The sequence below is a fragment of the Hypanus sabinus genome, chromosome 9 (assembly GCF_030144855.1).
Source record: "Hypanus sabinus isolate sHypSab1 chromosome 9, sHypSab1.hap1, whole genome shotgun sequence".
In the NCBI taxonomy this organism is placed as follows: domain Eukaryota; kingdom Metazoa; phylum Chordata; class Chondrichthyes; order Myliobatiformes; family Dasyatidae; genus Hypanus; species Hypanus sabinus.
Window position 1 is genome coordinate 55,337,454 of NC_082714.1, and position 288,358 is coordinate 55,625,811.

Here is a 288,358-nt window from a genome sequence, read left to right on the forward strand (position 1 = left end):
TTCTCACTACCACCATTAGGCAGGAGCCTAAAGTCCCAGATTCAGGAACAGCCACTGTACTTCCCTACGATCATCGGGTTCTTGAACCGACCTGCATAATTTAATCCTATCTCAAAATCTCACTACAGACCACCTCTTCCACTACCATGGACTTGTTTCTCATTGAGTTTCCCTTTGCACTAATAACTTGTTTTACACAATCTTTTTTCTTCAGTTTTGTATAATTTATGGTCTGTGTCACTTTCTCAACCCACACGCCTATGATGCTACAGCAAGCAAGCTTTCATTGTTCCTGTACCTCAGTGTAATTGTGCACATGAAAATAAACTCAGCTTGACTTAGAAAGTTTTGCCTCTCATATTTTCAGCAGATTTTATTCTTCTCCGCTACCTATTTACAGCTTCTTCAGAGAGATTAACTGCCTTTAAGAAAACATCCTCCCGGAGGTAACACCAATCTTTATCATCTACTTTCCCCTGATCTCCACCCTACCCCAACCATTCTTTGTTCTTCTCCATCCCTCACACTTCTCTGCAACTTAAGAATTGTTTGCTTTACTAACTGCTCTGGGTTCATATACCTGAGGCATTGCTATCACCACAGATGCTGCCTGGCCTGCTGAGTATTCCCAGCATTTTCAGATGCTATCTCAGGTTTCCAGCCTTTAAGAAAACATCCTCCCAGAGGTAACACCAATCTTTATCATCTACAACAGGGTTTTGTTGTTTTTCTATTACTTTTCCATCCATGTGCATCCATCAATAGATTTCTATTTTAACCCCAATTACAGACATCTGCTTAAAAACCCTGGTAAAAACGCTGGTAAAATGCCATGAGATGATACTTGGATTCCCTATCAACAAGCTACATACATTATTACTGAAAAATGCTAGAGTACCTTGAAGGGTGGTGGGAGGTTGGTGTGGATGGGCATGAGGGTGCTGGAAGTGGGGTGAAATTGATGGTGGCCATGAGAGTGCCCCAGGTGGGTAGGGCGCTTGGGATCCAACTGGTCATGTAGATCAGAAGGAGGCGAAACACAGCCATCAACACTGAGGTAGAATTAAAGGTCACAAAAGATTCAAGAGAGGGAGGGTCAAAGACAGAAACAAAGTTCAAAGCAGGTTTACTATCAAAGTACATACGGCATATGTCACCACCTAAGATTCATCTTCTTGTGGGCATTTACTGTAAATATAAAGAAACACAATTGAATCAATAAAAGAATGGAAAAAATGTGTGAGAGATTACAAACTACAAATACAAAAAGAAAATAATAATAATTAATAAATAAACAATAAATATCAAGAACGCAAGAGGAAGTGTTGTTGACAGTGAGCCCTTGGTTTCCGTTCGGTGACGGGGTGGGTGAAGTTATCTTTTCTGGTTCGAGAGCCTGATGGCTGAGGGGTAATAACTGTTCCTGAACCTGGTGTTGAGGCTCCTGTACCTTCTTCCTGGTGGCATCAGCGAGAATAGAACATGATCTGGATGGTGAGCATCTTTGATGATGGATGCCGCTTTCCCTTGACAGCACTCCACGTAGATGTGCTCAGTGGTGAGGTGGGCTTTACCTGTGATGGACTGGGCTGTACCTGCTACCTTTTGTACGCTTTCCCATTCAAGGTCATTGGTATTTCCATACCAGGTCATTATACTCTCAATATGGTCAATACACTCTTCACTGCACATCTATAGATGTTTAAGGGAGTTTTAGATGACATGCTGAATCTACACAAACTTCTAAGGAAGTAGAGGTGTTGCTGTGCTTTCGTTGTAACGGCACCCATGCTCGTCCCAGGACAAATCCTTTGATATGACCAAACTGCGGAACTTAAAGTTTTTAACCTCTCCATCTCTGATCCCCCAATGAGGACTGGCTCATGGACCTCTGGTTTCCTCCTCCTGAGGTCAATAATGAGCTCCTTGGTCTTGTTGTTGTTGTGGCATCACTCAGTCAGATTTTCAAACTCCCTCCTATATGCTGATTCATCATTGCCTTTTATTCAGCCACTAATGGCAATGTCATCAGCAAATTTCAATATGGCACTGGAGCTGTGCTTAGTCTCACATTTATAAGTGTAAAGCGAGTAGATCAGGGGACTAAACACATAGCCTTATGGTGCACCTGTGCTGATGGAGATTGTGGAGGAGATGTTGTTGCCAATCTGAACTGATTGGGGTTTGCATGTGAGGAAATCGAGGGATCAGGTTGCATAAGGAGGTATCGAGGCCTAGGAGCTTATTGATTAGTATTGAGGGGATGATAGTGTTGAATGCAGAGCTGGAGTCCATAACGAGCATCCTGATGTTCCAAGGTTCAGTGAAGAGCCAATGAGATGGCAACTGCTGCTGTCCTGTTGTGCCAGTGGGAAATGGGAGTTATTTCTCAGGCAGGATTTGATATATTTCATCTCCAACCTCTCAAACCACTTCCTCACAGCGGATGTGAGTGCTACTGGACAATAGTCATTGAGGCATCAGTATAATTGAAGCATGCTTAAAGCAAGTGTTTATCTCAGAGTGCCAAAGCAAGAGGTTAAAGATATCGGTGAACACTCCAGCAAGTTGATCAGTACAGGTCTTTAGCACTTGGCCAGATGCTCCACCCACCTGGGCCGGATGCTTTCCGTGGGTTCACCTTCCTGAAGGATGCTCTTACATCAACCTCTAAGACTGAAATCGCAGGGTCATCTGGGGCTGTGGGATTTTGTGATGGTTCCTCCAAGTTTTGATGGTCGAAGTGAGCATAGAAGGCATTGAGCTCGCCTGGAAGTGAAGCCCTGTTGTCACCCATGCCACTTGGTTTCACTTTGTAAGAGGTAATAACTTTCAAGCCCTGCCAACGGCTATCGCACATCCTTGTTGATTCAAGTTTAGTCCAGAACTGCCACCTCCCTGTGAATGGCCTTCCAGAGGCTGTTAAGTTACAAAAAATAAAATAATAAACACTACAAAAGAGACTTAGTGAAGCACTTTCATGGACCATCCAGAAATCTTGACAAGAAGAAGCTGTTCCTAGAATGTTAGGGGTGGGTCTTCAAGCTCCTGTAACTACTCCCTGATGGTAGTAATGAGAAGAGGGCATGTCCCAGATGGTGAAGGTCCTTGAAGGCTGCGCTTTTTGAAGACGTCCCTGATAGTGTGAAAGCCTGTGCCATGATGGAGCTGGCTGAGTTTATAACTCACTGCAACCTCGTTTGATCCTGCTCTTTGGAGCCTCCATACCAGCTGGTGATGCAAGTAGTCAGAATAGTCTATACCGCATATCTGTAAGAGCTTGCTGCTTGGTGACATAGCAGATCTCCTCATACACCTAATGAAGCATAATTACATCAATGAGGTGGGCCCAGGATAAATCCTCTGAGGTACTGGTGCCCAGGAGCGTGAAACTGCTCACCCTTTCCACTGCTGACCCCTTCAATGGGGACTGGTGCGTGTTCACCTGACTTCCCCTTCTGAAAGTCTACAATCAAACCCGCAGACGAAAGTGGTGCTATTGTAGCATGAGAGATTGACCTCTCACTTGCTGAGACCAGGCGGCAACTCTCAGACACCTCCTCTTACTTACGGTTTGCGAAGGACCCTAACCGAGACTATCAGGCCACTGTCTCCTGCAACATCACTAAACTCATCAGCCCTGGATATTTCTCTTCCCCTGCCACCAACCTCATAGTTCCTTTACCTTGCCCTGATTTACCCTGTTTCTACCTCCTACCCAAGACCCACAAACCTGTGTGTCCAGGTAGGCCCATTGTTTCTGCCTGTACTTGCCCCACAGAACTTGTGTCCCTGTACCTCAACTCGATTCGATCTCCCTCGATTCTGTCCCTTTCCACCTACATCTGCAACACTTTGCATACTCTCAACCTCAACAGCTTTCAATTCACTGGATGTCCAGTTTCTATATACTTCTATCCCACATCAAGAAGGCCTCAAAGCTCTCTGCTTCTTTCTGGACAACAGATCTAACCTGTTCCCTTTCACAACCACCCTCTTCCATTGGGCGGTACCAGTTTCCACCTACAACAATGTTTATTTCGGTTCCACCCACTTTCTCCAAACGCAAGATATAGCTATGGGCACCAGCTATACCTGCCTTTTCCTGCCTACGTGAAACAGTCCATGTTCCAAACCTTCCTTAGTAATTCTCTCCAACTCATCCTGCTCTACACTGGCAACTACATCGGTGCTGCTTCCTGCACCCATGCTGAGCTCGTCAATTTCATCAACCTTGCCTCCAACTTCCACTCTGCCCTTAACTTAACTTGATCGTTTCTGACACCGCTCTCCCCATTCTCGATCTCTCCGCTTCCATCTCGAGACAAGCTGTCAACCAACATCTTTAATAAAACTACCAATTTCCAAGCTATATTGACTATCCCTCTTCCTACCGTCTCCTGTAAAAATACTGTTCTTTTTTCCCATTTTATTTGTCTTTGCTGCACTGTTCCCAGAAGGAGTCTTTCCTTTCCATGACATCAGAGATGTTTTTCTTCTTCAAAGACCAAGATTTCCCTTCCTCCACCATTGATGCTGTCCTCACCCACACCTTCTTCATTTCCCAGATCTCTGCGCTCACTCCATCTTCCCAGTGCCATAATAGGGATAGAGTTCCTCATCCTCAGCTTTACTTCTCCCACTTTCCACTGCAATCACTCCCTCCATAATTTCCTTGTCCATTTGTCCCTCCCCACTAAACTCCCTCCTGGCACGAATGCCTTTAAATGACAGAAATGCTGCACCTGCCCTTTCACCACCTCTGTCACCTCCTTTCAGGGCCCAAACAATCCTACCAAGTGAGACAACACTCCATTTGTGAATCAGTTTGGTTCAGCTATTGTATCTGGTGCTCCCAATGCGGTCTCCTCTGCATTGGTGAGACCCAACACAGATGGGGGGGGGGGGGGGGGGGAGGGGCGGGTCTGCTTTGTTGAGCACTTCCATTCGATCCGCAGAAAGCGAAGCTTCCCGGTTTCATCCCTATCCCCATTCCTGTACTGACATGTCAGTCCATGGCCTCCTCTCTTGCCATGATAAGGCCATTCTGACAGAAGAACAACACTTCATATTCTATCTAGGTAGCCTTCAACCTGATGGTTTGAACATCAATTTCTGATCCCAGTAACTTTTTTCACTCTCCCCTTCCTTCTTCAATTCCTCACTCTTGCTTCTTGCCTCACCCACAATCCACTCTCCTCTCCTATCAGACTCCTTTTTCTCTAGTCCTTTACCTTTCCCAGCCACCTGCCTTCACCTATCACCTTGCTTGCCCTCCTTCCCCCACCCCCACCTTCTTAATCCAGCATCTTCCCCCTTCCTTCCCAGTCCCAATGAAGGAAAAATCCCAAAATATCGACTGTTGATTCTTTCCCATAGATGCTGCCTGACCTGATGGGTTACACCAGCGTTTTGTATGTTGCAATCAATTCCTTGGGTGTTGACATTGAGTATAAGGTTTTAGTTGTGACTCCACTTGATGAACTGATCTATCTTGTTCCTGTACGACTCCCATTTGCCAACAACAGTGGTGTCATCAGCACATTTATAGAACTGATCTGCACCTAGACACTCAGTCATGGGTGTAGAGAGAGCAGTGCAGTGGGCAAAGCACACATCATCTTCAGCTCACCAGTGCAAGTGTAGGCTTTCACAAATAAAAATAAAAACAGCAGAGGCGTTTTATGTTTAAGAAAATCCATAGCAACTCATCTATTGTAATCCAAAACACTGAACACAAATAGCAGTAAAAAAAACTTACATAATTACATCATCACATCAGACCAGCCTCTTAAGATGAACCCCAACTCAATGTCAGTGGTTGGGAATTACATGTATTTGTACCAATTACATTACCATAGACAGCACCCCTCACCCCTCACCCCTACCCCCTGCATTCACTGGCATTGTGAGCCTGTCCAAAGCTCAGACAAGTCGTCCAGGTGGAGGAACAGCAGGAGTCTCTGCTCGTCCAGAGGTGCCTTGACACACTCCTGGTCATGTCCTGACAGCAGGGGCATGGTACCAGAATACTTCAAATCTTGGTGGGCTGGTTGAAGGTGATCTACCAAAATACATTCAGGTTTACCCCTCTTGTCTATGTTAAAAGTTTTTTCTCTCCGTTCCAAAACGCAGAACGGGCCATCGTAAGGGGGACTAAGGGGATGTTGGTGTGCAACGTGGTGGACAAAAACGAATGAGGTGGAATGTAAGTCAACAAGAACCCAAGACTGCTGTATGCCATGATGGGAGGTAAGAATAGGTGAAAAGGAATTGAGTTTACTGAAGAGGGTGGAATGCTGTTGAGAGGCTGATCTCGTGCCCATGGAGCCAGGAGTAAAATCACTTGGTATTCGCAATGGTTGCGGACAAGTGCAGGTCCTGAGCCCCAGCAGGACCCACGGGAGATGATCATACAACACTCATCCATCATGGAAGCCTTTAAGAAGTAGTGAAGCCACTCACATAGGCCTTTGGGTGATATGTTGTGGTGTGTTGTAGCCTAATGCTGAGATTCTAGGCCATCACAGCCTAGAGATCTGAAATGAATTGGAGACCATGGTGAAAGGAAATATCAGATGGGGTTCCATATCAAGCAGCCCAGGTGCTGATGAAAGCATGACCCACATCTGTGTCCATCGTTGATGCTAGAGGGATGACCTTAAGCCACATGAGATGCATGAAACCAACAAGGTCCATATTGACATGGTCGCTCAATGACCTCAAAAGGTGCCAGTGGCACTTGGACAAGGTAGTTAATTTCTGCCTGCTGGCTCTCCACACAGGCTGCACTTCAATCACACACGACTTTTCTAAGAACGTGCCACACAAACTTTCGGGCAATCAGTTTCTGTGAGGCTTTCTGGCCCGGATGTGAGAGGCCAGGTATGGAGTCAAAAACAGCCTGCCTCCAGTTTGCCAAGGTGACCAGTTGAGACACCGTACAGGAGAGAAAGCCCAGCTTCACCGAACTTAATGTCAGCCATTCTCAGGCCCGTGACTGCAGTTCGGTAAGCCTGGACCTCTGGCTCAGTAGCTTGCTCGTCTGCCATGCCAGCATAGTCAACTCTTTGTGTACAGCCTCAATGGCTGGCCATGAGAGGCAATCAGTAACAACATTATATTTCCCCTTGATAGGTTTTATATTAGTTGTGAACTCAGATATGTCGACCAGCTGGCATTGCAGCTGTGCAGTCCGAGGGTCTGGTATTTTGGCCATTGTGTGCACAAGGGGTTTGTGGTCAACAACCAGTGTGAAATGGTAACCCTCTAGAAGAAAGTGAGAATGGCAGACAGCCAGATAGAGACTGAGAAACTCACAGTCAAACGTGCCGAACTTCCTTTTAAGGGCACAGAGATGCTAGCGAAAGAATGAGAGTGGCTGTCACCTACCTCCAACCAGCATAGTCTGAGATGTCAGTAAAAACTGCTATGGGTGTGTAGAGGAGCCTGTAAGGTCGCATTGGAAAGAGCTTGTTCAGTGTTATCAAATGCCTTGGTCATGTCCGCTGACCAGTCAAGCACATGATTAGAGATATTGTCTTTAAGCACCTTCTACAGGAGAAGCATAAGTTTAGCAGCTTGTGGAATAAAGTGATGATGGATATTCATCATGCCTAAAATCTCCTGTAGTTTTTTAGCAGCGCGTGGAGGTGGGGTATCCATAAAATCAGCAACTTTTAATGGGAGGGGTTTTGTACCATCTGCAGAGATGTGATGCCCAAAAAAGTCAATGGTTGACAGCTCAAACTGGCATTTAGCAGGGTTAATAATCAACCCGTGTTGGCTTAAGCACTCAAAAAGTGTGTGGAGATGAGATGCGTGTTCAGATTTGGATGCACTGGTATCAAGTTTGTCATCCAGGTAAACAAAAAGAAAATCTAAATCTTTTAATACAAAATCCATCAGCCAGTGGAAAGCCTGTGCTGCAATTATCAGTCACAACAGCATGTGCAGAAAATCAAAAGGCCAAATGGGGTTATCATAGCCATTTTGGGAATGTCCTCTGAGCACACAAGCACCTGATGGTAGCTCCTAACTAAGCTGAATTTGGAAAGAAGTATCTTTCCAGCTAAATGTGATGACAAGTGTTGGATGTGTGGGATTGGCAAACACTTGGGTGTGGTTGTTAAGGTGTTGGTAATTGCCACACAGGCAGCAAATGCCATTGGACTTTGGGAGGAGTGAAGCCCAGGGGCTAGTCGACTGGCATATAATGCCAAGTCTTTCCATGCTGGCAAACTCGGTCTTTGCAGTTGCCAGCTTTTCTGGGTCCAGTCTACATGTGAAGGCCTGGACTGGCAGGTCAGTTGTGGAAGTGTAGTGCTCAACTCCATGTTTTGTGACTGTTGTGGAGAACGTGGGCTTGGTGAGGTTGGGAATCCGTCCAGCAGTCGAGTAAACTCACAGGCGGTGGTGCATGCACTTGACAGAGTTGCTGTGGGGAACTTACTGGGACAGCCGGACTCAAAGTCCTTGACATCCACAAGCCAGCCATTCTTAAAGTCAATTAATAATCCTTGGACACACAGCAAATCTGCACTGAGCAGAGGTCGAGCCACTTTAGCTAGGAATAAGTCCCATGTGTAATGTCGCCCACTGAAGCAGAGTGTCACCCACTGGGTGCCATAAGCCTCTATCCTCTGGCAGCCTCCAGTGAGGTTTTCTCCCTCTTTGCCTTCTCATCAATAGGCGACGCTGACAGCACAATCACTTGAGCACCTGTGCCGCACAGGAAGTGTCACCTTGAAAGGGTAGAATCGCAAACACAAGAAAATTGGCAGGCACCAAAACCCAAGCAACACACACACAAAATTCTGGAGGAAATCAGCAGGCCTGGCAGCATCTATGGAAATGAGTAAACAGAGGACGTTTCGGGCTGAGACTGGTGAAGGGTCTCCACCCAAAATGTCGACCGCTTACTCTTTTCTTAAGATGCTGCCTGGCCTGCAGAGTTCCTCCAGCATTTTGTGCATGTTGCCCTGAAAGGGTGTCCGAATTCAACAGTAGATGACCCTAGAAGCTGGAACCCTTAGTGTTCACAGACCTCTGATGTCCCAATACGCTGGCAATGTCAGAACAGCCTCATAAAGTGAACCCCAGCTCAATGTCACTGGTTGTGAATTAGTACAGGGTATGATATGCTGCTTAGACAATTAAATTACAGGCCCAGATCGGAGGAAAGAGCTGACTTCCTTTTGCTGTCTGTTGTTTGGTCAATTTAAATGCTAGCCAAGATAGACTGAAATAACAGAGCAGACATCTCATCTCACCTGGAAGTTGCGGGAGTCTCCCATATATATATATATATATATAGCGGCTCCCTGATGCCCGCAAATTATATACAATATCCTGGAAATCATGGGGGGGGGGGGGCGGAGAGAGAGCGAGAGAGAGAGAGATCTTTGTGCTAAGTAGACCTATCAGTTTTCTCTGTGGGTGGCCTTTACAGTCGACCTCTCTCTCTCTTTCATTGTCCATCAGTTCAGTTTAGTGTCCTGCAGCGCCAAGGCAGAGTATTCCAAAAACAGAAAATATAAAACGTACTTCACCCCAGACTAAAGTGTACCCCTGCCTAATAGGGGTCAGGAATAATGACAGTGTTGCTGGCTGCACTGTTTGCAACAGTGACTTTTCTATTGCCCATGGTGGGTTAAATGACTGTTGAGGTGAGTTTAACAGGTGTCATTTGTTCATTAGCATAGCTAACGTTATTTAAACTAGCTGGCTGGCTGCTAAGGAGCTGCTCTATTGATGTCCTACATGACGAGGCCAAACTCCCTGTACACTTGCATAAAGTTGTAATGGAATAAAAAAACAACTCCATGATAATATAATATAAGTACATATTTTAATGTCACATTTTCTGCATAAGACAATACAGAGATCTAGGAATAACAGTGCATAGTTCCCTGAAGGTGGAGTATCATGTAGATAGGGTGGTGAAGAAGGCTTTTGGAATGCTGGCCTTTATAAATCAAAGCATTGAGTACAGAAGTTGGGATGTAATGTTAAAATTGTACAAGGCATTGGTAAGGCCAAATTTGGAATATTGTGTACAGTTCTGTTCACCGAATTATAGGAAAGATATCAATAAATTAGAGAGAGTGCAGAGACGATTTACTAGGATGTTACCTGGGTTTCAGCACTTAAGTTACAGAGAAAGGTTGAACAAGTTAGGTCTCTTCATTGGAGCGTAGAAGGTTGAGGGGGGATTTGTTCGAGGTATTTAAAATTTTGAGAGGGATAGATAGAGTTGACGTGAATAGGCTGTTTCCATTGAGAGTAGGGGAGATTCAAACGAGAGGACATGATTTGAGAGTTAGGGGGCAGAAGTTTAAGGGAAACACGAGGGGGTATTTCTTTACTCAGAGAGTGATAGCTGTGTGGAATGAGCTTCCTGTAGAAGTAGTAGAGGCCAGTTCAGTTGTGTCATTTAAGGTAAAATTGGATAGGTATATGGACAGGAAAGGAGTGGAGGGTTATGGGCTGAGTGCAGGTAGGTGGGACTAGGTGAGATTAAGAGTTCGGCACGGACTAGGAGGGCCAAGATGGCCTGTTTCCGTGCTGCGATTGTTATATGGTTATATGGTTAATAAGGATACACCTTATGCTTTTATTTCTTTGAGGGACCACAACATATTAGGGAGGCTAAGCACAGGGAAGGCTGCTCAAGTATTACACAGTTCTTTTCAGCAGAAATCCAAAGTCTGACAGAGAAGGTCACTAGAGCTGAGGCATACTTTACACCTTTAATTGTTGAGCATAACCTGCCATTCCAGGTGTATAAGCACACAAGCAAGCTATTCAGGAAAATGTCTCCTGATTCAGAAATACCAAAAATCTACGCCTGCTTATCAACCAAGACAGCAGCTATTGTCTCAAAAAACACTTGTGAATCTGATGTCTCACAAAATTAACAAATTCATTGACACAGACTGCTCTGAGGTTGAGACTTCAGGCAACATGCTCAAATCTGCCAAGCAAGCCACATCACGGTACAAGGAAAGTTTGAAAAAGAAATAGAAAAGCTATTTGCATTAGCATTTAGTTATTAGCATTGAGACTGCCAACAAAATACTCAACAAGGAATATATATGTGTGTTTGTGTGTAAATAATTTCAATGTGTGATCAAATAAGTTGTGTTCTTTCATAATCAAATGTCCTTGGAGGTTGAATGACGGGAGGGGGATATGGGGTTGCGGGGGGCAGGGGAAGTGGTGCTACCTCCCTGAAATGAGCTTTTGCAGGGTGGGATGTCTGACAGAATGTTGAGACCCAATTTCACTGGTTCTCTGCGATGGTCATCTCCATGGCAGAGGCTATGAAGACTGCCCCGGCTGCTGTGCTTCAAGCTAACTAATATGATGCACTGATAAGTGAGGCTTTGGGCCTCCTCTGAGTTGCTCTGGGGTTCGGATCTGAGGACTCAGTTTTGGTCAGAAAGTTATTCATTTCAATAGCTTGACTGATTTGTTTAATTTTTCTTTCTCTTGCACATCGAGTGTTGGTCTTTTATTTTTATTCTTTTTTTTCTTTAATAGGGTTCTTTCAAGTTTCTTGCTTTGTGGCTACCTGTAAGCAAACAAATCTCAAAGTTGTATAATCTATAGTTTCTTTGATAATCAATGTACTTAAATCTTGAAGAAGGAGGACATTTGGAAAGAAAAACTTCATCCTGGGAACAGACACAGTGGAGACAGAGAAAAGAGAATAGCATTTTCACAGGAGACAGTTCGGGAAAGGCATAGTCAACATAACCATGGGAATCGGTAGGTTTATAAAAGGTGTCAGTAGACAGCTTGTCTCCAGAGGTGAAAACAGAGAGATTGAGAAAAGGGAGGTAGGTGGCAGAGAAATGAACCAAGTGAATTAAAGGGTAGGGTGGAAGTTGGAGGCAAAATTGATTAAATTGGCAAGGTCAGGCTGGGTGCACGCAACAGCACCAATGCAATTGTCAATGTAGAGCAGAGAAATTGAGGAGCATTACCAGGGAAGACTTGGAACCTGGACTGCTCCATGTTGCCAATGAAAAGGCAAGTATAGCTGAGACCTGTACAAGTGCCTATGGCTACCTCTTGAGTTTAGAGAAAGTGTGAGAAGCCGAAGAAAAAATTGCTGAGGGTGAGGACCCATTCTGCCAGATAGAGGAGGGTGGTGGTAGAGGGGTACTAGTTGGATTTTTAGTTGAGAAGAAGCTGAGAGCTTTAAGGCCTTTTTGATGGAGGATAGAAGTGCATAGTGATTGGACATCCATAGTGAAAATGAGGCCATCGGCACAGGGAATTGAAGTTTGTTGAGAAGTTCAAGACTATGTGAAGTGCTGCCAATGTAGGTGGGAAGGCACTCATTCAAGGGGGTTAGAATACAGATTCGAGTTCAGTGGGGCAGTTCAAGGCATGTAGATATGAATTCAGTGAGGCAGGAATAAGTAGAGACAGGGGGCCTACCCAGACAGTCAGGTTTTTGCATCTTGGGTAAAAGGAAGAAAAGGGCAGTGAGGGGTAAGGGAACTATAAGTTTGGTGGAAGTGGATGGAAGATCTCCAGAGATGATGAGATTAGTGATGGTGTCGGAGACTAAATTCTCTTCTTCCACCATTGATGCTGTCCTCACCCGCATCTCCTCCATTTCCTGGGCATCCATGCTCAGCCCATATTCTTGCCACCATAACAGGGATAGAGTTGCTTTTGTCCTTACCTATCACCCCATAAGCCTCTGCATCCAACACATCATTCTCCACAACTTCTTCTATCTTCAACAAGATCCTAGCACAAAACACCTCTTTACCTCCTCCCATCTCCACTTTCCGTTGGGGTCACTCCATCTGTGATTCCCTTGTCCTTTCATCCCTTACCACTAATCTCCCTCCTGGCACATCCCGTCAGGCGATATGTCCACTCAACTCCATTCAGGGTCCCAAACAGTTCTTTCAGGTGCTCCCAAAGCAGCCTTAACTACATTGGCGAGACCTGACGTAGATTGGGGGACCACTTTGTTGAGCACTTCCACTCCATTTGGCAAAAGTGGAATTTCCCAGTGTCGATTTTAATTCCTATCCCCATTCCTGTTCCGACATGTTGGTCCATGTCCTCCTGTTTCTGCTATGATGAGGCTACTCTCAGGTTGGAGCAACACCTCATATTCAGTCTAGGTAGCTCCAACCTGATGGTATGAATATCGATTTCTCCAACTTCCGGTAATTCCCTTCCACCCCATTCCATTCCCTCTTCTATTCCCACTTTGGCCTCTTTTCCTTTTTCGCCTATCATCTTCCCCTGGTACCCCTGCTTCTTCCCTTTCTCCCACAGCCCATTCTCTTCTCCCTACAGATTCCTTCATCTCCAGCCCCTTACCTTTCTCACCCACCTGGCTTCAACTACCAACTTTTATCTCATCCTCTTTTCACCACCCACCCGCCCATCTTTCTATTCTGGCATCTTTCCCCTTCCTTTCCAGTGGTTAAGAAGGGTCTCGGTGCAAACCGTCGACTGCTTATTCATTTTCATAGATGCTAAATGACCTGCTGAGTCCCTTCAGCCTCTCTTGTGTGTGTTGTCCTGGATTTCCAGCATCTGCAGAATCTCATGTTTATGAAACTTGATTGGCATGCAGTGCTTAAAATCAGGAAATATCTTAATGCAGTGGACTTGCATTGTAAATGAAAATCATTCTCAACTCAAAGTTGGCTGAACTGAGTGAAGTACACAGGACCATAAAGGTCAAATGTGACCTGACTGCTACCTTTGGCTTTCAGTCCCAGTCAATTGTAATCAGCTAAACAAGCAAGGATTTTTATTTAATAGTTCATTTTCTCTACTTCTGCCAATGCTGACTTCTTTTGGGTGCATCCCGAGTCATTGACACTCCTGGATTGCTTTGGCGCACCCTGGAATGACTGAGTAACCCCTCAGATATCACTTGCATTGTGTCTTCCTGTCCGAACTAGCCCCCGCCTGCGTTGCATCCAAAAACTCCATTAGATCACGAATATAGGGCTGCTTTTAAATCAGGTTCAATGAACAGATTTAATTTCAAGTTATATTTTTCACAGCAATGCGATGTACAAGCCTGTAACCAAAATCACACCTTGAAACAGATAGAAGACAACTACAGACCTTTCAGATGACTGTCACATGAGGCAAATGTGAAATAGATACAACACAGGCTCAGGAAAATAAAATATTTCCATCACCACTAAAAGAAGCAGGGAAATCAATGGCAATATAATATACTAAGACTTTCTCTTATCAGGCTTAGCCTGGTGGCTTCCATTTGTCTGTGCTCTTGCTATCTATCATGGTAATAATTTGACATATTTTTCCCAGTTAGACACTGTGATTATTAAATGTAACCTTTAACAACACCAGAAGGGCTTGGATCTTAGCCAGAGCATAGCTTTGGAAACTGAATCTGCTAAAAACACAAAACATATATTTTAAAATGTAACCGTCGTGCTGGCACTGACCGTGTGTTTTGTTCTATTAACATATTTTGTGATGTAAATTGTCATCACTCTTTGTAAGCTGTTAGAAAAAAATTACAGCTTTGGGGAGAACTTTGGAGGCTTGCTGTACTTTTGTGGCAAAATATTTCCATATATTTACATATCTATCGCCTAATCGGGTTTAGAATGGAATTAATCAGAAAAAGCTTGTAAAATTTTCCCATATATAGAAAGTTTTTTTTCTTACGAGGTCTGCATATTTTGCATGATGAACCTTAATAATTCTTTCATCTTCTATGACTGTGTCACACGAACCAAAGGACTAAACTTTCTGAGCTTTTTATAGATCCAGCATAGCAGGAAAGAGATAGAGGGGGCAGGTTTGCATGGATTACTGAGCAAGGATATCAGGAATACCGAATCAGGATATCCCAATACAGAGAGGAATAATAAAGAAAGAGTGGGAAGGACATCATAAAACACAGAAGCATACAAAATCAACGTATGAATATGCCATTCAGTCCTTTGAACTTGCTATGCCATTCAACATGATACTATGTTCCTGCTCTCTGTCCCTCTCTACCCATGAAGTCTTTATCTATCTCATTATGAAGTATATTCAGTATCTTGACCTCTACAGCCACTAGCACCTTCTGAGCGAAGAACCCTCTCTTCAGCTTCATCCTAAATACTCTTTCTCTGTAACCCTGGACTCTGAGCTCTCATTCTAGATCCCTAGCCTAAGGGAAATACTCTGCCCACATCCAGTTTGTCTATTCAAACATGATTTTTTTAAAATTCAGAATCAGAACCAGGTTTAATATCACTGGCATATGTTGTGAAATTTGTTATTTTGTGGCAACATTGCATTTCAGTACATAATAACAAAAAAACTAAAAATTACTATGAATATACGCAATCCCCTCACCGGGCTCGTATGCAAACATGGCTCATTACCAACTTCTGCTAACAGCCACGTAACAGTGGTGGGAAGGCCAGCTTTCATAAACAATATCAGTCTAGGGTCGGTATGATTTGGGGTTCAACCAAGTAGGAACATCGTGATGTTCCAATTAAAGAAACCTGGATTTGAGTGAATGCTGTGTATGCCTGTACACAATCATCGGTCGGCAAGAAGTAACAGATCCTACACCACATAAAGCAAATATATTTACTTATTTCAGCTTTATCTAACAGTTATTAGGAAAAAGAAAAAAAATTGCCCATGACAGTTAAACCAGTCCAATGTGCACATAACCATTGGAGCCCATCTCTTCCAAAACTGGGTATTGGGGGTGTATCTCTTACTGACGTGCTCACGGTCTGCATGAAAATACCCACCATATTTTGGAACATCCCTCGAAGACCATCTTGAGCAAACTGGCTCCCTCTCCCTCTCAGGAGCCATTCATCTACACAAAGCACTTTTTACAACAGACTCTCCTTCCAATGGCATTCTGCAGTATCTTCCCTTCTGTCCCACTGCGTAGCTCCCACCAAAAGACCCCAAACCCGACTACTGTCCATCACAAAACTCTCTCCACCTTGCTCTGTCTAGAATTTTCTCCAGATCAATAATTATATAAGAGTTAAAATAATAGTGCAAAAAGAGAGGAAAAAAGAGTGGGGTAGTGTTCATGGATTCACTGTCCATTCACAAATCCAATGGTGGAGGACAGGAAGCTGATCCTGAAAAGTTGAGTGTGTGTCTTCAGTCTCTTTCACCTCCTCCTTGATGGAACAATGAGAAGAGGGCATGTTCTGGGTGATGGAAGTCCTGAATGATGGATGGCAGGTTTTTGAGGCATCACCTTTAGAAGATGTCCTCAATGTTGGGGAGGCTAGTGCCAGTGATTAAGCTGGCTCTTACAACATTTGAAGCTTTTTCTGATCCTACATCATAGCAACCAGTAATGCAACCATAGTAAATCTGTAGAGATCTGTGAGTGTCATTGGTGACATAGCAAGCCTCCTCAAACACACAATTAATTAAAGCCACCATCAGCCCTTCTTTGTAACTGCGTCAATATGTTGGGCCCAGGATAGGTCTTCAAAGGTGTTGAAGCCCAGGATCTTGAAACTGCTCACCCTTTCCACTGCTGATCCCTTGATGAGGACTGATGTGTGTTCCCTGGACTTCACTTTCCTGAAGTCCAGAATCAGTTCCTTCATCTTACTAATGTTGAGTGCAAGGCTGTTGCACTCAACCAGCTGATCTATCTCATTCCTGTACACCTTCTCGTCACCATCTGAAAATCTGCCAACAATAGTCGTGTTGCTGGCAAATTTGTTGATGGCATTTGAACTGGGCTTGACACACAGTTGTGGGCATAGAGAGAGTAGAGCAGTGAACTAAGCATTCACGTACACCAGTGTTGGTCAGCAAGGAGGAGATGTTTTTTCTGATCTGCACAAGCTGTGGTCTTCTAGTGAAGAAGTCAGGATCCAGCTGCGGGGGGGTTGGGGGGGTGGGGGCCTCTGTTTTGGAGCTTGCTAAAACAGTTTCAAAAACAGCTACTTTCCTCAACCATTCAGTTCTTGAACCAACCAGCACATTGCTAATCAAAGATTCAAAGAATCGAAGTATGTTTATTATCAAAGTTTGTACACAGAATACAAATGTGAGATTCATCCCCCTACAGGCAACCACGAAACAAAGAAACACCATGGAACCTGTTGAAAATAAAAGAACAAATTTCACAAACAGCAAAAAGCAAAAAGACAGCACATAGTCAGGTAGTGTTCAGTTTTAGTCCAGTTCAGAGTCACACTGCAGGCCACAAGGAATATCATTCTTCACTGAAGCGTCACAGACTATGTTGATCGCCCCAAACAAACCACTCAAAATCAGCAAAAAGAAGTAACCAGAATCCAGGAAGACATGCATCATGAATGCCAAATTCCAAAACGAGCCCACAGCCTCTCCGATTGATCGCAATGTGGATCCCAGAACTCCTGCACTTTCCTCCAATGGCAGCTAGCGAGAGGAAGAGGAAAACTGGTCAAATGCAGGCAGACAGTGTCAAACACCTCCCTGTCATCCACTCTCATCCTCGGCGACTTCCACTTTGCTTGATGCCTCAATTGGAGAAAAGGAAAGGAGTCAATCATGGGCTCGCCAGGCTTCCAGGCTGCAGGACGCACACCCCACTTGTGATGCAAGTTTTCCCTTGCACTGTGCATCCATGTACATGTGCACATGACAATAAACACAACTTTGATCTGACTTTGTCTATTGTGAAAGGAAGAATAGAAAACCAAAATGTTGTTAAAATGGAGAGAGCTTGAATGGTGTTGGTGTACAAAGGGATGGGGATGTTCTTATATGTGAAACTCAAATGATTAGCATACAGCAAGTATGCAGAAGGAAAATTAAATATTGCTCTTAATTGCAAAGAATGTGGCATGTAAACTAAGGAGAGTTGTAGTCCAATCGTAGTCCATACTAGTAGTTCTGATCTCCTTACTTAATGCTTGTGTTTCAAAGGAAGAGCACCAAGATTCTCAGGATGAAGAGGCTGGTTTCTGAAGACAGGTTGAACGGTTGGCCAAAATTCATTGGGGTCTAGAGAAATTTGAGGGTACCAAACTGAGGCTGATGCTGAGAAGATATGTTCTCTCATCTGGAAGTCTAAAGCTAGGGGCTAGAGTTTTAAATAAGGAGTCACCCCTTTAAAGTAGAGGTAAGGAGGAATTTCTTCATTCAAAAGTTCTGAACCTAAACTTTCCTACCCTAGCATAAATGATTGAATAAATTCAATGCCATGATAAATGATTCTTTTGTCTATAGATGATTCAAGCATTATAGAAAACAGACAAGAAAGTGATTTGGACAGATCCATTCTGCCGCATTCTTATTTAATTCTACGACAGGTTAAAGGGATTATGTGACAAATTTCTGTTCCTATTTCGTATCAACTTAAATTTAGAAAACAAGGCAATCTTGTTCTTTATATCTTAAAAAAATGAAAGAGGGAAGGAAAGGTGGAAGATTTCTGGAGGGAAGTCCAGAGCACAGAGACTACACAGCTGAAGGCACAGCCACCAGTGACAGAACCGAAGGATCAATAATTCTCAAGAGCCCAATGCTGGGAGAGTGCTGCACGCTCACCCTATTGTGGGGCTGGAAGAGTTTACAGAGGTAGGAAGAAGTTTAAACACCAGGATGCAAAGGTTGAATCTGTAGTAGCTATCAATGCCTGGGTTGTCCAGCACTAGGGAGCCAGGAAGTGAGGTACTGTACATTGAACTGACATAGTGTAGAAAAATTGGAACTTACCATTGCTATGGAGGAAAGTTTTTCCCCAATGTGTAAAGTTATTCTGTATACCATCATTTAGGACTTTGAAAATCAACAAAGGATGGAGAACCAACCCTCTGAATTTGTTGAGCTTCCATACCCTCAGTCCAAGACCAACCTACACGATCTTGCAGCAGCAATACCATAGCTACTGTTAGCATGATTCTTGACTTTACTGTACCTACAGAGGTGTGGAATGGTTTGCATTGAACGTTTGTCGCTGGCACAACATTAACATTGATTAATCAATTATATATGATAAATAGATATAGCACCAACCCAGAATGGTTTCAGACTATTGACATCTTCCATTATCAGCTGTCAGCCAGTTCTTAATGAATGCCTAGAGCTGAACTGAATGGTGCCTAACCTCTAACCTCTAGTCCACTCTTCCTGATCTGGGCCAAGGTTTTATTGGGCTTCTGACAGTGTAATGTCATCCTGCTAAGGCTGTTAAAATGTGAATTTAATACGTTCCAAACTGAATGCTTTGTGAACAGCTCTGACTGCGGAGAAATAGTCCCTCAACTTTGTTTATTTTATCAGCGAGGTTATCCAGCCCATCTGGATAGCCTGCATCAACTCTCTCCAGAAGCAATTCAGTTAATCTCACTCTGTTCCAAGACCCCTGTAAATTGACTCCTTCACTTTAAATCAATTCCATGTTCAAAGCTGTTATTATGCATGTTTTTACTACTTTTCCTGCTAATCCCCCATCTCTTTTATCAGTCACTATCTGCCCCGTTATTGACCCTCCAGCCGTTGTATATAACTGATGAGGCCATTCATCCCTCAGGCATATTCTATCCACTGTGAAAGCAGCTGACCTATATCCCACCTCCACATTTGCAGTCCCACCATGTTTAATCCAACCTGCCCATGTCAGTCTTTCAGGAGTACGCAGTGCTGGGAAGAGTGTTACCAGGAATATATCCTGCCACAGGGTAACTGCAGGGCAGTGGGGATCAAGTGAAACTATGCATTCTTGAGTTTGGAAGGTTCAGGTTTACTACAAAGTTATAAGGCACGTAAGTCAGAGGTCAGTGTCCCAGATTGATCGGGGTTACTGCAGGAGCACCGTGATGAGTGGAGCAGGGTCACTCTGGGACACCAGTGCTGGGTAGGTCAAGAGTCCTCCAGGGTTCAGACCAACTACCATCAAGCTCAGCAACAAAGTTTGGCACAGCAATGTCACTCCCAGCCTCATTGAGGAAGGTTCTATGTACAAACACCAGGGAACTGGTGTCTTTATTGGAAGAGCTGGACAGGTCATATTCAATCAATCACACTAGACCTCACTGGCAACATGCCAGGATCCTCACTCACAATCACAATCTAGGATGTTGCCAGGACTTGAGCACCTCAGTCGCAAGGAAAGGTTGAATAGGTTAGGACTTTAGTTCCTGGAGTGAAGGAGATCGAGGGGAGATTTGATACAGGTACAAAGTTATGAGGGTATGGATAAGCAGGCATGTTCCACTGAGGTTGGGTGAGGCTAGAACTAGAGGTCATCAGTTAAGGGTGAAAGGTGAACTGTTTAAAGGGAAATGAGGAGGAACTTCTTCACTCAGAGGGTGGTGAGAGTGTGGAACTGTCTGCCACGAGTGCTGGATGCAGGTTCGATTTCAACATTTAAGAGAAATTTGGATAGGTACATGGATGGGAGGGATATGGAGGGCTATGGTCCAGACGCAGGTCATGGGACTGGGCAGATTCATGGTTTAGCATAGAGTAGAAGGGCCAAATGGCCTATTGTTCTGTGTTGTAGTGCTCTATGACTCCATAACTAAATCCTGTTGTTTTGGTAGACAGATGCCCCTAAGATGGTAGCATAGGGGCATACAGGTGGGAAGGGCAAGTCCTGGATCCACCCCCACTGTAGGAGCACCTTCACCAGAAAGACTGCCATAGTTCAAGAAGGCAGTTTGGCACTATCTTCTCAAGAGCACCTAGGGATGAGCAATAAACGCTGCCCACCTCCACGCCTGTGCTACTGAACTGCACCTTGTATTAAACATATAGATCAGTAATATCTGAAAGTCACCTTAGAGCTGAAATTACTTGCTTAGTGTAGCAGGCATTTGGCTGTTTATATTTGTCTGGTTTATTTCTTTCAAAAAAATAATCTCTTCTCTGATTGAAAATCTCTTTAATCTTTCAGCAGCAATGTTCTGGATGGATCAGTCCTGCTCGCCAGTTTAATTCATGTGAGACCCGACGTATGGCATTGAGTGTTGAAAGCTCTTCCTCTACCTTCTGGCTTTACTTTGTGCTGTTCGTCACTTTCAAACTTACCAAAGGGCTTTCAAAATGTATAATAAGAGACACATAGCCAATCTGCAGGCACAACACAATGTTATCCCAGCTCGAGTGATGGCGGTTGACAATTCTGGATTAGCACTGAATGGACTAGGCATTAGTTCTGAGGAAGTGCTGCACTGTGGATAGATTGTACTGAGGGGACAGCTGAATAGTCCACACGTTTGTAAAGCTCTGGTTAAACACATCTCGAGTATTGCATTCATTTCCAGTCACACCATTATAGGAAGGATGTGGAGGCTTTGGAGAAGGTACAGAAGAGGTTTACAACAAATGTACTTGGATTAGAAGGCATGTGCTATGGGGACAGATTTGACAAACTTGGGTTGTTTTCTCTGGAGTGGCAGATGCTGAGGGGAGACTTGATAGAAGTTTATTTGACAAGTATCACCAGAGCAGACAGATAGAATCTTTTCCCCTGGATTGAAATCCAGTTCCGGGGGAATGCATTAAGGTGAGGAGATATGCAAGTGTGGAATGTGCAAGTGGAGGTAGTGGAGGCAGATAGGATGGGAGAATTTAGGACGCTCTTAGATAGGTACATGAATATGCAATAATTGGGGAGTTATGGACATTCTGTAAGCAGACATTAGCTAGACATTTAGTTTTTCATTTAATTAGTTGTGCACAGCATTGTGTGTTGAAGGATCTATTCCAATCCTGTACAGTTGTATGTTCTGACACTAAGGAACTGCTTAATGGGCCACACATTAGTACTGATGAATTGCACTGTCAGGATGATAATTTGAATGAAACCCTGAACTGAAGCCTCTACCCTCCCAGCTGCTTACGGGAAAATTGTTTGATGTCCATTTAGAAGAAGATGAATGAGGGTCTCCCTGTTCCAAATTATATTTTTACCTCAGTCAAAAAGAACCAGCTTGACTGATTGTTTAATGTCTGGAACCCATTTCCTTCATGAGAACAGTGAAAGCACTTGTAATGATGCTTCATTAGTTACACAGAGCCTTCCCATTGCTGTCTTTAAGGAGTTTGTACGTTCTCCTTGTGACCTCGTTCTCCGATTTTCTCCCACGTCCCAATGGTGTAAGTTGGGGGTAGGCTACCTTGGTGCCAGAGGGATGACAACACTTGCAGGCTGTTCCCACCTCATTCTCGGACTGTGATGGACATTGACACATTCACCGTATGTTTCGATGTTTCAATGTCCATGTGACAAATAAAGCTAATCTTTAATCTAATTTTTCCAATAGTGTGGAAGATGCTACAAAAAATGTAATTCTTTCTTTCTATTTAGTGATCTGGATTTGGAACTCCAACTGCTTTTCCTGCCATACAGTTAACATGAGTCCTTCCATTGCTGAGAAAGACGGTGTGATGGGTTACGATGATGTCTATTTGATTCAGTATCACACCAGAGACGGTAAGACAGCAGAGCTCAGATCAGGAGGGTGAAGGAACCCGTGTGGATGCAGCAATAACAGTTTACAGTGTGTGAAACTGTGCAAAATTAATGAGAGTTCAGATTCAAAGCCAATTATCACAGTTAACAGCTTGTCTTCAAAGTTCTGGTGTTGCAACATGTCTTCTGATAAATACCTAACTAGGGGATTGAGTCTTTCAGTCATTCCTGACACAATTTCAGTACAAAAGAGTAATCAGATTTCATTCTCCAAGAGAAATGTGGGGAAAATCTATTACTGAATGTGTCAAAACATTGTAAAACTGGTCACAGCCCTAACAACATGCATATAGAATCTTAAATCTTATAAATTTATCATAGAAAAAGTCACTTGTGTCTAATTATCTGCAACATAATTCATTAACAAATCTCCAGTGGAAATTCAAATCATTGCAAACACAATCAGCTCTATAAAACATCAAAGGCCAGTCTTTGTCCCTTTCTCCTTCTCTCTCTCTCTCCCAACTTCATTGCTCCACATTTTCCCATTCCAGCATTCCTCTCCCACACAACCACTTTCCCATTCCTCATTCTTCCCCTCCTTTATACCTGCCTCACCCATACCTCTCTCTCTCTCTCTCGCTCTCTCTCTCTCTCTCTCTCTCTCTAACACTCCCCCTCTCTTCCTTCTAAGCACCAGCCCACCCTTATTCACAGTTGGAGAGAGACCTTAAATTACAAAATACATTTATTAGCAAATAATATAAATTATAAATTATGCAACCTTCAGACTTGTTTTCTTACAGACAGCCGCAAAGCAAGAAATATGAAAGAGTTCCGTTTAAAAAAAAAGACCAACACAGGATGCGCAAAGAATGGGGAAAAAAATACAAATCAGGCAAACAATAGAAGCAAGCAGCATTCTGAATCAAGTGAGTCCTTAAATACGAACCCCAGAGCAACCCAGGGTAGGCCACGCCTCGGTATCAGTCCATCATATTAGCAGGGACAGAACACAGTATTCTTCATGGTCCCTGTGCCATAGAGAGAAAGAAGTGAATGTCACAGTCGCGGGAGAGCGAGCGAAATCAGCTCTCGCCTCTGAGAGCTGATCCATTTAAATTGTCCAAACAGCATCTTGTACCTCACACTAGGACCCGGGTACCACTGCCACAAAAGGCTCCGGGCCTAGAACACTCCACCCAGTGACTCGCTCCATGCCTAGATTTTGCCACCCAGCCCAAAGTCGTTTTCGATTTCTCCAAATCGACAAGGCACCCAGAGTGATCCAGCCTCGCCCCGGGCCAGTTGTACGGGCGTCAGAACTCCTCTGCCTTGACCTCTCATCTCCCTCTTACTCCCTCTGCAGCAAAACTGTTCACCCCTCGAATTTGCTTTACCTTTGCCTGCCTCTTCATTGTTTGCTTCAGGAAAGGTGTTATTAGTAATGTTTTTAGTTGAATTCCTTGCCTTTTGAACTACCAATAAACTATTGCACACTTTCGGTAACGCATTTTAGACCTCACTGTTTCAATGTTTTATTACCATTTCCTGCTACCTTGGAATCTAGAATTTAAATCTCATATTTACAGCTACACTGAAGTGGGGTTGCTGTGGTTAACTTTCTGGATGAGAGCTCTGGAATTCATGAGAAAACCCTGTTTCAATCTTTGATCTCAGTTCAAAGATTTGTTCTGTCATTTCTTATTCAACACAAGTCATGAGGTGCCAAGCACCCTGTGCTGAGGTAATGTACAAAGGTCTAAGCCTTCATTAATGCAGCATGGTTTGTTCATTCTACAAGCCCTGCAATCAGATCAACAAAGACCCCCAGGCTAAAGGTGCTCCAGGCACTCCAGTATGCCTGGCAAAGGTAGAAAGCCCAGAGGAAAAGCCCTTTATGGTGAGAGTTAAGTAATTGGGAGAAACGTGCATAATTCGCAACCACTGACATTGTTGGGTTTTCGATATAAGAGGCTGGTCTGACGTGATGACGGTGTTCCATAAGGATTTTTAGTGCGCGTTTGTGTTTAGGTTTGGAAGTTCAATAAAATGTGTAACAGGCACCATGAAACATGCAACATCTCACTTTGATTTAATTGTGAAAACCTACATTGGTGACCCCGATGCTCTAGGACAATTCCGGAGTTATCGAACACGTCAGCCAACAAAGCTGCTTTGAAACTGATGGTGTTCTGGGAGCAACATGCCTTCGCTTGGTTTGTACAAGCTGAGGTTCAATTTCCTCTGCGAGAAATCTCCACCGATGACACCAAATTCCATTATGTGGTAGTGTTGCTCAGCAACTCCACGGCTGCGAGAGTGGTGAGTCCGCTTGTCATGATAAATACCGATCGCTTAAAATTCACCTTTTACAGACTTTTGGACTCGCAGAGTGTGAGTGCACCAAACAATTACTCTCCTTGCTCAGCATCGGCCTTCAGAGCTACTGGACCACATGCTGTCTCTCCTGGGAAATCACTACCCTTGTTTTATTGTTAAAGAGCTCTTCTTGCAACAAATGTCTGACCAAGTTCACATAGCCGTCGCTAATGCACCCATGATGGACTATAGGGAGCTCGCTAAAATGGCTGATTGCCTACACTCAGCCGGGCAGCAGTGCATCATTCCTTCCCTTTTCTCTACCTCAATAAGCCCAGTCAGCAAGGCCCCCAATGTAAAGACACCTGTGGCTGTGAAACAGACAATGCTGGTACTGTGCTTTTACCATATGCGTTTTGGTATAAACACTTAAAAGTGCTGGCCACCTTGCAGCTTTGACAGTGCCAGAGCATCGGGTCATTAGATGTTGTCCCTCTATCATCGACAATGGCCGTAGACGTGGCTCCAGACATTCGTCAGCACCTGCATTGCTCAGTTTGGCTCCCCATCAGATATTTCCTCTGGCCACAGCCCCCAATTCATTTCACACCTCTGGGCTGCAATAGCCCAGAACCTGACCATTAGGATCCATCACACTATGATGTATCACCCACAGTCCGATGGCCCACACAAGTTGTCTCACCGCTCCTTAAAGGCTGCTCTGTGAGCTTCCCTGACAGACGCACGTTGACATAGTCGTCTCCCGGGGCCCAGCTAGGGCCCAGAACTGTTCCAAAAGAGGACCTACATTCATCTACGACCGAGTTGGTATACAGACAGCCACTTTGAGTGCCATGTGATTTCATTCCTGATGCCACAACTGCCTGGTCAGCCTTTCAAAAGTGTTCCACCCTCCTCTGTAAATCCAATTCCTTTTCACCTATTCCTACCTCCCATCATGGTATACAGCACTCTTGGGTTCCTGTCAACCTACACCTCATCTCGTTTGTTTTCATCCTCCATGACGCACACCAATGGCCCCCTTATGATGACCCGTTCCGCATTTTGGAATAGGCAGAAAAGACCTTTTTCATGGATAAGAGGGGTAAACCTGAATGTATTTTAGTAGATCACCTTCAACCTTAAATTTGGAGTATTCCGCTGCCATGCCCCTGGCTTCACAACATGACCGTGAGTGTGACAACACACTCTGGATGAGCCAGAGGCCTCCGAGGTCCCTCCACCCATGGAACACAGGACCCGAGCCGGGCAGCTCACTTGAGCTCCGGACAGGCTCACAGTGCCAGTTTTAGTGAATCCTAGGGGGCCGGGGAGGGGTGGGTCCTGTATAGAGTGATGTAATTGGGAGAAATGTACATAATTCACATACACTGACCTTGAGCTAGGGTTTCGCTTTAAGAGGCTGGTCTGACATGGTAGTGTTGTTATGTAAGGATTTTTAGTGCACTTCTGTGTTTAGGTTTTGGAGTTCAATAAAATGTGTCATGGGTTCAGTAAACATGAAATGCCTCACTTTGTTTTATTGGTGAAAACCTACAATGGGACAAATCAGGTGTACCTCTGAGAACAGTTCAGCTCTTCCAGGGGGTCTATCCCCTTGAATCCCTGTACCTAACACCTTGATCCAACCTTCACTGCAGGTGTTCATTGCAATTCAAAGGACATCACAGAGTCACAGCTCAGTTCTATGACTGAATGGCACTCACTTGCTCAATTGACATCTCATCACTGACCCTTCAACCCAGCCCTCATTCTCAAATCTTCTCTGGGGGTAAAGGAATTCAGGATTTATTATGAAAAATGTATAAATTTCACTCCTTGAGATTTGTCTGCTTACAGGCAGCCACAAAAGAAAGAAACCTGAAGAACCTAATTATAAAAAAAAGACCAAAACTACCACGTATTGAAAGAGAAAGAAAGAAAAACACAATCATGCAAATAGTAGAAGCAACGACAGTGTTCCGAAGCAGATTGAGTTCTTAACTCCATTCCCTGGAGCAGCCAGTGTAGGCCCAAGCCTCAGTTTCAGTCGAGCTTCTCGGCCAAAACTCTGCGTCAATCCTGAAGCATCCACAATCCCTTTTCCTCCCTCCACCAACACCCCAACATAGCTGCCGTTTGACCTTTTGAGTTCCTCCAGCAGATCGTCTGGTCCAGGTTTCCAGCATCAGTAGTCTCATGTATCTCCAAAGAAAACAGAAAAATAGAAGGAAGTCTTGGTTGTGCATTTGACTATGGGAGTTCTTTATTCCAAACTTGTACACCTTGCTAACTTAACATACTGACAATCCCAATGCAAGGATTTGTCTGAAAAACACCTTGCATTCATCTAACACCTTCATCAAGGCTCTAAAGATATTTAAAGGAAACAAATATTAACCAAGCCATCCAAAGAGATATGAAAGCAGCTAATCAAAGCTTGGAAGAAGAATCCTATTGAAGGGAGGATTCTATTTCATATATCTATTTATTGAGATACTGCAGGGAATAGGCTCTTCCAGCCCTTCGAGCTGTTCCACCCCACCACACCCCGATTTAACCCTAGACTAATCACAGAGCAATTTACAAGACCAATTAACCTACCAACCGATACGTCTTTGGACTGTGGGAGGAAATCAGAGCACCCAGAGGAAACCCACGTGGTCATGGGGAGAACGTGCAAACTCTTTACAGGCAGCAGCAGGAATTGAACCCAGGTCACTGGTACTGCAAAGCGTTGGACTGACCTCTATGCTACCATGCCGCCCCAAATTAATAAGGTGAGAGAGATGGAGGTGCAGAAAGGTACAGGAACCTACATTCTTGGCAGCTGAAGGAATAGCCATCAGTCGTGGAGGGATAAAATCTGGAGAGGTTCAAATTATGGAGGAGCTTTCATCATAGTAGTAGGTGGAAGCAAGTCCACGGGAGAATTGCACAACCATAATTAAATGTCAGTACAGGTCTGTAGACACAGGAGGAAGACAAAGAAGACCACAGATGCTGGAGTTTAAAGGATCGAGGATGCTGTTGTGGATCGAGACCTGGCATTAGGAGTGAAAGGGAACAGGAAAGTTAAAACAGTGCGATGGGGAATGGGTCAGGAGGTGGGAGGTGACTGATAGAATGGATCGGGAGGGGGTGACGGGCAGGTGTAACCAGGTGGGAAAAGAGAGGTGGGACAGAAACCTATTGGTGACAAGTGGAATCAGATGGGGAGGGATCGATAGGAAATAGAACTAGGTCGGGGAGGGGGAGGAATGAGTAAAGGAAGATGAAACAGGAAAGATAGTACCGTAGTGGTTAACGTAATGCTATCACTGCACCAGTGACCCGGGTTCAATTCCGCCACTCTCTGTAAGGGCTTTGTACGCTCTCCCATTGACCACGTGGGTTTCCTCCCACTTTCTAAAGGTGTACGTATAAATAAGCTAACTGGTCACATGGAGGTAATTGGGAGGCACGGACGGGCTCATTAGGCCATAAGGGCCTGTTACCGTGCTGTATCTCTAAAAAAAACACAAGATGGACAGGTGAGTGCACGTGAGAGGAAATTACCAGGGGTGAGGGTTGCATGTAATTGGAAAGTTCAATGTCCATTCCATTGGGTTCTAAGCTACCCAAGTGAAATATGAGATGTTTCCACAATTTCCATTTGGCCTCACCACAGAGGAGAGGGCAGGTCAGTGTGGAAGTAGGAGGGAGAGTTGAAGTGACATCCATCTGAAAATCTCTGGTGGCCATTTCAGGTACTTCGCAAAATGATCGCCTAACCTACCCTTAGTTTCAGCAGTGAAGAGGAAGTCACACTGGGAGCACCAGGCACAGTAGACCAGGTCAGAAGAGGTGCAGATGAACTTCTGCCTCACCTGGAAGGGCTGACTGTATCCCTGGATGGGAGGTATATGGACAGGTATTGCACTTTGTCTGGTCTTGAGCAGATGTTGTAGAAAAAGATAAATTGTGAGATAGGGATTGCATCCTTATGAGGCAGGGTGGAAGGATGTGTAGTGAAAGTAGCTCTGGCAGTCAGTGGGATTGTAGAAAATATCAGCAGCTGGCTGTCTCCTAAGGTGGAGACAGAGAGACCTAGAAAATGAAAAGTGGTGGTTGAGGTGATGAAATTAGTAAGTTCTGTATGAGTCCAGGAAATTGCACCAATGCAGTCATCCATGTAGCAAAGAAAAAGTTGGGGGTATGTTACACCTAAACTCTTCCTGGTGGGAGATAGATGTTATAGATTCCAGGCATCCATGTAAAGATGAGCCAGTTAAGACCAGGAAGTTGGAGGTTATCGAGATGGTGAAGGACATGAGAGGTGTCCTGGATGTTATTGGGAAGGCACAAGATGAGTGTAGACTGTATTCCAGGTATGACAAATCAATGAGATGAGGGCAGGCAGCAATAATGGGCCTTCCAGGGCAGTCCTGTTTATGGATCTTGGATAAGCAGTAGAACTGGGCGGTGTGGGGATTGAGACACTATTGAAGATGTAAGGTGTGGAGGAAAAATGTTCTAATGTGATGAGACCTGTAACGGTTCAGGGCATGTCAGTGTGTATCTGTTAGTGGTCATGGTCGACCGGAAAGTAGAAGATGGTGCAAGTTTGAGGTTGATGCACCTCTGTCCAGCTCCCTACTCCACCTTGGTCCATCTGCCCACCATGCCTGGCCCAAGTCGTACAACCTTTCACCGACCAGTTTCTGTCCAAAACCAACTCCTCCCCCACAGCCATGTTGCTCTGTGTTGGCAATCTTTCCTGTTCCCACTCATTGCTGACGTGGGGTCTCAATGCAAAATGATGACTTACACCTTTTGCCTCTGTAGATTCTGTTTGACCAGTGAGCTCTTCCAGTAACCTGTACTTTTTTGGTTCCGCAGGCACAGGGATGGATTACATTAGAACTGGGGCCACAAAAAGACTTCATTGTGCTTTTGGAGGAGGCTGCCAAGCTGAGGCATATGAATGAGGAATAGGGTGGGCGTGCGTGAACCATGAGGGCTGGGTATGATGGTCACTAGAAAAGGCAACAGCAAGGTGGAAACAGATCTCAGTGGAACTTACATTTAGTCCGCCACTGCACAGGTGAAGAAATATCATCAGCTGTCCCTCTGCTGCCATTTCCACTCTCAAAGAGATCCCACACTGCAGATTGTGCTCCATTTCCCAGCTGATGCTCGGGACAAAATGCCTTAGTAAATGTTTCTTGCTAAGTAAAACATGCTTGAAATAGTCTGTAGTTCAGGACAGCAGGATCTGTAAATGGCTAAACTAATCCAACAGTCAACTTATAAACACATGCAGAACAAGATTCTGGGAGTTCCAAGTAAATTTCTTTCAGTGAGGTATGGAACCTCATCAACATATTTATGCAATGATTGGTTCCTCAGTGCGTACATGAATATTGATATAGTACAAAATTATACCTGCCTGACCTCTTGAGTGCAGAGCTCCACAGAAAGCAATCAAAAGATAACGAGGACTTAATGCGTAGTAATGTATATTAAACTTTCTACAACAAACCACTGGTGAATAGGTTCAGAAGCTGTTTCTTTGATTGTCGGGTGTTGTGTGATATTTTAGTTCCAACTTACAGAGCAGTGTCTGGGCCGACGCCAGTGCAGAGGCACAAGGTGGGAGGTGGTGAGGTGCTTGGGAATGGTGTTAGGAGATGAAACCAGACTGTCTGCCCACCCCATAGATTGGGAATGGTATAGATGCTCAGTGCTGAACCTTGCGACAGAAGTTAAGCCTTAACAACATCCCACGGCTGGGCTGTTTTGCAAACACAGGCTCGACCCAATTCATAACACTGAGGACCGAGAACAAAAGCAATTTGTGGAATTGGAATGAAGTTTGTCAGCTGACGGAGTAAATGGCTCACTGGAAATGAACCAGTAGTCAGTGGGAAATTGGATAATAAACATAAACTATTATCATGCGACACAGACCAGGATATCTCCAAGAGAACAGGCAGCAACAGATTGAAGACAGCAAATCTGAGCTATCCATTCTCCATTACTGCCCCACAGAATTAATTTGGTTGGGTTCCATTATCTAAATGATGCAGATCAGTCCTCTATTTTATCATTAATAGAAACACATTTATTTAATACCAGGATAATGAATGGTTTACATTCCAAAAATACACGCGTTCCTTTTAATGTGGCAGCTCCCCGCAGAAGCCTTTCAAGGAAGGCCGTAACATTCTGTATCTGATAAGCATCAAGCCTTTCTGCACTTTAATAAGCACTTGGATTTCATAGTAAAATATAATTCACCTTAATAAAATTTCACATTACACAAAACTGTGTGGAGAATTGATAGCTAAAAAAAGAACTAAATGGTTTCAAATGTTTTGAGAGTGTTGGCTGGGACAACATGGAGGAAGCTTGATTGTGTAACTAACTCGTTCTCCGACCTGTCCTTGACAATGAGGCATGGAACATTTGAAGACCAGATCCGACATCCTTCACCCTGATGAGCTGAAAGTCTTGCAGTCACACAGCTTTGAGCACAATATCTGGTCTGTGGCTCCGAGCAGTACAGTGATTAATTTCCCTTGTCTCCTTTGATTACTGTGTAATAATGTGTTCATTTACATTGAATAAATTGATAAGGTGATTAAAAGGAAGGAAGCAAATTAGCTGAGAATATTAAGCTTTAACAAATGGTCTTAGATAAACAGGAACCTTTGTTACTTCTGTTATCTAACTCTGCAAGCTGTGATATCAGAGGTTGGTCTGTAAGCACCAATATTCATTTTGGATGTAAATGGTGAACTTGTGCATCCATAGACCCCTGGCATGGTCTTCGGGGATGAACCCTGGTCATTCCAGCATGTGTAAGTGTCCTTTTAACAACAGTTTGTAATTTTGGAACCCTTAACAAAGTAATATATGCCAATATATTTCACTGAACTATAATAAAAAATAGACAGCAAGCACCTAAATGATTAACTATTATTTTTTATAATTGGGAAGAAGCGAAACTTCATGTTCAGGTTCAAGACAAGTCCCTTGTCATTTAATTATTTACGTGTATACTGTCAAACGAGGCAACGTTTCTCCAGACCAGGGTGTAAAACACAGTAGTACACATAACACACATAAAGCACACAATAACTTAGGAAAGTAAGAATTAAATCTACAAATAAATTACACAAAGATAAACAAAGTAAAGTGCATAAATTAAATATTGTAGGGGCAGTACAAATTATCCAGCGACATTTCGAATGCAATGCGGCAGGAAGTTTTGAAGCATAAAGACCTGAGGGAAGAAGTTGTTTCGCATCCTGACCGTTCTTGTCTTTATGTATCAGAGTCTCCGGCCTGATGGTAAAATGTCAAAGAGGGTGCTGGATCCTGGATTTTGAAGGATAGGCCTTGACAAAGCTGGTACGATAGCATCTGCTGATGTTCCTGAGCCCAGAATTGGTGGAATGCACTTAACAGACTGGAGAATGTTAACAATGGAGATGGAGACTGGACAATGGCAATGGAGAAACTAGAAACAAGGGAAAGAACAAGTTAGGTCTCTATTCATTGGAGCGTAGAAGGTTGAGGGGGGATTTGTTCGAGGTATTTAAAATTTTGAGAGGGATAGATAGAGTTGACGTGAATAGGCTGTTTCCATTGAGAGTAGGGGAGATTCAAACGAGAGGACATGATTTGAGAGTTAGGGGGCAGAAGTTTAAGGGAAACACGAGGGGGTATTTCTTTACTCAAAGAGTGATAGCTGTGTGGAATGAGCTTCCTGTAGAAGTAATAGAGGCCAGTTCAGTTGTGTCATTTAAGGTAAAATTGGATAGGTATATGGACAGGAAAGGAGTGGAGGGTTATGGGCTGAGTGCGGGTAGGTGGGACTAGGTGAGATTAAGGATTTGGCACGGACTAGGAGGGCCAAGATGGCCTGTTTCCGTGCTGTGATTGTTATATGGTTATATGGTTATATGGAATGGCTAAATTCATTAGCAGGTTAAGAACAGAAGAATAGGAAGAGGAATTCAGCCATTTGAGCCTTCAATCAGGTTGTGTTTGATCTGAAGATAATTAACACTTACCACATTTAATTTATACACTTTAGTGCCATTCTGTCAAACAACTCATATCAATCCTAGTCTTGAAAATCTTTATTGATCCCTGCATCCAAATTTTTTGGGATGAGGATTCTTGATTTTCATAATCAATTCCATGAAAGATAAGTTCCTAATATCACTTGGAAATTCTCCAACTTTAATCAGTAATGGGCTCCTGTATCCCACATCAGATGACATAATTCCTTTGGATTCATTCCTGCTTTTTTTTCTTTTTTTCAATTCCTTGATTGGACTCAAAGGAATCAGATCCATATTTATTTCACGTAATTTTATAATGTAACATATCTGGAAAAGAGGAAAAAGTCCATTTTATTGAAAATAGTCGATGTGGTCATTGTGTTGCTAAACAGTAGTGATTAAGGTTGTGTGTGTTGGCTCAAGAACTAATAGATGAAGGGAAGTAACAGATTCTTGGACCTGATGGTGTGGTGTTTCAGGTTTCTGTACCTCCTGCACAATGGTCGCCTTGAGAAGTCTTACAGCTCCATCTCCACGCCCACCGCATCAGTTGAGGCAAGGGGTGGCACAGGTAATGTAGCAGTTTGTGTTATGCTATCACAGCACCAGCTGTAAGATCAGGGTTCAAATCCTGTCGCTGGCTGTAAGGAGCTTGTTTGTACCTTCTCCCTGTGAGCTTGTGTGTATCCTCCCACATTCTAAGAGATGTCCGGTTAAGGTTAGCGAGATGTGGGCATACAATGTTGGTGCTGACACTTGCAAGCTGCCAAGCACAATCCCTGCTGATTTGATTTGACGCAACTGACACATTTCATTGTATGTTTTGATCTCTTTAATTACCCTAGGGTGATCAGATAGAACTGTCAACCTGGGCGATGGGACAGGTCTCAGCTTCTTGCAGTCATGCCATCACACCATATCTACTGCATGCTCCAGACAATGTGATAGGACGTACCCAAGAACTAGGCACCAAAATTCACTTTTGTGCCCCCCTGATGCACCAGCTATGTAAAGAGTTGGCTTGTGTAAGGAGAGACACAAAAGTCTTTCCCTCAGAGAAGAGGGTGATTATGGTGTTCCCAGACTTACCTGCCCCAGATGACATAGATGGGGTGAGACCCAGCTATGCAGAGGGTGAAGCACTTGCAAAAAAAACCCACTGTTTTAGGCCTTTAGTGTAGTCCACCAACAGGAAGGTCCTGCCTATGGTGATTGCTTATTGTGGATTAGGGACAATACCTACTCAGTGCTCAGGAAGAAATCCACCTTCCCGTAGATCCCTGAGACTGGAGCGACGACCAAGGGGATGACAATGATTGGATCTGCACATTGGATCTGCACATGAAGTCAACAACAAACACCACCTAAAAACTGGCCAAGTGTTCCATCCAGTATGCTATGAGGAGCCAAGGGACTTCTTAACAGCATTTATAAAACGAGCTGTTGCCAAAGATTCTGCAAGAAAGATTGCCTTTTCCACAAACGAGATGAGCTCAAAGACACTGACCTTACAGAGCCTCTGGAGTCGGACTGCCTGTGGAACTTTCCAAGGTGTTGTTAAGTTCAGGTTTCTTAACGTCATGAAACATTCCTGAGAAAGTGATAACAAGAAATAATTCAATCAAATGATACAGAGTCATAAGAAATAGACAGGAGGCAAACAGTTCAATCAGCAGGGGAAAGCTTACATTAATCAATAGTTATGCTGGAATTCTTTTTAATTTTAAAAAGGTGGGTTTGGGGTTGAACCATGTGAACAATAGGACTGTAGTGGAAGGCAGCTAGAATGGATCTCTCTTAGAGGTGCTGGGTGACTCCTTCAAGTGGTCTCCTTCAAATCACCACCAGAATAAGTTGTATTCAAAATCAGAGGGACATTGGTGAGAGTTGAACTTAAAGCTATAGTTAAAAATTAAAGAAATACTCAGTGTCCACTTTATTAGGTACAGCCGTACACCTGCTTGTTAATACAAATATCTAATCGGCCTGTTATGCGGCAGCAACTCAAAACATAACTAATGCAAGCAGACATGGTCAACAGGTTCAGCTGTTGTTCAAACCAAGCATCAGATTGGGGAGGAGATGTGATGTAAGTGACTTTGACCATGGTATGATTGTTGGTGCCAGATGGGGTGTTTTGCATATCTCAAAGAACTGCTGATCTCCTACTACAACAGAGAATGGTACAAAAATATCCAGTGAGTGGCAGTTCTGTGGCAAGAACACTGAGAGAGCTAATGGGAGAGGTCAGAGAAGGATGGCCAGTCTGCTTCGACTCAAATGACCATGCATTACTACAGTAGCGTGCAGAAGACTATCTCTGAACGCGTGACATGTCAAACCTTGAAGTAGACAGGTTACAGCAGCAGGAAGTCCTGAACCTCCTATACCTAATAAATCCCACAAACTCACCACTCTCTGGCAAAAAAAAATTCTCTGTATCTCTAGTTTAAATGGCTGTACCTTCCTGTCCCAGACTCCCCCACCATGGGAAGCATCCTTTCTACATCTACTCTGCCTAGGCCTTTCAATATTCAAAAGGTCTCAATGAGATTCCCCTCATCCTTCTGAATTCCAGCGAGTACAGACCCAGAGCCATCAAACATTCCTCATATGATAACCCTTTCATTCCTGGAATGATCCTTGTGAAACACCTCTGGATCCCTCTCCAATGCCAGCACATCTATTCTCAGATGAGGAGCACAAACTGTTTACAATACTCAAGGTGAGGCCTCACCAGTGCCTTATAAAGCCTCAGGACCACATCTTGCTCTTGTATTCTAGACCGCCTGATATGAATGTTAACATTGCATTTGCCTTCCTCACCACCGACTCAACCTGCAAGTTAACCTTTAGGGTGTTCTGCACAAGGACTCCCAAGTCCCCTTGCACTTCAGATTTTTGGATTTTCTCCCCACTTGGAAAATAGGCTGCACATTTATTTCTTCTACCAAAGTGCATGATCACGCATTTTCCAATATTGTATTTCATTTGCCACTTTCTTGCCCATTCTCCTAATCTAAGTCCTTTAGCAGCCTATTTGTTTCCTTAACACTACCTGCCCCTTCACCAATCTTAGTATCATCTCCAAACCTGGCAACAAAACCATCTATTCCATCATCTTAAATCATTGATATTTAGCATAAAAAGGAGCGGTTTCATACGTTAAAAGATGAGCTCTTGATCTGCCAGTTTACCTTGATGTGGTCCTTCCACTTTATTTCATTACCTGAACTCTACTTTCTCTGTAGGTAGCTCTTGATTAGTACTCATATTATATTATATAATATTGTCTTATATAATTTAGTGGACCACTTACTGAGTTTTAATAAACAGAGCTCAGGTATATGTTTCATTGTGAGTCTTGAGTAGTTTTATCCCACACAGGTCAAACTCAGGGAATATACTGTACATGAGGGAGCAGTATCTCCAGGTTTGATAAACAATGTAGGGTGCTGAAATTGGAAGTTGGTCGTGAGCAGAGTTGGGAAAGAACTTATCACTGAAAGGAGACTGGGTCTGTGTCATTGCAGCCATGACTGATCCTATCAAGGAGGCTGACGAATGGGAGGAAACTCCTAAGGTGAAGAAAAATCAGAAATGGATAAACCTATATGTCTTTTAGCACATAGGCAGGGAACACAGCAGTTGGAACCGCAACAGCGGATAAATGAAATACTGGGGTAAATGAGACAAAGCTGCAGGAGAAGATGAAGTAATGGAAAGACTGAAAAAAAGAATTGCCAGATAATAGGCAGGAAAGAATAGAAGAAAGAAAAGAAGTGGAGACAAGGTGCACTTAGTTCACTCTCCCAGTCTACAACATCATAGAATAAATTAAGGAAGGAGGTAAGGAGAGAATGGAAGAAAATAATTGAGACTCTCAGGAGCACAGTGAATTAAGGACAGCCTTTCAGGAGTTGGAAGTACATGCTGACCGTCCAGCAGGCGAGAGTGTGATTGAATAGCTGCAGCAGAAGTTACTGAAACAGCGTTGTAATCAGTGAGCTGGAGATGAAGGGGAGGCTTCAGGCACCTGATAGAAAAGGCTGGAAGAAGGAACTGCGGAAAGTGAAGGGGAAAGACAGTGGTATAGTGTGAGGAGTAAGGTAGAGCCTGAACTAAGATTTATGATATTGCTTATGCTCACACATAGTTAAATGAAATTCCAGCAGATCTGGGTATTTCTGTTTGGAGAGGAGACATGAAAGGTCACTGTTTGCATGTTGAAGCAATAGCTGCAATGCAGAGTTTTAAGAAAATGTTCCTTCGGTTTAGATGGGTGCTCCTAGCAGGCTCACGACGAGAGTTAAGTATGGCCAATCCATGGTAACTTCAGAAGATACAAAGTGACATGTCAGAGGCAGTTGTGAATATGGATGAAGTGATCCATTTAAGATTATGACAATAATTCAGGGGAAAGAGAAACACACAGAATGATTTGTTACAGAGTATTGTTTGCATTCCAGTCTAGGGTCAGATCAGAATCAGCTCTCCATGCATATTGAGGACTCCCAGAGCTGATACGGTTACTCGTGCAGCCATGCCATGGTTGGAATTGAATGAGTCAGGTGTGACACTACTCAGCAGCTCCATACTGACTGGCTTCTGGCCTTACTAATTAACACAACCTACAGTACAGCGTCCCTGCACTGGGAGTGTTTGTAGCGACAGAGCAGAGAAAGCTTTACTCTGTACCTAACTCACTTTCCAGAAGCTTAATGGGCTTCTGATTGAACAACAGAGAGGGTGACCTGCTCTGTCCTCTGAGAATCTGATGAGCCAGCGTTGGTATCTAACCTGCCCCGTCCCTGTCCTGGGAGGATTTGTTGGAACAGCACAGAGGGAGCATTACTATGTACTTATTTTAACGTGCATTGGACTTTCAGTGTGACTACAAACCATGCTCTGTATTGTGTTTTACCTTTTACTAACTCGGTTTACTTATACACAGAATGATCTCACTGGATGACATGCCAACAAAAGCAGTATGTCAATATGAGTAGCAACTAATACCAATAACCTCTGCTATCCAGGCCCTGTGAGACATTGTAGAGGGAGATCAACTCTTTTTTTCCACTTTTTCTCCTGGGCTCATTGGATGGGGCAGTACAGAGGGAGTTGTACTGCTTAACTCTTGTCTTGTGTCTTTTTGATAGGTCACCATGGGAGATTCACCCTGCACTCAGCCGGCACTAGTAGCAGTTGATGGGCCCATATGGGGAAACTGTGTTCTGCATTGAATCCACTTTTTTTTCCTGCTACCTAACTCATGCTCTTCCTGACAGAATGACGACAGTAACAATAGCTTGTCAAAGGTCTATACATCTACTGAGCTTTTGACAGAACAATGAAGAAGAGCTTTACTCTCCCCTCTGAATATTAATGAGGCAGTGTATAGAGAGATATGTACACTCGGAATGTAATCCAGGCTGTACCAAGAATGGTTGATGGGACACTGTAAAGGGAGCTTTACTCTGAATTTACTTCATTCTCTGTTAACTCTGAGAGCATTAGAGGGGAAATGTAGTGGAAGCTTCACCCCTTCTCTCTAAACTGCGCTGCCCCTGCCCCGGGAGTGTTTGATGGTGCATTTTACACTGCATTTAACATATGCTATACCTGCCCCATGAGTCTTTGGTGATGTAATTGGAAAATATTCCATTCCCAACACTCACACAGCTGCTAAATTTATTAAGGTTAAACTGGCAGCACTCATCCGCATAAAATCTGCTTGTGAAAGACAAGGGGTCAGTTATTATATAAGAAAAAATAAGACAGCAGTAAGTGAACCTGCTTCTAAAATACTTCTTATATTCTTGCTGTCAGCGTGTAGCAAAGAATGACAAATTACCTATTGCAATAATATGGATACAAATAGCATAAAGATATATTGCAGCATCACCAACATCATTTACCACATATAAATCTCCCTGTGGAATATTGATAATTACCTAATGCTCTAAAAAACACTGTTCGCACACACTCGACCTCCACTCCTTCAACACTTTCAACACTCCCAATCATTAAGAAGGCTGAGGGGTTGAACGACAGGGCATACAGGGAGGAGATAGTTAGACACAGGCTACTGGGCGACCAACCGGAGGGGGAAAGGGGATAGGCGGCCATGTGACCATATCCTCAATAACAGGTAGAGCAGTTTGGATCCTGATGGGGTGCATGGCCCAGCAGCTGTCACAGCTGAGAGCTCTCGGTGCCGAGCCTGGCTCTCTGGCTCAGAAGGGAATTGGGGATGAAGAGGTGAGCTGTGGTGATAGGGGATTCATTGGTTAAGGGAACAGAAAGGAGGTTCTGTGGATGGGAACAAGCTTGTCAGATGGTTTGTTGTCTCACGAGTGCTAGGGTCAGGGACACCTCTGATCAAGACCACAACATTCTTAAGTGGGACTTTGAGCAGCCAGAGGCCATGGTCCATGAAGATACCAATTATATGGGTAGGAGGGATAATGAGGTCCTGCAAAGTGAGTTTGGGGAGTTAGGTGCTAAGTTAAAGGACAGGACTTCAAAGATTGTGATTTCAGGATTGCTGCCTTTGACACATATCAGTGAGGCTAGAAATAGAAAGATCATACAGTTTACCACATGGCTAAGAAGTTGGTGCAGGAGGGGGGTCTTCAGATTTTTGGATCATTGGGTTCTTTTCCAGGGAAGGTGGGACCTGTCTGTACATTAGGGATGGTTTGCACCTGAAGGGCGACTGATATCCGAGATGTAAGGTCTGCTAGTGTTGCACGTGGCGGGGGGGGGGAGCCATGGGGGTTTTTAAACAATAGTTGCAATGGGATGGGAAACAGAGTGCCTGAAAAGATAATAGGTTGTACAGAAAGATGTTGTTAAGCATATATACAACAGCAGGAATCGAAAGGTTAACCAATGTTCATAGTGGGTTAATGTTCTGAGCTGCATATATTTCAATGCAAGGAGGATTGTCGGAAAGTGGTTGAGCTTAGGACATGGATTACGACATTATGTGGAATAATGACATTGTAGCTGTTAGTGACACCTGGTTTCAGGAGGTGCGGGAGTGGCAGCTCAATGTTCTGGGGGTCCATTGTTTTAGATGTGATAGATCAAGATTGATTAAAGGAGGAGGGGTGGTGTTACTAGTCAAGGAAAATATCAGAACAGTACTTAGTCAGGACAGACCAGAGAGCTCATCTAGTGAGGCTTTCTGAGTAGAACTGAGGAATAAGAAAGCATGACCATTTTAATGGGATTACATTAAAAACTATTCAGTAGTCTGCAAGATTCAGAGAAAATGGATAGAGAGATTGCAGACTGCTGCATGAATCTGATAGTAGATGATTTTAACTTTTCATATATTGATTGGGACTCCCAAACTGTAAAAGGGCTGGATGAGAACGAGTTTGTCAAATGTGTTCAGGAAAGTTTCTTTAATCAGTAGAGAGAAGTCCCAACTAGACAGAGTGTGATACAGATCCCCTATTAGATAATGGAAAAGTAAAGCACAGAAACAGGCCTTTCGGCCCACGTAGTCCATGCCAAACCATTTATACTGCCTAATCCCATTGACCTGCACCGGGACTGTGGACCTCCATACCCCTACCATCTATGTACCTATCCAAACGTCTCTTAAATGTAGAATTCGAGCTCACGTGCACCACTTGTTCCACACTCTAAAACACAAGCAGGCTTTTTCCACTGAGGATGATTGGGACTACAACTAGAGGTCATGAGTTAAGGATGAAAAGTCAAAAGTTGAAGGGGAACATGAGGAGAAACTTCTTCGTTCTGAAGATGATGAGAGTGTAGAACGAGCTGCCAGCACAAATGGTGGATACAAGTTTGATTTCAGCATTTAAGAGAAATTTGGATAGCTACATGTATGGAAGGGGTATGGAGGGCTAGGTGCCGGTCGATGGGACCAGGCAGGTTACTGCTCCATGATTCCACAACTCTATGGTGTTTTTGGGTGCTGAGGAATGTGGTATTGTGTGTGGTGGGGGGGAAGGGGGATGCCAGGAAGGTAAAATAGGTTAGCTGTGACGCTGGGAAGAAAAAGGATCATAAGTAACATCTCCAACACTGCAGTTTGACAGATAATGTGGTCACCAACTCATCACTAGATCATGCCCAGAACTCCCAGGTATGTCTTTATCTTATTTACTAATGGTTTTCTCTGTATCGCTGCTCTGCAGAACCCTTAAGTGATTGCCATGGGTATCACTTTTTGTCGGATTGGATAAGTGTTAGGTTCATAGATGGGGTTTTCTTCCTGATTCCTGCTCCTTTTGAGGCAATTGCTCTTCATGTAAAACAGTGTCGTTTGCCGACTGTCCTTCAACACATTCAGGGCCGAGATAATTAGATCTTTAGTCTATTGGAGAGTCCAGAATTACGTCGAAGGAACGGGTATGGAAACACAGCTGAGGCCTGAATCAGGCTGGTCTTAATTCTGCTGAGTGGTAGAACAGTTTCGATTAGCTCTGCCCCTGCTCCTGTTCTTCATGCCCTCTAACCTTCCTGATTTTGCAGTGAACAATAATCCAAGTGACCAGGAGAGCCAGGCCTTGTCCCCATTGGACCAGGAAGGTGTACATCTCCCTGCAGGGTAGCTGAAAGAGTGGAGGGTGAGACCCTAAGTGCCTCATAGACAACAATAGGCAAGGAGGAAGAAGAGGAATGTACTGAAGTGATCCAATGAAAGGAAACTTAGCTTCCCTCTAATCCTCAGATCCCCACCCACACAATGGCTGCTCCACTTAAGCCTAACTTCTTTTCATTGGATCTTGTCAAGTGTCTAATTATGCACAATCCAATCTCTCCTCAGGACTGTGGCACGCAAAATATGCCGACTGCCCCCACTCACTTTTTTTAAACTCTTTCTCCCTCCAAGCAATCTGTGCCCCCAGGGAACTATGATGCACTAAATGTGCCAACTGTCCTCGCTCACTTCTCTTAAACTCTCTCTGCCTCAAAGCAATCCGGTGTCTCCGCGAGAACGTGGTGTGCTAAATGTCAAGAACTCTTGAACGGGGGAAGGAGGGTGGTCGGACTAAGATGGGAAGAAAGAGTTGTATGGAATCTTTAACCCTTCTATTCCAGAGCGCTGCCAGGGCTGAGTTGCTGAGTTTAATCAAAACACTGTATTTTAAGGAAAAGTAAGGATATGGATATTGTGTGGGAAATCGTGTAATGAGACAGAAGATTGACTGTGATCCTGTTGGATGGTGGTGTAGGCTCAAAGGGTCGGATGGCCTACTTTCTATATTCCTGCACTGTAGGGAGTCTGTATGTTCTCCTCGTGACTGCATGGATTTCCTGCGGGTGCTCCAGTTTTCTCCCACAGTCCAAAGGCAGACGGGTACATAAGTTAATTAATCATTGTAAATTGTCCGATGAGTAAGCAAGAGTTAAATCGGGGAATTGCTGGGCTGCGCAACCCAAGGGACCAGGAGGGCCTATCCAACCCTGTATCACAACAATTCAATAAATAAACAAATATTCCTGGAACAGAGAACAGGCACAGCAAGTTATTCAGCCCAAAAACTTGTCTTGCTATTCAGTAAAATCACACATAATCCATGGCTTACTTTTCCCCATAGCCCTCAATAATCTGAGTTAACATAAACTATCAATCCAGCCTTAAATTTTATCAATTAATCTGGTATTAATTAAAAGAGAACTTCAAAATTTTTCAAGCCCTTTGAAGCAGAAGTGTTTCCTAACTTTGTTCAAGAAAGATCTTGCTCCAGGCTTATGCCCGCTAAATCTTGACATTCCAACTGGTGGAGATGGTCTGTTCAGATCTACCCTCACAACTCGCATTAGTGCTTTAAAAACTTTGATCAATGCATCATTTATCCTTCTAGATTTTAGTGAATGCCTTTCAGCGAAGGCAAGCCTCCTTTCTGTAATCTCAATTTATAATTTAACCCTTGGAGTTCATGGTTTCATTCTGGCAAATCTACACAACACATCCGTCAAGATTAAGTTGCCGTTACACTGCTGATGGTGGTTGAGTCAGGTCTGTGGACTTGCCGAGGAGAGTGAGAACCGGGATCCAGCTGATAAAATAAATAAGTAATGAAGAGAGCACAGTCAAGCCGCTTGCTACACAAACTTCTGCAGCAGGAAAAGCATTTCTTCATCAGACCAACATCCACTTATTTTCTGTTGCCCATAGCAACAAGACCCTACAGAGAAAATCCTTTGACTACTCTTAGACCTTCGCAACATTCTAAATTAAGTAAGATGTAAACATCTGTCATGTACAATAGTTCTCCCCTGTCAGAAGCTTCTACTCCAGGGTTCCTGCAAATGCACTGGCATCTCCCCACCAATGTTCACAGCTTTCCTCCCTCTCTGTTCTCTGCTCAGAGGGATTTCAGATCCTCAACAGCAGGCTTCTGATTTTGTAATGAATTGCGGGCTTTGCAAGTTCAGAGAGAATATTCCCATTTCAACAAGGAAAAGATTCTGCAGCGGATTATGGACTTTTCCATTTCTGTATGCTTCAGCATTCTTGGAGAGCAAGTATTCCGGGAAGTCAACAGTCAACCTAGGGACAATCGAGTTCTGAACACAAGGAAAATCCTCCTACTGCTTCCCCTTCCCCGTGTGACTCTTTTCAGCATAAGCCCTTGCTCACTGTGCTGTGCTCAAGACTCACACTCACTATCCCAACCTCACTCTCTCTGCTGTCAATTTTAACACATCCAGTGTCTCAGCTACCTTCACTCCTAAACTGGAAGTACCCTCTGTCCTGGTGAAGACAGAGAGATGTATTCATTTAGTAACACATCTTCAGAATCCATATGCAAACTTCCATTTCTGCCATAAACAAGCTTCACTCGTAATCAAACCATTTTATTTGCGTACTTCCGTTTCCTCTGTGCCTCTTTCATCGTGTAGGGAACTCTGAGGATTTGTTTGCCCTTCCTCTACTCCTCTTGGGAGTGTGCTTCTCTTAATCCAAAAGGCAGTCCATTGTTCAGCTACAGTTCCACATCACCAGGACTTGATCTCCTCCCATAGTATTAAAGGGGTTTCTGCCCATTTATTTTTAATTTGGAATGTTTCTTCTTCTTTTCTGCAGCTACTCAAATTTTAAAGTATTATAATCACTATTTCCTAAGTGTTCACCACGGTGCATTCAGCCCCCTTTTCTGCCAGAATAAGACCCAACATTGCTTGCATCTTCACTGGGTCATCACTCACCAGGTGGCATGCTGCCTGCCTGGTGCCAGGATTGGTGATGACTTGGAAAGGGTCCATGGCATTCTCAAGGGCGAGGGTGAGCAGCCAGAGGTCTTGGTACATATTGGCACCAATGACATGGGTAGAGAAGGTGAGGGGGTCCTGAAGAGAGACTTTAGGGAATGTGGTGAACTACATATACCTGTCTGGACACGCCCCCTGCTGACTGCCCCTGTGGCTCCTCCCACAGACCCCTGTATAAAGGCGATCAAGGCCTGAGTCCGGCCTCTCAGTCTCCAGGATGTAGTATGGTGGTCACTCACTGCTTGTTCCTTCTTCCAGTCAATAAAAGCCGATATCTCACCTTTACGTCTCAGAGTGAGTTATTGATGGTGCATCAGGGAGCTAGGTAGAAAGCTGAGAAAAAGGACCTCTGGGGTAGTAATCTCTAGATTGCTGCCTGTGCCACGCACCAGTGAGGGTAAGAATAGGATGATTTTGTGGGTGAATGTGTGGCTGAGGAACTGGTGCAGGGTGCAGGGGTTCAGACTTATGGAACATTGGGATCTCATCTGGGGAAGTTATGACTTGTATAAAAGGGTCAAGTTACACCTAAACCCAACGGAGCCAATATCCTTGTGGGCAGGTTGGCTAGAGTTGCTCGGGTGGGCTTAAACTAATTTGGCAGGTTAATGATCCATTAATTCTGTTTCTCATTTCTCAGAAATTACTGTACTTCTTGTTTTTATTTGATAAAGAACGTACAACATTGAGAGAAGTTACAGTGAGTGGCATGGTTTCGAGATTGTTATGATGAGAGAGGATTTTCAGAGGGTTTTCCAATGAGGAACTTCATACAGGGCATGTAACAGTGAAGGAGCGGTTCTGTGTGGACTATATTTCAGAACAGAGGGTCTGTCCTGGACCCTGCATGTAGGGCAATTACAAAGAAAGCCTGGCAACACCTCTACATCTCTAGGAGCTTCCAGAAATTTGGCATGACATCTCAAACTTTGACAACCTTTTATAGATGTGTAATGGAGAGAATACTTACTGGCTGCATCACAGCCTGGTACGGGAACACTGATGCCCTTAAATGGAAGATCCTGCAAGAAGTAGTGGATACGGCCCAGTCCATCTGGGTAAAGCCCACCCCACCCTTCAGCACATCTACACTGAGTATCGTTGCAGGACAAGAGCACCCATTGTCAGAGATCCACCACCATCCAGGATGTGCTCTCTCCTCACTGCTGCCAACAGGAAGGGACTACAAGAGCCTCAGGACTCACACAACCAGGTTCAGGAACAGTTACTACCCCTCAGCCATCACGCAGTTTCACTTGCCCCATCACTAAAGTGTTCCCACAACCAACTGACTTACTTTCAAGGACTCCATCTCATGTTCTCGATATTTATTATTAACCAGAACTTCCAGCTTACAAGAAGTTTCACATCATGAGTTTGAAAGTGCAATAGGGATAATACAAAACACTTAACAGTGTGGGAGAAGCAAAGATTGTTACATTTGCAGCATAGTTTATACCATGAGAGTTACAGTGATGAAGATTATACAGGTAATAGGAAAGGAAAGGTTATGGAATGGACTGTGATTGTTCAGAGAACTTTACAGTGTGTTGGGTGTTATATCACAGTCAGGTTGGCAGGTTACAATGAGTGGGAATATATTGAGAGTAATACAGGGCAGAATAGGTTAAACAGAAAGTATGATCTAGGGCTGTTTGTACAAAAGAGCTGCAGAGAGTGATAATAGAGTGTGGGAGAAGTTATACACAAAATATTACAATGAAAATAGTTTGATGGAAAGGGGGGATGGGGCCTACTTTCTCTTAGAGATTATTATTTTGCAGCGCAGTTGAGAGCTGTGATATGACCCGTCATATGACGCTCAGTGGAAAAACATTGAGGAGAGGATATTTTCCATCCCCATACAGGCAATTTTGGCTGATAACAACCTACAAAGTTACATAAATACTATTGATAACCCATGGGTGAAATGGACTCTTAAAATGTGGAAGACTATTATAAAAGGATATAAACTAGAGAGAAACGTTGCAATTCTTAAATGGTGTGCAGATGACTCAGATTTTACGCCGAACAAACTGGATGCTAGATTTAAGGACTGGACAGCTAAAGGAATAACAGTTCTTTGCAATATAATGAAAGAAGGAACACTGTTCAGTTTTGAAATGCTCAAAGAGAAACACTTGTTAGAAAAACAAGACTTTTATTGGTATTTACAGATGCGACAGTATATTAACAGGACGGTTAAAAATGTAACCAAGGCAAGTACATGTCTGATAGAGCTATTTAGAAAAGCATATAATTCAGATAATGGTAGTAGAATCATTTCAAGCGTGTATAAGGGTTTGTCAAATCTTAAAGCACATTTGACTTCATACATTAAAACAAAATGGGAGAAGGAAGGAGGGATAATTATATCTGAGGAAGAATGGACAACAATATGGAGGTATCAATGGAAGTGTACCAGTTCACAGAAATGGAGGGAGTTCGGGTGGAAAAACTTGATAATGTATTTTACTACACCCTCTCAGAAATCCCATTATGATGGTAACCTCCCTGTTTGCTGGAGAAATTGTGGAAATCAAAATGCAAACCATTATCATATTTTCTGGGAATGCCCCATTATCAAAGACTATTGGAGTGGGATACACAATGCCCTACAAGACATTTTAAATGTGAAATAGCCTTAGAGAGTAAGACCATATATTTTGGATATATACCTCAAGAATGGTTGAAAAGAGATAAATACTTAATGAATATACTGTTGGTGGCTGGTAACAAGGCCCTTACCAGGAAATGATTATCACAGGAGAGCCCAACTTTAAATGTATGGATGGAAATTACAATGGACATTTACAAAATGGAGAAGATAACAGCATCTGCAAATCATATGTTGGAACAATTTGATTCATACTGGGAAAAATGGTTTAACTACATAACACCTCATAGGCCTGATTTTATTCTCACAAGTCAATGAATATGTTGTAAAAAAAAATCACTCCCTACTTTGTACTTAGTTTTCTTATTTTGATCATTCTTTCTCTCCTCTCCTTTCTATGTGTATACCTCAGATAATTATTATGTGGAGATTTGTGACAAATATGAATATATGATATATATGTACAGTAACTGAAATACATCTTATGGAAATATTTGTTTGATGATAAATTTCAATAAAAATACAAAAAAAAGAAAATAGTTCGATGGTTGTGCTACAGGAAAGTAGGCTATAGAAATGGATCAGCATGAACATAATGGATTGAAGGGCCTGGTTGAGCTGTTACCACGAGGACGGGTTGGCCGTACATGTAATGCAGGGCTCATTCCAAGAGTTTATAGTGAGTATGAACATCCATGAGCGTTTGTGACAACGTGGAGATCATTACAGAGTCTACTACAGAGGAAAGTTTATACAGAATATATGTCCTACAAAGAGTGTTCTGGTAACGTCTGCACAGAGTGAGTCTTACAGTAATGTGACTGATGAGAGGCAGTGACATTACGTATTAGTATTCAGAGATATTTTACAGTGAGGAGGATTATACAGACTGACTGAGAGAATAGAATGCTCTGTCATAGAAGTGGATGGTTATTCACTGAATATTGTATAAAAGAGAACCAGAGCAAAGGATTACACAGAGTATTACAGTGTAGGGGATTCACATAGTGTAAGTATGAAGAGGAGTTAATGCAGAGAATTGATTAGTGATTATGGTTGTGTTGAATTGAAAGTTTCTGTGCAAAGTTGTGATAACAAAGGGACGTTATGGAGCATATGGTACAGGGGAGGGATTCTACACAGAGAATGCCACATTACATAATATTAAAAATGGAGTGAGGGTTGGTATATACAGAGTATTAGAATGACAGGAGTCTGTTATTGTACTGACTGTGATATAGAGCACATTACAATGAACCATGTTATATAGAGGCTGCTGTACAGGGTTCCAACGATGTCTGAGCCCTCTTTGGCTGTCCTTATTACCTACAAGCATCCTATACATTCTGCAGCATATGATCGGCGACAAGCATTTTTATTCACGCTGATGTTGGCTGACTCCTGTTCAAGATGTTATCTTGAGGACGGAAGTTACGGTCAGAGTGATTATAGTGGGACATTGCTGCATGTATACTTCTCCAGTCAAGTGCAAGTCTAAGGCAGAAATGAGTAAACTGTGGCAAAGTGCACTTAGGCTCGCAGTGTCATACAGAATGGGACCAGGCTTTTCAGCTCCCCTGTAAACTGTTCACCATTTTCCCTCTCACATTCCCACCTATTTGCTGGCGCGCCCAATTCTCCTGCCGCAAATCTAGGCCAAGGGCAAGTTAGAGTGGCCAGTTACCAAATAACATGCCTCCACTGGCTGGAGCTGAGCAGAATCTCACCACTGTACAAGACGTGAAGCGAATGAAAGAGGAAGAGGGCCTTTGAGGCTCAGCATTCTGAGCCGGGGCCAGCAGCCGAACGAGGGAGAGGAAAGAAGGCCAAGTGCAGATCCTTCAAGCTCCCCTCACGCACAAATCATAGCTGGCCCTGAGAAGCCGACCTCCTACATTTTTCCTCCATGCTCTTCCCCATTCATCCAACAGACTTCCATCCTCCCCATACTTCTTATTCCATGCTCTCTATTCCCCTGTTCTCCGTCCCCATTCTCCCTGTCTCTAATCTGCACAATTTCCTCTTCTCCCCTCCCTCATTCCTCCACTTGATCCTTACGGTGTTATGATTAGCGTCACACTGTCACAACAACGGCGACCCTGGTTCAGTTGCCGCCGCTGTCTGTATGGAGTCTATGCATTCTCCCCGTGACTGCAGGTGCCCCCCACATTCCAAAGCTGTACAGGTGAGTAGATTCATTGGCCGGCACAGGCTTGTTGGGCCAGAGGGCCAGTTACCATGCTGTATTTCCAATTACAATAATATAAGTAAAAATTAAAAATAGAATATATTTCATTTGCCTCGCCCTGCCATCCCTAGCCGTCCTTGTTCACTCTGTGTCTTTCCATAACTCTGGAATCACCAAGGTTTCAACTTGCCACTGATTACACCTCGGTACTTGGGTGCCAAATGTCTCCATCACTTCTTGCTGCTGTACAGTCTAGCAAGCAACATCCAATGGGCTCTCTACTGTTTCACTGCTGTAAGCACTAATAGGAGCTGGGGTAGAAGGCAGAGAGCATGGAATCACATAAAAAGCTTATTAACTGAGACCCTGTGCCCACATTTTAAACAGCTCACAATGTGAAGTCTAGCTATCTTCTCCTCCATGAGCCAATCAGATGTTGTACCGATTGCCTACGACCTAGCCAAGCTCTCCCTGACTCTCCCAGGCCACCGTGACAGCTTTAGTACCGAAACTGCGTTGAATCTGATTCAAACTCCATCTGACTTTCTCATGCCATCCCCGCCCGGAATTTCAACTGACTGATCGTCTTTAACTGATCGGTTTTATTTTGATCCGTGCTGTACTGAGTGTACACTGAACCTAATCCACGCTGCATCATTGTAAAACGGACTTACACTTGGTACCGATAACCCTCACTTCACCTGACCCATGCCCTGTATTGTATCAGACCCATGCTGTACCTGTCCTGAGCTATGCTGTCAGGTGCTCCACATGATTGGACCATGCTAGAGCTGCACTACTGTGCAAAACGCTCAGAAACAGATATATAGCTGGGGTGTCTAAGACTTTTGCACCGTAGTAACTTTATGTACTGCGCTGTACTGCTGCCGCAAAAAAAATTTCATGACATATGGGAGTGATGATAAACCTGATTCTGACATGGACAGTTGTGGACTGAAAGTGGGAAGGGGGCGGGGGAGAGGAATCATGGTTGGGGAAAGGGGAAGGGAGCAGGAAGCACCAGAGAAACATTTTTAATGATCAATAAAGCAATTGTTTGAAATCAAATGACCTTGTCTGGCGTCTCAGCGTAGGGTGCGTCTGCATCCGCGCCACTCCTTCTCTGTCACCTGACCCACACCCAGACCGGGACACTCCACCCTCAGCATTCCCAACATCCTTTGCTCCCACCAGACTCGCTCTCTGCTCCACATTGACAAATACATTCGTGTGCAAAATCTTCAGGTGCTCCAGCTATATAGATGTGCACAGTACTGGAAGCACGTGACCAACATCATACATGACCCTGAACTGACATCTGGCCCATGTTGGCTGCATGTTAATGCTTCCTGCCATGAAGGAGAGTTACAAGTACTAATGCAAAGTGAAGATTGAAGCCAGGCAAATATTTTCCTGAAATTTCCCCGGAATAATATTGAATCTGGCACAGATAACTCATTAGGACACGTTGGACACGGTCTCCATTTCCTGTACTTGAGGCAGGCTCCAAGAAATTACTTTAAAGGTCGCTATTGAGGAAGATAGAGACCATTTCCTCTGCTGGGGGAGTGCACAACACAAGATGCAAGTTTAAAGCAGGAGCCAGACTTTCTGAAGCAAACTCAGGAAGCACCTTCTCACGCAAAAGTTAATGGAAATCTGGAACCATTTTCCACAGAGTATCGCTGGTGGTTTAAGAGACTGAGAACAGTAGTAGGGTTAAGTGTCAAGGTACAGAGCAATGTATGCTAACGGGAGTATATAGCGAGGCAGCCATGATATGAATGAATGATAGGAAGCCTGAATTGGAAATCTTTCAGCTACCCCTGTCTTCCGTTGTCACATTAATTCGCAGTGAGTCCATTCCGCCACGAGGGGGAGCATCAACAAGAGTTAAAACCAGCAGGAACACACACTCTGTGACTATTCCGACCCGCGCGTCCCAACGAAGACAACCTTTCAAACTTCGACTTGTTTCCACCACTGGAAAACTCTGAAACAGTACAAATTTTTAAAATTAAATCTCCTAGTTTTTGATTCTCCCGCAAATGAAAACATCCTCCCTACGTAGGACCGTAAGGACTCTAACACAGCGGATGAGGTCATTCGGTCCATCGAGTCTGCTTTGCCATTCCATCATGACTGATTATTCTTCTCAAGCCCATTTTCCTGCCTTCTCCCCATAAACTTCGAAATACTTAATAATCAAGAATCTATCAACCTCCGCTTTAAATATACCCATTGACCTGGCCCCCACTGCCGACCATGGCAATGAATTCCACCGATTCACCATCCTCTGGCTAAAGATTCACTGCTTTTTGTGTGGTGGTGGACACAAATTACCCTAAAAATATCAACACTCATAAAATGCCGGAGGAACTCAGAGGTCAGGCAGCATCATGGAAATGAATGGACAGTCCATGTTTCTGGCCGAGACCCTCAACAAGACTCAGGTGAGGGGGGGGGTATGGTAGATGGGTGGGGGGTGGTGGATGAAAGGGAATGATGTGAGAGAGCTGAAGCAGGGTGAAGCAGAAATCTGATGGGAGAGGGCACAGACCATGAAATAAAGGGAAGGAGATGGGGAAAGCAGAGGCAGGTGATGAGTAGGGAATGAGGATAGGAAAGAAAGTAGAAGACAATGGGTGAGGGGGCCACAGGAACGATGGGAAACAAGGGGGGAGGAAAACAGAAGCAAGAAGTCTGCTGGTAGTATTTGGTGCATCAGGTGCTCCTGGTGAGGGCTCCTCTATATTAGTGAGATCTGATTCCTGTGGCCCTCTCACTCCCTCTCTTCACCTCCCCTTCCCACAGCCTGCCAATCTCTTCCCAATGGTTCCCCACCTACTTTATTCCATGGACTATTGTCCTCTCCTATCCAATTCCTTCTCCTTCAGCCCTTTGCATCATTCACCTATCACCTCCCAGCTTCTCACATCATTCTTTAATAAGGGGTCTCGCCTGAAAAGTCGACTGTTCATTTCCCTCCTGACCTGATGCTGCCTGACCTGCTGAGTCCCTCCAGCAATTTTGTGTGCTTTGCTAAGGATTCCTAGCATCTGAGGTCTCGTGTGATCCACCCTATCAAGACCCATCAGAATATGACATTTTTCAGTCAAATCCACTCTCACTTTCCATTTCCTCCCTTGCCTCCTGCACCCACACAAACTATAAGGAGATGTGTATTTAATGTTGCAGGTGCAACCAAGCCACGTGGCTCTGGACTATTATAGACTGAAGCAAAGGTTGGAGAGTTTTGCTGACAGACTAAATGATGAGGCCAAGTCCGTTCAAGTGTAGGATCAGGCAAGACAATCCACTGTGAAACCCAGAGAAGAACAAATTGTTTTCAAATTACTGAATGCTGGGAACCGTGACAGAGAGGAGAGATTTGGAGTGAGGAAAACACCAAAGTATGATTGAGACAATACTCATTTAAATCTAATGGATGGTTAGTTTTAATCTCTGGAGGCGGGCATTATGATCCAGGTAGGTGTATTGACCTCCGTGGAGTTGCAATTCAAGCACAGCTCTTGGGAAAGAGCCAACTGCACACTTCACCGTAATGATATAAGACCTTCAAATGTTAATCTATAAGGTAGCCAATAGTGACTGGCCATATGCATAAGCAAATTCGAACTTTGAAGTGTTATCGAAATTAAGGGTGTTTATCAAAGGGCTGAGGGGGTGGAACAGATATAAACTACTCCCTCTCAAAGTGAAAAACAACATGAAACATAAGTTCAGGTTGACAACTGAAAGGAGGGGGATGGAGCTGGAGATTTGCACAGAGGCAGGAAAGATAGGTTGGAGATATGAGACCGAGGGGAGTTTTTGGGGAGGACTGGGATGGGGAGGCTGTAGTCTGAAAGACAGAATATGATGAAGGTGGGTCACAATTTGTGGCCTGCAGGGTAGGCTTTGTGGAGAGAACGGAAGCTTGTGCACAGTTTGAGTAAGGGGGGGGATAGGGAGTTAACAGGAGCAGTATTATTCAGCACCCCTCCCATTCCAGTTGAGGACACTCAAAGTAGCCCACAGCAAACGAAGTACAATTTTGATCCAATGAATTAGATTTCAAGACGGGGGTTCAGGGAAAATGTTAAACCTGGACGAATGGGTTTATATTAGAGAACGGTAAGAGTTGGAATTGTTGAAGCACGAATCCATGGTGTTATCACTGAAAGGACAGCAAACTCGACGGGCTGAGCGGCCGCCCCGATCGCACCTCCCTTCTTAAGATGTGATGCCGGCAATCTCGAGTGCAGCCTGTGGGGCGGACTGTGGCCTCGAGGGGGCGCCGAAGAGCGGCTTTTCCAGGGAGCTCCCGGAATCGAGGTGCCCGCGGTCCCAGGTGCCCATCCCGCCGGCGGCCAGCAAATCTGAGTTGGTCCCGTTGTCCAGCGTGATACCTCGTTAAGATTTCTAAAGGCAGATTCAGCGAGCCGTTAATTGTGGGATCGTTCTGTGCTCAGATTGGTTCCCAACCAGTAATTACACTTCGCTGACTGTAGATTTCTTCGGAGTGCCCTGAAACGGAATGCGATGCCTGCTATAGGACACAACTCCTATAATCTCCCCTTCCCCACCCTCAGAAGTTCCCCTCTTGCCTCAAAGTCACGTTTGCTTGTCTCTCCAACCACAATCTTCCTCCTACTCCCGTTCAGCTAATCTTCTTGTTTCTCTGTGAGTTTCTGCCTCCCTCCCCTTCCTCGTCCATCTCTCCCTCTTTCTATCTCTCTCTCTCTCTCTCTGACTGTCATCCTCTGTCTCAGTCTCCTCTCTCTCTCTCTCTCTGAGTGTCATTCTCTGTCACTCTCTCTCTCTATCTCAATTTACCTCTATCTCTCTGTCTCTCTGTCCCACTCTCTCTCTCTCTCTCTCTCTCTCTCTCTCAGACACACACACACACACACACACACACACACACAGAGTCTTTGCCCTATGTTCTCCCACTTGCCCTGTCGAGTTGTGGACAGAGGCAGCTCCCGTGCTGAATCGCTGGGGCCGGCAGCGCTGGTCTCCTTAACTAGAAAGCATCGGGTGGAGGAAGGACGCGGAGCGTCAGGAGCGCGGGGACGGCACGTTTAAATATTCATATCTCTCGGTCTCCTGCATTGGCATTCCCGGGCAAATTTGCAACCACGTCCAGGAGCAGAGACTGAGTAGCAGAGAGCTCCCAGTCCGAAGGGCAGAGCTGGCAGCGGCGGTTCGCTCCCGGGCTACCTGGAGACACGGGTCCAGTGGGACATCTCGCCCTTGCAATGCATTCGAGCCCGCGGTTGAGCACGGCGCTGCACGTCGTTTAACGCTGAGGCGGCCCGAGAGTCCGAGACCTGTCAGCGAAAAGGATTTGTGTGTGTGGAGGTTAGGGAGGGGAGAGAGGGAGGAGATTTTGATTTCCATGCAATGTCAGGTTTTTACTGAGGTAGCGGCGATCGAAGACCCAGTATGTACGCCGGGACTGGACCGTCTGGATGCAGGAGTTTCCAAATTGATTTGGGATGAATAACCTGGTACCCCAGGACGGTGCTGGACTCCCACTAAATACTCACCTCACCTGATTACAATTCCACCCCCCGGACCCGCTTCGCCCCCTGCTCGGCACAGATGTCCTAAGATATGTTCCGCACGTCCTGAGCCAAAATCATGTTGGAGTGCCTCTGGCGAGCTGCCCCCAAGCATGGCATCTAGACCGTCCATTCGAGTGGCGCCGCCTTCCTCCCTGTTAAGTCGCAGGGTGTTGTTCATCTTCAGTCTTTCCCTTTGCTTCACGTACCTATTCTACAACCTCCTTTTCTGCGCCCGCCCCATCATGCAGGGACCGCTTGGCTTGGCAGAAGATCGAGCATGTTACTTGATGCATGCGGTGCCGCCCAAGAAACTCCTGCACAAGTCCCAGTTCTGTGCCAACGAGCCGCCAGCGACTGAGAGCCGCGGCGAGGGGGGTCAGGAGCAAGGCCGTCTCCACCGAGTGTACCCCGCCGAGGAGCGCCCCACCACTCCGGCGGCACCGGCATCGCCCTCCCACCCGCGGGACAGGAATGGCAACGCCACCTCCAGAGTGGGCAACAAGCGACTGCCACGGGCTATCATCGTCGGCGTGAAGAAAGGGGGCACTCGGGCCGTGCTGGAGTTCATCCGCGTCCACCCCGATGTGAGAGCATTGGGCACCGAGCCCCACTTCTTCGACAGGAACCATGAAAAAGGGCTGGACTGGTACAGGTACAGATGTCGGGACGGTACCGATTCGGTTTAGACAGCTTGTAGAATGGGTGCACTATGGGCATCACTGGCTGGGCACACTATGGATACGATTGTAGGTGCAGTTTTATGGGCAATATTCAATATAAGGTTTCAGTACAAATATGCTACTGGTGTAATTCAGTGAAAAGAGTGGGTGTGGACTGGGTAAAGACTGGAGGTGGTTATGGATGATATCTGGGTATGCTGGGGCAGGTCTGGGTACCACATAAGAATGCAGAAAGGCACAATGCATAGGGCACAGGCATGTCTCTAGGTTGAATGATTCTGTCATGGTCATGGGTACAATCAGTGATGCAGTAGGGGTATAATCTGTATATGATCTTAAACCTGCTCTAGGTATGTCAATAAAGACACAATATCATTATGGTATGGGCAAGGCTTGGGCAATGGATATATTTTCTGCATGGTATAGGGATAGTTTGACAATAAACGTGACAATAATGGACATGGTTCAGGAACACGATTGGCATGGTTCAGTATTGCTATAGTAATGTTCTGTCTTGTAGTGCAGACTGAGTCAGGCTTTCAATACAATACCACCATGAGTTTGCAATGTTACAGGTATGGTATGGCATAATGTCAATATGACGCAGGTTTGGGCATGGGTGGTGTGAATCAACATATTTATTGGTGTGGAATTGGCCTTGAAAAGCCATGGTTATAGGTGTGGTACAGATATGTTATTGGCACATTATGAGTATGGAATGGGAGTGATTATAGGACCATGATTGGCATGTTGTGGACATGGTTACGGATGCCATATGGTAACATAAAATTGAGCACCGTCATTGATGTGGCATGGGCGTGGTCTGGGGCCTCTGTTGGTCAGAGTGGACCATGGAGATTCCATCCTAGCTGATCTAGATACACAAGCCTGGGCAGTACGATATGGAGAGCAAGCTATTGCTCGTGTAGCATGCTCCCCTGTCCCAAAGGAACAGCAGAGCCCAATACAGCAGCGTGGCAGGAGTTGCCAAACAGCATCGAACTCAGTGTAGGACTGCCTTAGGGCATGGCTCAGACACAGAACGGACATAGCCCAGGTTTGCCCTGGCCATAATCACAGGTGCACTCAGTACAGGTAGACACTGGGTGAGGTGAAAGGTACTGGGTGCACAGCGTGTTCTGATCCAAGTGTGCTTCAGCACTGTGTGAAGTACGGACATGATTACAGATACAATATCAGCACGACTGGGGCACAGTAGAAGTAGGGATTGGAAATGGCAGGGCTTGATCTTACCAAACACTGGGCAAACTAAATGAGCAGCAACAGTGTGGGATAGGAATTTCTAGATCATATGAGATGGGAACAGTCTGTTTATAAAGTGCTTTGTGTAATGAGAAAGGGTTAATCTGGTAGCTAAGGACCTTTAGTAAGCAGTGATCATCATATGATAGAGTTTTACATTAAAACTGTAAGTGATTTAATTTAAATGTAAATCTGAATGAAGTGAGTTAGAAAGGCACAAATTGTGGGCTGGCTGTAGTAGTTTACACAGCTACATCGACAGGTATGACATAAACAAGCAATGAGTGAACCTCTAAAGAATTAATACTTGCCTACCAGCAATTTGCTATTTTAGGATATATAAAACAACTTGTAAAATGGTTGAGTAGTAGCTAACAAAATCAAAGATTAAAATAAACAGCAACAGTGAAAGTTGATAGCATTTCTGAATTCTGCAAAGAAGAAGCAAAGCATTGATATGGAAAGGTAAAACATTATATGAGGACACAGAGAGACTGTGGAGCTGGAATCTGGAGCAAACAAAAATTGCTGGAGGAAATCAGAGGGTCAGGTAGCATCTGTGGAAGGAAATGGGCGGTCAATGTTTCAGGTCAAGCCCCTTCATCAGGACCAAGCTATAGAGGAAATGGCCAGTGAAAGAGGTGAAGGGAAGTAGGACAAAAGATGGCAAGGAATGGGTGGATCTAGCTGACAAGAGATGATAGATAATATGAGAATGGACTGGTGAAAAAAATAAAAACAAAACAAATAAAATAGCTTGTCTATAGAACTTCCATTGAAAAGTAACTGGAAAAGATCTGCTAAAAGAGTAAGACTAGAGAAACAATCTCAGGGAATAAGTAAGTGGCAGAGAAATTAATTACATTTTGTGTCTGTCTTCACAGGAAAAAAGGACACAGTAAATCTCTTGGAAATAGTAGAGGGCAATAGGTCAACTGTGAATGATGAGTTGAAATAAATTCCCTTTGATAAAAGCTAAGATAGAAGAAGATGTCCTAAGATTTAAAGGCACTAAATCCCTTGGAACTATATCATAGGGTGTTGGAGAAAATGACTATAGAAATGCTGGATGCATTTCCAAATTCCATATAATCTAGAATAACTCCTGTGCGTTAAAAATAATAAATGTAACCCCAGCCTTTCAAAAAAGAGGGAGAATGAAAATAGGGAACTATAGTCCGATTAGCTTAAAAAAAACACTCCAGAAATAATCGCAAGGTTTGGTAGAGTCAACAGAAAGTTAGAAAGAGAGATTAATTACTAGAATAGATCAGCATGAACCATTTGATGGGGTGTATTTGTTTCATCAGAAACATTCAATATAGTGCCACACGGAATTACAGTGGCACTATTAGGGGCAATTAGGGGCAATATTCCACTGTGAACTGAGAATTGGTTAATAGACATAAAACAGAAGGAAAAAAACAGATCATTTTCAGGCTGTGAAGCTGTAATGGATAGGTGCCAGACAGATACGTGTATATATTGGGGTCCCAGCAGTTCATTCCACATTTTATCAGTGACTTGGATGCTGGGATCAAGTGTAACACATCCTGGCGTGTTGACGATTCAATGGTCAGTGACATTATGGACTGCAATGAGGATACAGATGAATCTCAGTGAAGTACCTGTCTGTTGAAGCCTGTTTGCAACCTCCTCATAGCCCGCACTGTCGCTTTGCACCCTTATTCCAATCATTGAACAAGTGGGCCCCACCACTGATCGCTACAGCATTCCACTTGTCATAGTCTTTCAGCCCATAAATGATCTTCGTATTCCTATGTTCTGTTTTCCGTCTGTTAACCAGTCCACAGCAGAAGGTTCATGGTAGGTTCATGGTAGTTAGAAATATGAATGTCATCTGCTCTAGTAGAAGAAATAAAATGGTGGAGTTATTTTTTCAAAAGCCAAGAAAAAGAAAGCTGCTCGTGTGTCCCTGTACATGAATCAGTAAGTTAACATGTAGGTACGGTAAGCAATTAGCAAAGCAAACATATTTTGCCTTTACCGCAGGACAATTTTGAGTACAAGGGTCTTGCATCTTGCTTCAATTGAACTGGGTCTTGATAAGGAGACTATGCCTGACAGGGCAAATGTAAAGTTGGCATTTCCTCTGAAAGGTGTAGCTGAAACATAGGGACACGATCCATTAAACCCTAGCCTTTACAATGACCAATTAACCAATCTACCTGTACGTTTTTGGACTGTGGGAGGAAACCGGAGCACCTGGAGGAAACCCACGTGGTCAGGGGAAGAACATACAAACTCCTGACAGGCACAGAGGGAATTGAACCCGGTCACTGGTACTGTAAAGTGTTTGCTAACTACTATGCTACCATGCCACCTAATTATAGGCACCTTGTGAGCACAGTATGGATACGGTCAAAGGATTGGTATGGATAGGGTTATACGTGAAGAATAGGAATGGTATTGGCGTGGTTTTGCCAGAGAATGGACATGGTTCACATAGGTGTGCTTATACATTGAGAATGGGAATGCTGTGATCATGATTATGGGTTCATAGTAGTCAAGCTCATGGGCACAGTGTGAGCATGTTTGCAAGAACAGTGTGGATCTGTAGGTTTGGTTGAAGAAACTGACAGGAATGCTATGCACCTGGTTGTAGGTGCCATTTGGGAATGGAATGGGTCTGGCTTGCAGTGCGGAGAGACCTGGCTCTATGTGTCGATCGGTGTGAGATGGTATCGGTGCTCTGTGACTTGGTACAAATAGTTATGGTAGCACTTTGGATTCAGTATGGGCATAACTGGACACTTTACAGTCGTTGATTGATTAAGTAAGTTATTTGCTCAAGCTTGGTAAACTCTGAAAGAAGCTCTAATTCTGTTTCAATGTGGGAGGATGGAACCCAGCCCAGATGGGTCGGTCCTCTCATCGATCAATGTCATAAATATTAAGCACTGGAACTAAGGAAGCAATGCAGGAAAGCATTTTAATTTGTGATTTGATTAATCTTGAACATTTATGTTCTAATTTAAGGATACGGAAGCTTCTCATCAATGCTTGTCTTATTTATTCTTAAAACTGTAACATTAAAAATATATCCTTTTTACGAGCACTGTAATCCAATAAACTCTGATTTCAAACCTCTGCTGCCTTGCAGCCATTCCCACTCATGGGAGAGGCTTAGGGAGTAAACCCTGAGGACAAATCCAGAGCTGGAGTCCCTAAGGCAGTCCGACGTTGCCTTCAATCTCGTTCTGGCAACTCCTGCAACGACACCGGTGCCAAGCTGTATCAGCCCTTGCCCTTCCCTTGGACAACATTAGTGGCGTGGAGAGGGAGACTCACTGCATGGGCAACTGCCGGTCTTCCATACAACCCTGTCCAGGTCTGCACCCTGGAGAGGCTGAAGCAAGACTTTCCAGGTGCAGATCTAGGGACTCGCGAGACTAACGGATGCCATCCATCCAATCCAATATCAATTAGAAACATACAGCCATTTCACAATGATTGCAATGAATGAATTCTGTGACATGGGTTTATTCCACATTCCTACCTTCCCTTCCTCCCTGTTTATTCTCTCTCATTCTCCTCCATTCTCTCTTCTTCCCTCCTTTTCTAGAGCTCTTCCTTCCCCACCACTTCTCCCACTCTTCCCTTTACTCTTCTCCCTCCCGCACACACTCTTCACCTCGTATGGTTTCTCACATCGTGTTCTCTCTCTATACTCTCCCTCTGTACTACCACTCTCCCTCTCTCACCCACTTCCCTGTCATTTGTCCTACCATCCTCCTCCTCTCCCTCCCTCTCTCCCCCTCTCTCCCCTCTCTCTCCCCCTCTCACCCCCCTCTCTCCCCTTCTCTCACCCACTTCCCCATCATTTATCCTACCATCTCTCTCTCCCCCTCTCTCTCCCCCTCTCCCCCTCTCCCTCCCCCTCTCTCCCCCTTTACCCCTCTCTCTCTCTCCCCCTCCACCCCCCTCTCTTTCTCTCTCTCTCTCCTTGTTTCAAAAATAAATTGGACAACTTGTTAAAAGACAAGCTGTAGCCAATCCAACAGCTGACTGGGGAATCTCCCATCCTAGCTGAGCAGTTACTTACGTGGAGCAACATTAACCTCAGGGCAGCTATACTGTGTGAGCCAGAACTCACTTCATTGGCTCCAGACTAGGGAGGGTAAACAAGATCGTGACCCTTAAAAGGAAAATGTTCACAAGATGAATAATGATTCGACCTTGATTCTGATCTCCCCACGGACATATGCATTACTGATATTTGCTCTCTGATGCCTTGTGTGGAAAAATCGGGATGTACACATTGTGGGGAGAAGCATTATCCCACTGGGATCTGCTTTCCTTTGGAGAAAAGCTGGAAAAAGGAGGAGAGAAGATTAAAGAACCTCATCAGGAACTGTAGTCAGTTTGCATATCAGACTCTGTGAAGTAGGTCAGTTTCTCCCAATGCACAACTAATCCATTCACAGAGTCTTGTTTATATATTTCAAAACAACAGCACTAAATAAAGCAGAGGGCAGACTAAATCAAAATGTAAGATGTCATTTCCTATGCTTGAAATATCTGCTACAGTGATGTTAGTGGAACTTTGTTCTGCTTAGGAAATCAGCTGAGCTACAGGGAAGGAATTCCATTGTTCAAATGTGACATTAAAGCCATGGTCCTATCCCATTGGGCAGACTGGTTTGAAATGGACTCTCTGTTACACCGTTGTAATTTCAGGGCTTGTGTAAGTTACTGCACTAGACATACCTCACCCTCACTAACAGTCTCACCCTTTTCCTCAACAACCCCCATCCCCAATGCTCCCACCAATAAATGAATTCACATCCAATAATGTATCTGCAAGCTAACGTGGGGACATTGGAAATGTGGGGTAATGAAAGATAGGGATTAGTGCAAATGGTTGTTTGATGGTCAGTGTGGACGCAGTGAGCCTTGGGGCCTGTTTTTCTATGTATAGCTGTATGGCACAACAGCTAACTTTGGCCCACTGCTTCAACTACAGCCCAAAATAAATGTTACAAACAAAGGACTGTGGGTTTTATCATGAAGTACTCTGCAAATATTGCTAGATGGCACTGAAGTATTTTAATTCTATAATACTCACTTTGCCTGTGGTAAAGGATAGATGAGTGGACATTAATGGACTTAGACCATAAGACTATAAGATATAGGTGCAGAAGTAGGCCATTCTGCCCATTGAGTCTGCTTTGCTATTCTAGCATGGGCTGATCCAATTCTTCCAGTCATCCCCACTCTCTTGGTTTTGCTCCATACCCTTTGATGCCCTGGCTAATCAAGAACCTATCTATCTCTGCCTTAAATACACCCAATGACTTGGCCTCCACAGCAACTCCTGACAACAAGGTCCACAGATTTACCACCCTTTGACTAGAGTAATTTCTCCTCATCTCAGTTCTAAATGGACGTCCTTCAATCCTGAAGTCATGCCCTCTTGTCCTAGAATCCCCTACCATGGGAATTAACTTTGCCATATCTAATCTGTTCAGGCCTTTTAACATTTGGAATGTTTCTATGAGATCCCCCTTATTCTCCAGAACTCCAGGGAATACAACCCAAGAGCTGCCAGACATTCCTCATATGGGAAACCTTTCATTCTTGGAATCATTCTTGTGAATCTTCTCTGAACTCTTTACAATGTCAGTGTATCCTTTCTAAAATAAGGAGCCCAAAACTGCACACAATACTCCGTGTGGTCTCACGAGTGCCTTATAGAGCCTCAACATCACATCCCTGCTCTTATATTCTGTACCTCCAGAAATGAATGCCAACATTGCATTCGCTTTCATCACAACCAACTCAACCTGGTGGTTAACCTTTAGGGTATCCTGCACAAGGACTCCCAAGTCCCTTTGCATCTCTGCACTTTGAATTCTCTCCCCATTTAAATAATAGTCTGCCTGTTTATTTCTTCCACCAAAGTGCATGACCATACACTTTCCAACATTGTATTTCATTTGCCACTTCTTTGCCCATTCCCCTAAACTATCTAAATCTTTCTGCAGGCTCTGTTTCCTCAACACCACCCACTCCTCCATCTATCTTTGTACCATCAGCAAATTAAGCCACAAATCCATTAATACCATAGTCCAAATCATTGACATACATCATAAAAAAAATAGCAGTCCCAACACCGACCCCTGTGGAACTCCACTGGTAACTGGCAGCCAGCCAGAATAGGATCCCTTTATTCCCACTCTCTGTTTTCTGCTGACCAGCCAATGCTCCACCCATGCTAGTAACTTCCCTGTAATTCCATGGGCTCTTATCTTGCTAAGCAGCTTCATGTGCAGCACCTTGTCAAAGGTCTTCTGAAAATCCAAGTACACCATGTCTACTGCATCTCCTTTGTCTACCCTGCTTGTAATTTCCTCAAAGAATTGCAGTGGGTTTGTCAGGCAGGATTTTCCTTTCAGGAAACCATGCTGGCTTTGGCCCATCTTATCATGTGCCTCCGGGTACTCCGTAATCTCATCCCTAACAATCAATTCCAACATCTTCCCAACCACTGATGTCAGGCTAACAGGTCTATAGTTTCCTTTCTGCTGCCTCCCACCCTTCTTAATAGCAGAGTAACATTTGCAATTTTCCAGTCATCTGGTACAATGCCAGAATCTATCGATTCTTGAAAGATCATTATTAATGCCTCCGCAATCTCATCAGCTACTTCTTCTCTCTCTCAGCAAATCCGTCCTTAATCTTGCTGAGAGATTAGAACCAATGAGTATTCTTTGCTCAGTGAGATCATGGGGCACTCATTAATCAGTATGAGTTGCTGCAGTTACCTATCTATTGGCTCCAGCACAGTGAATGACATACTCAACCCAGAGTTTGCAAGTTCTCCTTTATGGATCCGAGTTTATTGTCCAGACTAATGCATCTCTGCTGGACTGTAGAAGTGATGCTTTGTCAGAAGTACTACTTTCTAGACTGGTTACCAAGGCCATAACTAGCCTACACTTACCAATGATTGTAAGATATAGGAACAGAATTAGGCCCATTGAGTCTGGTCCACCATTTCATAATGGCTGATCAATTTTTCCTCTCAGCCCCAATCTCCTACCTTCTCCGCATATTCCTTCATGCCCTGACCAAACAAGAATCTACCAACCTTTGCCGTAAATATACATAAAGACTTGGCCTCCATAGCTGCCTGTGGTAACAAATTCCAGTGATTCACCATTCTCTGGCTAAAAAAAATTCCTCCATTCTGAAAGGATGCCCATCTACTCTGAGGCTGCGTCCTCTGGTCCTAGACTCTCCACATCCACCCTTTCAAGACCTTTCAACATTCATTAGTCTCAATGCGGTCACCCCTCATCTGTCTGAATTCTAGTGAATACAGTCCCAGAGCCATCAAACAGCATATGACAAGCTGTTCAATCCCGAAATCATTTCCATGAACCTCCAGAGTCAGCACATCCTTTCTACAACAAGGGACCCAAAACTGCTTGCAATACTCCAAGTGAAGCCTCAGGTGCCTTATAAAGTCTGAACATTACATCCTTACTTTTATATTCTAGTCCTCTTGAAATAAATGCTAACATTGCATTTTCCTTCCTCACCACCAATTCAACCTGCTAATTAACCTTTAGAGAGTCCTGCACAAGTCCCCTTGCACCCTCAGATTTTTGAATTTTCTCTCCATTTACAAAATAGTCTACCTTTTTATTTCTTCTACCAAAGTGTATGACCATACACTTCCTGACACTGTATTCCATCTGCCACTTCTATGCCCATTCTCCGGATCTGTCAAAGTTCTTTTGTAGCCTCACTATATCCTCAGAAGTATCTGCCCCTCCACCTATTTTCATATCATCAACAAACTTTGCAAAAAAGCTCTCAATTCCATCATCAAAGTCATTGACATATAATGTAAAAGGAAGCGATCCCAACACCGACCCCTGTGGAACACCACTAGTCACCAGCAGCCAACCAGAGAAAGCTCCCTTTATTCCCATTCTTCACTTTCTGCCAATCAGCCATTGCTTTATCCATGCTAGTATCTATCCTATAATACCATGGGCCCTTACCTTGGGCTCTTACCTTGTTAAACAGCCTCAAGTGTGGCACCTTATCAAAGGCCTTCTGAAAATCCAAGTACACAACATCAACAGATGTCCTTTGTCTATCCTGGTTGTTATTTCTTCAAAGAATTCCAACAGATTTCTCAGGCAAGATTTTCACTTGAGGAAACCATGCTGACTTTGGCCTATTTTAACGTGTACCTCCAAATACCCAGAAACCACATCCTTAACAATTGACTGCAACATCTTCTCAACCACTGAGGTCAGACTAACTGGCCATAGTTTCCTTTCTTTGGCCTCTCTCCCTTCTTGAAAAGTGGAGTGACATTTGTAATTTTCCGGTCTTCTGGAACCATTCCAGAATCTAGTGATTCCTGACAGATCATTACTAATGCTTCCACAATCTCTTCAGCCTCTTCTTTCAGAACCCTGTGTGTACACTATCTGGTCCAGGTGACTTATCTACCTTCAGACCTTTCAGCCTCCCAAGAACATTCTCCCTAATAATGGCAACATAACACATCTTCTGAACTCTGACGCTTTGGAATTTCCACCATACTGTTAGTATCTTTCACAGTGAAGACTGATGCAAAATACTTACTCATTTTGTCCACTATTTCCTTGCCAACCCCTCCCCCCCCACAACATTACTACCTCTCAAGCATAATCTTCCAGCAGCCTGATATCAACCCTCACCTAGCTTTTACACTTTATGTATTGTTATGATACGGCAACAATGAATATAGAATTGAGTCAGGGTTTTATAAACAAATAAACATTTATTAATCTCTGTTCAGAAAAATGAAAAGTAAACAAACGACTAACTTAACTGGAAGTTAACTGCTATACAGCAACTCTGGAACAGTACTTAAAGTGGTAAATACAAAAGTCCAAGTGATGTATACAGTCAATTAGAAGAGACTTTCCTGAAGTAACAAATTCCTCGGCGACGTGACGTTACTGCTGATCCCAGCCGAAACATACCTTGGCCAAAGGATTCACACCGAAGGAAACAAAAACGGCTTAAAGGAACTGACCTTTTTCTTGGCGAATAACACTACACAACCCTTTCTGCTCTTACAGGCAAGGGTTATCTCAGATGCAGGTCACTATTTCTTGAACGAAGATTCAAAAAGGTCGATCCTGTATTAAACCGCCAAACGACACCAACTTTACTCGATCCTTCGGGTTCCTGTACTTCAGTAAAGTCTTCACTCTCCAATACTTGGACTTTAAAATTAAATCAAAGGTACATCAAACAAAACTGGCAGTGATTGGCAAAACTGCCGGCACAATGATTCTGTATCTTACAGTAGAAAGTAAAACTCCACTTTAAAATGAAACTGCATCATGAGACAAATACGCAGCATAATTGCTTCCAGAAATTCTAACCATTGCTGCTCTGCTGTCATCCCTGCCAGTATTCATTTCCAATCAATTTTGGCCAACTCCTCTCTCATGCTTCTGTAATTCCCTTTACTCCACTATAATACAGCAAAGAATATCTAGAATAGCTGACTAGCTAGAATAGCTGAATAAACTGGACTGGTCAAAGAACACTGAGGCTGTCTACAAGAAGGGTCAGAGCCGTCTCTATTTCCTGAGGAGACTGAGGTCCTTTAACATCTGCCAGACAATGCTGAGGATGTTCTACGAGTCTGTGGTGGCCAGTGCTATCATGTTTGCTGTTGTGTGCTGGGGCAGCAGGTTGAGGGTAGCAGACACCAACAGAATCAACAAACTCATTCGTAAGGCCAGTGATGTTGTGGCGGTGGAACTGGACTCTCTGACGGTGGTGTCTGAAAGGAGGATGCTGTCCAAGTTGCATGCCATCTTGGACAATGTCTACCATCCACTCCATAATGTACTGGTTAGGCACAGGAGTACATTCAGCCAGAGACTCATTCCACCAAGATGCAACACTGAGCGTCATAGGAAGTCATTCCTGCCTGTGGCCATCAAACTTTACAACTCCTCCCTCAGAGTGTCAGACACTCTGAGCTAATAGGCTGGTCCTGGACTTATTTCCACTTGGCATGATTAACTTATTATTATTTAATTATTTATGGTTTTATATTGCTATATTTCTTCACTTTTCTTGGTTGGTGTGGCTGTAACAAAACCCAATTTCCCTCGGGATCAATAAAGTATGTATGTATGTATGTCTGTCTATCTGTCCGTCTGTCTGATCCCCTAGTGGGCTCAGCCACAAGCTGCTCTAAAAAGCAATCTTGCAGGCATACCAAAATTTCATCCCCTTGGGATCCAGCACCAGCCTGACTTTCCCAATCTACATGCATATTGAAATCCCCCATGACTATTGCAACATTGTCCTTTCAGCATGCATTTTTTACCTCACATTGTAATTTGTAGACCACATCCTTACTACTGTTTGGGGGTATCTATATAACTCCCAACGGGGTCATTTTACCCTTGCAGATCCTTAGCCCTACCCAAAATGATTCAACACCTTCTAACCCTGTGTCACCTCTTTCTAATGATTTGATTTTGTCTTTTACCAGCAGAGCCAAAGCACTCCCTTTGTGTTCCTGTCTGTCCTTTTGATAGAATGTGTGCCCATTGATGTTAAGCTCCCAACTATAATCTCCTTTCAGCCATGATTTTGTGATGCCTACAACATCATACATGCCAATCTGCAAACTGTGCTACAAGTTCATCTACCTTATTCCAAATGGCATATTCAAATATATCACCTTCAGTTCTGTATTCACGCTTTTCGATTTTGTCTATCTTTTACATCGCAACTCATCCCATTGACTGCAATTTTGCCCTATCATCAGCCTCTCCATGCTAGGAGTCTCATTACACATTGCCTCTGTTTGTAAATCAACTACCTCATCCTCAGCACTATCACTCCAGTTCCCATACCCTGCCCAATTAGTTTAAACCCTCCCGAACAGCTCTAGCAAACCTGCCAGCAAGGATATTGGAGCCCCTCAGGTGCAGGACTTCTGCTTCCGTTCCAGTGGTTCCAGTGCTTCCAGTGGTTCCAGTGACTCGGGTTTAATCTTGACTTCATGCTGTCAGTGTAAAAGTTTGCATATTCTTCCTGTAATGTTTCCCCACAAGAATTCTGATTTCCCCCACTCCCCAAAGACGTGCAGATTTGTCAGTGACTGGTAGAATATGGGAGGAATTGATGAGCTTGTGGGGATAGTGTAGGATAGTGCAAACTGAGCTTGATAGTTAGTGTGGACAATGGCCTGGAGGGCCTGTTGCCATGATGAGTGGCTCTGTGATTTTACCCCCTGAAGAACTGTGGACTTACCCCTGATGTCCTACTCAATATTTTCTCAACTAAAGTCACTAAAACAAATGATCTGATCATTTTACACATCACCGGTTGCAGAACTAGAAACAAACCATGTTAGAAACACTTGGTAGATTTGGATAAACAGCTAGCAATTAAAGCTGAGGACCTTTCGTTGGTTCTGATGCAGAACCATCAGGGAGAAATATTACCTATATTTCTCTTGCCACAAATGTTCCCTGGCCATCTGATTGCATTAAACACTTTCAGTTTTGTTAATGTTCATTTGTTCTTTGTGAGAGCTTGATGTGCATAAATTGGTTGGTGTGATTCCTACATCATAATAATTTCAACTTTACAAAATTCTTTCATGAAGTCCTAAATGCTTTTGAATATCCTAAGGCTAAATAAAACTCTGTTGGTTCCAACTTTTAGTTTTGCTGCTGACCTTTAGTTGCAAAGCCTTTGTAATTTCTCCACATCTTTACTGTCTACAGACTCTTGCTACTCAGCTGTGTGTTTTCCTGTGGAGTGTGCATTTGGTCACAGTAGCCTTTGACGGTGTAACTTGGGGAATAGATCAAGTCAATTTAAATCCCCTAGCAATGTGCTGTGACTTTCTCATAATTTTTTTTTATTTAATTGTATTTACTTTCAATAACAGGTTGCCTCAAAATAATCGGGTACACCAAGTTCAACCAAGCAGATCGCATAGAAACCAAGATAAGAAATAAAGGCAGGAGTCAGGGATAAAGCATCTTGAGCTGCTCTGACATTCAATAAGGTAATGTCTGATCCAGGTCCAGTTTCACATATCTCTTGATTCCTTTTGAATCCAAATATCCATTAGCTCTAGTCTGAAATATAAGAACGCTTGCCAGGAGCCAGCCGTTTGGTCCCTCTAGCCTGTTCCAGCATATTAGAAAAAGATCATAGCAGATCTGATTCTAGCCTCATCTTTGCTGTCCCATCTCCCTGCAACAAGATTTTGTCTTTATTAAGATCTATTTGTCACTGTGTGAAAATATGCGAAGTTTAAGTAACTTGAGGAAGAGGCAATGCAAAGACTCCTGAGTCTCTGAGAGCAAACGTTCTTCCTCACACCTGTCTTAAATGATCAAATCCTTAAACAGTGATCCTTGCTTCTACGTAGTACCACAAAAGAAAGAATTTGTCACACATCAACAGTCTCAAGACTCTTCATTGCCTTGTGTGTTTTGATCAAGTCTGCTCTATTTCATCTAAACTCCAGCATAGTTGAATTGGAATTAGTTTATTATTGTCTCTTGTACTGAAATACAGTGAAAAGCTTGTCTTGCTTACTGTGCATACAGATCAGATCATTACACAGTGCATTGAAATAGATCAAGGTAAAACAGTAACGATGCAGAATAATGTGTAACAGTTGGAGAAAGTGCAATACAGATTAACAATAAGGTGGAAGATCGTTACAAGATCTTAAGTTGCTTTCAGTTGACACTGTTGTAGGGGATGTGTCTTGCAAATACTGGATGGATCTCCAATTATGTTGTAGTTTTCTCAGCCACTTATGATGCCACAATACTAGCCCTTTTATTTTTACCACATATAAGCTCAATGTGCCTTGTTGGTTGCTGTATCTCACTCTTATGAATGTCATTCCCAAAGGAATTAATTTTTCTCCAGTCTAAGTTCTTAATTGGATATCTACAGGCTTCAGTTCAGTATCTTTGAAATGCAGTTCAAGCTCATTTTAATTAATTTGCTGTTCACTTCTGGTTTAAGCCATATTGCTTGTCTATTGTTAGTATTCACATTGTAAATTTCAAGGCTACCCAGCCCAGTGTCACTCTCATCATTATCAATTTTTTCATCAACAGCCCTTTTGAAACTGCAGCTTGGCTTTTTCTCTTCCCTGTGAAGTCCATTTATATTTGTCTGATCAATATACTCTTTGTATGTGTCCTACTTCCTTGTGTTTTCTGTGAGTTTCACCTTTAAATCTGTCTTGATCTGGACAATATCTGGCCCCTGCACAATGGTAACGCAATTCATTTGGCCAGGCTGGTTTCTGTTTAGATGTTGCAATTTTGTTCACACACACTTTCATTTCTGACTGTGACTCAATTGCAACTTTGTCTGCTGTTTCCATTGATACAGCTATTTCAACTGCTCTTTTAAATGCAAATTGTGCTTCTATTAGGAGTCATTTTTGAATACTTTCTTGTAAGATTTCACAAACTAAACAACCCCTCAGTGCATCATTAAGCACATCTCTGAACTGACAATGCTTAGACAGCTTCTTCAATTCAGACACGTACACTGAAATGGACACTCCTTCCTTTTGATTCTGGTTCATGCGGTCTTTTTTCTTTTTAACTTGAATGTCTCGCAAGGCTTTAGCAGAAAGGATCACTTTAAAGTTCACTCTTCGCTACTGTTATGTTTTGTAACTCCAAAACATGAAACTAATTAAAATAAAAACATGGATCTGGGAATAGTGTGTATTGGTTTTGTTTTTACTTTAAGCAAGGCATGCATGTATGATGTGGTGGCGTGATGACATATGCCATTCACATACTTTTACAAATAACCCGTGAATTATTTAAACAAACAAGAATGCTTAATCAAGCAATATATTTATATTATTACCCAAATATTAAGTACACAACAGATAACGCATTGGTTATGTTTTTTAAGTTTGGGGAAGATTCCGTGAAATTGGAAAATAGCAGAAATAACTTCTTTATTCAAAAAACAAGAAGTTAAAAAAACACAGCTGTTACATATTTAACATATTATGAGAAGAGAGTTGGAAAATATTATTAAAGATATCATAGCCACACACAGAAAGATTCAAGGTGCTCTTCTCTCAAGTGACGCTATATCTTAGTTTGTAGAAAATTAGAAGTCGAACCTTTGAACCTCTGTTTGATTTTGAGAAGAGATGGGGTTCATTTGCTCATTACTATCATTTGAGTTAATTGATGAATTTCCTCCATGATCTATGGATTTGGTACTTTTTTTTCTTGCTGGCGGTTTGACGTTTATCTTTAGATGCTTTTTGTATGCCGCATGGCTGTGGGGTTGAACACCTAATGGTTTATTTTCCTCTTTTCTTTGCTTGAGTAGAGTTTTTTTTTCTTCTTTTTTTTTTGTTCTCAAAATTTTTCAATCTTTAAAACAATGTTTTTTTTTCCTTGAGACATTGCAAGTGTTACCTACTTCGACGTACTCTTGTTCATTTTGGATAATAGTAATAAAAAGATTTGAAAAAGAAAAGAAAAATTCAAGGTATTCAGCCAGAATCAGCATGACTTTGTGAGGAAGAATTAAAGCTAGACCAGCGTATTTGAGATTTTTGAAGAAATAATTTTTTTGTTAATAACGATACACTGTACTTAGATTTGCAGAGGGCATTTGATGAAATCCTGCATCAAGGATTTTGCAAGAAATGAAGCTTCATGATATAGCATGTTGATGTGGGTAGAAGATTGTCTGGCTAACAAGAAACAGAGCGTAGGTATAAATGGGTCTTTTTCTGGTCAGCAAGATGTAACATGCAATGCGCTACAAAAATTAGTGCCGGAGCATTAACATTTTACAATGTGTATAAATTATTTGGTTGAAGGCAATGAAGGTCTGGCTGCTAACTGTGTTAGTGACACAAAGGTAGGTAGAACAACAAATTGAAAGGACATAAAGAGACTACAAAGGATATCTGTGGGAAAATATGTGGCAAATGAATTATAATGGAAGAAAATTTGAATTTGTCTATTTTATAAGAAAAATCCGAATGGTGAGAAGTTACTGATCATAACTGCCCATTTGCACTTATCCTATGCTAATCCCGTTTGGTTGTCCCACATTCCTGTCGACACTTCCAGATTGTACCACTGCCCTTAACACTAGGGGCAATTTACCAAAGCCTCTCGATATTTGTTGCTTTTTTTTTCTTTTCTGTTTGCACATTGTTTGTTTGCCCATCGTGTTGGATGAAGTCTTTCATTGATTTTATTATGTTCCTTGGATTTACCGTATATGCCCACAAAAAAAGAATCTTGGGATTGTATATAGTGACAGGTATATACTTTGATAATAAATTTACTTTGAACTTTGACCTGGAGCAGCCCCAACACTGACCCATTAACCACAGTCCACTTACAGGACAGAGAGAAAAGATTACTACTCTTCATGAGAACATTGTTGTCTGAATGGTGTTCAATGAGCTTATATTGAGAGGTGAATTCAAATCAATGGGCAATGTAGCATCTAGAGACTGCAATCAATATTACAGGGAGAGGTGGAAAGGGAATAGTGAGCCAGGGGGATAGTCTAAATGCTCAGGTATGATCTTTCTACCAGTTGATCCATGTCACAAATCCTCAAAGACTGGTTGCCTCAAGTGTCCACTCTTCTTGCTATAGACACAAAGCAATCAAGAAGGGAAATGGTACATTGGCCTTAATGCAAGAGGTTTGAATGTAAAGATATTGCAATATATGGAGCCCCTAGAGGTGATTCTGGAAGATTTGCTGAGAAGGTAAGTTAATTGTTTCCTGGAATGGCTAGAACAGGCTGGGGACATTGACCTGAAAGCTGGGCATTGACAAGTTGTTTTTGTCATTGGCATTACTTGTTCCAATGTTCTTTATCTTCTCCATTAATTCTTGACCTGAAATCTCAACCTGAGTAATGGGGGTCGACTGCCTTTCTGTGGTAGCTTGTGTGAATTGAACTAAAGGATTTGTTGAGCCACAGTGTATGTGTGCTGTCTCAGGCCCCTAAATTCATCCCATGCTTAAACATTGCAGCACTGAATCTCAGGGTCCTATGAATTGAACAAATCAAAAGCAGGCAGGCAGTGTCCACATGATGTACTGCCTTTATAATGTGGGTGGTCATAAAAAAATGTTCATGCCTGTGACAGTCCTTTTCCCTTGAACAAAGGGGATCTATCCATGGCTGTTGGGCTGTCTCACACATATTGAATTATCCATATCAATGCAGCTTAGATCAACAGGTCTGCACAGCTAGAAACGCCTCATAGCCGATCCAGCACTAGGGGGTTATCTATGCAGTTTCAAGCATGCATCATTGGATCAGCAGCAGGAGTTGTGCAGATAGTTATGGTATATCTACAACCATGAATATATCCTGTTGGACAAAAGCAAGCGTGCTCGGTACCAATATAGACTCATTTGATCACAGTCTGTAACAGGAGCTAAGGATGCAAAAGTAGGTTATCGGCACTGCTAATAAATCTCTATCACTTCTCATACATACACCATGCCTTAATGCGCTTGTAAAAATATTACAAATTGGCAGTGATGACTTAAACACAGATTTTTTGAGATCAACAAAGAAAATTGTTCACAGTTACAAAAGTGACTACTTGTGAGGTTTTCCTGTCAATCGGGGAATGTTGCCATTAAAAGTCTGCATACATACTGTCAGCAGCACATGGCACACTGGCACGTGCACCATGTTTAGCCGTGTCACGACTGAATAGGGTTGGGAAAACATAGCATCTTCTCTGACTGAATAGAGAGCTTCAGCATGTATGGCTCTTGCTGTACGAGAATCCTTCAACTCATACAACAAGCCCTGGGCATTACCACAAGAAAACGATACCCAAGAGACTGAAGGAGAAGGTGAGAGTCCAAAATGATATGATGCACAAGCATTAAAAAAGCAACAGTCCTGAGTGAGTTTGCGCAGAAGCATCTGGCATGTTGACAAAGCTTCTCACCAGGTGGCTGAAGGCTTGTTGAGCAGAAATTGGAAGATTACATTAATCTGAAGCTTTAGAAATAGCTGAAAGTCATGAGTTTGGGAGAAAGAGCCAGAAGATGAATGAGGCAGTGAGCAGGTGCAGATAGAAATGGATGATGTGCAAGAGAGACCCTTCATATTCACATCTCACAGTATCCCAAGGAGCAAGCGTAACTATCCACAAATTGACAAGGAAACCTATAGAATAGTGGTTTGAATGACAAATCCCATCGTTTTTCATCAGCCTGACTACGCTGTGGCACCGTTGAGGGTGAATTCCTTCTCTTGGCATGTTATTGGACTGTACAACTGAGCACAAAGTCCTTTTTGAGGACAAAATCAGAAGCAAACAATTCAAAAGTGGATGCAGCGTTTGTAAAGAGATCATGAAGAGAGCAAGAAGCAGCCACTGGACTGGATTTACAGTTGCAAACATTGCAGCTACGGTTACTGTTCATTGAAAAGAGAGTGACAATGTAATGCATTCGTTGGTAACTCTCTAGCACGTCAGCTGAGAAAAACACTTTCATAAAGAAGGGAGCAGTTCAGTGTATCTACGTTTAACAATGAGTGAAACACACATGATTCTGTGGCCAGGAGAGTTACAGAGTGTGTGTACTTCCCAATAGCATAGCACTGACTAAGAACTCGGCCCATAGCAGAAGATTGAAGACTCAACATACTGTATGGGGGGGGGGGGGGGGTGTCAGTAGTGTAGTGGTTTGCACAACTCCTTGTAGTACAGGTGACCTGGGTTCAACTCCTGTCATTGTCTGTATGGAGTTCGTTCGTCCTCCCCATAACCAAGTAGGTTTCCCCCGACTGCTCCAGTTTCCTCACACATTCCAGAGACGTACCGGTTGGTAGTTCCTTTGGTCATTGCAAATTTTCCCGTGATTAGACCAGGTTTTAAGTCAGGGAATGGCTGGGCAGTATGGCTCAAAGAGCAGGATGGGCCTATTCCACATCATATATCTCAATAAATATGCGTTAAGCCTCGCAAATAAAGCACTGCATATTTTGGTGTACAGTATGTTAATACCTGTCTAAAAATTGGATTGCATCCTGTTTAACACTAAATAAGGGGAGGAATTCAGCAGGTCAATCAGCAACTATGGAGGGAGATGGACAATTGATGAGTTGAGACCTTTGATCTGTATCTGGAAACATTGACCATTCTTCAGTGCTCCTCACCCTCCCAATTCGTCCGACTTTCTGTGGGTAGCTCTGGATTCCAGTGTCTGGAGTATTTTGTGTCTCCATTTTTCATGTAGTTTATTGGTCATCCTTTACAACCCAAGAAACCCCCTCCAATTTAAAAAAAAATGACAAAGTTCATCAAAAATATATCTGGGATATCCAGAAAACAGAGACCAAAACTTAATAGAGAGTCAGGTTGTTCTCAACAGGGCCTCACCCTATATCACACATCTCTTGACACAGCTGTGTAGACCAGGGAAAGGCATCATTCCCTAAAGACATGCTCCCCATAGCAGTCAGACAGTAGTTCACGTACTGTGGATAGCAGAGAGGAGAGAGAAACTCTTCGCATTCACTCAAAGGGACGTATCAATTATAACCTTCAAAATACAGTGCTAGGAGGGTCGTGCAGCTGAGCACACAATAGAGAGCCAGGATGGGGTAGGTTATATTTGTCCCCTCCAGGAGTGGCAATCCCCATACGATGCAGAAAGACATTCACATCTTCACAAGGTACATCAGGGCACATCACTGCTTACACCCTGCAGGAAATGTGGGGTTTTTTATGCAGAGGGATGTGTATTTTATGCAGAGGCTTGAGCTCATTAAGCAAGGTGGCTCTCAGCAATCTTCATTCAGTTGTATATTTTATTCATCGCAGGTGGAAAAGCACAGCAGGACGTGAGAGGATCTGTACTCTTCACCTGTTCTCTTCCAGTTCTCTCACTTATGCATTGTCTTGGTGGTAACAATTGAAAAAGTCAATTTTGCAAAATTGACTTGCAAAAGTCAATTTGCAACTTTTCAAAAGTCTTACTCCTCTCACTCTTTCTTTCTGGTTCTCTCTTTCTATCTCTCTCACTCTCACTCTGTCTTCTCCACCCCACTTTCCCCTCCCACCCATCACTCTTCCCCCTTCCTCCCTCCTACTGCTCACCAGCGTCCTGATCTCCTTGTGCCCTTCCTCCATTGGCGAAGTCAATCCTGCTGCGTTTGTCCTCAGGCTGCTGAATCTTATCAGGAGACCACAGCTTTCCATCACTATGCGTGTGATGGGAAAATATTTGCATTGTACCTGTGCTCAGCTGATGTGGTTAAAGGGAGCATTGGTACGAGGAGCTGGGGCATAGAGAGTAGAGCTTTTTTCTTAGGATCTGAGTCTCAGGACTGGGCTGGCTGCTGAAAAGTACTAGGAGCATGTTGCATTGGTTTGTTGCTTTTCCATATTGTTAAAGGAAAGATAATCCGCATAGGCAGCTCAGAGACACCACATCCTACATGCACCCGCCTAATGAGCAATGCATTTAGTGGATCAGGTTTCCAAAGGTATGACTGCATGTGGGAAAACATTCAGCCAAGCTCTCATACAATGTCTGCTCAGTTCATGGCGGTCAACTTTCTCACTGCGGTATCTTTCTACGGAGCTACAGCTGCCCGAGTATTGGAGGATAGCTAATGTTGTTCCATGTCTAAGAAAGGCTCTAAGAATAAGTCAAGAAATTATTGTCAGTTAACTTACTGGAAGGTATTCTGAGAGACCAGATATGTAAGTATTTGGATAGAAAGGGACTGATTAGGGGTAGTCTAACCAATCTTATAGTGTTTTTCAAGGAAGTTACTGGGAAAGTTGATGAAGGAAAAGCAGTGGATGTTGTCTACTCAGACTTTAGCAAAGCCTTTGACAATGTCCCGCATTGGGTGTTGGTCAAGAAGATTTAGTGGCTTGGCATTGAGAATGAATTAGTAAGTTGAATTAGACATTGGCTTCACCAGATGAGCCACAGAGTGTTAGGTGATGGCTGCCTCTCTGACTGGAGGCCTGTGAGTAGTGGGTGTGCCACATGGATCGATGCTGGGTCCGATACTTTTTGGCATCTATATCAGCGATCTGGATGACAAACTGGATCAGCAAATTTGTGGATGAAACTAAAATAGTGGACAGCAAGGAAGACTACCAAAGCTTGTAGTGGGATCTGAACCAGCTGGAAAAATGGGCTGAAAAATGGCAGATAGAATTTAATGCAGACAAGTGTGAGGGTTTGCACTTTGGGAGGACAAATCTGGGTAAGACTTGCACAATGAGCAGAAGGGCACTGCAGAGTGCAGTCGAACAAAGGGATCTGTGAACACAAATTGATAATTCCTTGGAAGTTCCTGAACTTTCCTGAAAAAAAGTGTATTGTCCAAGTCCATGAACAAAACACGGAAAACCTGGGTAACATTCTCTGTGTCTGTTTTCTGCATTTTGGATATGGATTTGGACTGTAGACCTTTATTAAGTCTTACTGTTTTTTGTTAATCTTTTGTACTTTTCACCCGATCTTTTTTGTGTGGGAAGCAGGACTTGGGGATTGATGTGCCTGTTCTACTTTGTTTGTTTTTTGTACAGGAGGATGGGTTTGGTGGTTGATACGCCTGTTTTGTTTCATTCGGTTCTTTTTGTGCAGGAGAAGGAATTTGGGGGTTGATGTGCCTGTTCCATTTTTGTTCATTTTTTGTGGGGAGGGGGTATTTGGGGGTTGATAATTGTGCTGCCTTTCCTTTCTGTCTTGGTTTCATGGCTATGTTTCTTCAGGACTGGATGCCAGTTCAATTTCAACATTTTAGCGAAATTTGGATGGGTACATGGATAGGAGGGGCACAGAGGGCTATAGTTCAGGTGCAGGTCGATCGGAGTGGGTAGAATAATAGCTCAGCATTGATTAGATGGGCCAAAGGGCCTGTTTCTGTGCTGTAGTGTTCTGTGACTCTGCAGCAGTCAGTTGCAAAAAAGATATGGTTGTGATAGTAAGTGATTTTAACTTTCCACATAGTGACTGCGACTCCCAAACTGTAAGTTACTGGATGGGATAGAGTTTGTCAAATGTGTTCAGGGAAGAAAGTTTCCTTAATCAGAGTGTAGAGGTCCCATCTAGAGAGTGTGCGATACTGAATCTCCTATTAGGGAACGAGGCAGAGCAAGTGACAGAAGTCTGAGTTGGGGAACACTTTGGATTTAATGATCATAATTCCATTAATTTCAAGATGATTATGGAGAAGGATAGGACTGGTCCTTGGGTTGAGATTCTAATCTGGAGAAAGACCGTTTTGAAAGGATCCAGAAGATCTGGATTGGGATAAGTTGTTTTCTGCAAAGTGATCCTTGGAGATGGGATGGCCTTCAAAAGTGAAAAATGGAGAGAACAGAGTTCGTATGTTCCTGTAGAATGAAAGTCGAGACTAACTGGTTTAGGGAACCTTGGTTTTTGAGAGATATTGAGGCACTGGTTAAGAAATAGGAAATGGATAGCAGGTACCGGCAGCAATGAAAAAGTGAGATGCATGAGAAATATAAGAAATACAAGAGAATAGTTAAGAGGTAAATCAGGAAGGCTAAAAGAAGACATGAGACTAGATGAAGGAGAATTCAAAGGGCTCCTACAGATTTAATAAGAGCAAAGGCATAGTAACGGACTAAATTTATCCACTTGAAGATCAATTATTGTAGTCATTTATGTATGGAGCAGAATGAGATGGTGAAGTTCTTAAATGGATTTTTTGCATTTTTATTTACACGGGAGACAAACACAAATTCTATAGGAAAGAACCAAAACAGCAGCAGGTCGTGGACCATATACAGATTACGGAGAAGGAAGTGTTTGCTGTCTTGAAGCAAATTAAGTTCAGGGCCTGAGAAAATGTCCTCTTGGAGGTTGTGGGAGGCTAGTGCAGAAATTGTAGGATCTCTGGAAGAGGTATTTAAAATGTCCCTAGCCACAGGTGAGGTGCTAGTGGAATGGAGGATAGCTAATGTTGTTCTGTTGTCCGCTGTTCAAGAAAGCCTCTAAGAATAAGCCAAAAATTTATGGACCAGTGAGCCGGTCTTATAGGCATCAGAAGTGGGAAAATTATTGGAAGTCGTTCTAATGACCAGATATATATGTATTTGATAGACAGCACCTGATTATAGCTAGTCAACATGATTTTATATGTAGTAGATTGTGTCTAACCAATCTTATAGATCTTCTTGAGGCGTTACTGGGAAAGTTGATGATTGAAAGACAATATGAATGAATTGGATATTGAATTTCCAATATGAAATTTTAGTGGATATTGTCTCCCTGAACAAGGCCTTTGACGAAGTCCTGCATGGGAGGCTGGTCAGAAAGGTTTAAATCACATAGCATTCAGGATGAGGCAGTAAATCGGATTCAACATTGCTTTGGGGGGGAGAAGCCAATGAGTTTTAGCAGATACTTAACTTTCTGACTAAAGGCCTGTGCCACAGGGATTGTGTTGGGTCCATCGTTGCTTGTCATTCATGTTACTGATGTAAGAAACTGGATCAGCAAATTTGCTGATGACACCAAGACTGGAGACATAGTGGACAGCGAGGAAAGAGATCAAAACTTGCAGCAGGATCTGGTCCAAATGGTAAAATGGGCTGAAAAATGTCAGATGGAGTCTAATGCAGACAAGTGTGAGGTGCTGCACTTTGAGAGGACAGACTAGGGTAAAACTTACACTGTGAACTTGTGGGCACTGAGGAGTGTGGTAGAGCAGAGTGATCTGGGAATAAGGAATTGTAATTCTTTGAAAGTAGCAGCACAGGGAGATAAAGTTGTAAAAAGAACTTTTGGCACAGTGGCCTTCATAAGTGTAAGTATTAAGTACAGGAGTTGGAATGCTATGTTGAAGTTGTATGAGACATTGCTGAGGGCAGATTTGGAGTACTGGGTGCAGTTCTGGTCAGATACCTCTCGATTCAAGAGTGTTTAATATCATTTCCATCATGCATGTGTAAAGGAGAATAAAATAACTGTTACTCCTGATCAAATGTAGCAGAAAAATAAAACAATAACATAAAGAACACAATAATAAAACAAACGCAATAAATATAAATACATAAGATAGCTCATATACGCAGATTGATAGTATGTCCATAAAGTGACGCTTGGCACAGGAGTGTTTGTACATAAGATGACTGACGGGAAATTATAAAGTAGTGGTGGTTAGGGGTGTGGAGGGGTGGGTTAGTTGGTGGAGGTATTGATCAGCCTTACTTCTTGGGGGAAGTAACTGCTTTTGAATCTGGTGGTCCTGATGTGGATGCTACGTAGCCTCCTCCCTGATGGGGCTGGGACAAACAGTTCATGAGCAGGGTGGTTGGGATCCTTCATGATGTTACTGGTCCATTTCGGGCACCTGTCTGTATATGTGTCCTTGATGGTGGGTGGGCTGATGCCAATGTTTGACTACCCATTGGAAAGCCTTCCGGCAGTGATACAGCTTGTTAGGATGCATTTGTAGTATGACATGAGTGTGGATGTGCATGGTTCAGCTCTTCAGCTTCCTCGGAAAGCAGAGGTATTACTGAGTTTTCCTGACTGTGGACAATGTGTTCTAAGACCATGAGAAGTTTGCAAGATGTGCTTTCCGAGGAGGCAGAAACTGCACTCTATTTCTACTGCTGTGCCATTGATGTAAGGAGGGGTATGAGTGAGGTGAGTTCTCCCAAAGTCAATAGCCATCTCCTCTGTCTTGTTGACATTGAGAAGAAGTTTATTTGCCTGCCAGCAGGCCTCAAGATCTTCTAGATCCTCTCTGTAGGCCGTCTCGTCGTTGTTGGTGGTGAGCCCCACCACTGTCATGCTATTGGCCAAACTGACAATGTGTTTATTTGAGTGTTTGGCCGAACAATCATAAGTGAGCAGAGTGTACAACAGTATTTCGAGGATGGTGGGGAGGGAGGAGCGGTTGTGCATCCTGACTATCCAAGATCTTTTCATTGGGAAGTCTAACACAGTGGTGTATTTAGACCAAGGAGTAAGAGATGGACCACCAACACCTGTGGGATGCTGAACTAAAATCTAGAAACAGCATGCTGACATGAGTGTCCTTGTTTTCCAGGTGTGTCAGGGCCAGGTGCATGACAGATACTGTGGCATCTGTTGGAGAGTAGTTCTGTCAGTGCGTGCCCAGTGTGGCAGGAATGGAGTTTCTGATGTGTGACATATCTCAGCTTCATGATGATTGGCATCAGTGTCATTTTGTTCTGAAGGTGTAGAGCTTTTGGTACAGGGATGATGGTGGCAGATTTGAAGCGTGTGGGGGCAGCAGTCTGATGAGTGAAGTGTTTGAATATCTTTGTGAGCTGGTGTGCACGCTCCCTGAGTACTCAGCCTGGATGTTGTCTACCCCGGCTGCCTTTCCAGGGTTGACCCTTTGCAGAGTTCTTCTCACATCTGCTGCTGCTACAGACAGGGCTGCTCACCTGGGAGGGGGGTAGATTTTGTGGCTGGCGTTATGTTACGTGACTTGAACTGTGCATAGAAATCGTTTAAAATGTCAGTGAGGGAGGTGTCACTGGTACAGTTGATGCTACTCTTCTTTACGTAGTCAGTAATGCCTTTGATTTCCACCACATATTCCCCAGATAGTTACAGGACAGGTGCTGCTAATTTTTTGAGTGTAGGCAGTCTTTGCCCTCTTGGTGCCTAAAATAAGATTTCTCCTGGCTGTTCTGAGAGTGGTTCTGTCACCAGACTCCCAGGCCTTTAGTAGGGAGCATGCCTCAGCGTTCAGCCAGGGCGCTTCTGATTACATGAAAGATATCAGTAAGGTTGAAAGAGTACGGAGAAATTTTACAAGGATTTTGCCAGGACCTGTGTAACAGGGAAAGGCTGAATAGGTTGGGACTTTATTTCCTGGAATGTAGGAGAATTAGAGGAGATTTGATAGAGTTAAACAAAGTGATAAGAGTTATAGAAAGGGTTAATGCAAGCAGGCTTTTTTCTATTGAAGGTATGTGAAATTAGAACTAGAGGTTATGTTAAGGATGAAAGGTGACATATTTAAGGGAATCCTGAAGGCAAACATCTTGACTCAGAGGGTTGTCTGAGTACGAAATGAGCTGCCAGCAGAAGTGGTAGATATGGGATCAATTGCAACACTTGTGAAAAGTTTGGATAACCTCTCTTAAGAAGGAGCAGAACAGTAACATATTGCTTCACAGTACTGGCGACCCGGGTTCAATTCCTACCACTACCTGTAAGGAGTTTGCACTTTCTCCCCGTGATGCCATTGGTTTTCTCCAGGTGCTCCAGTTTCCTTCCACATCCAAAGAACGTTTGTCATTGTCAATTGTCCTGGGGTTAGGCTAGGGTTAAGTTCGGTGATTGCTGGGTGGCGTGGCTTGAAGGACCAAAAGTGCCTACTCCATGCCTGTGTGTCAATAAAAAAATTTAAAATAAATAAGTAAAAGCAAACGGATGGATGGATGGGCAGGGAGGGATACGGTCTAGATGGGATCTGGCCTATAGGACCAGGCAGAATAACAGTTCTACACAAACTAGATGGGCCAAATCCCATGCTTCTGTGCTCTATAACTTTTTGACAGATTCATTTGCCCAACACCCCACTCAACACACACATCATTATTCTCCATCCTGTAGTTCACCCCTCTTCTACTCCATGATCCGATGCCCACTTCCTGCTATACTCCAACCTCACTAACACGTGAGAGGTAGGGTTACCACAGCCCTGTGAAAGATGAACTGTTTGAATACTTCGCACCACAGTCAATGTTGCAGCTAATTGGGAGGATTTTACTACCCGCAGCTTCAGACCCAGACACCTACTCTCACCATGTTCACTCTGTTGTAGAAGAAAAAGGCATTTTCATTGGCAAATCCCGGGGGATCTCCCCTGTAATTATTTTATTTCTTCATAATTACAGCATTAATTAATGATCAGTTAATACTGTGATAATTACAGCTTTATGTCTCATGATGTGTTACAGTCTCCATCTGCAGAGCAATCCCTCAGTATCTATCCATGAGTAATGAATAGCCACTGCACGTCTACTTCAAGACAGGCTAATTTTTGAATCATTCTCCATTTTTTCCAAAATGAAACTATTAGTGAGCCTAATCATTTTTCTGTGTAATACTGTACTGAGCCACAGTTTGCTTACCTGGAGTGGCACATGACCAAGTGGTTAAGGCATTGGTCTAGTGATCTGAAGGTCGTGAGTTCGAGCCCCAGCCGAGGCAGCGTGTTGTGTCCTCGAGCAAGGTACTTAATCACACATTGCTCCAGTCCACCCAGCTGAAAATGGGTACCAGCAAACTGCTGGGGGTTAACTGCCGTCCTATCGGGGGGGGGGGGGGAGAGTCTCATACTCTCAGTTGCTTCACGCCATGGAAACCGATGTGATGAGCCTATAAGGCTTGGGACAGACTTAACTTGCCTACCTGGTACCTCTGAGTCTTCTGCAGTTGCAGGATCTTGGTTAATGGAATACCTTTAAGGTTCAGGTACAGTTGGGAAAAGGAAGAACAAACAATCAGAACAAACAAACATTGGCCTTCATTGCTAGAGGGATTGAGTTGAAGAGTAGGGACGCCATGCTGCAATTGTACAGGTACGGGTGAATACGGCATGTAGTTCTGGTCTCCTTACTTGAGGTGGTGCAGAGGAGGTTTGCCAAGTTGATTTTGGATATCAGGGGATTAGCCAAGACGAGAGATTCTGTCACCTGGGACTATATTCTCTACAATTCAGAAGAATGAACAGCGATCTTATAGTAGTGCGATCACTTGAGTTGAGTTTGATGTTCTCTTAAGGGATTGCCTATCGATAGATCCACAGGAGGCTGCAGAGGCCAATGTGGTATCCACAAATTCTGGTGCAGAGTGGGCAAACAGTGAGTGTTGACTATGGTTGGACCTTCTGCTTCTTCATTCTCTCCTTTCACAGCTGCTGCTTGTTCTCTGAGGCGCAGCAGAGGTCGGTCTCGAGCAGCTCAGCTCCCTCTTGATCAGCTTTCTTCCAGGTGTATCTATTGAGTGTGATGCACCCAGTTTCTAGATGCAATGCAGAATTTCTTCAGGCTGATTTTGATGTTTTCTTTGAAACATTTCCTTTGCCCTCCAGGGGCTCACTCACTTTCCTTCATTTGGGAGTAGAAGACCAGTTTGGAGAGACATGAGTTAGGCATCCGAATGACATGATCATCCATCAGAGTTGGTATTACTTTATTATGGTGGAGATGCTCTTCATGCTGGCCTGGTGTTAGTGTCTGTCCTTTCAGCTGATCCTCAAAATCTTTCATAATGATCTTTAGAGGTATTGTTCTAGGACTTCCAGGTGTCTACTGTAGGTGGTCCATGATTCAGCTCCATACAGTAATATAAGAAAGACAACTGCTCTATAGGCCAAAAGTCTTGTTTGGACCTATAGGTCTCAGTCTTCAAAAATTCTTTTCCTGAATCCTGCATGAGCTCCACCGACACTGGTCAGGTGGTGGTTGATCTTTGAGCTGATGTCTGCGTTTGAGGAGAGAATGCTGCCAAGGTAGGGAAACTTGTACAGAGGGCTGGATAAAAGGCTGGTCGGGCAGAGTCTAATATAGGACCTGTATCTTTTTAAAATTCAAGACAAGACCCAGGGCCCTATATGCCTTGTCAAAGGTATGCAGGATACATTGGAGCTCAGATATAGAATGTGCCGTGATGGTGTTGCCATCCGCATACTGAAGCTCCATGTCAGTGCAGGTGCTGACCTTGTTCTTGCCCTTGAAACAGTTGAAGTTGAAAAGGCTGTTGTCCATTCTATGCACCACTGGGATTCATATAAAGTTCATAGAAACATAAATAATTATGAAGGTGATAGATAAGAGAGAACCAGGAAAGTTGTTTCCACTGGTAGGTGAGACTAGAACTAGAGGACATGGCTTCAAGATTTGGGGAAATTGATTTAAGATGGAGATGAGGAGAAAATGCTTTTCCCAGAGAGTAACGAAACTATGAAATTCTCTGGCCAAAGAAGCATGGAGGCTATCTCATCAAATATATTTCAGACAGAGTTAGATTTTTTTTGCATAGCAGAGTTATGGGGAAAAAAGCAGGTGGGTGAAACTGAGCCTAGGGCCATATCAGTGATGATCTTATTGAATAGCAGAACAGGCTTAATGGGCCAGATGGTCTAGTCCTGCTCCTATTTCTTATGTTCTTACGTGCTTCCACTAAGGATGATAAAATATTTAAAGGCTATATAAGGCAAGTGTTGGTTGAACATTCCAGTGGGAGCAAGGTTGATTGCAAACCAGTTTGAATGGATCTGAGGAGATTAGCTGCCGTTATGAATGGAACACAGAAGTGTTCAAGAAGCAGACATAGAGTAAAAGGGTAGTATCATGTGGAATGGAGCCCATTAAGGATAGACACAGAACTGTACAAATGGATGCTGAGGCCACTGTAGGGAACAAAATGAGTACTATTTCTCTTTTAAAGTAATAGTGAAGAAGCAGATGGTTGAGACACTGTGTGCCTTAATAACTTCTAACACAGAGATATTAGAAAAGTTGGCTTAATAGAAAACGGGTAGTTCACCAGCACTGGATAGGATGTTTTCTAGGATTTTAAGGGAAGTTCTGGAGAAAATTGTTGGGTTACTGACTATAATCTTCTGATATTCTTCTGATATGAGGTGATGATGGCAGAGGACTAGAGAGTGACGTAGCTTACACTGTTGTTCAATAAAGGAAGAAAGGATAAACTCAACATTACAGGCCAGTCAGCTTAACCTTAGTGATGGAAATTTGGGATGTTGATCGTAGGCAAGGATTAATGATCAAGCAGCATCTGTGGAGGTAAAGGGAATTGTTGACATCTTGGGTCAGGACTGATGCAGAATCTTGACCTGAACATTGACCATCTCCTTACCTGCACAGGTGATCATTGACCTGCTGAGATCTTACTGCACTTTACCTTTCACTCCGGATTCCAACATGTGCGGTGTCTTGTGTCTCTAGGGATTAATAGCAACTTGGAGGAAAATAAATTAATTAAGGTAAATCAGTGTGCCATTTTTACAGTCAAATCATGTTTATCTAATCTGCTGGGAATCTCAAATGAACTACCTGCAAGCAACGTACACACTAATCTTTTTTACCACTGTGCGGACCAACCAATGTTCTGAGCAGGAAACTGTTGCAGCACTTGAAAACCGTGCAGCACTTTAAATGTTTTTTGAATATGTATGCTGTGATATTTAGAATGAAAATTGAAAAATCACATTAATTGAAGAGTGTATTGAAATACAACACAACAAAGAAAATCTTTCACGTTTCTTAAACTTCTTCTCATCTGTCTTTATTATAAATCTGTTGTCCATAGACACTGTCCAGATTAATTTTGCATCCAGATGAAAGATGCATCTTAATCCTCATTAGATCATCTAAATGTTCCACTTCCAGGCTGTGTCTGGATTTATATTTGATTGAATTCGTAAGACTGAATCCATGTTCACAGTCAGCACTAGAAGCTTGAAATGTTCCAACGATGTCAACAAGTCTGTGCAGATCGGAAGTAACATCACCCACTCCCTGACTATCAGCACTGGCGCACCTCAAGGATGTGTGCTTACCCCACTGCTCTGCTCCCTCTACACCTATGACAGTGTGGATAGGCTCGGCTATAATCATATCTATAAATTTGCTGATGTCACAGCTATTGTTGCAGAATTTCAGGTGGTGACGAGAAGGCGTACAGAAGTGAGATAGATCAGCTAGCTGAGTGGTATCACAGCACCACCCTTGCACTCAATGTCAGTAAGAATTGATTCTGGACTTTAGGAACTGTAAGACAACAGAGCACACACCAGTCCTCATCAAGGGATCAGAAGTGGAAAGGCTGAGCTATTTTAAGTTCCTGGGTGTCAACATCTCTGAGCATCCACATTAGGTTTAATGTATTGATGTAATTACAAAAAAGGCATATATTTCATTTGGAGGTTGAGGAGAATTGGCATGTCATCAAAGACACTCGCAAATTTCTACAGATATACCGTGGAGAGTATTCTAACTGGCTGTATCACTGTCTGGTATGGAAAAGCCACTGCACAGGATCAAAATGAGCTGCAGAAAGTTGTAATCTCAGTCAGCTCCATAATGGGCACTTCCCCAGCGTTTAGGACACCTTCAAGGAGTGATGCCTCAATAAGGCAGCATCCATCGTTAAGGCATTAAGAATCCCCATCCCCCAAGACATGCCTTGTTCGCATTGTTACCATCAGGGAGGAGGTACAAGAGACTGAAGGCACACACTCAGCGATTCAGGAACAGCTTTCTCCTCTGCCGTCCGATTTCTGAATGGACATTGAACCTGTTTTCTCTTTTTGCACTACTTATTTAATTTAACTTTATATACAGTATATACATACTTACTGTAATTTTCAGTTTTTGTTGTCATGTACTGCAGCCACGTAACAACAAATTTCACGACATAAGTCGACGTTATTAGACCTGATTCTGATTCTGAAAAATTGACAGTTCTTCAAATTCTTCATTTTTATACAAGTAGTTCAAAATATCAGTGAGTGTCTTAATTTCTCAGAAATGACAAATTTGAAATCGCTGTATTGCTATGTTATTTTTGAGGCAACACCTTTCTCGCAGTTTGTAATAGCAGCTGATTCGTAATAGCAGTTCTACAACATTATTTTTTCCAAATTCAAAATTGGTTGAGTTTGCAATAGCAACAGGGTCAAAATTATATTAACATTACATAAAAGGAATTCCCAGCTGCGCAGCATCAAAGACGATGTGTGGGGGAGCAGTTCAATCACTGAATAGCAGCACACTGCGCAGTTTAGAGGGAACAGTGCCTGTAAGACTCGTGTATGCAAGTTCCTTTCCTTCCAAAGCGAACGAGATAAACGTGATGAACATTTTTCTTGTGTATAGAGAAAGTGCTGGTCAGTAGAGCTGGAGTTGCTCAGGTGGTGAGCTGGAACGGACGTGATGAACTGAATGGCCTCTATCTGCTCTGTAATCGTTCTATGATCCTAATAGAATCATAGAATCCTAATAGAATCCCAATAGAATCCCAATAGCCACAATGCTATTGAACAGTTTGATTAACTTCCACAGTATGGAATACCAATATACCAAACCAATTCTATTCACTCCCACTGCACAACATCCCATTGGACCAAAGCCCACAGGAAATGTCATGTTTCATTTAGTCTGGCTGTATAGAGTCCCTGTGGGCCAAACCCTCTGTCATTCACTTCCACTAAGATCATTGCAATGGGCCACTGTCTGTCTCTTTCACTTCCATTAACCAGAATCCCTGTAGAACAAGCCCTTCCTCTTCACTCATATTAGACAAAATTACAATGGATTAAAACCGCCTCCCATTCATCTCCATTATAAAAATCATTACCGGTCAACTCCCAATCATTTTGTCCCACTGAATGGGATGAGAATGGATCTCATTCCTTCTCGTGTTGCTGGCTCCCAAACAGAGAAGTTCAGCCAACTATGGCCATGTCTCAGTACATGATTTAACATGTGTTGGTCAGAATCTCACTCACAGACTTGGATGCACCCTATACCATGTTGGAATGGAATGAGAAAGACAGGTACACTAAAATCTTTGTGTACAGGCACAACAATATCTGCATTTCTCAAAATAGAAACAATTAGACCTAATATTGCTGATGAAATATTTCTTCATACCAAGAATAAAAAATCCATGCGCCAGTTGCAGAGTACAGTCTATACCAATAGCCTCACAGCCTTTAAGACAAAGGTTACTCGTTTACAACATTACTATTTTATTTATTAATTGTGTTGACATTAGTTAGGCAGTGTGGGCAGACGTGCTCAAAGTAACTGTAGCTAAGAAATCTCTGATCCTAATTCTCATCTTCTGAGTTAATATTACAAGTTTGAATTCAGGGCAATTCAGAGTTCTCCTTGGGCTGAGTTGCCAGCTTTATTGTAAAGGGAGGCAGAAAGGACATTTGCTCTGGCTACATGCCATAACCAGAATTTACTTCCTTACTGAGATGCCCACATACATATTACAAAAGGCCTGGCATTCCCTCTGTGCAAAGCTGTGTAGTATGTAATTCAACAACACTTTGTACAACTTCCTCTCTGGAATATAATGTGTGTACAGAGATGGCGAAGCAAGGTACAGTTTGTAGTCGTGCATATCAAATGAACGATACAAAGCAGGCTACAGTGTGTGCTGCTGTGTGGTTCCCCTCTCAAGCCTCCTGCACTCAAACATTTTGGAATTAGACTGAAGGAATTTGGAGCAGGGTACTTACCTCTGAATTTTTTCCACCATTCATTTTGATCAGGAGATCGGTGAACTAATTCTGTACACCCACCCTCTCCCCAGGTTCAGCAATAACTTCAGCAAAAATCAAGTGATGTTATTTAAAGAGACCAGATGTGAAATTTCTGCTTTGGAAGAAAGTTGTTGGTTATCCCACCTTCCGCATGAAGCTCTCTTTCGAATCTGAAACGTCTGGTAGACAGGGGCCCATGTCTTTGGGCATACTTAATACCAGCATTCTCCCCACATGGCAACAATACAGAAGTAGATTCCATGCAGATACTGCCGCTGCCCAGCTGGGTTTGAACTCAGGAGCATCTGCCTTGAAGTCCAGTGCTGATGCCAGTACACCACCAGCTGGCCACAACAACAAGCTGCACTTCGGGAGATCAAATGTAAAGGGACAGTATGCAATTAATGACTGGACCCTTATAGCAGCACTCGTGTACACAGGGATCCTGGAGTATTGCATTAAATTATAGTTGCACCATTATAGATAGGAATTGGAGGCTTTGGGGACTGGAGAAGGATTTTACTAGGATGCTAGCAAATCATAAACATGAGAAAGTCTGCAGAGGCTGGAAATCACACACACACACACACACACACACACACAGAGGCAGCATCTGTGGAAATGAATAAACAGTTGACATTTTGGGCAGGACTGGGAAGGAAGGGGAAAGAGAATAAAAAGGTGGGGGGAGGGGAAGGGGCTAGATAGAAGGTGATAGAGTGTGGTAAACTACATATACCTGTCTGGACATGCCCCCTGCTGACTGCTCCTGTGGCTCCTCCCACAGACCCCTGTATAAAGGCGATCAAGGCCTGATCCCGGCCTCAGTCTCCAGGATGTAGTATGGTGGTCAACCACTGCTTGTTCCTTCTTCCAGTCAATAAAATTGATGCACAATCAATAACTCACTCTGAGACGTAAAGGTGAGATATCGGCTTTTATTGACTGGAAGAAGGAACAAGCATTGGTTGACCACCATACTACCTCCTGGAGACTGAGAGGCCGTGCTCAGGCCTATAGAGAAAGCCAGGTGGGTGGGAAGGGTCAAGGGCTGGCAAAGAAGGAAACTGATAGGAGTGAAGAAATGGAGAGCACCAGAGATCACGGAGAGGGAGCAATGAGAGAGCCATAAAGGGTCCTGAAGAAGGGTCTCGGCCCAAAATGTCAACTGTTTATTCATTTCCATAAATGCAACCTGACGTCCTGAGCTTATCCAGCATTTTGTGTGTGTCACTGGGATTATAGGGCTTCTACTATAAGGAGAGGTTGGGCTAACGTGTTTTTCTTTCTCTGGAGGTGCAGATAGAAGTTTATAAAATTATGAGAGGCATAGGCAGAGGAGACAGCTAGCATTTTTTAACCAGCATTGAAATGGCTAAGGTGAGAGGAGGTAAGTTCAAAAGAGATGTATGGAGCCAGTTTTATACACAGAGAGTGGTGGGCACCCAGGGGTGGTGCTGGAGGCAGGTACGATAGGGGAGTTTAAGAATCCCTGAGATGGGTGCACGAGTGTGCAGAGAATGGAAGGATATGGACATTGCTTAGACATAAAGGATTCATTAGGTGTTTAATTACTAACTTAATTAGTTCAGCACAGCATTATGCGATGATTCCTTCACTGTACCATTCTACATTCTGTTTCTAAAGATTATTTACTGCCCTGTCTCCCAGCCCTGTGCTGTTAGGTGCCCAAAGCTGCTCACAGTTATTCTCTGGTCTCGGACTGGGCTCCATTTACAACATGTGCTCCGTCCACGTCTAACCATTGTAAACAAAAGCCAGCATCTCATTAGATGCTTGGACTATTTTCAAGCAATGTCCAGAGCATACGAGCAAGTCACCTACATGGAACCCAGAGCCTCCTTAAACCTTCAACTAATCGATACTTCCAGCAAATGGAGAGCCCCTGAGCATCTCCGAGGCTTAAACACCAGCTTTAACACAAAATATTAGCCCGTTTGACTAATCATTTATCTTCGACTACTTTAATCACATAAGCACAAATAAAATATCAGCACCAACAAAATGTGAACATTAATCAAAAGGAGCAATAAGGAGTCAGGTGTATTTACTGAGTGTGTGTCATACAGAGCAGTAATAGGTGAAGAGTAGTTAAACAAGGGAGTGAACAGCATATGTTTTAACGAAGTGTACAAGTGATGTAACAACACTAAGGGAAAAGAAACACTAACATAATGAGTGAAGTGTGTGTGAACTGGCCAGAACTTCACCTGATAAAGTCTACTAATACTAAACAGAGCCTTAACAAAATAAGAATGAAGTTCATTAACAGAGAGTGCTATCTAGGATTAATGGGAGAGGGATATTAACCGAAGGGGAGTTTTAGGATAATGTCGGTAGTGACAAGGACTTTAAGTTACAGATGTTAACTGAGTGAGATTATCAATGGAACAGGACAGGAGGGGTAGCAATAAGGAGTAAGGCAGCCTTTATTCTGACCCACAAGTGGGCAGTAGGCTTCATTAATGAAGTTTCACAGAGTCATTGTGTTTGCTGGCTGGCTGTGTGCTACTGGTTGAGCACCCCTTATCCAAAATGCTTGGGGCTGAAAGTGTTTTGGAGTTTGGATTTGTTTGGATTTTGGAATATTTGCCTCTATATAATGAGATCCCTTGGGGGATGGGACCCAAGTCGAAACACGAACTCCATTTACTTTACATATACAGCTGATGTGAAGCTCACAGTGCGAACAGCCCACAGTCTGTCGCGATGGAGCTGGGACCTCCACGGACTGTCGGAGTTGAATGACCTGCCCCCAACCACATCTATCACTGGTTCCAGTGTCGATTGGCTTCATACCTGCCATCCATTTCAAACAGCCGCCCGGTCCACGATGGGGGAGGGATAGGCTTATATAATATTTTAATAATGTTGTGCCTGAAACAATAACCTTCAGTTTTCAGTTCATCACAATACAGCAGATCTTTCATCATGATCTTTCACTCCAGCGCTGACAAATGCACTCTTTCCGTACACAATCCAGATCTTCATCTGTTGCTTTGTGCAGTGTGTTTCTATTTTCCATTGACTTCTGTTCATTAGACATGTGAAGTCGGTTCTCAGAATGCAGAGACCCTTGCCTCGTCATTGACCCTTGACCTACCCAGCGCTTTGCGGAATTTTCCATTTGTGGCGACACGTCAACGCTCAAAAAAAAATTGGACTTCAATTGGAAGTTTTAGATTGGATTTTAGAATTTCAGATAAGGGGTATTTCTCTTTCTTTGTGCTTACACATTCTGCATTTCAAATGGGTCTAAAAGATGAAGTGTACACTGCATCAGATAATTACCTCGTAAGATGCCTGATGCAGTTGTGATGACATTACAGACAGAGGTCTTGATATTCTTTCCAGACTTCATTTTGTTTCCTTTTACAAGGATAAACCAGCCTTTGAATAAATACCTACGAACGGTTTAAAACTGAAAACAAAGTAATCCTTCGTGTTTTGACGTGTCCAAACACTTCAGAGTACGTCACTGACCTGACAAGGGATTACTGCATTCTCATCACCAATTAATCACGTACCCTTTGGTTTTCTGAGGCTTCTGTGTCTTATCCGGAGGTTGTACCAATGCCCTGACAGCTCTCACCTCTGCCTTAGTGGGCAGTAAGTTCAAATCTCCCTGCAGATATCGGAGCTTCAAGTCCAAAACACTGTGTGCTGTAGATGGGCTGCATCATCTCCTTGTTGAGCAAACTAAAATGGTTTGTTCTTGAGGGTGGATATTGCGGAGATGCACCGATTATCTCACTAAGGTGGGTCGGAGCCAGGACGAGCCATACTCTTACACCGGGCCAGTGCGAAGCCTGATACCAGCTCACAGCCCCAGTGCGGTTTCAGATCCCTGATGTCAGTTACAGTGCAGCACACACAGTTGTGGGTTCTGTTGCATATGCATGACAAAGGGGTAGAATTAAACATTTTTACTGAGTGCGTTAGCCCAGGTTCAAGCGAGGCAAGAAAGAGTTTGCAAGTGACAAACCACACCAGCCGAGATGATAAAGTGCACACTCAAAGAATCGCGCAAAATGAGGTCCAGTCAATTCAGCATGAGAATCATCGGCCAATTGCACACCTCCCACGTTCTCACAATCAGTCCGATCCCTTCAGCATTCGGAGTCGGCTGCAAAGCGAACATCGCAGATGCTGAGGTTTCAGACGTCAGATTCTGATATCACTCAGCAAGTCAGGTAGCCTCTGCAGATAGGGAGACAGAGTTAATATTGTAGGCCAATATTCCTTCATCAGAACTGCAAAGAGTAGTAATCCAGGTGCATTTAAAAATGCAAACAAGGGGGAGAGGTGAAAAGAACACAGATTATATTGATTACAAGGTGAACAACAAGGACACAAACGATGATACTGACTGCTGGGACGGAGTTGGAGGTTGCTTCATCACCAGCCTAAAGACAAGCAGGCAAAGTTCAGAAAAGGAAAAGAAAATAATCGCTCCAGTTGTAATTCAGCAAGAAATCTTGTTCTTTGAAATTACTGCCCATCTAGGAATGCAGCGCTCCCTCAGAAGTGTCCCTAAGACAGAGTGACACAACCCCGCTACTGTCCCTCTGACAGTGTGACACTCCCACAGTACTGTCCATCTGACCATGTGACACTCCATCAGTACTGTCCCTCTGACAGGGTGACTCTCCCTCAGTACTGTCCCTCTGACAGTGTGACACTCCCACAGTACTGTCCCTCTGAACGTGTGACACTCCCTCAGTACTGTCCCTCTGACTGTGTGACACTCCCTCAGTACTGACCCTCTGACAGTATGACACACCCAGAGTACTGTTCCTCTGGCAGTGTGACAATCCCTCGGAACTGTCCCTCTGACAGAGTGACACTTCCTCAGTACCATCCCTCTGATAGTGTGACACTCCCTCAGTACTGTCCCTCTGACAGTGTGACACTCCCTCAGTACTGTACTTCTGACAGTGTGACACTCCCTCGGTACAGTCCCTCTGACAGTGTGACACTCCCTTGGAACTGTCCCTCTGACAGTGTGACACTCCCTCTGTACTGTCCCTCTGACAGTGAGACACTCACTCGGTACTGTTCCTCTGACAGTGTGACACTCCCTCAGTACTGTACTTCTGACAGTGTGACACTCCCTCGGTACAGTCCCTCTGACAGTGTGACACTCCCTTGGAACTGTCCCTCTGACAGTGTGACACTCCCTCTGTACTGTCCCTCTGACAGTGAGACACTCGCTCGGTACTGTTCCTCTGACAGTGTGACACTCCCTCAGTACTGTACTTCTGACAGTGTGACACTCCCTCGGTACAGTCCCTCTGACAGTGTGACACTCCCTTGGAACTGTCCCTCTGACAGTGAGACACTCCCTCAGTACTGTCCCTCTGACAGGGTGACTCTCCCTCAGTACAGTCCCTCTAACAGTGTGACCATCCCTCAGTAATGTCCCTCTGACAGTGTGACACTCCCACAGTACTGTCCCTCTGAACGTGTGACACTCCCTCGGAACTGTCCCTCTGACAGAGTGGAGTGACACTGCCTCAGTACTGTCCCTCGGACAATGTGACACTCCCTCAGTACTGTCCCTCTAACAGTGTGACACTCCCTCAGTACTGTCCCTCGGACTGTGTGACACTCCCTCAGTACTGTCCCTCTGACAGTGAGACACTCCCACAGTACTGTCCATCTGACAGTGTGACATTCCCTCAGTACCGTCCCTCTGACAGTGTGACATTCCCTCAGTACCGTCCCTCTGACAGTGAGACACTCCCTCAGTCCTGTCCCTCTGACAGTGTGACATTCCCTCAGTACCGTCCCTCTGACAGTGAGACACTCCCTCAGTACCGTCCCACTGACAGTGTGACACTCCCTCAGTACTGTCCCTGGACAGTGTGACACTCCCTCAGTACTGTCCCTCTGACAGTGTGACATTCCCTCAGTACCGTCCCTCTGACAGTGAGACACTCCCTCAGTACTGTCCCTCTGACAGTGTGACATTCCCTCAGTACCGTCCCTCTGACAGTGAGACACTCCCTCAGTACTGTCCCTCTGACAGTGTGACAATCCCTCGGAACTGTCCCTCTGACAGAGGGACACTTCCTCAGTACCATCCGTCTGATAGTGTGACACTCCCTCAGTACTGTCCCTCTGACAGTGTGACACTCCCTCAGTACTGTACTTCTGACAGTGTGACACTCCCTCGGTACAGTCCCTCTGACAGTGTGACACTCCCTTGGAACTGTCCCTCTGACAGTGTGACACTCCCTCTGTACTGTCCCTCTGACAGTGAGACACTCGCTCGGTACTGTTCCTCTGACAGTGTGACACTCCCTCAGTACTGTCCCTCTGACAGGGTGACTCTCCCTCAGTACAGTCCCTCTAACAGTGTGACACTCCCTCAGTAATGTCCCTCTGACAGTGTGACACTCCCACAGTACTGTCCCTCTGAACGTGTGACACTCCCTCGGAACTGTCCCTCTGACAGAGTGGAGTGACACTCCCTCAGTACTGTCCCTCGGACAATGTGACACTCCCTCAGTACTGTCCCTCTGACAGTGTGACACTCCCTCAGTACTGTCCCTCTGACAGTGTGACACTCACTCAGTACTGTCCCTCGGACTGTGTGACACTCCCTCAGTACTGTCCCTCTGACAGTGTGACATTCCCTCAGTACCGTCCCTCTGACAGTGAGACACTCCCACAGTACTGTCCATCTGACAGTGTGACATTCCCTCAGTACCGTCCCTCTGACAGTGAGACACTCCCTCATTACTGTCCCTCTGACAGTGTGACATTCCCTCAGTACCGTCCCTCTGACAGTGAGACACTCCCTCAGTACTGTCCCTCTGACAGTGTGACATTCCCTCAGTACCGACCCTCTGACAGTGAGACACTCCCTCATTACAGTCCCTCTGACAGTGTGACATTCCCTCAGTACCATCCCTCTGACAGTGAGACACTCCCTCAGTACTGTCCCTTTGACAGTGTGACATTCCCTCAGTACCGTCCCTCTGACAGTGAGACACTCCCTCAGTACTGTCCCTCTGACAGTGTGACATTCCCTCAGTACCGTCCCTCTGACAGTGAGACACTCCCTCAGTACTGTCCCTCTGACAGTGTGACACTCCCTCAGTACTGTCCCTGGACAGTGTGACACTCCCTCAGTACTGTCCCTTTGACAGTGTGACATTCCCTCAGTACCGTCCCTCTGACAGTGAGACACTCCCTCAATACTGTCCCTCTGACAGTGTGACATTCCCTCAGTACCGTCCCTCTGACAGTGAGACACTCCCTCATTACTGTCCCTCTGACAGTGTGACATTCCCTCAGTACCATCCCTCTGACAGTGAGACACACCCTCAGTACTGTCCCTTTGACAGTGTGACACTCCCTCAGTACTGTCCCTCTGACTGTGTGACACTCCCTCAGTACTGACCCTCTGACAGTATGACACACCCAGAGTACTGTTCCTCTGGCAGTGTGACAATCCCTCGGAACTGTCCCTCTGACAGAGTGACACTTCCTCAGTACCATCCCTCTGATAGTGTGACACTCCCTCAGTACTGTCCCTCTGACAGTGTGACACTCCCTCAGTACTGTACTTCTGACAGTGTGACACTCCCTCGGTACAGTCCCTCTGACAGTGTGACACTCCCTTGGAACTGTCCCTCTGACAGTGTGACACTCCCTCTGTACTGTCCCTCTGACAGTGAGACACTCACTCGGTACTGTTCCTCTGACAGTGTGACACTCCCTCAGTACTGTACTTCTGACAGTGTGACACTCCCTCGGTACAGTCCCTCTGACAGTGTGACACTCCCTTGGAACTGTCCCTCTGACAGTGTGACACTCCCTCTGTACTGTCCCTCTGACAGTGAGACACTCGCTCGGTACTGTTCCTCTGACAGTGTGACACTCCCTCAGTACTGTACTTCTGACAGTGTGACACTCCCTCGGTACAGTCCCTCTGACAGTGTGACACTCCCTTGGAACTGTCCCTCTGACAGTGAGACACTCCCTCAGTACTGTCCCTCTGACAGGGTGACTCTCCCTCAGTACAGTCCCTCTAACAGTGTGACCATCCCTCAGTAATGTCCCTCTGACAGTGTGACACTCCCACAGTACTGTCCCTCTGAACGTGTGACACTCCCTCGGAACTGTCCCTCTGACAGAGTGGAGTGACACTGCCTCAGTACTGTCCCTCGGACAATGTGACACTCCCTCAGTACTGTCCCTCTAACAGTGTGACACTCCCTCAGTACTGTCCCTCGGACTGTGTGACACTCCCTCAGTACTGTCCCTCTGACAGTGAGACACTCCCACAGTACTGTCCATCTGACAGTGTGACATTCCCTCAGTACCGTCCCTCTGACAGTGTGACATTCCCTCAGTACCGTCCCTCTGACAGTGAGACACTCCCTCAGTCCTGTCCCTCTGACAGTGTGACATTCCCTCAGTACCGTCCCTCTGACAGTGAGACACTCCCTCAGTACCGTCCCACTGACAGTGTGACACTCCCTCAGTACTGTCCCTGGACAGTGTGACACTCCCTCAGTACTGTCCCTCTGACAGTGTGACATTCCCTCAGTACCGTCCCTCTGACAGTGAGACACTCCCTCAGTACTGTCCCTCTGACAGTGTGACATTCCCTCAGTACCGTCCCTCTGACAGTGAGACACTCCCTCAGTACTGTCCCTCTGACAGTGTGACAATCCCTCGGAACTGTCCCTCTGACAGAGGGACACTTCCTCAGTACCATCCGTCTGATAGTGTGACACTCCCTCAGTACTGTCCCTCTGACAGTGTGACACTCCCTCAGTACTGTACTTCTGACAGTGTGACACTCCCTCGGTACAGTCCCTCTGACAGTGTGACACTCCCTTGGAACTGTCCCTCTGACAGTGTGACACTCCCTCTGTACTGTCCCTCTGACAGTGAGACACTCGCTCGGTACTGTTCCTCTGACAGTGTGACACTCCCTCAGTACTGTACTTCTGACAGTGTGACACTCCCTCGGTACAGTCCCTCTGACAGTGTGACACTCCCTTGGAACTGTCCCTCTGACAGTGAGACACTCCCTCAGTACTGTCCCTCTGACAGGGTGACTCTCCCTCAGTACAGTCCCTCTAACAGTGTGACACTCCCTCAGTAATGTCCCTCTGACAGTGTGACACTCCCACAGTACTGTCCCTCTGAACGTGTGACACTCCCTCGGAACTGTCCCTCTGACAGAGTGGAGTGACACTCCCTCAGTACTGTCCCTCGGACAATGTGACACTCCCTCAGTACTGTCCCTCTGACAGTGTGACACTCCCTCAGTACTGTCCCTCTGACAGTGTGACACTCACTCAGTACTGTCCCTCGGACTGTGTGACACTCCCTCAGTACTGTCCCTCTGACAGTGTGACATTCCCTCAGTACCGTCCCTCTGACAGTGAGACACTCCCACAGTACTGTCCATCTGACAGTGTGACATTCCCTCAGTACCGTCCCTCTGACAGTGAGACACTCCCTCATTACTGTCCCTCTGACAGTGTGACATTCCCTCAGTACCGTCCCTCTGACAGTGAGACACTCCCTCAGTACTGTCCCTCTGACAGTGTGACATTCCCTCAGTACCGACCCTCTGACAGTGAGACACTCCCTCATTACAGTCCCTCTGACAGTGTGACATTCCCTCAGTACCATCCCTCTGACAGTGAGACACTCCCTCAGTACTGTCCCTTTGACAGTGTGACATTCCCTCAGTACCGTCCCTCTGACAGTGAGACACTCCCTCAGTACTGTCCCTCTGACAGTGTGACATTCCCTCAGTACCGTCCCTCTGACAGTGAGACACTCCCTCAGTACTGTCCCTCTGACAGTGTGACACTCCCTCAGTACTGTCCCTGGACAGTGTGACACTCCCTCAGTACTGTCCCTTTGACAGTGTGACATTCCCTCAGTACCGTCCCTCTGACAGTGAGACACTCCCTCAATACTGTCCCTCTGACAGTGTGACATTCCCTCAGTACCGTCCCTCTGACAGTGAGACACTCCCTCATTACTGTCCCTCTGACAGTGTGACATTCCCTCAGTACCATCCCTCTGACAGTGAGACACACCCTCAGTACTGTCCCTTTGACAGTGTGACATTCCCTCAGTACCGTCCCTCTGACAGTGAGACACTCCCTCAGTCCTGTCCCTCTGACAGTGTGACGTTCCCTCAGTACCGTCCCTCTGACAGTGAGACACTCCCTCAGTACCGTCCCACTGACAGTGTGACACTCCCTCAGTACTGTCCCTGGACAGTGTGACACTCCCTCAGTACTGTCCCTCTGACAGTGTGACATTCCCTCAGTACCGTCCCTCTGACAGTGAGACACTCCCTCAGTACTGTCCCTCTGACAGTGTGACATTCCCTCAGTACCGTCCCTCTGACAGTGAGACACTCCCTCAGTACTGTCCCTCTGACAGTGTGACACTCCCTCAGTACTGTCCCTGGACAGTGTGACACTCCCTCAGTACTGTCCCTCTGACAGTCTGAGACTCCCTCAGAACCGTCCCACTGACAGTGTGACACTCCCTCAGTACTGTCCCTCTGACAGGGTGATTCTCCCTCAGTACAGTCCCTCTGACAGTGTGACACTCCCTCAGTAATGTCCCTCTGACAGTGAGACACTCCCTCAGTACTGTCCCTCTGGCAGTGTGACACTCCCTCAGTTCTGTCCATCTGAGGGTGCGACACTCCCTCAGTACTTTCCCTCTGGCAGTGTGGAGTGACACTTCCTCAGTACTGTCCCTCTGACAGTGTGACACTCCCTCCATGATGTCCCTCCGACAGTGTGACACTCCCTCAGTTCTGTCCCTCTGATAGTGCAACACTCCCTCAGTACTGTCCCTCTGAGGGTGTGACACTCCCTCAGTACCGTCCCTCTGACAGTGAGACACTCCCTCAGTACTGTCCCACTGACAGTGTGACATTCCCTCAGTACCGTCCCTCTGACAGTGTGACACTCCCTCAGTACTGTCCCTCTGACAGTCTGACACTCCCTCAGTACCGTCCCACTGACAGTGTGACACTCCCTCAGTAATGTCCCTCTGACAGTGAGACACTCCCTCAGTACTGTCCCTCTGACAGTGTGACACTCCCTCAGTACTGTCCCTCTGACAGTGTGACATTCCCTCAGTACCGTCCCTCTGACAGTGAGACACTCCCTCAGTACTGTCCCTCTGACAGTGTGACACTCCCTCAGTACTGTCCCTGGACAGTGTGACACTCCCTCAGTACTGTCCCTCTGACAGTCTGAGACTCCCTCAGAACCGTCCCACTGACAGTGTGACACTCCCTCAGTACTGTCCCTCTGACAGGGTGATTCTCCCTCAGTACAGTCCCTCTGACAGTGTGACACTCCCTCAGTAATGTCCCTCTGACAGTGAGACACTCCCTCAGTACTGTCCCTCTGGCAGTGTGACACTCCCTCAGTTCTGTCCATCTGAGGGTGCGACACTCCCTCAGTACTTTCCCTCTGGCAGTGTGGAGTGACACTTCCTCAGTACTGTCCCTCTGACAGTGTGACACTCCCTCCATGATGTCCCTCCGACAGTGTGACACTCCCTCAGTTCTGTCCCTCTGATAGTGCAACACTCCCTCAGTACTGTCCCTCTGAGGGTGTGACACTCCCTCAGTACCGTCCCTCTGACAGTGAGACACTCCCTCAGTACTGTCCCACTGACAGTGTGACATTCCCTCAGTACCGTCCCTCTGACAGTGTGACACTCCCTCAGTACTGTCCCTCTGACAGTCTGACACTCCCTCAGTACCGTCCCACTGACAGTGTGACACTCCCTCAGTAATGTCCCTCTGACAGTGAGACACTCCCTCAGTACTGTCCCTCTGACAGTGTGACACTCCCTCAGTACTGTCCCTGGACAGTGTGACACTCCCTCAGTACTGTCCCTTTGACAGTGTGACATTCCCTCAGTACCGTCCCTCTGACAGTGAGACACTCCCTCAGTACTGTCCCTCTGACAGTGTGACATTCCCTCAGTACCGTCCCTCTGACAGTGAGACACTCCCTCATTACTGTCCCTCTGACAGTGTGACATTCCCTCAGTACCATCCCTCTGACAGTGAGACACACCCTCAGTACTGTCCCTTTGACAGTGTGACATTCCCTCAGTACCGTCCCTCTGACAGTGAGACACTCCCTCAGTCCTGTCCCTCTGACAGTGTGACGTTCCCTCAGTACCGTCCCTCTGACAGTGAGACACTCCCTCAGTACCGTCCCACTGACAGTGTGACACTCCCTCAGTACTGTCCCTGGACAGTGTGACACTCCCTCAGTACTGTCCCTCTGACAGTGTGACATTCCCTCAGTACCGTCCCTCTGACAGTGAGACACTCCCTCAGTACTGTCCCTCTGACAGTGTGACATTCCCTCAGTACCGTCCCTCTGACAGTGAGACACTCCCTCAGTACTGTCCCTCTGACAGTGTGACACTCCCTCAGTACTGTCCCTGGACAGTGTGACACTCCCTCAGTACTGTCCCTCTGACAGTCTGAGACTCCCTCAGAACCGTCCCACTGACAGTGTGACACTCCCTCAGTACTGTCCCTCTGACAGGGTGATTCTCCCTCAGTACAGTCCCTCTGACAGTGTGACACTCCCTCAGTAATGTCCCTCTGACAGTGAGACACTCCCTCAGTACTGTCCCTCTGGCAGTGTGACACTCCCTCAGTTCTGTCCATCTGAGGGTGTGACACTCCCTCAGTACTTTCCCTCTGGCAGTGTGGAGTGACACTTCCTCAGTACTGTCCCTCTGACAGTGTGACACTCCCTCCATGATGTCCCTCCGACAGTGTGACACTCCCTCAGTTCTGTCCCTCTGATAGTGCAACACTCCCTCAGTACTGTCCCTCTGAGGGTGTGACACTCCCTCAGTACCGTCCCTCTGACAGTGAGACACTCCCTCAGTACTGTCCCACTGACAGTGTGACATTCCCTCAGTACCGTCCCTCTGACAGTGTGACACTCCCTCAGTACTGTCCCTCTGACAGTCTGACACTCCCTCAGTACCGTCCCACTGACAGTGTGACACTCCCTCAGTACTGTCCCTCTGACAGGGTAACTCTCCCTCAGTACAGTCCCTCTGACAGTGTGACACTCCCTCAGTAATGTCCCTCTGACAGTGTGAAACTCCCTCGGAACTGTCCCTCTGACAGAGTGGAGTGACACTTCCTCAGTACTGTCCCTCTGACAGTGTGACACTCCCTCCATGATGTCCCTCTGACAGTGTGACACTCCCTCAGTTCTGTCCCTCTGATAGTGCAACACTCCCTCAGTACTGTCCCTCTGAGGGTGTGACAATCCCTCAGTACCGTCCCTCTGACAGTGAGACTCTCCCTCAGTACTGTCCCTCTGACAGTGTGACATTCCCTCAGTACCGTCCCTCTGACAGTGTGACACTCCCTGAGTACTGTCCCTCTGACTGTCTGACACTCCCTCAGTACCGTCCCACTGACAGTGTGACACTCCCTCAGTACTGTCCCTCTGACAGGGTAACTCTCCCTCAGAACAGTCCCTCTGACAGTGTGACACTCCCTCAGTAATGTCCCTCTGACAGTGTGACACTCCCACAGTACTGTCCCTCTGAACGTGTGACACTCCCTCAGTACTGTCCCTCTGACAGTGCGACACTCCCTCAGTGCTGTCCCTCTGGCAGTGTGACACTCCCTCAGTACTGTCCCTCTGGCAGTGTGAAAATCCCTCGGAACTGTCCCTCTGACAGAGTGGAGTGACACTTCCTCAGTACTGTCCCTCTGACAGTGTGACACTCCCTCCGTGATGTCCCTCTGACAGTGTGACACTCCCTCAGTTCTGTCCCTCTGACCATGTGACACTCCATCAGTACTGTCCCTCTGACAGGGTGACTCTCCCTCAGTACTGTCCCTCTGACAGTGTGACACTCCCACAGTACTGTCCCTCTGAACGTGTGACACTCCCTCAGTACTGTCCCTCTGACAGTGTGACACTCCCTCAGTTCTGTCCCTCTGATAGTGCAACACTCCCTCAGTACTGTCCCTCTGAGGGTGTGACACTCCCTCAGTACCGTCCCTCTGACAGTGAGACACTCCCTCAGTACTGTCCCACTGACAGTGTGACATTCCCTCAGTACCGTCCCTCTGACAGTGTGACACTCCCTCAGTACTGTCCCTCTGACAGTCTGACACTCCCTCAGTACCGTCCCACTGACAGTGTGACACTCCCTCAGTACTGTCCATCTGACAGGGTAACTCTCCCTCAGTACAGTCCCTCTGACAGTGTGACACTCCCTCAGTAATGTCCCTCTGACAGTGTGAAACTCCCTCGGAACTGTCCCTCTGACAGAGTGGAGTGACACTTCCTCAGTACTGTCCCTCTGACAGTGTGACACTCCCTCCATGATGTCCCTCTGACAGTGTGACACTCCCTCAGTTCTGTCCCTCTGATAGTGCAACACTCCCTCAGTACTGTCCCTCTGAGGGTGTGACACTCCCTCAGTACCGTCCCTCTGACAGTGAGACACTCCCTCAGTACTGTCCCTCTGACAGTGTGACACTCCCTCAGTACTGTCCCTGGACAGTGTGACACTCCCTCAGTACTGTCCCTCTGACAGTCTGAGACTCCCTCAGTACCGTCCCACTGACAGTGTGACACTCCCTCAGTACTGTCCCTCTGACAGGGTGATTCTCCCTCAGTACAGTCCCTCTGACAGTGTGACACTCCCTCAGTAATGTCCCTCTGACAGTGAGACACTCCCTCAGTACTGTCCCTCTGGCAGTGTGACACTCCCTCAGTTCTGTCCATCTGAGGGTGTGACACTCCCTCAGTACTGTCCCTCTGGCAGTGTGGAGTGACACTTCCTCAGTACTGTCCCTCTGACAGTGTGACACTCCCTCCATGATGTCCCTCTGACAGTGTGACACTCCCTCAGTAATGTCCCTCTGAGGGTGTGACACTCCCTCCATGATGTCCCTCTGATAGTGCAACACTCCCTCAGTACTGTCCCTCTGAGGGTGTGACACTCCCTCAGTACCGTCCCTCTGACAGTGAGACACTCCCTCAGTACTGTCCCTCTGACAGTGTGACATTCCCTCAGTACCGTCCCTCTGACAGTGTGACACTCCCTCAGTACTGTTCCTCTGACAGTGTGACACTCCCTCAGTACTGTACTTCTGACAGTGTGACACTCCCTCGGTACAGTCCCTCTGACAGTGTGACACTCCCTTGGAACTGTCCCTCTGACAGTGTGACACTCCCTCTGTACTGTCCCTCTGACAGTGAGACACTCGCTCGGTACTGTTCCTCTGACAGTGTGACACTCCCTCAGTACTGTACTTCTGACAGTGTGACACTCCCTCGGTACAGTCCCTCTGACAGTGTGACACTCCCTTGGAACTGTCCCTCTGACAGTGAGACACTCCCTCAGTACTGTCCCTCTGACAGGGTGACTCTCCCTCAGTACAGTCCCTCTAACAGTGTGACTCTCCCTCAGTAATGTCCCTCTGACAGTGTGACACTCCCACAGTACTGTCCCTCTGAACGTGTGACACTCCCTCGGAACTGTCCCTCTGACAGAGTGGAGTGACACTCCCTCAGTACTGTCCCTCGGACAATGTGACACTCCCTCAGTTCTGTCCCTCTGACAGTGGGACACTCCCTCAGTACTGTCCCTCTGACAGTGTGACACTCACTCAGTACTGTCCCTCGGACTGTGTGACACTCCCTCAGTACTGTCCCTCTGACAGTGTGACATTCCCTCAGTACCGTCCCTCTGACAGTGAGACACTCCCACAGTACTGTCCATCTGACAGTGTGACATTCCCTCAGTACCGTCCCTCTGACAGTGAGACACTCCCTCATTACTGTCCCTCTGACAGTGTGACATTCCCTCAGTACCATCCCTCTGACAGTGAGACACTCCCTCAGTACTGTCCCTTTGACAGTGTGACATTCCCTCAGTACCGTCCCTTTGACAGTGAGACACTCCCTCAGTACTGTCCCTCTGACAGTGTGACATTCCCTCAGTACCGTCCCTCTGACAGTGAGACACTCCCTCAGTACTGTCCCTCTGACAGTGTGACACTCCCTCAGTACTGTCCCTGGACAGTGTGACACGCCCTCAGTAATGTCCCTCTGACAGTGAGACACTCCCTCAGTACTGTCCCTCTGGCAGTGTGACACTCCCTCAGTTCTGTCCATCTGAGGGTGTGACACTCACTCAGTACTGTCCCTCTGGCAGTGTGGAGTGACACTTCCTCAGTACTGTCCCTCTGACAGTGTGACACTCCCTCCATGATGTCCCTCTGACAGTGTGACACTCCCTCAGTACTGTCCCTCTGAGGGTGTCACACTCCCTCCATGATGTCCCTCTGATAGTGCAACACTCCCTCAGTACTGTCCTTCTGAGGGTGTGACACTCCCTCAGTACCGTCCCTCTGACAGTGAGACACTCCCTCAGTACTGTCCCTCTGGCAGTGTGGAGTGACACTTCCTCAGTACTGTCCCTCTGACAGTGTGACAGTCCCTCCATGATGTGCCTCTGATAGTGTAACACTCCCTCAGTACTGTCCCTCTGAGGGTGTCACACTCCCTCAGTACTGTCCCTCTGACAGTGTGACATTCCCTCAGTACCGTCCCTCTGACAGTGTGACACTCCCTCAGTACTGTCCCTCTGACAGTCTGACACTCCCTCAGTACCGTCCCACTGACAGTGTGACACTCCCTCAGTACTGTCCCTCTGACAGGATAACTCTCCCTCAGTACAGTCCCTCTGACAGTGTGACACTCCCTCAGTAATGTCCCTCTGACAGTGTGAAACTCCCTCGGAACTGTCACTCTGACAGAGTGGAGTGACACTTCCTCAGTACTGTTCCTCTGACAGTGTGACACTCCCTCAGTACTGTCCCTCTGAGGGTGTGACACTCCCTCAGTACCGTCCCTCTGACAGTGAGACACTCCCTCAGTACTGTCCCTCTGACAGTGTGACATTCCCTCAGTACCGTCCCTCTGACAGTGTGACACTCCCTCAGTACTGTCCCTCTGACAGTCTGACACTCCCTCAGTACCGTCCCACTGACAGTGTGACACTCCCTCAGTACTGTCCCTCTGACAGGGTAACTCTCCCTCAGTACAGTCCCTCTGACAGTGTGACACTCCCTCAGTAATGTCCCTCTGACAGTGTGACACTCCCACAGTACTGTCCCTCTGAACATGTGACAATCCCTCAGTACTGTCCCTCTGACAGTGTGACACTCCCTCAGTACTGTCCCCCTGGCAGTGTGACACTCCCTCAGTACTGTCCCTCTGGCAGTGTGAAACTCCCTCGGAACTGTCCCTCTGACAGATTGGAGTGACACTTCCTCAGTACTGTCCCTCTGACAGTGTGACACTCCCTCCGTGATGTCCCTCTGACAGTGTGACACTCCCTCAGTTTTGTCCCTCTGATAGTGCAACACTGCCTCAGTACTGTCACTCTGAGGGTGTGACACTCCCTCAGTACCGTCACTCTGACAGTGCAACACTCCCTCAGTACTGTCCCTCTGACAGGGTGACTCTCCCTCAGTACAGTCCCTCTGACAGTGTGACACTCCCTCCGTGATCTCCCTCTGACAGTGTGACACTCCCTCAGTACCGTCCCTCTGACAGTGAGACACTCCCACAGTACTGTCCATCTGACAGTGTGACATTCCCTCAGTACCGTCCCTCTGACAGTGAGACACTCCCTCATTACTGTCCCTCTGACAGTGTGACATTCCCTCAGTACTGTCCCTCGGACAATGTGACACTCCCTCAGTACTGTCCCTCTGACAGTGGGACACTCCCTCAGTACTGTACCTCTGACAGTGTGACACTCACTCAGTACTGTCACTCGGACTGTGTGACACTCCCTCAGTACTGTCCCTCTGACAGTGTGACATTCCCTCAGTACCGTCCCTCTGACAGTGAGACACTCCCACAGTACTGTCCATCTGACAGTGTGACATTCCCTCAGTACCGTCCCTCTGACAGTGAGACACTCCCTCATTACTATCCCTCTGACAGTGTGACATTCCCTCAGTACCATCCCTCTGACAGTGAGACACTCCCTCAGTACTGTCCCTTTGACAGTGTGACATTCCCTCAGTACCGTCCCTCTGACAGTGAGACACTCCCTCAGTACTGTCCCTCTGACAGTGTGACATTCCCTCAGTACCGTCCCTCTGACAGTGAGACACTCCCTCAGTACTGTCCCTCTGACAGTGTGACACTCCCTCAGTACTGTACTTCTGACAGTGTGACACTCCCTCGGTACAGTCCCTCTGACAGTGTGACACTCCCTTGGAACTGTCCCTCTGACAGTGTGACACTCCCTCTGTACTGTCCCTCTGACAGTGAGACACTCACTCGGTACTGTTCCTCTGACAGTGTGACACTTCCTCAGTACTGTACTTCTGACAGTGTGACACTCCCTCGGTACAGTCCCTCTGACAGTGTGACACTCCCTTGGAACTGTCCCTCTGACAGTGTGACACTCCCTCTGTACTGTCCCTCTGACAGTGAGACACTCGCTCGGTACTGTTCCTCTGACAGTGTGACACTCCCTCAGTACTGTACTTCTGACAGTGTGACACTCCCTCGGTACAGTCCCTCTGACAGTGTGACACTCCCTTGGAACTGTCCCTCTGACAGTGAGACACTCCCTCAGTACTGTCCCTCTGACAGGGTGACTCTCCCTCAGTACAGTCCCTCTAACAGTGTGACCATCCCTCAGTAATGTCCCTCTGACAGTGTGACACTCCCACAGTACTGTCCCTCTGAACGTGTGACACTCCCTCGGAACTGTCCCTCTGACAGAGTGGAGTGACACTGCCTCAGTACTGTCCCTCGGACAATGTGACACTCCCTCAGTACTGTCCCTCTAACAGTGTGACACTCCCTCAGTACTGTCCCTCGGACTGTGTGACACTCCCTCAGTACTGTCCCTCTGACAGTGAGACACTCCCACAGTACTGTCCATCTGACAGTGTGACATTCCCTCAGTACCGTCCCTCTGACAGTGTGACATTCCCTCAGTACCGTCCCTCTGACAGTGAGACACTCCCTCAGTCCTGTCCCTCTGACAGTGTGACATTCCCTCAGTACCGTCCCTCTGACAGTGAGACACTCCCTCAGTACCGTCCCACTGACAGTGTGACACTCCCGCAGTACTGTCCCTGGACAGTGTGACACTCCCTCAGTACTGTCCCTCTGACAGTGTGACATTCCCTCAGTACCGTCCCTCTGACAGTGAGACACTCCCTCAGTACTGTCCCTCTGACAGTGTGACATTCCCTCAGTACCGTCCCTCTGACAGTGAGACACTCCCTCAGTACTGTCCCTCTGACAGTGTGACAATCCCTCGGAACTGTCCCTCTGACAGAGGGACACTTCCTCAGTACCATCCGTCTGATAGTGTGACACTCCCTCAGTACTGTCCCTCTGACAGTGAGACACTCGCTCGGTACTGTTCCTCTGACAGTGTGACACTCCCTCAGTACTGTACTTCTGACAGTGTGACACTCCCTCGGTACAGTCCCTCTGACAGTGTGACACTCCCTTGGAACTGTCCCTCTGACAGTGAGACACTCCCTCAGTACTGTCCCTCTGACAGGGTGACTCTCCCTCAGTACAGTCCCTCTAACAGTGTGACACTCCCTCAGTAATGTCCCTCTGACAGTGTGACACTCCCACAGTACTGTCCCTCTGAACGTGTGACACTCCCTCGGAACTGTCCCTCTGACAGAGTGGAGTGACACTCCCTCAGTACTGTCCCTCGGACAATGTGACACTCCCTCAGTACTGTCCCTCTGACAGTGTGACACTCCCTCAGTACTGTCCCTCTGACAGTGTGACACTCACTCAGTACTGTCCCTCGGACTGTGTGACACTCCCTCAGTACTGTCCCTCTGACAGTGTGACATTCCCTCAGTACCGTCCCTCTGACAGTGAGACACTCCCACAGTACTGTCCATCTGACAGTGTGACATTCCCTCAGTACCGTCCCTCTGACAGTGAGACACTCCCTCATTACTGTCCCTCTGACAGTGTGACATTCCCTCAGTACCGTCCCTCTGACAGTGAGACACTCCCTCAGTACTGTCCCTCTGACAGTGTGACATTCCCTCAGTACCGACCCTCTGACAGTGAGACACTCCCTCATTACAGTCCCTCTGACAGTGTGACATTCCCTCAGTACCATCCCTCTGACAGTGAGACACTCCCTCAGTACTGTCCCTTTGACAGTGTGACATTCCCTCAGTACCGTCCCTCTGACAGTGAGACACTCCCTCAGTACTGTCCCTCTGACAGTGTGACATTCCCTCAGTACCGTCCCTCTGACAGTGAGACACTCCCTCAGTACTGTCCCTCTGACAGTGTGACACTCCCTCAGTACTGTCCCTGGACAGTGTGACACTCCCTCAGTACTGTCCCTTTGACAGTGTGACATTCCCTCAGTACCGTCCCTCTGACAGTGAGACACTCCCTCAATACTGTCCCTCTGACAGTGTGACATTCCCTCAGTACCGTCCCTCTGACAGTGAGACACTCCCTCATTACTGTCCCTCTGACAGTGTGACATTCCCTCAGTACCATCCCTCTGACAGTGAGACACACCCTCAGTACTGTCCCTTTGACAGTGTGACATTCCCTCAGTACCGTCCCTCTGACAGTGAGACACTCCCTCAGTCCTGTCCCTCTGACAGTGTGACGTTCCCTCAGTACCGTCCCTCTGACAGTGAGACACTCCCTCAGTACCGTCCCACTGACAGTGTGACACTCCCTCAGTACTGTCCCTGGACAGTGTGACACTCCCTCAGTACTGTCCCTCTGACAGTGTGACATTCCCTCAGTACCGTCCCTCTGACAGTGAGACACTCCCTCAGTACTGTCCCTCTGACAGTGTGACATTCCCTCAGTACCGTCCCTCTGACAGTGAGACACTCCCTCAGTACTGTCCCTCTGACAGTGTGACACTCCCTCAGTACTGTCCCTGGACAGTGTGACACTCCCTCAGTACTGTCCCTCTGACAGTCTGAGACTCCCTCAGAACCGTCCCACTGACAGTGTGACACTCCCTCAGTACTGTCCCTCTGACAGGGTGATTCTCCCTCAGTACAGTCCCTCTGACAGTGTGACACTCCCTCAGTAATGTCCCTCTGACAGTGAGACACTCCCTCAGTACTGTCCATCTGGCAGTGTGACACTCCCTCAGTTCTGTCCATCTGAGGGTGCGACACTCCCTCAGTACTTTCCCTCTGGCAGTGTGGAGTGACACTTCCTCAGTACTGTCCCTCTGACAGTGTGACACTCCCTCCATGATGTCCCTCCGACAGTGTGACACTCCCTCAGTTCTGTCCCTCTGATAGTGCAACACTCCCTCAGTACTGTCCCTCTGAGGGTGTGACACTCCCTCAGTACCGTCCCTCTGACAGTGAGACACTCCCTCAGTACTGTCCCACTGACAGTGTGACATTCCCTCAGTACCGTCCCTCTGACAGTGTGACACTCCCTCAGTACTGTCCCTCTGACAGTCTGACACTCCCTCAGTACCGTCCCACTGACAGTGTGACACTCCCTCAGTAATGTCCCTCTGACAGTGAGACACTCCCTCAGTACTGTCCCTCTGACAGTGTGACACTCCCTCAGTACTGTCCCTCTGACAGTGTGACATTCCCTCAGTACCGTCCCTCTGACAGTGAGACACTCCCTCAGTACTGTCCCTCTGACAGTGTGACACTCCCTCAGTACTGTCCCTGGACAGTGTGACACTCCCTCAGTACTGTCCCTCTGACAGTCTGAGACTCCCTCAGAACCGTCCCACTGACAGTGTGACACTCCCTCAGTACTGTCCCTCTGACAGGGTGATTCTCCCTCAGTACAGTCCCTCTGACAGTGTGACACTCCCTCAGTAATGTCCCTCTGACAGTGAGACACTCCCTCAGTACTGTCCCTCTGGCAGTGTGACACTCCCTCAGTTCTGTCCATCTGAGGGTGCGACACTCCCTCAGTACTTTCCCTCTGGCAGTGTGGAGTGACACTTCCTCAGTACTGTCCCTCTGACAGTGAGACACTCCCTCCATGATGTCCCTCCGACAGTGTGACACTCCCTCAGTTCTGTCCCTCTGATAGTGCAACACTCCCTCAGTACTGTCCCTCTGAGGGTGTGACACTCCCTCAGTACCGTCCCTCTGACAGTGAGACACTCCCTCAGTACTGTCCCACTGACAGTGTGACATTCCCTCAGTACCGTCCCTCTGACAGTGTGACACTCCCTCAGTACTGTCCCTCTGACAGTCTGACACTCCCTCAGTACCGTCCCACTGACAGTGTGACACTCCCTCAGTAATGTCCCTCTGACAGTGAGACACTCCCTCAGTACTGTCCCTCTGACAGTGTGACACTCCCTCAGTACTGTCCCTGGACAGTGTGACACTCCCTCAGTACTGTCCCTTTGACAGTGTGACATTCCCTCAGTACCGTCCCTCTGACAGTGAGACACTCCCTCAGTACTGTCCCTCTGACAGTGTGACATTCCCTCAGTACCGTCCCTCTGACAGTGAGACACTCCCTCATTACTGTCCCTCTGACAGTGTGACATTCCCTCAGTACCATCCCTCTGACAGTGAGACACACCCTCAGTACTGTCCCTTTGACAGTGTGACATTCCCTCAGTACCGTCCCTCTGACAGTGAGACACTCCCTCAGTCCTGTCCCTCTGACAGTGTGACGTTCCCTCAGTACCGTCCCTCTGACAGTGAGACACTCCCTCAGTACCGTCCCACTGACAGTGTGACACTCCCTCAGTACTGTCCCTGGACAGTGTGACACTCCCTCAGTACTGTCCCTCTGACAGTGTGACATTCCCTCAGTACCGTCCCTCTGACAGTGAGACACTCCCTCAGTACTGTCCCTCTGACAGTGTGACATTCCCTCAGTACCGTCCCTCTGACAGTGAGACACTCCCTCAGTACTGTCCCTCTGACAGTGTGACACTCCCTCAGTACTGTCCCTGGACAGTGTGACACTCCCTCAGTACTGTCCCTCTGACAGTCTGAGACTCCCTCAGAACCGTCCCACTGACAGTGTGACACTCCCTCAGTACTGTCCCTCTGACAGGGTGATTCTCCCTCAGTACAGTCCCTCTGACAGTGTGACACTCCCTCAGTAATGTCCCTCTGACAGTGAGACACTCCCTCAGTACTGTCCCTCTGGCAGTGTGACACTCCCTCAGTTCTGTCCATCTGAGGGTGTGACACTCCCTCAGTACTTTCCCTCTGGCAGTGTGGAGTGACACTTCCTCAGTACTGTCCCTCTGACAGTGTGACACTCCCTCCATGATGTCCCTCCGACAGTGTGACACTCCCTCAGTTCTGTCCCTCTGATAGTGCAACACTCCCTCAGTACTGTCCCTCTGAGGGTGTGACACTCCCTCAGTACCGTCCCTCTGACAGTGAGACACTCCCTCAGTACTGTCCCACTGACAGTGTGACATTCCCTCAGTACCGTCCCTCTGACAGTGTGACACTCCCTCAGTACTGTCCCTCTGACAGTCTGACACTCCCTCAGTACCGTCCCACTGACAGTGTGACACTCCCTCAGTACTGTCCCTCTGACAGGGTAACTCTCCCTCAGTACAGTCCCTCTGACAGTGTGACACTCCCTCAGTAATGTCCCTCTGACAGTGTGAAACTCCCTCGGAACTGTCCCTCTGACAGAGTGGAGTGACACTTCCTCAGTACTGTCCCTCTGACAGTGTGACACTCCCTCCATGATGTCCCTCTGACAGTGTGACACTCCCTCAGTTCTGTCCCTCTGATAGTGCAACACTCCCTCAGTACTGTCCCTCTGAGGGTGTGACAATCCCTCAGTACCGTCCCTCTGACAGTGAGACTCTCCCTCAGTACTGTCCCTCTGACAGTGTGACATTCCCTCAGTACCGTCCCTCTGACAGTGTGACACTCCCTGAGTACTGTCCCTCTGACTGTCTGACACTCCCTCAGTACCGTCCCACTGACAGTGTGACACTCCCTCAGTACTGTCCCTCTGACAGGGTAACTCTCCCTCAGAACAGTCCCTCTGACAGTGTGACACTCCCTCAGTAATGTCCCTCTGACAGTGTGACACTCCCACAGTACTGTCCCTCTGAACGTGTGACACTCCCTCAGTACTGTCCCTCTGACAGTGCGACACTCCCTCAGTGCTGTCCCTCTGGCAGTGTGACACTCCCTCAGTACTGTCCCTCTGGCAGTGTGAAAATCCCTCGGAACTGTCCCTCTGACAGAGTGGAGTGACACTTCCTCAGTACTGTCCCTCTGACAGTGTGACACTCCCTCCGTGATGTCCCTCTGACAGTGTGACACTCCCTCAGTTCTGTCCCTCTGACCATGTGACACTCCATCACTACTGTCCCTCTGACAGGGTGACTCTCCCTCAGTACTGTCCCTCTGACAGTGTGACACTCCCACAGTACTGTCCCTCTGAACGTGTGACACTCCCTCAGTACTGTCCCTCTGACAGTGTGACACTCCCTCAGTTCTGTCCCTCTGATAGTGCAACACTCCCTCAGTACTGTCCCTCTGAGGGTGTGACACTCCCTCAGTACCGTCCCTCTGACAGTGAGACACTCCCTCAGTACTGTCCCACTGACAGTGTGACATTCCCTCAGTACCGTCCCTCTGACAGTGTGACACTCCCTCAGTACTGTCCCTCTGACAGTCTGACACTCCCTCAGTACCGTCCCACTGACAGTGTGACACTCCCTCAGTACTGTCCATCTGACAGGGTAACTCTCCCTCAGTACAGTCCCTCTGACAGTGTGACACTCCCTCAGTAATGTCCCTCTGACAGTGTGAAACTCCCTCGGAACTGTCCCTCTGACAGAGTGGAGTGACACTTCCTCAGTACTGTCCCTCTGACAGTGTGACACTCCCTCCATGATGTCCCTCTGACAGTGTGACACTCCCTCAGTTCTGTCCCTCTGATAGTGCAACACTCCCTCAGTACTGTCCCTCTGAGGGTGTGACACTCCCTCAGTACCGTCCCTCTGACAGTGAGACACTCCCTCAGTACTGTCCCTCTGACAGTGTGACACTCCCTCAGTACTGTCCCTGGACAGTGTGACACTCCCTCAGTACTGTCCCTCTGACAGTCTGAGACTCCCTCAGTACCGTCCCACTGACAGTGTGACACTCCCTCAGTACTGTCCCTCTGACAGGGTGATTCTCCCTCAGTACAGTCCCTCTGACAGTGTGACACTCCCTCAGTAATGTCCCTCTGACAGTGAGACACTCCCTCAGTACTGTCCCTCTGGCAGTGTGACACTCCCTCAGTTCTGTCCATCTGAGGGTGTGACACTCCCTCAGTACTGTCCCTCTGGCAGTGTGGAGTGACACTTCCTCAGTACTGTCCCTCTGACAGTGTGACACTCCCTCCATGATGTCCCTCTGACAGTGTGACACTCCCTCAGTAATGTGCCTCTGAGGGTGTGACACTCCCTCCATGATGTCCCTCTGATAGTGCAACACTCCCTCAGTACTGTCCCTCTGAGGGTGTGACACTCCCTCAGTACCGTCCCTCTGACAGTGAGACACTCCCTCAGTACTGTCCCTCTGACAGTGTGACATTCCCTCAGTACCGTCCCTCTGACAGTGTGACACTCCCTCAGTACTGTTCCTCTGACAGTGTGACACTCCCTCAGTACTGTACTTCTGACAGTGTGACACTCCCTCGGTACAGTCCCTCTGACAGTGTGACACTCCCTTGGAACTGTCCCTCTGACAGTGTGACACTCCCTCTGTACTGTCCCTCTGACAGTGAGACACTCGCTCGGTACTGTTCCTCTGACAGTGTGACACTCCCTCAGTACTGTACTTCTGACAGTGTGACACTCCCTCGGTACAGTCCCTCTGACAGTGTGACACTCCCTTGGAACTGTCCCTCTGACAGTGAGACACTCCCTCAGTACTGTCCCTCTGACAGGGTGACTCTCCCTCAGTACAGTCCCTCTAACAGTGTGACTCTCCCTCAGTAATGTCCCTCTGACAGTGTGACACTCCCACAGTACTGTCCCTCTGAACGTGTGACACTCCCTCGGAACTGTCCCTCTGACAGAGTGGAGTGACACTCCCTCAGTACTGTCCCTCGGACAATGTGACACTCCCTCAGTTCTGTCCCTCTGACAGTGGGACACTCCCTCAGTACTGTCCCTCTGACAGTGTGACACTCACTCAGTACTGTCCCTCGGACTGTGTGACACTCCCTCAGTACTGTCCCTCTGACAGTGTGACATTCCCTCAGTACCGTCCCTCTGACAGTGAGACACTCCCACAGTACTGTCCATCTGACAGTGTGACATTCCCTCAGTACCGTCCCTCTGACAGTGAGACACTCCCTCATTACTGTCCCTCTGACAGTGTGACATTCCCTCAGTACCATCCCTCTGACAGTGAGACACTCCCTCAGTACTGTCCCTTTGACAGTGTGACATTCCCTCAGTACCGTCCCTTTGACAGTGAGACACTCCCTCAGTACTGTCCCTCTGACAGTGTGACATTCCCTCAGTACCGTCCCTCTGACAGTGAGACACTCCCTCAGTACTGTCCCTCTGACAGTGTGACACTCCCTCAGTACTGTCCCTGGACAGTGTGACACGCCCTCAGTAATGTCCCTCTGACAGTGAGACACTCCCTCAGTACTGTCCCTCTGGCAGTGTGACACTCCCTCAGTTCTGTCCATCTGAGGGTGTGACACTCACTCAGTACTGTCCCTCTGGCAGTGTGGAGTGACACTTCCTCAGTACTGTCCCTCTGACAGTGTGACACTCCCTCCATGATGTCCCTCTGACAGTGTGACACTCCCTCAGTACTGTCCCTCTGAGGGTGTCACACTCCCTCCATGATGTCCCTCTGATAGTGCAACACTCCCTCAGTACTGTCCCTCTGAGGGTGTGACACTCCCTCAGTACCGTCCCTCTGACAGTGAGACACTCCCTCAGTACTGTCCCTCTGGCAGTGTGGAGTGACACTTCCTCAGTACTGTCCCTCTGACAGTGTGACAGTCCCTCCATGATGTGCCTCTGATAGTGTAACACTCCCTCAGTACTGTCCCTCTGAGGGTGTCACACTCCCTCAGTACTGTCCCTCTGACAGTGTGACATTCCCTCAGTACCGTCCCTCTGACAGTGTGACACTCCCTCAGTACTGTCCCTCTGACAGTCTGACACTCCCTCAGTACCGTCCCACTGACAGTGTGACACTCCCTCAGTACTGTCCCTCTGACAGGATAACTCTCCCTCAGTACAGTCCCTCTGACAGTGTGACACTCCCTCAGTAATGTCCCTCTGACAGTGTGAAACTCCCTCGGAACTGTCACTCTGACAGAGTGGAGTGACACTTCCTCAGTACTGTTCCTCTGACAGTGTGACACTCCCTCAGTACTGTCCCTCTGAGGGTGTGACACTCCCTCAGTACCGTCCCTCTGACAGTGAGACACTCCCTCAGTACTGTCCCTCTGACAGTGTGACATTCCCTCAGTACCGTCCCTCTGACAGTGTGACACTCCCTCAGTACTGTCCCTCTGACAGTCTGACACTCCCTCAGTACCGTCCCACTGACAGTGTGACACTCCCTCAGTACTGTCCCTCTGACAGGGTAACTCTCCCTCAGTACAGTCCCTCTGACAGTGTGACACTCCCTCAGTAATGTCCCTCTGACAGTGTGACACTCCCACAGTACTGTCCCTCTGAACATGTGACAATCCCTCAGTACTGTCCCTCTGACAGTGTGACACTCCCTCAGTACTGTCCCCCTGGCAGTGTGACACTCCCTCAGTACTGTCCCTCTGGCAGTGTGAAACTCCCTCGGAACTGTCCCTCTGACAGATTGGAGTGACACTTCCTCAGTACTGTCCCTCTGACAGTGTGACACTCCCTCCGTGATGTCCCTCTGACAGTGTGACACTCCCTCAGTTTTGTCCCTCTGATAGTGCAACACTGCCTCAGTACTGTCACTCTGAGGGTGTGACACTCCCTCAGTACCGTCACTCTGACAGTGCAACACTCCCTCAGTACTGTCCCTCTGACAGGGTGACTCTCCCTCAGTACAGTCCCTCTGACAGTGTGACACTCCCTCCGTGATCTCCCTCTGACAGTGTGACACTCCCTCAGTACCGTCCCTCTGACAGTGAGACACTCCCACAGTACTGTCCATCTGACAGTGTGACATTCCCTCAGTACCGTCCCTCTGACAGTGAGACACTCCCTCATTACTGTCCCTCTGACAGTGTGACATTCCCTCAGTACTGTCCCTCGGACAATGTGACACTCCCTCAGTACTGTCCCTCTGACAGTGGGACACTCCCTCAGTACTGTACCTCTGACAGTGTGACACTCACTCAGTACTGTCACTCGGACTGTGTGACACTCCCTCAGTACTGTCCCTCTGACAGTGTGACATTCCCTCAGTACCGTCCCTCTGACAGTGAGACACTCCCACAGTACTGTCCATCTGACAGTGTGACATTCCCTCAGTACCGTCCCTCTGACAGTGAGACACTCCCTCATTACTATCCCTCTGACAGTGTGACATTCCCTCAGTACCATCCCTCTGACAGTGAGACACTCCCTCAGTACTGTCCCTTTGACAGTGTGACATTCCCTCAGTACCGTCCCTCTGACAGTGAGACACTCCCTCAGTACTGTCCCTCTGACAGTGTGACATTCCCTCAGTACCGTCCCTCTGACAGTGAGACACTCCCTCAGTACTGTCCCTCTGACAGTGTGACACTCCCTCAGGACTGTCCCTGGACAGTGTGACACTCCCTCAGTACTGTCCCTCTGACAGTCTGAGACTCCCTCAGTACCGTCCCACTGACAGTGAGACACTCCCTCAGTACTGTCCCTCTGACAGTGTGACATTCCCTCAGTACCGTCCCTCTGACAGTGTGACACTCCCTCAGTACTGTCCCTCTGACAGTCTGACACTCCCTCAGTACCGTCCCACTGACAGTGTGACACTCCCTCAGTACTGTCCCTCTGACAGGGTAACTCTCCCTCAGTACAGTCCCTCTGACAGTGTGACACTCCCTCAGTAATGTCCCTCTGACAGTGTGACACTCCCACAGTACTGTCCCTCTGAACGTGTGACAATCCCTCAGTACTGTCCCTCTGACAGTGTGACACTCCCTCAGTACTGTCCCTCTGGCAGTGTGACACTCCCTCAGTACTGTCCCTCTGGCAGTGTGAAACTCCCTCGGAACTGTCCCTCTGACAGATTGGAGTGACACTTCCTCAGTACTGTCCCTCTGACAGTGTGACACTCCCTCCGTGATGTCCCACTGACAGTGTGACACTCCCTCAGTTTTGTCCCTCTGATAGTGCAACACTGCCTCAGTACTGTCACTCTGAGGGTGTGACACTCCCTCAGTACCGTCCCTCTGACAGTGCAACACTCCCTCAGTACTGTCCCTCTGACAGGGTGACTCTCCCTCAGTACAGTCCCTCTGACAGTGTGACACTCCCTCCGTGATCTCCCTCTGACAGTGTGACACTCCCTCAGTACCGTCCCTCTGACAGTGAGACACTCCCACAGTACTGTCCATCTGACAGTGTGACATTCCCTCAGTACCGTCCCTCTGATAGTGAGACACTCCCTCATTACTGTCCCTCTGACAGTGTGACATTCCCTCAGTACTGTCCCTCGGACAATGTGACACTCCCTCAGTACTGTCCCTCTGACAGTGGGACTCTCCCTCAGTACTGTACCTATGACAGTGTGACACTCACTCAGTACTGTCCCTCGGACTGTGTGACACTCCCTCAGTACTGTCCCTCTGACAGTGTGACATTCCCTCAGTACCGTCTCTCTGACAGTGAGACACTCCCACAGTACTGTCCATCTGACAGTGTGACATTCCCTCAGTACCGTCCCTCTGACAGTGAGACACTCCCTCATTACTGTCCCTCTGACAGTGTGACATTCCCTCAGTACCATCCCTCTGACAGTGAGACACTCCCTCAGTACTGTCCCTTTGACAGTGTGACATTCCCTCAGTACCGTCCCTCTGACAGTGAGACACTCCCTCAGTACTGTCCCTCTGACAGTGTGACATTCCCTCAGTACCGTCCCTCTGACAGTGAGACACTCCCTCAGTACTGTCCCTCTGACAGTGTGACACTCCCTCAGTACTGTCCCTGGACAGTGTGACACTCCCTCAGTTCTGTCCATCTGAGGGTGTGACACTCCCTCAGTACTGTCCCTCTGGCAGTGTGGAGTGACACTTCCTCAGTACTGTCCCTCTGACAGTGTGACACTCCCGCCATGATGTCCCTCTGACAGTGTGACACTCCCTCAGTACTGTCCCTCTGAGGGTGTGACACTCCCTCCATGATGTCCCCCTGATAGTGCAACATTCTCTCAGTACTGTCCCTCTGAGGGTGTGACACTCCCTCAGTACCGTCCCTCTGACAGTGAGTCACTCCCTCAGTACTGTCCCTCTGGCAGTGTGGAGTGACACTTCCTCAGTACTGTCCCTCTGACAGTGTGACAGTCCCTCCATGATGTCCCTCTGATAGTGTAACACTCCCTCAGTACTGTCCCTCTGAGGGTGTGACACTCCCTCAGTACCGTCCCTCTGACAGAGAGACACTCCCTCAGTACTGTCCCTCTGCCAGTGTGACACTCCCTCAGTACTGTCCCTCTGACAGTGTGACACTCCCTCAGTACTGTCCCTGGACAGTGTGACACTCCCTCAGTACTGTCCCTCTGACAGGGTGATTCTCCCTCAGTACAGTCCCTCTGACAGTCTGACACTCCCTCAGTACCGTCCCACTGACAGTGTGACACTCCCTCAGTACTGTCCCTCTGACAGGGTAACTCTCCCTCAGTACTGTCCCTCTGAGGGTGTGACACTCCCTCAGTACCGTCCCTCTGACAGTGAGTCACTCCCTCAGTACTGTCCCTCGGACAGTGTGACTCTCCCTCAGTACTGTCCCTCTGACAGTCTGAGACTCCCTCAGTACCGTCCCACTGACAGTGAGACACTCCCTCAGTACTGTCCCTCTGACAGTGTGACATTCCCTCAGTACCGTCCCTCTGACAGTGTGACACTCCCTCAGTACTGTCCCTCTGACAGTCTGACACTCCCTCAGTACCGTCCCACTGACAGTGTGACACTCCCTCAGTACTGTCCCTCTGACAGGGTAACTCTCCCTCAGTACAGTCCCTCTGACAGTGTGACACTCCCTCAGTAATGTCCCTCTGACAGTGTGACACTCCCACAGTACTGTCCCTCTGAACGTGTGACAATCCCTCAGTACTGTCCCTCTGACAGTGTGACACTCCCTCAGTACTGTCCCTCTGGCAGTGTGACACTCCCTCAGTACTGTCCCTCTGGCAGTGTGAAACTCTCTCGGAACTGTCCCTCTGACAGATTGGAGTGACACTTCCTCAGTACTGTCCCTCTGACAGTGTGACACTCCCTCCGTGATGTCCCACTGACAGAGTGACACTCCCTCAGTTTTGTCCCTCTGATAGTGCAACACTGCCTCAGTACTGTCACTCTGAGGGTGTGACACTCCCTCAGTACCGTCCCTCTGACAGTGCAACACTCCCTCAGTACTGTCCCTCTGACAGGGTGACTCTCCCTCAGTACAGTCCCTCTGACAGTGTGACACTCCCTCCGTGATCTCCCTCTGACAGTGTGACACTCCCTCAGTACCGTCCCTCTGACAGTGAGACACTCCCACAGTACTGTCCATCTGACAGTGTGACATTCCCTCAGTACCGTCCCTCTGACAGTGAGACACTCCCTCATTACTGTCCCTCTGACAGTGTGACATTCCCTCAGTACTGTCCCTCGGACAATGTGACACTCCCTCAGTACTGTCCCTCTGACAGTGGGACTCTCCCTCAGTACTGTACCTATGACAGTGTGACACTCACTCAGTACTGTCCCTCGGACTGTGTGACACTCCCTCAGTACTGTCCCTCTGACAGTGTGACATTCCCTCAGTACCGTCCCTCTGACAGTGAGACACTCCCACAGTACTGTCCATCTGACAGTGTGACATTCCCTCAGTACCGTCCCTCTGACAGTGAGACACTCCCTCATTACTGTCCCTCTGACAGTGTGACATTCCCTCAGTACCATCCCTCTGACAGTGAGACACTCCCTCAGTACTGTCCCTTTGACAGTGTGACATTCCCTCAGTACCGTCCCTCTGACAGTGAGACACTCCCTCAGTACTGTCCCTCTGACAGTGTGACATTCCCTCAGTACCGTCCCTCTGACAGTGAGACACTCCCTCAGTACTGACCCTCTGACAGTGTGACACTCCCTCAGTACTGTCCCTGGACAGTGTGACACTCCCTCAGTACTGTCCCTCTGACAGTCTGAGACTCCCTCAGTACCGTCCCACTGACAGTGTGACACTCCCTCAGTACTGTCCCTCTGACAGGGTGATTCTCCCTCAGTACAGTCCCTCTGACAGTGTGACACTCCCTCAGTAATGTCCCTCTGACAGTGAGACACTCCCTCAGTACTGTCCCTCTGGCAGTGTGACACTCCCTCAGTTCTGTCCATCTGAGGGTGTGACACTCCCTCAGTACTGTCCCTCTGGCAGTGTGGAGTGACACTTCCTCAGTACTGTCCCTCTGACAGTGTGACACTCCCTCCATGATGTCCCTCTGACAGTGTGACACTCCCTCAGTACTGTCCCTCTGAGGGTGTGACACTCCCTCCATGATGTCCCTCTGATAGTGCAACACTCCCTCAGTACTGTCCCTCTGAGGGTGTGACACTCCCTCAGTACCGTCCCTCTGACAGTGAGTCACTCCCTCAGTACTGTCCCTCTGGCAGTGTGGAGTGACACTTCCTCAGTACTGTCCCTCTGACAGTGTGACAGTCCCTCCATGATGTCCCTCTGATAGTGTAACACTCCCTCAGTACTGTCCCTCTGAGGGTGTGACACTCCCTCAGTACCGTCCCTCTGACAGAGAGACACTCCCTCAGTACTGTCCCTCTGCCAGTGTGACACTCCCTCAGTACTGTCCCTCTGACAGTGTGACACTCCCTCAGTACTGTCCCTGGACAGTGTGACACTCCCTCAGTACTGTCCCTCTGACAGGGTGATTCTCCCTCAGTACAGTCCCTCTGACAGTCTGACACTCCCTCAGTACCGTCCCACTGACCGTGTGACACTCCCTCAGTACTGTCCCTCTGACAGGGTAACTCTCCCTCAGTACTGTCCCTCTGAGGGTGTGACACTCCCTCAGTACCGTCCCTCTGACAGTGAGTCACTCCCTCAGTACTGTCCCTCGGACAGTGTGACTCTCCCTCAGTACTGTCCCTCTGACAGTGAGACACTCCCTCAGTACTGTCCCTCTGGCAGTGTGACACTCCCTCAGTTCTGTCCATCTGAGGGTGTGACACTCCCTCAGTACTGTCCCTCTGGCAGTGTGGAGTGACACTTCCTCAGTACTGTCCCTCTGACAGTGTGACACTCCCTCCATGATGTCCCTCTGACAGTGTGACACTCCCTCAGTACTGTCCCTCTGAGGGTGTGACACTCCCTCCATGATGTCCCTCTGATAGTGCAACACTCCCTCAGTACTGTCCCTCTGAGGGTGTGACACTCCCTCAGTACCGTCCCTCTGACAGTGAGTCACTCCCTCAGTACTGTCCCTCTGGCAGTGTGGAGTGACACTTCCTCAGTACTGTCCCTCTGACAGTGTGACAGTCCCTCCATGATGTCCCTCTGATAGTGTAACACTCCCTCAGTACTGTCCCTCTGAGGGTGTGACACTCCCTCAGTACCGTCCCTCTGACAGAGAGACACTCCCTCAGTACTGTCCCTCTGCCAGTGTGACACTCCCTCAGTACTGTCCCTCTGACAGTGTGACACTCCCTCAGTACTGTCCCTGGACAGTGTGACACTCCCTCAGTACTGTCCCTCTGACAGGGTGATTCTCCCTCAGTACAGTCCCTCTGACAGTCTGACACTCCCTCAGTACCGTCCCACTGACAGTGTGACACTCCCTCAGTACTGTCCCTCTGACAGGGTAACTCTCCCTCAGTACTGTCCCTCTGAGGGTGTGACACTCCCTCAGTACCGTCCCTCTGACAGTGAGTCACTCCCTCAGTACTGTCCCTCGGACAGTGTGACTCTCCCTCAGTACTGTCCCTCTGACAGTGTGACAGTCCCTCCATGATGTCCCTCTGATAGTGTAACACTCCCTCTGTACTGTCCCTCTGACAGTGTGAAACTCCCTCGGAACTGTCCCTCTGACAGAGTGGAGTGACACTTCCTCAGTACTGTCCCTCTGACAGTGTGACACTCCCTCAGTTCTGTCCCTCTGATAGTGCAACACTCCCTCAGTACTGTCCCTCTGAGGGTGTGACACTCCCTCAGTACCGTCCCTCTGACAGTGAGACACTCCCTCAGTACTGTCCCTCTGACAGTGTGACATTCCCTCAGTACCGTCCCTCTGACAGTGTGACACTCCCTCAGTACTGTCCCCCTGACAGTCTGACACTCCCTCAGTACCGTCCCACTGACAGTGTGACACTCCCTCAGTACTGTCCCTCTGACAGGGTAACTCTCCCTCAGTACAGTCCCTCTGACAGTGTGACACTCCCTCAGTAATGTCCCTCTGACAGTGTGACACTCCCACAGTACTGTCCCTCTGAACGTGTGACAATCCCTCAGTACTGTCCCTCTGACAGTGTGACACTCCCTCAGTACTGTCCCTCTGGCAGTGTGACACTCCCTCAGTACTGTCTCTCTGGCAGTGTGAAACTCCCTCGGAACTGTCCCTCTGACAGAGTGGAGTGACACTTCCTCAGTACTGTCCCTCTGACAGTGTGACACTCCCTCCGTGATGTCCCTCTGACAGTGTGACACTCCCTCAGTTCTGTCCCTCTGATAGTGCAACACTCCCTCAGTACTGTCCCTCTGAGGGTGTGACACTCCCTCAGTACTGTCCCTCTGACAGTGTGACACTCCCTCAGTTCTGTCCCTCTGATAGTGCAACACTCCCTCAGTACTGTCCCTCTGACAGGGTGACTCTCCCTCAGTACAGTCCCTCTGACAGTGTGACACTCCCTCCGTGATCTCCCTCTGACAGTGTGACACTCCCTCCGTGATGTCCCTCTGATGGTGTGACACTCCCTCAGTACTGTCCCTCTGACAGGGTGACACTCCCTCAGTACTGTCCCTCTGATGGTGTGACACTCCCTCAGTACTGTCCCTCGGACAGTGTGACACTCCCTCAGTACTGTCCCTCGGACAATGTGACACTCCCTCAGTCCTGTCCCTCTGACAGTGTGGCACTCCCTCAGTACTGTCCCTCTGACAGTGTGACACTCCCTCAGTACTGTCCCTCGGACAGTGTGACACTCCCTCCGTGATCACCCTCTGACAGTGTGACACTCCCTCAGTCCTGTGCCTCTGACAGTGTGACACTCCCTCAGTACTGTCCCTCGGACAATGTGACACTCCCTCAGTACTGTCCCTCGGACACTGTGACACTCCCTCAGTACTGTCCCTCGGACAGTGTGACTCTCCCTCAGTACTGTCCCTCAGACAGTGTGACACTCCCTCAGTACTGTCCCTCGGACAATGTGACACTCCCTCAGTCCTGTGCCTCTGACAGTGTGACACTCCCTCAGTACTGTCCCTCGGACAATGTGACACTCCCTCAGTACTGTCCCTCGGACACTGTGACACTCCCTCAGTACTGTCCCTCGGACAGTGTGACTCTCCCTCAGTACTGTCCCTCTGACAGTGTGACACTCCCTCAGTACTGTCCCTCGGACAGTGTGACTCTCCCTCAGTACTGTCCCTCTGACAGTGTGACACTCCCTCAGTACTGTCCCTCGGACACTGTGACACTCCCTCAGTACTGTCCCTCGGACAGTGCGACTCTCCCTCAGTACTGTCCCTCTGACAGTGTGACACTCCCTCAGTACTGTCCCTCGGACAGTGTGACACTCCCTCAGTACTGTCCCTCTGACAGTGTGGCACTCCCTCAGTACTGTCCCTCGGACAGTGTGACACTCCCTCAGTACTGTCCAACTGACAGTGTGACACTCCCTCAGTACTGTCCCTCTGACAGTGTGACACTCCCTCAGTACAGTCCCTCTGACAGTGTGGCACTCCCTCAGTACTGTCCCTCTGACAGTGTGGCACTCCCTCAGTACTGTTCCTCTGACAGTGTGACACTCCCTCAGTACTGTCCCTCTGAGAGTGTGACACTCCCTCAGTACTGTCCATCTGACAGTGTGACACTCCCTCAGTACTGTCCCTCGGACAATGTGACACTCCCTCAGTACTGTCCCTCGGACAGTGTGACACTCCCTATGTACTGTCCCTCGGACAGTGTGACACTCCCTCAGTACTGCCCCTCCGACAGTGAGACACTCCCTCAGTACTGCCCCTCTGACAGTGGACACTCCCTCAGTACTGTCCCTCTGAGAGTGTGACACTCCCTCAGTACTGTCCATCTGACAGTGTGACACTCCCTCAGTACTGTCCCTCGGACAATGTGACACTCCCTCAGTACTGTCCCTCGGACAGTGTGACACTCCCTCAGTACTGCCCCTCCGACAGTGAGACACTCCCTCAGTACTGCCCCTCCGACAGTGAGACACTCCCTCAGTACTGCCCCTCGGACAGTGTGACACTCCCTCAGTACTGTCCCTCTGATAGTGTGACACTCCCTCAGTACTGTCCCTCTGACAGTGTGACACTCCCTCCGTGATCTCCCTCTGACAGTGTGACACTCCCTCAGTACCGTCCCTCTGACAGTGAGACACTCCCACAGTACTGTCCATCTGACAGTGTGACATTCCCTCAGTACCGTCCCTCTGACAGTGAGACACTCCCTCATTACTGTCCCTCTGACAGTGTGACATTCCCTCAGTACTGTCCCTCGGACAATGTGACACTCCCTCAGTACTGTCCCTCTGACAGTGGGACACTCCCTCAGTACTGTACCTCTGACAGTGTGACACTCACTCAGTACTGTCACTCGGACTGTGTGACACTCCCTCAGTACTGTCCCTCTGACAGTGTGACATTCCCTCAGTACCGTCCCTCTGACAGTGAGACACTCCCACAGTACTGTCCATCTGACAGTGTGACATTCCCTCAGTACCGTCCCTCTGACAGTGAGACACTCCCTCATTACTATCCCTCTGACAGTGTGACATTCCCTCAGTACCATCCCTCTGACAGTGAGACACTCCCTCAGTACTGTCCCTTTGACAGTGTGACATTCCCTCAGTACCGTCCCTCTGACAGTGAGACACTCCCTCAGTACTGTCCCTCTGACAGTGTGACATTCCCTCAGTACCGTCCCTCTGACAGTGAGACACTCCCTCAGTACTGTCCCTCTGACAGTGTGACACTCCCTCAGGACTGTCCCTGGACAGTGTGACACTCCCTCAGTACTGTCCCTCTGACAGTCTGAGACTCCCTCAGTACCGTCCCACTGACAGTGAGACACTCCCTCAGTACTGTCCCTCTGACAGTGTGACATTCCCTCAGTACCGTCCCTCTGACAGTGTGACACTCCCTCAGTACTGTCCCTCTGACAGTCTGACACTCCCTCAGTACCGTCCCACTGACAGTGTGACACTCCCTCAGTACTGTCCCTCTGACAGGGTAACTCTCCCTCAGTACAGTCCCTCTGACAGTGTGACACTCCCTCAGTAATGTCCCTCTGACAGTGTGACACTCCCACAGTACTGTCCCTCTGAACGTGTGACAATCCCTCAGTACTGTCCCTCTGACAGTGTGACACTCCCTCAGTACTGTCCCTCTGGCAGTGTGACACTCCCTCAGTACTGTCCCTCTGGCAGTGTGAAACTCCCTCGGAACTGTCCCTCTGACAGATTGGAGTGACACTTCCTCAGTACTGTCCCTCTGACAGTGTGACACTCCCTCCGTGATGTCCCACTGACAGTGTGACACTCCCTCAGTTTTGTCCCTCTGATAGTGCAACACTGCCTCAGTACTGTCACTCTGAGGGTGTGACACTCCCTCAGTACCGTCCCTCTGACAGTGCAACACTCCCTCAGTACTGTCCCTCTGACAGGGTGACTCTCCCTCAGTACAGTCCCTCTGACAGTGTGACACTCCCTCCGTGATCTCCCTCTGACAGTGTGACACTCCCTCAGTACCGTCCCTCTGACAGTGAGACACTCCCACAGTACTGTCCATCTGACAGTGTGACATTCCCTCAGTACCGTCCCTCTGACAGTGAGACACTCCCTCATTACTGTCCCTCTGACAGTGTGACATTCCCTCAGTACTGTCCCTCGGACAATGTGACACTCCCTCAGTACTGTCCCTCTGACAGTGGGACTCTCCCTCAGTACTGTCACTCGGACTGTGTGACACTCCCTCAGTACTGTCCCTCTGACAGTGTGACATTCCCTCAGTACCGTCCCTCTGACAGTGAGACACTCCCACAGTACTGTCCATCTGACAGTGTGACATTCCCTCAGTACCGTCCCTCTGACAGTGAGACACTCCCTCATTACTATCCCTCTGACAGTGTGACATTCCCTCAGTACCATCCCTCTGACAGTGAGACACTCCCTCAGTACTGTCCCTTTGACAGTGTGACATTCCCTCAGTACCGTCCCTCTGACAGTGAGACACTCCCTCAGTACTGTCCCTCTGACAGTGTGACATTCCCTCAGTACCGTCCCTCTGACAGTGAGACACTCCCTCAGTACTGTCCCTCTGACAGTGTGACACTCCCTCAGGACTGTCCCTGGACAGTGTGACACTCCCTCAGTACTGTCCCTCTGACAGTCTGAGACTCCCTCAGTACCGTCCCACTGACAGTGAGACACTCCCTCAGTACTGTCCCTCTGACAGTGTGACATTCCCTCAGTACCGTCCCTCTGACAGTGTGACACTCCCTCAGTACTGTCCCTCTGACAGTCTGACACTCCCTCAGTACCGTCCCACTGACAGTGTGACACTCCCTCAGTACTGTCCCTCTGACAGGGTAACTCTCCCTCAGTACAGTCCCTCTGACAGTGTGACACTCCCTCAGTAATGTCCCTCTGACAGTGTGACACTCCCACAGTACTGTCCCTCTGAACGTGTGACAATCCCTCAGTACTGTCCCTCTGACAGTGTGACACTCCCTCAGTACTGTCCCTCTGGCAGTGTGACACTCCCTCAGTACTGTCCCTCTGGCAGTGTGAAACTCCCTCGGAACTGTCCCTCTGACAGATTGGAGTGACACTTCCTCAGTACTGTCCCTCTGACAGTGTGACACTCCCTCCGTGATGTCCCACTGACAGTGTGACACTCCCTCAGTTTTGTCCCTCTGATAGTGCAACACTGCCTCAGTACTGTCACTCTGAGGGTGTGACACTCCCTCAGTACCGTCCCTCTGACAGTGCAACACTCCCTCAGTACTGTCCCTCTGACAGGGTGACTCTCCCTCAGTACAGTCCCTCTGACAGTGTGACACTCCCTCCGTGATCTCCCTCTGACAGTGTGACACTCCCTCAGTACCGTCCCTCTGACAGTGAGACACTCCCACAGTACTGTCCATCTGACAGTGTGACATTCCCTCAGTACCGTCCCTCTGACAGTGAGACACTCCCTCATTACTGTCCCTCTGACAGTGTGACATTCCCTCAGTACTGTCCCTCGGACAATGTGACACTCCCTCAGTACTGTCCCTCTGACAGTGGGACTCTCCCTCAGTACTGTACCTATGACAGTGTGACACTCACTCAGTACTGTCCCTCGGACTGTGTGACACTCCCTCAGTACTGTCCCTCTGACAGTGTGACATTCCCTCAGTACCGTCTCTCTGACAGTGAGACACTCCCACAGTACTGTCCATCTGACAGTGTGACATTCCCTCAGTACCGTCCCTCTGACAGTGAGACACTCCCTCATTACTGTCCCTCTGACAGTGTGACATTCCCTCAGTACCATCCCTCTGACAGTGAGACACTCCCTCAGTACTGTCCCTTTGACAGTGTGACATTCCCTCAGTACCGTCCCTCTGACAGTGAGACACTCCCTCAATACTGTCCCTCTGACAGTGTGACATTCCCTCAGTACCGTCCCTCTGACAGTGAGACACTCCCTCAGTACTGTCCCTCTGACAGTGTGACACTCCCTCAGTACTGTCCCTGGACAGTGTGACACTCCCTCAGTTCTGTCCATCTGAGGGTGTGACACTCCCTCAGTACTGTCCCTCTGGCAGTGTGGAGTGACACTTCCTCAGTACTGTCCCTCTGACAGTGTGACACTCCCGCCATGATGTCCCTCTGACAGTGTGACACTCCCTCAGTACTGTCCCTCTGAGGGTGTGACACTCCCTCCATGATGTCCCCCTGATAGTGCAACACTCTCTCAGTACTGTCCCTCTGAGGGTGTGACACTCCCTCAGTACCGTCCCTCTGACAGTGAGTCACTCCCTCAGTACTGTCCCTCTGGCAGTGTGGAGTGACACTTCCTCAGTACTGTCCCTCTGACAGTGTGACAGTCCCTCCATGATGTCCCTCTGATAGTGTAACACTCCCTCAGTACTGTCCCTCTGAGGGTGTGACACTCCCTCAGTACCGTCCCTCTGACAGAGAGACACTCCCTCAGTACTGTCCCTCTGCCAGTGTGACACTCCCTCAGTACTGTCCCTCTGACAGTGTGACACTCCCTCAGTACTGTCCCTGGACAGTGTGACACTCCCTCAGTACTGTCCCTCTGACAGGGTGATTCTCCCTCAGTACAGTCCCTCTGACAGTCTGACACTCCCTCAGTACCGTCCCACTGACAGTGTGACACTCCCTCAGTACTGTCCCTCTGACAGGGTAACTCTCCCTCAGTACTGTCCCTCTGAGGGTGTGACACTCCCTCAGTACCGTCCCTCTGACAGTGAGTCACTCCCTCAGTACTGTCCCTCGGACAGTGTGACTCTCCCTCAGTACTGTCCCTCTGACAGTCTGAGACTCCCTCAGTACCGTCCCACTGACAGTGAGACACTCCCTCAGTACTGTCCCTCTGACAGTGTGACATTCCCTCAGTACCGTCCCTCTGACAGTGTGACACTCCCTCAGTACTGTCCCTCTGACAGTCTGACACTCCCTCAGTACCGTCCCACTGACAGTGTGACACTCCCTCAGTACTGTCCCTCTGACAGGGTAACTCTCCCTCAGTACAGTCCCTCTGACAGTGTGACACTCCCTCAGTAATGTCCCTCTGACAGTGTGACACTCCCACAGTACTGTCCCTCTGAACGTGTGACAATCCCTCAGTACTGTCCCTCTGACAGTGTGACACTCCCTCAGTACTGTCCCTCTGGCAGTGTGACACTCCCTCAGTACTGTCCCTCTGGCAGTGTGAAACTCCCTCGGAACTGTCCCTCTGACAGATTGGAGTGACACTTCCTCAGTACTGTCCCTCTGACAGTGTGACACTCCCTCCGTGATGTCCCACTGACAGAGTGACACTCCCTCAGTTTTGTCCCTCTGATAGTGCAACACTGCCTCAGTACTGTCACTCTGAGGGTGTGACACTCCCTCAGTACCGTCCCTCTGACAGTGCAACACTCCCTCAGTACTGTCCCTCTGACAGGGTGACTCTCCCTCAGTACAGTCCCTCTGACAGTGTGACACTCCCTCCGTGATCTCCCTCTGACAGTGTGACACTCCCTCAGTACCGTCCCTCTGACAGTGAGACACTCCCACAGTACTGTCCATCTGACAGTGTGACATTCCCTCAGTACCGTCCCTCTGACAGTGAGACACTCCCTCATTACTGTCCCTCTGACAGTGTGACATTCCCTCAGTACTGTCCCTCGGACAATGTGACACTCCCTCAGTACTGTCCCTCTGACAGTGGGACTCTCCCTCAGTACTGTACCTATGACAGTGTGACACTCACTCAGTACTGTCCCTCGGACTGTGTGACACTCCCTCAGTACTGTCCCTCTGACAGTGTAACATTCCCTCAGTACCGTCCCTCTGACAGTGAGACACTCCCACAGTACTGTCCATCTGACAGTGTGACATTCCCTCAGTACCGTCCCTCTGACAGTGAGACACTCCCTCATTACTGTCCCTCTGACAGTGTGACATTCCCTCAGTACCATCCCTCTGACAGTGAGACACTCCCTCAGTACTGTCCCTTTGACAGTGTGACATTCCCTCAGTACCGTCCCTCTGACAGTGAGACACTCCCTCAGTACTGTCCCTCTGACAGTGTGACATTCCCTCAGTACCGTCCCTCTGACAGTGAGACACTCCCTCAGTACTGTCCCTCTGACAGTGTGACACTCCCTCAGTACTGTCCCTGGACAGTGTGACACTCCCTCAGTACTGTCCCTCTGACAGTCTGAGACTCCCTCAGTACCGTCCCACTGACAGTGTGACACTCCCTCAGTACTGTCCCTCTGACAGGGTGATTCTCCCTCAGTACAGTCCCTCTGACAGTGTGACACTCCCTCAGTAATGTCCCTCTGACAGTGAGACACTCCCTCAGTACTGTCCCTCTGGCAGTGTGACACTCCCTCAGTTCTGTCCATCTGAGGGTGTGACACTCCCTCAGTACTGTCCCTCTGGCAGTGTGGAGTGACACTTCCTCAGTACTGTCCCTCTGACAGTGTGACACTCCCTCCATGATGTCCCTCTGACAGTGTGACACTCCCTCAGTACTGTCCCTCTGAGGGTGTGACACTCCCTCCATGATGTCCCTCTGATAGTGCAACACTCCCTCAGTACTGTCCCTCTGAGGGTGTGACACTCCCTCAGTACCGTCCCTCTGACAGTGAGTCACTCCCTCAGTACTGTCCCTCTGGCAGTGTGGAGTGACACTTCCTCAGTACTGTCCCTCTGACAGTGTGACAGTCCCTCCATGATGTCCCTCTGATAGTGTAACACTCCCTCAGTACTGTCCCTCTGAGGGTGTGACACTCCCTCAGTACCGTCCCTCTGACAGAGAGACACTCCCTCAGTACTGTCCCTCTGCCAGTGTGACACTCCCTCAGTACTGTCCCTCTGACAGTGTGACACTCCCTCAGTACTGTCCCTGGACAGTGTGACACTCCCTCAGTACTGTCCCTCTGACAGGGTGATTCTCCCTCAGTACAGTCCCTCTGACAGTCTGACACTCCCTCAGTACCGTCCCACTGACCGTGTGACACTCCCTCAGTACTGTCCCTCTGACAGGGTAACTCTCCCTCAGTACTGTCCCTCTGAGGGTGTGACACTCCCTCAGTACCGTCCCTCTGACAGTGAGTCACTCCCTCAGTACTGTCCCTCGGACAGTGTGACTCTCCCTCAGTACTGTCCCTCTGACAGTGAGACACTCCCTCAGTACTGTCCCTCTGGCAGTGTGACACTCCCTCAGTTCTGTCCATCTGAGGGTGTGACACTCCCTCAGTACTGTCCCTCTGGCAGTGTGGAGTGACACTTCCTCAGTACTGTCCCTCTGACAGTGTGACACTCCCTCCATGATGTCCCTCTGACAGTGTGACACTCCCTCAGTACTGTCCCTCTGAGGGTGTGACACTCCCTCCATGATGTCCCTCTGATAGTGCAACACTCCCTCAGTACTGTCCCTCTGAGGGTGTGACACTCCCTCAGTACCGTCCCTCTGACAGTGAGTCACTCCCTCAGTACTGTCCCTCTGGCAGTGTGGAGTGACACTTCCTCAGTACTGTCCCTCTGACAGTGTGACAGTCCCTCCATGATGTCCCTCTGATAGTGTAACACTCCCTCAGTACTGTCCCTCTGAGGGTGTGACACTCCCTCAGTACCGTCCCTCTGACAGAGAGACACTCCCTCAGTACTGTCCCTCTGCCAGTGTGACACTCCCTCAGTACTGTCCCTCTGACAGTGTGACACTCCCTCAGTACTGTCCCTGGACAGTGTGACACTCCCTCAGTACTGTCCCTCTGACAGGGTGATTCTCCCTCAGTACAGTCCCTCTGACAGTCTGACACTCCCTCAGTACCGTCCCACTGACAGTGTGACACTCCCTCAGTACTGTCCCTCTGACAGGGTAACTCTCCCTCAGTACTGTCCCTCTGAGGGTGTGACACTCCCTCAGTACCGTCCCTCTGACAGTGAGTCACTCCCTCAGTACTGTCCCTCGGACAGTGTGACTCTCCCTCAGTACTGTCCCTCTGACAGTGTGACAGTCCCTCCATGATGTCCCTCTGATAGTGTAACACTCCCTCAGTACTGTCCCTCTGACAGTGTGAAACTCCCTCGGAACTGTCCCTCTGACAGAGTGGAGTGACACTTCCTCAGTACTGTCCCTCTGACAGTGTGACACTCCCTCAGTTCTGTCCCTCTGATAGTGCAACACTCCCTCAGTACTGTCCCTCTGAGGGTGTGACACTCCCTCAGTACCGTTCCTCTGACAGTGAGACACTCCCTCAGTACTGTCCCTCTGACAGTGTGACATTCCCTCAGTACCGTCCCTCTGACAGTGTGACACTCCCTCAGTACTGTCCCCCTGACAGTCTGACACTCCCTCAGTACCGTCCCACTGACAGTGTGACACTCCCTCAGTACTGTCCCTCTGACAGGGTAACTCTCCCTCAGTACAGTCCCTCTGACAGTGTGACACTCCCTCAGTAATGTCCCTCTGACAGTGTGACACTCCCACAGTACTGTCCCTCTGAACGTGTGACAATCCCTCAGTACTGTCCCTCTGACAGTGTGACACTCCCTCAGTACTGTCCCTCTGGCAGTGTGACACTCCCTCAGTACTGTCTCTCTGGCAGTGTGAAACTCCCTCGGAACTGTCCCTCTGACAGAGTGGAGTGACACTTCCTCAGTACTGTCCCTCTGACAGTGTGACACTCCCTCCGTGATGTCCCTCTGACAGTGTGACACTCCCTCAGTTCTGTCCCTCTGATAGTGCAACACTCCCTCAGTACTGTCCCTCTGAGGGTGTGACACTCCCTCAGTACTGTCCCTCTGACAGTGTGACACTCCCTCAGTTCTGTCCCTCTGATAGTGCAACACTCCCTCAGTACTGTCCCTCTGACAGGGTGACTCTCCCTCAGTACAGTCCCTCTGACAGTGTGACACTCCCTCCGTGATCTCCCTCTGACAGTGTGACACTCCCTCCGTGATGTCCCTCTGATGGTGTGACACTCCCTCAGTACTGTCCCTCTGACAGGGTGACACTCCCTCAGTACTGTCCCTCTGATGGTGTGACACTCCCTCAGTACTGTCCCTCGGACAGTGTGACACTCCCTCAGTACTGTCCCTCGGACAATGTGACACTCCCTCAGTCCTGTCCCTCTGACAGTGTGGCACTCCCTCAGTACTGTCCCTCTGACAGTGTGACACTCCCTCAGTACTGTCCCTCGGACAGTGTGACACTCCCTCCGTGATCTCCCTCTGACAGTGTGACACTCCCTCAGTCCTGTGCCTCTGACAGTGTGACACTCCCTCAGTACTGTCCCTCGGACAATGTGACACTCCCTCAGTACTGTCCCTCGGACACTGTGACACTCCCTCAGTACTGTCCCTCGGACAGTGTGACTCTCCCTCAGTACTGTCCCTCAGACAGTGTGACACTCCCTCAGTACTGTCCCTCGGACAATGTGACACTCCCTCAGTCCTGTGCCTCTGACAGTGTGACACTCCCTCAGTACTGTCCCTCGGACAATGTGACACTCCCTCAGTACTGTCCCTCGGACACTGTGACACTCCCTCAGTACTGTCCCTCGGACAGTGTGACTCTCCCTCAGTACTGTCCCTCTGACAGTGTGACACTCCCTCAGTACTGTCCCTCGGACAGTGTGACTCTCCCTCAGTACTGTCCCTCTGACAGTGTGACACTCCCTCAGTACTGTCCCTCGGACACTGTGACACTCCCTCAGTACTGTCCCTCGGACAGTGTGACTCTCCCTCAGTACTGTCCCTCTGACAGTGTGACACTCCCTCAGTACTGTCCCTCGGACAGTGTGACACTCCCTCAGTACTGTCCCTCTGACAGTGTGGCACTCCCTCAGTACTGTCCCTCGGACAGTGTGACACTCCCTCAGTACTGTCCAACTGACAGTGTGACACTCCCTCAGTACTGTCCCTCTGACAGTGTGACACTCCCTCAGTACAGTCCCTCTGACAGTGTGGCACTCCCTCAGTACTGTCCCTCTGACAGTGTGGCACTCCCTCAGTACTGGTCCTCTGACAGTGTGACACTCCCTCAGTACTGTCCCTCTGAGAGTGTGACACTCCCTCAGTACTGTCCATCTGACAGTGTGACACTCCCTCAGTACTGTCCCTCGGACAATGTGACACTCCCTCAGTACTGTCCCTCGGACAGTGTGACACTCCCTATGTACTGTCCCTCGGACAGTGTGACACTCCCTCAGTACTGCCCCTCCGACAGTGAGACACTCCCTCAGTACTGCCCCTCTGACAGTGAGACACTCCCTCAGTACTGTCCCTCTGAGAGTGTGACACTCCCTCAGTACTGTCCATCTGACAGTGTGACACTCCCTCAGTACTGTCCCTCGGACAATGTGACACTCCCTCAGTACTGTCCCTCGGACAGTGTGACACTCCCTATGTACTGTCCCTCGGACAGTGTGACACTCCCTCAGTACTGCCCCTCCGACAGTGAGACACTCCCTCAGTACTGCCCCTCGGACAGTGTGACACTCCCTCAGTACTGTCCCTCTGATAGTGTGACACTCCCTCAGTACTGTCCCTCTGACAGTGTGACACTCCCTCAGAACTGTCCCTCGGACAGTGTGACACTCCCTCAGTACTGTCCCTCAGACAGTGTGACACTCCCTCAGTACTGTCCCTTTGACAATGTGACACTCCCTCAGTACTGTCCATCTGACAGTGTGACACTCCCTCAGTACTGTCCCTCGGACAATGTGACACTCCCTCAGTACTGTCCCTCGGACAATGTGACACTCCCTCAGTACTGTCCCTCGGACAGTGTGACACTCCCTATGTACTGTCCCTCGGACAGTGTGACACTCCCTCAGTACTGCCCCTCCGACAGTGAGACACTCCCTCAGTACTGCCCCTCGGACAGTGTGACACTCCCTCAGTACTGTCCCTCTGATAGTGTGACACTCCCTCAGTACTGTCCCTCTGACAGTGTGACACTCCCTCAATACTGCCTATCTGCTGTGCAATACTCTTTTCACATGCCACACTCCTTCAGCAGTATCTTTCTGCTGTTCATTGCTCTGATATTTTCTATCTGCATTTCACTCTATTTGGCACTTGAACGCGCAAGAATGTGCATGTCACTGAGCCACGGGAGACTTGGCAATAGATGCCTTTGGTTGGAGTAGCGGGTGGTACGTTTTCTGTGAGTGTTGAGTGTGTCTGATTAGAGTGTGCTACCTTTGATTTAACTATCCTCGTCATTGGAGTCTGGGAAAACAGTCGGCTTCCTTCAGCCTTCCTTTATCTTGCTGGTTGATGTCATGTTTCCAGTCAACAATGAGAGGTTTAGAAAGAGTGTTGGCATCTCAATAATTCCACCGGAGACAGCTCTGTTACTTTGACTGCCACTCACTCATATAGAAGCTCGTTCCTAACCACACCACACTGTATCACCACTTACCCACCAGATAGTTGTTAATTTATGCAAAAAGATAGTGAATATGAAGATCTCAACAGCACAGATACTGAGGAATAATGACAGACAGGTGCAGAGAAATAACAACAGACTGGTACAGAGGAATAACGACTGACTGGTACAGAGAAATAACAACAGACTGGTACAGAGGAATAACGGCTGACTGTTACAGAGGAATAATGACAGACACGTACAGAGGAATAACAACAGACAGATACAGAGGAATAATGACAGACTGGCACAGAGTTATAACGACACACAGACACAGAGGAATAACAACATACAGATACAAAGGAATAACGACATACAGATACAACGGAATAATGACAGACAGATACAGAGGAATAACGACAGATAGAAACAGAGGAATAATGACAGACTGGTACAGAGGAATAACGACCGACAGATACAGAGGAATAACGACATACAGATACAACGGAATAATGACAGACAGATACAGAGGAATAACGACAGACAGATACAGAGGAATAACGACAGACAGAAACAGAGGAATAACAACATACAGATACAGAGGAATAACAACAGACTGCTACAGAGGAATAAAAACAGACAGGTACAGAGGAGTAACGGTAGACAGATACAGAGGAAAAACGACAGACAGATACAGAGGAATAATGACAGACAGGTAGAGAGGAATAACGACAGACAGATACAGAGGAATAATGACAGACAGGTAGAGAGGAATAACGACAGACAGATACAGAGGAATAACGACATACAGATACAGAGGAATAACAACAGACAGATACAGAGGAATAACGACATACAGATACAATGGAATAATGACAGACAGATACAGAGGAATAACGACAGACAGATACAGAGGAATAACGACAGACAGATACAGAGGAATAACAACATACAGATACAGAGGAATAACAACAGACTGCTACAGAGGAATAAAAACAGACAGGTACAGAGGAATAACGACAGACAGGTACAGAGGAGTAACGGTAGACAGATACAGAGGAAAAACGACAGACAGATACAGAGGAATAATGACAGACAGATACAGAGGAATAACAACATACAGATACAGAGGAATAACAACAGACTGCTACAGAGGAATAAAAACAGACAGGTACAGAGGAATAACGACAGACAGATACAGAGGAATAACAACAGACTGCTACAGAGGAATAAAAACAGACAGGTACAGAGGAGTAACGGTAGACAGATACAGAGGAAAAATGACAGACAGATACAGAGGAATAATGACAGACAGTTAGAGAGGAATAACGACAGACAGATACAGAGGAACAGCGAAAGACTGGTACAGAGGAGAAACGACAGACAGGTACAGAGGAACAATGACCGACTGGTAGAGAGGAATAACGACAGACTGGTACAGATGAATAATGACAGAAAGATACATTGGAATAACAACAGCACAGGTAGGAATAACGACAGACGGATACAGAGTAGTGATGACAGACAGGTACAGAGGAATAATGACAGACTGCTAAAGAGGAATAACAGCAGACAGGTACAGAGGAATAACGACAGACTGATACAGAGGTATAATGACAGACTGGTACAGAGGAATAATGACAAACTGGTACAGAGGAACAAGGACACACTGATACAGAGGAGTAACGACAGACAGGTACAGAGGAATAACAACAGACAGATACATTGGAATCACAACAGCACAGGTAGGAATAATGACAGACTGATACAGAGGAATAACGACAGACTGATACAGACGAGTAATGGTAGACAGGTACTGAGGAATAATGACAGACAGGTACAGAGGAATAACGACAGAGCGATACAGAGGAGCAATGACAGACTGATACAGAGAAATAACAACAGAGAGGTACAGAGGAATAATGACAGACTTGTACAGAGGAATAACGACAGATTGCTACAGTGAAATAACAACAGACAGATACAGAGAAATAATGACCGACAGATACAGAGGTGTAACGGCAGACAGGTACGGCGGAATAATGACAGACTGGTACAGAGGAATAACAACAGACAGGTGCAGAGGAAAAACGACAGACAGCTACAGAGGAGTAATGGTAGACAGCTACAGAGGAAAAACGACAGACAGGTACAAAGGAACAACGACAGACAGGTACAGAGGAATAACAACAGACTGATACAGAGGAATAACGACCGACAGATACAGAGGAGTAACGGCAGACAGGTACAGAGGAATAACGGCTGACTGGTACAGAGGAATAATGACAGACACGTACAGAGGAATAACAACATACAGATACAGAGGAATAACGACAGACTGATACAGAGGAATAACGACAGACAGGTACAGAGGAGTAACGGTAGACAGGTACAGAGGAATAATGACAGACTGGTACAGAGGAATAACGACAGACTGCTAAAGGGGAATAACAGCAGACAGGTACAGAGGAATGACGACAGACTAATACAGAGGAATAATGACAGACTGGTACAGAGGAATAATGACAAACTGGTACAGAGGAACAAGGACACACTGGTACAGAGGAGTAACGACAGATAGGTACATAGGAACAATGACCGACTGGTAAAGAGGAACATCGACAGACTGGTACAGAGGAATAACGACAGACAGGTACAGAGGAATAACGGCAGACAGGTACAAAGGAATAACAGCAGACAGGTACAGAGGAACAAGGACACACTGGTACAGAGGAATAACAACAGACAGATACATTGGAATCACAACAGCACAGGTAGGAATAACGACAGACTGATACAGAGGAATAACAACAGACTGATACAGGGGAATAACGACAGACTGGTACCGAGGAAGAAAGACAGGCAGATACAGAGGAGTAACAACAGACTGATTCAGAGGTGTAATGGTAGGCAGGTACAGAGGAATAATGACAGACATGTACAAAGGAATAACGACAGACAGGTACAGAGGAATAACGACAGACAGATACAGAGGAGAAACGGTAGACAGATACAGAGGAGAAACGGTAGACAGATACAGAGAAATAATGACAGACAGGTACAGAGGAATAACAACAGACAGGTACAGAGGAATAATGACAGTCTGGTACAGAGGAGTAACAACAGATACAGAGGAATAACTACAGACTGGTACAGAGGAATAACAAGAGACTTTTCACAGAGAAATAACAACAGACAGGTACAGAGGAATCATGACAGACAGGTTCAGAGGAATAACGACAGACTGGTTCAGAGGAGTAACGGTGGACAGGTACAGAGGAATAATGACAGTCTGGTACAGAGGAGGAACAACAGATACAGAGGAATAATGACAGATACTGAGGAATACCAACAGACTTTACACAGAGAAATAACAACAGACAGATACAGAAGAATAACAACAGACAGATACAGAGAAATAACAACAGACAGATACAGAGGAATAACGACCGACAGATACAGAGGTGTAACGGCAGACAGGTACAGAGGAATAATGACAGACTGGTACAGAGGAATAATGACAGACTGGTACAGAGAAATAACAACAGAGAGGTACAGAGGAATAACAACAGACCGATACAGAGGAATAATGACAGACTGGTACAGAGGAATAACAACAGACTTGTACAGAGGAATAACGACAGACTGGTGCAGATGAATATTGACAGACAGATACAGAGGAATAACGACCGACAGATACAGAGGTGTATCGGCAGACAGGTACAGAGGAATAATGACAGACTGGTACAGAGGAATAATGACAGACTGGTGCAGAGGAATAATGACAGACAGATACAGTGCAATAACAACAGCACAGGTAGGAATAACGACAGACAGATACAGAGGAATAACGACAGACAGGTACAGAGGAATAATGACAGACTGGTACAGAGGAATAATGACAGACTGGTGCAGAGGAATAATGACAGACAGATACAGTGCAATAACAACAGCACAGGTAGGAATAACGACAGACAGATACAGAGGAGTAGCAGTAGACAGATACAGAGGAGTAATGGTAGACAGGTACAGAGGAATAACAACAGACTTGTACAGAGGAATAACGACAGACTGGTGCAGAAGAATATTGACAGATAAATACAGAGGAATAACGACCGACAGATACAGAGGTGTATCAGCAGACAGGTACAGAGGAATAATGACAGACTGGTACAGAGGAATAATGACAGACTGGTGCAGAGGAATAACGACAGACAGATACAGAGGAGTATTGGCAGACAGATACAGAGGAATAACGACTGACTGGTACAGAAAAATAACGACAGGGCGATACAGAGGAGCAATGACAGGCTGATACAGAGAAATAACAACAGACAGGCACAGAGGAATAACGACAGACTGATACAGAGGTATAACGACAGACCAATACAGAGGAATAACGATAGACAGATACAGAGGAGTAGCAGTAGACAGATACAGTGGAGTAATGGTAGACAGGTACAGAGGAATAACAACAGACAGATACAGAGGAATAACAATAGACAGATACAGAGGAATAACGATAGACAGATACAGAGGAGTAATGGTAGACAGGTACAGAGGAATAACAACAGACAGATACAGAGGAATAACGATAGACAGATACAGAGGAATAACGATAGACAGATACAGAGGAATAACGACAGACTTGTACAGAGGAATAACGACAGACTGGTGCAGATGAATATTGACAGACAGATACAGAGGAATAACGACCGACAGATACAGAGGTGTATCGGCAGACAGGTACAGAGGAATAATGACAGACTGGTACAGAGGAATAATGACAGACTGGTGCAGAGGAATAACGACAGACAGATACAGAGGAGTATTGGCAGACAGATACAGAGGAATAACGACTGACTGGTACAGAGGAATAACGACAGACTGATACAGAGGAATAATGACAGACAGGTACAGGAATAACGACAGATACAGTGGAATAACAACAGCAGAGGTAGGAATAATGCCAGATGTATACAGAAGAGTGATGACAGACAGGTACAGAGGAATAATGACAGGCTGGTACAGAGGAATAACGACAGACAGGTACAGTGGAATAATGACAGACTGATACAGAGGAATAATGACAGACTGATACAGAGTAGTAACGGTAGACAGGTACTGAGGAATAATGATAGACAGGTACAGAAAAATAATGACAGACCGATACAGAGGAGTAATGACAGACAGGTACAGAGGAGTAACAGTAGACAGATACAGAGGAATAACGACATACAGATACAGAGGAATACCAATAGACAGATACAGAGGAATAATGACAGACCGGTACAGAGAAATAACGACAGACTGGTACAGGGGAATAACGACAGACTGGTACAGAGGAATAACGACAGACTGATACAGAGGAATAATGACAGACTGGTACAGAGGAATAACGACAGACTGGTACAGGGGAATAACGACAGACTGGTACAGAGGAATAACGACTGACTAGTACAGAGGAATAATGACAGACATGTACAGAGGAGAAACGGTAGACAGATACAGAGAAATATTGACAGACAGGTACAGAGGAATAACGACAGACTGGTACAGAGGAATAACGACTGACTGGTACAGAGGAATAATGACAGACTGGTACAGAGGAATAACGACAGACTGGTACAGGGGAATAACGACAGACTGGTACAGAGGAATAACGACTGACTAGTACAGAGGAATAATGACAGACATGTACAGAGGAGAAACGGTAGACAGATACAGAGAAATAATGACAGACAGGTACAGAGGAATAACGACAGACTGGTACAGAGGAATAACGACTGACTGGTACAGAGGAATAATGACAGACAGATACAGAGGAGAAATGGTAGACAGATACAGAGGAATAACAACAGACCGGTACAGAGGAATAATGACAGACAGGTAAAGTGGAATAATGACAGACAGGTACAGAAAAATAACGACAGGCCGATACAGAGGAGCAATGACAGGCTGATACAGAGAAATAACAACAGACAGGCACAGAGGAATAACGACAGACTGATACAGAGGTATAACAACAGACTGATACAGAGGAGTAACGGTAGACAGGTACAGAGGAATAATGACAGACGCGTACAGAGGAATAACGACAGACAGATACAGAGGAGAAACGGTAGACAGATACAGAGAAATAATGACAGACAGGTACAGAGGAATAACAACAGACAGGTACAGAGGAATAATGACAGTCTGGTACAGAGGAGTAACAACAGATACAGAGGAATAACTACAGACTGGTACAGAGGAATAACAAGAGACTTTTCACAGAGAAATAACAACAGACAGGTACAGAGGAATCATGACAGACAGGTTCAGAGGAATAACGACAGACTGGTTCAGAGGAGTAACGGTGGACAGGTACAGAGGAATAATGACAGTCTGGTACAGAGGAGGAACAACAGATACAGAGGAATAATGACAGATACTGAGGAATACCAACAGACTTTACACAGAGAAATAACAACAGACAGATACAGAAGAATAACAACAGACAGATACAGAGAAATAACAACAGACAGATACAGAGGAATAACGACCGACAGATACAGAGGTGTAACGGCAGACAGGTACAGAGGAATAATGACAGACTGGTACAGAGGAATAATGACAGACTGGTACAGAGAAATAACAACAGAGAGGTACAGAGGAATAACAACAGACCGATACAGAGGAATAATGACAGACTGGTACAGAGGAATAACAACAGACTTGTACAGAGGAATAACGACAGACTGGTGCAGATGAATATTGACAGACAGATACAGAGAAATAACGACCGACAGATACAGAGGTGTATCGGCAGACAGGTACAGAGGAATAATGACAGACTGGTACAGAGGAATAATGACAGACTGGTGCAGAGGAATAATGACAGACAGATACAGTGCAATAACAACAGCACAGGTAGGAATAACGACAGACAGATACAGAGGAGTAGCAGTAGACAGATACAGAGGAGTAATGGTAGACAGGTACAGAGGAATAACAACAGACAGGTACAGAGGAATAATGACAGACGGGTACAGAGGAATAATGACAGACAGGTACAGGAATAATGACAGATACAGTGGAATAACAACAGCAGAGGTAGGAATAATGCCAGATGTATACAGAAGAGTGATGACAGACAGGTACAGAGGAATAATGACAGGCTGGTACAGAGGAATAACGACAGACAGGTACAGTGGAATAATGACAGACTGATACAGAGGAATAATGACAGACTGATACAGAGTAGTAACGGTAGACAGGTACTGAGGAATAATGATAGACAGGTACAGAAAAATAATGACAGACCGATACAGAGGAGTAATGACAGACTGATACAGAGGAGTAACGGCAGACAGGTACAGGAATAACGACAGACTGGTACAGAAAAATAATGACAGACCGATACAGAGGAATAATGACAGACAGGTACAGAGGAGTAACAGTAGACAGATACAGAGGAATAACGACATACAGATACAGAGGAATACCAATAGGCAGATACAGAGGAATAATGACAGACCGGTACAGAGAAATAACGACAGACTGGTACAGGGGAATAACGACAGACTGGTACAGAGGAATAACGACAGACTGATACAGAGGAATAATGACAGACTGGTACAGAGGAATAACGACAGACTGGTACAGGGGAATAACGACAGACTGGTACAGAGGAATAACGACTGACTAGTACAGAGGAATAATGACAGACATGTACAGAGGAGAAACGGTAGACAGATACAGAGAAATAATGACAGACAGGTACAGAGGAATAACGACAGACTGGTACAGAGGAATAACGACTGACTGGTACAGAGGAATAATGACAGACAGATACAGAGGAGAAATGGTAGACAGATACAGAGGAATAACAACAGACTGGTACAGAGGAATAATGACAGACAGGTAAAGTGGAATAATGACAGACAGGTACAGAAAAATAACGACAGGCCGATACAGAGGAGCAATGACAGGCTGATACAGAGAAATAACAACAGACAGGCACAGAGGAATAACGACAGACTGATACAGAGGTATAACAACAGACTGATACAGAGAAGTAACGGTAGACAGGTACAGAGGAATAATGACAGTCTGGTACAGAGGAGTAACAACAGACTGGTACAGAGAAATAACGACTGACTGGTACAGAGGAATAATGACAGACAGATACAGAGGAATAACGACAGACTGGTACAGAGGAATAATGACAGACAGATACAGAGGAATAACGACAGACCGATACAGGTGTGTAATGGTAGACAGGTACAGAAGAATAATGACAGACTGGTACAGAGAAATAACATCACACAGGTACAGAGGAATAACGACAGACTGGTACAGAGAAATAATGACAGACTGGTACTGTGCAAAAACAACATAAAGATACAGTGGAATAACAACAGCACAGGTAGGAATAACGACAGACAGATACAGAGGAATAACGACAGACTGGTACAGAGGAGTAACAGTAGACAGGTACTGAGGAATAATGACAGACATGTACAAAGGAATAACAACAAACAGGTACAGAGGAATAACGACAGACTGATACAGAGGAATAACGACATACAGATACAGAGGAATACCGATAGGCAGATACAGAGGAGTAACAGTACACAGATACAGAGGAGTAATGGTAGACAGGTACAGAGGAATAACGACAGACAGGTTCAGAGGAATAACGACAGACTGGTACAGAGGAGTAACAGTAGACAGGTACAGAGGAATAATGACAGTCTGGTACAGAGGAGTAACAACAGATACAGAGGAATAACGACAGACTGGTACAGAGGAATAACTACAGACTGGCACAGAGGAATAACGACAGATACAGAAGAATAACAACAGACAGATACAGAGAAATAACAACAGACAGATACAGAGGAATAACGACCGACAGATACAGAGGTGTAACGGCAGACAGGTACAGAGGAATAATGACAGACTGGTACAGAGAAATAACAACAGACAGGTACAGAGGAATAACAGCAGACCGACACAGGGGAATAATGACAGACTGATACAGAGGAATAACGACAGACTGGTACAGAGCAATAATGACAGACAGATACAGTGGAATAACGACAGACAGATACAGAGGAGTATTGGCAGACAGATACAGAGGAATAACGACAGACTGGTACTGAGGAATAACGACAGACTGGTACAGAGGAATAATGACAGACAGATACAGTGGAATAATGACAGACTGGTACAGAGGAATAACGACAGACAGATACAGAGGAGTATTGGCAGACAGATACAGAGGAATAACGACAGACTGGTACAGAGGAATAACGACAGACAGGTACAGGAATAACGACAGACAGGTACAGAGGAATAACGACTGACTGGTACAGAGGAATAATGACAGACAGATACAGAGTAATAATTACAGACTGATACAGAGGAATAATGACAGACTGGGTGCAGAGGAATAATGACAGACTGGTACAGAGAAATAACAACAGACAGGTACAGAGGAATAACAGCAGACCGACACAGGGGAATAATGACAGACTGGTACAGAGGAATAATAACAGACTTGTACAGAGGAATAACGACTGACTCGTGCAGATGAATATTGACAGACAGATACAGAGGAATAACAACAGAGAGATACAGAGGAATAACGACCGACAGATGCAGAGGTGTAACAGCAGACAGGTACAGTGCAATAGCAATAGCACAGGTAGGAATAATGACAGACAGATACAGAGGAATAACGACAGACTGGTACAGGGGAATAACGACAGACAGGTACAGGAATAACGACAGACAGGTACAGAGGAATAACGACTGACTGGTACAGAGGAATAATGACAGACAGATACAGAGGAATAACGACAGACTGATACAGAGGAATAATGACAGACAGGTACAGCAATAACGACAGACAGGTACAGAGGAATAACGACTGACTGGTACAGAGGAATAATGACAGACTGATACAGAGGAATAATGACAGACAGATACAGAGGATTGACGGTGGACAGATACAGAGGAATAACGACAGACTGGTACAGAGGGATAACGACAGGCAGGTACAGATGAATAACAACAGATACAGTGGAATAACAACAGCACAGGTAGGAATAACGACAGGTGGATGCATAGGAGTGATGACAGACAGGTACAGAGGAATAACTACAGACTGGTACAGAGGAATAATGACAGACTGGTACAGAGGAATAACAACAGACTGGTACAGAGGAATAATGACCGACTGATTCAGAGGAATAACGACAGGCAGATCTAGAGGAATAACGACAGACAGGTACAGAGGAACAATGACTGACTGGTACAGAGGAATAATGACAGACAGATACAGAGGAATAACGACAGACAGGTACTGTGGAATAACAACAGCAAAGGTAGGAATAACGACAGACAGATACAGAGGAATAACAATAGACAGATATAGGGGAATAACGACAGACTGGTACTGAGGAATAACAACAGACAGGTACAGAGGCATAACGACAGACATACCGAGGAATAACGACAGACAGGTACTGTGGAATAACAACAGCAAAGGTAGGAATAACGACAGACAGATACAGAGGAATAACAATAGACAGATACAGGGGAATAACGACAGACTGGTACTGAGGAATAACGACAGGCAGATACAGAGGAGTAACAACAGACTGATTCAGAGGTGTAATGGTAGACAGGTACAGAGGAATAATGACAGACAGGTAAAGTTGAATAATGACAGACAGGTACAGAAAAATAACGACAGGCCGATACAGAGGAGCAATGACAGGCTGATACAGAGAAATAACAGCAGGCAGGCACAGAGGAATAACGACAGACTGATACAGAGGAATAACGACCGACAGATACAGAGGTGTAACGGCAGACAGGTACAGAGAAATAACAACAGACAGGTACAGAGGAATAACAGCAGACCGACACAGGGGAATAATGACAGACTGATACAGAGGAATCACGACAGACTGGTACAGAGCAATAATGACAGACAGATACAGTGGAATAATGACAGACTGGTACAGAGGAATAACGACAGACAGATACAGAGGAGTATTGGCAGACAGATACAGAGGAATAACGACAGACTGGTACTGAGGAATAACGACAGACTGGTACAGAGGAATAATGACAGACAGATACAGTGGAATAATGACAGACTGGTACAGAGGAATAACGACAGACAGATACAGAGGAGTATTGGCAGACAGATACAGAGGAATAACGACAGACTGGTACAGAGGAATAACGACAGACAGGTACAGGAATAACGACAGACAGGTACAGAGGAATAACGACTGACTGGTACAGAGGAATAATGACAGACAGGTACAGAGTAATAATTACAGACTGATACAGAGGAATAACGACAGACTGGTACAGAGGAATAATGACAGACTGGTACAGAGGAATAACGACAGACAGGTACAGAGGAATAACAGCAGACCGACACAGGGGAATAATGACAGACTGGTACAGAGGAATAATAACAGACTTGTACAGAGGAATAACGACAGACTCGTGCAGATGAATATTGACAGACAGATACAGAGGAATAACAACAGAGAGATACAGAGGAATAACGACCGACAGATGCAGAGGTGTAACAGCAGACAGGTACAGTGCAATAACAATAGCACAGGTAGGAATAATGACAGACAGATACAGAGGAATAACGACAGACTGGTACAGAGGAATAACGACAGACAGGTACAGAGGAATAACGACTGACTGGTACAGAGGAATAATGACAGACAGATACAGAGGAATAACGACAGACTGGTGCAGAGGAATAACGACAGACTGATACAGAGGAATAATGACAGACAGGTACAGCAATAACGACAGACAGGTACAGAGGAATAACGACTGACTGGTACAGAGGAATAATGACAGACTGATACAGAGGAATAATGACAGACAGATACAGAGGATTGACGGTGGACAGATACAGAGGAATAACGACAGACTGGTACAGAGGGATAACGACAGGCAGGTACAGATGAATAACAACAGATACAGTGGAATAACAACAGCACAGGTAGGAATAACGACAGGTGGATGCATAGGAGTGATGACAGACAGGTACAGAGGAATAACTACACACTGGTACAGAGGAATAATGACAGACTGGTACAGAGGAATAACAACAGACTGGTACAGAGGAATAACAACAGACTGGTACAGAGGAATAATGACCGACTGATTCAGAGGAATAACGACAGGCAGATCTAGAGGAGTAGCGGTAGACAGGTACAGAGGAACAATGACAGACAGGTACAGAGGAATAACAACAGACTGGTACAGAGGAAAACGACAGACAGATACAGAAGAATAACGACAGACTGATACAGAGGAATAATGACAGACTGATACAGAGGAATAATGACAGTCTGGTACAGAGGAGTAACAACAGACTGGTACAGAGGAATAACGACAGACAGATACAGAAGAATAATGACAGACTGATACAGAGGAATCATGACAGCCAGGTTCAGAGGAATAACGACAGACTGCTACAGAGGAGTAACGGTGGACAGGTACAGAGGAATAATGACAGATACTGAGGAATAACAACAAACTTTACACAGAGAAATAACAACAGACAGATACGGAAGAATAACAACAGACAGATACAGAGAAATAACAACAGACAGATACAGAGAAATAACGACCGACAGATACAGAGGTGTAACGGCAGGCAGGTACAGAGGAATAATGACAGACTGGTACAGAGGAATAATGACAGACTGGTACAGAGAAATAACAACAGACCGATACAGAGGAATAATGACAGACTGGTACAGAGGAATAATGACAGACAGGTACAGAGGAATAACAACAGACTTGTACAGAGGAATAACGACAGACTGGTGCAGATGAATATTGACAGACAGATACAGAGGAGTATTGGCAGACCGATACAGAGGAATAACGACTGACTGGTACAGGGAAATAACGACAGACTGATACAGAGGAATAACGACAGACAGGTACAGGAATAACGACAGACAGGTACAGAGGAATAACGACTGACTGGTACAGAGAAATAACGACAGACTGATACAGAGGAATAACGACAGACTGGTACAGAGGAATAATGACAGACAGATACAGTGGAATAATGACAGACTGGTACAGAGGAATAACGACAGACAGATACAGAGGAGTATTGGCAGACAGATACAGAGGAATAACGACAGACTGGTACTGAGGAATAACAACAGACTGGTACAGAGGAATAACGACAGACAGGTACAGGAATAACGACAGACAGGTACAGAGGAATAACGACTGACTGGTACAGAGGAATAATGACAGACAGATACAGAGTAATAATTACAGACTGATACAGAGGAATAACAACAGACTGGTACAGAGGAATAATGACAGACCGATACAGAGGAATAACGACAGACTGATGCAGAGGAGTAACGACAGACTGATACAGATGAATAACGACAGACCGATACAGATGTGTAACGGTAGACAGGTACAGAAGAATAACGACAGACAGGTACAGGAATAACGACAGACAGGTACAGAGGAATAACGACAGACTGGTACAGAGGAATAATGACAGACAGATACAGTGGAATAATGACAGACTGGTACAGAGGAATAACAACAGACAGGTACAGAGGAATAACGACAGACATACCGAGGAATAACGACAGACAGGTACTGTGGAATAACAACAGCAAAGGTAGGAATAACAACAGACAGATACAGAGGAATAACAATAGACAGATACAGGGGAATAACGACAGACTGGTACTGAGGAATAACGACAGGCAGATACAGAGGAGTAACAACAGACTGATTCAGAGGTGTAATGGTAGACAGGTACAGAGGAATAATGACAGACATGTACAAAGGAATAACCACAGACAGGTACAGAGGAATAACGATAGACAGATACAGAGGAGAAACGGTAGACAGATACAGAGAAATAATTACAGACAGGTACAGAGGAATAACAACAGACTGGTACAGAGAAATAATGACAGACCGATACAGAGGAATAACGACAGACTGATGCAGAGGAGTAACGACAGACTGATACAGATGAATAACGACAGACCGATACAGATGTGTAACGGTAGACAGGTACAGAAGAATAACGACAGACTGGTACAGAGGAATAACGACAGACTGGTACTGTGCAAAAACAACAGACAGATACAGTGGAATAACAACAGCACAGGTAGGAATAACGACAGATGGATACAGTGGAATAACGACAGACTGGTACAGAGGAATAACAGCAGACAGGTACAGAGGAATAATGATAGACATGTACAAAGGAATAACAACAGACAGATGCAGAGGAATAACGATAGACTGGCACAGAGGGATAACGACATACAGAAACAGTGGAATAACAACAGACAGATACAAAGGAACAACAACAGAAAGATACAAAGGAATAACTACAGACTGACACAGGGGAATAATGACAGACTGGTACAGAGGAATAATAACAGACTTGTACAGAGGAATAATGACAGACAGGTTCAGAGTAATAACGACAGACTGGTACAGAGGAATAACAACAGACAGATACAGAGGAATAATGACAGACTGGTACAGAGGAATAACAACAGACTTGTACAGAGGAATAACGACAGACTGGTGCCGATGAATATTGACAGACAGATACAGAGGAGTATTGGCAGACCGATACAGAGGAATAACGACTGACTGGTACAGAGAAATAACGACAGACTGATACAGAGGAATAACGACAGACAGGTACAGGAATAACGACAGACAGGTACAGAGGAATAACGACTGGCTGGTACAGAGAAATAACGACAGACTGATACAGAGGAATAACGACAGACTGGTACAGAGGAATAATGACAGACAGATACAGTGGAATAATGACAGACTGGTACAGAGGAATAACGACAGACAGATACAGAGGAGTATTGGCAGACAGATACAGAGGAATAACGACAGACTGGTACTGAGGAATAACAACAGACTGGTACAGAGGAATAACGACAGACAGGTACAGGAATAACGACAGACAGGTACAGAGGAATAACGACTGACTGGTACAGAGGAATAATGACAGACAGATACAGAGTAATAATTACAGACTGATACAGAGGAATAACGACAGACTGGTACAGAGGAATAATGACAGACAGATACAGTGGAATAATGACAGACTGGTACAGAGGAATAACGACAGACAGATACAGAGGAATAACGACTGACTGGTACAGAGGAATAACGACAGACAGATACAGAGGAATAACGACTGACTGGTACAGAGGAATAACGACAGACATACCGAGGAATAACGACAGACAGGTACTGTGGAATAACAACAGCAAAGGTAGGAATAACGACAGACAGATACAGAGGAACAACAATAGACAGATACAGGGGAATAACGACAGACTGGTACTGAGGAATAACGACAGGCAGATACAGAGGAGTAACAACAGACTGATTCAGAGGTGTAATGGTAGACAGGTACAGAGGAATAATGACAGACATGTACAAAGGAATAACCACAGACAGGTACAGAGGAATAACGATAGACAGATACAGAGGAGAAACGGTAGACAGATACAGAGAAATAATTACAGACAGGTACAGAGGAATAAAAACAGACTGGTACAGAGGAATAATGACAGACTGATACAGAGGAGTAATGACAGACAGATACAGTGGAATAATGACAGACTGGTACAGAGGAATAACGACAGACAGATACAGAGGAGTATTGGCAGACAGATACAGAGGAATAACGACAGACTGGTACTGAGGAATAACAACAGACTGGTACAGAGGAATAACGACAGACAGGTACAGGAATAACGACAGACAGGTAGAGAGGAATAACGACTGACTGGTACAGAGGAATAATGACAGACAGATACAGAGTAATAATTACAGACTGATACAGAGGAATAACGACAGACGGGTACAGAGGAATAATGACAGACAGATACAGTGGAATAATGACAGACTGGTACAGAGGAATAACGACAGACAGGTACAGAGGAATAACAGCAGACCGACACAGGGGAATAATGACAGACTGGTACAGAGGAATAATAACAGACTTGTACAGAGGAATAACGACAGACTCGTGCAGATGAATATTGACAGACAGATACAGAGGAATAACAACAGAGAGATACAGAGGAATAACGACCAACAGATGCAGAGGTGTAACAGCAGACAGGTACAGTGCAATAACAATAGCACAGGTAGGAATAATGACCGACAGATACAGAGGAATAACGACAGACTGGTACAGAGGAGTAACGACAGTCTGATACAGATGAATAACGACAGACCGATACAGATGTGTAACGGTAGACAGGTACAGAAGAATAACGACAGACAGGTACAGGAATAACGACAGACAGGTACAGAGGAATAACGACAGACTGGTACAGAGGAATAATGACAGACAGATACAGTGGAATAATGACAGACTGGTACAGAGGAATAACAACAGACAGGTACAGAGGAATAACGACAGACATACCGAGGAATAACGACAGACAGGTACTGTGGAATAACAACAGCAAAGGTAGGAATAACGACAGACAGATACAGAGGAATAACAATAGACAGATACAGGGGAATAACGACAGACTGGTACTGAGGAATAACGACAGGCAGATACAGAGGAGTAACAACAGACTGATTCAGAGGTGTAATGGTAGACAGGTACAGAGGAATAATGACAGACATGTACAAAGGAATAACCACAGACAGGTACAGAGGAATAACGATAGACAGATACAGAGGAGAAACGGTAGACAGATACAGAGAAATAATTACAGACAGGTACAGAGGAATAACAACAGACTGGTACAGAGAAATAATGACAGACCGATACAGAGGAATAACGACAGACTGATGCAGAGGAGTAACGACAGACTGATACAGATGAATAACGACAGACCGATACAGATGTGTAACGGTAGACAGGTACAGAAGAATAACGACAGACTGGTACAGAGGAATAACGACAGACTGGTACTGTGCAAAAACAACAGACAGATACAGTGGAATAACAACAGCACAGGTAGGAATAACGACAGATGGATACAGTGGAATAACGACAGACTGGTACAGAGGAATAACAGCAGACAGGTACAGAGGAATAATGATAGACATGTACAAAGGAATAACAACAGACAGATGCAGAGGAATAACGATAGACTGGCACAGAGGGATAACGACATACAGAAACAGTGGAATAACAACAGACAGATACAAAGGAACAACAACAGAAAGATACAAAGGAATAACTACAGACTGACACAGGGGAATAATGACAGACTGGTACAGAGGAATAATAACAGACTTGTACAGAGGAATAATGACAGACAGGTTCAGAGTAATAACGACAGACTGGTACAGAGGAATAACAACAGACAGATACAGAGGAATAATGACAGACTGGTACAGAGGAATAACAACAGACTTGTACAGAGGAATAACGACAGACTGGTGCCGATGAATATTGACAGACAGATACAGAGGAGTATTGGCAGACCGATACAGAGGAATAACGACTGACTGGTACAGAGAAATAACGACAGACTGATACAGAGGAATAACGACAGACAGGTACAGGAATAACGACAGACAGGTACAGAGGAATAACGACTGGCTGGTACAGAGAAATAACGACAGACTGATACAGAGGAATAACGACAGACTGGTACAGAGGAATAATGACAGACAGATACAGTGGAATAATGACAGACTGGTACAGAGGAATAACGACAGACAGATACAGAGGAGTATTGGCAGACAGATACAGAGGAATAACGACAGACTGGTACTGAGGAATAACAACAGACTGGTACAGAGGAATAACGACAGACAGGTACAGGAATAACGACAGACAGGTACAGAGGAATAACGACTGACTGGTACAGAGGAATAATGACAGACAGATACAGAGTAATAATTACAGACTGATACAGAGGAATAACGACAGACTGGTACAGAGGAATAATGACAGACAGATACAGTGGAATAATGACAGACTGGTACAGAGGAATAACGACAGACAGATACAGAGGAATAACGACTGACTGGTACAGAGGAATAACGACAGACAGATACAGAGGAATAACGACTGACTGGTACAGAGGAATAACGACAGACATACCGAGGAATAACGACAGACAGGTACTGTGGAATAACAACAGCAAAGGTAGGAATAACGACAGACAGATACAGAGGAACAACAATAGACAGATACAGGGGAATAACGACAGACTGGTACTGAGGAATAACGACAGGCAGATACAGAGGAGTAACAACAGACTGATTCAGAGGTGTAATGGTAGACAGGTACAGAGGAATAATGACAGACATGTACAAAGGAATAACCACAGACAGGTACAGAGGAATAACGATAGACAGATACAGAGGAGAAACGGTAGACAGATACAGAGAAATAATTACAGACAGGTACAGAGGAATAAAAACAGACTGGTACAGAGGAATAATGACAGACTGATACAGAGGAGTAATGACAGACAGATACAGTGGAATAATGACAGACTGGTACAGAGGAATAACGACAGACAGATACAGAGGAGTATTGGCAGACAGATACAGAGGAATAACGACAGACTGGTACTGAGGAATAACAACAGACTGGTACAGAGGAATAACGACAGACAGGTACAGGAATAACGACAGACAGGTAGAGAGGAATAACGACTGACTGGTACAGAGGAATAATGACAGACAGATACAGAGTAATAATTACAGACTGATACAGAGGAATAACGACAGACGGGTACAGAGGAATAATGACAGACAGATACAGTGGAATAATGACAGACTGGTACAGAGGAATAACGACAGACAGGTACAGAGGAATAACAGCAGACCGACACAGGGGAATAATGACAGACTGGTACAGAGGAATAATAACAGACTTGTACAGAGGAATAACGACAGACTCGTGCAGATGAATATTGACAGACAGATACAGAGGAATAACAACAGAGAGATACAGAGGAATAACGACCAACAGATGCAGAGGTGTAACAGCAGACAGGTACAGTGCAATAACAATAGCACAGGTAGGAATAATGACCGACAGATACAGAGGAATAACGACAGACTGGTACAGAGGAGTAACGACAGTCTGATACAGATGAATAACGACAGACCGATACAGATGTGTAACGGTAGACAGGTACAGAAGAATAACGACAGACAGGTACAGGAATAACGACAGACAGGTACAGAGGAATAACGACAGACTGGTACAGAGGAATAATGACAGACAGATACAGTGGAATAATGACAGACTGGTACAGAGGAATAACAACAGACAGGTACAGAGGAATAACGACAGACATACCGAGGAATAACGACAGACAGGTACTGTGGAATAACAACAGCAAAGGTAGGAATAACGACAGACAGATACAGAGGAATAACAATAGACAGATACAGGGGAATAACGACAGACTGGAACTGAGGAATAACGACAGGCAGATACAGAGGAGTAACAACAGACTGATTCAGAGGTGTAATGGTAGACAGGTACAGAGGAATAATGACAGACATGTACAAAGGAATAACCACAGACAGGTACAGAGGAATAACGATAGACAGATACAGAGGAGAAACGGTAGACAGATACAGAGAAATAATTACAGACAGGTACAGAGGAATAACAACAGACTGATACAGAGGAATAACGACAGACTGATACAGAGGAGTAACGACAGACTGATACAGATGAATAACGACAGACCGATACAGATGTGTAACGGTAGACAGGTACAGAAGAATAACGACAGACTGGTACAGAGGAATAACGACAGACTGGTACTGTGCAAAAACAACAGACAGATACAGTGGAATAACAACAGCACAGGTAGGAATAACGACAGATGGATACAGTGGAATAACGACAGACTGGTACAGAGGAATAACAGCAGACAGGTACAGAGGAATAATGATAGACATGTACAAAGGAATAACAACAGACAGATGCAGAGGAATAACGATAGACTGGCACAGAGGGATAACGACATACAGAAACAGTGGAATAACAACAGACAGATACAAAGGAACAACAACAGAAATATACAGAGGAATAACTACAGACTGACACAGGGGAATAATGACAGACTGGTACAAAGGAATAATAACAGACTTGTACAGAGGAATAATGACAGACAGGTTCAGAGGAATAACGACAGACTGGTACAGAGGAATAACAACAGACAGATACAGAGGAATAATGACAGACTGGTACAGAGGAATAACAACAGACTTGTACAGAGGAATAACGACAGACTGGTGCAGATGAATATTGACAGACAGATACAGAGGAGTATTGGCAGACCGATACAGAGGAATAACGACAGACAGGTACAGGAATAACGACAGACAGGTACAGAGGAATAACGACTGACTGGTACAGAGAAATAACGACAGACTGATACAGAGGAATAACGACAGACTGGTACAGAGGAATAATGACAGACAGATACAGTGGAATAATGACAGACTGGTACAGAGGAATAACGATAGACAGATACAGAGGAGAAACGGTAGACAGATACAGAGAAATAATTACAGACAGGTACAGAGGAATAACAACAGACTGGTACAGAGGAATAATGACAGACTGATACAGAGGAGTAATGACAGACAGATACAGTGGAATAATGACAGACTGGTACAGAGGAATAACGACAGACAGATACAGAGGAGTATTGCCAGACAGATACAGAGGAATAACGACTGACTGGTACAGAGAAATAACGACAGACTGATACAGAGGAATAACGACAGACAGGTACAGGAATAACAACAGACAGGTACAGAGGAATAACGACTGACTGGTACAGAGAAATAACGACAGACTGATACAGAGGAATAACGACAGACTGGTACAGAGGAATAATGACAGACAGATACAGTGGAATAATGACAGACTGGTACAGAGGAATAACGACAGACAGATACAGAGGAGTATTGGCAGACAGATACAGAGGAATAACGACAGACTGGTACTGAGGAATAACAACAGACTGGTACAGAGGAATAACGACAGACAGGTACAGGAATAACGACAGACAGGTACAGAGGAATAACGACTTACTGGTACAGAGGAATAATGACAGACAGATACAGAGTAATAATTACAGACTGATACAGAGGAATAACGACAGACTGGTACAGAGGAATAATGACAGACAGATACAGTGGAATAATGACAGACTGGTACAGAGGAATAACGACAGACAGATACAGAGGAATAACGACTGACTGGTACAGAGGAATAACGACAGACATACCGAGGAATAACGACAGACAGGTACAGAGGAGTAACAACAGACTGATTCAGAGGTGTAATGGTAGACAGGTACAGAGGAATAATGACAGACATGTACAAAGGAATAACCACAGACAGGTACAGAGGAATAACGATAGACAGATACAGAGGAGAAACGGTAGACAGATACAGAGAAATAATTACAGACAGGTACAGAGGAATAACAACAGACTGGTACAGAGGAATAATGACAGACTGATACAGAGGAGTAATGACAGACAGATACAGTGGAATAATGACAGACTGGTACAGAGGAATAACGACAGACAGATACAGAGGAGTATTGGCAGACAGATACAGAGGAATAACGACAGACTGGTACTGAGGAATAACAACAGACTGGTACAGAGGAATAACGACAGACAGGTACAGGAATAACGACAGACAGGTAGAGAGGAATAACGACTGACTGGTACAGAGGAATAATGACAGACAGATACAGAGTAATAATTACAGACTGATACAGAGGAATAACGACAGACGGGTACAGAGGAATAATGACAGACAGATACAGTGGAATAATGACAGACTGGTACAGAGGAATAACGACAGACAGGTACAGAGGAATAACAGCAGACCGACACAGGGGAATAATGACAGACTGGTACAGAGGAATAATAACAGACTTGTACAGAGGAATAACGACAGACTCGTGCAGATGAATATTGACAGACAGATACAGAGGAATAACAACAGAGAGATACAGAGGAATAACGACCGACAGATGCAGAGGTGTAACAGCAGACAGGTACAGTGCAATAACAATAGCACAGGTAGGAATAATGACCGACAGATACAGAGGAATAACGACAGACTGGTACAGAGGAGTAACGACAGTCTGATACAGATGAATAACGACAGACCGATACAGATGTGTAACGGTAGACAGGTACAGAAGAATAACGACAGACAGGTACAGGAATAACGACAGACAGGTACAGAGGAATAACGACAGACTGGTACAGAGGAATAATGACAGACAGATACAGTGGAATAATGACAGACTGGTACAGAGGAATAACAACAGACAGGTACAGAGGAATAACGACAGACATACCGAGGAATAACGACAGACAGGTACTGTGGAATAACAACAGCAAAGGTAGGAATAACGACAGACAGATACAGAGGAATAACAATAGACAGATACAGGGGAATAACGACAGACTGGTACTGAGGAATAACGACAGGCAGATACAGAGGAGTAACAACAGACTGATTCAGAGGTGTAATGGTAGACAGGTACAGAGGAATAATGACAGACATGTACAAAGGAATAACCACAGACAGGTACAGAGGAATAACGATAGACAGATACAGAGGAGAAACGGTAGACAGCTACAGAGAAATAATTACAGACAGGTACAGAGGAATAACAACAGACTGGTACAGAGGAATAATGACAGACTGATACAGAGGAATAACGACAGACTGATACAGAGGAGTAACGACAGACTGATACAGATGAATAACGACAGACCGATACAGATGTGTAACGGTAGACAGGTACAGAAGAATAACGACAGACTGGTACAGAGGAATAACGACAGACTGGTACTGTGCAAAAACAACAGACAGATACAGTGGAATAACAACAGCACAGGTAGGAATAACGACAGATGGATACAGTGGAATAACGACAGACTGGTACAGAGGAATAACAGCAGACAGGTACAGAGGAATAATGATAGACATGTACAAAGGAATAACAACAGACAGATGCAGAGGAATAACGATAGACTGGCACAGAGGGATAACGACATACAGAAACAGTGGAATAACAACAGACAGATACAAAGGAACAACAACAGAAAGATACAAAGGAATAACTACAGACTGACACAGGGGAATAATGACAGACTGGTACAGAGGAATAATAACAGACTTGTACAGAGGAATAATGACAGACAGGTTCAGAGGAATAACGACAGACTGGTACAGAGGAATAACAACAGGCAGATACAGAGGAGTAACAACAGACTGATTCAGAGGTGTAATGGTAGACAGGTACAGAGGAATAATGACAGACATGTACAAAGGAATAACCACAGACAGGTACAGAGGAATAACGATAGACAGATACAGAGGAGAAACGGTAGACAGATACAGAGAAATAATTACAGACAGGTACAGAGGAATAACAACAGACTGATACAGAGGAATAACGACAGACTGATACAGAGGAGTAACGACAGACTGATACAGATGAATAACGACAGACCGATACAGATGTGTAACGGTAGACAGGTACAGAAGAATAACGACAGACTGGTACAGAGGAATAACGACAGACTGGTACTGTGCAAAAACAACAGACAGATACAGTGGAATAACAACAGCACAGGTAGGAATAACGACAGATGGATACAGTGGAATAACGACAGACTGGTACAGAGGAATAACAGCAGACAGGTACAGAGGAATAATGATAGACATGTACAAAGGAATAACAACAGACAGATGCAGAGGAATAACGATATACTGGCACAGAGGGATAACGACATACAGAAACAGTGGAATAACAACAGACAGATACAAAGGAACAACAACAGAAATATACAGAGGAATAACTACAGACTGACACAGGGGAATAATGACAGACTGGTACAAAGGAATAATAACAGACTTGTACAGAGGAATAATGACAGACAGGTTCAGAGGAATAACGACAGACTGGTACAGAGGAATAACAACAGACAGATACAGAGGAATAATGACAGACTGGTACAGAGGAATAACAACAGACTTGTACAGAGGAATAACGACAGACTGGTGCAGATGAATATTGACAGACAGATACAGAGGAGTATTGGCAGACCGATGCAGAGGAATAACGACTGACTGGTACAGAGAAATAACGACAAACTGATACTGAGGAATAACGACAGACAGGTACAGGAATAACGACAGACAGGTACAGAGGAATAACGACTGACTGGTACAGAGAAATAACGACAGACTGATACAGAGGAATAACGACAGACTGGTACAGAGGAATAATGACAGACAGATACAGTGGAATAATGACAGATTGGTACAGAGGAATAACGACAGACAGATACAGAGGAGTATTGGCAGACAGATACAGAGGAATAACGACAGACTGGTACTGAGGAATAACAACAGACTGGTACAGAGGAATAACGACAGACAGGTACAGGAATAACGACAGACAGGTACAGAGGAATAACGACTGACTGGTACAGAGGAATAATGACAGACAGATACAGAGTAATAATTACAGACTGATACAGAGGAATAACGACAGACTGGTACAGAGGAATAATGACAGACAGATACAGTGGAATAATGACAGACTGGTACAGAGGATTAACGACAGACAGATACAGAGGAATAACGACTGACTGGTACAGAGGAATAACGACAGACATACCGAGGAATAACGACAGACAGGTACTGTGGAATAACATCAGCAAAGGTAGGAATAACGACAGACAGATACAGAGGAATAACAATAGACAGATACAGGGGAATAACGACAGACTGGTACTGAGGAATAACGACAGGCAGATACAGAGGAGTAACAACAGACTGATTCAGAGGTGTAATGGTAGACAGGTACAGAGGAATAATGACAGACATGTACAAAGGAATAACCACAGACAGGTACAGAGGAATAACGATAGACAGATACAGAGGAGAAACGGTAGACAGATACAGAGAAATAATTACAGACAGGTACAGAGGAATAACAACAGACTGGTACAGAGGAATAATGACAGACTGATACAGAGGAGTAATGACAGACAGATACAGTGGAATAATGACAGACTGGTACAGAGGAATAACGACAGACAGATACAGAGGAGTATTGCCAGACAGATACAGAGGAATAACGACTGACTGGTACAGAGAAATAACGACAGACTGATACAGAGGAATAACGACAGACAGGTACAGGAATAACAACAGACAGGTACAGAGGAATAACGACTGACTGGTACAGAGAAATAACGACAGACTGATACAGAGGAATAACGACAGACTGGTACAGAGGAATAATGACAGACAGATACAGTGGAATAATGACAGACTGGTACAGAGGAATAACGACAGACAGATACAGAGGAGTATTGGCAGACAGATACAGAGGAATAACGACAGACTGGTACTGAGGAATAACAACAGACTGGTACAGAGGAATAACGACAGACAGGTACAGGAATAACGACAGACAGGTACAGAGGAATAACGACTGACTGGTACAGAGGAATAATGACAGACAGATACAGAGTAATAATTACAGACTGATACAGAGGAATAACGACAGACTGGTACAGAGGAATAATGACAGACAGATACAGTGGAATAATGACAGACTGGTACAGAGGAATAACGACAGACAGATACAGAGGAATAACGACTGACTGGTACAGAGGAATAACGACAGACATACCGAGGAATAACGACAGACAGGTACTGTGGAATAACAACAGCAAAGGTAGGAATAACGACAGACAGATACAGAGGAATAACAATAGACAGATACAGGGGAATAACGACAGACTGGTACTGAGGAATAACGACAGGCAGATACAGAGGAGTAACAACAGACTGATTCAGAGGTGTAATGGTAGACAGGTACAGAGGAATAATGACAGACATGTACAAAGGAATAACCACAGACAGGTACAGAGGAATAACGATAGACAGATACAGAGGAGAAACGGTAGACAGATACAGAGAAATAATTACAGACAGGTACAGAGGAATAACAACAGACTGGTACAGAGGAGTAATGACAGACAGATAAAGTGGAATAATGACAGACTGGTACAGAGGAATAACGACAGACAGATACAGAGGAGTATTGGCAGACAGATACAGAGGAATAACGACAGACTGGTACTGAGGAATAACAACAGACTGGTACAGAGGAATAACGACAGACAGGTACAGGAATAACGACAGACAGGTACAGAGGAATAACGACTGACTGGTACAGAGGAATAATGACAGACAGATACAGAGTAATAATTACAGACTGATACAGAGGAATAATGACAGACTGGTACAGAGGAATAACGACAGACAGGTACAGAGGAATAACAGCAGACCGACACAGGGGAATAATGACAGACTGGTACAGAGGAATAATAACAGACTTGTACAGAGGAATAACGACAGACTCGTGCAGATGAATATTGACAGACAGATACAGAGGAATAACAACAGAGAGATACAGAGGAATAACGACCGACAGATGCAGAGGTGTAACAGCAGACAGGTACAGTGCAATAACAATAGCACAGGTAGGAATAATGACAGACAGATACAGAGGAATAACGACAGACTGGTACAGAGGAGTAACGACAGTCTGATACAGATGAATAACGACAGACTGATACAGATGTGTAACGGTAGACAGATACAGAAGAATAACGACAGACAGGTACAGGAATAACGACAGACAGGTACAGAGGAATAACGACAGACTGGTACAGAGGAATAATGACAGACAGATACAGTGGAATAATGACAGACTGGTACAGAGGAATAACAACAGACAGGTACAGAGGAATAACGACAGACATACCGAGGAATAACGACAGACAGGTACTGTGGAATAACAACAGCAAAGGTAGGAATAACGACAGACAGATACAGAGGAATAACAATAGACAGATACAGGGGAATAACGACAGACTGGTACTGAGGAATAACGACAGGCAGATACAGAGGAGTAACAACAGACTGATTCAGAGGTGTAATGGTAGACAGGTACAGAGGAATAATGACAGACATGTACAAAGGAATAACCACAGACAGGTACAGAGGAATAACGATAGACAGATACAGAGGAGAAACGGTAGACAGATACAGAGAAATAATTACAGACAGGTACAGAGGAATAACAACAGACTGGTACAGAGGAATAATGACAGACCGATACAGAGGAATAACGACAGACTGATACAGAGGAGTAACGACAGACTGATACAGATGAATAACGACAGACCGATACAGATGTGTAACGGTAGACAGGTACAGAAGAATAACGACAGACTGGTACAGAGGAATAACGACAGACTGGTACTGTGCAAAAACAACAGACAGATACAGTGGAATAACAACAGCACAGGTAGGAATAACGACAGATGGATACAGTGGAATAACGACAGACTGGTACAGAGGAATAACAGCAGACAGGTACAGAGGAATAATGATAGACATGTACAAAGGAATAACAACAGACAGATGCAGAGGAATAACGATAGACTGGCACAGAGGGATAACGACATACAGAAACAGTGGAATAACAACAGACAGATACAAAGGAACAACAACAGAAAGATACAGAGGAATAACTACAGACTGACACAGGGGAATAATGACAGACTGGTACAGAGGAATAATAACAGACTTGTACAGAGGAATAATGACAGACAGGTTCAGAGGAATAACAACAGACTTGTACAGAGGAATAACGACAGACTGGTGCAGATGAATATTGACAGACAGATACAGAGGAGTATTGGCAGACCGATACAGAGGAATAACGACTGACTGGTACAGAGAAATAACGACAGACTGATACAGAGGAATAACGACAGACAGGTACAGGAATAACGCCAGACAGGTACAGAGGAATAACGACTGACTGGTACAGAGAAATAACGACAGACTGATACAGAGGAATAACGACAGACTGGTACAGAGGAATAATGACAGACAGATACAGTGGAATAATGACAGACTGGTACTGAGGAATAACAACAGACTGGTACAGAGGAATAACGACAGACAGGTACAGGAATAACGACAGACAGGTACAGAGGAATAACGACTGACTGGTACAGAGGAATAATGACAGACAGATACAGAGTAATAATTACAGACTGATACAGAGGAATAACGACAGACTGGTACAGAGGAATAATGACAGACAGATACAGTGGAATAATGACAGACTGGTACAGAGGAATAACGACAGACAGATACAGAGGAATAACGACTGACTGGTACAGAGGAATAACGACAGACATACCGAGGAATAACGACAGACAGGTACTGTGGAATAACAACAGCAAAGGTAGGAATAACGACAGACAGATACAGAGGAATAACAATAGACAGATACAGGGGAATAACGACAGACTGGTACTGAGGAATAACGACAGGCAGATACAGAGGAGTAACAACAGACTGATTCAGAGGTGTAATGGTAGACAGGTACAGAGGAATAATGACAGACATGTACAAAGGAATAACCACAGACAGGTTCAGAGGAATAACGATAGACAGATACAGAGGAGAAACGGTAGACAGATACAGAGAAATAATTACAGACAGATACAGTGGAATAATGACAGACTGGTACAGAGGAATAACGACAGACAGATACAGAGGAGTATTGGCAGACAGATACAGAGGAATAACGACAGACTGGTACTGAGGAATAACATCAGACTGGTACAGAGGAATAACGACAGACAGGTACAGGAATAACGACAGACAGCTACAGAGGAATAACGACTGACTGATACAGAGGAATAATGACAGACAGATACAGAGTAATAATTACAGACTGATACAGAGGAATAACGACAGACTGGTACAGAGGAATAATGACAGACAGATACAGTGGAATAATGTCAGACTGGTACAGAGGAATAACGACAGACAGGTACAGAGGAATAACAGCAGACCGACACAGGGGAATAATGACAGACTGGTACAGAGGAATAATAACAGACTTGTACAGAGGAATAACGACAGACTCGTGCAGATGAATATTGACAGACAGATACAGAGGAATAACAACAGAGAGATACAGAGGAATAACGACCGACAGATGCAGAGGTGTAACAGCAGACAGGTACAGTGCAATAACAATAGCACAGGTAGGAATAATGACAGACAGATACAGAGGAATAACGACAGACTGGTACAGAGGAATAATGACAGACAGGTAAAGTGGAATAATGACAGACAGGTACAGAAAAATAACGACAGGCCGATACAGAGGAGCAATGACAGGCTGATACAGAGAAATAACAACAGACAGGCACAGAGGAATAACAACAGACTGATACAGAGGAGTAACGGTAGACAGGTACAGAGAAATAATGACAGTCTGGTACAGAGGAGTAACAACAGACAGGTACAGAGGAATAATGACAGTCTGGTACAGAGGAGTAACAACAGACTGGTACAGAGAAATAACGACTGACTGGTACAGAGGAATAATGACAGACAGATACAGAGGAATAACGACAGACTGGTACAGAGGAATAATGACAGACAGATACAGAGGAATAACGACAGACCGATACAGGTGTGTAATGGTAGACAGGTACAGAAGAATAATGACAGACTGGTACAGAGAAATAACATCACACAGGTACAGAGGAATAACGACAGACTGGTACAGAGAAATAATGACAGACTGGTACTGTGCAAAAACAACATAAAGATACAGTGGAATAACAACAGCACAGGTAGGAATAACGACAGACAGATACAGAGGAATAACGACAGACTGGTACAGAGGAGTAACGGTAGACAGGTACTGAGGAATAATGACAGACATGTACAAAGGAATAACAACAAACAGGTACAGAGGAATAACGACAGACTGATACAGAGGAATAACGACATACAGATACAGAGGAATACCGATAGGCAGATACAGAGGAGTAACAGTAGACAGATACAGAGGAGTAATGGTAGACAGGTACAGAGGAATAACGACAGACAGGTTCAGAAGAATAACGACAGACTGGTACAGAGGAGTAACGGTAGACAGGTACAGAGGAATAATGACAGTCTGGTACAGAGGAGTAACAACAGATACAGAGGAATAACGACAGACTGGTACAGAGGAATAACTACAGACTGGCACAGAGGAATAACGACAGATACAGAAGAATAACAACAGACAGATACAGAGAAATAACAACAGACAGATACAGAGGAATAACGACCGACAGATACAGAGGTGTAACGGCAGACAGGTACAGAGGAATAATGACAGACTGGTACAGAGAAATAACAATAGACAGGTACAGAGGAATAACAGCAGACCGACACAGGGGAATAATGACAGACTGATACAGAGGAATAACGACAGACTGGTACAGAGGAATAATGACAGACAGATACAGTGGAATAATGACAGACTGGTACAGAGGAATAACGACAGACAGATACAGAGGAGTATTGGCAGACAGATACAGAGGAATAACGACAGACTGGTACTGAGGAATAACGACAGACTGGTACAGAGGAATAATGACAGACAGATACAGTGGAATAATGACAGACTGGTACAGAGGAATAACGACAGACAGATACAGAGGAGTATTGGCAGACAGATACAGAGGAATAACGACAGACTGGTACAGAGGAATAACGACAGACAGGTACAGGAATAACGACAGACAGGTACAGAGGAATAACGACTGACTGGTACAGAGGAATAATGACAGACAGATACAGAGTAATAATTACAGACTGATACAGAGGAATAATGACAGACTGGGTGCAGAGGAATAATGACAGACTGGTACAGAGAAATAACAACAGACAGGTACAGAGGAATAACAGCAGACCGACACAGGGGAATAATGACAGACTGGTACAGAGGAATAATAACAGACTTGTACAGAGGAATAATGACAGACTCGTGCAGATGAATATTGACAGACAGATACAGAGGAATAACAACAGAGAGATACAGAGGAATAACGACCGACAGATGCAGAGGTGTAACAGCAGACAGGTACAGTGCAATAGCAATAGCACAGGTAGGAATAATGACAGACAGATACAGAGGAATAACGACAGACTGGTACAGGGGAATAACGACAGACAGGTACAGGAATAACGACAGACAGGTACAGAGGAATAACGACTGACTGGTACAGAGGAATAATGACAGACAGATACAGAGGAATAACGACAGACTGGTACAGAGGAATAACGACAGACTGATACAGAGGAATAATGACAGACAGGTACAGCAATAACGACAGACAGGTACAGAGGAATAACGACTGACTGGTACAGAGGAATAATGACAGACTGATACAGAGGAATAATGACAGACAGATACAGAGGATTGACGGTGGACAGATACAGAGGAATAACGACAGACTGGTACAGAGGGATAACGACAGGCAGGTACAGATGAATAACAACAGATACAGTGGAATAACAACAGCACAGGTAGGAATAACGACAGGTGGATGCTTAGGAGTGATGACAGACAGGTACAGAGGAATAACTACAGACTGGTACAGAGGAATAATGACAGACTGGTACAGAGGAATAACAACAGACTGGTACAGAGGAATAATGACCGACTGATTCAGAGGAATAACGACAGGCAGATCTAGAGGAATAACGACAGACAGGTACAGAGGAACAATGACTGACTGGTACAGAGGAGTAACGGTAGACAGGTACTGAGGAATAATGACAGACATGTACAAAGGAATAACAACAAACAGGTACAGAGGAATAACGACAGACTGATACAGAGGAATAACGACATACAGATACAGAGGAATACCGATAGGCAGATACAGAGGAGTAACAGTAGACAGATACAGAGGAGTAATGGTAGACAGGTACAGAGGAATAACGACAGACAGGTTCAGAAGAATAACGACAGACTGGTACAGAGGAGTAACGGTAGACAGGTACAGAGGAATAATGACAGTCTGGTACAGAGGAGTAACAACAGATACAGAGGAATAACGACAGACTGGTACAGAGGAATAACTACAGACTGGCACAGAGGAATAACGACAGATACAGAAGAATAACAACAGACAGATACAGAGAAATAACAACAGACAGATACAGAGGAATAACGACCGACAGATACAGAGGTGTAACGGCAGACAGGTACAGAGGAATAATGACAGACTGGTACAGAGAAATAACAATAGACAGGTACAGAGGAATAACAGCAGACCGACACAGGGGAATAATGACAGACTGATACAGAGGAATAACGACAGACTGGTACAGAGGAATAATGACAGACAGATACAGTGGAATAATGACAGACTGGTACAGAGGAATAACGACAGACAGATACAGAGGAGTATTGGCAGACAGATACAGAGGAATAACGACAGACTGGTACTGAGGAATAACGACAGACTGGTACAGAGGAATAATGACAGACAGATACAGTGGAATAATGACAGACTGGTACAGAGGAATAACGACAGACAGATACAGAGGAGTATTGGCAGACAGATACAGAGGAATAACGACAGACTGGTACAGAGGAATAACGACAGACAGGTACAGGAATAACGACAGACAGGTACAGAGGAATAACGACTGACTGGTACAGAGGAATAATGACAGACAGATACAGAGTAATAATTACAGACTGATACAGAGGAATAATGACAGACTGGGTGCAGAGGAATAATGACAGACTGGTACAGAGAAATAACAACAGACAGGTACAGAGGAATAACAGCAGACCGACACAGGGGAATAATGACAGACTGGTACAGAGGAATAATAACAGACTTGTACAGAGGAATAACGACAGACTCGTGCAGATGAATATTGACAGACAGATACAGAGGAATAACAACAGAGAGATACAGAGGAATAACGACCGACAGATGCAGAGGTGTAACAGCAGACAGGTACAGTGCAATAGCAATAGCACAGGTAGGAATAATGACAGACAGATACAGAGGAATAACGACAGACTGGTACAGGGGAATAACGACAGACAGGTACAGGAATAACGACAGACAGGTACAGAGGAATAACGACTGACTGGTACAGAGGAATAATGACAGACAGATACAGAGGAATAACGACAGACTGCTACAGAGGAATAACGACAGACTGATACAGAGGAATAATGACAGACAGGTACAGCAATAACGACAGACAGGTACAGAGGAATAACGACTGACTGGTACAGAGGAATAATGACAGACTGATACAGAGGAATAATGACAGACAGATACAGAGGATTGACGGTGGACAGATACAGAGGAATAACGACAGACTGGTACAGAGGGATAACGACAGGCAGGTACAGATGAATAACAACAGATACAGTGGAATAACAACAGCACAGGTAGGAATAACGACAGGTGGATGCTTAGGAGTGATGACAGACAGGTACAGAGGAATAACTACAGACTGGTACAGAGGAATAATGACAGACTGGTACAGAGGAATAACAACAGACTGGTACAGAGGAATAATGACCGACTGATTCAGAGGAATAACGACAGGCAGATCTAGAGGAATAACGACAGACAGGTACAGAGGAACAATGACTGACTGGTACAGAGGAATAATGACAGACAGATACAGAGGAATAACGACAGACAGGTACAGAGGCATAACGACAGACATACCGAGGAATAACGACAGACAGGTACTGTGGAATAACAACAGCAAAGGTAGGAATAACGACAGACAGATACAGAGGAATAACAATAGACAGATACAGGGGAATAACGACAGACTGGTAGTGAGGAATAACGACAGGCAGATACAGAGGAGTAACAACAGACTGATTCAGAGGTGTAATGGTAGACAGGTACAGAGGAATAATGACAGACTGGTACAGAGAAATAACGACTGACTGGTACAGAGGAATAATGACAGACAGGTACAGAGGAATAACGACAGACTGGTACAGAGAAATAACGACTGACTGGTACAGAGGAATAATGACAGACAGATACAGAGGAATAACGACAGACTGGTACAGAGGAATAATGACAGACAGATACAGAGGAATAACGACAGACCGATACAGGTGTGTAATGGTAGACAGGTACAGAAGAATAATGACAGACTGGTACAGAGAAATAACATCACACAGGTACAGAGGAATAACGACAGACTGGTACAGAGAAATAGTGACAGACTGGTACTGTGCAAAAACAACATAAAGATACAGTGGAATAACAACAGCACAGGTAGGAATAACGACAGACAGATACAGAGGAATAACGACAGACTGGTACAGAGGAGTAACAGTAGACAGGTACTGAGGAATAATGACAGACATGTACAAAGGAATAACAACAAACAGGTACAGAGGAATAATGACAGACTGATACAGAGGAATAACGACATACAGATACAGAGGAATACCGATAGGCAGATACAGAGGAGTAACAGTAGACAGATACAGAGGAGTAATGGTAGACAGGTACAGAGGAATAACGACAGACAGGTTCAGAAGAATAACGACAGACTGGTACAGAGGAGTAACGGTAGACAGGTACAGAGGAATAATGACAGTCTGGTACAGAGGAGTAACAACAGATACAGAGGAATAACGACAGACTGGTACAGAGGAATAACTACAGACTGGCACAGAGGAATAACGACAGATACAGAAGAATAACAACAGACAGATACAGAGAAATAACAACAGACAGATACAGAGGAATAACGACCGACAGATACAGAGGTGTAACGGCAGACAGGTACAGAGGAATAATGACAGACTGGTACAGAGAAATAACAACAGACAGGTACAGAGGAATAACAGCAGACCGACACAGGGGAATAATGACAGACTGATACAGAGGAATAACGACAGACTGGTACAGAGGAATAATGACAGACAGATACAGTGGAATAATGACAGACTTGTACAGAGGAATAACGACAGACAGATACAGAGGAGTATTGGCAGACAGATACAGAGGAATAACGACAGACTGGTACTGAGGAATAACGACAGACTGGTACAGAGGAATAATGACAGACAGATACAGTGGAATAATGACAGACTGGTACAGAGGAATAACGACAGACAGATACAGAGGAGTATTGGCAGACAGATACAGAGGAATAACGACAGACTGGTACAGAGGAATAACGACAGACAGGTACAGGAATAACGACAGACAGGTACAGAGGAATAACGACTGACTGGTACAGAGGAATAATGACAGACAGATACAGAGTAATAATTACAGACTGATACAGAGGAATAATGACAGACTGGGTGCAGAGGAATAATGACAGACTGGTACAGAGAAATAACAACAGACAGGTACAGAGGAATAACAGCAGACCGACACAGGGGAATAATGACAGACTGGTACAGAGGAATAATAACAGACTTGTACAGAGGAATAACGACAGACTCGTGCAGATGAATATTGACAGACAGATACAGAGGAATAACAACAGAGAGATACAGAGGAATAACGACCGACAGATGCAGAGGTGTAACAGCAGACAGGTACAGTGCAATAGCAATAGCACAGGTAGGAATAATGACAGACAGATACAGAGGAATAACGACAGACTGGTACAGGGGAATAACGACAGACAGGTACAGGAATAACGACAGACAGGTACAGAGGAATAACGACTGACTGGTACAGAGGAATAATGACAGACAGATACAGAGGAATAACGACAGACTGCTACAGAGGAATAACGACAGACTGATACAGAGGAATAATGACAGACAGGTACAGCAATAACGACAGACAGGTACAGAGGAATAACGACTGACTGGTACAGAGGAATAATGACAGACTGATACAGAGGAATAATGACAGACAGATACAGAGGATTGACGGTGGACAGATACAGAGGAATAACGACAGACTGGTACAGAGGGATAACGACAGGCAGGTACAGATGAATAACAACAGATACAGTGGAATAACAACAGCACAGGTAGGAATAACGACAGGTGGATGCTTAGGAGTGATGACAGACAGGTACAGAGGAATAACTACAGACTGGTACAGAGGAATAATGACAGACTGGTACAGAGGAATAACAACAGACTGGTACAGAGGAATAATGACCGACTGATTCAGAGGAATAACGACAGGCAGATCTAGAGGAATAACGACAGACAGGTACAGAGGAACAATGACTGACTGGTACAGAGGAATAATGACAGACAGATACAGAGGAATAACGACAGACAGGTACAGAGGCATAACGACAGACATACCGAGGAATAACGACAGACAGGTACTGTGGAATAACAACAGCAAAGGTAGGAATAACGACAGACAGATACAGAGGAATAACAATAGACAGATACAGGGGAATAACGACAGACTGGTAGTGAGGAATAACGACAGGCAGATACAGAGGAGTAACAACAGACTGATTCAGAGGTGTAATGGTAGACAGGTACAGAGGAATAATGACAGACTGGTACAGAGAAATAACGACTGACTGGTACAGAGGAATAATGACAGACAGGTACAGAGGAATAACGTCAGACTGGTACAGAGAAATAACGACTGACTGGTACAGAGGAATAATGACAGACAGATACAGAGGAATAACGACAGACTGGTACAGAGGAATAATGACAGACAGATACAGAGGAATAACGACAGACCGATACAGGTGTGTAATGGTAGACAGGTACAGAAGAATAATGACAGACTGGTACAGAGAAATAACATCACACAGGTACAGAGGAATAACGACAGACTGGTACAGAGAAATAGTGACAGACTGGTACTGTGCAAAAACAACATAAAGATACAGTGGAATAACAACAGCACAGGTAGGAATAACGACAGACAGATACAGAGGAATAACGACAGACTGGTACAGAGGAGTAACAGTAGACAGGTACTGAGGAATAATGACAGACATGTACAAAGGAATAACAACAAACAGGTACAGAGGAATAATGACAGACTGATACAGAGGAATAACGACATACAGATACAGAGGAATACCGATAGGCAGATACAGAGGAGTAACAGTAGACAGATACAGAGGAGTAATGGTAGACAGGTACAGAGGAATAACGACAGACAGGTTCAGAAGAATAACGACAGACTGGTACAGAGGAGTAACGGTAGACAGGTACAGAGGAATAATGACAGTCTGGTACAGAGGAGTAACAACAGATACAGAGGAATAATGACAGACAGATACAGAGGAATAACGACAGACTGGTACAGAGGAATAACGACAGACTGATACAGAGGAATAATGACAGACAGGTACAGCAATAACGACAGACAGGTACAGAGGAATAACGACTGACTGGTACAGAGGAATAATGACAGACTGATACAGAGGAATAATGACAGACAGATACAGAGGATTGACGGTGGACAGATACAGAGGAATAACGACAGACTGGTACAGAGGGATAACGACAGGCAGGTACAGATGAATAACAACAGATACAGTGGAATAACAACAGCACAGGTAGGAATAACGACAGGTGGATGCTTAGGAGTGATGACAGACAGGTACAGAGGAATAACAACAGACTGGTACAGAGGAATAATGACCGACTGATTCAGAGGAATAACGACAGGCAGATCTAGAGGAATAACGACAGACAGGTACAGAGGAACAATGACTGACTGGTACAGAGGAATAATGACAGACAGATACAGAGGAATAACGACAGACAGGTACAGAGGCATAACGACAGACATACCGAGGAATAACGACAGACAGGTACTGTGGAATAACAACAGCAAAGGTAGGAATAACGACAGACAGATACAGAGGAATAACAATAGACAGATACAGGGGAATAACGACAGACTGGTACAGAGGAATAACGACAGACTGGTACAGAGGAATAATGACAGACAGGTACAGAGGAATAACAACAGACTGGTACAGAGGAATAATGACCGACTGATTCAGAGGAATAACGACAGGCAGATCTAGAGGAGTAACGGTAGACAGGTACAGAGGAATAACAACAGACTGGTACAGAGGAATAACAACAGACTGGTACAGAGGAATAACGACAGACAGATACAGAAGAATAACGACAGACTGATACCGAGGAATAATGACAGACTGATACCGAGGAATAATGACAGTCTGGTACAGAGGAGGAACGACAGATACTGAGGAATAACAAGAGACTTTTCACAGAGAAATAACAACAGACAGATACAGAAGAATAACAACAGACAGATACAGAGATATAACAACAGACAGATACAGAGGAATCATGACAGACAGGTTCAGAAGAATAATGACAGACTGCTACAGAGGAGTAACGGTGGACCGGTACAGAGGAATAATGACAGTCTGGTACAGAGGAATAACGACAGATACTGAGGAATAACAACAGACTTTACACAGAGAAATAACAACAGACAGATACAAAAGAATAACAACAGACAGATACAGAGAAATAACAACAGACAGATACAGAGAAATAACGACCGACAGATACAGAGGTGTAACGGCAGTCAGGTACAGAGGAATAATAACAGACTTGTACAGAGGAATAACGACAGACTGGTGCAGATGAATATTGACAGACAGATACAGAGGAATAACGACCGACAGATACAGAGGTGTATCGGCAGACAGGTACAGAGGAATAATGACAGACTGGTACAGAGGAATAATGACAGACTGGTGCAGAGGAATAATGACAGACAGATACAGTGCAATAACAACAGCACAGGTAGGAATAACGACAGACAGATACAGAGGAATAACGATAGACAGGTACAGAGGAACAATAACCGACTCGTACAGAGGAACAACGACAGACTGGTACAGAGGAATAACGACCGACAGATACAGAGGTGTAATGGCAGACAGGTACAGTGGAATAACGACCGACAGATACAGAGGTGTAACAGCAGACAGGTACAGAGGAATAACAACAGACAGATACAGAGGTGTAATGGCAGACAGGTGCAGAGGAGTATCGACCGACAGATACAGAGGTGTAACGGCAGACAGGTACAGAGGAATAACGACCGACAGATACAGAGGTGTAACGGCAGACAGGTACAGAGGAATAACGACAGACTGGTACAGAGGAATAACGACAGACTGGTACAGAGGAATAATGACAGACAGATACTGAGGAATAACAACAGAGAGGAATACACGGAACCTTAGTTCAAGGTCAGGATTTTCCTGCCGTCACACACAGAAAGGCTTTGCATCTGTAGTTATATAATAGCGATGAAATACATTGGTGAACACACACACACACAATTCTCTCTTTAAACTCTGGAGACTGATGTGCATGAGAATTCCAGGAGATCAGCAGTTTCGGAGATACTGAAGCCACCCTGTCTGGCACCAACAACCATTCCATGGCCAAAGTTACTTAGATCACATTTCTTCCTGATTCTGATGTTTGTTCTAAACCCCTTGACCATGTCTCCATGCTTATATGCATTGAGTTGCTGCCACATGATTGGCTGATTATACATTTGCAATAACTAGCAGGCATACAGGTGTGCCCAAAACAGGGCCATTGATTGTATATGCTTAGAAGCTGATGCGTTAGAAACCAGTTCAGTTGTAGTCCTTTGTGGGAAATTCAATGCACTGCTGAAGAAAAGAGGGGATAGGAAAAAGAGCAGAGTGCCCTAACTAAATTGCTCTTCCAAAGAGCTAGTACAGATTTGATGGGACAAATGGCCTTCCCCGTGATCTGTCGAGTGTACACTGATGTACTGTACCCATCATTTCTTTATGTGCCCAGTGCAGAATAAGGACTTATCAACAAGTCGTGATTGGTATAATTAGAACCTATAACAAGATCTGTGGAATTTATAAAGTGTAAATTTATGCAGATGTTTATGTTGGGAATGAAGTTGAATAAAATTAAAGGAGTGAGCTGTTCTAAAATTAAAAGAGTGATTGCCGGCCTGTCATGTGTATTGCTGTTTCTCTTCATCTTTACTGTCAACACTGGAACTTGGGGTCCTGGATTTGGCCTTGAATTTAACTGGCAGTGACAGGCAGGGAGCAAGAGGACAATCTGAAAGTCACAGTGATTTGGAGAAGCTGGGGTGGCTACAGAGGAGGAGAGGATTAGGAGTATTGGCCACAGAGCTGGAGACAAGATGGAGCTTGAAGCTACATAGAGGAGAGCAGCAGAAACTGACTGCTTCTCATTGAGGTAAAGAGCACAACTCTTTAACATTTAGCATACCCACAAGCAAGGCCAATGTGGGAAAGGGTTTAATTGGGTGAGGGCTAATTATGATGATATCTGGCAGGAATGGGAGCATAAACTGGGAACAAGTGTTCATATGGTAATGCACAGCAAAAATTTGCAGGTGGTTTCGGAACACTTGCATGGCTTCTGAATGGGTTTTCTCATGGAGACAGGGAAAGGATTGAAGGGTGAAGCAACTATAGTTGACTAGAAAAGCAGAGCATTAAGTGAAGAAGAAGGAAGGATACTTAAAGGTTAGGGAGGGTTCGGAAGCAATAATCAGTCAGGACTTTTGAGAATTATTAGGTATCCAGCATAAATGGGACTTCAGGGAGCTGACTTAATTGGACTTAAGGGACTTAATGGAATTGAGAAGGCCATGGTGAATAGATTATGGAAAAACCCATGACACTCTGCATGTACGTGAAGAACAGGAGGATGACTAGAGAGAGGATAGGGCTGCTCAGGGATAAATGGGGAAGCATATTCCTGGAATTAGAGGAGGCAAGAAAGGTCCTTTGCTTCAGTGTTCGTCATGTGTAGGGATTTTGACAAATGTAAGGTCAGTGAAGAATAAGCTGATATACTGGAACATGTTGAGATTAAGAAAGAGGTAGCATTGGAGCTTTTGAAAGTTATTTGGATAGGGAAGACCATGAGACCAGATGAAATATATCCTAAGTTACTGTGGGAAACAAGAGAAGAGGTTGATAGGGCATTGATGGTGATCTTTGTATCCGTACTGGCTATAGAAGTGGTAACAGAGCATTGGAGGGTGACAAATGTTCTTCTGTTGTTTAAGAAGGTAATGGGGATAACCCTAGGAAGTATAGACTGGTGAGCCTTACATCAGCAAACTATTGGAGACTATTCTTAGAGATAGGATATCCAAGCATTTGGAGAAACATAGTCTTATTAGGGATAGTCAATATGGCTTTATGAGGCACAGGTTGTGCCTCACAAGCCTGATTGACTTCTTTGAGGAAGAGACAAAGCAAAGCACGTTGTTGACAGTAGAGTAATGGATGAGGTATATATGGATGTTAGTGAGGCATTTGGTGAGGTTCCCCATGGAAGGCTCATCCAGAAAGGATTGAGGCTTTGGATCCATGGAGACTTGGCTACGTGGATTTAGAATTGGCCATTAGAATTCTGCCTGGAGGTTGTGATAGCTAGACTCCACAGAGGTCTCTTCAAGGACTCCTGCTCTTAAAATACCTGGATGAGGAAGCAGAGGAATGGGTTAGTAAGTTTGTTGATAACATGAAGTTTGGAGGTGTTGTGGATAATGTAGAAAATTACCATAGGCCACAAGAAGATCTACACAGGATGCAGAATTTGGCAGAGAGTGGCAGATGGAGCTCAAGGTGAAACACATATAAAGTGGTTGGCTTTGGAAGATCGCACTTGAAGGCGGGTCACAAAGTTAATGGCAGGATTTTTATCAGTTTGGAGGAACAGAGGGATCTTGGGGTCCAAGTTCTCTGATCCCTCAACATTGCCACACAAGTTGATTAAGAAGGCATACGGTGTATTGGCCTTAGTTGAGGGACTGATTTCAAGAGCAGCAAGGTAATGTTGCAGCTCCGTAAAACTCTAATTAGACCACACTTGGACTGTTGTGTCAGTTCTGTTTGCATCATTTTGGGAAGGACATGGAAACTTGAGAGAGAGTGCAGAGGAGATTTGGACTAGAAAATATGCTTTATGAGGAAAGGTTGAGCTAGCTGGGGGTTTCCCTTTTGAGCAAAGGAAGATGAGGGGCAACTTGATAGAAATGGATAAGATAATGAGTGGCACAGACAGAGTGAACCGTTAAATCTTCTTCCTAGAGCTTACCAATGGCCAAAGCCAGAGAACATTATCAGAGGCATAGATAGAGTGGGGGGCTAACACCTTTTTCCCAAGGCGCCAATGGCCAAAATCAAAGGACATTATCAGAGATGTAGATGGAGTGGAGAGCTATCCGTTTCTTCCTGGTACAGCAACGGCCAATACCAGAGGACATTTGTTTAAGGAAAGTTTTGGGGATTTGTCAGAGGTGGAGATTTACACTGAGAGTGGTGAAGGGCTGGAACCCACAGCGGGGGTTGATCGCAGAACCTGATACAATAGGAGTGTTTAAAAAATTCTTTAGGTAGGTTCATGGATGTAATAAAAATCAAGGTTTGGTTGTGCAGGAGAGAAGGATTAGATTGATCGTGCAGTAGGTTTACTTGGGTCAGCACAACATTGTAGGCCAAGGGCTGATTTTGTTCTACATTCTATGTTCCACTGTCTGCGAGTTATTTAATCTAAACATAAGGGAAATCACAGAGACACGAGAGACTGCAAATCCAGGGCAGCAAACATTCTGCGGCATGAACACACCGCGTTGTGCAGCTTCTGTGGGGGAAAGGAACTGTTGACATTTCAGGTCAAGCCATGCCTCAGAGCTCAGAGTGGAGAGGCAAAATTACATTTATTATAATGAAACTGGATTAGAGTGGATAATATTATATCAATCAAAATGAATATTGAACTATAGTGTTACAAATAAAGTTCTCTGGTTTATCAGCCTCGTGTTTCACGCGAGATCGTGATCCCTATTCAGTCAGAGCCCAGAATAAAGTCACAGTCACATAGTTAGAGTTGTCTTCCAGTCCATTCAGACAACTGGTGAGGCAAGGTAGTATCAATTTCATTCTGTTGCTTGAGAATGTTCAAAAAATATGATGACATAAATTGATATAGTGGTTTGTAATATGTCATATTCTCACACTATGTTGATATAGTGGTTTGTAATAACATCATTACAAACCATGGAGATTATCATTCTTTTTACAATATTTTTATTCTGAAGAAAAAACAAGATTTACAGAGTGCAACACATAGATACTTCTCAACATAACTTGTGTACATTCATATATTGTAATAAAATTGATCAAAAAAGAAATTTTTTTATATATTAAAAAAGTCAACCCCCTACCAACTATTTAAAAGATCGTCCAGTAAATTTTTATCAGGACCTATAGGGAAAGTAGCTAATTGGAAACGTAGAAAATCTCTAATTTGAAGGTATCTGTAAAAATGTGATTTTGGGAGTGCAAATTTATTTGACAATTGGTCAAATGAAGCAAGAGATCCTGAGATAAACAGGTCCCAAAAACACTTAATACCCAGTTCATCCCGATCCTTAAAGACTTTATCAGTCATGGAAGGGATAAAAAAATAATTAAGGAGAATGGGAGATGATAATGAAAAATTTGCTAAACCAAAAAATTTTCTAAATTATCATTCTCACACTATGGTGATATAGTGGTTCGTAATACATCATTACAAACCATAGAGATTATCATTCTCACACGATGTTGATATAGTGGTTTGTAATATGTCATTACAAACAGCACACAGATTATCATTCTCACACTATGATATCTGTCACCCCTTTTTCTTCAACAAAGCTGCCCCCACTGCATTAGCTAGGGGCCCCTCAACATTGCAAACATTAACCGGTCTAATTCTCAGCTGTGAATAGGACTGATTTTGTCTTTAAGTAGCATTTACTGGACAATAACAGGAGAAAAAAATTCTGTTCTTACTTTGGACCTGAAACATCATTTGCTAGTTTCTGTTTGTGGCCTAGATGAGTGTCCTTTGGAGAACTAAACTGTCTTCATGGGTATCATGGATACGTTCCAGATACATTATCCTTAAGAATTTGGGTTTGTTCCCTTGTAGTCCTGATTCCAACACACACACACAGTGCTGGCACCATCAATATCCCTTCATCTGCGCCTCCCTGGCCCCACCAGACATTAACTGTAAGTCCTCCTCCCAGGAACTCCCACCTCCAAGCTCTTCTCTAATGCCCCTGAAGCACTGATCTCCTGGCACCACTGTCCCAATTGCAATATTGGTCTCAGTCCCAGATTCACTGTGCCTTCCTCCCCCGACCGTAAATGGGACAACAGGCCTGTGGCATTGGGTGCCATAGAACCTTGCAGTAGCTAACTCACAATCAAAGTAGCTCTGCTTTGTCATGCTGTTCCCATTATGATCCTGCATACTTCTCCCATGCAGCCTCTAACATCCATAATATCACAGGTGACCTTTAGCTCAGTGGAACCTTCCTGCACCCACTCTACATTGTCTCTGTTTTAAGGATAATATTGCTGTGAAGCACCTATACTTTGTTTGCGTTTCTTCAAGTATCAGATAAATTCCACTATAGTCAGCCCCTGTATCAAAATGTTTTGCACAGAAGCTTTGCTAGCTTCTGCTGGGGGTATGTTGGAGATGGGAGAGTGTCGCCGGGTGGTGGAAGAGATTTAGTGTGTATAGACGCCATGGTGCGTAGACGCATACATGAGCTGTGAGAAGAGACTCAATGGACGGATAGAGTTCTCAATAGATGGAAAATTAATGGAATCCGGGGATAAGCAGTTAGAGAATAAAATTGCCACTGAGCTAAAAGATCAGTCATGAATGGTGGAATGGACATGAGGACCAATGGCCTACTTCTGTTTCTTGCAGATATACAGAGGCATTTAAACGTGGAGTGTAGGAAGGGGGTCAGTGTGTGGATAGACCATAAGATACAGGAGCTGAATTAGGCCATTTGGCCCATTGAGTCTGCTCCGCCATTTCATCATGGCTGATCCATTTCCCTCTCAGCCGAAATATCCAACCTTCCCCCCCCCCCCCCCCGTATCCCTTCAAGTCCTGACGACTCAACTAATCAAGAACCTACCAACCTCTGGCTTAAATATACCCAATGACTTGGCCTCCACACCTGTGCCAACGAATTCCACAGATTTGCCATCCTCTGATTAAAGAAATTCCTCCTCATCTTTGTTCTAAAAGGATGTCCCTCTATTCTAGGATGTGTCCTCTGGTCTCAGCTATCCCGGCATAGGAAATATTCCCTCCACATCCACTCTATCAAGACTTTCCAACATTCAATCAGTTTCACTGAGGTCTCCCCTCATTCTTCTGATAGGATCCATGATAGGTCAGAGCAAACACAGGGTGTGGCAGAAGGTTCAATGGTCGTGTATAACCCATAATGAAATGGATTCTATACGTACAAAAGCACCATGGTATGCCTGGCTAGTCTTTTCTCACCCTTCCTCATCTGTCTAACTCTTTTTCACCTAACTGCTGGTATGTCTGCCTTGGGTTTTGGCTCAGGTCGGTTCAAAACTGTAGTTGTGATCTGTATCCTCACTGGAAAAATAATTAGCCATTATGAATTGGAATGGCATGTCTTCTGGTTGCTCTGGTTAAGATTTAATCAGCTGCCTGGGACTTCAACTCAACAGATTTGAGGACTTTTTAATGATTTGTACTGTAAGTCCCACATTCTGCAGTTACTGCTTGGTCAACAGGGAAAGCTCAAAATGCAAACCTGCATAAATTCCTGCTCTGCTGTAAATGTCAATGGCAGGCTCTCTCTCCTTCTCAGGAGCCCTGCCCCAGGGTCTCTGCAACCTGCCTCTGCCGAGAAGCCATGCATGGCATACGGGGACTCACAGCTGTGAGTGCATACTGGAAAAGTAGGAGACCTTGCATTTTCATTAAATGTCAGTCCTGACGAAGGGTCTCGGTCTGAAACGTCGACAGTGCTTCTCCTTATAGATGCTGCCTGGCAAGCATTTTGTGTGTGATTTTTGTTAAATATGATTTTTGCATTCAAACATGGAAGGGGAACTTGGCTGCATTACCAGCTCCCAAATGGAAAACTGCATGGAAGGTACTTGCCTTGGCATCTGCCTGCCCTTAATGCCCTCTGCGGTCCTAAGCTGCACCAGTACACAGTTTTCTCCAGTTTCCTACGCAACTTCCTGTGCTCCCCCTACCCCGACACCCCAGGAGGACACTCCTCCTCCTACCATGCACTCATTCCTTGTCCAGCATCTGAAAGAGTTCTTTAAGGGCAATTTCTAAGGCCAGGCTGAGAAAGAAGATAGAGCTAATACTGGATATTAAACCCTGAATGCTGCCTTTTCCTGAATCACACTAACATTAAAGGAGGGCTCGCTGGCACTGTTTTGGGATTGATGCTTGTCACTCACTACACAGTGTTTGAGCAGAAAACAAAAAAAATGAAGTTGCTGAAAAGCTGAGATCAAATGAAAACAGAAAATGAAGGGCATATTCAGTAGGTCAAGCGCCACCTGTGGACAGAGGAAGAGTTTCAGGCCAGTGGCCTTCCTGCAGAACCTGAAATTTATCAGAACCTGACAGATTTATTAAAAAGAGTTAATAAAGTGAGCGTTGGTCCCGTAGAAAGTGAGTCCGGGGAAACAAAGAGATGGTGGACAAATTAAACAGGAATTTTGCATCAGTCTTCAGGTACAAGAGGTATCTGAGCATTGACTGTAAATTGGGATTTGGAAGTGCTAGATGCAATCAGGAACATTACACTCACCAGGGTGGAGATACTGATCGAATTGTTGGAGCTCTTGGCTGACGAGACCCCGTGTCCAGACTGACTTTATGGCCAGTTAGCTCAGCACTCTGTGGTGCCACATCTCGTCACACGCTGCAGTGTGCTGGCTGTCAAGGGCGGCCCGCCTCACTTCACCTCTGGAGTGTGCTCTTTGTTCCTTCTTTACGTCAAGGCTGTGGTGAGGCCGGGAAGTAAGTGTTCTGGCGGAAACTAAACTGGGCATTGGTGAGCAGGTGAAAATCGGAAAAACCACAGGTGCTAGAAATCTGGAAACCTGCTGTTTTAAGACAACTAAACAGACTTCTTGTACAATTAGATGGATTCTTGACCTTGTTGTGGCCTTGTACTTTATTGTCTGCCTGCAATTGAATTTCTCTGTAACTATAACACTATGTACTGCTCTCTGTTACTGATTTTCCCTAGAATTGAATTCATTTAAATCTTACATTCATCCCACAACGTGAGGGAGTAAAGGTCTTTGTGTTATGACTCCATTGCAATGTACAGACATGTGAATTTAAGTCTAATGGTTTGTAGAAAGCTGCTGTCCTGTAGCCTGTTGGTCCTGGCTTTAATGCTGTGGTACCATTTGCCAGATGGAAGCAGCTGAAACAGGTTATGTTTGGGGTGACTGGTGTCCTCAATGATCTTCCAGGCCTTCTTTAAGCACCTGCTGCTGTAATTGTCCTCAGTGGAGGAAGTTCACAACCACAGATGTGCTGGGCTGTCTGTACCATCCTCTGCAGTGCCCAGCGATCAAGGTTGGTGCAGTTCCCGTACCAGGCGATGACACAGCCAGTCAGGATGCCCTCAATGTCCTGATGTGATGAAATAATTTGCAGGAATGACATGCAAAACAAAGATTTTCACTGTATATCTGTACATGTTACAATAATAAACCAAAAGCTAAAACAAAATACGCTGGAAATGCTCAGTAGGCCAGACAGAACTTCTAAGCATTTCTAACATTTTCCCAGTGATGAAGGAACTGGTCAGTAAATGCCACTTGAAAGCATCATCAGTGACACCTTCCATTGTTTTGCTGATATTAATCAGATGGTAATTCTGTGGAGGCCAAGTCATTGGGAATAGTTAAGGGAGAAGTTGATAGATTATTGATTAGTTAGGGCATGAAGGGACACGGGGAGAAGGCAGGAGATTGGGGCTGATGAAAGGGAAACAGATCAGCCATGATGAAATGGTAGAGCGGACTTGATGGGCCAAATGGCCTAATTCTGCTCCTCTATCTTATGGTCTTATAGTCCTCTACAGCTGTGATGTTTCTGGTCTTGTATCCAGTACCTCCGCAAGATATCATGTGGAATGGATGGAATTGGCCAAAGGCTATGAAAGCAGTCTTAAGATGGTTCATCCACCTCGCATTTCCAGCTAAGTGTGACTACAAATGCTTCAGCCTTGTCATTAGCACTCACATGCATCTGAGGAGGCAGATATTCTTGGAGCCTCGTCTTCCCACTGACTGATCAATTGTCCGCCACGGTTCATGATTAGATGTGGCAGTACTACAATTTCCACTGAGGGTGGGGGGTAACTACAACTAGATGTCATGGGTTAATGGTGAAAGGTGAGAAGTTTAAGGGGAACAGGAGGGTAAACTTCTTCACTCAGAGGATCGTGAGAACGAGCTGCCAGCATGAGTGGTGTATGCAGGCTTGATGTCAATGTTTAAGGGAGGTTTGGATAGGTACATGGATGGTCGGGATATGGAGGACTATAGTCCTGGTACAGGTCGACGGGAGTAGACCATTTAAATGGTTCGGCTCTAGTTCGGCCCTCTTCCTCTGCTGTACTTAACTATGTCTCTAGGAGCTTTAAACCGATCTGTGGATCATTTAGCTCTACGAGATGTTGCTGTTTCTGTTTATCTATGTCTCTAGGAGCTTTAAACTGATCTGTGGATCATTTAGCTCTACCGGATGTCTCTGTTTCTGTTTAGCATAATCTGGTTTTGTGGGGCAGTTTCACTGAGTGTGCTTCTCACTTTTATACACCTCTCCCAAAATGCTCTTCTGTGCTCTTGTTGATCCTCTGGCTTTATCGGTAAGTATACTCGGAGATAAACCATTTTGCAGGTTGCAAGTGCTGTTGCATTTCTGTTGCTGCCGATGGTCCAAGGTGCCTAGTGGATGTCCAGTTTTGAACTGTTCAGCATCTATCCATTTAGCATCATTACTACACACCATAGTGACGCAACATTTTGGGCCAAAGGGCCTGAATGTGCTGTAAGTTGCTATATTCTATGTTAAGTAATATATATAATGGAGGGTGTGTTCAGTATGAAGATGGTGACTTAGTCACCATTTAAGGAAAACTGAAGTGATATTTAGATAAGTAAATGGACAGAAAAGATTCAGTAGGATACAAACCAGACGCAAGCAAATAGGACTATCTTGCAGGGGGTGGGGCAGCATTGCACAGCATAGACAAATGGGGCCGAAGGGCCTGTTCCTTGCCTGACGACTCAATGACCACGACCCCACAAGGACCATTTCTGCCAGTTCTATTGTGGACGGATGCATTTGCCGCAGGTAGCTCGGAGAGGTCATGTTCAACTACGTTTAGCCTTGAGTTAGTTAACTCACTTCCAATGGCAGACCCAGTTCGGTAGCTTCAGCACTCAGTCAGATCAGTCAGAGTTAGCATTACCAGACAACTCCTGATGATGAGCACTGAGCTCCCACCACCACCCACATTCTGTGTCCTCATTACTCTTCCAGCTGGTGTCATGGTGGATCGCTGATTCATCAGCTGAAGGAAGGTGGTAGATGGTGACCAGGAGGGGGTTCCCTTGCCAGCTGTTGGACAAAAAACATCAAACTACTCCTTGTACTTGTAAGCTCCCAGTTATCCAATGACCACGCATTGCCCTCGAACCTACAGTATATTGCACATAATTTATATTATTTGTTTGAGCACCAGATGATACAAAAAACATATTTTCCAAAGAAGGAAATGCAGCAAGTGCCAGTTCTGGGTTATTGCATTCAAAGACAGGATGAAACACGCAACAAATTCATTATTCTGTGCCCATTATTCCTTTTCGAGGACAGTGGGGAAATGAGCCCATGATGATCTGGAGGCATACTGTTCTCTGGCTCGGACCCCCAGGGAAGTGCACCCATATTTAACTTGTAATTTCTGAGCACCTCTATCCCAACCATGAGTCCCTTTCCTCAACTTCCAAGGCAGCCCAGATTGTAGCTTCTTCACCCAGGGATCTCTATCAGACCCCGAGGAGATCACACACACAAAAGAATCACCTTCCAGGACTACCAAGCCTCCCATTCCAGCCACTGACATTTTGGCCATGATTAGGCCAGTAGGCCATGAGGCCAGTATATTCTTTCATTCCCACAACAGCCTGGATTGGCCACCGAGCTGACTGCCCATTTTCATGCACAACACAGTGTTCTGCTGACATATTAGAATACAAGTCCTTATCACTGGAATTGTAGCCATTTTTTAACATTCAGAAACCTTATTGAGACATTACAACTACACTTAATGAACATCCCATCACTTGTTCCTAGTCAGAAGCAGAAGCACTGTGTCTTTACCGTTAAACATCACAGGCAGCATTGGCAATGATCTCCACCTTGTTGTTAATCTGCCTGAGTTGAACATGCTTCAGATTGCCTGCAGGCTGCTTAATAATTCACAGCCCAGGAAGAGTCACTGAAGAATTAATGAAACAGAGCTGGACGGCTAATTCCGATCTGATGTCCCCTCACGGTCGTGCAGTGCGGCTCACAGGAGAGAGAGAGGGAAAAGATGGCTCAGAGAGAGCAGCCAAATGAGAACCAACTCGAAAAACAAGGCATCTAGGTCAGCAGGGGTATCCCTATCCAGGGGAGACCTTCTGTCAGGTCGCTCAAGGGTTGTTAGACAGTCCTACATAAGCAAAGCACCATCAGAGAGAGTACACACTGTCAGATGGATGGTACTGTGGGAGTGTCACACTGTCCGAGGGACAGTACTGAGGGAGTGTCACACTGTCAGATGGACAGTACTGTGGGAGTGTCACACTGTCAGATGGACAGTACTGTGGGAGTGTCACACTGTCAGAGGGACAGTACTGAGGGAGTGTCACACTGTCAGATGGACGGTACTGTGGGAGTGTCACACTGTCAGAGGGACAGTACTAAGGGAGTGTCACACTGTCAGAGGGACAGTACTGAGGGAGTGTCACACTGTCAGATGGACAGTACTGTGGGAGTGTCACACTGTCAGATGGACAGTACTGTGGGAGTGTCACACTGTCAGAGGGACAGTACTGAGGGAGTGTCACACTGTCAGATGGACGGTACTGTGGGAGTGTCACACTGTCAGATGGACAGTACTGTGGGAGTGTCACACTGTCAGAGGGACAGTACTGAGGGAGTGTCACACTGTCAGATGGACGGTACTGTGAGAGTGTCACACTGTCAGATGGATGGTACTGTGGGAGTGTCACACTGTCCGAGGAACGGTACTGTGGGAGTGTCACACTGTCAGAGGGACAGTGCTGAGGGAGTGTCAAACTGTCAGACAGCAGAGCTGGGATACAACGCTAATCTTTCGGTAAGAATCTGAAGCCAAATCAAACTCAGTCTTGAGCCAAGTCGTCAAGTTGCGATGATCCTGAAAACAAATAAATCCTGCTCAGTCATGAATAATAATGTGGCATTCATGGGTTTATGAACTCATGAGGGGATGGAGCTACTCAGCTGACAGTGGTCAGCTCAAGGAGCGTCACTGAGGGTGTGCAGCAATGCCAGGAGACAGGACTGTGGGAGCACCACAGCTGTCTGTCCTGGGACAGGGGTGCTCAGTCCAAGGGAGGATTCTGAGGGACTAGAGGCAGTATCAAAGGGTCCATAAATGGTGAGTGGGAGCTGCACTAGCACTATAAGACTGACCTTCCCATTAAAGTCCCTCTCCACCCCCAACCATAGCCACCCCAATCAGACCCATCACTTGATCTGCGCACGTCAATAGTCTGGATCCAGTGATGAGGTTGTGGGGTCAGAAGTTCTCTGAGCTTTGATATGCCATCTTATTACTTGCCCTTTCACAGTATGCTCCTAGCTCAAATTAACAGTGAGCCATTTTGTCAATGAACAAGAAGTCAACCAATGAACTATGTCCTTTGGAGAGGCAGTAATAATTCATTCAATGCAAATTCATAGATTTTGAGGGACACTTGTTTGTCTTCAAAAATCCTCCCTCCCAAGGATTTCCTTGCACTTTTATGGGATCTGAGGAGACTAATTGACTGAAGTAAATACAGTATGCAAAAACTCCATCACTGCTGAACCATGTCAATGGCAGGAGTGTAAAACTGAACGAGCAGGAACCCAGTTCTGGTGAGAAGACATCAACCTAAAGCATGGCTTCCCTTTCTCCCTTCACAGATGCTGCCTGGTTTGTTGGGTTCTCCCAATCCACATTTAATCCTTTTGCATTTGATGTAGCAGGGTCAATGCTTCCTGTGTTTGAATTCAGGCTGATCACAAATCCAATCACGATCTTGTGTAGGGTGATATTAGTGAGCTTGTTTCCAGGTGCCTTGCGCCAGACGTAAAAGCCTGCAGATCAGAGGCCAACTGGTCACAGAGGGAGCTGAGAGACTTCTTGCTTCTTTCAAAAGTTCTCTCAAGACCCCACTGCTCATGTTCAATGCAGAGAACACTCGCAATTATCGAGTGGCTATGCTAAAGGAAACACAAACACATCTGAAGGGTCTCAGCCCAGAACGACAATTGTTCATTCCATTCCATGGAAACTGAGAGACTTGCTGTGTTCCATCAGTATTTTGTGTGCTATAGTAAAGGAAACACTAGGTACCTTGAGACGACAGGAACTACAGTGCTATGTAAATCATTGCACAATAGCAAAGGACAAAATCTGCTCACATTGTGTCTGGTATGCTAAGGAAGTCCTAAGCTGGGCCCCATATTCAGCTTTCTGCCTGCAGCTCTGAGTCAACCCCAAGTTAATTTCATGGCTGTAGTTTCTACATGCATCATTCTCAAATAATTTCCTCTATCACTTCCCCCCCCACCCCAATATCCTTGACCTGATCTCAAGTTGTACTTCAGTACATTTCCTGAGGCCATGCCTGACCCACAAGCACCACCAGCATCATCATTATGTGCCGTGCATTCTGATGTGGCCAATCACGGTCATGGCCATGATTGTACTTGGCATGACCCACAGTATGCTTCGTTATTTTAAGTGGATGACCTTTCTAATGACCTCACAGCTAGTGGAATTACTCTCCCCTCTTACTAAGAGTAGAGGTTGTAATTTGGACATTTTTACACCATTCAAAAGCTTTCAGAACTTGACACACTTCCATTAAATCTCCTTTTGGGCTTCTCTGTATCCCTCGAAACCGACCTATAATCTCGTGTATCTTCCCAGTGATACTTCTTATCCATGATTTCCTAGACATAACCTGCTCACGCCCCTCCATTTTAACATACTTTTCATAACTGAAGGTCCTAAACTGCCCTTAAAACTAAAATGAAGGATGATATCGGTGCTACAGCCAAAGATGGAAAAACCTTTTTTTGGGAAGGGCATTGAGAGAAATGAAACTACAGTGGTCAGTTAAAATTGATTAACATGTCGCCATTACGTCGAGCAATAGCCTGAGAGGACTCTTTCAAATCCATATGTAGCTTCCAAGCTGGCAAGATAGACATGAATCTTATCAAGTGCCTTGCAATTTGTTCAAAATGGGTATGTCATTGGAATAAAAATACATGGAGGCAGGCATTAATCTTTGAAATAAAGAGCTGTAAAATGTTTCTCAAAATCCTTTTCTAATTGAAAAATTGATTCAAAGAGCGATAAAAAAGCTCATCATTATTATTAATTTCATTGCCATCTCAGTAAAGTTCTCATAAAGTAAAATCCCACATTTGTGTAGTTAATGTAGCTTCTTGTGGCACTCTCACATCAGTGATTTAACATGCTCCACATGCTAATGGCCTGTATAACTCCTTTCGAATTACCAGCTGATTAATGCTTGCGATCATTACATGGAGGTTGTTGTCAATGTCTCGACTGTTGCAATGTGCTTTAATCAGCCAGTCTCAATCCAATTTCCTCCTTCACTTGGGTAATTGATTGACAGAGACACCCTTGTCTGATACGTATCAATCCTTGACTGAGCTACGTGAAAAGACAAATTGATTTAGTGGGCATCTGTTATTGAAAGCCTGACAAGGGAGAGAATGTCTCATTAATTTAACAGCAATTTTCACCCGGGTTCTGAGCTAATGGTAATAACTAGATGCTTATAAAACTGCCACTGCCTCAAGATTGATTTCTAGAGCTTGTTGCTAATACAGAGGAAAAGCGATCCACTTTTGCCCTGTCAATTAGTGGATAGTGAGCACCCGTCGTACAGTGCAGACTCATCACTTTCAAGTTCACCCCTAACCAAACCGGGAAAGGCCGGCTATCTTTAGGAGACATGGGCAGGACGTGGGCATCTTGGGCAAAAGCTGGCTTTGTCCATCCAGAGTGGTCCGGAGAAGATTGTGATGCAAGTGGTCAGGAAAGGCATTGGAAAAGAGCCAGGACTCACCGCGTACGTTTCTATAATCCCAGAGTCTTACCTGAAAAGGTTATTAGCGTGGCTGGAAATTTGAAGCCTTGCCCCTTCTTACTTTCACTGGGACTATTTCTCACAGCATCAGATGAACCTTTCTGCCTTTTTAGCAGTTCAGAAACAGTATGTGTGCAAAGTGAAATACAGACAGAATGTGCAGAGCAAAGTGGTAAACAGTTGTCTAACACCAGTGGAATACTGTGGAAATACCCTGAGAACAGTAGAATATAGAACAAGCACATTGAGAGCACCAGGATCCAGAAGGATACTATCCATTTTAAACATATTTGTGATGATGGCAAGTTCCAGCTGGACATTAAGAACTTAAATAACCGCAGGTCTCTACCTCATCAGTGGAGAAACAGGAGGAGCTGGAGTTGGTGCAGGTCGTGCTGCTGCCTGCGCCAGAGAGGCATCAAAGGAGTTGGTGCACAGAGGAAGCATGCGGTCTGATAATGATAACGAGTGACCATGATCACGAGACCCCGCTTGGACACCGTCAACGTGGAATGCTGCAAGTCCGATTCACTGATTTACAGGATGAAGGCGTCGGAGCTCGTGAACTCCACCGGGTGGGGGGGGGGGGTGCGATGTGGCGTGGCATCCAGGCTGGAATCGGTGTTGCCCTTAGTGTCCATTCAGCAGTATTCTGGTCAACTGCAGATTTTTGTGGCATCAAGGACACAGACTGTGGACTATTTTTTTGCATGGCTGTATCTTACAGATATCTTACATCTGCTTGCTATCTTGTATGTGCTACGTGTACTTTGTGCTGTGTGTGACTGTTGGTGCTGTGTTTTACACCCTGGCCCCAGACTAACGCTGTCTCATTTGGTCATATTCATGGGTATTCCTGTATGGTTGAATGACAATTAAACTTGAATTGAACTGAAATGGAAGAAACACAACTTATCCCAGTGAGTAGGATGTCCAGATGGGATACTGCAGCGACAATGTTCTGAGAGGGAACACTGGGAACCGTGGAATATCTTCACATTGGGAGCAAGAGGATCTAACAGAAATATGAGGAACACTGGAATAGAGAAGGGAACCAGCAGAAATAGTGGATTGAGGAGGTAAACGCTGGACTGAGTGGAGTAGAAAAGCAACACTGTGGCACTGAGGGAACATTCTGATATAAAGAGAATACTCTGGCAATAAGGAAATATAGAGGAATTGCCCTGAGATCAGGGAGATGTAGAGGGATACAATGGTGGGAGGGAGATATGGAGGGATACAGTGGTGGGAGGGAGATGTAGAGGGATACAGTGGTGGGAGGGAGATGTGGAGGGATATAGTGGTTGGAGGGAGATGTAGAGGGATACAGTGGTGGGAGGAAGATGTAGAGAGATACAGTGGTGGGAGGGAGATGTGGAGGGATATAGTGGTTGGAGGGAGATGTAGAGGGATACAGTGGTGGGAGGGAGATGTGGAGGGATATAGTGGTTGGAGGGAGATGTAGAGGGATACAGTGGTGGGAGGAAGATGTGGAGGGATATAGTGGTTGGAGGGAGATGTAGAGGGATACAGTGGTGGGAGGGAGATGTGGAGGGATATAGTGGTTGGAGGGAGATGTGGAGGGATACAGTGGTGGGAGGGAGATGTGGAGGAATATAGTGGTGGGAGGGAGATGTAGAGGGATATAGTGGTGGGAGGGAGATGTAGAGGGATACAGTGGTGGGAGGGAGATGTAGAGGGATACAGTGGTGGGAGGGAGATGTAGAGGGATATAGTGGTGGGAGGGAGATGTAGAGGGATACAGTGGTGGGAGGGAGATGTGGAGGGATATAGTGGTGGGAAGGAGATGTGGAGGGATATAGTGGTGGGAGGGAGATGTGGAGGGATATAGTGGTGGGAGGGAGATGTGGAGGGATATAGTGGTGGGAGGGAGATGTAGAGGGATATAGTGGTGGGAGGGAGATGTGGAGGGATATAGTGGTGGGAGGGAGATGTAGAGGGATACAGTGGTGGGAGCAGTGAAATATTATAGGACATAAAAATCCTCTAGTTGAAGAAGTAGAAGCATGGTTTAGTAAGTTTTTTGATGACACAAAGGTTGTGGATAGTCTGGAGGGTTATCAGAGGTTACAACAGGACATCCATAGGATGCAGAACTGGACTGAGAAGTGACAGATGGAGTTCAACCCAAATAAGTGTGAAGTGGTTCATTTCACTAAGTCAAATTTGAAGACAGAATGTAATATTAATGGTAAGACTCTTGGCAGAGTGGAGGATTTGAGAGATCTTGGGGTCCATTTACATAGGTCACTCAAAGCTGCTGCACAGGTTGACAGTGTTGCTCAAAAAGTGTATGGTGTGTTGGCCTTCATCAACCTTGGGATTGAGTTAAGAGCCAAGAGGTAATGTTACAGCTATGTAGGACCCTGGTCAGACCCCACTTGGAGTACTGTGCTCAGTTCTATTCACCTCCCTACAGGAAGGATGTGGATACTATAGAAAGAGTGCAGAGGAGATTTACAAGGATGTTCCCTGGATTAGAGGCCAAACTTATGAGAGAGTTGAAAAGGTGATGGTTATTTCTTCAGCAGATTGAACAGGACACAACTGCGCAAGCGCATGCAGGTCGACCAGTGAGAACAACAGGAAGAGTTTAAAAGCGAGCAGAGTTGAAAAGGTGATGGTTATTTCTTCAGCAGATTGAACAGGACACAACTGCATAAGCGCATGCAGGTCGACCAGTGAGAACAGCAGGAAGAGTTTAAAAGCGAACAGAGTTGAAAAGGTGATGGTTATTTCTTCGGCACTTTGAACAGGGCATGACTGCCCAAGTCCGTGGAGGTCGACCAGTGAGAATAGTGTGTGAAGAGTTTAAAAGGAAGACAGGTTTACAGAGTGGGCAACAGAGTAGTGGGAGACAAGAGTAGGAAGGCTTTGGCTTAAAGGGGCTTCGACGATAAAGGGTCGAGGCCAGGTAGGTTATCTATTTAAAATAAAGACAGAAAGTATGTGTGTGAGGCCGGTTTTCTGTGCTCCGTGTCAGGTGTGGGAGGTCCTCGGGACTCCTGGCCTCCTGGACGACCACACCTGCACCTGGTGTGTCGAGCTGCAGCTCCTTAGAGACCGCATTAGGGAACTGGAGCTGCAGCTCGATGACCTTCGTCTGGTCAGGGAGAGTGAGGAGGTGACAGAGAGGAGCTATAGGCAGGTAGTCACACCGAGACCACAGGAGACAGAGAAGTAGGTAACAGTCAGGAGAGGTAAGGGAAAGAGTCAGATGCTGGAGGGTACCCCATGTGGCTGTCCCCCTTGACAATAAGTACTCCTGTTTGAGGACTGTTGGGGGCAGCAGCCTACCTGGGGGAAGTGACAGTGGCTGCACCTCTGGCACAGAGTGTGGCCCTGTGGCTCAGAAGGGTAGGGAAAGGAAGAGGATGGCAGAAGTGATAGGGGACTCTATAGTTAGGGGGTCAGATGGGTGATTCTGTGAATCGTGGATGGTTGTTTGCCTCCCCAGGTGCCAGGGTCCAGGATGTTTCTGATCATGTCTACAGAATCCTGAAGTGAGAAGGAGAACAGCCAGAGGTTGTGGTACATATTGGTACCAACGACATAGGTAGGAAAAGGGAGGAGGTCCCGAAAAAAGACTACAGGGAGTTAGGAAAGAAGTTGAGAAGCAGGACCTCAAAGGTAGTAATCTCGGGATTACTGCCTGTGCCACATGACAGAGAGTATAGGAATAGAATGAGCTGGAGGACAAATGCGTGGCTGAGGGATTGGAACAGGGGACAAGGATTCAGGTTTCTGGATGATTGGGACCTTTTTTGGGACAGGTGTGGCCTGTACAAAAAGGACAGGTTGCACTTGAATCTGAGGGAGACCAATATCCTAGCGGGAAGGTTTGCTAAGGCAATTGAGGAGAGTTTAAACTAGGATCGCTGGGGGGTGGGAACTGAACTGAAGTGACGGAGGAAAGGGAGGTTGGCTCACAAATAGAGAAAGCTTGGAGACGGTGTGAAAGGGAGGATAGGCAGGTGATAGAGAAGGGATGCACTGAGTCCGATGGTTTGAGATGTGTCTATTTTAATGCAAGGAATATTATGAATAAAGCGGATGAGCGTAGAGTGTGGATCAACACTTGGAGCTATGATGTTGTGGCCATTACAGAGACTTGGATGGTGCAGGGGCAGGAATTCAAGTGCCAGGCTTTAGATGTTTCAGAAAGGACAGGGAGAGAGGCAAAAGAGGTGGGGGCATGGCACTGTTGATCAGAGATAGTGTCGCGGCTGCAGAAAAGGAGGGTCATGAAAGGGTTGTCTACGGAGTCTCCGTGGGTGGAAGTTAGGAATAGGAAAGGGTCAATAACTCTACTGGGTGTTTTTTATAGACCACCCAGTAGTAACAGGGACATTGAGGAACAGATAGGGAGACAGATTCTGGAAGCAGAATTGTTGTGGTAGGATATTTTAATTCCCCAAATATTGATTGGCATCTCCCTAGAGTGAGAGGTTTAGATGGGTTGGAGTTTGTTAGGTGTGTTCAGAAGGTTTCCTGACACAATATGTAGATAATTCTACAAGAGGAGAGGCGGTACTTGATCTGGTATTGGGAAATGAACCTGGTCAGGTGTCAGGTCTCTCAGTGGGAGAGCATTTTGGAGATAGTGATCATAATTCTATCTCCTTTACCATAACATTGAAGAATGAAAGGAACAGACAAGTTGGAGAAATGTTTAATTGGAGTAAGGGGAAATATGAGGCTATCAGGCAGGAACTTGGAAGCATAAATTGGAAACAGATGCTCTCAAGGAAATGTACAGAAGAAATGTGGCAAATGTTTAGGGGATAGTTACGTGAAGTTCTGAGTAGGTACATTCCAGTGAGGCATGGAAAGGATGGTAGGGTACAAGATCCGTGGTGTACAAAGGCTGTTGTAAATCTAGTCAAGAAGAAAAGAAGAGCTTACAAAAGGTTCCAAAAAACTAGGTAATGATAGAGATCTAGAAGATTATAAGACTAGCAGGAAGGAGTTTAAGAATGAGATTAGGACAGCCAGAAGGGGCCATGAGAAGGCATTGGCGGACAGGATTGAGGAAAACCGCAAGGCATTCTACAAGTATGTGAAGAGCACGAGGATAAGACGTGAGAGAACAGGACCAATCAAGTGTGACAGTGGAAAAGTGTATATGGATCCGGAGGAGATAGCTAAAGTACTTAATGAATACTTTGCTTCAGTATTCACTACAGAAAAGGATCTTGGCGATTGTAGGGATGACTTGCAGTGGACTGAAAAGCTTGAGAATATAGATATTAAGGAAGAGGATGGGCTGGAGCTTTTGGAAAACATTAAGTTGGATAAGTCACCAGGACCGGATGAGATGTACCCCAGGCTACTGTGGGAGGTGAGGGGAGGAGATTGCTGAGCCTCTGTCGATGATCATTGCATCATCAATGGGGACGGGAGAAGTTCCGGAGGATTGGAGGGTTGTGGATGTTGTTCCTTTATTCAAGAAAGGGAGTAGGGATAGCCCAGGAAATTATAGACCAGTGAGTCTTACTTCAGTGGTTGGTAAGTTGATGGAAAAGATCCTGAAAGGCAGGATTTATGAACATTTGGAGAGGCATGATATGATTAGTCAGCATGGCTTTGTCATAGGCAGGCCATGTCTTACGAGCCTGATTGAATTTTTTGAGGATGTGATTAAACAAATTGATGAAGGAAGAGCAGTAGATGTAGTTTATATGGATTTCAGCAAGGCATTTGATAAGGAACCCCATGCAAGGCTTATTGAGAAAGTAAGGAGACATGGGATCCAAGGGGACATTGCTTTGTGAATCCAGAACTGGCTTGCCCACAGAAGGCAAAAAGTGGTTGTAGATGGGTCATATTCTGCATAGAGGTTGGTCACCAGTGGAATGCTTCAGGGATCTGTTCTGGGACCCTTACTCTTCATGATTTTTATAAATGACCTGAATGAGGAAGGGGAGGGATGGATTAGTAAGTTTGCTGATGACACAAAGGTTGGGGGTGTTGTGGATAGTGTGGAGGGCTGTCAGAGGTTACAGCAGGACATTGATAGGATGCAAAACTGGGCTGAGAAGTGGCAGATGGAGTTCAACCCAGATAAGTGTGAAGTGGTTCATTTTGGTAGGTCAAATATGATGGCAGGATATAGTATTAACGGTAAGACTCTTGGCAGTGTGAAGGATCAGAGGGATCTTGGGATCCGAGTCCATAGGACACTCAAAGCAGCTGCGCAGGTTGACTCTGTGGTTAAGAAGGCGTATGGTGTATTGGCCTTCATCAATCGTGGAATTGAATTTAGGAGCCAAGAGGTAATGTTGCAGCTGTATAGGACCCTGGTCTGACCCCACTTGGAGTACTGTTCAGTTCTGGTCACCTCACTACAGGAAGGATGTGGAAGCCATAGAAAGGGTGCAGAGGAGATTTACAAGGATGTTGCCTGGATTGGGGAGCATGCCTTATGAGAATAGGTTGAGTGAACTCAGCCCTATCTCCTTGGAGCGACGGAAGATGAGAGGTGACCTGATAAAGGTGTACAAGATAATTACAGGCATTGATTTTGGTAAGTTTTTTACACAGAAAGTGGAGAGTGTGTGGAATGGGCTGCCAGCGGCAGTGGTGGAGGCAGAAGTGAGAGGGTCTTTTAAGAGATTCCTGGATGGCTACATGGAGCTAAGAAAAATAGGAGGCTATGGGTAAAGCCTAGGTAATTCTAAGGTGGGGACATGTTTGGCACAGCTTTGTGGGCTGTATTGTGCTGTATGTTTTCTATGTTTCTAATAGGTTGAGTGAACTTGGCCTTTTCTCCTTGGAGTGACAGAAGATGAGAGGTGACTTGATACAGGTGTATAAGATGATGAGAGGCATTGATTGTGTGGATAGTCAGAGGCTTTTTCCCAGGGCTGAAATGGCTAGCACAAGGTGACATAGTTTTAAGGTGCTTGGAAGTAGGTACAGAGTGGATGTCAGGGGTAAGTTTTTCACACAGAGAGTGGTGGGTGCGTGGAATGCATTGCCAGTGATGGTGGTAGAGGCAGATGCAATAGGGTCTTTTAAGAGACTCCTAGATACGTACATCGAGCTTTGAAAAATAGAGGGCTATGCGTAGGGAAATACTAGACAGTTGTTTAAAATAGCTTACATGGATGGCACGGCATTGTAGGCCGAAGAGCCTGTAATGTGCTGTAAATTTCTATGTTCTATGGTATAGAGAAGAGAACAAGGTTGCTCTCTGGGATTGGTAGATGAAACAGGAGACACAGCAACACTCATGTCCGCACCAAAAACAGCAGTACAGATAATCTACTCTGAAAACATTTTGTTTATGCAAGGAAAACTCTGTGAGCAGTGGGATCTAGAATAACTGAGAGCAGTGGGATCTAGAGGGAAATGCTAGGAGCAGTGGGATACAGATGGGACACTCTAGAGCAGTGGAATATGAAGGGAACAATTTGATACCAGGATATATATTGATCACTAGGATTGGTGTGATGCAGAGGGAGCAGCAGGACATCAAATGGAACATGCCAGTAAAGGTCAGTCACAGAGGGAACGCACTAGAAGAGTGGGATATAGAAACGACAAAGTGGAGTTGACAGAATATGGATGGAATAATGGGAAAGAGAGGAAATACCCCCCGAGAAGTGAAGTATGCAGGAGATGTGCAGGAGTGGTCAAGCTGCAACAGGATATTAAGGGAACATACTGAAAGTAGAGGAATTTAGGGGAAGATGTACTAGGATCTGAGATACAACAGGATTACCCTGGAATCATCATTCCATCTTCCTTTGCACAAGTTATCCTCGGGGGAGTATTCAGAGCAGACATCCACATAGAGATGACCCACAACTCACAAAGATTCGAGTCTTGTGCTTGATTGCAATTTGCAGCTCCTCAGGGTAATATTTGTTGGTTCACCTATCGTTGTTAATTTAAGGCACCTTCTCCAGCACTATACTATTTCTGGGCCATTGTGTTTCAATGGGAAATATGAGCAACCTTTTGGGCTACAGCTAGAACTGCACCAACAAGGAATCCTTTATGCCCAACTCAGAGAGGGCACAAGCCCAGCTTGGGCTTTGCATTTACCCATTCTCGAACCTTCTTTAGTTGTCCTGTTCCCTGGGACACTGGGTCAGCTCAGACCCTCTCTGTTCAGCCTCCACGAGGAGGTATCCAAGAAGACCTTCTGCCCCACAGCCTCAATGACCCCGTTCAGTCCTGTCTGTGTGAGGTTTGCTCATTCTACCTGTGACTATGGGTCCTCTCTGGCTGCTCTGGGTTTCTCCTTCGTGCAAATACATGTGGGTGGTGAGGTTAATTGGTTTCCATGTAAATTACCCTTAGTTATGTGCTTGAATCAGTGGAGGGAGGGGGTGCTGATGGGAGCGTGGGGAGAATAAACTGGTTTAGGGTAGGATTACTGCAAATGGGTGCTTGATCCTTGGTGTTGACTTGTTTCTGTGTTCTATCTCTCCATCACTCTCAAATGCCAAAACCATTTTGATGCAAATCTCAGTTAAGGGAGGAAGGTAACCTGCAGGTTAATGAAGGAAAGTTGATTCCTGCAGAAGATTCCAGGGAAACATCCTTCTTCTTTGGTAGGGTCTTGGAGCCTGAAACATCCACCCAGATTAGGCAGTGGAGTCAGTGAATGACAGCAGCTCCGTCTGCGTGCACCTTTGGGAAACTAGTCTGGATGGGTAAGAAGCCAGTTATCAGATCCCGCTAAACACTTGTGTTACCCTTAGCTTCGGCCAGCATGTGTTCGTCTAGGGGAAGTCAGCCTCTGACCCCGCCAAACTGAGAAATCTCATTTGTGTGGATGCTGCCTGATGTGTTGCCCAGTTACAAATCTGAACCGCAAAATATCAGACCATATGCAGTTAAACAATTGAACTTTATAGATCTTAATCTGACTATAGGGTTAGTAAAGAAAATAAATAGAGAAAGGGCCCATTTTAATGAAACAGTCTAATATTGGAGCTCACAGTTCCGTCCATTCGTTCCCCATCAACCCCCTCCGAGTGTAGCTGACCCTCAGACCCTCGCTCCAAGTCCACTCCATCCTGCGGTCTACCAACTCTCTCCACTCACATCTCTCTCTTCATTTCTCACCGACAAAAGACCACGAATACCTTCTCTCAGACCCACAAGAAGAAACAACACATTGAGTGTCACACATTCCAAAGCCTCCGTTATCTCTAGTCATAACCCAAGCACTGCTGCTACAGAGAGACCACTACGTTAGCAGTGAAACATTACAGGGAAGCTATCACATTAGCGGTGAAGCCCTACAGCGCGTTACACCTACATGCTCAGTCCGCAGTCTAATTAACTGATTAGTACCCACTTTGTGTCAGATCAGAACCAGGGAAATATCCTTTAGCCTTTCAATTCAGAAACTCTCTGCCTGGCTATCCTGAACAGTGGAGAGTGCAGGTAACTTGTGCTAATTGCAGAGTAAGGTCCTTCCACTTATGGCTGTCTGAATGGAACAAATCACCCTGCAGCCACAGTGACAGTGATTGCTGAGCAGTGGTGGATCTGGAAGGCGTGAAGCAGGCAGCTGCCACTAGGTTTCCTTAATAGGCTGGAGGAGTCTGTGAAGGCCTTGGAGACGATGTGTGTTATGTGGCAGGGCAGGATTTATTGCCAAGCTCATAGGAAGAGTCTATTCTACCGCACACAATGAAAAGCATAAACTGCAGTGACTTTTCCCAGTAAGATCAGGACGATTTCACTGGAAAATTGCAGTTATCATTCTTGTCTGTTACATCAGTGTGGTCACTACAATTGATTGATAGCATAATGCCCTCATCATCTCTATACTGGCTGGCAATAGCCGTCTTTGTTTTAATATTTATTCCAGTGCAAAGCCCTCAAGTATTACCCATCACATGCTACTTTGACCACGGCAGAGTGTTGTTTTGCCGGACTTCTTCAGAGCTCGATTAAAATTGCTCAGAACAATAAAGATCTTCACTAAATCTCGGGCTCACCATATTAACTCAGTTTCTCCCCCTGCATGTATTGCCTGACCTGCTGTGTGTTTCTAGCATTATCTATTTTCTGTTTAAGATTTGCTATCTCTGATTTTTTTATTGTAATAACTGAGTTTTTATTATGACACTGACACATTTTGTGTGAGGGGGAGAAAATGGGGTGGAGAGGGATAATAAATAACAATGATGGAATAGCAAAGCAGATCTGATGGGCTGAATGGGCCAATACTGTTATATCTTGTGGTGATTTTGCCATTAGTTATAAACTCTAGTAATTTCATGACAACAGATCTTGGACTACCCCATTTTCATTCCCTAGTTTTCCTCTCCAAGTAGCTGAGTGACAAAGCAATTTTCCAACCTAAGGGAATGGTTCCCTGATGGAAAGAACTTTGAAGATGTCATAAATATTATTATTCAGTGTTATCATTTAAATCTTTAAAATTCAATGATGATAACTCCTTGGCCTAAGGATATGTCAATCGGTGGGGCATTTTTGTTGATTTTGAGAATGTTCATTTTTGGCAAGATCCAACCACTGATCTAAATAGTAGCATTCAGAGTCTCTTCTTCATCATTTCTATGAGATGATGCAACGTGCACCATTATGTGTGCCTTCTTTCATTTTGATGCTGCTTCTTGCCTCTTTCTTTCACAGCTCGAGCTCCTGTAGTTTGATAAGAATGAACTGGTTCTGTTTCAGATTAAATATTTTCTGTTCCATTGGTCTGTAGTAGATTCTCCCATTTGTAGATTTACCCAGTTCCCTCACACTGAATCCTATGTGAATAATGCTCATGATCGAGTAGACTGTTAACTAAACTTAGCTCACAAAAATTAAAACTTTTGTTGTTGTTAACATGTTGGTTCGAGGGCAGCTGTCAAGAAGATTGTACTGAATCTACTCGAGAAACACCTAGTCCTTTAGACAGGAGCTGCTCTGCTTATCGTTATCTGCATGAAAACTGAAATCTTCCTTTTGAACTAGTTGTCTTTAGCTACGTACGCATCTAATTTCTGCATTCATGATGCCATTCACAGTTGCTAACAGGAGTCTAATGTAAAACTTATTTTGCTCTTAAATCCATTTTTTTATTCTATCCATAATATCTCCTTGGCCTTGAGACCATAAGACATAGGACAGAATTAGGCTATTAGGCCTATCAAATCTGCTCCGACATTCAATCAGGGCTGATTTATTTTCACTCTCAACTCCATCCTCCTACCTACCCGTAATACTTATTGCCCATACTAATCAAGAACCTATGAACCTCTGCTTTAAATATACTCAATGATTTGTCCTCCACAACCATCAAGTGGCAATGAACTCCACAGATTGACTACCCTCTAGCTAAGGAAATTCCTCCTTAGCTCTCTTCGAAAGGGATATATTTCTATTGTTACATACCCTGTGGGTATCTTGTGACTGTCTTATGACCATGATGTAATTGAGTATCTGGTGAGCATGATGTAATGGTCTTGTGATGGTGGGTGATGTATTTTCCCGCCAGTGTGAGGTCACATGATGTAATTTTCCTGCCAGAGTAAGGTCATGTGATGGCCTGTTCCAACAGGTGTAAAACGGGGAAAGCCTGCTGTGATGCAGAAGTTTTTGTTGGGACGTTGTTTAAGTCATCCATTACTCCGTTATGCTGTGTACTTGGTTTCATGATGCAGTTCTGTTTTAAAATGGAATTTTAATTCTTACTGTAAGGTACATTGTCATTGTGCCGGCAGCTTTGAAAATCACTGCCAGTTATGTTTGATGAATCTTTGATTTAATTTTAAAGTCTAAGTATTGGCAAGTGAAGATTTACTGAAGTACAGAAACCCAAAGGAACGGTAAAGTTGGTGTCGTCGGCAGTTTAATACAGGATCAACCTTATTGGATCTTTGTTTCAGAAATAGTAACCTGTATCCGAGATAGCCCCTGCATTGTAAGAGCAGAAAGAGTTGGGCGCAGTGTTATTCGCCAAGGAAAAGGTCAGTTCCTTCAAGCTGTTTTTATTTCCTTCATCGTGAAACCTTCGGGCAAGGCATATTTCTACTAGGATCAGCAGTAACATCATGTTGTTGAGGAATTTGTTGCTTCAGGAAAGTCTCTCCTAATTGACTGTATAAATCATTTGGACTTTCGCATTTATCACTTTAACTGTGTTCGCATTTATCGCTTTAAGAACTGTTCGAGTTGCCATATAGCAGTTAACTTCCAGTTAAGTTAGTCATTTGTTTACTTTTCATTTTTATTGAGCAGAGTTTAAATAAATGTTTATTTGTTTAAAAAAACTGTCTCAATTCTATATTCATTGTTGCTGTATCATAACACTATTCCTTGGCTGTGCCACCTGCTTCTACAATCTCCAACTACTGGAAACATGCTCTCCACATTTACACTATCTAGGCCTTTCAATATTCAGAATGTTTCAATGAGATTCCCTTCATACTTCTAATCTTCAGGGTCCAGGATCAGAGCCATCACATGCTTTCCATATGCTAATCCTTTTATTCCCGTGATCATTCTCATGAACCTCTGGACCCTCTCCAATGCTAAATGCACTTTCTTAGATAAAGGCAGTTCTTGAACTGTTTGAGCAACTTAGCACTTTGCTGTCTCCAAGGCAGCTTGGCAAGGTTTGGAGCAGAACGTGCAGCCTGGAGGCCTGGAAGCCTGAATGCCCTTGATCGACTCCATTGCTTCTCTCCGATTGAGATGTTGAGGGCATCAGCCCCTAATCAACTCCAAAGGTTGTCTCCAATTGAGGTGTGGTGAGTAAGAACCCCATGATCTACTCCATTGTTTTTCTTGATGCAGGCATCAAGGAAGGTTGAAGTTGGCAAGGACGAGAGTGGAGGATTGGCGAGTGTTTGGTGCCATCTGCCTGCATTGGACCAGTCTTCTTCTCCCTCTCGTTAGCTGCTCTCAGTTGAAAGCGCATGAGTTTTGAGATCCATGTTGTGTAGATTGACTGGAGAGGCTGGGGACTCATTTTGGGGGACTCTGGGGTTCATGCTGCACATGTTCCTAGATTCTGGTTACTCTTTATCTGCTGTTTTCGAGCGGTTTGATCATGAGGTCTGGGGCACTTTAGCAAAGAATGCTTTTCCCTGTGTCCTGCGGTGGGCTAGCAGTGCAACACTGAACTAAATGCTGCTGGTCTCCTGGGTTGACGTGTGATATTCAATGTATTATTGTCCATTGATTTTTTTTAACCATCTGCACAATTTGTTCCTTTTTTGCACATTGAGTGCTTGATGTTTTCTTGAACAGGTTCCATGGTGTTTCTTTGTTTCGTGGCTGCCTACAGGAAGACGAATCTCAAAGCTTTATTCTGTAGACGTACTTTGATAATAGATGTACTTTGAATCCTGGAATTGTTGAAGATCATCTACCTTATTATACATACTGTGCACATTCAAATATAACACCTTCAGTCTTTTATTCACCATCCTTTTCAATTTAGTCCTCATGCTACTGAAGCTGAATTTTATCCCTTTCTAAACTTTTTGTCTTGTTTTGTTCTCTGATCTCTTCCGCACTTTCCTTCCGTTACTTTATCTATACTTCTCCAAGCTGTTGAACCCATACCATTCCCCTCACTATTTAGTTCTCATCTCATTATTTTTCTTGTTATTGATATGATTCTTCCTTCATCACACACTCAACTTTTTATATTTAGTGAAAGAATCCTATTAATTCTATAGAGCACAAAACCATAAGATATAGGAGCAGAATTGGGCTATTTTGGCTCATCAGGTCTGCTCCACCATTTCATCACGGCTGATCTATTTCCCTCTCAGCCCCAATCTCCTGACTTCTTCTTATAATTCTCATGCCCTGACTAATCAAGAATCTATCAACCTCTACCTTAAGTATACCCAATGACTTGGCCTCCACAGCTGCCTATGTCAATGAATTTCAGAGTTTCACAATGCTCCAGCTAAAGAAATCACTCCTTATCTCAGTTCTCAAAGGATGTCCCCCTGCTCTGAGGCTGTGTCCTTTGGTCTTAGACTGACCAAACATCCTCTCCACATCCACTCTATCAAGGCCTTTCAACATTCGATAGTCAATGTGATCACCCCTCAGTCTTCTGAATTCCAGTGAGTACAGGCCCAGAGCCATCAAACACTCTTCATATGATAAGCCTTTCAATCCCAGAATCATTCTTGTGAACCTCCTTTAAACCCTCTCCAAAGTCAGCACATTATTTCTTAGATAACCTCTTATAGATATAGATGCTATTACCCGATACATATACAAAATCATTTGTAGCTTCCAGTCTTGTTTCACACCTATGTCATAGTAACTGCTGGCAGATTGTACTTTCTATGCTAAATTTATAGTTAAAATTCATTCTCTTCATGCCTTATAATCTGTGTATCTGTGTGACCTGGGCCACAGATTATACCCCATACTGTCTGACGTTTTGCCTAGATATATCTTTTTCCTTTGGTTAAATGACTTTACACTCTTTAACAACAGGGCCTAAATTAACATTCCTGACTGTAAATCCATTCTCTTCCCTTTTATTGCCTTTAAAGCTACCGTTGTTCCATTATTCACCCTTTGTGCTCCCAAGTATTTAGTAGTTTAATGTGTGTATCCTCACCATTCCTGCAGCAACCTGCCCCACTAGTAAATTCCCTTCCGTGCCTGAATTGACACTGGTGCACTCCTTCCAGTGCTGGTGGTCCGAAACAAACCAACATGAAGCCTTTCTCTCCTATTCCATCCATTCATACATTCAATGCAACCCAAGGCATCTGCTGCCTGGCACAAATCAGGCATCATCCCGTGAGGGATTTCTGATCCTATTTACATAGGATGCCATCTGTGTGATTAATCATGGTATCTCACATAAATACCTAATTACTCTTCCCATTCTCTCTGCAACTGGTGTTCTGCTCTGGTGTGCCAATGCCTGCATTCTAACAGTCAGTCTTTATCATTTTCTTTTGAGCAAATCAACCAGGACATTACAAAGCAGTTCTCAGCCTCGGTTGATCTGATAAAGGTAATCGCACCTCTATCCTGTATCAATTCTACAGATATGTTAAGAGCAAAAGGATTGCAAGGGACAAAATTAATCTGGAAGTTCAGTACAGTAATCAATCTGTGGAGCAAAAAGAGATGGGGAGATCTTCAAAGAATCTTTTTGCATCTATATTCACTCAGGAGATGGACACAGAGTCTACAGAATTGAAGCAAATCTGCAGTAACTTCATGGACCCTGTACACTTTACAGAAGAGGAGGTGTTTGCTGCCCTGAGGCAAATCCGGGTGGATAAATCCTCAGACCCTGCAGGAAGCATGTGCAAAAATTGCCAGGTCCAAGCTGAGATATTTAAATCATCCTTAGCGACAGAGACACTGGACGATAGCCAATGTTGTTCCACTGTTCAGGAAAGGCTGTAAAAACAAACCAGATAATTACAGGCCGGTGAGTCTGACGTTAGTAGTGGGAAAGTTATTGGACGGTATTCTGAGGGATTGGATATGTAAGTGTTTAGATAGACATGGACTGATTAAGGATGGTCAGCAGGGCTTCGTGCATGGTACGTCATGTCTAACCAATCTTAAAGAGTTTTTCAGGGACATTACCAGGAAAGTTGATGTAGGCAAGGCGATGGTTGTTGTCTACATGGACTTTAGCAAGGCATTTGACAAGGTCCTGTTGTTGTAAGCGGTTAGTCAAGAAAGTTCAGTCGCTCAGCATTCAGGATGAGGTAGTAAATTCAATTAGGCATTGGCTTTGTGGGAGAAGCCAGAGAGTGGTAGCAGGCTCTCTGACTGGAGACCTATGTCTAGTGGAGTGCCACAGCAATCAGTTCTGGGTCCATTATTGTTTGTCATCTATATCAATGACCTGGATGTTATGTGATTAACTGGATCAGCAGATGACACCAAGATTGAGGGTGTAGTGGACAGTGAGGAAGGCTATCAGAGCTTGTAGCAGGATCTGGACCAGCTGGAAAAATGGGCTGATAAATGGCAAATGGAATTTAATGCAGACATGTGCAAGGTATTGTACTTCGGAAGGACCAGCCAGGGTAAGTTTTGCACAGTGAAAGGCAGGGCACTGAGGAGTGTGGTAGAACAAAGCCAACTGGGAATACAGATCCGTAATTTGTTGAAAGTGGCGTCACAGGTAGACAGGGTTGTAAAGAAAGCTTTTGTCACATTGGCCTTCATAAAGGAGATGGGATGTTGTGTTGGAGCTGCAAGAGATATTGGTGAGGTCTAACGTGGAGTATTGTGTACAGTTTCGGTCACCTACCTACAAGATGCAAATAAGGGTGAAAGAGCACAGAGAAAATTTATTAGGGTGCTGCTGGTATATAAAATTATAAGGGGTATAGAGAGGATAAAAGCAAACAGGCTTTTTCCATTGAGGTTGGTGGGTCTACAACCAAAAGTCAAGGGTTAAGGGTGAAAGGTGAAAAGTTTAAGGGGAACATAATGGGAAACTTCTTCAGTCAGAGGGTCATGAGAGTGTGGAACGAGCTGCCAGCACAAGTGGTGCACGTGAGCTCGATTTCAACATTTAAGAGAAGTTTAGATAGGTACATGGATGGTAGGGATATAGTCCCAATGAAGGTCGATGGGAGTAGGCAGTTTAAATGGTTTGTCACGGACTAGATGGGCCAAAGGGCCTGTTATTGTATTGTTCTTTTCAATGACCCTATGACTCTATAGTTGGACCTGATAAACTTAAAAATGGTAATGGCATCGCCCGAGGACTGATGAAGATATACACCTGTGCACCATACACCGATACGTACAGGTGATAAGCACATTGCACCTGTTGCTACTACAGATGCTGCAGATCTTTATTCTATAGCAACACACACAAAATGCTGCAGGAACTCAGCAGGCCAGGCAGATTTATGGAAAAGGGTAAATAGTTTTCTTTACTCAACATATAACCATTCACAATAGCCCCACTCTGATCCCACAACTCTCCAGGAGATGCTTCTAGCAACTAGAACAAACCTTCTAGATATTTCCCCACATTTCCTTTGTGTCTGAGTGCCTCTGATGGTTCTGAGGCAGAGAGATACCTTACTGGGCTTTTGTTCAGGACTGTCCACGGTTCAACAACTTCACCTACAGTAAGGTGTAACTGCGTTAATATGGCAACTGATTTTTCAGAAATACTGGTGGTCTGACATCTAGTTTGCTGATTAGTCCAGACTGTGAGCTGGGTGTCTAGAGCATAAGCAAAGTGCGTGTCCTGGGCCAGGGTCCCATGTGCTTGTATATTTCTTGCTCTCTTTATACTTACTGACTTCACTGGAGAATTTATTTTATTGCTGTGTAAAAACAGTGAAATAAATGTGTGTTTGTACAATTATAAGACCGTAAGGTGCAGGAGCAGAATTAGGCCAATCGAGTCTGCTCTGCATTGGCCGAACTATTTCCCTCTCAGCCCCACTCGCCTGCCTTCTCCCCCTATGCCTCATGTCCCGACCAACCAACCTCTGCCTTAAATACACCCACCTGTAGCAACGAATACCACAGATTCACCACTCTCCTCATCTCTGTTCTAAAAGGATGTCCCTCTATTCTGAGGCTGACCCCTCTGGTCCTAGGCTCCACTTCAGGAAACATCCACTCTATCGAGGCCTTTCAACACTCGATGGGTTTCAATGAGGTCACCTGTCTTTCTTAATTATGGAGCTAAATCCAATCGTCTGGAAAATCTGTTATTCTAGCACCACCAGAGTCTTGGGAATGCCAGATTAGATGAGATTTGCATTACTACCATAACAACACATTTACCTTTGAATCTGTAATAAAAGATTTATAAACTAAATATATGAATGTACTGTACTAAAACACAGAACAAAATGTGAAGCACTGACTGACTCATATTAACATAAATCACTTTGAGCATTGGAGAGAGCTGCCAGTAGCTCTTTTCCCTTCTGCATCAAATTCCCAGTTTCACACTCAGTTGGAGGCACTTGGTTTTAGAATCACTTGGTATGACAGTGGACAGTGAGCAGTAATTAGTGGAGTACTGATCATTTTTGGTTAGGTGCTCTGCATGTCCTGGGATTGGAAGTCCTCAGGTAATCTTCCCACAGAGTAGATGATGAAAGCTCAATGTAATTATTCCCAGACAACACGCAGACTACTCGGCTGAATTTAGTCTTCTTCTCATTACCGCCAACTACCGTTCCAATACCTTTTTATTTTTGCTGCTGTTTCTTGACGCAAAAGAATGACTTGATTCACAAGATGATCTTGACAAGTTCAGGGTCTCCTAAAGTGTGTTACAGCCAATGAAGTGTTTTTGAAGTGTCGTAGGGAAACGTGGTAGCCAATTTAAATTCAGCAAGTTTATACCACCTGCAATGATCATGTCGTCTGTATTCCTCTGCTGCTGAGCGCAGGCAGTGGTGTGTGTCCACAGTTCAATAATTAGATATTCTGGTTGGCTGCAGAGTGGCCAGTTAGTAGAGCTCCTGCCTCACAGTTCCGGAGAGCCGGGTTTTCATTCCTGATCTCAGATGCTGTCTTCATGGAGTTTCTCCATTTTTCCTGTGGCCACGAGAGTTTCCAAGTTTCTTCTCACATCCTGAACACCTGCAGCTTGGTAGGTTAATCGGCCCCTGTGTATTGGTGGGTGGTAGAATCTGGAGGATTGATGAAAACGTGGAAAGAACACAAAATGGAATTCATGTCGGATTAGTGTGAAAAAGTGGTGTCTTGTTTCTGTGTTGAATGCCTCCACAGCTCTCTCTCTTTATATATATGAAAAGCTAATTCACATTATAATTTCTAATCCATTATCAACCAGTTCATTGAAGTTGATGCTATTGCCCCAATACCAAACTAAGATGAGAAGTAATTTTCTCCAAAGTGCCTCGCCAGTACCTATTAACATGAGTGTAGCTTCCTGTGGGAGCTGACTCATGCCATGTTTCTCATATCACATTACAGATGAATTAAATGGAAAACATTTTAAGATATCCTGAAGCCCTGAAATGTACAAAACCAGTTCGTCCTTTCCTTGTGCCACACGCAAAATGCTGGAGGAACTCAGCGGGCCAGGCAGCATCTATAGAAAAGAGTAAACAGTCGACATTTGAGGCCGTGACCCTTTGGCAGGATTGGAGAAAAAAAGATGAGGAATAGATTTTAAAGGTGGGGGGAGGGGAGGGAGAAACAGGGTAATAGGTGAAACTTGGAGGCGGAGGGATGAAGTAAAGAGCTGGGAAGTTGATTGATGGAAGAGATACAGGGCTGGAGGAGAGGTAGTCTGATAGGAGAGAACAGAAGGCCATGGAAGAAAGAAAAGGGGAAGGAGCACCAGAGGCACTTTGTGTGTGTTGCTTGGATTTTCAGCATCTGCAGATTTTCTCTTGTTCGTCCTTTCCTTGTGTGTTAACACCTTCTCCGCAAACATGAACAATTTGTGACATGGGAAATCCTTGCCCTTATTGATTACGTTGTTGGTCTCCCTCTAAATAAAGAGAACTTACTTGTTTAGACCGTGTAGAGGCATGAGAGGATTGGTACAATCAACTGAAGGTGTGGGGAGAATCAGCAACTTTAGCATCTCAGATGACATGTCCTGGGCCCAGCACCTAGATACGACAGCATGATAGCATGAATGTTGACTTCTCTTTCCAGTAAACAAATTCCACCCCTCCCCATCCTCTATTACACACTTTGACCTTCTCTCACCTGCCCATTACTTCCCCGGGATTCCCTGCTCCTTCCCTTTCTCCTGTGATCCACTCTCCTCTCAGATTCCTTCTTCTCCAGCCCTTGACCTTTCCCATCCACCTGGCACAACCTACCCCCTTCCAGCTAGTCTCCTTCCCCTCCACCCACCTTATTATTTTGGCATCTCCCCCTTCCTTCTAAGTCCTGAAGAAGGGTCTCGGCCCAAAATGCTGACTGTTTATTCTTTTCCATAGAGCCTGCCTGATTTGCTGAGTTCCTCCTGCATTTTGTGTGCGTTGCTCTGGATTGCCAGCATCTGCAAACTTTCATCTGTTTGTGTATAAACTTATTTTTGATTTATATCTTCATATGAATCCTGCTTGTATGATGTTGTCTGTGATGCTGCTGCGAGTAAGTTTGTCACTGCACCTGTGTACTCATGACTTGTGCTCATGACAATAAACTCAACAGATTCCAAACTTGGACTTGATGACTGAAGCCCACAGGACCTACGTTCAGAGAAGGCTGATTCTTTCAAGTAGAAGAGAACTGAGCTGGGGCATTTGATTTTTACCCACACAGTGACATCAGTGGGGCTGGGGTGAGTTTCAGGCAGGTGATCAACGAGTTTAAAAAAGTTTGGCAATATAGTTTTAAACAATGGTGAATATGGATTGGTTTCCCCAATAATTTCTATACAGTGGGAACGAATGGGTAGATATTCTGCTGTATATGCGGGAGTTAATGGGTATCTATTCAGTACAGTATGGATATGAGCAGTGGGAGTGAATGGGAATGAATTTGGTATCAGAATCAGATTTAATAACTGTAACACTTGTGCAGCGCTTGTCTTACCTTGTGTGACCGGCTACCACACTCTTTCTGAGAAAATCAAATTACACAGTACTGCACCAAATGCTAGTGGGCCATCAGAAGCTCTAGGTATTGTAAAGGGGGAAGTGAATAGAAAACACACTTTGTCATGGTCCCTTCTGGCATTCACCCACCTGGCTATTTACCTCAGGAATTGCGCCTCAGTCACCTCATTTAGTTCCAATCATTCCCAGGTTCCACAAACACCTGCTTTCCATCAGCAAATGCAGTATAAAAACCCTGTGACCACAACAAGGAGCTGCCAGCTTGTTGGTTGACTCTGGCGTGAGTAACCTTGTTTCATGATTCTTAGGACTGCCAGTTCTAGGTCTAGCATCGCTCCTGGATACCAACTCCACGCTTGCTATGTAAATAATGCCGCCCAACTCTGCCTCCACGCCCATGTTCTGCACTTGGGTTCGTCCACTGCCACACTCGTGTAACACACTTCTAGAGCTAAGTTTATAAAAATAACAATGTATGCAAAATATTTACATAAACAAAAACAATTCAAAATTCTAACATTCTGTTTAAGTTCCAAATTTCATGTATCAAACAAAACCAGATTCCTTTTTAGTTAGAATCAGTGAGATTCATTAAAATAAATTTTATTTCTCCAATTTCTTTAACTAATTAGATCTCATATTATTCCCTATTTAAAAGTTTACAGTCTAACACTTGCCTTTTTATTTATCCATAGTTAGTTAGAAAACTAATCGAACTCCTATTCTTAAGTATTATGGTTACCCTCAGTTTCAGCTTTATTTTCAGGACAGTATGTCTTCAAATTCACAAGTTCAATACATATCATTAAACATTTCATTCTCGTGCTGGTTCTTCAATCTTGGGTGGGTCACCATCTTGTTTCCAGGGTCGTTGGAGGAATTGGTGGGTCATCCTTCATCCTGGGTAAAGAAGTGGAGGGATGGGTTAGTAAATTTGCTGATGACACAAAGGTTGGGGTTGTTGTGGATAGTGTGGAGGGCTGTCAGAGGTTACAGTGTGACATTGATAGGATGCAAAACTGGGCTGATAAGTGTCAGATAGAGTTCAACCCAGATAAGTGTGAGGTGGTTCATTTTGATAGGTCAAATATGTTAACAGAATATAGTATTGGTGGTAAGACTCTTGGCAGTATAGAGGATCAGAGGGATCTTGGGGTCCAGGTCCATAGGACACTCAAAGCTGTTGCACAGGTTGATTCTGTGATCAAGGAAGCATACAGTGCATTGGCCTTCATCAATCATGGGATTGAGTTTAGGAGCTGAGAGGTAATGTTGCAGCTATATAGGACCTTGATCAGACTCCACTTGGAGTACTGTGCTCAGTTCTGGTCACCTCATTACAGGAAGTATGTGGAAACCATAGAAAAGGTGCAGAGGAGATTTACAAGGATGTTGCCTGGATTGGGGAGCATGCCTTTTGAGAATAGGTTGAGTGAATTTGGCCTTTTTTCCTTGGAGTGATGAAGGATGAGAGGTGAACTGATAGAGGTGTATTAGATGATGAGAGGCATTGATCGTGTGGATAATCAAAGGCTTTTACCTAGGGTTGAAATGGCTAGCACAAGAGGGCACTGTTTTAAGGTGCTTGGAAGTAGGTACAGAGGAGATGTCAGGAGTAAGTTTTTTATGCAGAGAGTGGTGAGTGAGTGGAATGGGCTGCCGGCAACGGTGGTGGAGGTGGATACAATAGGGTCTTTTAAGGGACTTCTGGACAGATATATGGAGCTCAGAAAAATAGAAGGCTGTGAGTAACCCTAAGTAATTTCGCAGGTAAGAACATGTTCAGCACAGTTTTGTGGGCTGAAGGGCCTGTATTGTGCTGTCGGTTTTCTATGTTTCAATGTTTCTATGTCATCCACAGAATGTCAATTCACAATACTTACACAAAAAAACCTAACCAAATCCCTTGTTATGATTTAACAGAACTAATTCCCGGTTACACAGTAGAAATCTTGGACATTCGTCTCTGCCGATACTGTCTCGCTCTGGCTGCTGCTTGTTATAGCTGTAACTTCACTAAATCTTTTATCAAGATCGTCTCTCCCCCAGGGGTTTCATCCTGAGGTTTTCAAGTAAGCAGGGTAGGGGATACACACTACTAATTCCACTTTAACAGTTTATATCTTTAGTTTCTAATAGTCGCTGTATTTCTCTCACTTGTGGGATCTCCCAGTGGGATTGAACGGGAATGGGTTTGATACAATGCCGATCTCCCAGTGGGATTGAATGGGAATGGGTTTGGTGCAGTGCAGATCTCCCAGTGGGATTGAATGGGAATGGGTTTGGTACAGTGCTTATTTCTCAGTGGGATTGAATGGGAATGGGTTTGGTACAGTGCAGATCTCCCAGTGGGATTGAATGGGAATGGGTTTGGTACAGTGCTTATTTCCCAGTGGGATTGAATTGGAATGGGTTTGGTACAGTGCAGATCTCCCAGTGGGATTGAATGGGAATGGGTTTGGTACAGTGCTTATTTCTCAGTGGGATTGAATGGGAATGGGTTTGGTACAGTGCAGATCTCCCAGTGGGATTGAATGGGAATGGGTTTGTACAGTGCTGATCTCCCAGTGGGATTGAGTGGGAATGGGTTTGTACAGTGCTGATCTCCCAGTGGGATTGAATGGGAATGGGTTTGATACAATGCCGATCTCCCAGTGGGATTGAATGGGAATGGGTTTGATACAATGCCGATCTCCCAGTGGGATTGAATGGGAATGGGTTTGATACAATGCCGATCTCCCAGTGGGATTGAATGGGAATGGGTTTGTACAATGCTGATTTCCCAGTGGGATTGAGTGGGAATGGGTTTGTACAGTGCTGATCTCCCAGTGGGATTGAATGGGAATGGGATTGAGACAATGCCGATCTCCCAGTGGGATTGAATGGGAATGGGTTTGTACAGTGCTGATCTCCCAGTGGGATAGAGTGGGAATGGGTTTGTACAGTGCTGATCTCCCAGTGGGACTGAATGGGGATGGGTTTGGTAGAATATGAATTTATTAGCAAAACCCACTGCAGTGTCCAGTCTGGGCATATATCCTCCTTTTATCCATCTGTAGTCAGAGGTGCGTGCATGGCCTGTATTCAAAATCAAGGCCATGATCCATTCATGACAGTTTATTGAAAATTCTGTATATCACGCCCCAGAAATGCAGGCTTAACAATTGATACACTTCCACATGAAGGATTTAAGAAACACAGCAGCTCAGCATATACTTGTTTTAAATGATGAGATACTGTCCCACCTGACCGCAATGCTAGCTGATGTGTGCCTCTGTGCCACTTCGTGTACAAACACAGCTCTCCACTGTATCATGACCAGATGTAGTATTCTCTGTTCCATTAATCCCTAATGTGATATTTCATTGCTGCATTAATCGGAGATCTATTACTCCCTGCAGTATTATTTAGAAAGGAATATTGGCCTTGCTCTGTTACTCTCTGATGAATTGCCCCCTACTGTATAATTCTCAGCAGTATTTTCGTCTGTGTTGTAATACGCAGAATCAGAAGCAGAAACAGCTTTATTATCGCTGGCTTATATTTCATAAAATTTGTTGTTTTGCAGCTGGAGTACAGAGCACAAAGACATAAAATTACTATAAGTTATGGAATAAATAAACAGTACATAAAAAGGAATAACTTGATCATGTTCATGGGTTCATGGATCATTTAGAAATCTGATGAATGAGGGACAGAAGCTGTTCCTGAATCACTGAATGTGAGCTGAGGAGGCTGCTGGATCTCTTCTCTGATGTAGCAGTGAAGAGAACATGTCCTAGATGCTGAGGGTCCTTAATGATGGATACCAACTTATTGAGGCACCATCTTTTCACCTCTTCATCTCATGTTCTCGGTCTTTATAATTATTTCTTTCTCATTTGCACAGTCCTTTACACATTGGTTACTTGTCTGCCTAGTTGGGTGTGGTTTTTCATTGATTCGATTATGGCTGTTGGATTTACTAAGTATGCCCACAAGAAAACGAATCTCAGGGTTGTATCTGATGACATAAATATACTTCAATAACAAATTTACATTCAACTTTTGAAAATGTCCTCAGTGGTGGAAAGGGTTGTGCCCCTGATGGAGCTATGAGTCTTCAGACCTGAACAGTGTCATATGATCCAGTGTATTGGAGGATCCATATTCATCTGTGATGCAATTAGTCAGAAAGTTTCTGCAGGCTTCAGTCATCGTCAGCAGTTGTTTCCTTTGGTGAGACAACATGAGATTTGAAAAAGAGAGGGTGGCCTTTAAGGACTTTTGAGCCGGCTTCACTTATCACAATTTATTGGGCAATGAGCAAAAGCTAATTAAAAGTTCAGTTTAAGTGAAGCAGCCATTGTGGGAGCGGCAGTGTTAGAGTGGTTAGTTTCAGGCCTTGGGCAAGAAGAGTGATGACTCTAGGTAAGTTTCTGTCAAGTTTCTTTCTTTGACTATTAGCGCAGTGAGAAAGGGTCCAGGATCAATGGTGTGTTCTTTCTGTGAGATGTGGGAATTCCGGTAAGATGGTGGCACACTTGAACGCAGTGGTCCGGGTCCAATCAAAGGTGTACTGTTCATCTTGTACATCTTTTTTACGATTGCAAGTCATTGCTGGATACTAAGAAGATCAAGTACTGCAGGACTATCCCATCAGTGAGTTGCTGAATGGTGATGGAGCTTGGCTTACTGCTTTCCGTTGTTGTGTTGTTGCCTGGACTTGCATACCGTTGGAAGGTGCAAGTGATTGTCTTGGGAGTTTTATTGTGATCACAAGGCCCTACTGGACATCGGTAACGTAGAACACTGCAAGTCCAGGTCACTGGTTTATTAGCAAGACTTATTGGGGGAGGGGCGGTGTTGCATCAGTTGTGATGAGGACTAGGCCTAGACTCCCTGTTGCAGTCACCCAGGGGAGGAGATGCCAAGGTGGTGAGGAGGGGAGCTCTGTAGGAGTGCTGGAATCCATTCCCTTCCCACTGGTGCTGCAATCCTGCGTTCACTCGCTGGAAGAACAAGTCGGACGTTCAGGGACTTGAGCTCTATTTTTTTCCTTTGTGACTGTATGTTTTTCTGAAATCATAACCATTTCTGCTATGTGCTGTATGCTGCTGGTAATATGTTCTACACATTGGCCCCAGAGGGGCTTCATCTGGCCATATCCATGTATGGTTGAATGATAATTAAACGAACTTGAATTCTGGGAGACCTCTGGTCTCCCCAGTAACTATCCAATTACCCAGTTTCCCTCAGGATCAATAAAGTATGCCTGTCTGTCTGTCTACATCTGCATAAAGTGCATCCAAATCCGATTGTAATGTTCTTTACAAACCGTGTTAGGGAACGGGAGCTGCAACTGGATGATCTTCAGCTCATACAGCAGAAGGAGGTGCTAGAGAAAGGGGCTGCAGGGAGATAGTCACCCCTAAGATGCAAGAGGTAGGCTGCTGAATCACTGTCAGGAGAGGGAAATGAAATAGACAGATAGTGTACAGCACCCCTCAATAATAAGTCTACCATTTTGAATACTATTGGGCTAGGAATTACCTACCAGTTCTCTGGCTCTAAATCTGACTCTGTGGCTCAGGGGGAAAGAGGAGAAGAGGAATGTTGTACTGATAGGAGATTCAATAACTGAGGAGCAGAAGAAGATTCTGTGGACAGGAAATAAACACCTGGTTGGTATGTTGCCTCCCAGGTGCTAGGGTCAGGGACATCTCAGAATGGGTCCACAAGATTCTAAAGGTGAAGGTGAGCAAGCAGAAGTTGTAGTACATATTGGTACCAATGACATGAGTAGGAAACAGGGTTGAGGTCCCACAGAGAGAATTTAGGGAGCTAGCTAGAAAGCTGAAAAGCAGGACCTCAAGGATAGTCATCTATGAATTGTTGCCTGTAACAGGTAAGAATAGTAAGAATAGGATGATTTGGCAGATGAAAACATGGCTGAGGAATTAGTGGGGGGGGGGGAGCAGGATTTCATATCTCTAGATCACTGGGATCTCACAGGTTACACCTGAAATTGAGGGAAGCAACATCCTTGCAGGAATGTTTGCTAGAGCTGTTGGAGAGGGTTTAAACTAATTTGGAAAGGCGATGGGATATGGAATGATTGGGCAGAGGGGTAGCTGGTATGCAACTAGATACAGTATGCACTGAGACCGAGAAAGGATAGGCATATGATAGGGCAGAATTCCAGTCAGTGGGACTTGGATGAAGTGTGTCTTTAATGTAAAGTGAGGTGGGGATGGGGTTAACAGTTCAGAAAAGTGTTGATAAAGTAAAAGGAATGGAGAGTGCAAGAGAGTTTAAGAAAATTCAGAAAAAATAAAAGGTAGTTTAAAAAGGAATAAGAATTTAACATGGAGGCAAAATCGAAAAGGATGATGAATACAGCACTGAAGGTGTTATATTTGAATGCACACAGTACATGGAATAAGGTAAATGATCTTGTAGCACAGTTAGAGACTGACTGCCAGTGACTAATGATGTTCCACTGGAGTCATTGTTGGAATTGCTTCATTTCACATTATATGTTAATTATTTGGATGATGAAATTATGGTTTTCTGGTCATTTACAGACAATACAAAGATAAGCGGAGGAGCAAGCAGTGTTAAGGAAGCAGGGAGTCTACAAAAGATCTTAGACAGATTAGAAGAAAGGGAAATGATGTGGCAGATTGAATGAAGTGTGGAAGTGTATGGTCATGCACTTTGATAGAAGGAATAATGATGAGGATTGTTTTTTTAAATGGGGAACAAATTCAGAAATCAGAGGAGCCAAGGTTCTTGAGAATCCTCATGAATGATTCCCTAAGGGTTAACTTGCAAGTTGAGTTGGTGGTAAGGAAGGAAAATATAATGTTAGTATTAATTTTGAGAGGACTAGAATATAAAAGCAAGGATGTATTGTTGAGGCATTAGGCATTGGTTAGAAGACAGCACTTAGTGTGATCTGACCATCATGAGCACTTTTGGGCTCCTTCTTGAAGAAAGGATGTGCTGACATTGGACAGGGTCCAGAGGAGGTTCGGGGAAATGACCCCAGCAATTTATGAGGAGCGTTTCATGGGTCTAGGCTCACACTCGCTGGAGTTTAGAAGTATGAGGGAGGATCTCTACAAAACCAATCAAGTATGGAAATATCTAAATAGAATGGACATTGAGAGGATGCTTCCTATAGTTCAGAAGTCTCTGCTGTATTAGTCCCACCAACATTGTGCTGTACAGTTGCTCTCCCTGATGGAATACCTGTTGCTGTGTTATTTCAAGACCTATATTGTCCCCAAGGTGCAATATTCCATTAGATGATTATACAAGTTCCTGGGTGTCAAGATCTCTGAGGACCTAACCTAGTCCCAACATATCAATACAGCTGTAAAGAAGATAAGGCAGCGACTATACTTCATTGAGAGTTTGAAGAGATTTGGCATGTCAACAAAAACACTCAAAAACTTCTATACTTGTACCATGGAGAGCATTCTGACAGGCTACTTCACTGTCTGGTATGGGGGAGGGGCACTGCACAGGACCGAAAGAAGCTGCAGAAGGTTGTAAATCTAGTCAGCTCCATCTTGGGTACTAGCCTACAAAGTACCCAGGACATCTTCGAGGAGCGGTGTCTCAAAGAGGCAGCGTCCATTATTAAGGACCTCCAGCACCCAGAGCATGCTCTTTTCTCACTGTTTCCATCGGGTAGGAGGTACAGAAGCCTGAAGGCACACAGTCACTGATTCAGAAACAGCTTCTTCCCCTCTGCCATCCGATTCCTAAATGGGCATTGAACCCGAGAAACAACACAAAATGCTGGAGGAACTCAGCAGGCCAGGCAGCATTCATGGAAAAAAGCACAGGCAACGTTTTGGGCCGAAACCCGTCGGCAGGACTGGAGATAAAAGAGCTGAGGGATAGATTTGAAAAGTGGGGGGAGGGGAGAAAGAAATGCCAGGCAATTAGTGAAATGGAGGAGGAGGAGTGAAGCAAAGAGCTAGGAAGTTGATTGGTGAAAGAGACAGAAGGCCGTGGAAGAAAGAAGAAAAGGGGGGGAGGCGATGGGTGGGCAAGGACATAACATGAGAGAGGGATAAGGGGGTGGGAAATGGTGAAGAGGGGTGGGAGCATTACTGGGTGTTTGAGAAATCGATGTTCATGCCATCAGGTTGGTCACCCAGATGGAATATAAGGTGTTGTTCCTCTAACCTGAGTGTGGCCTTACCCCAACAGTGGAGGAGGCCATGGATGGACATATCAAAATGGGAATGGGAAGTGGAATTAAAATGTGTGGCCACTGGGAGATCTCGCTTCTTCTGGTGGATGGATCGTAGGTGCTCGGTGAAGCAGTCTCCCAAACTATGTCAGGTCTCACCGATATACAGGAGGCCACACAGAGATCACAGCACACCGTATATGACCCCAACAGACTCACAGGTGATGTGTTGCCTCACCTGGAAGGACTGTTTGGGGCCCTGAATGGTAGTGAGGGAGGAGGTTTAGGGGCAGGTAAAGCACTTGTTCCACTTGCTGGGCTAAGTACCAGGAGGGAGATCAGTGGGGAGGGACAAATGGACAAGGGAGTCACGTAGGGAGTGATCCCTGTGGAAAGCAGAAAGTGGTGGTGGGGAAAGATGTGTTTGGTGATGGGATCCATTTGGAGGTGGTGGAGGTTTCAGAGAATTATGTGCTGGACGCGGAGGCTGGTGGGGTGGTAGGTGAGGACAAGAGGAACCCTATCTCTGATAGCATGGCGGGAGGATGAGATAAGAGCAGAGATGCGTGAAATGGAAGTGACGCGGTTGAGGGCAGCATTGATGGTGGAGGAAGGGAAGCCCCTTTCTTTGAAAAAGGAGGATATCTCCTTCATTCTAGAATGAAAAGCCTCATCCTGAGAGCAGATGCGGCAGAGAAGGAGATGCTGTTTTTACAAGATGCAGGGTGGGACAATGTGAGAGTCCGTTGGTTTATAATGGACATTGGTGGATAAGTTGTCTCCGGAGATATAGACAGTGAGATCAGGAAAGGGAAGGGAGGTGTTGGAAATGGACCGGGTGAATTTGAGGGCCGAGTGGAAGTTAGAGGCAAAGTGGATGGAATTGACGAGTTCAGCATGGGTGCAAGAAGCAACACCAATGTAGTCGTCAATGTAGCATAGGAAAAGTGCGGGACGGTCTCCAGTGTGGGCTTGCAACATAGACTGGTCCATGGAGCCAACAAACAGGCAGGCATAGCTGGGACCCATGTGAGTACCTATGGCTACACCTTTTGTTTGAAGGAAGTGGGAGGACCCAAAGAAGAAATTATTTAGAGTGAGAACAAGTTCTGCTAGGCAGAGGAGAGTGGTAGTGGAGGGGAAACTGGTTGGGTCTGGTGTCCAGAAAGAAACAGAGAGCTTTGAGGCCTTCCTGGTGGGGGATGGAGGTGTATAGGGACTGGACATCTGTAGTGAAAATAAGATTACAGGAGCCAGGAAACCTGGAATCTTTGTAAAGATCAAGAGCATGTGAGGTGTCACCGATGTAGGTGGGAAGGGTCTGAACCAGGGGGAGAAAACAGAGTCGAGGTATGCAGGTATGAGTTCAGTGGGGCAGGCACAGGCTGAAACAATGTGTCTATCCTGACAGGCAGGTTTGCGGATTTTGGGTAGGAGGTAGAAATGGGAGGTGCATGGTGCGGGAACTATGAAGTTGGTGGTAGTGGATGGGAGATTCACAGAGTCACCCGTGAACACTACCTCACTTTTTTTAATATATATATTATTTGCATTTTTAATCTATTCAATATATGTATACTGTAATTGATTAACTATTTTTTCTTCTTCTATATTATATATTGCATTGAACTGTTGCTGCTAAGTTAACAAATTTCACGACACATGCCGATGATAATAAACCTGATTCTGATGCTGACATAAGACATAGGAGCAGAATTAGGCCATTCAGCACATCAAGCCTGCTCCACCATTCCATCATAGCTGATTTATTATCCCTTTCAACATTCTCCTGCCTTCTCCCCATAATCCTTAATGCCATGATTAATAAAAGAACATATCAACCACTGCTTTAGATATACATAATGATTTGGCTTCCACAACTGTCCATGCCAATGACTTCCACAGATCAACCATCCTCCGGCTAAAGAAATTCCTCCTCACCTCAGTTCGACATGCAATTCCCTCTATTCTGAAGCTGTGTCCTCTGGTCCTAGACTCACTCACTATAGGAAACATCTTTTCCACATCTACTCTATCTAGGCCTTTCAATACTCAATAGGTTTCAATGAGATCTCCTGCTCATTCTTCTAATCTCCAGTGAGTCCAGGCCCACAGCCATCAAATGCTCCTCATACATTAACCCTTTCAAACCCAGAATCATTCTCCTGAATCCCCCATGGACCCTCTTCAATGCAGCACATCTTTTCTTAGATAAGGGGCCCAAACTGCTCACAATATTCCAGGTGCAGTCTGACCAATGTCTTAGAAAGCCTCAGGATTACATCCTTGCTCTTATATTCTATTCCTCTCAAAATGAATGCTAACATTGCATTTGCCTTCCACTCTCCCAGTCTGACTATATCCTTCCTCAACACTTCCTGCCCCCCCCCCACCTTTCTTAGCATTGTCTGCAAACTTGTCCACCAAGCTGTCAATTCCATCATCCAAATTGCTGACACATAACATGAAAAGAAATAGTCCCATACCGACCCCCGCAGAATACCACTAGTCACCAGAAGCCACTCTTTCATCTCACTCTTTGCCTCCTGCCAGTCAGCCTATTTTCTATCCATGCTAGTACCTTTCCTGCAATACCCATGGGCCCTTACCTTGTTATGCAGCCTCGTGCAGAACCTTTTCAAACCACATCCACTGACTCTCCTTTGCCTATCCTGCCTATTATTTCCTCAAAGAATTCCAACAAATTTGCCAGACGAGATTTATCCTTAAGGAAATCATGCTGGTGTTGGCCTACTTTATCATACACCTCCAAGTACCCTAAAACCTCATCCTTAATAATGGACTCCAACATCTTTCTAACCACTGTAGTCAGGCTAATTGGCCTATAGTTTCCTTTCTTCTGCCTCCCTCCCTTCTTAAAGGGTGGAGTGACATTTACAATTCTCCATTCCCCCAAAATCATTCCAGAAGATGATGATTTTGTAAGATTATCCATGATGGATGACACCTCCTGACTTCATTAAATCATGCAACTTAAAATCAACTAAAGTCATTGGGAAAAAAAACAAGCTGGGGTTACCAAAAAAGCTACAGTGGAACATATTGCATTATCCAACAAATCCATATTCCTCGCATGATAAGAACCCCACCACTCCAAACTAGAACTCCGCCACACATCACTCTTCTTGTGATGTTCCCAACAGTCTTCCAACACACTTTTAACAGGGTGATCATTTCTCTGCACCCTGAAATTAATTCAGTATGTTAACATCAACTTCAATCTCTGCAACTATAAGGGTAATTTTTTTTAAACAAAATATACTTTATTCAAAAATAAATTTAGGTACAATAAACCATTCAATGACTCTCAGTCCTTTACAAATGTTTCCATTACAGTCTTTACATTCCCACACTTTTGCCACCCAGGTGGCACTCTGTTATTCCATATTTACATACAGTGGTTTAGGGGTATACACCCCGCCACCCACCCCTCAACTCCCACGGGAGAAGGACCCTAGACTGTGGTCCTTCCCCACTGGGCCTTTGCGGTGGCTGCACCAAGTTTGAGTGCGTCCCTCAGCACGTACTCCTGCAGCCGAGAATGTGCCAGTCGGCAGCATTCCCCCACGGACATCTCCGTGTGCTGGTAGACCATCAAGTTTCAGGCCGACCAAAGAGCGTCTTTGACCGAGTTGATGATCTGCCAGCAGCACCGGATGTTGGTCTCGGTGTGCGTCCCCGGGAACAGCCTGTAGATCAGAGAGTCCTCTGTTATGCAGCTGCTGGGGATGAATCTCAACACAGCCTCTTCCATCCTCCTCCACACCTTCTCCACGAACTCACAGTGTGCAAAGAGGTGGGTCACCGACTCCTCCTCACTGCAGTCCTCCCGTGGGCAGAGGGGTGTGGAGACAACGTTCCGGGCGTACAGGAGGGATCGGACTAGGGAGGGCCCCTCTCACTGCCAGCCAGGTGTGGTCTTGGTGCCTGTTGGTGAGGTCTGGCGATGAGGCATTTTGCCAGATGAACTGGACAGTCCTTCTCCTGCAGTGTCTGCAGGATGTTACGTGATGGCCCTGTGGTCAAAGGCATTGACCTGAAAGAACTTCTTTATGGAGGACAGGTATGGCAGCAACGTATAAGGGTAATTATCCCATTTCAACCAGTGAAGCCGAAACAGGAGATAACCTTTACTGCAGCACAACACAGTCTTAAAGCCTGGGCTTGCATCACATCCAAACATTTTTAATTTGAAGGTGAAGCTGATCCATAAACCACACAACCATAATCAAGTAGAGATCTAACTAAACTAATATAAATGGTCAAAGATTTTTGTATAACATCCCAAGAAGAGCCACATAGACACCTGAAGATATTTAATGCTCCTTTACATTTATCAATTATCTTACTGATGCAGAGCTTCCACGTCAGCTTACTATCCAGCCACATGCTGAGGAACCTCACCACTGGCACTTCTTCAAGAGTTTGACCATATAATTTCAAAGCAAGTGCAGGTCTATTGATCCTCTTTGTAAAACACATAACTTGTGTTTTAGCTATTGAAAGCTTAAAATCCCATCTACTTGCCCATTGTTTGACCTTATTAATTGCTAATTGCATCCTATATACAGTTAAATTGAAATTTCTACCTCTTATCCATAAAGCTCCATCATCTGCAAAAAGAGCTTGAACCACCCCAGTTCCTATCTCAGAGAAAACATCATTCATCATAATATTATACAATAAAGGGCTACAAATACTGCCTTGTGAAGTCCCTTGTTGTGTCTCGGAGAAGCCTGGATATACCTCACTTCCCCTACCTGCACAGACCATCCAAATAAAAACTCAGAAGAAACATTGTATAGCCATCCTCTCACACTTAATTTCCATAATTTAGTCAAAAACCCTTCTCTCCATAACATATCATATGCTTTTTCAATATCAAGAAATACTGCCTTGTTTACCTTTGGTTTCCTAATATCATCTTCTAACCATGTCATTTTACCCCTTTTGAAATCTGCTCTGATAAAATGCTATATCGCCTCTTTTTTCCAAAATATACTTCAACCACTCTATTACCATATGATGCATAGGTTTACACAAATGGGACGTTAATGATACTGGTCTACCACCAGAAGGATCTGACCGAGGTTTCCCAGGTTTTAGAATAGGTGCTGCTACTACTGCCATTTTCCATGAAGAGGGAAGATGGTCTAACCTCCAAATATGATTCAAAAAAATTAATATTATTTCAAGAGAGTTATCAGCCATATATTTAAACATACAATAGCATAAAACATCTTTTCCTGGAGCCATCTGACCCGTACTATGAATAGCTTTCTTCAAGTCAAGTCACTTTTTATTGTCATTTTAACCATAACTGCTGGTACAGTACATAGTAAAAACAAGACAATGTTTTTCAGGACCATGGTGTTACATGAAACTGTACAAAAACTACACTGAACTATGTAAAAACAACACAGAAAAAGAACTACACTAGACTACAGACCTACCCAGGAGTGCATAAGGTGCACAAAACAGTGCAGGCATTACAATAAATAATAAGCAAGGCAATAGGCACAGTAGAAGGCAGTAAGTTGGTGTCAGTCCAGACTCTGGGTATTGAGGAGTCTGATGGCTTGGGAAACTGTTACTGTTACATAGTCTGGTCGTGAGAGCCCGAATGCTTCGGAGCCTTTTCCCAGATGGCAGGAGGGAGAAGAGTTGGTATGAGGAGTGTGCGGGGTCCTTCATAATGCTGTTTGCTTTGTGGATGCAGCGTGTAGTGTAAATGTTTGTAATGGTGGGAAGAGAGACCCCGATGATCTTCTCAGCTGACCTCACTATCTGCTGCAGGGTCTTGCGATCCGAGATGGTGCAATTTCCGAACCAGGCAGTGATGCAGCTGCTCAGGATGCTCTCAATACAACCCCTGTAGAATGTGATGAGGATGGGGGGTGGGAGATGGACTTTCCTCAGCCTTTGCAGAAAGTAGAGACGCTGCTGGGCTTTCTTTGCTATGGAGCTGGTGTTGAGGGACCAGGTGAGATTCTCCGCCAGGTGAACACTAAAAAATTTGATGCTCTTAACGATCTCTACCGAGGAGCCGTCGATGTTCGCTCCGTGCCTTCCTGAAGTCAACAACCAACTCTTTTGTTTTGCTGACATTCAGAGACAGGTTGTTGGCTCTGCACCAGTCTGTTAGCCATTGCACCTCCTCTCTGTAAGCTGACTCATAGTTCTTGCTGATGAGACCCACCACGGTTGTGTCATCAGCGAACTTGATGACGTGATTCGAGCTGTGTGTTGCAGCACAGTCGTGGGTCAGCAGAGTGAATAGCAGTGGACTGAGCACAGAGCCCTGGGGGGGCCCCCATGCTCAGTGTGATGGTGTTGGAGATGCTGCCTCCGATCCGGACTGACTGAGGTCTCCCAGTCAGGAAGTCTAGGATCCAGTTGTAGAGGGAGGTGTTCAGGCCCAGTAGGCTCAGCTTTCCAATCAGTTTCAGAGGGATGTTTGTGTTGAATGCTGAACTGAAGTCTATAAACAGCATTCAAACGTACGTGTCTTTTTTGTCCAGCTGGGTGGTGGCAATGGCGTCATCTGTTGAGCGGTTGGGACAGTACATGAACCGCAGGGGGTCCAGTGAGGGGGGCAGCAGGGTCTTGATGTGCCTCATATCGAGCCTCTCGCAACACTTCATGATGATGGATATGAGTGCAATGGGACAGTAGTCATTGAGGCAGGACACTGAAGACTTCTTCGGCACAGGGACGATGGTGGTGGCCTTGAAGCACGTTGGAACAACGACACTGCTCAGGGAGATGTTGAAGATGTCAGTGAGAACATCTGCTAGCTAGTCTGCACATTCTCTAAGCATTCTGCCAGGAATATTGTCTGGTCCAGCAGCCTTCCATGGGTTGACCCTGCACAGGGTTCTCCTCACATTGGCCACGGTGAGACACAGCACCTGGTTATTCAGAGGAGGGGTGGACTTCCTCACCGCCACGTCATTTTCCGCCTCAAAACAAGAGTAGAAGTTGTTCAGCGCATCTGGGAGGGAGGCATCACCCACACAGTCAGGTGATGTTGTCCTGAATGTCCTTCCACATGTGCTGCGTGTCCATAATGTACTGGTTAGGCACAGGAGTACATTCAGCCAGAGACTCATTCCAGCAAGATACAACACTGAGCATCATAGGAAGTCATTCCTGCCTGTGGCCATCAAACTTTACAACTCCTCCCTCGGAGTGTCAGACACTCTGAGCCAATAGGCTGGTCCTGGACTTATTTCCACTTGACATAATTTAATTATTTCTGGTTTTATTGTGCAACTGTAATGAAACCCACTTTCCATCGGGATCAATAAAGTATGTCTGCCTGTCTGTCTGTGTCGCTGCTGCCCTGGAAGTGGCTGTGGATTCGCTGGGCGTGTGCACACTTTGCCCCTCTGATGGCCCAGGACAGTTTGGCCCTCGCTGTTGTTAGGGCTGCCTTGTCGCCTGCTCTGAAGGCGGAGTCACGGGTCCTCAGCAGCGCACACACCTCTGCGGTCATCCATGGCTTCGGGTTAGCGCGTGTAGTGATGGTCTTGGACACAGTGACGTCGTCGATGCACCTGCTGATGTAGCTGGTCACTGATGCTGTGTACTCCTCTAAGTTGGTAGAGTCGCCATCGGTTGCAGCCTCCCTGAACATGAGCCAGTCACACACAGAACATGTAAATTCACACTGAGAAAACTCTACATCCCTAGTACTATCAATGCTACAGATGGCTTCCCACACATCAGTGTTTTCACTTGGAGCCTCATTGTTTAGCCTCTCCACTTAAATCATCTTGACTGCAGCAAGTAACCAAGCCAGTAACTCAACCTTCTCTATTGTATTAACTTCTTTAATCAATACTGCAATGTTATTAGGCCTATGAGACCCTATATTTTTTTAATAATTTCCCAGAAATCTCCAATTTTAATATCCCTTCCAATACCATCACATTATGACATCCAGTAAACACTTTTCACAACCTTCACCATGGTCTGAGCCCTTTTAATAGGGTCACTCGGAGAGTGATCATTCTTAACTTTCCTAAACATTTTATTTCTCTCTCTAATTGCCCTGCACACTCCTCAGTCTACCATGGTACCACCTTTCTCCTATTAATGCCATTTTTAATAGGATAGGAATCACTTCCACCACAGTTTGATGAATAAGGTGACATAACTTTTCATTGCAGAAATCCACATCATCCTCAACATTCGGCCCAGACAGATATTCATCATATAAAACCTTAAAGTTCTCTCAATTTGCTTTACCAAAATTCCAACTCCTAAAAGTGGTGTCTTGTCCCTGATACAAATCCAAACACAAGCTTATAAATGTAGGAACATGATCACTCCACAAAGTTTCATCTCCCCTGACATCCCACACACACTCCAGCCAGAATGTACAGAACGGAAGTTAAATCTGTAGCAGTTTCAGAACTATTATGAACATTAAAACTTGTATCCCTCCCATCATTAAGACACACAAGATGTGAAATACCTAAAAACTTTTCTACAATCAAAACATTACCATCATTCTGAAAACAACCCCACAGTGAACTATGTGCATTAAAATCCCCACACCATATAACGCTTAGTGAGCCAGAGCTACATTTGCTTTTCAGCAAATCAATTGAGAGATATCCATAATGGTTTAAAAAATTTACCACTTTAATGGCCCTACCTGTTGAATTAAATACTTCCACTACAAGTGCCTCATATACTTAATTTACATCAAAAACACTAGATCCTATCCCTTCACTTATAAAACTTGCAAAACCACTCCCTCTACCAACTAACCTATCATGCCTAATTACAATATAATCCTGCAAAGAGAAAATTTAAGTGTGGCAACAACAACGTTTCCTGTATACGTATAACATCAGATGGATTTGATAAATCAAAAATAAACTTCTTAAGGTCTTGACCATTAGAAATCAGGCTTCTCACAATCCACTGCAATATTTTTAATCCTGTTATATACCTTCACAGGAGACTGAAGTACACATACCCCAACTATCAGAGCTTCATTTACAACTTTCCACATAACCCCTGTTATACCCAGATACTTTTCAGCAGCTTTTCTTAGAATCAGAATCGGAATTGGGTTTATTATCACTGGCATGTGATGCGAATCTAGCAGAGAAATAATAATAATAGTAAATAAAATATTAAATAAACAAGTAAAGCAATTACATCTATTGGATAGATTTAAAAAACAGAAATACTGTATATTTTTTTAAAAAGTGAGGTACAATCTCCATTTAGGAATCAGATGGCAGAGGGGAAGAAGCTGTTCCTGAATCGCTGAGTGTGTGCCTTCAGGCTTCGGTACCTCCTACCTGACGGTAACAGTGAGAAAAGGGCATGCCCTGGGTGCTGGAGGTCTTTAATAATGGACGCTGCCTTTCTGAGACACCGCTCCCTAAAGATGTCCTGGGTACTTTGTAGGCTAGTACCCAAGATGGAGCTGACTAGATTTACAACCTTCTGCAGCTTCTTTTGGTCCTGTGCAGTAGCCCCTCCATACCAGACAGTGATGCAGCCTGTCAGAATGCTCTCCATGGTACAACTATAGAAGTACAACTAGATGTCTGAGCAGTACAATTCACCACATCCATTATAAACATCACAAATTTTATTTTATCAACTAGTAATGTATCTTCAGTAAGAGAAGTATGATGCCGACATATAGCCTCAAGTCATTCTGTTCTCCGACTGGTAATACTTTATCAACGTTCAGTTTAAAGTTCTGCAAGGCCTCTGCAGAAGACACACCTATCTGTACTTTAACCTGCTGAACTTCAGCTGCCTTCTGAAACACTTCACATCTTCTATAAGCTGCACCATGTCCTCCCCTGCAATTACAATTAAACTTTACACCTTCTCCACAATCCTCACACTTATGTTCTCCACCACACGTACTACATCTTAGTTTCTCACAACACAGCGCCACAACATGCCCAAACCACTGACAACTGTACCATCTGAGCAGATGTGGAATATAAGCTTAAACATTATAACTAACATACCCCAAACTAACTTTGTCAGGGAGTTTCACCATTTCAAAATATATCAATACAGATAAACTTCCCATCTTTTCCCCCATTTCTGACTACTTGCAATCTCTTTACCTCCTTAACCTTGCCTCCAAATAAATGAGATTTAACCCCCTCTATCAAAATCTCCACCAGAACACCCATTATAACATCCCTAACACCTCTATTTCATCAGGCAACATAGATACTATCTTTTTGCCAAGTAAAGTCTTCAAACGTAAGGCCTTTTCACACTGTTTCTAATCCTCACAAACGATTAACACATTACCTCCTCTTAAAGTATGATTACAATCTATATCCCCTAGGACAGATTTCAACTGCAGTTAATTTAATGGAACTGATAGAAAAAGGCTGTTCCAGGTCAAATTTAAACAATACCTTGAAGTCTTCTTTCCTTTTTTACCAAAATATCCCACCCTTCTTCTCTGTCTCTTCAAAATCATTCCAGTATTATGTTTCTTTTTACGTTTTCTAGATCCAGATTCAACTTCATTTGAACCTCCCCCAACTCACCCAAACCTCCATTTGCGGCTCCCTTTTCCAGGTCCTTCCTCCTACCCGAACCTACATTAATTCCCAACATCCCCTCACCACTCACAGCCAGTGCCACCAACCGCCCCTCCTCCGAGCCACCCACTCCTACCTCCACACCAGATGTAAACTTACTGGAAGATTGCCTCTAAATATGTCCCACCCTGATGAACTGCCCCATGATGCAATATTTACAGGGAGAATATTGCCTCTGATTCCATTGTCCTCTGAAGAAAGATCTCCTCAGTACTGATTCCAGCAGGACACTGCCTCATATTGATTACTTACAGGGTGATATTACCACCTTTGAGTTGCTCTCTGATAGTTACCCCTGCTGTATGAGTGCTGGAGTGATATTGTTCCCTCTCCCCCCTTCACAACAATGGATTGCCCCTCCTCAGTTATTTTGAGCAGCATCTTGCCCCCTGCTGGATAACTTGCCAACAGGGTTCCACAACCACCTTTGTTCCAGCACTATATTAACGACTGTTGAGTTATTTCTTTTTAAGCAGAAATACATTGCACCTGTTATTCCAATGATTTATTGCTTTGATACTCTCTGAAGGATCTGCCCTACTATATTATTCCCAGGTGAATTTGACACCTTGTTCTATTGCTCCATGTTGGACTTGCCCCTGCTGGCTCACTCTCCAATAGATTACCCATTTATTTACCTTTCCAAGAGGCATGTATCTCAGTTGTCACAGCCTCTGACGGATTAGCCCCTGCTGTGTGACATTGCCTGTGCTGTCTCACTTACTGATGGATATTCTGGGTTGCATGCAAGTACGTTGCTCCTGCATTATTAGTTTTACTGATAAATTCCTCCCTTCAGCACGGTCTTCTGCTATACTTAATCTCATGTTCCTTTTTCCTTTTATCTAGGACTTGATCCCAATAACTGTTCAGAGAAGGAAGCCGTAAACATTCATTTGTGCCGCCTGTGCACAAATGCGAAGGTCCAGGTTTGGGCAAATTGGATAATTAAGAGACAGATTATTTTTTTCTTGCTGGAAGGTGACAGCCCTCATGAAGCAAACTTCCATAGAAAATCTGTGACAGACCATGCCTTTGCAAGGTGCTGAATTCTGAGAGAGCAGGTTGAAGGATTAGTTTATTTACACCACTGACCAGTCAGTATCTGTGTCTCAGTTGCTGCAGGACTGGATGCTAATGAGAGGGAGCTGATTCACACTGTTGAGCAGCCAGTAGAGCTGCCCTGTCTCAGTCCCGGTCTGTCGCTGTGGAATTTGTGCAGTCCACTTGTAACAAGTAACTTGTAACAAGAGCCAAGTATCTATTTTCTGTCTGTCTGTATTGTACTTTGTGTTATGGGTAATTTGTCATGTGGGTCGGGGTGTGGTGGAAGCATACGAGTATAATAATGTATTCACACTTTTTCTGAGTTCAGTTTAGACTGGTTAGAGCCAGAGAGAAGGCTGGGGAGATTTTATTTTTGTTGACTACTTAAATACGCTAAGATCGCTAACACTGAGACCATTTATTTCATAGTATCGCTAATTTTAGTTTAATAAGTTCTTTTATCATTACAAGATTTTTCATCTTTGCTGGTTTCTTAATAAAGCATTGAACTTTTTGAACTTTGGAATTGGTTATTTGGAGCAGATCATATAGAGTCAACCCTGTGCTTGTCTCTGAGTGGTTTTGGAGTGTCTCGTACACTGTTAATCCCTGTGCTTGTCTCTGAGTGGTTTTGGAGTGTCTCGTACAGTGTCAATCCCTGTGCTTGTCTCTGAGTGGTTTTGGAGTGTCTCATACACTGTTAATCCCTGTGCTTGTCTCTGAGTGGTTTTGGAGTGTCTCGTACAGTGTTAATCCCTGTGCTTGTCTCTGAGTGGTTTTGGAGTGTCTCGTACAGTGTTAATCCCTGTGCTTGTCTCTGAGTGGTTTTGGAGTGTCTCATACAATGTTAATCCTTGTGCTTGTCGCTGAGTGGTGTTGGAGTGTGTCGTACAGTGTCAATCCCTGTGCTTGTCTCTGAGTGGTTTTGGAGTCTGTCATACAGTGTCAATCCCTGTGCTTGTCTCTGAGTGGTTTTGGAGTGTCTCGTACAGTGTCAATCCCTGTGCTTGTCTCTGAGTGGTTTTGGAGTGTCTCGTACAGTGTCAACCCCTCTGCTTGTCTCTGAGTGGTTTTGGAGTGTCTCATACAGTGTCAATCCCTGTGCTTGTCCCTGAACGGTTTTGGAGTGTGTTGTACAGTGTTAATCCCTGTGCTTGTCGCTGAGTGGTTTTGGAGTCTGTCATACAGTGTCAATCCCTGTGCTTGTCTCTGAGTGGTTTTGGAGTGTCTCGTACAGTGTCAACCCCTCTGCTTGTCTCTGAGTGGTTTTGGAGTGTCTCGTACAGTGTCAATCCCTGTGCTTGTCCCTGAACGGTTTTGGAGTGTGTTGTACAGTGTTAATCCCTGTGCTTGTCTCTGAGTGGTTTTGGAGTCTGTCATACAGTGTCAATCCCTGTGCTTGTCTCTGAGTGGTTTTGGAGTCTGTCATACAGTGTCAATCCCTGTGCTTGTCTCTGAGTGGTTTTGGAGTGTGTCGTACAGTGTCAATCCCTGTGCTTGTCTCTGAGTGGTTTTGGAGTGTCTCGTACAGTGTTAATCCCTCTGCTTGTCTCTGAGTGGTTTTGGAGTCTGTCCTACAGTGTTAATCCCTGTGCTTGTCTCTGAGTGGTTTTGGAGTCTGTCCTACAGTGTTAATCCCTGTGCTTGTCGCTGAATGGTTTTGGAGTGTGTCGTACACTGTTAATCCCTGTGCTTGTCTCTGAGTGGTTTTGGAGTGTCTCGTACAGTGTCAATCCCTCTGCTTGTCTCTGAGTGGTTTTGGAGTGTCTCATACAGTGTCAATCCCTGTGCTTGTCTCTGAGTGGTTTTGGAGTGTCTCGTACAGTGTCAATCCCTCTGCTTGTCTCTGAGTGGTTTTGGAGTGTCTCATACAGTGTCAATCCCTGTGCTTGTCTCTGAGTGGTTTTGGAGTGTCTCGTACAGTGTCAATCCCTGTGCTTGTCTCTGAACGGTTATGGAGTGTCTCATACAGTGTCAATCCCTGTGCTTGTCTCTGAGTGGTTTTGGAGTGTGTCGTACAGTGTCAATCCCTGTGCTTGTCTCTGAGTGGTTTTGGAGTGTCTCATACAGTGTCAATCCCTGTGCTTGTCTCTGAGTGGTTTTGGAGTCTGTCCTACAGTGTTAATCCCTGTGCTTGTCTCTGAGTGGTTTTGGAGTCTGTCCTACAGTGTTAATCCCTGTGCTTGTCGCTGAATGGTTTTGGAGTGTGTCGTACAGTGTCAATCCCTGTGCTTGTCTCTGAGTGGTTTTGGAGTGTGTCGTACAGTGTTAATCCCTCTGCTTGTCTCTGAGCAGTTTTGGTTTGTTTTCCCATCATCAGTACACAGGGTTTCCTCCGGGTGTTCCAGTTTCCTCCACATCCCAAAGATACGCAGGTTGATACGGTATATTCATTACTCACTGAAAATTGCCCCAAGTGTGTTGGTGAGTGTCAGAATCAGAGGGAGTTGATGGAAACATGAGGAGAATAAAATAGTATTAAAGTGTGTAAATGGTCACTTGATAATCAACATGGACTCCTGGGCAAAAGGGCCAGAATCCATGTTTCATGATGTATTGAGTCAACCTTTGATGCATTAGCTCATGCAACTAAACACACACAGTAGCCAGCTGTATCATGTGCAAGCAAGTGGTCTTGAACGATTACAACGTGTGCAGGAATCTGTCCAATATTAAAGTAAGACTTCTTTGACCATTCCAGCTATCTTCCAGTGCTGTCAAATGTGAATAATAACTTCAGCAAATCACTCAGCATCACTCCACATATTACACATCTGGGAACATCCAACACAGTGGAATTTGGTACCTTCAGCCTTTAAAACTTTCTTTCCTGACTAGAATTAATTATTAATTCATTCTGCATCTACGGAGCTTTTTCCAAATACAGTTGGAAGATGTACCCGTTATTTCCGGGAAAAGTGAGAAGAAGCTTTATACAAAGTCAAGCTGGCAGCAGGCCAAGCTGATACTGTGTGTAAATGCACCCACGTTGAGGGAATGTTGGGGGGGGGGGGGGCTAAGGAGTTCGTCAGTCATGGACAACCAGGTGCCAAAATCTGAAATATCTACCAATTCCAATAATGTAAGTGGGAAAGAAGGAAGAAAGTGCATGACATGAGGAAATCTGCAGACGCTGACAAAGGGTCTCGGCCCGAAACATCGACAGTGCTTTTCCTTATAGATGCTGCCTGGCCTGTTGCGTTCCACCAGCAGAAAGTGCATGAAATGGCACAGCTGAACAATAATTTTGCTTAGGAATATCTAGTTTCAGGGAAGATGTGAGGAGAAAGAATCGAGGGGCTAGAGTTACACAAGGTGGAAGTGTTCCTGTCGAGGTAGTCATTCACAAGAAGCCCTTCATGTCCTTGGGACAGCACTGAGAGTTTTTAATCCTGTTAGTTACTTTTTAAGAACAGTTACTGTTGAGAGGCGTCAAGTGAATTAGCTCACAATCGGTTTCAGAGCAGCAACATGATGATTTTCAGATTGCTCCGTTCTCTGATGGTTGAGAGGTAAATTGTAGCCACGGTAACAGGGCTAAAAGCCCCTTACTTTCCAAGTTTGTCCTTTTATATCGATCTGAGAGGGGGAGCTGTTTAATGTCTGATCCCAGTGCCAGCACCTGTAGCCCTCCAGCACTTGCTTCCTGTTTCACTGAGCTTTGTGTTCATATCTCTGGAGTGACCTTCCAACTAAGGTTCGGTGAGCTTACCCAAGCGGAATCTTTCACCAGGAAGGTGTTAGAAACTAGATATCGGGAATATGCCCAGAGACTTAAATGTGATTGGGCTGAAAATATACTGACAGGAAAACTTTTTGTGAGATGTTAATCACATTAGACAACAAATTCTTGGGCTGAGGACAATTCCTCAGGTTACGGCCAGCAGAGGAAGAATAAGCAAGGTTGCTGTAATCCAATAGCTTCCGAAGGAAGTTAGTATCACATTTTACAGTTCAGCAGTCAAATTAAATTTGAGCTAGAAGATTCATTTAATGCTCAAACCAGCATTTGTCCTTCAGGATTTAAAAGCACGAGTGATGGTCATAAATAACATACTTAAAATGTATTGAAGAAAGAATTATCTGGTCATCTGCTTCCAAACCCATGGGTAAACCCCTCTCCATCATGATTTCTAGTGCCCACCTCCCTAAGTTAAATGTGCTCCCATATTCCATGAGCACCCTGTCTCTATTCCCTGGAAGTGGTATCATAGGTAGACAGGGTAGTAAAGGAGGTTTTTGGAACACTGCCTTCATCTATCCAGGCAATGAGAAGCTGGCATGTTATACTGCAGTTATACAAGTCATTGGTGAGGCCACGATTGGAATATTGTGTTCAATCCCGGTCACCCTGCTGTAGGAAGAGTGGCATTAAACTGGAAGGAGTGCAGAGGAGATTTACGAGGATGGCACCAGAACTCGGGGAACTGAGAGTGGCAAGAGATTAAGCAGGTTGGGACTTCTTCTTTGCAGCAAAGGAGATTGAAGGGTGATCTTACAGAGATGCATAAAATCATAACAGGCATAGATAAAGTAATATGCACAATTTCTTTACCTGTGGTTGTGGAATCAAAGACTGTAGGACATTGGCTTAAGAATAGATGGGACACATAGAACATAGAAATCTACAGCATATTATAGCCTTTTGGCCCACAACGTTGTGCCAAACATGCAACCTAGTCTAGAAACTGCCTAGAATTTCCCCAGCATATACCTCACATCTCTTGAACTCAATCCCACGGCTGAGTTCACCATACACCTTCTTAACATGTGTCAACCTGCACAGCAGCTTTGAGTGTCCTATCAACATGGACCCTCAGATTCTCCACACTGCCAAGAGTTTTACCATTTATATTATATTCTGTCTTCAAACTGGACCTACCAAAATGAACCACTCTACACTTATCTGGGTTGAAGTTCATCTGCCACTTCCCAGCCCAGTTCTGTATCCTGTCGATGTCCTGCTGTAACCTCTGACAACCCTCCAGACTATCTACAACATCCCCAATATTTGTGTCATCAGCAAACTTATTAACCCACACTTCTACTTCCTCATCCAGATCATTTATAAAAATCACAAAGAAGAGGGGCCCCAGAACAGATCCGTTTGGAACACCACTAGCCACCAACCTCCATGCAGAATACAAAACATCTACAACCACCCTTTGCCTTCTAAATCCACAAGCCAATTCTAGATCTGCAAAGCAAGATCTCCTTGGACCCCATGCCTCCTTACTTTCTGAAGGTGCCTTGCATCAGGAACCTTATCAAATTCCTTACTGAAAACCATACACACTACATCCACTGCTCTTCCTTCATCAATGTGTTTTGTTACATCCTCAAAGAATTCAATCAGGCTCGTAAGGCACGACCTGTCCTTGACAAAGCCATGTTGACTAACCCTAATCAGATTGTGTCTCTCCAAATGCTCATAAATCCTGCCTCTTGGGATCTTCTCCAACAACTTGCCCACTACTGATGTTAGACTCACTGTTCTAAAATGTCCAGGGTTATCTCTACACCCTTTCTTTAACAAGGGAACAAATTTGCAATCCTCCAATGCTCCAGTACTTCTCTCATCCCTATTGATGATGCAAAGATCATCACCAGAGACTCAGCAATCTCCTCCCTTGCTTCCTATAATACCCTGGGGTATATCTCAATCAGTCCCAGTGACTTATCTAACTTTTCAAAAGCTTCAGCACAACCTCTTTCTTAATCTCTATTTGCTCAAGCATTTCAGTCCACTGTAAGTCATCCCCACAATTGCCAAGGTCTTTTTCCCTGGTGAATACTGAAGCAAAGTATTCATTAAGTAACTCTGCTACCTCCTCCGGCTCCATGTACGTTTCCATTATCAGACCTGATTGGTCCTAATTCTCACATTGCTCATCCTCTTGCTCTTCAAATATTTGTAGAATGCCTTGGGGCTTTCCTTAATCCTGATCACCAAGGCCTTCTCATGACCCCTTCTGGCTCTTGTAATTCCGTTCTTAAGCTCCTTCCTAGCAAACTTTGTAATTTTCTAGATCTCTAGCAGTACCTAGTTTTTTGGACCATATGCAAGCTCTTTTCTTCTCAACTAGATTTTCTACATACTTTGTACACCATGGTTCTTTAACTCTACCATCCTGTCCCTGCCTCAATGGAACATACCCACGCAGAACTCTATGCATTACCCTGAGCACATCTGCTCCCAGTTAATGCTCCCAAGTTCCTGCCTAATAGCATCATATTTCCCCCCACCCCAATTAAATGTTTTCCCAAATTGTATGCTATCCTTCTCCAGCACTATGATGAAGGAGATAGAGTTGTGGTCACTAACTCCAAAATGCTTTCCCTCCGAGAGATCTAAAGCCTGACCAGGTTCATTTCCCAATACAGATCAAGTACAGCCTCTCCTCTTGTAGGTTTATGTACATATTGTGTCAGGAAAGCTTCCTGAACACACCTAACAAACTCCACCCCATCTAAACCCCTTGCACTATGGAGGTCCCAATCAATATTAGGAAAGTTAAAACCTCCCATCACAATAACCCTGTTATTATTACACTGTTCCAGAATCTGCTTCCCTATCTGCTCCTTGATAACCCTGTTACTATTGGAGTCTATAAAAACAGCCAGTAGAGTTATTGCCCCTTTCCTGTTTCTGACTTCCACCCAAACTGACTCAGTAGACAATCCCTCCATGACTTCCTCCTTTTCTGCAGCCATGACACTATCTCTGATTAGCAATGCCACTTCTTTTGCCTCCTCCTCTGTTCTTTCTGAAACATCTAAAGCCTGGCACACTCAGCAGCCATTCCTGCTCCTGAGACATCCAAGTCTCTGTAATGGCCACAACTTCACAATTCCACGTATTGATCCACGCTCTAAGTTCATCCGCCTTGTTTATGATACTCCTTGCATTAAAATAGACATATCTCAAATCATCAGACTGAGTGCATCTTTGCTCTAACATCTGCCTATCCTTCCTCATGAATTCCCTACAGGCTGTCTCTACTTGTGCTCCAACCTCCCCATCCTCTGCCTCTTCACTTCGGTTCCCACCTCCCTGCAAATCTAGTTTAAACCCTCCCCAATAGCATTAGCAAACCTCCCCACCAGATTATTGCCCCCCCCTTGGATTCAACTGCAAACTGGCCTTTTTGTACAAATCACACCCGCTCCAGAAGAGTTCCCAATGATCCAGAAATCGGAATCCCTGGCCCCTGCTCCAATCCCTCAGCCACACATTTATCCTTCACTTCATTCTGTTCCTATACTCACTGTCTTGTGGCACAGGCAGTAATTTGGAGATTGAGGTCCTGTTTCTCAGCTTCATTCCTAACTCCCTGTATTCTGCTTTCAGGACCTCCATCATTTGTCTACCTATGTCGTTGGTACCAATACATACCACGACCTCTGGCTACTCACCTTCCCAATTCAGGATATTGTGGACACGCTCAGAAACATCACAAACCCTGACACCCAGGAAGCAAACGACCATCCTTGTTTCTTTATCGAGTCCACAAAATTGCTTCTCTGTCTCACTAACTATAGAGTCCCCTATTTCCGCTGCCATCCTCTTCCTTTCCCTAGCCTTCTGAGCCAGAGGGCCAGACTCAGTGACAGAGGCACACCCACTGTTGTTTCCCCCCAGGTAGGTCACCCTCCCCAACAACATCAGAAGAGAAACGCCCTCTCTTCCCCTCCTGATGGTCACCCACTTATCTGTGTCCTGTGGTCCCAGGGTGACTACCTGCCTGTAGCTCGTGTCTCAGCTAATCACTTTCCCTAACAAGCCAAAGGTCATCGAGCTGCAGGTCCAGTTCCCAAACTCCGTCTCTAAGGAGCTTAAGCTCGAAGCACCTGGCACAGATGTGGCCATCAGGAAGGCTGAAAGTCTCTCGGTCATCCCACATCTTTCACCCAAAACAGAAAACTAGCCTCACAGTCATACCCACTATTCTAATACACCGAGTCCCGTGAGACACTCCTTTTTTAAAACTCTTCTCCCTAACCTGTGCGAAGCCCTCTCCCTCTCTCTCTCTCCCCCTCTCTCCCTCTCCCTCTCTCAATTGATTGGTCCACTGATAATACGCTGAGCCCCACGAAACATGCCTTTTTTAAAACTTCTCTCCCCGACTTGTGCAAAGCTCTATCTCTCTTCGAATCTATTGGTCTGCCAAAAGATTTAAAAGGAACCTGAGAGGCAACACTTTTTCCCCAAAGAGTGATTAGTTATGCAGAATGAACCACCAAAGGTGATCGAGACAGTACGTTTAAAAGCTAGTTGGACAGGTACAGAAATGGGAAATGTTTAGAGGGATATTGGAAACATGGCAAATGGGACTAGCTTAGATAAGATTCATGATCGACACAGACCATTTGGGCTGAATGGTCTGTTTCATGTTGTATGACTCCATAACTCTACTTACCTAATGAATCCTCTTCTACACAGAAGTATTTTTCTTTCAGTTTTTTATCAGATATTTATTTTTAGCCACATTAATTTTTCTCTGCTTTATGCAACCTAGTTTGATAGATTCCAGTCGAGAGTTTCTAAATAGTGTCCGTTCTTTTTTGCCTTTAGGAGTTTGATGCCGAAGACACTGGACGGTCAGCTCACCATGGAGAAAACACCCAGTTACTTTGTCACCAGAGAAGCACCGAAACGAATCTTCTCCATGGCAAAGGGCACCAAGCTGGTGGTGGTGGTCCGGAACCCAGTGACCAGAGCCATTTCGGACTACACCCAGACATTGTCCAAGAAACCTGAGATTCCAACCTTTGAGGTTCTGGCCTTCAAGAACAGGACCCTGGGCCTGATCGATGCCTCTTGGAGTGCCATCCGCATTGGGATCTATGCCTTACACCTGGAGAACTGGCTCCAGTTCTTTCCCCTCTCCCAGATCCATTTTGTCAGCGGGGAGAGGCTCATCATTGACCCGGCTGGAGAGATGGGAAAAGTCCAGGACTTCTTGGGCCTCAAGAGGATCGTCACAGACAAACATTTTTACTTCAACAAAACCAAGGGATTTCCGTGCCTGAAGAAACCTGAAGACAGCAGCCTGCCAAGATGCCTCGGGAAATCCAAGGGGAGAACTCATGTCCAGATAGACTCAGATGTTATTGAGCAGCTAAAAGAATTTTATAGACCATATAATATAAAGTTTTATCAAATGGTGGGACAGGATTTTCGATGGGACTAACTGTTATCTAAACTCTAAAGTATACCTTAAGGAAATAAAGAAAATAACATTTATAAGTCTTGTACTATACTCACCTAAGTAGTCTATTATGACACACACCATGGGACCCTAAGGTTAGACTGGGAGTTTAATGGTCTTCCACTTGCAATGAAATTTGGCAAAGCCACTTCTGCAAATAGAGTTAAGTATTGGCCAACAAAGGGGCAGCAGCAGGGAAAAACATGGGCAACCACAAAATTAAATGCCAGGTCCACCACCGGAATAGCTGTAAATTAAAAGCAGGAAACGGGAGCAGTAGGATGTTACTGGGAAATCAGGACCAACAGCTGGCCTGCTGGTAAGTTATCCAGTGGAGCAGCTGAAAGGGGAACCCAGAAGCATACCAGCAGCAGGCAATTGGAGAAAACCACTGGAGCAGCTACACAGGAAATCAGTTAACAGTCCAGGCCAATCATTGAGCACAGGGGCCCACCACTAAGGCAGTCAGCTAACAAGTGTAACTCCTGGAACAGCCATTGCATTAACCAACTGGGAATCTTCTGAAGGGAAACCCAGACAACTCATGACACAGTGGTATCTAACCAACTCCTTTGAAATGATGTATAATTGTATTACACCAACATGGTTGACATTAATATGATGATGCTCAAATCAGTCAAAATTCACTATACTAAAAGGCACAAAACTTTCCCATCGCCACATAGCACAAATACTCCCAGGAAAATTCAAGGTAGTGGCCAAGTGTGGAGTGCACTCCTCCCCTCCCATCAGCGATTTAAGAATATAAGAAATAAGAGCAGGAGTGGGACATCTGACCCTTCAAGACTGCTTCACCATTAATTCAGATTATGGCTGAACCTGCCTTTAACCCTTAACTCCCTTGCTATGCAAAAACTTAACTCTGTCTGAAATATATTTAATGATGTAGCCTCTACTGCTTCCCTGAGCAGAGAAATCCACAGAGTCAATGGTCTCTGGTGAAAGCAGTTCCTCTTCATCTTTGTCCTAAACCTGCTCCACCAAAATTTTGAAATATATCCCCCTAGTTCTAATCTCATCTACTGGTCAAAACAACTTCCCTGTCTCTATTTTATCATCTCCTTTCATAATTATATATGCTTCTATAAGGTCCCCTCTCATTCTTCTGGATATACCCCTAGGCAACTCCTAGACTAACTCCCTCATGTCTGGAATCAACCTGGTGATCCTCCAAAGCCAATATATCTTTCTTCAAGTAAGGAGACCAGAACCACACGTAGTATTCCGGGTGCAGCCTCACCAGTCCCTGTGCTGTTGCAGCATAATCTCCCTGCTCTTAAATTCAATCTCTCAAACAATGAAAGCCAACATTCCATTTGCCTTCTGGATAACCTGTTGGAACTGCAAACCAATCTTTTATGAGTCATGCACATGTACGCCCAGGTCCCTCTGCATTCAGTATGCTGCACCCTTTCACCATTGAAATAATAATCAGATCTTCCATTTTTCTCTCTAAAGTAGATGCTCGCCTACTCACTTTACCTATCTATATCTCTCTGCAAACTCTCCGCATCCTCTGCACTATTTGCTTTTCCTCTCAATTTAGTATCATCACCAAAGTTGGATATGCTATACTTGGTCCTCTCTTCCAAATCGTTAATGTACATCATGACCTGTTGCGGGCTCATAACAACCCCTGCGACACAGATTGCCAATCACAGAAGCACTCATTTATCCCAACTTTCAGTCTTCTATCGGTTAGTAAATCCTCTATCCATGCTAATACATTACCCTGAATTTCATATAATCTTATCTTATGAATAAGTCTTTTACTTAGCTCCTGATCAAACGCCTCTGAAAATGCAAGTATTCAACATCCACCCATTCCGTTCTACCCACTGCACTCATTATATCCTCAAAGAACTTCAGTAAGTTTGTCAAACAGCACCTGCCCTTCCTGACTCCATGACGAGTCTGCCTAATAGAACCACTTCTATCTAGAAGCCTCACTATTTTTTCCTTAATGAAAGCTAAAATCATTTTCCTGACTACAAGTGTTAAGATGACTGTTCTCTAGTTACTGCATTTTGCCTAAATTCTTTTTTTTTAATTGTGGCATGATATTTGCTGGTCTTCCAATCTGCCAGGATCTGCCCAGAGTCCAGAGAATTTTGGTAGATTATCACAATTTCTTTTGCTACAACTTCTGCTAATTCTTTCAAGTACACTGGGAAGTATTCAATCAGGACTAGGGAATATGTCTATCTTTAGAACCATTAGCTTGCACAACATTACCTCTTTAGTAAAAGTGATTGTATCAAGGTCCTCAACTCCAATCACATCTCTATTTGCCATGTTAGGTATGCACTTCATCGCAAGAGTCAACACAAAATAGTCAATTGACTTTCAGCCAGTTCTGCATTACCCCTTCTTTTATTCCCCTTTCATCTTACAAGGACCCTAACTTCACTTTAGCCACCCTTTTCACTTTATAAAATTATATTTTAAAACTTTTACTATCTGTTTTTATATTTTGTGGTTGTGACCATTTCCTTATTGCTTGCTTAGTAAGTGGCTCTTCATTACTGTTTAAAGTTTTCATGATCTTCCAGTTTCCCACTCCACTTGACAACTTTGTGCATTGAGCTTCGAGCCTTATGTCTTTCTTTATATTCTTGGTTGTCCAAGGCTGGCTCTCCACACCCTCACTATCCTTGCATTTAACTTAAATTTCATTTTGTTGAGCACTGTGAAAAATGACTTTGAAAGACTTCTACTGTTCCTCAACTGTCCCACTATAGAGCCTGTGTCCACAATCTGTACTAGCCAAATCTACTCTCATCCCATTGCAGTCTGCCGTGTTTAGGCTTAATACACTGGTCTTAGATCAAACAATTGCACCCTCCATTTGTACGAGAAATTCAATCATACTGCTAGTGCTCTTTCCAAGAGGATTGCTAACTAGAAGATTATAAATTTCACCAGTATCTTTGCACAGGATAGCATTTCATCTTAAGGGTTCAGAAGTATGCTAATAAAGAACACTATCACAGATGCACAGATTTTTCACCTACATTGTTTATTTTACTGCGACAATTAACCTATCTTTATGACTCCCTCTGGGTGTTTCAGTTGTCACAGGTTTCATTGTCGAGTTTATCAGCAATGTCCTAGATTATAGTTAGAAACTATTGCCGCATGACTTTGCTGTACATTTTTAATATATTCTTGCATGTGGGCCTGCAATTATAGCTGATGTGCCTTCTTATGTAGAGTACCCTGTTCCAGAAGGAAGGATAAATCAATCGCATTGGGCTTCAAACAAAGCCAAAAGCAGGTAATGATAACAGGTTTCCTGCCCTAAAGGACTTAAGTGAACTAGTGGGGTTTCTCATTAGGGGTTAAGCTAACAATCACCAGTTTAGGGAGTACATTTGTTGACACTATTTTATTGTCTTAAACTGGAATAAACTACCAAAGTTAGCTCTTTCTCATCCACAGCTGCTGCCTGACCTGCTGAGTACCGACAACATTGTTTTGCTTTAACACAGAGTCAGATTTGAACTCTTAGATCATCTTGGAGTTGACTAGAATATAAAACAGACTGAGGTATAGAGTCAACTAACTCATCAGCCTATCTTGTCAGTGATGACCTAGATGTTTATGGGAGCTGGTTCCGATTGCCTTTGTTTGGCCCACATCCCCAAACTATTTCCATCCATGAACCTGACCAACTACCTTTCAGGCATTATAATTATCCCCATCTCCGAAGCTTCCTTTGGCAGCTGGTTGCATGTGCCCCCCTCCCACCATCTCTGTGAAAATTCTCTGTGGCCCTTCAGACCCCTTTTAATTCCTTCTGCACTCGCCTTAAATCTATGTCCTCTAGATTTAGGCTCCAAATTCCTGGGAAATGATTACGAGCATCCACGTTAACTACAACCCTCTGCAAGGGCGCTTCTCTGCCACACTCCCAGGAGAAAAATCCCTGCCTATCCAATCTTTCCTTGAAGACATCCAATCCTGGTAACTTCACATCCTTCATATAAACAGGCAACCAGAATTACACACATAGAGTGATGGAGCAGTACAGCACAGAAACAGGCTCTTTGGCCCACGTAGACCCCCCGACCTTCAGCTGGACTATAGACTCCATTCCTCTCTCATCCATTTACTTATCCATATTTCCCTTAAATACTGCATTCAATCCCACATCTACCACTTCTGCTGGCAACTAATTCCACATTCACAGCACTCTCTGAGGAAAGAAATTTCCCTTTAAATATTTCACCTTTCTCCTTTAACTAAGTTCTAGTCCCACCCAAGCTCAGTATAAAAACCCCTCAATTTTGTATGCCTCCATCAAATCTCCCTTCATTGTCCTATGCTCAAGGGAATAAAGTCCTTACCTATTCGATCTTCCTCTGTAACTTACAGCTGGCAATATAAAGCATTGCATTAACTGGTTTGTTGCAACCAGTCCTTTTTCAGTGTGGGGTCCCGGTCAATATATGGAAAGTTAAAATCACCTACTATGGCAACCTTATTCTCTTTACATACTTTCTCCTCTAAATCCTGATGCCTATTGGGTGTTCTATAAGGTAAGTCCATAGTATGGTCACCTGTTTCTTATTCCTCAATTCCACCCATACAGCTTCAGTGGATAGACCCTTCAGACTGTCTTGTCTGAGCACTGCCAGGACATTTTCCATCACTTTCCCTTCAACATCTCCCCTCATATCATGTCTAATACAAGACAACCCTGGAACACTGAACTGCCAGTCCTGCCCCTCCTTCAACAGAGTCTCACTAATGACTACAATGTCATAATTCCACATGCTGATCCATGCTCTGGCATCATCTGCCTTCCCACAATGCCCCTTGCATTGAAATAGATCATCTGCCTTCCCACAATGCCCCTTGCATTGAAATAGATGCAACTCGGGACATTAGTCCTAGCATGTTCAACCTTTTGGTTCTTGTCTCCATATGTAGGCTAACCATCTACTTTTCCCATAGTCACCCCACCCCATAGCCCTTTCACTCAGATTCCCATCACCCTGCATTGGTCCTCCTCCAATTCAGCTGCAAACTGTCCCATTTGAATATGTTCCACCTTCCCTGGCAGACAGACCACTGGTCCAAACATCTGAAGCCCTCCCTCCTGCACCATCTTCTCAGCCACATATTAAACCATATTATCTCTCAAGCCTTACCAGTGTGTCACAAGTAGAAATGCTGAGACCACCACCCTGGAGGTCCTGTGCTTTAATTTAACTCCTAACTTGCTGAACTCATTTTTACAGAACATTGTCACCCTTCCTGTCTGTGTCTTTGGTAACGATGTGGACCACAACCTCTGGCTGCTCACCTTCCACCTCAAGAGTGAATTCAATCCAAAATGTGTCTAACCCTGGGTGGCAGCTGGGAGGCAACATTCCACCCAGAATCTCATTCTCATCCACAGGACCTCCTTTCTGTTCCTCTCACCAATCAATCCCCTCTCACTACTCCTCATCTTTTCTCATCCCTTCCCTTCTGAGACACAGAGCCCGAATCAGTGCGAGAGAGCTCACTGCTGTCACTTTCCTCCCCTTGGTCTTCCCTCTCAACATTTTCCAAAGCCGTATAGGTGGGGTACCCTGCACCAGATGTCTATCCCCTTTCCGATGCAATGGACTGAATGGCTGAATGCTCCTACATTTTACACTCTTATTATGTTCTTGATTAGTCAGGGTGTCAAAGGTTACAGGTGAAGGCTTGAGAGTGGGGTTGAGAGGGATAATAAATCAGCCATGATGGAATGGCAGACAAGGTTCAATGGGCCAAACTACCCAAGTCTGCCCTACTGTATGCCTTATGGTCTAATGATATTCCCCATCCTGGCAGTCACCTAATTACCTGTGTCCTGCAACTATCTCCTGTCAATCAGTCCCTCAGCCTCCCGAATGATATGGAGCTCATCCAACTCCAGCTCCCTAACATAAGTGACAGCTGGATGCACTTCCTGCAGTTGCCGTCGTTAGGGATACTAAAGGTCTCCCTGTCTTCACACCTCCGACAATGTCCTGAATGTCATTCCCACTGCTCTAACTCTGCAATAATAGAGAAAGAAACTTGCAAGACTACCTTAGCCCCTGTCTCTCCTCCCCACTCACACAATGGCCACATTCAAAATAGCCCCTCTGCTACAACCTAACGTTCTTGTACTTGCCTAATAACTCAAAACAACCTCAACTGAAAGCCCCGATTGGCCCCACTCACTTGTAAAATTGAGCGCTTACTCACTACAATCAACTTAAGAGCTCAAGCTCCACCAAAATTAAACTATAACTGTTCTCACTGCCCTGACAGATGTGCCTAACACCTTCTTCACCACCTTGTCTCACTGTGTTTCCATTTCAAAGTTTGTAACTTCAAAGTACATTTATTATCAAAGTATGTATCCTTTATGCAGCCTTGAGATTCTCCTCCTTACAGGCAGCCACAAAACAAGTAACTAAACAGAACCCATAACAAAAAGAAGACTGACAAACACCCAGTGTGCAAAGAGAAAAAAAAATAATGCAAAAAAGACAAAAGTAAGCCAACAGCAGTTAAAACGAAAGCAAGTCCTCAGACATGAAGCCTGGAGCGATCGGAGCAGGCCACAGCCCCTGTGCAGTGCAGAGCTGAGTAAATGTCATGGATTGGCAAGCAGAACCAGCCCAATCCCTGCCTCTAGCCCTGATATCCCACCTTTTCAATCCATTTGGCCCCGTGTTTAAATCATCCAAACAGCAGGTGATTTCCTCGCTCTAAGACCTGGACCCTGTTGCATCGATATGTTCTGGGTCTGGACCCCACCTTGCCAAACTGGCCTGGGGCTTCGATCAATCAAACCTCGCTCGTGGTTCAGGAGGATGGACCGTGAATCTGCCTCTCCTCTGCTCCGACCTTGCTCCACTCTGCTCACCTTGATTTCACTTTGAATGTGGCTCGACCTCGCCCCAACTTCACCTTGCACCCGTACGCTTTAGCCCTCGTTTGCGATGAGTGTTTACCATAATTCTTTGCAGAGTAAGTGTTATTAATAACGTATTTAGTTGTATTTCTTGTTTTGATAACCACCAGTAAGCTGTCTCTCGCCTACAGCAGTGCTGCCTGAAATGGGGAGCAGAGAGCGGAGTCAATAAACTTAAAGCATTGCCCCAAGTCGGAAACACCCCTTCTCCCCCACTCTCAGAATTAGTAGTTCAGTGACAAAGCCACTCTATCTGTTCCATGAAAATGTGTTCTTTAGGTAGGAAAACTCAATAGTTCCGAACAGTCTAAATTTACATGTTCCCAGAAATTGAATTTTAAACACAGAGGTGTGCTAAAACGTTACCACGTCTAAAACCTTCTCAATTCTCCTCTTAAAACTACAACTGGCAGTGCTAGAGGGGGAAGCTCAATACAGCCACGTTATTGCTGCACTGATTAGAAAGCTCCATTGAGCTCTTCCTATGAGACCTGCCAGTCAGTCGAAGCAGAGAGTGCTAGTGAGGTGAAGGAGGTAGCAGAGAGGTCAATCACACTACTGACCTACTGTACTCCCATGTGATCATTTGCCCTGATGGAGTCCTGTGCCATGAGTGGCTCTTCCCACTGCAGAACACGGAATGATACGCGAGACAAAATAGAACATAGAACACAGCCAATCGGCCCACAATGTTGTTCCAACCCTTTAACTACTCTAAGATCAATCTAACCCTTCCTTCCCAGACAGCCCTCCATTCTTTTCTTTCATCTCTGTGCCCTGGGATGCAAAAGATAAATTGCTGTAATCACAAAGTACACCGCAGATGCTGGGGTCAAATCAAGACATACAAAAAGGCTGGAGGAACTCAGCAGGCCGGGCAACATCCATTGAAATGAGCAGTCAACGTTTCGGGCCGAGACCCTTTGTCAAGACTGAAGAGGGAGGGAGCAGGGGCCCTATAAAGAAGATGGGGGGAGGGTGGTAGGTGCCGGGCGAAAAACCAATCAGAGGAAAGATCAAGGGATGGGTAAGGGCAAGCAGGGAGGGAATAGGCAGGAAAGGTGAAGAAGGAATGTAAGGGGAAAGCACTATGGGTAGTAGAAGAAGGCAGAATCATGAGAGAGGTGATAGGCAGCTAGAAGAGGAGACAGAGTGAAGGTGGGATGGGGGAAGGGAGAGGGAGGGGATTACTGGAAGTTGGAGAATTCGATGTTCATACCAAGGGGGTGGAGACTATCCGGACGGTATATGAGATGTTGTTCCTCCAACCGAAGTTTGGCCTCATCATGGCAGTAGAGGAGGCCATGTACGAACATATCCGAATGGGAATGTGAAGGAGAGTTGAAGTGAATGGCAACCAGGAGACCCTGTCTGTTTTGGCAGACAGAGCGTAGGTGCTTGACGAAGTGGTCCCCCAATCTGTGTTTGGTCTCGTCGATGTAGAGGAGGCCACACCGGGAGCACTGGATGCAATAGATTACCCCAACAGACTCACAAGTGAGGTGTTGGTCACCTGGAAGGACTGTTTGGGGCCCTGAATGGTGGTAAGAGAGGTGGTGTAGGGACAGAGCGACACTTCCCTCCCCCCACCTTCTTTATAGGGCCCCTGCCCCCTCCTTCTATGTCCTGACGAAGTGTCTCGGCCCAAAACGTTGACTGCTCCTTTCAACAGATGCTGCCCGACCTGCTGAGTTCATCCAGCCTTTTTGTACATCTTAAATTGCTGTAATCATTGGTCCAAATCACAATGACTTTATAGGTAACTTAAACATTGCAAATCCTGAGTGCAGTAAGGCAATGTCGGAATGGAGATCTTTTGATTCTTGTGTCACAAGTGATCTTCAGTGAGTCATTCCTTATTCCTTGCCATTCTCTCTAAATGTGACAGCCTCAATGTTGTCAGTAAGGGAGGTATCAAGATTCTAACGCTGCTGCACTGATACAGTATCTCATGCATACAGCATATGGTTCACAATTCAAAAGTAAGAGAATTGTATTGTCACTCGGAAATTATCGATGGTGGAACCTCCTCCAGGTAAGATTGAACCTGCTCTTTAAACCTCACAGCTTGTGGGAAATGGTGCCATTGGGTGCTTCGTGCGATCATTGTCAAAGAAAACTTGATAATTAAGGAAATAATGAGGCAGACAACCAAAGTAATGGGTGTTCAGGATTACCTTAAGGAAGTTGTAGAGAGCATATAATAGAAGAAGTTTCTGTTTTTCTACAAGTGGACATTACTTGAAAAGCTGAACTATTTTGAATTTTTTATGCACAAACCTTTCTTTTTGTCCTTGTCTCATTACACTAATTGTTTGTCAAGTGCCTCACTAAAATCCATTACTAAACTTCCTATTTATAATCTAACATGCCTGTCCATTGTGTGCTCTATTATCACAAGGAGTCCAAACACAGGTTGGAGGAGCAGCGTTTCCTATCCCGTCTGGGTAACCTCCAACCTGATGGCATGAACATCAATATCTTTCCTCCCCCTTCTCTCTTTTTCCATTAAGCAGTGCTTAATTAAGTATCTTTGTGCCACTGACTTTTATCAGAGGCTTCAATGCAAAACTATATTTTGTTGTTCGTAAACATTAGCAAGTATTCACGAGGTAATATGGAGAAATGCATCACCAATCTGATTATAAAAGGAGTAATAGGTAAGTAATGATATCATCACACTTTTGAAAGCAGGAATGGATGTATTGCTGATCAAACGAATTAGCAGCATGACAATGTGTCAAAATAGATATACAAATCTATAGCTGCTCAAATAGCAAGATTGACCCAAATATTCGGAATAGCGAAGATGTAGTAACATTTCTCTTTGGCAATTTATCTTCACTGATGCCCAAAAAGACAAGCCAGGTAGCTCTGTGGTCCAAGAGGAGAGAAACATTGACTGAACACACCATTCATCCTTCTGAGCACAATCCAATGAGTTCATGTGTGATCTCTATCTAACTCAATCCACCCAACTAAGGCTCTATTTCCCTTAATGCTCTTAGCTCACTAAATTTATTGTTTCAAGTAATTAACAGAGCTTTTACCTCTGGCTAATCTTTGGCTCTGCCATCCATAATCCTGAGGTCACTGAATGTGTCAGCACAAACACTTCCAAAGTCTGCTCACCTATCACCCTTTTCTTGCTAATCCACATTGCTTCCTAGTTTAACTAAAATCACAATTTTTTGAAAAATCTCACCCTCCATTACTTGCCCCTCCCTATCACCAACCTCTGATCTCCAAACTTGCCGTTATTGTTGGCAGATAACAGAAGTATGATATACATTCTAATTCATGTGTAGTACTCTAAGGGTTTGTCTGAACTGATTCATCTTGATGAGTTTACTGCTGGCCTCACAGTCAACCCTGAATTTAATTACTTAACCATTGGCAGAAGGGCTTCAACTTCCTTGGCCTTAAATTCAGAAATAACTCCCCAAAACCTCTCCATCTCCCTGCCGTTTGAATCATCCTCTGTGATGTTCCTTACAACCTGTCTGTTTGACCAGACTTTCACTTTACCTATTTCAGTATCTGATTTTGCCTGAGGCATTTCATGAAGTTCAAGTACAAGATGATAGCATTCAAAGATTAGGCAGCTTTGAAGATGAAAGTTTAGTTTTATTTGTCACGTATATCGAAACATACCGTGAAATGCATTGTTTGCTCAAATTAAGTTAGCAAGATTGTGCTGAGAACAGCCCACAAGTGTCACCACACGTCCGGGCTGATATAGCATGCCCGCAACTCACTAACCCTAAGTGTACTTCTTTGGAATTTGGGAGGAAACCAGAGCACCCAGAGTAAAACCACACAGTCACGAGGAAAATATACAAACTCCTTACAGACAGCAGCAGAAATCGAACCCCAGTCTTACACCTGGCACTGTTAAGTATTGCACTAACTGGAAAGAGAAAGTCAATGTTTCAGGACTGGACCTATAATTGGTTCTGATGCTCGAAATCATCGCTAACATTTTAATTAATTCATACCTTAAACTTCCCAGTTAGAATGAGATGTCTCACACCTTTTTTTCAACAGATATGTGAACGTTTGCTTAATTTTCGGCTTTTATTTCCGAATTCCAGCTTCTGCAGTTATTTTTTGATTGGCATTTAGAAGTGCAAGCTGTTGTTGATATAACTTTTGACCGAATCCCCATTGAAAACAGAGTTCCTGTTAGCTCCTGCTTATACCTCATTTCCCATCCTGTTCCCAGCTTTATGGAGCAAACTAGGAATGCCCACATCAGTCACACATTCCACCACCACCAAGTCTGTGCCAAATAATGTCACAAAGCATTAACCAGAGAAGAATGAGATAATGAGATTTAATTAGAACAGATACTCTCTCAAATTACATTGAACTATGGGTCCATCTCCAAAATTTGAAGGTCAAAAAATTCAACATTTGACGTAACTAGGTCTTACAGACAGCAACATGATATTCTCAGTAGTGCTGTGTCAATAGTGACATTTTATTACCCTTGGAACAGATTTACTTAAGCTTATTGATCGATGAAAGAGAGTCATCGTATAATGAAATCTACTTCATATCATCTGTCAGTGCATTATCTGCAGTCAATGTGGCCCAGTGCAAAGTTGTCAAATGGTGGAAGAGACTCTACAATGTGTTTCCATAGTGAAATTTGGGTGAAGGGACAAAGTTTATAGGGGGAGGAATGGTAGACAATGTAAATTGCTGGAAAGTGTCAGGAGGATACAAGTTCAAGTCCCATTTCAGTACTTGGCCAATACATCAGACTAGCACCAGAGTACAAGCATAATTGATTTCAAACAAGGGTGGGTGAACCTGGACAATTCTGTGCTGCCAAAACCTGTGGAGTCCAAGTCATTAGAGAGGTAGATGCAGTATATTTCTTACTATTAAAGTGATTAAGGAATAGGGGGAGAAGATGCTGAAACGAATGACCAGTCGTGGGCCAGACTTGAATGGCCACCTTTTGCTCCTGTGTTTCCAAATACCTTTGGCTGAAATGTTTAACCAAAGTTCCTCACACATTAGAGGGAAATGGCTAGTCAACGTTTTGGGTCTAGACCCTGCAGTCTGTCCATAGATGCAGCCTGACCTTCTGAGTTCCTCCAGATCTTGTGTTTTTTGAGTGTTGTTCCAGATTTCAGCATCTGTGGTCTCTGGCGATTCCACACACACTGTCCAGTGGACTCAAACAAATCCCTTAGTGCTAAGGGTGCGATAGTTGGTTTACAACCAGGGACAGTATGTAGTGAGACCTCTAGCAAGGAGAAGCTGATGATAGGGCAAAATTGCAGTCAATAGGATGAGTTGCAATGTAAAAGGGAGACAAAATCAAAAAAGGTGAATATAGGATTGAAGGCCTTATACTTGAATGCACACAGCACACAGAATACAGTGGATGAACTCGTAGCATAGCTACAGATTGGCATATATGGCGTTGTGGGCATTACTGAATCATGCCTGAAAGAAGGTTATAGCTGAGAACTTAATGTCCAAGAATACACATTGTATTGAAAGGTCAAGCAGGAAGGCAGAGTGGGAGGTATGGCTCTGTTAGTTTAAAAATGTAATCAAATCATTAGAAAGATGTGACATAGGTTCGGAAGGTGCTGAATCATTGTGGGTAGAGCTAAGGGTAAAAGACCCTGATGGGAGTTATATGCAGACCCTCAAACAGTAGTAAGGATGTGGTCTACAAATTACAATGGAAGACAGAAAATGCATACTAAAGGGCAATGTTACAGTTGCCATGGGGGATTTCAATATGCAGGTAGTTTGGTGGTGACGAAAACAAGTGTGATGTTAGCATTCATTTCAAAAGGACTAGAATATAAAAACAAGGATGTAATGTTAAGGGTTTATAAAGCACCGGTGAGGCCTCACTTGGGGTATTGTGAGCAGTTTTGGGCCCCTTAACTAAAAAAGGATGTGCTGACACTTGTCCTGTGAGGATGGGAGGGGGTGTGACTTATTCCGATTTTCGAAAGTCACTTCCATCATGATTGGTTAGTTTAGAAACTGCTTTTTTTATTAAACAAAATATTCTTTGTTCAAAAATAAAATTATATACAATAACCATTTAAAGACTTTCAATTCTTTACAGTTGGTACCATTACTGTCTTTACATTTTCAAAGTTCAAAAGTTTTGCCACCCACGTGGTACTTTGTTCTTTCATATTTACATTCAGGGGGTATACCCCCAACCCCCCTACCCCTCAACTCCCACGGGAGAAGAACCCCAGACTGTGGTCCTTCCCCACCAGACCCTTGTGGTGGCTGCACCAAGTTTGAGTGCGTCCCTCAGCACGTACTCCTGCAGCCGATAATGTGCCAGTCGGCAGAATTCCCTCACGGACATCTCCATGTGCTGGTAGACCACCAAGTTTCGGGCCGACCAAAGAGCGTCATTCACCGAGTTGATGATCTGCCAGCCGCACCGGATGTTGGTCTCAGTGTGCGTCCCTGGGAACAGCCCGTAGATCAGAGAGTCCTCTGTTACGCAGCTGCTGGGGATGAACCTCGACACAGCCCCTTCCATCCTCCTCCACACCTTCTCTGCGAACCCACAGTGTGCAAAGAGGTGGGTCACTGACTCCTCCTCACTGCAGTCCTCCCGTGGGCAGAGGGGTGTGGAGACGACATTCCGGGCGTACAGGAGGGATCAGACTAGGGAGGGCCCCTCTCACTGCCAGCCAGGCGGGGTCTTGGTGCTTGTTGGTGAGGTCTGGCGATGAGGTATTTTGCCAGATGAACTGGACAGTCTGCTCAGGGAACCATCCCACTGTGTCCATCATGTCCTTCTCCTGCAGTGCCTTATGGGCTGACCACTGCCTGATGGCCCTGTGGTCAAAGGCGTTGACCTGAATATAGGTCTAATCTCTCAAACTGCTTATGATGGGGCAGCCTTTCGTCCCAGGAACCAGGTTGGTGCGTCTCTTTTGGAGATGCAAAAGGACCAAAACTGTATAAACCTATCAGCACATGAACAATTGTACTAATTCGTCCCCATCTCGAAACTCCAAACAACTCGCAATTCAGGTCAACGTGTCATCTGTCTTCCTTACCACTTACTGCACCTGTCTGCTGACTTCTTATGATTCATTCACAAGAGCACCTCGCTCCCTCTGCACTTCCCTTGTCTGCAATCTTTCTTTGTTATACACAATAATCTGCCTTTGATTCCTCTTACTGAAGTTCAGACTTCACACTTCCCACATTAAATTTTATTTGACAGGTTTTCACTTGTTCACTCAACCTGTCTATATACTTCAGGAAGTCCAAATAGCCTCATTGCAACATGCCTTCCTTCCCACCTATCTTATATCATTGGCAAACTCAAATCTCTTGTACTCTGCCATCTTGTCTAGGACACTGGTAATTAAATATGGTGAAGAACATATCTTGTTGTGTTCCACGAGTGTGTCCCCTTCTTCCAGCCTGAAAAAGGCTTGTATTATAGTTCTGTCTTCTCTGCGCTAACTGAAGACTAAAATTGCAGGGAACCCAAAAAGGAAAAGAATGCTGGAAGCACTCAGTGAGTTGGGCAGCAATTATAAAAAGAGAAACTTAATACTTCAGGTTGACATCTTTTCTGACACAAACTGGAAAGGTTTGTTATCTGAAATTGTTGTATTTAATGTTGAGACCTGAGGGTCAGAAAATGCCCAGGCAGAAGTTGAGTACTCTTTCTTGAACTTTTGGGCTTTGTTGGAACAATGAAGGCAGTCAAATGAGAGGTCAAGTATCAATTAAAAAAACACTGATGCCAGAAATTCATAATAAAATCAGATATACTGGAAACACCCAGCAGTTCAGGTTTGAGACTGATTCACCAGAAATAAAGGAAAAAGATACAAGTTGGTCTAAATAGCAAAGAAGGTGGGGAGGACAGTGAGTGGTACAAGGGGAATTCCTCGGATACTGAAATAATGTGGCCATAAGGGGACAGTGAAGCTGTTCTGTCTGCATAAAGTGTTGCTAATGTTCTGCACTCAGTGTCATATTATATAGACCAGCCTACCAGGAGAATTCTACTACAGATGCCCAGCAGATGAACAAAAACGGAAGGAAAGGCTGGAGCAGGAATCAGACAGAAACGAGCAGTCCTTTCTCGAACAGGAAATCAGTCCCTAAAGGTGAACAAGCCTATACAGAGTCTGACAATTGCAACTTGTACAGGTGCAAGATGGGGCTCTTTTCCTCGTGTTTGCCTTGGGTCACACTGTAAAATGCAGGAGGCCACAGGCAGAGAGGGCAGTGTGGGAATGGAATGTATATTAAAGCTCAGGGTCACCCCGATGGACTGCGCTCTGATGTTCTGCAATATAATCGCCCAATCTGTACCTGCACAGGTGAACACAGGCTGTAACACACTGAAGTGGAAGAAGTGCAAGCGAATCGCAGTTCACCTGGAGAAATTATTTGTGTCCCTGGATGGAGGGAGGAGAAGAGAGACGAGGACAGGTTTGCATCTCCAATGGTTACATAGGAAAGCGCCACACAACAGGGAGTAGTAGGTTGTGAGAAATAGAAGAAATAAAACTCAATCTCACAGAATTGATGTGAAACCAATAAGTCTATACAAAGTTTTCAACTAATACTTTTGATTCCTACACGGATGATGTGGCTTTGCATTATGAAAATGCTATGGGCACCATTTTTTTAGAATCCAAACCTCTTCCCTCTCTCATTACATGGGGTTCAGATACAACATTTGGCCATTTTTGTCCCACTTTTTTCTTCAACAATGGGGCAGATCTTGGGAGACCAGATGAATCCACATCAGAATCAGAATCAGACTTTAATCGTCAAGTACCTGTGCACATACAAGGAATTTACTTCCGGCAGATGTTGTCTCTCTGCTCATAACAATAATAATGATAAATATAAATGAAAATATAGATCATACATACAAGTAGTGCAATCCAAGTAATAGTTAGCCGACAGTTAACCGGCAGTTAACTGTTCAGCAAAGTGAGCGCAGTAGGGAAAAAACTTCTCCAGTGTCTATTAGTCTTAGTCTGGAGGGATCTGAAGCGCCTACCAGATGGAAGCAGTTCAAACAGTCCGTGCGCAGGATGGAAGGAATCCTTTATGATGTTCCCCGCCCTCTTCTTCAACCTGGAAGAGTACAGGTCCACAATAGAGGGCAGGGAGGCTCCAATGATGCGGTCGGCAGTCCTCACTGTGCGCTGTAGTCTGGTTCTATCCTGCTTGGTGGCGGCTCCAAACCACACAGTGATGGAGGTGCACAGGACAGACTCAATGACTGCAGTGTAGAACTGCAGCAGCAATTCCTGAGGCAGACCATATTTCCTCAAGAGCCGCAGGAAGTACATCCGCTGCTGGGCCTTCTTCAGGATGGAGCTGATGTTCTGCTCCCACTTCAGATCCTGAGAGATGGTGGTTCCCAGGAACCTGAAGTTCATTTCATAGACTTTTCATAGACTTCACCAAAATTAGGGACATAGACAAAGCAGCTTAAACAGCTGAGTATTTCATTTATCAGAGGAATTCCTTTGTTCTATCCATCGCATTCTCCACCTCCCAGGGCCTACGTTTCTCTTTTTCTGAGTTCTGATGAAGGGTCTCAGACCTTAAGCATTAACTGTTTCTCTCTCCACAGATGCTACCTGATCTGCTGAGATTTTCCAGCACTTTCACTTTCTTAGATCAAAGTGAGGGTGTGATTGAGAATCAACTTGACAAGCAACTGCAAGCACTGTGACACCCATTGCTTATTTAATATTTCAGTAACATTTGCGCAACGGTAAAAATAAAAATCTTTGAATAAGCATTCTTTGTTGCTTACATAATTCATTATGAGTTTTATGTAAAAGTACGAGAATGCCAAATGTCATTAAGCATCATGTCATAAATGTGCACCTCACTTCAGTAAAAACAATGTACACTCATTTATCCCCAGGCTCCCTGTGTTGTCCTTTCCATTAGTTCTGGAATTACAAAATGTAACAGTGGTGTCGAGGATGTTTTAAGTGAATCCAAGACAACTACCTACCTATTGAAGTGTAGCAAGACGTTCAAATTTATTTTTTCAAGTGCAACATATTTTTATTCTTCAGAGACAGTTGAGTGAGAAAAAGGCAGAAAAAGGGTTCAGACTGAAAGTAATGGTTGGTAATAATAATAAATAAAGAAAGAAAAAGCAGAAATGTCTGGCTACATAAAAAAGAAAGATGTGTTTGATTACACAACAAATAACTGGAATATATATACTGAGCAAACTGAGCAGGATTTTGAAGCAAATGAAATAGCTAATGCAAAACAAGTGCCAATGTTACTGAGTGGAATTGGCAGAAGAGCCAATAAGATTCCAACCAAACCAGCTGAAATGAGCTGTACTGATATCGTGAAGGTAATGCAGGAACATTTAGAACCAAAACCCAGTTGTTGACTACAGAATGCTTTAGGTTTCAAAAGCAGAATCAAAAGGAAGGGGAGTCCATTGCAGTTTTTGTGGCAGAATTGAAAAAATTGCTTGAACATTGTCAGTTGCAGTTTCAAAAAGAGCACTAGTCTGCATGCTGCTGATGAAAAATCTGATAATGACAAAAGCGACACAAGGCTGGGTAGCCATGAGATTTAAAATAACAGGAGACAAGCAATATGTCATATACTAGAAGTGAACAGCAAATTAATTAAAATAGAAATAGACACTGGCTCAGCTGTTCCAGTTATTCCACAAAATAGTTTGAACAGTATTTCTAAGAAACTGAACTAAAGCCTACAGGAATCCAACTAAGAATCTGTCAGGATCTGTAGAGATTTTAAGGTCACCATCATCCCAGTACTGAAAGTAAATCAAAACCATGTACACAGAATAGACTTCACCAAGGTGGACTTAGCTGAGGCTATCGACAGATGAAGATAGAAGAAGAGTCCAAAATGATTCTCAACATAAACACTCACAAAGGTCTTTATCACTATAACAGGCTTATTTTTGGAGTAGCATCTGCACCTGCACTCTGTCAGAAAGTTATGGACCAGGTGCTGCAAAGCCGCCCCAGCACTCACTGTTACTTGGATTATTTCATTGTTGGGTAAGGATGACCAGGAACATCCCCCAAAATCTCAAGACAGTGTTAAAAAAAGGTTATACTATTATGGGCTCAAAGCATGATGCAACAAAAGTGAATTCTGTAAACCAAGCATCACTTACTGTGGTCACACCATTGACGTACAAGATAACACAAGTGTGCTGAGAAAATTCAAGCTGTGATGGATGCCCCATGGCTGAAGGACAGGTCATAGTTGCAATCCTTTTAAGGATTTGCCAATTATTATAATAGGTTCCTACCAAACCTGGCCATTCTGCTCCATCCCTTGAACTGAATATTATGGATCAGGAAAAATTAACAATGGACAAAGCAGTGTAATGATGTCAGACACTGTACTCACACATTATGATCCATATCATCCAGTGAAGCTTGCCTCTGATGCTTTGTCTTATGGTAGAGATGCAGTCAAATCACATATTGTGAGTGATGGAAGTGAAGACCCCATAGCCTTTCCATCACGTTTTCAATCCACAGAAGGAAGTTCCACTGACAGCAGCAGCACGAATGCAGAGGTGAGCTCTGTTTCTTGGAGGACACAGTTACAAGATCAAGTTCAAGAGGACAATATAGGAACATCCTGACTGGCTGCATCACTGCCTGGTACAGGAACTGTACTTCTCTCAATCACAGGACTCTGCATAGAGTGGTGCGGACAGCCCAGCGCATCTGTAATTGTGAACTTCCCATTATTCAGGACATTTACAGAGACAGGTGTGTAAAAAGGGCCTGAAGGATCATTGAGGACCCGAGTCATCCCAACCACAAACTGTTCCAGCTGTTACCATCCGGGAAATGGTACCGCAGCATAAAAGCCATGACCAACAGGCTCCTGGACAGCTTCTTCCACCAGACCATCAGACTGCTTAATTCATGCTGACACAACTGTATTTCTATGTTATATTGACTGTCCTGTTGTACATAATATTTATTATAACTTACTATAAATTGCATATTGCATATTTAGACAGAGATTTTTACTCTTCATGTAAGTGAAGGATATAAGTAATAAAGTCAATTAATCATGAAAATACTGATGAATTATCCTGATTACCACTGGAAAAGGAAGTATATGAAAAAGAGGAATCTCCTCTTGACATATTCACTGTAATGCAAATCAAATGTTTCCCTATTATGACAGAGATGATCCGAAATGAAACCAGGTGTACATGGTAACCACATTAGCCAGATGTGCAACAGAAATTCCAATTCCCCCATTTTTACCAGACAATTTTGCGAGACCATTCAGAGGCAGGAATTTCTTGGTTGTAGTGAGTGCAACTACAAAATGGCCAGAAGTGTTCCCAATAGCTCCACCGCAACCTCGCACACTGTCGATGTGTTGAGAAACCTCTTCTCAAGGACCAGTGTTTCAGAACACTTGGTCGGTGACAATAGACCACAGTTTGTTGTGGAACAATTTCAGTCATTCCTGGAAATGGATGGATTAAAGCATATTACATCTGCGCTGTACCATCCAGCTGCACAGTAATCAGTTAAAGAGAGCAGGGTCAATTGTTAGAGGAAAAAAAAGCTATCGAGAGCTGTCAGAATAATTTCCTGCAGTCCCAGAGTCAGCTCCTAAAACCACCTCAGAGGAGGCCCCAGAACCTTAGATTGCTTCACAACTACAAGTCCCACCTGTCAAGCAGAGTGACCCATATCCTCCTGTCAGGAGAGATGTTATCCCACAAGAGTAAGAAATCCTCCACAGTGATTGAATCTTTCAGCCCGAATGGGACAATTTAAAATTCACTATGCTGTGGATGTCTGTATAGTAGTTGTATTATATAGTGTACTGTGTACATAGATGCATTCTATATTGAGTTGGAGTTTATAGCTAAGCAGGGAGGCATATTGTCAATTAATATGTCAGTAATATTTGTGTAATATTATAAATATATTGTTTGAGCACTTTGTTGTTTACATTACTCATTACAGGTTAGACGTAAATGTACGTGAATGGCATACGTCATTACACTACCATGTCAAAGGTGCGCTCCTCACTGAAGTAGAAACGAAATACACGTTTCTTCCTGGGCTCCCCATGTTTTTCTTTCAATTAGTTTTGGAGTTACAAGACATAACAACCTGTACAGACTGACTGGAGGTGTGTTCTGCAAAGCAGTGACCCAATCTGAGTTCAGCTTCTCCAAAGGAGATAATACCACGTCTGGAAAACCAAACGTAATTGCCATTTGATAGAATGATTGAAGAACTGATGGAAGGGCAATGGTTCCATGCAAGGAAAAGCATCTTAGTGAGCAGAACTGCAAGAGACAGGGAGGTGCACTTATATGAACTTGAAAGGAAAGCAGACTGAGAGCAGTTTGTGTCATAGCTTCTTCTGTAGCTGCAAATTGGTTCACCTTGGCTCACTTCACTCCACAGAACTGCTCAGCTTCCCTCAGATGATTTATTAACAAGGGAAGGGAGCACAAATATTTTTTCTTTTTATTCCAGCTACACAAAGCAAAGCCTGGAGGCAGATACCTCATAATACAGTGAGCTGAGGCATGGGAGTTAGAGAGGGCAGCTCCACGGGAGAGGGGGGAGGAGAAGGTGAGAAGGGGAGAGAGAGAGGGGAGGGGTGGGGGAGAGGGGAGGGGGAGAGGGGGAGAGGGAGAGACATGTGCACAAACATAGGCATACACAAGCATACATGCACGCACAAGCACATTTGCATTCATGATTAGAGGAACAATCCATCACAGGGGCTGAAGTAGAATGTTCTGAGATGAAAATATTACCATGTTTATAAACCTGTTGGTGAGGTGAGATATCAGGATGCTGCTCAGAGACAGTGGCGCATTAATGTGAAACTATCTGATCACGACAGTAGCATATAATCCATTCAGACACATTCCCTCTCATTGTACGCAATCACACTAGGTTAGGACCCTTCCCTTTATCCCACTTGTCCAAACTTCTTCCCCATTCTTTCCTTTGTATTGAGTCCAAATGAACCAAAACCTGTTCCCATTCACTCCACTTCACAGAATCCAATAGACTGAACTTTCAGCCTTTAGGAGCAGCAGGTAGTTCTGCTTCCTCACAGTTTCAATTACCCAGGTGGACCCCGACTTCAAGACTTCCTGGAGGCAGCACATCCTCCTGGTGCTCCCATTGCTTCCCACATCTCAATGACCTATTGTTAGGTTGGCTGGCCATTGTAAATTGTCCCTAGCACGGGTAGATGGAAAGTCAATTGAAGGGGAACTGATGGGTAGATGTGAGAGAGAACAATCTTCAGTCATACAGGGGAGTAGGCCAGGAGCTGGGTTGGTGGCTCATGGGATTGATCTCCAGGGTGTAGCATGGCCAGATTAACCTTCTTCTGTGTTGCTACATCTCGGTGTTGGTAGGTATGAGTTCTCCTGTTATACAGACATTGTTGTCTAAAGCCAGGACAAGAAAAAACAAGGACAGTGACAAATTGATTCCAATTATTACAGTCTAGTGCCAACTTTTATCCAGAGACTGCTGTTGACAGAGAGGTAACAGGTAAACCTGTCTATACATGATCCTTCACAGTGGGCCAGTTTTAAAGATTAAAACTTAGCCTTCATTCTCACATGTACATTGAAACATCAAAGCCTACAGTGAATTGCATTATTTGTATCAAATTGTGGCAAGCATTTGGTCCATAATTTCAGACGAGGAAGCCCTTTAACTCAACAACCGTCTTATCGTGACAGACACAAAACAGACTGGGCACCATGACCCGTAGAGTGAACCTGACCAGTCACATCAACGGGGGAGGTGACCATCACACACCCCGGTTACAGTTAGGGTGACCCACAAGTACACAAGCAAATAACTGTACAACCCAAGCTAAAATATAACGATAAATGAACTGGAACTTCCCCACCACAATCCCACAAAAGCATTTTAACACAAGAACAATGAACAGTACTGATCGTTAGAGATACAGGGGCCGGCTGCCAACCATGCCCACTCCAACCTCCTCCTCACCCCCTGAGCGTCACAAAATCAAATCAAGCGAGGATTGTGCTGGGGTCAACACACCTCCAGCACCAAGATAGCAACCCAACCCAAACACGAACTATACATCTTTGGACCGTGGGAGGAAAGTGGAGGAAACCCACACGGTCACGGAGAATGCACAAACTGCTACAGACAGCAGCAGGAGTCAAACCCCAGTTACCAATCACTGGTGCCGTGCAGCGTTTGCACTGAGCACTATGCCCACCACAAGATGTGAACACAGGCTGGCGCTCAGAGTGTTTCTGCAGCAGTGGTGTGTGTCCTGTGCTGATCACACATTCCAATAAACAGCAAGGATCTGCAATTGCCCGAGACATTTTTCAGCATATTAGTGATGGACAATAAATGTGGCTGTCAACTACAAGGCTCACATCCCAAAAAGCACCAGAAATTTAAAATACAGGGACCAGCTCCTACCTACGCTTCCATAGCACACTGTTGGGAGTGCGTCTGAGCTCCTGCGGGACAGAAAGTGTGTCGGATGAGGCAAGAGGGAGCACACCCACACCTTCTTTCCAGCTACAAGTCTTTGAAAGGTGCACTCCCATTCCCCACCAGCCAGCTCCTTCCTACTGGCATTGGTGACCCAGTTCAATGTCCCTGGTAATCAAATCCTCAGAGAGCAGGGGTTCCCCATTACACCATAGGAAAATTTGTCATCAGCAGCTGTGCGACTCCAGTGCAAGGTCCATTCCCAGAGAACTGCTGCTCACCACCTCTCCCTCCCACTCTCTCTCCTCTCCCCTCTCTGTCAGCTTATACTTCTCCTCCCTCACCGCTCTCCTCTTATTCTCTGCAATCCATCCCTACAAGCGCTCCTATCTCACTCTCTCTTCCACATGCCTCAGTGGCTTTTCACTCTCCTTCCTACCCCAGCCCCTCTGCCCCCACCTCCATTCCTTCACCCTCAGCCTCAGGGTGTGTCTCCCCCTCCCTGTTCCTTCTCTTTGCCACACAGCATTTCTCTCCCATTAATCACATTCTCCCATCAGTCCCTCCCTCTACCTACCTTTTCTACCCCAAATAACCTGTGTCCTTCTCCTCTTCTCTCATTGTCTCCTCTACCTTTTCCTGTACCTCTAGCGGCTCCCTCTCACTCCATTATCCCCCACCTTCTTATGGTACTTCCTCTCTCTTCTAAATTCTGACAGCTAAAGACATTCCAGCAAAAGATAGGAAAGGTAAAGGCCCGTGGCCAAATGCAGGCAAATGGGACTCACTCAGTTAGGTAATCTAGTCAGCTTGGACCGAAGGGCCTGTTTACAGTGTTGTCTAGCTTATTGCCTCCATGAAACTCTCTCTCCTTCCTACCTACTCCCCCACCCACAATGTCTTTATGGCAACCTTCTCACCTGAGACGGGCTCTCCAGTGCTGGATGTTCTCAACAGGGTTTCCTTGCTGGTTAGACAACCAGCTTCTGCCCGTCACAGGAGCCGTGGAAGAACACTGGAAAAGGTCTGGAGGTAACGACAAAGGCAACACCTGTCATGAAGAAATGATGAAGAAATTTATTGATTCAAAACAGCATTAATCACACTTATTATCCTTAAGCTAGGTTGGCTGCTGCGTCATGGCATCAGTGCTGGACTTTGTGGCGAGAGGTCGCAAGTTCGAAATCCAACTGGCTGGTGTTCTCTTAAAAAAAAACTACCCCGACAGAAGACAATGGCAAACCACTGCTGTAACTTACCTAGTTCGCAATTTCCCAATATGTCAGAGCGGTGTGGAAAGAAATCATCCAATACCCGGAAATAATTCCAGATGTGGCATACCTATCCTTAAGCTAGCATAAAGCTGTCTACTTCCAGAGTGAAATTTCACTCAGACCAGCAGGACTCAGAGTCTGCCACACTCTCAGAGGGACAGTACTGAGGGAGTGTCACACTGTCAGAGGGACACTACTGAGTGAGTGTCACACAGTCCGAGGGACAGTACTGAGTAAGTGTTACACTGTCCGAGGGACAGTACTGTGGGAGTGTCACACTGTCAGAGGGACAGTACTGAGGGAGCGTCACACTCTCCGAGGGACAGTACTGAGGGAGTGTCACACTGTCCGAGGGACAGTACTGAGGGAGTGTCACACTGTCCGAGGGACAGTACTGAGGGAGTGTCACACAGTCCGAGGGACAGTACTGAGTAAGTGTTACACTGTCCGAGGGACAGTACTGTGGGAGTGTTACATTGTCAGAGGGACAGTACTGAGGGAGCGTCACACTGTCCGAGGGACAGTACTGAGGGATTGTCACACTGTCCGAGGGACAGTACTGAGGGAGTGTCACACTGTCCGAGGGACAGTACTGAGGGAGTGTCACACTGTCAGAGGGACACTACTGAGTGAGTGTCACACAGTCCGAGGGACAGTACTGTGGGAGTGTTACATTGTCAAAGGGACAGTACTGAGGGAGTGTCACACTGTCAAAGGGACAGTACTGAGGGAGTGTCACACTGTCAGAGGGACAGTACTGAGGGAGTGTCTCACTGTCGGAGGGAACGTACTGAGTGAGTGTCACACTGTCAGAGGGACAGTACTGAGGGAGTGTCGCACTGTCCGAGGGACAGTACTGAGGGAGTGTCACACTGTCAGAGGGACAGTACTGAGGGAGTGTCTCACTGTCGGAGGGAACGTACTGAGTGAGTGTCACACTGTCAGAGGGACAGTACTGAGGGAGTGTCGCACTGTCCGAGGGACAGTACTGAGTGATTTTCACGCTGTCCGAGGGACAGTACTGAGGGAATGTCTCACTGTCGGAGGGACAGTACTGAGGGAGTGTCTCACTGTCGGAGGGACCGTACTGAGTGAGTGTCACACTGTCAGAAGGACAGTACTGAGGGAGTGTCGCACTGTCCGAGGGACAGTACTGAGGGAGTGTCTCACTGTCGGAGGGACCGTACTGAGGGAGCATCACACTGTCGGAGGGACCGTACTGAGGGAGTGTCACACTGTCCGAGGGACACTACTGAGTGAGTGTCACACTGTCCGAGGGACAGTACTGTGGGAGTGTCACACTGTCAGAGGGACAGTACTGAGGGAGCGTCACACTCTCCGAGGGACAGTACTGAGGGAGTGTCACACTGTCCGAGGGACAGTACTGAGGGAGTGTCACACTGTCCGAGGGACAGTACTGAGGGAGTGTCACACAGTCCGAGGGACAGTACTGAGTAAGTGTTACACTGTCCGAGGGACAGTACTGTGGGAGTGTTACATTGTCAGAGGGACAGTACTGAGGGAGCGTCACACTGTCCGAGGGACAGTACTGAGGGATTGTCACACTGTCCGAGGGACAGTACTGAGGGAGTGTCACACTGTCCGAGGGACAGTACTGAGGGAGTGTCACACTGTCAGAGGGACACTACTGAGTGAGTGTCACACAGTCCGAGGGACAGTACTGTGGGAGTGTTACATTGTCAAAGGGACAGTACTGAGGGAGTGTCACACTGTCGGAGGGACCGTACTGAGTGAGTGTCACACTGTCGGAGGGACCGTACTGAGTGAGTGTCACACTGTCAGAAGGACAGTACTGAGGGAGTGTCGCACTGTCCGAGGGACAGTACTGAGGGAGTGTCTCACTGTCGGAGGGACCGTACTGAGGGAGCATCACACTGTCGGAGGGACCGTACTGAGGGAGTGTCACACTGTCCGAGGGACACTACTGAGTGAGTGTCACACTGTCCGAGGGACAGTACTGTGGGAGTGTCACACTGTCAGAGGGACAGTACTGAGGGAGCGTCACACTCTCCGAGGGACAGTACTGAGGGAGTGTCACACTGTCCGAGGGACAGTACTGAGGGAGTGTCACACTGTCCGAGGGACAGTACTGAGGGAGTGTCACACAGTCCGAGGGACAGTACTGAGTAAGTGTTACACTGTCCGAGGGACAGTACTGTGGGAGTGTTACATTGTCAGAGGGACAGTACTGAGGGAGCGTCACACTGTCCGAGGGACAGTACTGAGGGATTGTCACACTGTCCGAGGGACAGTACTGAGGGAGTGTCACACTGTCCGAGGGACAGTACTGAGGGAGTGTCACACTGTCAGAGGGACACTACTGAGTGAGTGTCACACAGTCCGAGGGACAGTACTGTGGGAGTGTTACATTGTCAAAGGGACAGTACTGAGGGAGTGTCACACTGTCAAAGGGACAGTACTGAGGGAGTGTCACACTGTCAGAGGGACAGTACTGAGGGAGTGTCTCACTGTCGGAGGGAACGTACTGAGTGAGTGTCACACTGTCAGAGGGACAGTACTGAGGGAGTGTCGCACTGTCCGAGGGACAGTACTGAGGGAGTGTCACACTGTCAGAGGGACAGTACTGAGGGAGTGTCTCACTGTCGGAGGGAACGTACTGAGTGAGTGTCACACTGTCAGAGGGACAGTACTGAGGGAGTGTCGCACTGTCCGAGGGACAGTACTGAGTGATTTTCACGCTGTCCGAGGGACAGTACTGAGGGAATGTCTCACTGTCGGAGGGACAGTACTGAGGGAGTGTCTCACTGTCGGAGGGACCGTACTGAGTGAGTGTCACACTGTCAGAAGGACAGTACTGAGGGAGTGTCGCACTGTCCGAGGGACAGTACTGAGGGAGTGTCTCACTGTCGGAGGGACCGTACTGAGGGAGCATCACACTGTCGGAGGGACCGTACTGAGGGAGTGTCACACTGTCCGAGGGACAGTACTGAGTGAGTGTCACGCTGTCCGAGGGACAGTACTGAGGGAATGTCTCACTGTCGGAGGGACCGTACTGAGTGAGTGTCACACTGTCGGAGGGACAGTACTGAGGGAGTGTCTCACTGTCGGAGGGACAGTACTGAGGGAGTGTCGCACTGTCCGAGGGACAGTACTGAGGCAGCGTCACACTGTCAGAGGGACAGTACTGAGGGAGTGTCGCACTGTCCGAGGGACAGTACTGAGGGAGTGTCACACTATCAGAGGGACAGTACTGAGGGAGTGTCACACTGTCAGAGGGACAGTACTGAGGGTGTCTGACACTTTCGGAGGGACAGTACTGAGGGAGTGTCACCATGTCAAAGGGATGTGGTGAACTACGTATACCTGTCTAGACACGTCCCCCCCCCCCACCACCCCCCACTGACTGCTTCTGTGGCTCCTCCCACAGACCCCAGTATAAAGGCAATTGGAGGCACAGCCCCGGCCTCAGTCTCCAGGATGTTGTGTGGTGGTCACTTGCTGCTTGTTCTTTCTTCCAGCCAATAAAAGTCTGCATCTCGCCTCACGTCTCCAAGAGTTATTGATGGTTCATCAAGGGACAGTACTGAGTAAGTGTCACACTGTCAAAGGGACAGTACTGAGGGTGTGTCACCATGTCAGAGGGACAGTACTGAGGGAGTGTCGCACTGTCCGAGGGACAGTACTGAGGGAGCGTCACACTGTCAGAGGGACAGTACTGAGGGAGTGTCGCACTGTCAGAGGGACAGTACTGAGGGAATGTCACACTGTCTGAGGGACAGTACTGAGGGAGTGTCACACTGTCCGAGGGACTGTACTGAGGGAGTGTCACACTGTCCGAGGGACAGTACTGAGGGAGTGTCACACTGTCCGAGGGACAGTACTGTGGCAGTGTCACACTGTCCGAGGGACAGTACTGAGGGAGTGTCACATTGTCAAAGGGACACTACTGAGGGAGTGTCACATTGTCAAAGGGACAGTACTGAGGGAGTGTCACATTGTCAAAGGGACAGTATTGAGGGAGTGTCACACTGTCTGAGGGACAGTACTGAGGGAGTGTCACCATGTCAAAGGGATGTGGTGAACTACGTATACCTGTCTAGACACGTCCCCCCACACCCCCACCCCCACTGACTGCTTCTGTGGCTCCTCCCACAGACCCCAGTATAAAGGCAATTGGAGGCACAGCCCCGGCCTCAGTCTCCAGGATGTTGTGTGGTGGTCACTTGCTGCTTGTTCTTTCTTCCAGCCAATAAAAGTCTGCATCTCGCCTCACGTCTCCAAGAGTTATTGATGGTTCATCAAGGGACAGTACTGAGTAAGTGTCACACTGTCAAAGGGACAGTACTGAGGGTGTGTCACCATGTCAGAGGGACAGTACTGAGGGAGTGTCGCACTGTCAAAGGGACAGTACTGAGGGAGTGTCTCACTGTCGGAGGGAACGTACTGAGTGAGTGTCACACTGTCAGAGGGACAGTACTGAGGGAGTGTCGCACTGTCCGAGGGACAGTACTGAGTGATTTTCACGCTGTCCGAGGGACAGTACTGAGGGAATGTCTCACTGTCGGAGGGACCGTACTGAGGGAGCATCACACTGTCAGAGTGACAGTACTGAGGGAGTGTCACACTGTCCGAGGGACAGTACTGAGGGAGTGTCTCACTGTCGGAGGGACCGTACTGAGGGAGTGTCACACTGTCCGAGGGACAGTACTGAGTGATTTTCACGCTGTCCGAGGGACAGTACTGAGGGAATGTCTCACTGTCCGAGGGACAGTACTGAGGGAGTGTCTCACTGTCGGAGGGACCGTACTGAGGGAGTGTCACACTGTCCGAGGGACAGTACTGAGTGATTTTCACGCTGTCCGAGGGACAGTACTGAGGGAATGTCTCACTGTCGGAGGGACCGTACTGAGTGAGTGTCACACTGTCCGAGGGACAGTACTGAGGGAGTGTCTCACTGTCGGAGGGACCGTACTGAGTGAGTGTCACACTGTCAGAAGGACAGTACTGAGGGAGTGTCGCACTGTCCGAGGGACAGTACTGAGTGATTTTCACGCTGTCCGAGGGACAGTACTGAGTGATTTTCACGCTGTCCGAGGGACAGTACTGAGGGAATGTCTCACTGTCGGAGGGACCGTACTGAGTGAGTGTCACACTGTCCGAGGGACAGTACTGAGGGAGTGTCTCAATGTCGGAGGGACCGTACTGAGGGAGTGTCACACTGTCCGAGGGACAGTACTGAGTGATTTTCACGCTGTCCGAGGGACAGTACTGAGGGAATGTCTCACTGTCCGAGGGACAGTACTGAGGGAGTGTCTCACTGTCGGAGGGACCGTACTGAGGGAGTGTCACACTGTCCGAGGGACAGTACTGAGTGATTTTCACGCTGTCCGAGGGACTGTACTGAGGGAATGTCTCACTGTCGGAGGGACCGTACTGAGTGAGTGTCACACTGTCCGAGGGACAGTACTGAGGGAGTGTCTCACTGTCGGAGGGACCGTACTGAGTGAGTGTCACACTGTCAGAAGGACAGTACTGAGGGAGTGTCGCACTGTCCGAGGGACAGTACTGAGGGAGTGTCACACTGTCCGAGGGACTGTACTGAGGGAGTGTCACACTGTCCGAGGGACAGTACTGAGGGAGTGTCACACTGTCCGAGGGACAGTACTGTGGCAGTGTCACACTGTCCGAGGGACAGTACTGAGGGAGTGTCACATTGTCAAAGGGACACTACTGAGGGAGTGTCACATTGTCAAAGGGACAGTACTGAGGGAGTGTCACATTGTCAAAGGGACAGTATTGAGGGAGTGTCACACTGTCTGAGGGACAGTACTGAGTGAGTGTCACCATGTCAAAGGGATGTGGTGAACTACGTATACCTGTCTAGACACGTCCCCCCCACCCCCCCCCCACTGACTGCTTCTGTGGCTCCTCCCACAGACCCCAGTATAAAGGCAATTGGAGGCACAGCCCCGGCCTCAGTCTCCAGGATGTTGTGTGGTGGTCACTTGCTGCTTGTTCTTTCTTCCAGCCAATAAAAGTCTGCATCTCGCCTCACGTCTCCAAGAGTTATTGATGGTTCATCAAGGGACAGTACTGAGTAAGTGTCACACTGTCAAAGGGACAGTACTGAGGGAATGTCTCACTGTCGGAGGGACCGTACTGAGTGAGTGTCACACTGTCCGAGGGACAGTACTGAGGGAGTGTCTCACTGTCCGAGGGACAGTACTGAGGGAGTGTCACACTGTCAGAGGGACAGTACTGAGGGAATGTCACACTGTCTGAGGGACAGTACTGAGGGAGTGTCACACTGTCCGAGGGACAGTACTGAGGGTGTGTCACATTGTCAAAGGGACACTACTGAGGGAGTGTCACATTGTCAAAGGGAGAGTACTGAGGGAGTGTCACATTGTCAAAGGGACAGTACTGAGGGAGTGTCACACTGTCTGAGGGACAGTACTGAGGGAGTGTCACACTGTCCGAGGGACAGTACTGAGGGAGTGTCACACTGTCCGAGGGACAGTACTGAGGGAGTGTCACATTGTCAATGGGACACTACTGAGGGAGTGTCACACTGTCAAAGGGACAGGTCTGAGGGAGTGTCACATTGTCAAAGGGACACTACTGAGTGAGTGCTGCAGTTTTGGAAAGTTTTCACTGTTAGAGTTTTTTGCCTGCTGGAGGGACAGTACTATGTGAATCTCAAAGCTGGGAATAAAAGATCCCACAAGGAAACCCTCCCTTGGTGTCATGTCCATTACCTGTCCCTCAGTAAGCGACACCATTCCAGAGGATTTAGTCATGGTTATGCTACATTTGCGACAAGTTGCCCTGTGAGAACTTGCTGCCTTTCACCTCAACCATGGCAGAGGCTAATTGTTGCAAAGGACCATCATTACTTCAAAATATCTTTGTCTGCAGAGATCTATCAGACCAGCCTGTTATGTTTTGTAACTTCGTAAACTAATCACAAGGAAATCACGCGAGTCTGAGAATAATGTGTCTACTTTGTTTGACTTTAGTGGGGTGCACATATATGACGTGATGATGCAATGGTGTATGCACCATATGTTATACTTCTTACGTAAAACCAGTAATGAACTATGTAAACAGTGCGTGCTTAATTAACAATGTATTTACAATATGACTGAGATATTAAATACTCAACACGCCTCCCCGCTTAGCTACGAACAGCTCAATATAGTCTGCAGCTCAACGATATACACAGTAACCTATATATCGACATCGTCTGCATCATAAATTGTCCCATTCAGGCTGAAAGATTTAATTGCTGTGAAGGATTTCTTACTCTTGTGATGTGATGTCTTTCTCCACAAGGGAAGGGGGGGGGGGGATCACTCTGCTTGTCAGGAGAGACTTGTGGCTGTGAAACAATCTCAGGTTCTGGGGCTTCCTCTCTCGTGGTTGTAGGAGTTGACTCTGGGACTGCAGGAAGCAGTTCTGACAGTTCTGGACATCTTTCTCCTCAGATGTTTTGACATTCCGAACAGTGCACGGCAAGCTGCTCGACCCGTTGATCTATCCCAGGCCACCAGACAAAGCTTCCAGTCAATGCTTTCATTTTAACCACACTTAGATGACAAGCGTGTAGACATGAGACAGTGTGGGATCTTTTATGATTTCCTTGGATCATTTCTGCCATAATAGGAGACTTCCTATTTGTATTCGGGAGAATACAACAAGAGGCTTGTCCTTTTTTTGTTAATATTTCAGTTATCTCCATTTCCAGGTGTAAATGGGTCAATCTATCAACATTTCTGATTACTTATCCTCTTGAATTCAATCCTATAATTATGTCCTCTAAGAAACAAAGCCCATCTCTACATTCATGCTGTTGCTGTCAGTGGAACATCCCTCTGTGGATTGAAAATGGACACCAGTGGCTGATGATCGGTAATGAGAGTGAACATGCTCCCATACAAGTACTGGTAGAAACACTTTACACCCTAAACCAGACTCAAAGCCTCTCTGTTGATCTGTGCATAATGTTTCTCTACAGCAGTAAGGGAATGTGATGCAAAAGTTATGGGGTGTTCACTTCTATTACTCATAACATGTGGCATGACTGTACCTGTATCACAAGGTGAGGCATCACAGACCAGCTTCACTGGCTGATGTAAATCACAATGTGTGAGTACAGTGTCTGACGTCACTATTTTCTTTACCTTTGGAAAACACCTCATACTGCTTTGCCCATTTCCATTCCTTCAGGATCTGCAGTAATGAGTTCAAGGAATGTGCAAATATACAGGTTTGGCAGGAACCAATTATAACAATTGACATCCTAAAAAGGACCACAACTGCAACTCATTCTTTAGCCCTGGGGCAACCACCATGGCTTGAACTTCCTTAGCATACTTGTGCAAATCTTGTGCATCAATGGTGTGGCCACAGTGAGTCATGCTTGGTTTAAAGAATTCACACGTGTTGCGTCATGCTCTGAGCCCCTAACCTTCTAATCGTTTTAACATTGTCTTGAGATTTTGGAGATGTTCCTTGTCATCCTCACTAGTTGATGCACCATCTCGGAGACTGGAAGTGAACGACAGGCATTTATTAACAGCAAAAAAGGGAGCACGACCATGTTGAAGACTGAGGGAGGAGCAGTGCCCCAATCACCTTTATACAGGGGTCTGTGGGAGGAGCAGTCAGCAGAGGGACATGTCCAGACAGGTGTATGTAGTTCACCACACTAGTACAATGATGTCATCCAGGTAAGACTGAGTGCCCGGACAACCTTGCAGCACCTGGTCCATAGCTTTCTCCCAGAGTGCAGGTGCATGTGCTACTCCAAAAACAAGCCTATTGTAGCTTTAAAGACTCTTGTGAGAGTTCGTGGTGGGAAACACTTTGGACTCTTCTTCCATCTCCATCTGCAGATAGGCCTGAGCTAATTCCATTTTAATGAAGTGTTTACCTCCAGAAAGTTTTGCAAAGATGCACTCTATCCTGTGCAGAGGGTATTGATCCACTTTCAGTACTGGTTTCATGGTGATCTTAAAATCACTACAGATCCTGACAGACAAATTATTCTTGGTTACTGGGACCCATGGGCTTCACTCAACGCTGGAAAGAATTCTTTCAGCCTCCATGCAACCTAGATTACTGGCTACTTTATCAAGGACAATATAAGCTTTGTAAAACTTGGGTGTGGCATTTGCATTTAATATTATTTTTGTTTGAGTTTTCTAATGCCATCCTTAAACACTGCTGTGGCATCATCCAATAACTTTCTTAATTCACTTTCAGTTGACTCCATTGCAGAAGATGCGGCATGTAAATGGTGGATGGATCTCTAATCATATTGCAGTTGTCTCAGCCAATCACAACCCCACAAGACTGGCCCTGCTGTTTTTACCACGTACAAGCCCAATGCAGCTTGTTGGCTGCTGTATTTCACTGTTATAAATGTTACTCCCACCGGAGTTATCTTTTCATCAGTACAAGTTCTTTGTTGGATATCTGCAGGCTTCAGTTCGGTATCTATGAAATGCTTTGGACACAGAACATTGCACTTGTGGAATGACTGAAACAGCCAAGCCAAGGTCCAATTCTATTTTAATTAAATTGCCTTTCACTTCTGGTGTCCTATTAATTTTCACATGTCAAATCTCAAGGCTTTTCAGTCCTGTGTTACTCTCATCATTATCAGATTTGTCATCAACAGCGTGCAGATTAGTGCTCTTTTTGAAACTGCAACTTAACTTTTCTTTTTCACTTCTCTGTGCAGTCCATTTATTTTTGTCTGTCTCACATGCTACTGCGCCTTACTTCATTGAATTTTTCTGCAAGGTTTGCCTTTATACCTTGCATTAGCCTGTTATATGTGAGCCCCTACCACACAGTGATATAATTTGTTCTGCCAGGCAGGTTTCCAGTTAGATTATGCAATTTTGTTCAACTCACTTTCATTCCTGACTTGCACCTCTGACTACTGTTTCCATTGGTACAGTGATTTCAATTGCTCTTTTAAATGTCAGTTGTGCTTCAGTTAGGAGTCATTTCTGAATGTTTTCTTGTAAGATTTCACAATCTAAATGAGTTTTCAGTGCTTCATTAAGCATGTCACTGAACTGACAGTGCTCAGGCAATTTCTTCAATGCAGCCACATATGCTGAAATGGACTCCCGTTCCTTTTGATTCCACTTATGAAACCTAAAGCATTCTGCAATCAACAATGATTTTGGTTCTAAATGTTCCTGCATTGCACTTATAATATCAGCAAATCTAATTTCAGCTGGCTTAGTTGGAGCAGTTAATCCATAAGCTTTTCCACTAATTGCACTCAGCAACACTGGCACTCGTTTTTCATTGGCTATTTCACTTGCTTCAAAATACTGCTCAATTCATTCAGTAGATATTACTCAGTTATCTGTTGTGCAATCGAATGTGTCTACCTTTCTTATGTAGCCAGCTATTTCTGCTTTATTTATTATTATCACCCAGTACACTCTGTTTATGAATCCTTGAATTTGTCCATTTTATGCCTTTTTAAAAATCAACCATCCCTCTGCTCTTCTGAAGAAACTCAGTCTGGGCTTTTTTTTTTAAATTTGAACGTCTCGCTGCACTTCAACAGGTACATAGTTGTCTCGGGTTTGCCTTAAAACTTACTTGTCACCATTATTACATTTTGAAACTCCATAAATTAGTTGAAAAGAAAACACGGAAGCCCAGGGTTAAATGGTGTCTACTTCGTTCTACTTCAGTGAGATGCTCACATATGACGTGATGGCATAATGACGTATGCTGTGATGTACTACTTATATATAACCTGTAATAAACCAAGAATGCTTAAACAACAATATATTTACAACATTATTGCTAAATTATGAAATAGACAACACAGCCTTGTCCTGGTAAATGCTGGGGGGGAGCATGCACACAAAGGAGCGGGGGAGCTGATGTGATGAGCTTGCGCTGGCCGATGAGTGAGGCTTCTGCACATGCTCAGCTAATTTTCCATCCAAACAGTATTAATTAAAGGCACAGCAGGAGCTCGCAACAAGACTGAGTGAAACCCAGCAGCTACAGCAGGCCAGGAAACGCAGCTGGTGCTGGGGACCTCAGTCAGCAGCATGTACAGCAATTAACCTGGAGCTTACTCCACAGCATCACCTCACCTCATGTTGCGACATACAAGTTAGAGCCCTGGTATATTCACAGAAACTAAAAGTCAATTTTTCACATATTACTATTCATTTCAAGGAATATCCTGGTGGCCTATTACACACTCCACACTCCTCCCTCTCATGCCCAGACAATATTCTGCCCTGTTCTACACTACCAACATTCAACTAATTGCAACCCTGTATTGTTTGCTCAATATAATCAAATAGCAGAGATAATTTTTCATCTCCCTTATTGCTTCCTGTTCACTGAAGTTAAATTGGGTCCCCATCCAATCCTAGGCCATTAAGTGCCCTACCCCATGGCCCATCATTTTTAGCCGAAGGCCAACCAGATGCACTCCTGTCAAAAGGGAGAAAGGCAGAACTTAAATTGATGTGACGCCCTTCACTATCTCAAGTCAGCCAAAATTATTTTGCATGCAGTTAAACACTTTGGAAGTAGTTTTTGTTCTTGTGGTGTACAAAAAATATCAAATGTCTCATGTTCCTAACATATTACATACGGGGTAAAGCATTTGCACTGTCCCACTAAATATTAGAGGCATAAGACCATACGGTCATAAGACGCAGGAGCGGAATTAGGCCATCTGGCCCATCGAGTCTGTTCTGCCATGGTTGGTCCTTTTTTTCCCTCCTCCTCAACCCCTATTTCTGGCCTTCTCCCTGTAACCTGTGATGCCATGTCCAATCAAGAACCTATCAATCTCTGCTTTAAATACACCCAATGACCTGGCCTCCACAGCTGCATGTGGCAACAAATTCCACAAGTTCACCACCCTTTGGCTAAAGAAATTCCTCTGTTTTGAAAGGGCACCCCTCTATCTTGAGGCTTTGCCCTCTTGTCCTAGACTCTCCCATCATGGGAAACATCCTTTCCACATCTACTCTGTCTCGGCCTTTCAACATTCGAAAGGTTTCAATGAGATCCCCCCTCATCCTTCTGAATTCCAGTGAGTACAGGCCCAGAGCTATCAAATGTTCCTCATATGATAACCCTTTCATTCCTGGAATCATCCTTGTGAACCTCCTCTGGACCCTCTCTGATGCCAGCACATCTTTTCTAAGATGAGGGGCCCAAATCTGTTCACAATACTCGAGGTGAGGCCTCACCAGTGCCTCATAAAGCCTCAGCATCACATCCTTGCTGTGTGTTCATGTTCTTGTGCTGTATGCTCTGTTCTATGTTCTAACTACAGGTACAGTGGGGGTTTGAATCAAAGCAAAGAATCCAATTGTACAGTTCCAGAGAGGAACAGCCCATTTTAAAGTCAAAGTACATTGTCCCATCCAGTCTCCAACATTAGGTGCAGTCGGGTTTCAGAACAAGAGTAATTAACAATAGGTCCAATACAGAGTAAAGTTCTATCCATGCTGACCCATTAAACATTACAAATGAAGACTGGGAGAATTGAAATTTCATTGGCAGGAGTTAAAAACTGAAAGTAGCCACGTTGTTCCTAATAAATATATAATTACATTTTCTTATCTGTTTTGAGAGCGTAGAATGAATATTTGCCGTGGCAGGTGTGTTTCCCTTTTCTTTAGCAGTACGCAAATTATGAACAGCCTCATTTCCCATCCAGTAATTAACCCTTCAGCTTCCCTATTTGTGGTGAGGCTCCATATGTCTATGGACTCCGCTTGGACTGAGGGGCATTTGAATTAGCCTCTTGCCACTTCCTGTAAAATCTCCATGAGTGCTGGGTTTGTATTTCAGATTGAGATGATTGTATTGTAAGCAGAAACTGAGGCCTCTGTCCCATCACATCCCATCTCTACCACAGCCATCTCCTCTGGGATGGGGCAGGGAGACGTGCTGAGGCTGATGTTGCTGACTCTCATTGTACCAGGTGACCTCTAAACTAGTCCTGTTCTCTCAATGGATCAGCATCTGTTGATAGAAAGGTAGCTGTGTCACAGTCCTAGTTACTTCCAGTCAAGTTTCATCCAGTATGGAGTATGCAGGGTGACAACTCCTGAGTCACCAGAGAAACAATATAAGGGCCCGAACTACATAGACAATTCCATAATGTTGTGAGCCAGGATGGGCTCAAAGCAGGTCATTCCAACTGTAGATACAATACATAAAGAAAACACATGGCTCCCTTTCAGAGCTATCCTTACAACAAACATCCCTCCCCAAGCTCCTGGCCCTTGCACTGACATCTGAAAACCAAACCCACAGATTCATTAATATGGCAGAGGGAACCATGCCCTGGTCTTAGTTCTCACAAATGATCCATCCTTCTGGCAGAAACTGGACAGTGCAGTGTGTAGCTCAGCACAGAATTAGAGGACTTACTCAACATAGAACACAGAAGAGTACAGCACAGGAACAGGCCATTCAGCCCACAGTGCTGTGCTGAACCAGCTAAGAAGCAAATCAAAAACATCCAAACACTAATCCCTCCGACCTACTCCATGTCCATATCCCTCCAGCTTCCTCACATCCACGAGCCTATCCAGACATCTCTTCAAAGCCTCCAATGTATTTGCCTCCACCACCTTAGCAGGCAACACATTTCAGGCATTCACCACTCTGAGTATAAAAACTTACCTCTCACATCCCCTTTGAACCTATCCCCCTCACCTTCAATGCATGGCCTCTACTATTAGACATTTTAACCCTGAGAAATGAATACTCTCTGTCCACTCTATCTATGCCTCTCATAATCCTTTAAACCTCTATCAGACCTCCCCTCAGCTTCCGACACTCCGGAGAAAACAACTCAAGTTTGTCCAGCCTCTCGTGATAGCACATGCTCTCTAAACCAGGCAGCATCCTGGCAGACCTTGTTTGTAGCCTTTCCAAAGACTCAACATCCTTCCTATAGTGGGGGGACCAGAGCTGTACACAATACTCCAGATGTGACCTAACCAGAGTTTTATAAAGATGCAACATAACCTCTTGTCTTTTGAACTCACAATAAAAGCCCAATAAAAGCAAGCATTCCATATGTCTTCTCAACCACCTAATCGACCTGTGTAGCCACTTTCAAGGAGCTATGAACTTGCATCCCAAGCTGTCTCTGCTCAGCAACACTGTGTTCTGTCTCCTAGCATTCACCTTACCGGGGTACAACACCTCACACTTATCTGGGCTAAAGCCCGTGTCTACAACTGATCTATATCATGCTCTATTCTTTGCCTGGCTTCTACAGCATCCACAACTCCACCAGCCTTGGTATCATCTGGAAATTTACTAACTGACCCATCTACATTTTCATCCAGGTCATTTATACACGTCACAAACAGCAGAGGTCCCAGCACAGATCCCTGCGGAACACCACTAACTACAGACCTCCAGCTCGAATCAGTCCCTTCAACCACTACCCTCTATATTCAATGGGCAAGGCAGTTCTGAAACCAAACAGCCAATTCACCGCAGATCCCATGCATCTTAATTTCTGGATTAGCCCTCCTTGAGGGACTTCATCAAACACCTTACTGAAATCCATATAGACAACATCCACTGTCCCACCCTCATCAATCCCCTTCACCACCTTGTCTAAAAGCTCAGTCGCATTGGTGAGGCACGACCTGTCATGCACAAAGCTATGCTGGCTCTCCCATGGGTTTTCCAAAGCTCATATACCCTAACCCAAGAATTTTCTCCAGCAATGTTCTTACATTGGACATGAGACTCACCTGTCTAAATTTCCCAGGGCTTTCTCTTGTTCCCTTCATGAATAGAGATAGAACGTTAGCCGCTCACTGGTCCTCCCTGACTTCAGCCGTGCCTAGAGAGGACACAAAGATACTGGCCATGGGCCCAGCAATCTCATCTCTTGCCTCCTTCAATAACCTCAGGTAAATCCCATCAGGTCCTGGGGACTTATCCACCTTAATATTCCTCAGGAGGTCCAACCCAACACTTACTCCTCCTTGACCTCTAAACGCCCTAACATGTTTATACACTCAGTACTGATTCCCTGTTCTTGTCCTTGGTAAATACTGAAGCAAAGTGCTCATTAAGTACCTCACTCACATTCTCTGCATCCCTCCCTTTATCCTTGAGTGGTCCCACCCTCTCAAGCAATGGTGAATTTGGGCAGTACCCAGGGATACCATCCACAGTTAGAGAGATGGCACTGAGGAAGCTCCACACACACAGTTAGATGGTTAGTACTGGGGAGCTCCTCCCTTGGTCAGAGTGGGCAACATTGAGGGAGCACTCAGTTGAACAAAGAAGCTTGCAAGGTCTGCGAGGTAACTTAGTTATGAAGGGAGTAGATAGAAGCTGTTCCCATTGGTGCAAGGGAGAAGAACCAGGGAATACAGAATGTTAGAGATGTAAAAAGAAAAGAATCCATCAGCAGCAAAGCAAAGCATTTAACACAGCAAGCCATGTAGTGTGGGATTAGATGAAAACAGATTTCAATGCTAAGAGCTGGATAATTATGTACAGAACCACTGAACTCAATGGGACAGTGTTACGTTTGAACCATCAGAGGGCAGCACTGGGACATATTACTGACACAATACTTAGGCTGCGAAAATAAATGGAGGGCCAAACTTCCTTCCCAGGGAATGCATGAAACTGTATGACAGATAGAGAGTTGGCATTTTTATCAATACTTATCTCCCAGCGACACAGCCGACAACTGACTCAGACGGCTGGGTCATTACCTGGTTGCTGTGCATTGGAACCAGTTGCATGCCTTCTCTATCTGCAGCTGTGAATCCTTTTACAATCGGCAGTCGTGTGTTTGAGATGACCTGAGGTCATGAAGGTCGGAGTATAAACGTTCTGATGACCACATTCCAGGAAGGACCTGGAGGCTTTGAAGAGGGTGGAGAAGAGGTACCTGGATTGGAGAATAGTGACCACAGGGAGAGCTTGGCCAAATTTGGATTCTTTTCTTCGAAAACTGAGGGAAGAACTCATAGAAGTACATAAAATTATGAGATGCGTAGATTGAGTAGGTAATCAGAATTGCCTTGCAAGGGTGGAAATGTCAAAATCCAGATGGCATAAATTTAAAGAGAGAGGGGAAATGTCTAAAGGACATTTGCGAGGCAAGCTTTTATTTATTTATTTATTTATTTTTACACCGCGTACGGCCTTGGTGGAAGCAGTTAGTGTAGCAATACACAAGAGGCATTCAAACAGCCACATGAACAGGGAGGGAAGGAAGGCCCTAGATGATGTGCAGGCAGATGGAATGAGTTTAATTTGGCATCTTGCCAGCACAGAAATGGTGGGCTGAAGGGACTATTCCCAAGCTTCAAAGGTTCAAGGTTCAGTTATTATCAGATGCTTGTGGTATACAACCCTGAGATTCGTCTTCACCTCAGACAGCAACGAAACAAAGAAACACCATGGAACCCGTTCAAAGAAAAACATTAACTCCCCCCCACCACACAAAGTAATCAAATTGCGCAAATGGCAACAAAAAAAGAGTGAAAAACACAATATAAAATGTAAATTGTAAAGAGTCCAAGCGCATTCAATTCAGCTCTGCTCAGTTCAATCTATCATATGTCATTGATTATCAGCAGGCCACCCTGATCAAAATAGCGAAAAAGAGTGACTAGAAACCAGAAACACATCATAACGTGAATTATAGAGTCTGTGCTGTTGTAATGCCCTGGTTCATATTTGTTACTGTCATGCTGTATGTATTTCATTTCGTGCTGCTCTCTGCGAGCTGCATGTTTTCAGCTCATGTCTGGGCTATTGGTGAAGCTGAGATAGGAGAAACATATGTTATCCAGTTAGGACGGTCTGATTAAGGAGAGGTTTCTCAGGTGAGAGACACTAAGGTTGGGCTTGGGGCTTTTGATCAAGAGGAGATGAAGAGGGAAGACATGGGGGAGAACAATTAGGTGGGAGACACGTTTGCTCAAGGTGGATTATAAACAACGTTCGGAAGGTGGTGTGTGCTTTCACGCTGACTGACGGCCCAGCGGGTGAGTGACAAGGAAGTTCAAGATGAGCTCCAGCTTGTGCACATTTGACTGTTTAATTAGAATGGACCCTTTTCTTTTTGTTGTTCTTTACTAACCCTTTGGTTAAAACATAAATAGAATTCCTTTAATCGTATGCTGTGTGCTGTCTGTTATTTCATGGCATTAAGTTGTAACAGGGTAGCAAGCGACACGGCATCCACACAAACCGGGAGTTTGGGGTGGGCTCGTGCCTCAATCTCACAAGCTTGGTGGGGCCGGAGATTGTCTTCCTCAGACTTATGCAGCTGAGGAAACCAGGGGTTTCGTTGTGGATGTATCGCCCAGGATCGATTTCATTGGATGCTGTGTGATTGCCCTGAGCATTGATCCAGTGGGTTGTGTTTTAAACCAGTGTCCAGTGAAGTGATTACGATACGTGGTTATGGATGCTGCTGGGTGGAGCAGAGGTTTGATAAAATGGTGGGCAAAGACTTTGTTCTAGTCCAGAGTAGCACTGACGAGAGGGCAGTGGAACTGTCTGGTACTATTGGGGCCCCAGGAGATGCAAGGGGGCCGTGGGCTGTCCATATTTTCTGGGAGGAGGGGAGTGAAGTCGGGTGTGCCAAGTTTCCCATAGCTGGGGACGGAGACTTTAAAGACAAGTTGCTCGTTTCTGCAGAGTGAGGGGAAGGAGTGGACTGATGTAGAGGGTCTAATGACTCCTCCAGCGAGGGCTGAACATTCTGAGTTGGTAGCCCTTACCTCCCTGGCAAATAAATGGCAAAATGCCCAGGTTCGAAGTCCCAGCTATTGTAGGCTCAGCCTGTTCTCAGGAACAAGGGGAAGAGGAATATGAGACTTGGGCAGAGCAGAACTCTCTGTTGCTGGATGAGGGCAGTGCTCTTGTGGTCCAGACATATACCTGTCTGGACACACCCCCTGCTGACTGCTCCTGTGGCTTCTCCCACAGACCCCTGTATAAAGGCAATTGGAGACACAGCCCCGGCCTCAGTCTCCAGGATGCAGTATGGTGGTCACTCACTGCTTGTTCCTTCTTCCAGTCAATAAAAGCCGATATCTCGCCTTTACGTCTCAGAGAGAGTTATTGATGGTGCATCAGCTCTGATGACGAAAAAAGACAGCACGTGGTTGACAGTTTGAAGGGGCCGGCTGTTGGCGTAGTGAGATCCATAAAGACACAGAACCCCTTTGCTGCCTCTGCGGCCTACATGCAGGCATGAGAAAAGGTGTTTGGCGTGATGGGACGCCTATTGGAGCTTACAGCAGGGTTTCAGAACTTGTTTCAGGAGAAAAGGGAGAAGCTTTCTGCCTACATTTTTCAGCTGGAGAGGTAGCTCAGTTGCATGCGGCATAGAGCGGCCACTCAAAGGGCTGAGGTAAATCAGTTAAAAATGGACCAAGTGGACCATTCGCTGGACCTGATAGCTTGGGGTTTCGAATGTCTCATAAGACGCGCCCCCCTCACTTGTCTATTGAGCTGTCAGAGAAGTATGAGAGGAGGAGAGTGTGAGGGAGGTGTGGGAGGCCTCCATCTGCAGGGTACAGTCCTCGGTAGTGGTCCCCTTGGCTGAGGTGACACTGATAACCCACTCCAGGGAGTGGGGAAGGTGCACACGGCGGAGTTTAGGACTGAGATGTCCCAGTTGTTATCAACAGGTGCGGGCTCCCTGTACAATAGAGCTGGTAGTGAGGCAGACCCACCTAAGGGGACCGACTACACAGAGGGCTGCTAGTGGCTGGGGTTCTGTGAGAAGGGAAACACACTGGTATCTCGGAGGGGGGACACATTCCCAGCAATATATCCAGGAACCCCCTAAAGCAAAAAACCCTATTCCTGAAGGCTTAGTGTATCGCTACGGATTGAGGGTATTTATACTCGGGCCATAACGGACTGAGTCGCAAGTCATGTTGTGTACCATTCGTTTTACAATCGGTATTTGACGCATTTACCATTGATGCCATTTACCATTGTGTGCGAGAGATCTGGGGTCTTAGTACAGATGACTATCCGCATGATGGTTAATTATCATTGAAGCTAGAGTTTTCAGAGTAGCTGAGGTCCTGGGTACATTAATGTTGGTTTGTCCGGATCCGTTCGAGAGGGACGAAGCTGCAATTCTCGTTGGGACGAATACTCCTATTGTGAGGAGGCTAGTGGGAGCCTGTAAAGAGAGAGTTGAAGAGAGCTTCCTGAAAACGTTGTCTATTCCCCTGTGCTCCGAGCTGCTTTTGAGGAAGTGCTTGGCCGCACTGGGTGGGATGATGAGCATAATCAAGGGACTGTGTGGTTCACCCAGTCAAAACCAGTTGTGTTTCGGCCTGCGGAAGTAGCGAAAGTGATGGGAAACTCCAAATTTCCTGGAGATCCCTCTTGGTGGATGCTCTGGAAGACCATGAAGTGGAGGCAGGCTTATTGCTGGGGTACCGGTGGAGCCCGAACTGCAGAAGCCCTCTGTTGTACAGGTGAACAGGATGACATTGAGTGACAGGAACACTTTGGAACAGGAGGTCACCCTCAGGTGGGGAATGCCAATGGTGTACCTCCACCGGTGACGGTAATGTCTGGAGTCCCTGTGAGATGAGCCAGGAAGAAACTCTCCCCGAAAAGAGGAAAGTTGATTGCCGAGTCATTCAACTCTGGGGACTCCCCGGTACCTGGAGGTTGGAAGGAGAGGTTGATAGAGAAAATGTTGAAGCTGGAAGACATCTTTTCTACCGACGAGTTTGATGCGGGTTGTTCCAAGAGCACTGGCCGCACCATCCGGGTGACAGAGGACACCCCGTTCAGAGAGAGGTCACGGCGACTGGCACTGCCAGAGGTGGAGGACGCTCGGCAGCACCTGCAGAAGTTGAAGGAAGCTGGGATCATCACTGAATCCAGAAGCCCTTGCGCGCCTCCAACAGTAGTGGCCAGGAAGAAGAATGGGAAGGTATGGATATGTGTGGACCATCGGGCTCTGAACGGGTGTGTATAGTCCCCAACCAGCATACAGTCCCAAGAATCGAGGACACGCTGGCCTGCCTGAATGATGCGATGTGGTTCAGTGTGCTAGACTTGAGGAGAGGGTATTACCAGATACCCATGAGTGAGGCTGATAAAGAAACTTACCTGAAGTATGTGTCTGATATGAGAAGCGAGCTGAAATGAATTAGCTGAGATCTTGGCTCAGGATTAAGAAAATAAGAGGAGGTATGATCAAAAAGTTCGGTTCTCCCAACTCTTACCTGGGGATCAAGTCCTCATAAAGAATTTGAGGCTACCTGGGAAACACAAGTTAGCTGACCACTGGGTGACCATGCCCTGTGCAGTGGAGATTCCGGTGCCAAACATACCAGTTTTCCAGGTGAAACCAGAGGATGGGAATGGGCCTGTCAAGGTTCTCCATTGGAACCACCTTCTACCTCTGGGACAGGAGGTGCGTGTTGACCCAGAGCCTGACCTGGACCCTACACCCAGTCAGAGGACTCTGCAGTGACGTGGAGAGACTGAAAGACCAGCAGCAGGAAAGCAAGGCCCCGCTCCTAAATGGGAAACGGATTCTGAGGGTGAGGAAATGGGGTGTGATATATGCTGCCTTTTGATAACTCCCCACTGACTGAGGAAGAGATTCCCAACCTTTCTCACACTGAGTCAGGTGAAATCAAGGGAACGAACTGTGGATAGGCTGGGTTTCAGCAGGACCATGAAGGAGATGAAGCAGAACTCAGCCAAGTGGCAGAGGGATCCAAGTTGCAGGAGGCACGAGTGATAGACTTCATCATAGAGACCAGCAGTATCCCAAGGATTATCTGAAACTGAAGTAGTAGATGATGGGATGAGGAGGTCTCAGAGAATCAGGAGACCCCCAGACAGGCTGGCCTACGTAGCACTGGCAGAGCAGAGTGCTATGGCCATCCTCCTAGTGAGATATGTCACTACCCTTTAACAAATGGTTTGGAGATTCTGACATGACATCTGACATCTCTTCGGCGGTTTGAGGTCATTTCTTCAGTAGTTTAAACAGGGCACGACTGCGCAAGCACGTGAAGGTCGGCCTGTGAGGCAGCGGGAGAGTTTAAAAAGTGAGCATATTAACGGAGCGGGCGACAGAGTAGGAAGGCTTTGGCTCAAGAGGTTTCAGTGAGCAGAGGCTGAGGACGAGCTTGCTCCCAGTGAGGTAAGGCCGGGTAAGTTCCTTTAATTAATCTAATTAGTTTAGGAGTAGGTAATGGAGGCAGCAGTTAGGGCAGTCGAGTGCTCTGTTTGCAGTATGTGGGAAGTCAGGGCGACCACAGCTGTCCCCAATGACTACACCTGCAAAAGGTGCATCCAGCTGCAGCTCCTGACCAACTGGAGCTGGAGCTGGATGAACTTCAGATCATTCGGGATGCAGAGGCAGAAATAGACAGGAGTTTCAGGGAGATAGTCACCCCTAAAAGTCAGGAGACAGGTAGCTGAGTGACTGTCAGGAGAGGGAAGGGGAATAGACAGGAAGAGCAGAGCACCCATGTGGCCGTTGCCGTCAACAATAAGTGTACCGTTTTGGATACTGTTGGTGGGGACGACCTACCAGGGACAAGTTGTAGTGGTCGTGTCTCTGGCACCAAGACTAGACCCTCAGCTCAGAAGAGAAGGAGGGAAATGAGGAGAGCAATAGTGATAGGGGATTCAATAGTTAGGAGGCTCTGTGGAAGAGATTGAGAATCCCAGATGATCTGTTGCCTCCCTGGTGCCAGGGCCTGCGATATCTCGGATCGAGTTCTCAGTATTCTCGAGAGGGAGGGTGAGCAGCCAGGCTGCTCCACGAGGTGAGGGAAGAGATTGCTGAGCCTCTGGCTTGGATCTTTATGTCCTTGTTGTCCACGGGAATGGTAACAGTGGATTGGAGGGAGGCGAATGTCCCCTTGTTCAGAAAAGGTAGAAGGGTAATTATAGACCAGTGAGCCTTGCGTCTGTGGTGAGAAAGCTGTTGGAAAAGATTCTTAGAGATAAGATCTATGGGCATTTAGAGAATCATGGTCTGATCAGGGACAGTCAGCATCACTTTGTGAAGGGCAGATCATGTCTAACAAGCCTGTTAGAGTTCTTTGAGGAGGTGATCAGGCATGTAGATGAGGGTGGTGCAGTGGATGTGATCTGCATGGATTTTAGTAAGGCATTTGACAAGGTTCCACATGGTAGGCTTATTCAGAAAGTCAGAATGCATGGGATCCAGGGAAGTTTGGCCAGGTGGATTCAGAATTGGCTTGCCTGCAGAAGGCAGAGGGTCGTGGTGGAGGGAGTACATTCAGATTGGAAAGTTGTGACTAGTGGTGTCCCACAAGGAGCTGTTATGGGACCTCTACTTTTCATGATTTTTATTAACGACCTGGATGTGGGGGTAGAAGGGTAGGTTGGCAAGTTTGCAGATGACACAAAGGTTGGTGGTGTTGTAGATAGTGTAGAGGATTGTCGAAGATTGCAGAGAGACATTGATAGGATGCAGAAGTGGGCTGAGAATTGGCAGATGGAGTTCAACCCGGAGAAGTGTGAGGTGGTACACTTTGGAAGGACAGACTCCAAGGCAGAGTACAAAGTAAATGGCAGGATACTTGGTAGTGTGGAGGAGCAGAGGGATCTGGGAGTACATATCCACAGATCCCTGAAAGCTGCCTCACAGGTAGATAGGGTAGTTAAGAAAGCTTATGGGGTGTTAGCTTTCATAAGTCAAGGATAGAGTTTAAAAGTCACGAGGTAATGATACAGTTCTATAAAACTCTGGTTAGGCCACACTTGGAGTACTGTGTCCAGTTCTGGTCGCCTCACTATAGGAAGGTGTGGAAGCATTGGAAAAGGTACAGAGCAGATTTACCAGGATGCTGCCTGGTTTAGAGAGTGTGCATTATGATCAGAGATTAAGGGAGCTAGGGCTTTACTCTTTGGAGAGAAGGAGGATGAGAGGAGACATGATAGAGATATACAAGATATGATGAGGAATAGATAGAGTGGACAGCTAGCGCCTCTTCCCCAGGGCACCTCTGCTCAATACAGGAGGACATGGCTTTAAGGTAAGGGGAGGAATGTTCAAGGGGGATATCAGAGGAAGGTTTTTTACTTGGTGTGTGGAATGCACTGCCTGAGTCAGTGGTGGAGGCAGATACACTAGTGAAATTTAAGAGACTACTAGACAGGTATATGGAGGAACTCAAAGTAGGGGGATATATGGGAGGCAGGGTTTAAGGGTCGGCACAACATTGTGGGCTGAAGGGCCTGTACTGTGCTGTATTGTTCTATGTTCCATCATGAAATTCCTTTGAAAATGATGTCATTAAGGACAGGATGACAAATTATTTCAAAGTCATTAGGGCTCGACTATTTTGGTGGGGGGAGAGTGTAATGCCGTGGTTTTTCAACTGTTAAGCTGTATGTATTTTACTTTGTGCTGTTCTGTGAGCTGCATGTTTTCAGCTCATGTTTGGATTATTGTTGAAGATGAGAGATGAGGAGAAATGTGTGTCATCCAATTAGGATGGTTGGATTAAGGGGAGGTTTCTCTGGTGAGGAATGCTAAGGTTGGGCTTGGAGCTTTTGTTTGAGAGGAGATGAAGTGTGAAGATGCTGGCGAGAACCAGTCATAGCGTACAATCTGGTGGGAGACCCGTTTGTTCGCGATGGAATGCTCGGAAGGTGGTGTGTGCTTTCATGTTGACCAAGGGCCCAGTGCATGAGTGAGAGAGATGAGCATCAATTTGTGCACATTTGACTGTTTAACTTGAATTCCTTTAATCGTATGCTGTGTGCTGTCTGTTATTTTATGGCATTAAGTTGTAACAGGGTAGCAAACGACACGGCATCCACACAAACCGGGAGTTTGGGGTGGGCTCGTGCCTCAATCTCACAAGCTTGGTGGGGCTGGAGATTGCCTTCCCCAGACTTACGCAGCCGAGGAAACCAGGGGTTTCGTTGTGGTGCGTTCTAAAGTTCCTGCTCAGTTACACTGGAGAAAGAACAGCAACTAATCCAGAGACATCAAGGCATCAAATATAAAAGTCAAGGAAGACTTTAGACCAGATAACTACAAACAATTTGTCTCCTCAGCCTCGTGTCTCTACCACTACTCTATCCCAAAATCAATTAGGTAGATAGATAGCTACTTTATTGATCCCAAAGGAAATTACACTGTCACAGTAGCATTACAAGTGCACAGATATAAATATTAGAAGAGAAGTAGAAAGAATAGAAAATAAGTTACTACAAACAGCCTAACAGGAGGGATTCATCACTTCC

At 45.5% G+C, this 288,358-nt stretch overlaps 1 protein-coding gene and 1 long non-coding RNA gene across 2 annotated transcripts; one reads left to right on the top strand and one right to left on the bottom strand.

The window, feature by feature from the left end:
* Positions 1-30,882: 30,882 nt before the first annotated feature.
* LOC132399409 (uncharacterized) lies at positions 30,883-50,011 on the bottom strand. Its single transcript, XR_009513991.1, has 3 exons — positions 49,951-50,011; positions 34,316-34,399; positions 30,883-33,135 (listed from the first exon to the last, which is right to left on the bottom strand). It is a non-coding gene; the product is annotated as an uncharacterized LOC132399409 (long non-coding RNA).
* A 4,267-nt stretch (positions 50,012-54,278) lies between these two features.
* Positions 54,279-240,293, top strand: LOC132399407 (heparan sulfate glucosamine 3-O-sulfotransferase 2-like). The gene is made up of 2 exons (XM_059979710.1): positions 54,279-55,103; positions 239,675-240,293. The coding sequence occupies exons 1-2, from the start codon at positions 54,562-54,564 to the stop codon at positions 240,291-240,293; spliced, it is 1,161 nt and encodes a 386-aa protein (XP_059835693.1). The 5' UTR covers positions 54,279-54,561.
* Positions 240,294-288,358: the final 48,065 nt, after the last annotated feature.

Coding starts and splice junctions, on each gene's coding strand:
- LOC132399407 (XM_059979710.1), top strand. CDS start 54,562: ATGGCATCTAGACCGTCCATTCGAGTGGCGCCGCCTTCCTCCCTGTTA. Junction 55,104..239,674: donor AAAGGGCTGGACTGGTACAG/GTACAGATGTCG, acceptor TTTTGCCTTTAG/GAGTTTGATGCCGAAGACAC.